Genomic DNA, 260751 nt, shown 5'->3' with positions numbered 1-260751 from the left:
GAGTTTGCCATCATAGTTTTTTCATTTTATTCATGTATTATTCAAAAACTTTAGTAAATATATACTTATTTCCTTGTAGTGTATGTGACAAAGCAAGCCATTAAAAGCACAATGGTTCATTCAGATGAAGCTCTATTATGCTGCATTTTATATAAGTAAGAGATTAAGGTGAAATAAAAGCATCAAGAACTGAAAAATCCAGCGTACACAGAGTAAACTCACTAATGAGGAACTTCTACAGAGTTCCCTGCCCATAAAATTGCCGGCTATCGTCCTGGTAGGTCACATGATTCTGTGTGGAATTTCCCCTGTTCTGCAGGAAGCCACACACTCTTAAGGAACAAAGAATAAAAGCATTGTTGAGAAGGGAAGCACTTGCACTCATGTTCACCAGTCATTTCATCATGGTCTCATGCCAGAGCAAGAGATTATTGATGAGTAAGAGATTATGAGGAAAGGACGTCATAGTTCCAAAATCTATATGTAATATAATATCTAATAACAATCAAGCATGCATAGTCAGTTCGGTCAACAGCTGTTTTTGTTTCCATGTAAATGCATTCATTAAATAAATATCATTATATTTATGCATTTAGCAGACACTTTTATTCAAAGCGACGTTAAAAAAAAAAAAAAAAGAACAAGGCAATTCATCAAAGAGCCAACCATTATTGTAGTACACAATGTCAGATTTATTAGACAACTAGATTAGGAAACATCTAGAGAAGATGCTCTGAAATAATGTTATATAGCATTCTTGATTTATACATCAGCTTAAACAGAAGCAAAGGGCAACATTCTGGCCTAATGGCTAATGTGGACATCAGACTAGGAAAGAAAAAGTCTAAAGGTACATAAAGTGTTTTAATGCTCTACTTTTGATATTCTTTTCTTTTTTTCTTTTCTTTTTTGTGGATGTGCACAGCTTGCATATTGATTGATTCTGGTGTTACAGAACAAATTCAATTGTACTTCATGTCCTGTTTTCCAGAAGCCTATTTCCACCTCAAAATAAAAAATGTTAAATTTGATAAAGTTTGAGTTAAATAATAATGTCATGTTATGAGTTACACTATAAATTATAAAGTTGCAATTATGAGAAATAAAGTTGCAATTGCAAGATATAAAGACACATTGTGAGATATGAGTTGCAGTTCTGGGATATGAGCTCACTGTAAGATATAAAGTCTATAAAAATTAAAATAATAATTAAAAAAACTTTTTTCTTTCTCTTGTTTCTTTTTCTTTTTAATAGACAACCAGCAAAGGGTCATTGGCATAAGTTGTTCAGTGAACGCTTTTCCTATATGGAGACTAAAACAAATGCTAAACAATCAGATCTTTTTGCTTGAGTGTTTGAAACTGTGCCTCAAAAATTATATTGTATACGATGAAGGGTGCTATCAAAATGCTATGAAGTGATCTTAGGTCAGTAGGGCACCACAGGGTCTGTGTGGATGGTCCCAGCGCTTGCACGTCTCAGTCACATGAAAATGCCTGTCGTCTCCCCCTTGTGTCATTTCCATAAACAACAAAGGGCCTGATGGTGGAGATTTGTTAGCCTACTTCTGGGTGCCAGGTTCCCTTGTGTCTCACTCAGCTAGAAAAACTGCACCACTTTACACTTCAATTCTCAGTCACAGGAGCAAACGGATGACACGGCTAAGATGCTCCATTTGTCATGTACAACAGATTTGGAATTGTTTTTCCAAATGGGCCTCAGATGAACTTTCAAGCAGGTCTATATCTCTGTAGCCCCAGACCCAGTAACCCACTACTCTAGATGGGAATCGGCCAGGTTGGCAGAAGCTTGGTTTACAAAAGAGCGAACAGAATTAAACCGGTCATCTGTTCAGTGGTACAATCACCAATGACTTACGTATCATCACCTTGGAATTACAAGGTCCTGACATTTTTGTCAAAATTAAGTTATTCACATATTCTTCTTCTGTGACAACTGATTTACATTATGTGATGTTTTTTGTTTTGTTTTTTAAGTTTCATACATTTTGGGACTTTTTATTTAGAAAACCAAAAGGTTCTATCTACAAAGTATATGGAATGCAAAAACTTTGAAACTCAATACCTTAAAACTGCTCAGAATGCAGATAAAACCATATAATTCCAAGATAACGATATATTGAATCATCCAATATTTTAGCAGATTTTCTTCAGGTTTATTTCTATATTGCTCACAGTAGATACTATTTCAAAGCAGCTTTATAGAAATCTCCACAGCAAGAAATTGGCAACTGTAAAACATATACATATGAGCAATATCACATGAGTAGAAGTGAGATATGGCTGTATATCCCGAGTGCCGTAGGTAATCACAGCCGTGGTGATATATGAGCAATATCATACGAGTAGAAGTGCGATATGGCTGTATATCCCGAGTGCCGTAGGTAATCACAGCCGTGGTGATAAATGAGCAATATCATACGAGTAGAAGTGCGATATGGCTGTATATCGCACGGCTGTGATTCGGCTGTAAGCACGAGGCCGCAGGCCTAGTGCCGTAGGTAATCACAGCCGTGCGATATACAGCCATATCGCACGTCTACGAGTGTGATATTGCGTTTATACAACAGTTCGACGGCACGAGTGTGTAAATAAATTAGAAACAACGATGAAGTGTCTTTAAAAGCCCTCTTTTGTGTAGAACTACTTCCTTCCGCCACAGATTTAAATCTAAAGTTGACATTTTAATAGTTGATCCCATGCCTCTGTTACTAATTCCAAAACGTCTCTTTAGAACTAGTAACGAAGGAACGTTGAGTTGCCTCATTTAAAACTTATTGTATTACTGTAGTAAAATATTGCATTATGTATGTTCAGCCAAAAGACAGCGCAATATACAGCATTGAATAAACATGATAATATTTTGCCAAGACTATTTGCTCTGGAACAAATAATAATTTAATGAGACCAAAGACTGCCCGTTAGATTTACCCAACATGAATTATATCTCGTGTTTAACCACTATAGAGACATCAGAGCCAGCGGTAAATTCCAGAAGATCTGGCAGCGGTGAGGTGCTCTCTGCGGGTGTAATGAGCGCTGAACTGCCGCTGAACCGCTGGAGATCCTGTCTCCGAAAACGTTGAAGAAAATTTTCAAATAGACATTATCTTTATTAACAAACCGCATCCTTTAAGTCCAAGCAAGCACATTCTTGCCTAAAAAAATCCTTAAAACTGCATTCCGTGACACAAAACAGTATTATATTTAAATTATAGTGGATTTGGGCGTCCGCCATGACACTAGATCGACAAAACGTAGATAGACCCGGCGGCTAGAACAAGTGGAGTGATACAACATTGTGAAAGGGCGTTCCTGTAGTGATACCAATACAATATCTCACGGTTCTCAACCAGTCAGATTTGAGAACCAGAACAAACTGTTGTATAAAGTATATTAACTTTTTGCAGGTTATATTAAGCAGTGACGGCAAGTGACTTCAAGAGTCAATGATTTTAATCATGATTTTAATCATTCACTCAAAAAAATAATTAAACAATTGTGATTAATTCAGGAATGAAAGAAGTGACTTGTTTTATGAATGAGTCATTGAATCATTTACTCGATTTGTTCATGCAATTCATACAGTAACAAAACAGTCTTGGAGTAGTTTTGCTGTTGTTTTCAACATTTTTTTATAGTTGGAACAAGTATCAAAGTATTATTTATATTGCATGAAAATTTATTAATATAATTATGTATATATATATATATATATATATATAAAACCGTCATTGTCAAATTAGACAAGGCATTATATATTACAATTTCATTAGTCATGGCAGTGTTTTTTACTGCAGTATTTAAATAGCTACCTTGTATTTGGGCTTTCTGGTCTATTTTCAGTCTATCCAATCTATGAAGCACACGCTGAAGTACAACAGATCCACACACCTGCTGTCGACCCTTTCCTCCCATACTCAGCTGATCTCTGATCAGTTCAGGCCAGCAGCAGTAAGGAAATGTGCGCCACTTGCTTCATCTTACAGATCTATCGGTTCATGCATTAGGTGCTTCTGGGCACAGATGTCAAATCCGCCTAAACCTTCTGATCCTGCATTTAGATTACAAGAGCCACTTGTGTGCAAGATTACCACTGAAACATAAGTCACCCCTATTGATAGTTTTCACGTGACGTCACACCCTTATAGGACCACCCACCTGGCGGGCAAAACAAAGCTTTGCTCCACTGACCACCAGCTATTTTTACGCAGATTGCATAAAGTAATAATGTAGTAAAACGCAGATATTAAAAGGCGAGATTCAGTGGACACCTTATTGATGATGTATATTTTGTACAGGCAAGAAGATGAAGCCAGAATATAAATACAATGTGCAAAGTTTCACATTAAATGGCTTCCCATAGAAAACCATTAGAAGGAAAACCATTAAGCGGATTGCGTTCATATTCCGGCCTCATCTATTTGCATATGTAAACTATGCATCATTAATATGGCGACTACTGAATTTGATCTTTTAATATTACCGTTTTAAATATATTATGGCACTTTAAGTGTTTTTACAACGTTTTGTCGCTGTTTATGATTACAATATTGCCGTGGGTGCTTAATATGGATTGCAAATGGCCAAAACTTGCATTTTGTTCAGAAATACCTTTGTTTTATTCTTTTGAGAGGTGATCTACATATTTGCGACTGGGAAACAGATGATAAATTTATACACTTGCACTTCAGTTCTATGGATGTTTTGCCCTCCAGGGGCACGTTCAGGTTCACACCGGTGTCCAACGTTTTGCTCCGGTTTCCTGGAAACGGTGTGCAACAGGGTTTGAGATATGTTTTCTCTTGTTTGGTGGGTGTGTCAGAAATGTCAGGCCAATCAGCAGCAACGTGTATATAACCCAGCGGTATTAAAGAGACAGATCGCACTATCGGGCCAAGTGAAGTCATTTAATATGTGTCCGCTGCAGCTCGGTATACACAACAGCTGAAGATAGCTATTAGAAGACATGTTTGTCGTCAGAGTTTTATAGTAACATAGCATATCAACATGATTTTGATGAATTTGTAAGTAAATGTAATTAACATCAAAATAAATTCACAAGAGCAAGTATATTGTTTGCACATGTTTATTTACATTAAAGGCAAAATAACTGAAATAATAAGAGCACAAGTATAGATCTGGAACTTCTTTAAGTCTGTCTAAATATCATGTAGTAACTGCAATGTCTTCTGGTCCATATCCTTTCCTCAGGAAGGTGTGCTAGGCACTGATTAATGTAACATAAAAATACTATACATATTTATATATTTTGCTATTGTATTGTGGAGTGACACTTTCATAAACTTTTCTATGCTCCTCTGATTATATAATGGTAAATATTACAATACCATAGCACAACAACAGTGATCAGCAATAATGATAAGCCTAATACTCACAATAAAAATTATAAGGTCATATAGATCATAACACAGTCTCAGAGGTAAGAAGTGGATTATCCTTCACCTGAAATTTCTTTTCATCCTGAAATGCGAGGCAAATGTTGGATCACAATAATTAGGAACCACAGTTTCCACAAATCCCTTCACTCGAATGTTCTCTTTTATTCTGGACGGCAAGGGCAGTGACTGTAACATTGAGCGTATTTTGCAGCATTAAAAATGTATTTATCCCGATTTTATCAGACTCCGAAAATTATTCAAAAAGAACACAAAGAATGGCCTTCTCAGCTACCATAGTTGCAACTCTTGTGTCATCAGAACAAGGTGTTTAACGCACCACCGTTTCCGTTTAATAAACGTTTTGCACCGCTTTTTCGGGGCTGAACGTAGCCCAGGTCTTCGAGTCGGTCACGTGACTGAAAGCTATGAATATGCTGCTTGTGGATAATCTATGTAATTTCAGGCAAGTATGAAGATCATTTTTAAATATTTCATTCAATGCAGAGACTTTCCCATTATCCACAAACTGGCCCACATCCAAAATGAGGTTTTCCTCTTCCCCATTCTGCTCTAGTAGAGGCCTCATACTCTAAGCACTCTCTTTCAGACGCTTATTTATTTCTTTACGTTGACCTGGCTAACATCAGTCTAGTGGCTCTCTAATCCTTGACCTGTTTTGATCCCAGTCACGTTTCAATTCTTGACACTTCAGCATGCAACAACACAACCTACTGCCCTAGGCAGCTTTTTCCATACAACCAATTCACTTGCTTTTTTTGTATGGATTTGAGACTGATTGTTCTTTTTCAGTGCAGGCATTTTGAATGCTGTTCACCTGGGCTACATTTAATACTCGTATCTGGCATGGCGTCCATCCCTCAGACATAGTGCTTAGACATGGGATGGGCACTACCAGAGTCTCCGCTCATGCATACCCAATGGCCATCTTGGGGTATTTGAACCAAAGGCCATCTAAGGTGTTTCCTTATCATTTTTGCATGAACGTTAACCTCTCTCTAAACTAATCCCTCTCCACGCCATCCAGAGGAGAGAGTTATAAATAAACTGCCAAGCCTCAGACATCTGCATAAGTATCACATTCTAATATTGCTGCAAATACAAGCCTCACGTTTCAGTGTAGATTTCACTGCCTAATAGGATTAACTGAATTACCCTAAGCAAGGCCTCTTGGCCAATTAGACTGCAACTCAAATAGTGTGCACAGATGTCTCCTGCGCAGAGTTTCCCACAGCAGGCTGGAATGGACACAATGCAATGCTGACTAGTCTAACCTTGAATTATAGAGTGCACTACATTACAATTCATATCAAATATTTACACCTTGTTATTTGTTGCCAACAATACAAAATGCTAATGCAGACTGATGCCGGTCTATAGAGATTATGCGTTGTAGCCAGTTTCAGTACAAGTCACAAGGAAAAGCCACAAATTAGCTTCCTCTCACACAAGGGAATAAATGCAACACTTTGTTTTGGAGGAAATTAATGGCTGCATTTGAATACACGACAATAAAGGTGTATATGAACAATGACTGACAAATGTAACTCGAGAGACATATTAAAATGATCTGAACTTTTTATAAAGGATAAGTTTGAGAACTCAGGATGGTAAGTTCAACAAGCTGCATTATTCACAAGATGCCTTGTAAGATTTGTGCTACAACTGAATATAATAGCGGCACTTACATAAAACGATTCTGCATTCTTAATATCAAAACAGACTGACATTTACTTGAGGTAGCTAAAGAGCTGAATTATTTAGAGATCTTATACTGATGGTGCCATGGTGTTTTATTCTGTTCTCTCTTGGTTTGCAAGGTTCTATTATGCATTCTTTGATTGCAGAAGTTGAATGGAAATATGGAACCAAGTATTAAATTGATTTCACTCTCTTTGTCCTCAAGTCTGATTCCATTTTGCCAGCACAAGACAATGCAGACCACTTCAGATGTTTATGAGGATTGGAGGATTATTTATGAGGAGTGTTTGCATAATAATGGAAAACCTGGAAACGTCAGGAACACTTCCTGGCCTGGAATAATCAGAGTCATGAAAATGTGTATAGACAGAGAGGGGGAGAGAGAAAGAGAGAGACATTTTACATACATTACTTAAGATTTCATTTCATTGTTGTTGTTATATGCAACCATTACTTTTTAAGTTTATTTTGTAGGAGTATTTATGACTGAACGTGTATGATTTGGTTTAAATTGGGTCTGGATTAGATTAAATACATTTATTATAAACATAATACATGTACTATTATAAACAATATCTGAAGCATATTATTTCTAACCCTTCTTGTATTTATTGCCTAAATGAATAAAAGTAAATATTCACAACTCATAATTTTGTATTTTGCAGTGTATTTACTGTAATTTAAGTGAAATATCAGTTCAAAAACTTTGTCTCACCAAAAAAAAAAACTAGCTATAAACCTTTTTTATTTGATCTTTAAATGGACGTGTTTGGTCTTCAATCTGCTTGTAGTGGGTGTTTAATCCCTGATCAAGTGTCTGTAATTGCTGTGGCATTGACGGAGCAGATGAGCAGGAGTCATTCACTTACCTTGACCTGACTGCTGCCTCGTTTCCTTTTATACTGATCCATGGTCAGCTGTGCTGACCCCAAAAATTGTATTAATCAGTATAATATAAGCCACAAAACTGACCTTGGACCAGTGGAAAAGGAGACTTGCAAACAGCACCCTGTCATGAGCAGACGGACATAGAGTCCTTCAAGGCCTTGCTTTGAGCCCAGTCCTGTTGACACGGGAAAGCACTCAGTGGTCAGTGTGGTAGGAGAACAAAGCTGAGCTGCTCCTTCAGCGTGCCAACAGCTGCTCGGCACGAGGCCTGGCCATAGAAAGCCTGCATGGGCTTCTTTCACCATTTGCTCATATGCAACAAACAAAGACAACAGACCTTACAACCTTACAATATAATTGAAGAAATAATACATTAAAATGTCTTGACCCTAGCTGAACCTGACGTGTTAATGACAGAAAATAATAGATGTAGTTATTTCCAATTAGTAATTGATTCATTCTTTTACTTTCTTTCTTTTACATTCTATATGTATGTGTTACAGACTGTATGTTGGCTACTGTATATGTGTGTGTCTCATTTTTGTTATTGCATAAATCATTCACTATTCAAATGTCTTTGAAATGAATTTGATTCAGCAAGAGTGCCTTAAATTGATCAAACGTGATAGTAAAGATATTGAAAGTTTGTCAAATAAATTCTTAACTTTCTATTCATCAAAAAATCCTAAAATATACAAAAAATAAAATAAAATCTTAAACAGCACAACTGTGTTTAACATTGATAATATTAAGAAATGTTTCTTGAACATCAAAACATAAGAATGATTTCTGAACGATCATGTAACACTGGAAACAGCAGAAATGGCAGCTGAAAATTCAGCTTTGCCATCACAGGAATACATTTAATTTTAAAATCTTTTAGCATAGAAAAGTTTATTTTCTTAATGTATTTTCATTGGCGATCATATGAGACTTTTTTCAAAAACATAAAAAAAGTGGTGCATAAATGTCAAGACTAGGTGTAGTTAATAACTAGTTATAGTTTTATGAGTCATAAAATGAATTTTATAACCACAAAGGTCACATTATACAGCTGAAGATGCAGACAAACGTGATCACATTCAATAATACAACTGACCCAATACATACTGAATTTGAAGCTGAATGAAGGTGAATATCCTGCTCAGCACTGCAAAGACTTTCAGGGAATCATTATTGTATATTAACAATTAACAATATTAGACACTTTATGAGGGGCCCAATCATACCAGGGCCCAGAACAATGTTTCTTTTTTTGTCCCCACCTGTCAACAGGTTAAAAGCTCAACCCTGCTGAACCCAGTACACACAAAAGAAATGTAGCTTACATCTTAATTATTATTCATATTATTAAGAAGAACGAGCCACCACTCCTGTGTATTTGTGAACCATAGGGAGGACAAATCTTCCCACAGGGGAAAATCTTGTCCAGGATGGCTTTTCTGCATTGCAGCCTCCCAACTGAAATCTGACACTGGTTACAAATAACTTGTTTACCTAGCAACAGTGACACTAAGCAACAAGCTTCCTGGGAAATTAGACTATGTCCATGCACAATATGCTCTGTCCTAGAGTCAGTTTGACGCTTGCTGCGTCTGAAGATGCACAATACTAACATCAAAATAATTAATAACATAACATAGCAAATGCTGTACTCAAATTATACAGTTAGACTAAAAAATAGTGTAGGATTTACTTTGAAACTATTTTCAATTAATACGTTCCACAAATAGCAAGCAACACATTGAATTATACATGCAATTTTCAAGTAGAAAGACTGAAACTGTGTTTAAAACACACTCCAATAGTTTTTGTCTTAGAAAAAAAATTTTTTTAACAGTGTAAATGAATAAGAAGGTGGCTAGTCGCACACTGGATCCAATTCAGACTGGAAAAGTCTACAAAAACATTCTTTCTTTTTTATTTTTATTTTATAAATTGCATTGTGCAAAAAGTGCAAAGTGCATGTGAATTAAAAACTGAGCAGTGTAAATAGGCTGCATTGTGACACATTTTGCAAGTTTATATAAGTATTTATTTATTTACTTGCAAGGTCTGGTGTTCCTTTTTCTACTCAAAACCAAATGTTAAATTTCAAATCTATTTGTTGATTATACCCCTTATTGTGTTTTGTAAGTTGATGTCTCTGTGTATGTGCTACAGTTGAATCATAATCCTACACAGATTCAGTTTCTGCACATAACTGGGCCGTTTTAAAATGTGTTATAAAGGTAATTTACTTTACGTTTTTACCCAAACACCGTCACATAATTTGGAAATCATACTGACAGCTTTTGGACAAATGAATATCACTGACAATATCCAACACTGTGCACTTCATTAAGTGTACTTTGCAATAAAATGATTTGTGTGAAGGCCCTGCATAAACTGCACAAGACTCTTACCCCAATTACATCTTTATTGGGCGCACTCTGAACAAGAAGGTTGCCCAGGGGGAAAGTAGGTCACTCAACGGGATTCTAACAGCAATTTTCATAGCAGTGCTTTAGAACAAAACAGGGACTGCAATCCAAAAGTTCTTTCTCTTTTGTAAACAGCAGTATATATTGCAGTCACTATGTCTACTCTCGGTGCATTAAAAGGTCAGCCAATTCATTCCTTGTGCCGCAGTCAATACTGCCTTTTCCATATAGGCTTGGTGTCCATCACTGTTTTTTATATTACCCTATAACATAAACAAAAAATGATGTCATTATTAAAAACACTTCATATAAACATATCTTGGCTCAGACTGTTGTCATGATGACAAAGATACCTTGCCCTAGCATGGAGTCAGTTGGTGTTGATGTCTCTTGCCTGGCTATTTAAACATCAACATTACGATGGCAGGATATAGAGGGCTACTTGAGAGAGTTGTCACAGAACAGTGATGTTGGTTTTGTGACCTCTTTAAGGACTATGCCAGGCAACATTATCAGATTAGAAAAAAAAAAAAAAAACAGAAATGAGGGATTAAATTATTTTTGGGATCCAGAAAGACAGTAAATGCAGGAGCTGTAAAGTTTTTTTGTTGTTGTTTTTTTTTGAGGGTCTCCATAAAAAGAAGAAGAAAAAATATATATATATATTTCTTCCCTTAGAAAGAAGTTGTCATAATGGGGCACAACATATGGGGTTCCCAAGCAGAAGCTCCTCAGACGGACACTCCCAAAGAGGAGCATGCTCTCATTTTGCTGCTCTCCGGGCAGACTGTGGTGTCATGGGCTATTTCAGTGCTGTCTGAGGCCTGCTGAGTTCAGCCATAAACAAATCAGCAAAAAACAGATGACAGACAGAGACAGAGCATAAGAGTCATAGAAAAAGAAACAAGACAAAGGTAAGACACAGATGAATGAGGAAGTTCATCCAGAAACGCAAGAACATTGATAAGATAAAGAATACCAAATGCTTGCAGTGTTATTATTAACTAAAATTAAATCTATTACAAATTTATTTATTTTTTTAATTTTTTTGTGAACAATTTTTTTTTATTTTATTTAAAAGGCAAACTCAAGTACATGAAAATAAAAAATAAATAACATACATGAATACAAAAACAACAATGGTGTGCATGAGGAGAAAAGAGCAAACAACTGAATTATCAGTTAGGATCAGGGAGAATTACCTTTTTCACAAGGGATGTACAGGCAATACTGTTAGCATTATCACCATTTCTGTCTAAAATTGAAATATTTAAATTTCTTCAAACAGTTATCAAAACACCTTTAGTTTTATTGTCAGTCTGCCTTTAAAAAGCCATTAACATAAAGAAAACCCACCCCATAAAACTTTTACAGTTTACCCCCCCTGTCTTAATCAGTGACAGTAACATGACAGCCAGTACCATTCTTTAGAACACCGCCTTTAGCCCTATTATAAGAGAACAGAATAACTTCAAATTCACACGAGTGATAAAGTGGGGTTAATAAAAATAAGAGTATGTGTATATTCCATAACGAGGAAACAAACATAAATAATTGTATCATGTACATTGAAAACTGTACATTAGTGATACCAAATTTCCTAGCTTACATGAAGAACTGCCAGTAGCCGATTGACACATGAAGTTCTAGATCAGTAAATCAGAAGTTGAGTCACTTGGTATTATCAAACCCTTATGCCACGTCCATCCCAGGAGAATGAGGAGCGGGAATGGAGCTCAAGAACTGACACGCTTCGTCCGGTGAGTGCATTATTTTGATCTAGCCGTGTTTCATGACGATCTTCAGCGTAGCTGGATACTGAAGAAAGGTCTGCAGACCTGCCTTTTTCAATTCCTTCCATATTGCACTGAAGTAGCTCCACTTCTTTGCCGTCGCGGGAGAGAAGTCGGGAAAGAAGCTCAACATCGCACCGTCACAGGACCACGGTGTCTTGCTTCATTAAGAATCAAATTTCTGTTGTTGTAGCGTAAAAGTTTGAAGAGATCAGTTGAAGCTCTGTAGTAAACTTGATGCGCGCGTTTTGATCTGCTCGTAAGTGATGGGATCCAAATCGGCAGTGACCATTTCAGAAAGCCATCGGGTCATCCTTCTCGGCCCCTTCAGGTAGTCCCAGCAGGCGGAGATTACTGCGTCTGCTGCGGTCTTGTAAATCAGTCACCTGCTGATCGAGGGCATCCAGACGGCCAGTGTGTTCGCCGATCACTTTTTTCTGCTCTCTCTGTTTTCCGATTAAAAAGTCAACTTTTGATCATATATTCTGGATTGTAGTCATGTGAGGCGAATTCGGTGCACATTGCTGCTAATTCAGCCTTCAAAATGTCCTCAAATCGCTTTATAGTGACCGCCATGTTGTCGTCAATGTCGGCTCGGCATTATATATAATATAATATATATATTATGAAAAACTTAAACCTTAAAACAGTTGTCTTGAAAAAATATTTATATATACATACATGCTGTAACTTAGCAACTCTTATAGTGAAAATGTTTCAGAAATGACAAGCTAAATATTACAGATATGACATATTCCTGACAATTAAGTAATCATATTACATGTTGTGAGTTCATTGTAATTCAGTCATTAATAATAATTATATATATAAGTTTTGTTCAGTACATTTTATTAACAGTATTTTTTGCATTTCAGTCATAAGTACTGCAAATTAGCTGGTCATACTAAAAAAATGGCCTTCTATTTCATTAAACGTTTTTTTTATTTTTTTATTATTATATTTCTAATTTTTTCTTTTGATTTTATGGGTAAATATAGCCATGTTCTTATGAGATTCATACATCTGACCTGTTGCTGGGGTAGTATAAGTAGGCCACCCTCATAAGTATAAGCCCATCCTGACCCACAAGCAGTGCTCCTGTTACTGTGGCTCTGGCCGCTGTGCTGGAATGTGGAATGTTCGGGTTGTGGGACAAATGTTCCTAAAATGCAGCCCCACCTTTCAAACTGTTAGCCACCACAGTTGTGGGGACCTGTGCGTGGCTTGTGTGGACATGTGTTAGACTGCAATTGCACGAGTGCCTTTGTGAGGGGGACAGGGCGGTGCAAGATTGCTGAGATTTAATAGAGTATTCCTCCCACCCAATAGAGAAACTCAAAACATTATCAGAATGGAAACAAAGAAGTGAAATGAGGGCATACGCAGACACATGCATTTTTTGTCCGGTAGCACATACCACAGATGAATGATTCATATTAGCAAGCTCGTCAATCATGAAACTTTTTCACTAGAGGAGTTGCTTCACTTCCCAGGCCTGTTTTTCAGCCTTAATTCTTGATAAACAGCCTTCCATAAATGCCACAGTTTTTTACCAGCCAAATTAAACCTGTGTGGTCGATTCTCTCAACAACTGTCACAATAAGGACAGGGTCATGTTTTACAGGAGCATTTTTATGGGAAAGTAGTTCACAACAACAGTGTGAAAACTTTATGACACATCAGTGACTCACTTTGCTCTGACGCATTTCATTCAGTTAACATGAAAGACGTCAATATGACTATTACTCAGATGCAGGTAGGCGCACAATAATATGTGCTTGTATTTTATCGCTGATGCAAACGTTCCATTCTAGCCCTTTTCATTAGATCACCTCAAGCTAACAAGCGTATAAATCCTGAACTAACTGTAGCGATGGTGGGCTTCAAAATGGGCTCTGTAAAACTAGTTCACATCAGCATGAGAACAATGTAAGGAAAATAAATGAATAAATTATATATATATCTTCCTCATTTTATGCCTTTATAAGAACTAAATGGGTTCAGTCTTGTGCTTGTATTCAGTAAACCAAGCACGGGATCGTGTGACTTTGAAACGCACCATAAAAAAAAAAACACACCAAAGCTAATAACATTCTCTGAATGCAGTGCATGCAAAAGAATGAAGCGCGTGATGATGATATGAATAAACAAAAAGGATGTTTTTCTTGAGGTTATCATTCGTTGAATTGACCTGAAGTCCCTGTATTATAACAGCTGTGTTGCTCTGATTCTTTCTTTTTGTTCAGGATGGTTTCATGAAATCATTCCAGAGAAGACCCACACAAATGTTTCTGCTAGGAATGTATTCATGGTTTACATGGTACATTGGTAGAGCGCAGAACACAATTACACAGTATTGTCTTTTTTCATTTACTTACAGCAGAATACAAAAGGAAACTTGAAAATAATCAGGAGAAAAATAATGCAGCAGGCTGAAAAGAGCTAGTCCATAGATATTGTTGTCACATTGTGTCACATTAATATACCAAACTTAACATTATTTTCCTTTTGTCTGAAAATGTACAGCCCATTCAGTCAAAATGAAGGATAAGGATTATTTGTAGAGCAATCTTATGATTTGAAATCATTTGTTGCAGTCTTTTTGAGCGGATTGTCCCAGAACCGGAAGTGCCTCCTATAATTTAAAAGTAGGTTTGTTAGGAAAAAAGGTGGATAAGACAGCGCTCTAATAACACAAAGCTCAATAAAAAAAAAGCATATCTCAAGATCTCTTGCATTATTTTTTTCATTCCACTAGCATGCGTCTCGTGTTTTTAAATACAAAAACACATTTTGTATGAATAGCCCCTTAGATTGTTCTTCCTCATCATACTCCACAGCAACATTAATGAACGGTCACACTCTTATCACAACGGCTGGCCAACAATCCCCCGTGAAGGCTCCATATGGCTACAGGACTAAGTCTTTGTAAAACCCTCAGGCTGGAAGACTGTCCCTGACACAAAGGGTGAAGGGAGGGAGGATGCGACTACTTGGACCATTCGAGCTGTGCCTGGCCACCGACAAGCCCATATGGGTCATACGTTTAGTGCGTTGGATCCTTAATGGGATTGACTTAATCTGCTCTCTTCTAGCAGGACAGTTCTGTGAGGCTAAATCAACCATGTTGTCCCTAAATCTCGATGAGATTGATGAGAAACGAGTGGCTACCTTGACGCACTGTTATTTTGAGCCTGTTTGGACATGTTGAAGACTGGTGAAAGGATGGTCATGACCCAGACAGGATAGTCACACAACTGCTCTGATTAATCCCAAATGCATGTCAATGGTCTCAATAAATTAATATACTATAGGTAAATTTCAAGGGGTAGTGTCATGTTAAATATAACATGAACATTTTATTTTACATTGAAGTGTTTATGGTCAAAGAAATCACAGACAAGGTGTTGTTGTTGTTAGCTTTAGCACATGCTACATGTGCTAAAGCTAACAACAACTTTACACATCATCTGGGCCATATCTCATTGATTTTTTTTTTCAGTGTAGCCTAAACATTTCTCAGACTATGCTTCAGACTAAATTGTGGATGTATGTAAATAAGACCTGTACACTATGCATAGCCTACCTTGAATTTGCTAAACAGTAGCCTTTGGTAACATGAAGACAACCAACTAATGGTTAATAAAAACGATTTTAGAACAGCTTTTACTGTGAATGCAGGCTAGCATACACTGCTAATCTAACATAGAATAAGATGAAACTCAAAGCTCTCAGATTTAATTTCATTAGAAGATCAACAAAAGATATGTCTGCTTTCATGTGGTTAGGCAAACAACATGTTTCAAAGCCCATTCAGGAAAGTCAGAAGTGGGTGGAAGGATAAAGACGGGTAAATTCAATGAAGTTCTATTGAATTCATAATATTACATGTTTTGAGAAATATTTTGCATATGATCTGATACTTACATCTCTTGGGAGTGCACGGTGATTACATTGATTTGGATAGGTTATTTTTTGCCATTACAAATGTAACAAGATCCTCAAAATCACCTAAATGACAAATTATAGGATGACTAAGTGGGATATTGATACATAAAATGATTAAATAACTTTCCCTGTTGTTCCTATACAGGTCACATCCACTTTTACCATGCAAATATTGTGGTGTGCTTAGGAGCTCATCATATGTAAATACCAACTAACCGGTTTGCTTTCTCTGCTGCTGTCCTCAGGGGAGTTTCAACAAGTTTCAATGAGGCTGGAGATCACAGTTTAGCTAACACACATTAATATATTGCCTCATAGAGAAAGTGTGTCTAATTTTGAATATATCCAGACCTCCTGTTACTGTTTTGAAGTATCCTGTTGTTTCTCCACATCACTTTGTCTAATGACCTACTTTTGTGTCTGGGATAATCTATAAAATTTGAACATTCAACCAAGCCAATACTGCCATTTAGATCTATAATTTCAGTTTTATAAAGATTGGAAAAGGGAATACAAGGATAAGACGAAACATTAGGAGTCTTAAAACACCTAAAAACAGCATAACCAAATCCACATGTAATAGATTACTATGCACGAGCTGCCTGATTTCATTTCATCTCGTGCACGTACATGCTATTCAGATATGCAGTTATAAATGCAGATGATGCTCCCATTTGTTACACGGTTTATAAGGTGATCTGTTGTTTATCACATCAGTATTTAAAATGAGGCCAGGCTTGTTTACATGAGTCTGACTCCAAATGTATTAAAACCATGGACCTGTACAAAGCACCTCTTGAATACTTTGGACAAGACAGTAAAAACTTTAAGGCAAAGACCAATTATGACTTCTAGAAGTTATGCACTCGTGTCATGAATAATAACGCAAGTATGCAAGTAATGTTTATACAAATTGTAATGATGTTTTAGTGCACATTCCTACATACAGGTACATCTAAAAAATGTTTTTTTTGTCACTTTTCAGAAAGTGAAACCCATATATTATATAGATTCATTACACAGAGTGAAATATTTCAAGATTTTATTTCTTGAAATTTTGATGATTATGGCTTACAGATAATGAAAGCCCAAAATTCAGTGTCTCAGAAAACTAGAATATTACATTAAATCAATAAAAAAAGGATATTTTAATCAGAAATGTCAGGCTTCTGAAAAGTATGTTCATTTCTATGCACTCAATACTTGGTTGGGCCTCCTTTTGCATGAATTACTGCATCAATGCGGCGTGGCATGGAGGCAATCAGCCTGTGGCACTGCTCAGGTGTAATGGAAGCCCAGGTTGCTTTGATAGCAGCCTTTAGGTCATCTGCATTGTTGAGTCTGGTGTCTCTCATCTTCCTCTTGACAATACCCCATAGATTCTCTATGGGGTTCAGGTCAGGCGAGTTTGATGGCCAATCAAACACAGTAACACCATGGTCATTGAACCAGCTTTTGGTACCTTTGACAGTGTGGGCAGGTGCCAAGTTTTGCTGGAAAATGAAATCAGCATCTCCATAAAGCTTGTCAGCAGAAGGAAGCATGAAGTGCTCTAATATTTACTGGTAGATGGCTGCGTTGACTGTGGACTTCAGAAAACACAGTGGATCAACCCCAGCAGATGACATGGCAACCCAAATCATCACTGACTGTGGAAACTTCACACTGGACTTCAAGCAACATGGATTCTGTGCCTCTCCACTCTTCCTCCAGACTCTGGGACCTTGATTTCCAAATGAAATGCAAAATTGACTTTCATCTGAAAAGAGGGCTTTGGGCCACTGAGCAACAGTCCAGTTCTTTTTCTCTACAGCCCAGGTAAGACGCTTCTGACGTTGTCTCTGCTTCAGAAGTGGCTTGGCAGCCCTTTTCCTGAAGACGCCTGAGCGTGGTGACTCTTGATGCACTGACTCCAGCTTTAGTCCACTCCTTGTGAAGCTCTCCCAAGTGTTTTAATCAGCTTTGCTTGAGAGTATTCTCAAGCTTGCGGTCATCCCTGTTGCTTGTGCACCTTTTCCTACCCAAATTCTTCCTTCCAGTCAACATTGCATTTAATATGCTTTGATACAGCACTCTGTGAACAGCCACTCTTTTCAGTAATGACCCTCTGTGACTTACCCTTTTTGTGGAGGACATCAATGTTCGTCTTCTGGATCATTGCCAAGTCGGCAGTCTTCCCCATTATTGTGGTTTCAAAGAACAAGAGATACCCGGAATACTGTAGGGATGGTCATTAATTGAAACTCAAATGTAAATATTCTAATATTTTGAGATACTGATTTTTGAATTTCATGAGCTGTAAGATCCAATCATCAAAATGAAAACTTTTTTTTTTTTTTTTTAAATGTTTTACTTTACATGTAATTAATCTAAAATATATGAAAGTTTCATTTTAAGTAAGTTACAAGAAACTTTATGAAATTCCAATTTTTTTTAGATGTACCTGCAGTATTTCATAGGTGTGTTGAGAAGCCTGCTGATTTGTGCCAGGTAAAATAACTTAAATTTGCACTGAAACTGAAGTAGCACTATATCCTGTACTTTTTCACGTATATCCAAGAGTAACGAATTACCCAAAAAGAAAAAAAAAAAAAATGTAGGTAGGGGAATGGATTTTTGACATGTTGCTATTGAACTCAAAATTAAATAAATAAAGAAATGCAGGCTTGAGTGTATACGGGCTAAATGATGAGAAAATCCGGCATATTGAACAATTTTGTTTGAACAAAAATAAAATTCATAAAATGAAACTCATGGATTATTCATCTATAACATTTACAGAGGAGATAAGGTGAGTTTTTCCAGTTTATACCCCCTTAAATAAGGAAAGATGACAATTCTCATTTTTGAGTAATTAACCTTCGAATGCTACCAAAACAAATAAATTCAAATACAGACAAATTTCAAACAAAAGACTAGTAATATTGATTTTATTTTATTTTTTTAAGAAAAGCAACTAATACAAGCTCATTTGGCTACTTACACACACTTTGTCATTATTTAAATCTTGTCATTTACTCCAGTATCACTTTATCACTTATTTCCATGCGTTCTGTGATTATCATGCTCTGAATCACAGCCAAGAGATAAAGCTAGAAGGAAAATTACATCATCTCTTTCACTTCTCTTTAAAACACAAGTAACAGTAAAAACTGTATAAAGGGTGAAAGAAAAGCAATACAAAAACCTGACCATTAAAGCTGGAAGAGAAACATTAGTCATCCCGTGCTTAGCCTTGATTTAGTCAAAAGTGTTCAGTTAAAGGCACAAGACTAGTTTCCCCCCAAACCGAGGGGTCCACGCACCGAGACGAACAACAAAGAGACAGCTAAGTGAAGGGGTGCTTTGGTGAAAAATTCAGGATAATGCAAACAGGCAGGAACGCCGAAGTGAAGCAGTAAGATGTGGAGTGAGATGCTGTTATTTGTGTGGCAGAGATCTCTCTACAGCATACAAGATGGATTTCATAAGCAAGAAAGAGGTAGAAAAACAACACTAAATCCACTTTTGCCTGGACACTTTTCCCTGATGTATTCCAAGAATACGTAGAACTGAAACTTTGCAGGAGACCACGTATGAACCCAAAAATGATTACGAATGGACGAAGACACCAATAGAGGCATTATAGTTATAGTTTATAGTCTAATTTGAGCACCAACAGCTCTCTAAAGCTTTTCTAAAACCAAATCATCACCATCTTTACACCCGCTAGGTGTGGAATCATATATAAATGTCCATTAAACCCCAAAGGAAGGTTAAAACCTGAGAAAGAGGCGTGAAAAGACAAATGTTGTTTTTCCAATTAAGAGGACATTTCACAACTACTTGCCTGGTATCCACTTGGTCCAGGTAGCACACAGATGCTTTGCACACCCCTGTCAGGGCCAATGGTTAAGCGTCATTCATTTTCACAGTCCTTTAGCAGATTAGTGTCTTACCTTGCAACAATTAGCTTCTAAACATTGTGTGTTCAATTCAAAGCTAGAAAGAGTGAGGCAGTGTCAAAAAACATGCTTATGTTATTTCATACAACAACCTTCCGAACAACCAAATGCATATATATTGTTTGTCCTGATAGTGAGTTCACATGGACAAATACTCACATGGACAAATACAGACACTGACCAGCGCCATTGTGGGTGGGTGAATGTGCTGCGTGCTCGGCTGTATAAAGAACAAGATTCTCCTGTAAACCTAAGAGTGAAAGGGAACAAAATAGGCCACTATTACCCCTTTTCCACCAAAACAGTTCCAGGTGCTAGTTCAGAGCCAGTGCTATAGCCGGTTCTTAGTTAGTTCGACTGGCGAGCCCTTTAAGAACCGGTTGCTTTTCCACAAGCTAGAGAGCCAATACAGAGCCAGTTCTTACGCCACTGAATACGTTTCATGTTTCGGATCACTAGCGTGGCACAACAGGCATCTGTACAAAGCAACAGCGCCACGCAGATCGATCGATCGGCACACAACACACTAAAGCACCGCGAGAGCGATCCAAAAGCATAAAGAGCCGTCTGCTTTCCAGTCGCTCCCGCAGCACCCCGATATGCCTCGCACCAACTGGTCTGCGCAGCGCCGATCTATCCCGGACAAGCCTAAACAAACTATCAGCAATGGGGGACGTTGGGTTGCTATTGATGTTCATGGCTTTGAGAAACCTACATCGGCATCCAAACACGGCGAATCAAACGTGTTAGCGTTTAGCTGCTATTTCAAATATGGCGGTCCAAGTTTCTGTTCGTCTTGTTGGTCACGGTAACCCCACCCCCAGCCCCTGACGCAAGCGGTTCTTTCTTCTAGCCCAGCAATGTTGTGGTGCTACTTACGAACCGCTTTTCCTGGTTCGGAGCTGGTGCTTTGGATGTCGAAAAACAAAGAACCGGTTTGAAACTAGGCTCTGGCTCTGAACCAGCACTGGAACTGCCTTGGTGGAAAAGGGGTATATGAAGAGATATTTCAGACTACACAATCAACCAGAGCCACTGGAAATTAACCACTATGTACTGACGCTAAGCTCTGGGGGAAGGCAAGTACCCTGCATTATATCTTTAGTCTTGTTGATTTGTTTTTTTTTATCATATTTTCTCTCACAGTATGAATGGCAAGAATAGTTGCCGACAAAACAAAAACTAAACATTAAAAATTACTGGACAAGGAAGAGGTACAAATGTCAAATGTAATCTCAAAGGATGTACGTCTTCAACCTTTTGTTAGCTAGTATTTTGAATATGCTTATGAAGTCCTCGCACTAGCTATATCCATCATCACTCAATGCAAACAGCACACCGTTATTGAAAATATTGCCAAAAATTCCCTTCCCCCACCAGCAGCTTAGGGGAAATACAAACTACCATGTACAGACAAACACGTGATACTGCCTGTTGCCTTAAAGTGAAACCTGACTAATATCTTTCAAAACAGCACTGATAAAAACACGTTCCTACGACACTTGTGAAATAGTGCCCACCTCTCCTAATACATGCCAGGAATGGGCATGGCCATCAGAATGCACTGTGACCTGCATTACTTTACCACAAACAAATATAACTTTCTTCATCTTGTTCTAGGGTAACTTATCCAAAGCAATAGCTTCTCAAATAATAAACAGAGTTTGACCTCTCACTGGGATACAGGTGACTGGGGGAGGATACTGTTAAAACAAGAATCTGAATTAGATCAAGATAATTTTTAAGATGATAACATAGGCTTTAAACCACCAACTAGACATTTTAAAATTGTTTTAAATGAAGATTAGTGTCAGATGTTTGAGCTAAAACTGCAAATATCCAGAATACTAACAGTCATTTACCAGCAAAACAGCCCTTAGATGCAAAAGTTGTAGGTTTGTAGCAGAAGTAGTGTAAACTTCAAAAAGGACAGGATGAGCTGTTAGCATCATAATTTCACCCATTCCAATCAACAGCACTCAATTCAAGACCAAGGTGTAAATAAAACAGCCCTGATGTTAACTTTGCATTTTACACACTGAAGGCCATTTGATAAAAACACAGTATAGTTGTATAAAATTATTTTTGCTTGTTACACTTCATTAAAAATTGAAATTCTTGAGTTGACACTCATTTAGAAAAAACAACTAAAACAAAACAAATCCACTTCTAAAACTGCTACATATGTCTTTATCCCTGAAAAGCTAAGGAATCTCTATGAAACAAGCTTCGGCAGCACTGTGCGAAAAGGTATACTTCCAGTGGAGTCCCCCATCATGGTGGTCCGCAGTTTGTTGTTGGTTGAGCCCATGACAGGGGGTATCTTGGAGATGATAGTAGGGAAAGAGGTGCTGTGCTCGGTGATCCGTTTGGGCGCTGTGGATTTCTCTCCACCAGGTGCAGGCTTGGGCAGTCTCTTGTAGAGCCAGGGGTGTCTTAAGGCCTGAACTGGTGTCATCCGAGTACTAGAGTCCCAATCCAGACACTTCTTCAGAAAGTCAATGAACGTGGGGTCATCGCAGCCTTTGAGGGCCGCCCCCCACTCCTTGCTACCTGGGGGACCTCGCATTTTTCCTCGGCGAGAACGGCTCCCGTTGAGGACTACGGTGCCATTGCTAAGTGTGCTGACCGTACAGTAGCGTGGGTGGCCTTTGGAGCTGATAAAGTTCTTGGCACGCTTGGCTTGTTCCAGCAGTTTCTGAGGTGGCATACCTAGTAGCTCCATCATGCAGGCCAGCTGGTCACCTTCATCTTCACCAGGAAACAAAGGGTATCCGGTTAGCAGCTCCGCCAGAATGCAACCAAAGCTCCACATGTCTATAGACATACCATATCGCGATCCCAAGATGACTTCAGGCGCACGGTAGAAGCGGGATTGGATGTACGTGTAGACACGCTGGTGATCGAAACAGCTGGAGCCGAAGTCAATGACCTTGATCCCACTCCTGCCTTGCTGCTTCAGTAAGATATTCTCTGGTTTCAGGTCACAGTGGATGATCTTATGGCGATGGAGAGCTTCCAGGCATTGGAGAATAGAGTGTGCAAACTTACGTACCAGCGGGAGACTGAAACCCTGGAACTTGTTGCGTTTGATGAGCTCATACAGGTTCATGCTAAGCAGCTCAAAAGTCATACATATATGATTGCGGAAGGTGAAATTTTCCAACATGTGGACTACGTTCATACTGCCTGTCTTGTCTTGCTTTTTCAGGTGCTCCAGAATTCGAATCTCCTCAGCAGCTTGCCGATGGAAGCGCTTCTCGTTTCGCACCATCTTCAAGGCAAGGTGCTGCTGTAACTTGTGGTCATAAACCTTTGCCACTTGTCCGAAACTACCTTTGCCGATCACCTTGAGGAACTCGTAGCGATAGGCAAGGTGGTCATGAGGTACATGGATGTATCCTCCCTGGTCGTCGTCATATCCACTATTGTTGGTGCCCCCGGCTACTGCCTGCCTTTTCTTGGCATTTGGTCCCAGGAAATAGATCTCAGGGTAGTTGTGGATCTCCTGCTGCTCCAAGGTAGTCAGTTGCTGCCGGTATTGCTTGAGAGCTTGTTCTGGGGTCATTGGGCTGCCCAGCTTTGTGACTTTTGTTGAGCTCTCCGAGGACTTGACAGAGCTGTTGCTGTCCACGCTTCTCTCTTTGGAGATTGCAGGTTGGGGCTTAGCTGGTAGTTGGCTTGTGCCATTGTGCTGGCTCACACCATTAACTTTGCGGTTGAAGGTGTCCTCGTAAACATATTTCACCTTCACCTGTCCTCCGCGGATTGTTTGGTGATCCTTCATTGTAGGCTTGTTCACACCCTTCAAAAGGAAAGAGATATTTAACAGTTTGTCAAACAAATTGCATCAAGTTGTATAAGACAAAAATGAGGTTGACCAAAGTCAACATTATTTTCAGCTGAATGGATGTTCAAAATCAAAGGGAGGCTTCTTTTATTGCTTATAGCTTCTGCGTAGAACTGAAAAATCAATGTACTACAACTCTGAGGTTTTATCAGACCAGTGTTAAACAATCAATAGTGCAAACGTGCAAAATTGATCAGCTGCCGAGTAACCCTGGGAATAACGAGACCAGTGGAGGGGTTTGATGCATGAGTGATAATTGTGGCAACAGAGAATGCCAGACACAATCTTTGCAGTCTGACTGGAACGGGAACTGAAAACTGGTGGAACAGGATGTTACTGTCATACTCACATGGGATACAGGAAAAACGTATAAGGGCAAGAGTCTAATTGTTAAGATCTGCTTACATGCTGAATGTTTCAAAACAAAACAGAAATGCAATTTAAATACAGAACTAACTGCATTTCAGTAGACTGAGAAAACAAAGCGATGTGGAAATTTTTGTGTTTGACTTCATCATAACAGTTCCTACACATACTTTTTGCAGAGCACTTGGAAAGAATTCCTGCATGGTTGAAGAACCATGCCACTAGACCCAACTATATCATTAAATATGCACTGAACTTTTGCCTTACAAAATAAACATGTCATAAATAGCGATTGCTTACGCTAGTCACAGTGGGCTTTCCTAAGTGAATGGGAGTAGAGGAACCATCTTTCACATTCAGGGTGTTTAATGTACCATAACTGCTCCAAGACCCATTCCAATTTAAAATTCCACTATCAAAGATTTATAGTTGAGGCCAAGACATTGGCTGTTTGGCTCTGCATATAGCACAAGAAGAAAAAAAGAAGAAAGCAAAGGACAAAAAATTAGGTCATGCAGATAAAATTATAAGGTGCCTAGTAACTGTGCCAATTGTTTTAGAGGGGGAGGGGGCATGGAAAGGCAGTTCCAAGGAGCGAGACGAAAATAGAAACCAGTGTGTTAGGAACTGAGGGATACCGCATAGCCAAATTCATCAGCTGTTCAATCACAACAAAAAGAGCTTGGTTGACTAAACAAGGAGTACATGACCTAAATGAAATATGTTGTGTCAGTGGCTAACTGAATGATAGGAACTACTGGAAGCTGCCATGAATGCTTGTACCCCAAATGCCAGAAAATCAAAGTCGTCCCCTCCCCGATTGTTTATTGAACATTTAGGGAAGACAGATTGCTAGTTAATTAATCACAGAGGGCAAAAAAACAATTACATTGCTCCAGCATAGTAGCATGCAAAGAAGTGATTATAGTCTCATAACTGAAAATAATGTCACCAGATCCAACACATATGCAGAATTACTTATTGCATAATAGTATAGTGGAGAATCGGATTATCATATCCTTTATCATCTCCGGTCCCATGTTGGCATATCATACTGTATGCTACATGGACCTCACCGAAAGGCTTAATCTGTTCAGTTTGAACACCTGATATTGTTTTAGTGTATTTGCTCAGCATAAAAATAGAAATTTTATTAAATCATGGTTTATTTATTAAAGAATGTGATACACATGCTGTGAGGCACAATAAACAGACTTGATGTGCTGCAGATGTAACTTGTACCACTATCAGAATGAGGAAAGAAGACTTGTCTAAATATGTGACACTCCAAGATGCACAAGTGGCAACAGAACATGTGCTTAGGGGGTGAAAAAATATTTGAACATATTAAACTCAAAGATCAGAGATCAAAAAAATAATATACAAGAGACATCACAGTGGGTTAGATTTTCAAGCTGTTCTTTAGAATTTAATCGTGTTCTTTAGAACTGTTCATGCAAGCACTAGGGGAATATTTTCATCTAGTGCTCACTCAAAGAATCCAGTGAGAGAATCTGGGGGAAGAGGAAGTCAGGACTTACAGCGTGTTTCGGGAGAGGGGGCAGTCCAGAGGGACTCTGCCCATTCACATCAGCGTCCTGGTTCACAATGTGATCGGTGCGCATGTAGGAGTCATACAGACCGTCCCCGTGGCGAGCTGTAGAGAAAGAGTGAAAATGAGCCTGGGATTAGATTGTGAAATGCGCAAGCAAAATATTAATACACTCGGCACATCATCACCCAATACACCCATTACATAAATGAGGATTTCTATTACACAAACATAAGGAGAAAAATAAAATAAAACACAAATCCCCTTAGGGAGGTATGTAACCAAGTTGCAGCTGCGCCAGACAACAGACAGTTCCTTGAGCACGTTACACAGCAGATGGCTACATATTAAACGAAGCTTCATGACTTATTTTAGTTTCAGCAGTTTCCACAACTCTGGTCTATTTGACCTAGACCACTTTTGCCTTAATGCAAATTCTGTCCAAAAATGAAAGTGACAGTTTTGTGTCACTCCAAACCTGAATGACTTTAGTTCTTCTGTGGAACACAAATGGAGATGTTTTGAATAATGTTTATTAATCTGTACAGTGAAATTCTAATAATGTTTTGAACCCCATTGGCTTTTATTGTACAAACAAAAAACACTGACTCAATTTGCAAACATTTTCTTTTGTGTTACACGTGAGATAAATCAAAGTTTGGAAGAACATGAGGGTGCGAAAATAATGAAAGATGTCATTTTTGGGAGGAGCATCCCTTTAAAATAATGAATCCAGTAGGCTGTATTACTACATGCTTGATGAAATGAGCACTGAGGGGTTTAAAACATTATAAAAGCTAAACAATCTTGGCATTTTATAATACATATTATGTGCTACACAACTACACTAGCCCTCATATACTATACACCTATTGAGCATTCGGACCCCATTACTATCACTTACTGAGATGTCAATTGAATAAACTGTTAATATGTGCATAATATGGCCTGTAGGGGCTATTGTTCTCACTGTCCAATGCATTTTCACTATTGACATACATGTGACAACTTTATGAGATGGAATTTAAAAAAAGATGTGATTGTGAAGCTTGTTTAAATTTGTTTAATACATTAACAAATAATTATTAACAGGCAGTGCATTCGTAACAGCTGTCATCAAACAGTTTTCACTTGCCAAGGGAACCAAGACCAGCCACAGCAAATTCACAGAGCTGGATATTATATTTCATATGGATATAATTACCTGCAGTTATTGGGCCATCTGGTTTTCTGCTCAATATCATCATGGTTGCATGCAGTCAACATCAAATATTTCTTTTTCCTCTGAAAAATGTTTTCACTAAAGCAAGATCCATCCAAAACAACAATGCAGTGTCCTTCTAGTGAGATAATTAAAACATCAACAGAATCTCATATCCGAGGTGAAGCTTGTCAGATGTTCAGAGGCTAGATTCAGGCATGATCCCCCTTTAAGCTGTTTTCACGAGGCTTATCAATTGACCACCTGTATTGCAAGTCTGGAGTAGTAGTAACAGAGGTATCTGTATTTCCAGTCAGAAGGTCCGAACCCATAGATAATGGCGCTAGATGTGCATAAATTCACAAATGCATCAGAAGAAACAAAATAATGGTGGTGAGAAGCGGTCGTCCTCGATAATGATGATGATGATGATGGAGAAGACTCAAAGTTGCAGGGGACACAAAAGCGTTTGCATGGCAAACGGTCTCCCTAAAGCACAATGAGATTGAGTCCAAACATTAAACGGATGTCGACCACCTCCACTCTTCCCCTCTCTTAAATTTCGCGTTGTTGGTTTGAACAGAAGAGTCATCCCAGCCCGAGCACACGGTCCAGCGGGCAGCTAACGTTAAAGCTCGGGCTAGCGTTTCCTCTTTTCCGGATAGCACAAGCCTGAGTTACCTTGCTTTCATTATAAAAACAAGGAGGTCAAATTAACTGACAATCCCTTCCAAACACTTTCGTGTCAGACAAGTGTTCTCGCGAATCGTCTGAGTGTTTTGGATGCGCGTTCCGTCTCGTATAGATGTGTGGTTTCTTAGCTTGTTGCTAAGAGCGTCTTCAGTTTCGCCCAGCGCGACGTCATCAAACAGGGGCGCGGCCAAAACAACGCCATTCCGGCTCAAACTTCCTTTAGTTTCAATGCTGAGGGAAGTGCCTGTTGAGCCAAAATGGGGCTGTTTACTGGACAGGGAGTTTAAATCAAGACATAAACAAAACGAAACTGGAACATGAATATAAATTACTCTTGTGAATGACGATTAGATCATTTTCATTTCTATTTTATTTACGCGCATAGGTTTTAGTCTGGCAGATAATTGCAAAAGGAAATTAAATTAAGTTTTACAGCTGAGTGATACTAGTCAGACTAGACAGTGTATTTATTTTCTTGGAAAAGGACTTTGTTCATGATTTAAAGGGCATATAAATGTTTAAAGGTCCATGGTGAAACAGAAAAAAAGATTGTATTAATATCATTAAGGAGGTTCTATACATTAAATGAAATGGCATGACTGAAAACCATTTATTTTTGTTTATTTTTAGAATTATTTTTTCTTCACAATTTCAAACAATACTGTAGTGACTGGTATATGTAAAAACAAAATGATTATTGGAGTGTGTAATATTATTAATATTATTAAATACTATGTTGATAGATACTGTGAATTGACAACATTTTAAGTTGTAAAAATGCAAATGCAAATAAGTGCCAGAGTATAAAACCATTTAGATTTGCATTTCCAGTAACACAATTATACTGTAATTAAATTATTACATAACTACAAAAGATGCAAACTCACATACAGAGGCAAATAGTGATTATAAGAGCCAATATGCAAGATCTTTGTCCATTGTGTCCACTTTGCAGATTAAAAATGGCCTATATAGAGATAAAAAAAGAACAGTATGCAAATTAATGTAAAAAAGAAGACCAACTGTGACTCAGTATTCAAAAATGATGATGGCATCACTGAATACCAAACTTTTAATCAATGTAAGTTGATGAAAACAAAGATTTTTTATTGAAATTTTGAATTTAAAGTATGAAGTTACATAGATGGCACAACTAAAACAGCAATCTCCAAAACAATGGTACAAGATTTATTGCAAGATAAATGTGGAAAATATCAAAACACAACAATCCTAGTGTGATCCTAAGCTGTGCTGCATATCCTAAATTGCCCTGGCAAGTCTGGTGTTGTTGTCAAACTCTTTACAGCCCAGATATAGATCAACACAGGCAGAAGAGCACATGCAGGGGTGACAGGGGGGATATGGTGAGACATGTCAAGCTAAATTGGGTGTGCTTACAACAGGACCGCAGCCATAGTATGCTATTCTTAGAAGCAGTCTTAGGGGAAGCTGAAACCTGTCTATATTTGTGTCTTCAGATGACATATTGACATTGTTTTCAGGTTGACCTCTCAGTAGCAGACTGAATGGGTGTGAGCACTCGCACCTCATCAGGGCTCTTTAACATTATGATGGACACTCACAACTGCTATCTTTTTGTGGGGACTTAAAAATATTTTGTCCTTAAAATATTGCAGGACTTTTCAGAGTATGGGCATGCTGTTGAACCTGTAGGTCGATTTTATTTAAAGCGTGGGGCCAGTTCAAACTAAGTTTACAACTGAAAGTAGCATGTTTTTCTTGTAAACTACCATATGTACACAAATGTGCACAATGTACTATCTGACCCTTGGCCTTTCTTATTTGTTCTAGACACAACAGAGTAGTTGTGAAAACACATTGCTGTCCTTGTATTGATACACAGTACCATATAAATACATAGTTTAGCATGCACAGTATCTGACAGATTACAAGTTCTATAACTATGCTTCTCTGTATTACAAATAATCTCTGGACATCTTTTGCACCAGGTGCAAGATGTGAATGCATTTAAATGATTAGGGTACCCTCTGCTGGTTGTGTATGCCTTGTGCAATCTTGATGCTACACTAGAATTGATATAAAACTGGTCTATTTTCTATAGATTGATTGTTTGATTGATTGACTTTATTAATCCCAAAGGGAAATTAACGTCACAGCAAGCTCACCACACAATAAATAGAAAAAATACTGCACAATACTGTATTTCATACAGCCCCCCCCTTGTTTCAAGGATCACAGTACGCTCTACACCATGTACCAAATACAAAATACAATTTAAAATTCTACATCAGTCATCTAATATGACATTGATTATATAATCTAATGGCTGTTGGTAAAAATGACTTTTTATATTGTTCCGTATAACATCGGGGCTGAATTAATCTTGAGCTAAAAGTACTCACGCTTGAACTGTTTCATGAAGAGGATGACAATCTTGATTCATTATACTGGCCAATTTATCAGTCATTCTATCCTGTGCTATCACATCAATAGTGGGCAACACACAACCCACCACAGAACCTGCCTTTTTTATCATCTTATTGAGTTTGTTCATCCTTCTCCAACAATCCCCCTCCCCAGCAGGTGACAGCATGCAAGATCACAGATGATACCACAGAATCATAAAAGTTCTTCAACAGTACCTGACATGTACCAAAGGATCTCAGTCGCCTTAATAAATGAATGCGACTCTGACCCTTCTTATAAACCTGTAATGTATTGTCAGACCAATCAAGCTTGTTATTCAAATATACACCCAGGTGCTTATATGATGTGACAATCTCAATTTCTGACTCGTGTATAAATAAATACATTAGATAAAAACACAAGATAAAAAATACGCTAACGTATATCAGTCACATAATACAAGATAGCAAGTAAAAGTTTGTGATGCAGAATTGAATATTACCATAACATGATTTTTAAAGCTAAAAAGGGTGAAAATGTAATATCATGCACCTAAACTGGTTTTTAACTTTAATAAAATATACATTTTTGTAATAATTTAAGAATTTCTGTTTAAATTATTGTTTTAAAATTTCTAAAATTATATTTATTTTGCATTTCTAATAATTAAAACTACAAAATTATGAGTAACTCATGTTAGTTGCCTCATTTCAAATTATATATATATATATATATATATATATATATATATATATATTCCTTATTATTTCTAAACATTTATAGTTTAAACTTCAGAATTGTTAGTACATTGAATAAATAATTTATGCAGATTTTTTTTTCACTCATTTTCACTCAGAAATTGTTAATAAATTTCACAACTAATTACAAAAAAATCTAAACAATATCAAAACATAATATTTTTAGGTAGAAAGACTTGTAAAACATACTCCAATAATCCTTGTTTTAGTTACAAAAATATTATTTCTAAAATTACAATAATTGTTTTTATTTATAATTTAAACTACAGATTGGTTCAAAACCCCAGTAGGTTGCTTCAATTTATTTCAGTGTAAATAAAAGAGACTCATCACCATGAAAGGGTGACCTTTTATTTCATTCTTCAGTATATTTACAGCTTACTAGACATTTTAAACATTTGATACTCCAAAACAAAACAAAAAAAGGATTGCCCAATAGTACTGATTTGTCCACATATTCATGTTTACACACACTGAAACTAAACCAAAAATAAATTAAACAAACGCACACATGCACACACACACACACACACACACACACACACACACACACACTTTAACATTTTTAAACACTAGTCCCAAAAAGTCTCACATGGTCTTAAAGGCTCAGACGTTGAAAGCACCTGGCTACTGCCACTGAATATGTGTGAACTCTCTCAACGTTATAAGGAAGGACATCTAGAGCATATGTACAGTACACAGTCAAGATAAGCTACACGGAGACTAAAGGCACTGCCAGCAGGAACATGGCTGTCAGGCTCTTCAGGGAGAAGCATCCTGAGCAGACATTCAAAGCCCTGCCGCTTGCTTAGAGTAGAAGTGATACTTCCAGTCCAGCAGGATCTGTTCCCATGTAAGATCAAAATATGCAGGCCATCACATGGGCAGAGTGATCCAAATGGAAACGTATGACTTTAAAGTGCCTCTACAAACATACCAGTGCGAATTATAACTCAGACCTCTGCCATCACAAATCTGCTTGCTAAAGATGTCCTGTTTGGTTATCTGAGAGATTGAGACGTAAATGTGCTTTTAAGGGAGAAGAGAAATGAAATATCAGTGCCTAGAACATCAAATTCACAGTTCACAGTTATTCCCCACCAATATGGAAAACCGCTTCAGTGCTTTTGAATGCTCTTCACAAATAATAAATTCTCTCAGTGTCACAGACATATTCAATTCACATGCACCTCCAAAATTCAGCAGACGCGCAATAAAATATGCTTATTTTCAAAGCCAAAAAAAAAAAAACTAAGTTAAATCCATCTCATGTTCCCTGTACAGAATAATATTGACTACTGTACATACTGGCGGTCCACTCAGTGGTTTGTGTCGGTGTGCAAATCACAGACATCCTGACTCCACTTTATATTAGCGGAAAGATCTTTATAAAAGCTTTATTTTGTATTTACAATACAGGGAGCTTGTTCTGCTTTCCTTTGGTGTAATACAGATCAAGAAGCTTGTGTTTTGGATCCGCAGAGCTTTTCAGAGTGCTGATCTAGGAGATGCCCTCTAATCTAACATGACCTTGTGTATTACTGTATATGCTAAAAAGCCGAAGTGATTCAGAAAAGCTTACCAGATAACCACAGCCCACAATCCTCACATCCACTGATGCTCCCTGCACATTAAGCACTTGAGAGACTGAGGTGACCCGAACGGTCTTTTTCTATAGAGTAGCAGTCGACGTGGAACCAGAGGAGCTCAAAATGTCTGCGTCTGAACATACTCAGCAGATCTATTCAAACACTTTTTTATAGATATAGTGGCTAATGAGCTTCATCATAGAGATGTGCAGCCATTTTGATCATTTAAATAGAAAGAAAGAGATATTTTGAATCCGTGGGGTGAAATATTCAGAGTGAAGTATTATCAGTAATACAGTATGTTTATAGTTATATTAAGACAATCTCCAGAATAAACAGTATAATTCTTTTTTTTTTTAACAGTAGCATGTCACAATTGTTTATTAACTGTATAATTTGATATGTGGACAAGGTTACTATTTGTCCTCTGATATTTCGCAGGCATCATGTTTTCTATAACTTAAGTCTCCCCACCTCCTTTTCGGACAGGAAGTACTTTTTTTACTCTGCTCTTTCATATAGATATTCCCTGATAGAGGACATGCGGTAGACACAAGCAGAGAGACCAAAGGGAAAGTCATGCTTTAAGTAACACTTGCAGTAGCAGCAATAGCAGCAGCACGTAAAAAACAAAAACAGACAGGGTCAATGTAAAACAATGAGAAAAAATGAAATGAAACCCATTCATATCAAAAAGCATGACTGCCAGAAACATATTCCTGGGCTTTCAACAGTGTGCCATTTCTGGAGAGAAGGATTACTCTTGAAGTACTAATCTTTAGTCCAACCTCCTCTTCATCTAAGTCATGTCTCGATCACTTTGCCCGTCTTTGGGGGTTAAAGGTCACAGAAGCATGCTGAGAGCTTGTATAACGTCCTGAGTGGAGGTTTTGAGTTTGTCTGTTGGGCTACAGGTCCTCCAGGCTGGCCCAGTGTTGGCTCAGTGGGGTGAAGGAGATTCGTAGTCCTACATTAGCCCGGTTTGCTCTCGACTTGACCCAGAGCCTGTAGCAACTTCTTCCTGTAGGCAGCGTAACGCTGCTCCACCTGCCGCATACGTTCCTTCTCCTCTTTCTCCAGGATGATCAGGAAGTTCTGCAGCTCAGGGACTGAAAACGCATGCCACTGAAAAAAGACAGAACACCTTATTAGCAAATCTGTCTGAAATAGAACTGTCTATTAAACCTATGTTTTTGTTTGCATGTAAGATTAATTGCATGGCTTCTGTCAATGTGTTGATCAGAACATTACTTTTGTTTTGTTTCAGTTTCAGTGGAAACAAAGGATGAAAACATCATTTTTTTATTTGCATATAAATTCACAAATTAATTACATTATCATGAAAAATAATATTTAAAAAAATCACAGCAAGAATTTGCTTTTATTTTCATAATGATAAAGCAGGCTAAAAATTATGTACAAATATATTTTTTTCTGCTTTGTAGTTTCCTGTTTCTCAAACAGCAGAGTGTGGCACTAGAATAGCCAAGGTTAGGGTTTCGATTACCAGGAAAAGTAAAAACTGATCAAATGTAAATGTGTACCTTGAATGCATTATAAATTGTGTGATTAAATCTAAAATGAGTTTATATTCATAATGATAGAGCAGATGAAAAAAGTATAAACACATACACACACACGTCTGGTCAGCTATCCTTGTAGGGACTCTCCATAGCCGTAATGGTTTTTATACTGTTAAAACTGTATTTTCTGTGTGTGTGTGTGTACATATATATTACTAAAATATTACACTTTTAAACAGAATAGCAAAGCTCACCTCCACCTCGCCAGTCTCATTTTCTTTGAGTACAAAAGACAAGTTCTCTAGATCAGGACCTGCTAACAGCCTCAAGTTGAGAGGGCATTCTGATAACGGCACCTTCTGGAAAAGATCTGAAAATATAAGCAAACAATTCCTTAGTATTATACATGGCAATAGTACTATACAATACTAAAGTATATTTCATCTTCACTTGAACGCTTACCCTGGCTGTCTCGACGGGTCAGGCGGTAGAGGGCGAACTTGCGTGGGTTATCCTGTACCATGAACTTCTTCAGCAGGCCCTGGATGACCTCCCTGACCGTGGTGGTACTGCTGATGTGTAGCTGTTTAACGGCATCGCTGGGCAGGTAAAAGGATGTGCGGTTATCTGAACTATCAGAAGAGGAACATGGTCCTGGCGACTTCCCGTCCACAAAAAGTACAGTCACGGGCCTGCGCAACTTCAAGTGAACCTTTATGAAACCAGTGTATGTGCCATCTGAGCTCTGGAGGATAGCAAAGCAACTTCAGTCAGGTCATTTCTCACTGTAAAATTCTCAAATTACAACACTGAGTGCAAATGCTTTGTTGACAAATTAGTACTCACTAATTTCATTCCATTCTCCGTCACTTTGGAGTTGTAGTCATCTATTTTAGCTTTAATCTCTTCTTCTGTGAGGGATGTTGGCTTCTCTTCCTCTTCCTCTCTCGTGACATTCTAAAACCAAAATAAAAACAGTGAGCTCAAGGTTAGATGAGGCATCTTTATTTCAAACACAGTAGAAGCCTTGTACGGTATTAATGAGCTGTGGAAGAAAAAAGCCATTAACATCAACACTGCAGAAAAGCTGATGTTGACATTATAAGCATTTGCCATGAAGTAACTTGACAGTACAGATGAATTGATGTGAAGGTGCTGTATTAGTCGCATTGGTTGGACTCTCAACTAGCTGATTTTTTGGTGAACGTTGCTTTTTGGAGTTCATCTGAGGTATTTCCACTGTAGATTAAAAATTTTTGTATTGAGTGTAGAGAGAGCAGAACATCTCTCAGGGAGGAAGAGGGGACAGCTGATTGCTGCTGAGATTTCAAACACTTACGTTATCAAGATAACCAGTTATCTGCCTTTCACAAGAAGCTATTATGTGATGTATGGTGCTTATATAATGGAGAAACTGCCCTTTGCTGGATCCGTATTGATTGAAACATGGGAGGATGAGAGATCCTCCACAAGATGCTGAACTGAATGTAATGAATCTAATGACTCTATTACCTTTAACTTGCAATATTAAATGAGTTTTGTGGCTTTTAGTCCATGGCTGCTATCTATTCGCTAGTGTGCTGCTAAATATTGACAAAACCTTTAGAAGATTGTAAATTGAAAATGTACATTTATTTCCAGGAATATAATAAGTCAAATCTCAAAGGATGTGCTATTTATTCCCTCTTTTTTCATGAACTGAAAAAAAAATGAGTGGTCATGAGTAGCACGGTTATACAGTGGTGTGAAAAAGTCTTGGCCCCCTTCCTGATTTTTTATTTTTTTGCATGTTTGTCACACTTTAATGTTTCAGATCATCAAACTAATTTAAATATTAATTAAGTAAACACAACATGCAGTTTTTAAATGAAGGGTTTTTTATGAAGGGAAAACAAAATCCAAACCCACACGGCCCTGTGTGAAAAAGTGTTTGTTGAACTTTTTGGAAGGTGTGTGTCCCATTACATCTGGCGTAAAAGTAACACAGCATTTCATAAAAAGAACATCATACCAGCAGTAAAATATGGTGGTGGTAGTGTGATGGTCTGGGGCTGTTTTGCTGCTTCAGGACCTGGAAGACTTGCTGTGATAAATGGAACCATGAATTCAGCTGTCTACCAAAAAATCCTGAGGGACAATGTCCGATCATCTGTTCGTGACCTCAAGCTGAAGCGAACTTGGGTTCTGCAGCAGGACAATGATCCAAAACACACCAGCAAATCCACCTCTGAATGGCTGAAGAAAAACAAAATGAAGACTTTGGAGTGGCCTAGTCAAAGTCCTGACCTGAATCCTATTGAGATGCTGTGGCATGACCTTAAAAAAGGCGGTTCATGCCCGAAAACCCTCCAATGTGGCTGAATTACAACAATTCTGCCAAGATGAGTGGGCCAAAATTCCTCCACAGCGCTGTAACAGACTCATTGCAAGTTATGGCAAACGCTTGATTGCAGTTGTTGCTGCTAAGGGTGGCCCAACCAGTTATTAGGTTTAGGGGGCAAGCACTTTTTCACACAGGGCCATGTGGGTTTGGATTTTGTTTTCCATTCATAATAAAAAACTTTCTTCAAAAACTGCATGTTGTGTTTACTTGTGTTATCTTTGATTAATTTTTAAATTTGATCTGAAACATTAAAGTGTGACAAACATGCAAAAAAAAAAAAAAAAATCAGGAAGGGGGCCAACACTTTTTCACACAACTGTATTTGTAGCAATAGCCAACAATACATTGTATGGATCAAAATTATCGATTTTTATTTTATGGCTAAAATCATTAGGATATTAAGTAAAAAAATTTTTTTTTTTTGTAAATTTCCTACCATAAATATATCAAAACTTAATTTTTGATTAGTAATATACATCGCTAAGGACTTCGTTTGGACAACTTTAAAGGTGATTTTCTCAATATTTAGATTTTTTTGCACTCATATTCCAGATTTTCAAATAGTTGTATCTCAACCAAATATTGTTCTATCCTAACAAACCATGGAAAGCTTATTTATTCAGCTTTCACATAATGTAAAAAAAAAAATCTCAATTTCAAAAAATAGACCCTTATGACTGATTTTGTGGTCCAGGGTCACACATAAAAAATAAATTGCCATTATTTAAAATTGCAATATTATTTCACAATATTACTGCTTTTACTGTATTTTTGATCAAATAAAAACTATATTGTCCTCCAAATATTAAAAAATGAAAACTGATATGACAAAATCCTTGGTAGGGTCACACATTCACTCTAATGGGTAGAAATAGTGATGGGTATATATAATGGGAAGGAATGATGATGGGGCACGTGACACTAAATATGCCATCATTTCCAGTGACAGAAATAAACCGTTCTCTTGGAGGGGTTTTCTAGGTGGAGTGACATCCAGTTCAGTTGCTGAGCAAGCCTTAGCAACAAAGATATTTTTAGCTACTAGCTGCATCACCCGTAATACACGCAAAATGAGTTTCTCTCTTCTTTTCTGGGACGAAAGAATAAGAATGAAAAAACAAGATCATTTATTCATGGTGATCCCTGGGGCGCCAGCATGGCAGCTCTATGTCTCATTGAGCAGAAAGAGATAGACTCATACACACATGAACACACAAACATTAAGCCTGAGCGGAGAGGAAGAAGAATTTATCTGGACGCTTAGCAAACAAATTAACTTCTGCCTGGCCCACACACTACAACTCCCTGGCATGAACAAGCTCAATGGGTGGAAAGTTCAGAAATCTTCTCAAATGAGACAGCTTGTTATGAAAGACGGAACCTGCAGACAGGAAATGTGCAATACTGCTGCACTTGTGGTGTTGCGTCTTGTGGTATGTGGTGGCACGAAAGAGACACCTCACCGAATGAAGCAACGCAAAATACTCAGTGAGAGGGAAAACTGCTTTAAATGTCAGACTTAAATTTACACAGAAGCACTACGTGGGCAAAATAGCCAAAACAATTATATTTGTATTACACTTTATTACACTATTTATTTTTGATAATATATAACAAAGAATATTTAGATTTAGCAGATTTGTCCTTAATTTTAGCATTTGTTGCTAATTACAATCAAAATGATTAACGCAACAAGTAAAATACAGTCAAATCCACTTTAAATTAATGTAGGCATGTTTTTTCATATTTTTTTCCGCAAAATTAGCCAAAGAATAATGATGTTTAATTATCTTAAATGCATATGCTCAAATGTTAGAGTACATAATTAATACAATTTACGTTAATATTTATTAACACCTATTTTCAGTAAAATATGAAAAATGCCATTCAAGAATTTCAGTGGCCAGTGTTGACACAAATGAAACGTTTGTATGCAATGGATTCACTGAAATGAACAGTGTGTACGGAGTCATGGAAATGAAGCAAGTTTACCAACTCTGGCCCCATTGTACTACATATTCAGAGACCATTCTCATACTTATTTTTTGCAGAGATGAGGAGAGATTACAAATTTTGAAACAAACTTTCTTTAGGAAACGTAAAAGGCAAAGAGAAAGAACTACTGTGACATCCTATAATCAGTGTTCTGTGAAGAAAAGTGTTATCTCATGGTCTGTGCAATCGCTATACAGTGCAATATACAGTGGGGCAAGTAATTTTCATCGTAGGTACACCTCAACTGTGAGAGACAGAATATATAAAAAAAATAAAAATCCAGAAAATCACATTGTGATTTTTTTAATAATTAATTTCCATTTTATTGCATGAAATAAGTATTTGATACAATAGAAAAATCTAATAAAGGTTTCTGTACCAAATATTAAGTTGTTAACAATTACAGAGGTCAGACGTTTCCTGTAGTTCTTGACCAGGTTTGCACACACTGCAGCAGGGATTTTGGCCAACTCCTCCATACAGGTCTTCTCCAGATCTTTCAGGTTTTGGGGCTGTCGGAGCAACACGGAGTTTCAGCTCCCTCCATAGATTTTCTATTGGGTTCAGGTCCGGAGACTGGCTAGGCCACTCCAGGACCTTGAAATGCTTCTTACGGAGCCACTCCTTAGTTGCCCTTGCTGTGTGTTGTCATGCTGGAAGACCCAGCCACGACCTATCTTCAATGCTCTTACTGAGGGAAGGAGGTTGTTGCCCAAAATCTCACGATACATGGCCCCATCCATCCTCCCCTCAATACGGTGCAGTCGTCCTGTCCCCTTTGCAGAAAAGCACCCCCAAAGCATGATGTTTCCAGCCCCATGCTTCACGGTTGGGATGGTGTTCTTGGGATTGTACTCATCCTTCTTTTTCTTCCAAACACGGCGAGTGGAGTTTATACCAAAAAGTCCTATTTTGGTCTCATCTGACCACATGACCTTCTCCCATGCCTCCTCTGGATCATCCAGATGGTCTTTGGTAAACTTCAGACGGGCCTGGACATGTGCTGGCTTGAACAGGGGGACCTTGTGCGTGCTGCAGGATTTTAATCCATGATGGTGTAGTGTGTTACTAATGGTAACCGTTGAGACTGTGGTCCCAGCTCTCTTCAGGTCATTGACTCGGTCCTCCCGTGTAGTTCTAGGCTGATCCCTCACCTTTCTCATGATCATTGATACTCCACGAGGCGAGCTCTTGCATGGAACCCCAGTCCGAGAGAGATTGACAGTCATCTTGAATTTCTTCCATTTTCTAATAATTGCGCCAACAGTTGTTGCCTTCTCACCAAGCTGTTTGCCTACTGTCCTGTAGCCCATCCCAGCCTTGTGCAGGTCTACAATTTTGTCCTTAGACAGCTCTTTGGTCTTGCCCATAGTGGAGAGGTTGGAGTCTGATTGATTGAGTGTGTGAACAGGTGTCTTTTATACAGGTAACGAGTTCAAACAGGTGCAATTAATACAGCTAATGAGTGGAGGATAGGAGGGCTTCTTAAAAACAAACTAACAGGTCTGTGAGAGCCATAATTCTTGCTGGTTGGTAGGTGATTAAATACTTATTTCACGCAATAAAATGGAAATTAATTATTAAAAAAATCATACAATGTGATTTTCTGGATTTTTTTAAATATTCTGTTTCTCACAGTTGAGGTGTACCTACGATGAAACTTACAGATCTCTCCATTCTTTGTAAGTGGGAAAACTTGAAAAATCGGCAGTGTATCAAATACTTATTTGCCCCACTGTACGTCATATTCACTTCTTCTAATTTTCTGTTTTGTATTGTGCGGTGTAGACCAGAGACAACAATCAATTGTGTGAGATTATCCAAAAACACATGTCATAGTTCAACCACAGAAGGAAAAAAATAGTAAGAAATTATACTGTGCATAAAGAAAATTAAGCCTGCATTGTGCCATTAATTTAATGCAAAAGTGTGTAATTTCTGTGCCTCTAGTGGCACCAAACAGTACTTCAAAAATAATGACAGTTTTCAACGCGGTTTTCTTTAACACTTCCAGTCCCTCCATCTACCATTGGTCAATGGACAGCACTTTGGTCCATTCTAATGGCTTTGAAAGTGCTTTATAAATAAAAGTTGAGTTGAGTTGAGTTGAGTTGAATAAACCAGATTTACACATCCACTAGTTGAAAACTAATCCTCTGCCATTCCACAATCAATCTACAGATCTGATATTCTTCATTAACACTGACAAGTAAAGACACAATGTATATTTTTGTGACATCCTCATTCTTCATTTTTCTCCCACTAACTTGAATCCCTCGGTGCAAACAACCAAAATCTCTCAGGAATTCCTGTATTTGTGACCAGAGGACTGTGAGCTGCTAAATATATCTTTCTCCCTCCCTTCCTCACATCCAAAGCAGAGAAAGTGGCCTTTTGGAACAATGGGGCAAAACAATGGAGACCAGTTTAAGTGTTCACTCTGCTCCTGATGGTCTCTTTCTGAAATATTGTGTGTGTTTGACTGCACATGCATTTACAAGACATCCAAGTGGTGTCATCATACGCCATCGTCACATTTTCAGTGTGAGCTCTGATCTTTTCTTAAAACACAGTGAGGGAAGAATCCTGATTGTCTGTGGGAGAATTCATGGATTTTTGCTGGAGAAAGTGTGTAAGAGCGCATGTGAAAGTGAGTGTGGGAGTTGTAATTGGAATAAAGGGCATCATAAGTGTGTGTGATTGTAAGTGGGTGGGTAATGTGTGGGATCTCTCCTGTCTATTCACTGAGGCTCACAGTATCTGCTGTCATTTCAGAGAGCTGACCCACATCTGAGCTACACGTGCAAAACAAACCTTATCACTAAAGGTAAAATGCAAACCCTGATCAGTTAGCTTGAAAAAACACTCCATTGCAGGTTTCATGCATCAACAGAAATCTGCAGACACATGATTTATTTTCAGGTTTGAGACAGAAATCACCTTATAGCGAGAAGCTGTGAATTGCACCTTTCAGATTTTAGCAGTGACTGAGCAGAAGCGACATCAAACGCGACCCGGATATCCTGTGAATGCACAAGAAAACGTTGTCTGGCAACATATTTTTTATATATATATGGTCTTTGTTGTGAACCACAAATGTCTTGCAGAACAATTAAGCCTGCTTTGAAAACAGATAAAACCTACCTAACCTGTATGAACTGAACAATATATTTTCCTCTGCTGAAGAATGACTGTTATTGTTAAATGCTCCAGGCCGTTCTTTAAATCAAAATGAGAGTTAAACAAACAGAGGTAAGAAAGTCATAGAAGGCCCAAGTGGAGGGTGTTAACCATGTACATAACAAAGGTGCCTTGGGGCATGACCTGTGCAAATATCAATTTACAGAGCCTACATGACACGAAAGAAAAGGGCACGGCTGTAAATGCTATCGGAGTGTCATCTCAAAGTCATCACTGCATGTCAGGCAGGTGTCCTTAGCACATGGCTACTCAGACTGATTAAACACAATGCCCTTAGTGTTAGTTTCAGGCAACATGCAAGTCAACTACGTCTGCACCTGCTGAATGGCCTCAAACCAATAATCTAATCTGGATTGGCACTGCACGTTCTGCTTATCAGCGTGAGAACTGTACAAACAAAAATACAGGAAGTGAGAGTTGCAAGTGTTAGCCGACATCGATTCTAGGGAAGCCTGATGTTCAGAGGAAGTCTTTTTTACAATGTAAGGGACTGCTAATGCATTGATAATGTAGTTTAATGCTAAATAAGCCATGGCTAGTCAGAGACAGACAAGCAAACAGGAGTCTATTTATAGAAAGAGAAAGGCTTCTCCTGCACATGGCTGCATGCATGATTTTTAACAGCTCATGTGTGTGTTTTATGTGTGTTTTCATATATGCTGTATTAAATGCAATATAAAACATAAAAATTACAAATACTTATATGTATACATGAATACATACACACGCACGCACGCACACACACACACAATATATGTATATATATATATATATACACGTGTTTGTGTGTGTTTGTGTGTGCATCCGTATTTTTTATTTTTTTAGATTTATATGTATGAATATGTGTACATATAATAATAATAATAATATTTTGAGTAATCAAATTGAGTATTCTGGTTTTAAAATGTACCTTCATATTTGTATATTAAAAAAAGCATATTGTGTGTGTGTGTGTGTGTGTGTGTGCATGTTTATGTGGTTTATGAGGACACAAATTTGTATAATGACATGGGTATGACAGAGGTATTACAATATGAAGGTGGTTTATGAAGACACTGCCTATGTCCCCGTAATTCAAAAGGCTTTAAAAACATACTAAATGGTGTTTTTTTGAAAATCTAAAAATGCACAAAGTCTCCTGTGAGGGCTAAGTTTAGGTGTAGGGTTGGAGTAGGGCAATAGCACACACAGTTTGTTCAGTATAAAAACCATTACGCCTATGGAGAGTCCTCATAAACCACAAAAACCAACATGTATGTGTGTGTGTGTATATACATATATATGTATAAACATACACATACACATACATACACACATACATATACATACAATATATGTATATGTAAATATTAAAATTATTTGGAGTAATCCATGTACATTTCTTTGTGACTATGTAAGTAATCAAAATGCACATCCCTAGTCCTTGGTGTCAATAAGTGAGACTGCATTTCTCAGCATGCTTTCAAAGATTGAAATGCTTTTAATTGATCTTTCTTATGTGTCTCTCCCTGCTGTTTCTGCCGCAGTGTAGGAATTATGTCTTACGATCTGCTCCCTCCCACACATTGCATATGTGTACTCATTCTCTCCCTCTCTCTCTCTCTCATTACTGGGTCAAGTGTGCAGTAGGAGATTCTCCCCTCCCTCTCTGCAGCCCTGCACAAATGCAAAGCCCATCATCTGAATGCCTGAATAAACAGCGTAGATCATCAGAGTCCACGACACCAGAAAACACAAGCCATACACTATCAATCCATTCAAATGCCTTTGATAATGAAGATCTTAATTATCTGTGCATTGTGCTTGGGTCTGTTTTGTTTTTATGAACCATTACCTCATGGCATCCCTATAGCAGACTGATAAATATGATTGAATTTGAACAGCCATTCAATTAAACAGCTATTATAATGTTCAGAAATGAGAAAACTCGACTCATTCTGCTATAGCTTACCAACTAGGCAGCCATTTGCTGAAATGACACTACAGCTGCAACATCTACCAGATTTGAGTCTCTCTTCAGTCATACAAAAGTTTATGACATGGCGTATAACTTTCAGTACTCATGGAGTGCAAAACCTTGAGCAAACGGCCTCATGTTTGCATGACTTTCCCTATTCAAATGTTAAAATATCCCTGGCTGCCCTTGAAGAGGAAGCTATTTATTGTTTGTTCCTGCTAGTAGCTGTCATTTGACAGGTTAAAAGAATTCAAGACTTGTGTAATGGATGTTTTCCTTGAATGTGTTGTCTTTAATAAGTTCCTGGAATAATTATCGAACACAGAAGCAGCAGCATTTATCAAGGCACTATTACTCATTGCTCTTGGTATAAAAGCTTTCAGTCTACTGCGTTTAACCCGGCGAGGAAAATAGGAAGTGTATTATTGATCCATGAAGCAATTTTAATCCCATAATTTACAAGAAGAATGTGCACACTAAAGTGATAACAAAAGCTAATCTCCCATTTATCCATCCCTGGGGTTCTTCTAAGAGGACTTCCAGAGACGCTAAGAAGAATTAGGACAAGCTAACTTCACCTTGTTGTGTGCTGCCTATTCAAACTGCACTTATTTTTGTTTTGTAGAGCAAAACACAATGTAAAAGTGGTTTTATAATCTAAATAGCGAACAATAGAGGTCTTATCTGAATCCAATATATAAATCAAATGGCTGTCACTTAATAGCTGAAATTACTGTACAAGTAGCGCCTTGCACCTAGCAACACAATACACAAACAATCTTTCATAACCCTGCACCAACCCAACACCGGGTTAGACCAGGATAAACTTTTATGCTGTTTTAGATTGGTTTAAACTGGTTTGGTGATGGTCTAGAGCAAAATAAATGTCTCAATAAATTGATTTTGAGCAAAATAAGTAAATAAAAGCTTTGCAGTTTAAGCAAAACATGATAGGGACATCAGTACAACACCAGCATACAAAACACTACTTAGACTACCATTTAAAAAGTTTTGGGTCAGTAAGATAAAAAAAAAAAAAAAAAAAAAAAAACATACCTTTATACATCATGCATTAAATTGATCAAAAATTACATTAAAGACATTTATAATGTTGCAAAAGATATTTTTCATATTTCATACATTTCCAAAAAAATATTAAGTAGCACAGCAGTCTTAAAAATTATACTAATAAGATATGTTTCTTTAGCAGCAGATCAACATGCTGGAATGATTTGTGAAGAATCATGTGACACTGAAGACTGGAGTAATAATGCTGAAAATTCAGCTTTGTAACCACAGTTATATATTTCGGAATATATTAAAGTAAAAGATAACTCCAACTCCAAACTTTTTAATAATAGTGCCTGCATTATGATAACAGACTGACAACCACATAAAAACACAATACATTAAACTGTGCCCACTGAATGCCCTCAAACTGGCAGCTCACATAGTGTCCAGACAGAGATGCGAACAGGATGAATAATTCACATCCTGAGAAGCTCTTTCCAAGCCTGATACCGCAGAAAGTGATGCAAGGCTGGTCAGCTTAGGTATGGGAGTGAAGTCTGAAGTCTTTAAGGACATGAAATATTAATTCCACTTCTGTGGTGTTCATTTGCTAGATACGTAATGAGACCCAATCAACCTTATGATTGACTTTTTGGTCACTTTAGCTCAATTGAAGTCTAAGATCGAGAGAGGCCTACAGTAACAGGAAGTCAGTGTAAAAGCTATGGGGTCTTGTAAAATAACACGTTCTTTGATTCAGGGAAGGACAGGCCCTTCTGGCACAATCAGCAGCCATTTCCTTCCCTTCACAGCATTAGAGAGCTCTGAGGGTGTGAGTGTGCACTCTCTGTACACTGCCATGTTTAAAGAGTCTATAATGAATGTCAAGCTATGCAGCTAATGCATGCATTAATGCTTTCGGGGGATGGTATTAACGCTAATACATGAAACTTACAGTAAAAGAAACTCATATAACATAAGTGCATTCAATACTTCAGCTCTATTGTGAAACACTTACTAAATTAGTGTGGAAAAAAGACTTGTACACTTCTTAATCTTTCATAAGAACATCTTTAAGCTCTTATCATTGTAAGTTTAAGTGACCTAACACAAAAGTGCAATCTCCACCTACTAACCCGCTTTCGACAGTCACTCTAACAGAGGCTTTAATTAAAAGCGACTTACAGGGCATTCAAGGTATACATTTTTTATCTGCCCATGCATTCCTTGGGAATCATACCCACAACCTTGATGTTGCTAGTGCTATGCTCTACAAGAATTTGGGGCCTTCATTTTACCTGCTCGTTTGAAAAAAGGTAAACATACTGTCTAAATTGTGACTTCAAAGTAGGCTAATATTTCAGTTAGTGTGTCAAAATGGCTGCAATAAAAATCATATTAACTGACAGCAAAGAAAACAATGGATAAGCTTCTTTCTTATCCAATCATTAGTCCTTGAGAGACTCTTCATTTAAATCAAAAGTGTTTCCAGTCGCTCTAAACAGTGGTTTCCACTGACAGTGTTTCCATAAACATACACTTACACAAAAAAAGGTACAAAAGCTGTCACTGGGCCAACATTCTTTAAAAGGTACACCTTTGTACCTTCTTTACTCCTAACGGCTAGACATTGGTACCTTGAAGATACTTATTAGAGTCTAAAATGCCTACCTCAATGGTACATTTTTAGTACCTCTTGAAAGTGTATCGCCCCAGTGACAGCTTTTGTGTGAGTGTAGAAAAATCTACAGCCTGTCTCATCTAACTTTAACAACCTCAACAGGGTTGAACAAAGTGCAAAACAGACAGGGTATGTTGTCATTCAAAACATATCAGGTCATAAACCTGTTTCGAATGCAGCAGTTCAACATAAAAAAAAAAAAAAAAAAACGCACTTCTGTATACAAACTTCCGCACACATCTTCTAATTTTTTGTATCAGCTGCGAATATATACGCTCAATCTTCACAATCCCATCCGTCTCGTGTTCATACACTACCTTAGCTACTTGCTTAGCCTGTGGCTGCTGAAAGAAGGAGGTCTTGGCGGTGAAGAAGGTGAAGTCATCGCTCTCCTCATCCTGGCTGCAGTACCCACTGCTCATGCTATTGCTACCGGTCATTTGCGAGGACGGATCCAGTTTGAGGGTCTCCCTATGCGGGTCTTCGGGGGACCAAATGCACCATTCCAGGCTCCAGGGTTGGGAAGGGGAGAATGGGCTGGGAGCGGGGGACCACAGGTTCAGGTGAAGGGCCAGAGCGCCACGTGCCGCCAGAAACAAGCGCCGAAACTTGCAGGATGACGCTCAGCGAGCGTTGTGGCAGGTATCTGATGCTCAGTTCCTGTTTCCACAGGTCACAAACAGGCAGCTGTACAGAAGCAGCTTCTCCCGCTCTATTCAGCCGAAAGCGTGGAGCTTTAAACACACGACCGCTTGAGATGAGAAAATGAGCCGAGTGTGGAGGGAAGCATGTCAAGCAATACAAATTGCTTGTATTGGCATCCACCAACTGGCATACAGTCACACAGTCTTGCAGTAAAAAGCGCTGAAGGTGTGAGAATGTTGCATGGACATTGTGTTGAATATCCCTTCAGCCGGCTGCGATGAATGCAGAAGTCTCCAGTCCACAGTGAGGCTGCGATGGCTGCTTGAAAGACGCTAGAAAATCAACCTGCCTCACAGTGACTGAGTGAGCAGAGAACTGACGTACTGCACCTCCCTCCCTTCCTTCGTCTCTCACACCAGCGCATACGCTCTCTCTCTTTCTCACTCGCTCGCTCTACCATCTGTGGTTATGTCTGTTATCTGCCTACAAGCTTACACAAACACCCTCCTTCTTCCCCCTCCCTCCTCCACTATCGCTCTTCCTGCATGCAACTGCTCTTTGCTCAACTCAAGAGACTTCCCACTGTAGAGAAAGAGAGAGAGAGAAAGACGGAAAGAAATCGAAAAAGATAATAAACCGGAAGTGCGAGAGAAGGAGAGAGAGGAAGAAAGAGAGAGCTCTCTGCATGTGGTCATTTGGAGGCTATTTTACATAGTACCTGATATGCAAAATGCCCCTGATGGCAGGCAGCGTGAATCTAGAGTATTGTTAAATGGCACTGTGACATTTTTAAGTCGTGACGTATTGTCAAGTATGGTTACCCATACTCGAAATTGGTGCTCTGCGTTTAACCCATCCAAGTGCACACACACAGCAGTGAGTAGTGAACAAATGCACACACACACACACACACACCGTGAACACACACCCGGAGCAGTGGGCAGCCATGCTGCAGCGCCCGGGGAGCAGTTGGGGGTTCGGTGCCTTGCTCAAGGGCACCTCAGTCGTGGTATTGAGGGTGGAGAGAGCGCTGGATATTCCCTCCCCCCACCTACAATTCCTGCCAGCCGGGGGCTCGAACTCGCAACCTTTCGATTACGAGTCCGACTCTCTAACCATTAGGCCACGACTTCCCCTAATTAATACAGGCAGGACTGCAAAAGGAATTTACATTTCTTTCAATCTACAAAAAAGTAAGGGACAGCTTATAATGAGCTGGTCATATCATAAAATAAAGGTGACTGGAGTGGTCTTGTATCATCTTGAAGAGGTTTATTTTGTGATAACTGACTGTCCATAAATTAATTATTCTATGATGTGAGGAAAAAAGAGACTGTGGAGTAATACATGAACATAGATTGGCGGCCAATTAATTATGCTGCTCGTTATATATATAAAAAAAAATATTTGAAGGCATAATGACCAGTCAAAATCAATTATTCCAAATAAAAATAATTACCAAGCTGGCATTTGGAATAAGTAAATGAATAATAAACATTGTAATAAATAAATGTTAAATACTGATTTTGAAAAAATGTAAATTATTTTATAATTATATATCATATGGGATGCCAATTAAACAGTCAATTAAACAGTGCAATACTCATTATACAAAAAAACAAAACAAATTCTGAATGCATATAGTTTAAATTATACTGTAGTTTATTTTATAATGTGAGAAAAAAGAAATTATAAAACTAGACTGTCTGCCAATTAAACAGTTTGCAGAATGATGAATCAACCTAATATTCCGAATACATATTGGGTTAGTTGGATTAGGGAAGGAAGGGAAAAAAAATATTTGACTGGAGAATGTTGTATGTGGCCAATCAGAATCAAGTCTGTTTCTTTTCTTTCCTGCATTTTCTTCTGCCTTAGCTTGTGTACTAGACTACCGTATATAAAGTCTCATATTGTGTAGTGCAAATACTGTTGGCTCTAATGATAAATCACTTGTGATGTTCCTTATTTGTAAGTCGCTTTGAATAAAAGCATCTTTTACATGAATAAACGCAAATGTAAGTATTTCTGAGAGCTTTTAAAAGCCACAGGTAGAGCCCTAACTGATCATCATTACTGTTGCAATTCTATAAATAATTCATCACACTGTAATGTCTCATTCCTTTTTCCCTGCACAAGCCATCTACTGCTAATAGAAATACACTGAGAGAGAAATCTTTTTGTAGTGCTTTTTACAGGGAACCTTTAATAGATGTCTTCCTGATAGGCAGGAGAAGAATACAGTTACATCTAAAACAAAAAGAATGGACACAAAATAAAGCTGAAGACAATAACACACAAAACTGTAGATTCCAGACCAACAGAAATCATTAGAAGACTGTTACAACATTAAATGTACATATGTTCCATATGTGAGGTCAAAATTAGAGTGACATATGATCTCTCTTTGCACCCATCAGGGCTTTGGTCTTAACCTTTGACTCTGATCTTGAGGGAATTAGATACAAAGTCCAGCTGGAGCACCAGTATATGATAAATGTGAGTACAAGACAAGAAGGATATAAAATCACTGTCATATCCATCAGTCCATCAACTAGGCACAGGTGACAATGGTCAACTAATCAAAAGGTCGTTCACCAACCAACCAGGTTGACTAGTTTATTCGTATAGTAGCATCAGTCATTCGGCATTGTAAAAACCATCTGAAGTTTCTTGAATTCGTATTATGTAATAAATATACCTGGAGTCAGTTGAACCAAAACTAACTTAATTATTCAGGGCTTCCTTAAAGGGACAGTTCACATAAGATTGTTCTAAACCTTTAAAGCTGTCTCTTTTTTAATTTCTTTCCTTTTTTCACAAAATAAGATATTTTGAAAAATGTTTCAATGCTGTTTTGTCCATACAATGAAAGTCAATGGTGTCCAGTATTGTTCGGAACCTAAAGTTCTTAAAAATGCTTCAAACTATTATGTTTTTTCACATCCCCACCATCAACTAGATGATAACGTCTAGTTAATTATCTAAATGTATGTGCCTTAAAGGGATAATTCACCCAAAAATGAACATTCTGTCATTACTCACCCTCATGTCATTCCAAACCTGTAAGACTTTCATTCATCTTCGGAAAACAAATTAAGATATTTTTGATGAATTACCATAGACAGTAAGAGTCCTAATACAATCAAGGCTCAGAAACGTAGCAAGGACATCGTTAAAATAATCCATGTGACATCAGTGGTTCAACCATAATTTTACGAAGCTACAAGAATAGCTTTTTGTGTGCAAAGAAAACAAAAATAACAGCTTTATTCAACAATTCGTCTTCTCCGCGTCACCCTATAGTGCCATTTTGGAGAGTATCACGTAAACAATGTATGCAACGTATGTATGCGGATATGTTGTTTACGTTCAGATCAAAGTGTAAACAATGTATCCGCATACATACGTTGGATTATTTTAAAGATGTCCTTGCTACGTTTCTGAGCCTTGATTGTGTTAGGATCTTCGCTGTCTATGGGAGAGTCAGAGAGCTCTCGGAATTCATCAAAATATCTTAATTTGGGTTCTAAAGATGAACGAAGGTCTTGAACATTGGTGAGTAATTAATGACACATAATTTTCATTTTTGGGTGAACTATCCCTTTAAAGCAACAAAATTCCCTTTCATTCCTTTAGTGACCAAATGCAGTGCAATTCCACAAAATGTTACTATGGCATTGTGCCAGCTTAAAATGAGATCATTCATCACCTCTTTTTCATTTGCTTCTTTCCTCAGCTTGGTTTCTCCAGCAGGGAGACGATTCCTCACAAAGGGAGATAAAAGACAAGAAGAAAGAGTTTGCCACTATAAATGAGGGGAGGTTGAAAGCCACTTTGGAGTCCTCTCAGCAGCTTTATTAGATTCTCATTGAACACTGTACTGGGACACATTTCTGCCATCATCTTTCACTACAGCAGACACTTTTCATGTCTTGAACTATATATCGAGTCCATATCCATAAACTCTAATGGCTGATGTGGTGCTTGAGCAGCTATATACACAAAAAATATAATCACTACCATCTTATGACAAATTACCTGAAGCGGTGGCCTTGGGTTGCATTATCATAATCAATGAGCTGGATCACTGGGAAAGACAGAGGGGCTTGAACATGTTCGATATCCAAACCCCACGGGAAGAAGAAAGGTCCTCTTTTGGCTACTGTCAATACACCCCAATTAATTCTCACTAGAACTCAATCGTTTCGCTCAAAAGAGTTTGCAAGGGGGATTATGCAATTGCCCAGAAAAACATAATCAATTCCGTAGATGGATGGATGGATAGATAGAGTGTGCAAAATCAAAGTAAAATCACCCAGACAAAAAGCATCACACAGAAACCGCTAAGGGGTCCGAAATGAAGCATGGTACCTCCAGCTAAAAATGCAAGTTGAAAGTGTCATTTGTCACTGTCAAATGCAGGATCTAAAGTTGTCTCACTGCTGTATGAAATATGGAGCGAAGAGGCCCATTGTGGGTAATCAATGTGCCTGACAATGATAATGTATCGCAAACAATCAGGCATTTTTTCTCTACAGGGAAGCAGGAGGTTTTGTATTCTTCCTACATGTTCGTCCTAAACGCTCCTTCCTGTAATCGCTCTGGTATTGTGCTGGTGACACATTTTGAGAGGAGTAACTGGAGGCTTGGACGGATCCTGACACTGGACTCGGCTCTTGTTTCACAGCGGTGTTAAGTGCCGTTACGACGCTCCATATGATATGTTTCTGATGCCGCTACAACACCTCTCTCCCTCCCTCTCGTACTTAGTTAAATATTGCAGACGGTCTCTGATTTCCACGCTTGGTGTGGAGGCAAAATAGTCTTGGCTCTGTTTGGAGGGCTCTCTGTGTAACAACGTCATCATGCTGTGCCATTGTCAGTACCTAATATATCTATCATTTTTATGTTTTCAGACCATCTGAGCGCTGTACGCAGAAGCTGAAAGTTTAGAAGCAGGAGGAACACTTCCTGTGAGGCTAGCTAGAGAACTACATAGATACAAAAAAAAAAAAAAAAAAACTTTTGTTGAAAACCATTTCCCTGAAGAGTTCCTCTTCCTCTCAACTTCCTGTGGCCAATCCAAATCAAATTCTCACCTATGAATTTAAAGCTTGCCAATTCAAATTTGCCTAGCCCTAGGTAAAATGATTACAATCTAGAATCTATTTTAATTGGTTAATTTAGTTTTTACTTTAGGATACGTCACATTACTAAAGTGAAATCAACCCGGATGCTGTTTCATGTTGACGTTAAACAGCTCATTACCATGAACAGCCTGTCACTTCCTGTGCTCTTCACGCTGTCTTATAGTACCACAGAGCCGGAAGACATTACATAGATTCTGTTTTTGGAATCCTCAGTGCAAAAATGCACTGAGAAAACCCACGCAGATCAGTGTGTAAATGTGCCTTACTACAGCTCTCTCCACCAATCATGAAATCAGCCCACACACATACGCATCCCAGGATCTCTTGCATGGTTTTCAGGAATCTAAATCAAGCTGCTAAAATTAACAGCTCAAAATCAAACTGAAAGAGAGAAAGATATTGAAAAAGACAGGAGGTCTTTTTGGTGTTTTTGTGGACACTGGAAATGGCACAAATCCACAAACATGCACATTGCAGTGAACTATCACGCAAGTTACTCCACAGGAAATGCTACGCTGAGATGACAGACCTGATAAAATACCTGAAAATGGCACATGCAAATAAAAAAAATATTCAGTTTCTACTGAACTGCACATGATATCTCCAGCTGCTTTGCTGGTTTGAGGGGGCCGCAGTGCATGCGACACATAAAAAGTGTCTTTGCTGTGTGTGTCTGTGCATGTGTACACACCCGAGGACAGGAAAAGGAAGTGTACGAGAGATGACAACCGCCTATCTGCACTACTATACAAAAGTCAAAGCTGATGAAAAACCTCCGGCAGCTGGGGAAACAAACCCTCAGCACACGGTCTACAGCACTTTCACAGCCAATAAATTCCAAGAAAATAAAAACAGTGTCTCTAAACTTGCAAATTTATCCTTGTTTGTGCCTGATGTTGCAGAGACTCACCCAAGGAGACCTTAAGGGGCTTTCAGATCAAATCAGCTGTATTTTACACCAAAACTGAAGGGATAAACAAGACCTCAGGATGGAGAAGTTAATGTTACTGAGAGGCAGTGAGGCTAACAAAACTGAGAGATATTCCACAGATAACTGTGAGATAGCACTAACGGGGCTAATGTTTTGAGGCCACAGGGACATGAGGGCCAGCGCACTGTGCCTGCATGATATGAGGATATTAGGGTAATGTGCATGAAGAACATTTTGTATTCTCATGAAACAAAGACAAAAAGAGAGAGAGATTTAAGGGTTGTGAAATATACTAAATAGGGGAAGTGTGAAGTGAATTATGATAGGAGTGTGTTTAGAATATTCAAGAGAGTTTTTTAATTCAACCCACTGATTAATAATATATTCTCCTCTCATAGCTAATACTGGGAATAATAGTTTATATCCAGATGTAAATTATACTCGTTTTCTCTTTTATAGTTCCGCTTAATTCATTAAAGAGAACAACAAATCAACACAATAAAATATTAAACCTTTAACGTTTCTTCAAAAAGACTTCTTTTTCACATTATTACCATTCTTTTGAACGCTCTATTCATCAAAGCATCCCGAAATTTACTTATTATGGTTTCCTCATAAATATTAAATAGCATTATTTTCAACACTGATAATAATCAGAAAAGTTCTTAAGCACCAAATCAGCATATTAAATGATTTTTGAAGAATCATGTCACATTGAAGACTGGATTAATCGGCTTTACCATCACAAGAATAAATTACATTTTAAAATATATTAAAATAGAAAACTATTGTCTTACATTGTAATAACATTTCACAATGTTACTTTTTACTGTATTTTTCACCAAATAAATGCAGCCTTGGTAAACATTAGAGATTTCTTTAAAAAATAAATGGCAGAAAATGGCAATATAACAACAAAAGTGCATGCGCACGCACACACACACACACACACACACAGTCTCCTTCATATCTCTGTGATTCATCTACATAAGGTCAATGGTCCTCCCTCTGGTCCCCTGGTGCTGGTGTGACTCTGAAGGAGCTCTGTTTAAATAAATGCTTCTGGCTGCAGAGGTCTGTAAAATCTGTATTGGCTGTAATTACGTTGTGAGGCTGTCTTTATGAGCTATCTGCATTTCCTGTTCATGTCCAAAGCCAGTCTGTTTGCTCTGGGGTGTCTAAAATGGCAGTAAAACAATTATAATACAATTTATGGCAGTGTCACAGGCATATGGACCAACGACGGCTTTTATATGTACAAATTAATTAAGTTACTTGTATGTCTCATCTGTTTTGTTGCAAAAGATACTCATTCAGATTTTGTAAAGGAGGCATTCACACACAAATCACACTGAACTGTTTTGCATAATATATCTGGTTTGGAATGACAGACAACTAAAAATGGTTATTTTGTACAGTGCAACCTTATCTATTATTCTATGAAGTTGCATCAAATCAGTGACACAACCTGTAGTTCACATGACCAAAGCCCTGCCCTATGTGAGAAGACGGCTAATGTGAATTCAATTTCTGTTGAGAAATAACCATAATGCCCTCTGCTGACAGCTCACCATTCAACAGCTTTCAATCTCGCTGACAGCATAGGCAAGCTGGGTTTGCTCTTTTCCTGATTTAGAGGAGATAGGAACAGACAGGAGGGGCCTCATAAATAAGATGGATACACTACAAGGGACGGGAAAGCTTTTTCCAGTAATGACTACGCTGGTAATATAAATGCTCTGAGAGAAATAGTCTATTGGATGTCTGATTGGCCTCTAGGTCATACTGTTTTTACGTTTTGGTCAGGCATCATACGCTTTGAAGAGGATGGGCTCATCTAAAAACTTGGGCAAAAGAAAGTGTATGCCTTTGTGTGCGTGTTGCTGAGGACAGTGTGCCCCTGCTGCTCTTCCTCAGTCCCAACTGTGCTGTCACTTCCTGGATACCTGGGACTAAACTCGCTGCCACTGTAAAACGCAGCCAGAGAGGCAGTTAAGCATGTGCTAATGTGTCCCAGCCAAGCAACCCAGGGTGGATCAGATTCAGGTTCCGCTTCATCCATTGCATATCACTGCAATTTTATGCTCTCTTTCTAAATTTGGAAAGCTCTCTGCATGCTTCACTTACAAAAAAAAAAGTACCAAAAAGTATGCCGCATCACAAAAGTTTCAATATAGTACTACAAAATATAGTCCAATATGTTAGTTTTTATTTTTAAATTTTTTAAATATACTACTGTAGTACTACATTTTTTAAAATACATATAGTACTTATAAAACAGCATGGCAAAGGAATATGGCAACAACTTAGTACCATGGTATATGTCAAAGTACCGCAATTTTACTGTTTTATGATACCATCAATATGGAAGCCTGTTTTGCTTTATAGCAAACAATAAATAAAGTAATTGTGAGACAGAGTTTAAAATAAGAATTTAAAGGGATAGTTCACCCCCCCAAAAATCTAAATTCTGTTAATAACTACCCACCCTCATGTCTTTCCAAACCTGTAAGACCTTTGTTCACCTTCGGAACACAAATGAAGATATTTCTGGTGAAATCCGAGAGCTCTCTGACCCTCCCATAGAAAGCAACGGAACTGCCACGTTCAAGGCCCAGAAAGGTAGCAGTTTAACTTGTGCACAAGAAGTATTCTTGTAGCTTCATAAAATAAAAGTTGAAACTCTGATTTCACACGGATTATTTTAACAATGTCCTTACTACCCATTTGGACCTTGAATGTGGTAGTTCCATTGCTGTCTATGCAGGGTTAGAAAGCTCTCGGATTCCATAAAAAATATCTTCATTTGTGTTCCGAAGATGAACGAAGGTCTTATGGGTTTGGAAGCAGTAAAGTCAATTTATTTAGCTTTTCTAACTATGTATGATAACATACAGTACTATCCGTGACCCAAATAAAACAGGCCTGTGACCCATTTTTGGTCCACCAGATGGGATGAACAGTCTCTATCGGTTCTGTCTCCTTGTGTTTCTCTATAGTGAGGGGCTTCCTTTTATTCTGTGAATACAGCAATAATGACTAAGTGAGAGAACTTACCGTCTCCTGAGGGTCTTTGGCACTGGGCCTCTGTGGAGTGGGGGTAGACACATCCTCCGTCGGCTGGTCTAGTTGGTTGCAGTCCAGCTGAACAAGCCCCTGACACTCCAAATGACATGTGTAGCTGCAGTCTGGAGGCCAGAGACAAACAGGACACATACAGTCACTAACAGCCATGACGCGCACAGACAAGCAGCACAGTTTAGAGAGCCAATGAGGGCTGCCAACGCTCTTCCAGCTCCTTTAAAAGAAAAAGGCTTGAAAGAGTTGGAGGAGGACTGGGTCATGTGTTTTATTTACTGTAAATGTCTGTGTCAGCATGAGAGCAGAAGCCTTGGAGAAAATCGACTGGAGCTGGTGATGATAAATTGACAATCTGCATGTTGTGGACATCTGTCTCAGACACATGCACTCCACAAACTAGAGACAGCAAAGATGCTTCAGAACGAACAGTGACAGTGTCTCATTTCCATTAGACAGAATGTCTGGTCTGTCCTCCACATAAACATTAATTATAAGAAGGAATTCAGTCATATGCTTGGTTAAAACAGTGCCCTATTCATTCAACTGACTTGACCCCAAGATAGATGTTTATAAAACTCAGAAGACCTTATTTCTTTTACTCAGTGCCAACTAGCAGCTGTAACCGTTATTACATTGACATCACTGCATTTCATTAGCTCTGTACTTGTACTCTGCATAAATGACAATAAAGTTGAATCTAATCTAATCAATTGCGCTATTTGAGAGTAGCATCTGCCTGCAAAACCGGAGGCTGCATTTTCAGGAACGCAGTCCTAGGACCGCATTTCTAGGACCCTATAGGTTTTTAGTGACAACGCCACCTACCGAATTAGAGGACCAGTGAAGATGGATGACAATCAGAGTGTGAGTATCAAATGTGAATAAATTTTTATTTGTTTAACATTAAAAACAATTGTGATGCATTTCATTGGAAAGTTAACGTAGTCGAAGTGATCGTGATTTGCTCAATTGAATGCCATCATATATTAGCCTCTAATGCGTAAAAGTAATTGTTAGCACATTCATTTAAAGAAACTGTTGACTTATTGACAGCACAATAAACTGTAGCACATTCGTTGTGAAAGCACTACATGCTGCAAGGAGTTTCACTGCCCGTTCTGCAGTTCTGCTTTGTTTCACAGATGAAGTGCAGTTAATCTGTGGTGTTCTATTTCCAGAGGTATGCATAACAATATAATGTATTGTGCATGTTTCTGTCCTTTCAAACCCTACTGTATATTATACCGAATGCTATTTATGTACAGACCTGTGTATATTTCAATTAACAATTTTCTTTTGATAGGCCATCATATATGGCCTGGCTGAGCTTCAGAATTTGTCTCTACAGGATGCTGAGCAGGCCTTCCTCTCTGGTCCTGATTATCATCACAGGTAAGAGTAGACTGTATCATATATGTGTGTGCGCTCTAAGATATTTTAAATATGAAATTTAAAATTAGAGAGTAGAGCATGTTCAACTAAATGTTCCTTATTTCATTCACTTCTCTCTCTTAGGAGTCAGTGAAGACACTGTCCATGAAGTTCTTTCTATGTGGTTCACGTCATGAACAAATTAGTTTTTGTGCGTGTTCAAGTTCAACTGTTGTAATATATTATTTTACAAAAAAACACATCTTAAATCATCCTTGTGTCTTCCCTCTGTACTTGAAAATGTGGTTGATTTAGTGACTGAAAAGACAACACCATGATTCCTTGTTTATTTTACTTGAGTTATTATATTACACTTGGACCCAATAATTACTCAACATTCCTAGGAACCAGGTTTAATTGCAATAAAGAAAGTAGTATTTGGGTGTAATAAAACTTACAATAAAAAAAAAAAAACTCTAAAATTCTAGTTAAAACTGGGTGGAAATACTGCCTTGGTGGCACTTTCGGCCCCCCAAAACTTGGGTCCTGGAAATGCGTCCCTGGGACTGTAGTTTTCCGACTCGGTAGGTGGCGCTGTGACAAAAAAACTAGGGTCCTAGAAATGCGGTCCTGAAAGTGCGGCCTCCGGTACTGCAGATGGATAATATTGCTTTTTGACATAGTTGTTGTGTGTGGTGCCATCTAGTGGATGTTGCATATAAAATACTGCTCCGTTTGCACAGGAGGAAGAGTGACTTAACAATAATTAGATGAGTGAATCCTTTTCTATTACACTTTATTATTTCTTAAGAGATGCATTTTAATAATAAAAAATCAAATAAATAAATGCCTATATAAGAATGTAATAATGTAATAATAATAATAATGATATTTAAAAATCATTTATTTATTAATTATTAGAATAATAAAATAATACAAATACTTAATTTTATTTGAATAAAATATATAAATAGAATTAAAATATACTAAAATTTTAATAAAAAAGCAACTGCTAAATGCATATAATATAAAAATAATTTAAAAGAAAATATAATATTATATATCATATAATATATATTTATATGTTACTTAAAAATATAAAATATTCTCAATAGGGTAACAATCAGGCTTTTCAAAAATCAATCGCTAGATGGAGCCACTGTGCCAACAACTTCAAAGATTAACGGAGGCCAATGAAATAAGGTTATTAAAGGGCTGGAACAGACAACTGCTGTTTAATTTTTGCCAAGAAACGTTTCATTGACACTGGGGTTCATTTTTTCCTCCCATAATTGCTCATCCAGTGAACTTTTTCCACATATTTGCTTTGGAAAGTAGCATATTTTATAAAAAAGCTGATGCAAGCTGCCCTCATCATCCTAAAATTCCCATTAGCATCATAAGAGAGATAATAAAAAGACGTCAGACCAGCGCAGGGAGTAAATTCAATAGCTCAAAAGCACTCTGAGCCACACAGTAACCAAGGAAACGACACTGCACCACTGGATATTCTCCAGCACAGGCTGACTGTGATTTTACACGACATGGTGTCCTGCAGTGAGGCTGCAGTGTCATATATATTCTATAAATAGTCTGTGGCCAACAACACAAAGTGCTTTAGTGATAATGGCATAGAAATGGCTTGTTGTTTTTGCAATCACATGATAACAAAATGACTGAGGTATCGGTCTCTACACACAGCGGGAGTGACAGATGTCAACAGTGAATGCTGATTGATTATCAGTGCCAAACACATTGCTACTGTCATTGTGGAAGAGCAGGGAGGTGCAGATCCCTCTGAAAGAAGATTGCGAATGCTAAGAGCCTCTACACAACACAGATAAGTCACATGGAAAATGGATGTCACTTTCGATGGTCTGTCGCCACAACACCGGCAAAATATAAATCTTCAGGGGAGTGTTGAGCGCGACTATGAGAAAGAGTGTCCAAACCAAACAGAATGACTCAGGGTCAGGAAATGCATTATGGGAGGAGGTGAGGCTTCCGTCCGGTTCTGACTCTCACCTTCAACCTCAACCTGATATCAGCAGTGTGCTTTAATGCAACACCCTGATAACTTAACGCAGCAATGACTATTAAATGAAAAACCTGACACGTGCAGGGCAGTCAGGTGCCATGGGTCATCATCCTGCAAAATGGGTGCCTTTCTTTACATGTGTAAAAAAATTACTTCAAGAATGGACTTTTACAATGTAGCCAAAAATCTGATTTGTTTTTTTTTTTACAGACTGGTTAAAATATAAAAGCTAGAATCTTTTTTTTAGATTTGATTTAACAATGTATTACTAAAAGATTGAATAAATTATTTATTTTAACCCTCTATGATATATCGTCATTTATAAATGACACTAAGAAAATTGCATTTAAAGTACAATATTAATGTTCAGGCAACAAAATATTATTTTAGTGATGTCAAATGGCATCCCCTTCAACCAGTAAAATTAAAATGTATGTAGCCTACCATGTGCTTCACACTTTTGGTAACAAAGTAGTAAAGAAGGCATTAGCACATGTTAGGTCACATGCTCTCAAGGCTCCATAGTGAGCTCATTTTAGACTAGAAAATGCATATAAATTCAAGTTATAAAAAATTAATTGTACATCCAAATGTGTTTTCTCAAGTTTTTTAATGCACTTTTATAAAAACAATAACTCAGAGACCAAACAATCTGAGCGTTATGCATAACTGACAAAGTCCTATTATGGGTTGCATATTTGGTGTAGCTGGCTCTATTGACCAGCATTGGTGGGCAGTATAACAGCCTTTATGCATGTGTTTTAGGTTCATTTTTTGTAAGTTTTTTGAAAGATGGAGAGACAAATCTATACTTATTTCAGAAAGTATTGATGATAGTGATAGGAGTGCATCAGAAAATCAGGTTGTAGAAATAAAAGAAGTTGTTGAAGACCAAGGAGGACAGAAGCAATGAGGGTGAGGGCAGTGATGAAGAACAGGTTGTTGTGGAAGTCAGGCATTTGGGTACATTATTGTATGCCATGTGATCCATACAACAACCAGAGGTCAGGAAAGATGCCAATGTCTACTGGCATTAGTATTCTGACGGGCAGCGATGCTCCAATGATGGCTTCACAATTTAGAATAAAAAGAGTCTTGTTGACTTTCACTTGTGCTACAATAATCGATTTAAAATTCCAAGATGAAACACAATGTTAACATTGAGAGACATGGTTTTCAGGCAGTGAAATTGCATCCGAATTTGTGTCAAGTTTTAGACATTTTCACATGTGAGTTCCATATCAAAAATAGCAGCACAAGAAAAACTTGAATGTTCATAAAGATTCTCAATGTTTTTTGAAACAGTAAGACCTTTTCACTTCTATTCAGATAGTAAAACAGCATTTGATTGTGTGTTTCAAACAATTTGGCAAAAATTATTTACCCTAATGGGACAAAGTCAATTATAAATGACAGAACCCTAAAAAAAAATGGTCAATGGTCAAATGTAAAAAACTAATTTTGGAAAATGATTTTACTCCTAAATATATGTAAAATATAAAGTTAATTATTTTCTCAAGCTGTGAATTCACAATTAGTCCTATAGAAGTATTATTAAAAAGAAGTTGTGCTTTTAATAAACTTTTATATACATTTTAAAAAATGCCATAATGACATTGTCATCTTTTCAAGAAGACAACACTTCAAGGACGAGTTATTTTAATCACTTGTGAGACAATGTTGTCAACCTTCTTAATATTTGACCAGTAAACAACTGATGATCAAAAAGAAACTTCAGCTTTAAATAGTCTTTTTAAAGCATCTTGTAGTTTCATGAGATTATGCTCAAGGCGTTTTTAATGTCAAATTAAACAAGACAACTTTCAACCCCATTAACATAATTCCTGTTATCCTTCTAAGTACTGACATTAGCTTGAAATTGTGATTTATTCATAACTAAAAGTATTATATAGAAGTGTTTAAAATAATACACAATTTTACTGGAAGATTCACACTATGTATGCATCTGTTGCATAGAATGAACCTAATAAAAATATGGGTTAAAGACTTTAAAGGTGTTCAATCATCAAAACACTTTGATTTCAATAGTATCAGTTTATAGTCTACTCCAGCCAAATCTAAATGTCCCAAACAAGATTGGAGGTTTACAACAGACAAATCTTCTTTGAAACTCTTTAGTCGAGGTAATTAGTGCCACAGGATGCTCCCAGAGCCCATGTTTTGATCCTTCAAACTGTGTGCTCACATATGCTCCCCTCCATCATCACATGTCCTTACTGCAGAGCGGTCTGAACCCCCTAAACCTGATTAATCTGAGGAGAGTGTCGCCAACCGCTAATCTCGGACCATCACCTTCTGGGGTTACAGACAGAAGAACTGCAAAGAGATATAACACGTCTTTGTACGTGCTCTCAGTGTGGAGGATTATACAATATGCATGATTCACCCATAATGGACCAGACGGAATATTACTAGCAGGTACCATCCATCTGTCTGGAATGTAAAATCACTCCCAAACAAGACGTCCTCAAAAATCTATTAAACTCAATAAATTTTCAGATTAGTTAATTCTGTTTCTCAAGTGAGTATTATTTAAACCACCATTCATTTAGTCTGGAAACACTTACAAAATTAGCCTATAAAAGGTTTTCGTAGTAACAGCTGCTGAAACTGACATGCACAAATCAGACAGATAACATGTAATTAAAAAATATTTATTCTAATTATTTGTTAAATTAAATAATGTACAGTATTGATTTTTATTGTATTTTGATTCTTTCATGCTTTAGTGTTTCTATACTTTTTGAATGCAGTTTTATCACTTTTTTACATTGATGTACATTCAAGTGTATTTTTTTGTTTTGTGTTTTCAAGGGAGAAAAATTTGCATCATGACAATATTTAAACAATTTCAATTAAAACATGCTTAAATGGGGGGGGGGGGTCGCAAAATATGAACAGTGCGATAATGAATTTTAAAGAAAAAAAATCACTAACTAAATATAAATAAAACAAAAAACACTAAATACATAAAAATTGAAGACGCGCAAATGGTATGTGCACTGTTAATAAAAAATAAACTAAAACATAGAGACTATAGCTTTTTGTACTGGAATCCATGTAACCAGTTTACAAGAAGTATAAACATGCCTAGAGTCGTCCAGGAAAAAATAAAAATAAAAATCCATGCACAATATATTTGTCAAACACACTCGTGTGGAGAAAAATCGAATAAACACTCCATATATTTTCCCAGAGGCACATGAAACAGAGTATTTGTTTAGCTGCAAAGCCTTACGAACAGAGCGGTCACACTCGTGTTCTCGAGTAACGCTGGGGTCATTGCTAGAGAAACCCCATGGATAGAGCATTGCAGCATAGTTTACATAACCTGGAAATGCTGCAGTGCTGCTATAAAACAGGAGTGCTGGAGACAGAGGTCAAACTCTTGTCCTTGTCACATTAAATACAATGTTTATTTGGCCATGTGTGGAATTTCCTCAGTACGAGAGGTCAAAGACGCATCTCTGGGCCTGTCCCTTTAAAACATCACTTCCCTATAGAACACAGTCACTTCCTCTTGGAGTTAACCATGTCTGCTGATCAGTAGAAACATTTTGGTTGTTTAGCTGGAAAAGTGTGCCAAACTCCCCTCTGATAGGAATGTAAGGGGGAGTTTATAGAGGGAACGAGAACACTGATGCCTTTTTGTCCCTCTCACGCACGTTCTCACCTCCTACTTCCTTCTGACATTTCTGATCTCTCCTTCTCTTCTATACATCAGCATTTTTCAACCTCAGGAGTCATAGTTCCCTCCTACAACCTCATTTATGCTCGGTTTCTCAGATTCTGCATCGGTCAGCAGCATTTTCTGCCTTTTCTTTCTTACTTATGTCATTTAGCAGATGCTTTTGTCCAAAGCGACTTACAAATAAGAAAAAGTAACTAAAACTAAAAGTTACAACTCTATAAATACTATATACCCACATATTTAAGAAAATAAAGAAATTAAATAAAATTGACACATGCATATAACAATATTTCAATAATAAACATATAAATGAAAAAAATAAAATAAAAAGCGATACTTCTATCCCTTGCCGGTGCCCCTGCCCGGTGCAGTCGCACGGTAGAGTTGATGGTCTTTACACTCTTCGGTCTTCACACTAAGACGGCTTCACACGACGACTGCCGCGGTATAATAACCTTTTTTATACCACTCCAACAAATCACCATTTCAATTCAGCTGGACCCACTTTCCTGTTTATCAACTAAAAATGGCCAAGCAAGTGCACACACTGACAAGATACACGATACAGTACGAGACCAAACGCGATTTCAGCACCTCTCAACACAGTAAACAAAATAAGCGTTTCCTAGCAACGGCAAATGCGCTAAACTTTCTTTCTAAACGCGCTTTCACTCTGCCAAGTCAGACAACCTGACCCTATAACCCTGCTGTCCATCTTTCCCCATGATTCAAGCATGCCCTTCATAACAAAAGTGAAGCTTCATTACCTCATTTGGATTTTTGTAGAGGGAACCAGTGTGGTGGCATACAAAAAAGTCATCACTGCACTGCTCTATTCACACACAACATAGTATCATATTCCAACAACCTGGTCCCAGTGGAACCTATCTAACTGAACCCTGTAATTTAAACCTAAAATAATGTTTCTAAATTAGAAACAGACACAAAAACTCCAATGAAGAGACACAAACACAGCAGCAGTTTGACTAAAAAACACTGGTCCATTCAAACAGCAACAAATGTGCTAAAGTATAGAACCTTTAGACTCCCATACAATGACTGATCTTTATTAGAGGCCTGATGAGTGTGTAGTGTTTTAAAACGTGTAGCTGTATTATATTATATTGAGCAAGCATAGACATACTTCACCATTCACAGACAACCCTTTGGATAATAGTTCTGGGTAATTGGTGAGTATTTAGTCTGCATTTAAACTGAACAGATCTCTTCTGTCTTAAGACAAAATCTGACCTTTCTTTCCAGGTGGAATTTTGTCCAAATCTCAGATTAAGTTGTGTGCAATTCTGCAATAATTTACTAACTGAAATGCACTGATATTAAAATTAGGGCCAACACTGATAATCAAGATAATTATTTTTAACATTTTGGCTGTATACAAATATATGGTGATACCAATATTAAAATACAATACTACAGTGTACTGTAAAAAAAAAAAAAAGAGTACTATTTCAGTCTTTCTGCTTCACAAAGTTTAATTCAATGTTATTTGCAGTTTCTTTGTAATTATTCGTGAATTTTTTATCCATTTTTTTGAGGGAAAATTGTTAATCCTGTACCATTTTTTTCTCAGTGTATTTTATCCAAATAAATGAGAAAATTGTATCAGTTGTTAAAAATGCTAACCATAATAAGTGTATTTATGCATCACAAAATTATAAAGTATGTTCTTAAACTATAAGTTTTAAAAATTGGGGACATGGGCATGCACAGTCTTTAAAATAGTATATGTTAATAATGTATCTGCATCTGTTACTGTGTCTACATTCCTATTTGCTAAACTATTGATTACTCTGATGTGAGTGAAAGAAGTCAAATCACTTTTTAGACACTCGTTAGACTGAGTTTATCCACCTGGCAGTGACTAAAATTCCCTTCTCACTCCCTTCACATCACTACATCCATCTATCCATCCTCTCACAGACGCGGTTGTTCATCCCATTTACACCCATACTCATATTCATACCAAGGCTGAAATACATTGTAAACATATGAACCTTTCATTCACATGACATTCACAAACTACAAACTTTGAGTCTTCCTCTCTTTATTCTTACAGCATTCCTCTCTTTCTTTTTCTCGGTTTCTCTTTCATGCCTCATTTTATTCCCTTCCTCCACAGCTTCCTTGTTTCTTTATTTTCCATGTAGACACCCCCACATTTACTGTAGTCGCTGGAAAAACACGAGCAACCCAAAACAGAAGAAAAGTGACTGAAAAGTTTCTTTTTTCACCCCATCTCAACACTTGTACATATTGTAAAAAAGTACAATCAAACAAATTATGACAAAAATTATGTTGGAAATAGAATTTGTCAAGAAAAATAAATATATGTTTATGTTAAATATATGTATTTTATGATTGAATATTTTGTTTTTTTTTCTTTAAAAATTCAACATGTATCAAAATGTTCTTTTAGTTCTTGTTCTTATTAGAATACTGCAAGAAAAAATAAAACTGTTGATATCCAGGGAGGAATTTCACCCACAGCAAAACAATGTCTGGCACTCTTTGTTTATACCCTATTAAAACATAATGAATAGAAATAGCCCTGAAGATGCTGAAAGTGCACTAAAATCCAATCTAATGGATTTAATAAGCTGCACTGGTCAGGTCTCTGCGGTCCTGAGCACATGCCACAGAAACAGCCCCACATGTACAGCTAGTTTATTCACAGAGAATGTCAACTTGAGCCTGATTGCAGAACACTGGGGGTGGGAAATTGTCAATTGAAATTGAAATTGAAAGCAATTGTGAAGGGTGGATCGCTACTGACAAATAACAAAGAAGTGTGTGTTTGTGTGTCTAGTGTTTATTTTGAACACAGATGCTGACAAAGTCTGAATACAGACAGGTTTGTTTAGGGTCTTGTCAGCATTTCACAGCCAAGCTTTCACAATCAACCTCACATGCAAAGATTCAGTGTCAATTTGAGCTGACAGAATACTTCTATAGTTCAGTCACATATAGTTATGTTAAGTGTAGACATAATGGCTCATTAGACTAAGGTCTTTTGGCCATGTTTATACTGCAGCTCATTCTGGCCAAGAACAATTACTTAAAAAGAAAAAAAGCAGCTGACTAAATGAGTAAAGGGACCAACCACAGGTTATTTAGTATTTAGTAGGTTTATATGAAATAGGTTATGCTGCAATTTTAGGCCTTCTGAAGCTAAGTGATGTGTCTGTTTATGAAGAATATCCATATTTAAAACTTCTAGCTGGTTTATATATATAAATATGGATATTCTTCTTACACAGATGCATTGATTCACTTCAGAAGGTCTTTATTAATCTCTGGAGCCGTGTGGAGCACTTTCTTTGATGGATGGATGCACTTTATTCTTCTTCAAAATCTCGACCACTATTCACTGCCATAATAAAGCTTGGAGGAGCCAGGAAATTTTTAATATAACTCCGATTGTATTCGTCTGAAAGAAGAAAGTCATATACACCTAGGATGGCTTGAGGGTAAGTAAATTTGGGTGAACTGTCCCTTTAAATCCTGCTTGAGAAGTTGGTTATTTACTTCATGACATATAAAATTCACACCGCCCGCTGCTGATTTCTGTCTCACTCAGCGTGTGTCATCCACAGCAGTGTGTCAGTGTGTGTGAGAGCTCATGGCTAACGTCATCATGAAGCAGAAAGGGTGAGAAAAGTGCTGCCGTCATCTCATGCACTCGTCAACTCATAAGCATTTTTGAGACTAAAAAGGCTCATATTTGCCAAACAGCTTTAGTGCTAATTGGATTGGCCATGACTTAGAAAGTGAAGTCTACTGGGAGTTAAGAGCCAGATGTGACGCCATTATCAGAGCACTCAGTCTGTGGTTCTGCATTGACACTTTAAATGTTACAATAGGCTACATGTCCATGTCAATAAAAGAGCACTATTATGAAAACTTAAGCACACAGGCCATCACCTTGATTCATCACACGTGAATCTGTCAATCTCTGAAACTTCAAGAAACAAAGTGTAGCTTTCTTTTTATTCAAGTATGATACTAAGTGAACAGAAGGGAAGTTAACTTGCACTAAAGCAGTTCACTTTTTATTCATTAGGCTGGTGTACTGTACCCCAGTCTCCATCTACTCAAAGAGACATTCCGGTCTAGATCAATGGGAAATTCAATTTCAACTCCCTTGGCTTCTGATCAAAACGCCATTTTGCCAAAAACAGCACTGAGATCAAATTCATCCACTGATGCCTGCACGTCTAACTTGAAATCCATATGATATGATACATTGGGTCAATTGGATTCCACAAACACAATGTAACACAGACAAACTTAATACGAATATTAATAAGTGGTGCTTTTTAGGGGAAGCCAATACTCCCAAGTATTAAACTTCAGTACTTATATCAATGTGCTACATGAATGATACCTCAAACTGGGTGGTTTGTTATTCTGTTACTTTGTAAGCAACACCCAAGAAATCACCAAGAACACCCTAAATATCATCCCAACCCCCCTGGCAATCACCCACCACACTTGAGCAAATTTGTCATTTTGTTTAGACAATGTAAATTTAGGATCAGGAAAATCGAGTGTTGAAACAGAGGCTCTAGCACAATGAAGAATTATCCTGACTCCATGCATGTGCATTGCACTCTGTCTGCTTGGTTTACTGGCATGTTCCAGAACCACAGAAGCTTTTAGCGGTCGAGTTACAGATCAATGTCTATTCAACACATGAATGGACAACAGTAGATACAACATGAGAGAGAAAAGGAAACCCAGAGGGAAAGAAAGAGACCAAGAGAGCAGGAAAGGAGAACGAGAACGTGATGCGGCAACAAGAACAGAACAAGGCTATTTAAGGAAGGTGAAAGCCACTGCGGAGCTCTGTGAAGCCTAATTGGACAGGTCTAGTCACAGAGGATACAAGTACATTAAGGTCGAGTCTCAAATTGACTTACTAACCCAAACCTCATTCTATCTCAGCCCCTGTCCACATATTTCTCCTCTCTCGAACTCAAGTTACCTGATAGCATGAGAGTCCCGCTACTGCTGGAGCGCCGCAACATGCGGAGGCCCTCGGACCAGGAGCGGGACTTGGGCAGGCGGCGGAAGAAGCGTCCCAGGCGCTTGGAGACCTGTCCGAAGCAGGCGCTGGCCACCACCTCCTCCGTCCTCATCTCTGGCAGCATGACCGCCGCTATCTGCGGCCTGTGGCGGCCATGACCCCAATGCCACCACTGCGTCCCGCTCCAGGTGCCAGTCCGTGAGCGGCCACCGTCCCGGTTGGGGCTGGGCGACTGCGGCTCCGTTGCGTCGTGGTGTGGGCTCCCTGCGCCAGTCGCTCCTGTGTGTCCACCATCGCAGGGCTGCGCTCGGTTTTGTGTTGTGCACTGAACGCCCCCCCTCCTCCCTGCCTTTCTGCCACCCTGCACCCCTACCCTCTGACACAATCACCCCCACCGCTGACTGGTGGTACTCTCTATCCTGTTCTTGTCTCTCTGCGTCCGTGCTCCTGTTTTTCTCACGCAGTGCAGAACTTGTACCAGCTCAGACTGCACCCACTCATCCTGCTCTCTGCAGCATGTTTTTCACTGAATCCTTAAAGGCACAGCCGCACTGCTCTCCTGCCTCCTACTCTCTTTTTCCTCTCCCTCCATCTCAATCGATCCGTCAATCTCTCTCTCTTCCTCCCTCTATGCCTCTCTGCTGTCACTCTGTGCCATCGTGCCACTTCCTGTGTGAGAATACAGTCCCACGCTTGGAGAAACCTGTTGTCCTGAAGGACGTCTCAAGTTCTGAACACATTAGCCCTCCACTCCTCGCCTTCCTCATTCCCTCTCGTGTATATCTATAAATAAAGAGAATTTGGAGCAGTGTCTTGCTCCATTTCTCTCAACAACAACTATTACAACATCAATGAAGGTTTTCCTACAACTTGATAACCTCAATAAATCACCTTGCACTCATGTGCACATTTTTTAATTCAGACATTCAGATGTTAGATTTTCCAGAAATTAATGCATATTAGTGATCTTCCAAATTAGAGATTCAGAGGTTTGATAATGCCAAATTAAATTCATATGAATTAGCTAATACCTAAATAATGCACCTTATATTTCAATTTAGAGATTCCGAACTTTGATGATGCATAAATAAAAGCATATTAATCATCACCAAGCTCATTAATGCACCTCATATTCAAATGTAGAGGTTTAGAGTTTGGATTTTCCCAAAATACAATCGAATTAGCTCAATAATGCAACATGTATTTCAACTTAGAGGTTTGGTTATCATAAAATATATCATATTATTGATCTAATATATCAACAAGTATATTAATGCATCTCATATTCCAATTTAGAGACTCAACGGTTGGATTATTAAAAAATAAATGTATTTTAATGATATAATAGCTCATAAATGCACCTCATATTCCAATTTATAGATTGAGAGGTTTGGTTATTGTAAAGGTTTAATGAGCTAATGCTTGAATAATATACCTCAATACATCTCATCTGCATCATGAAACAACTGATTTACATTTATAAAGCAAAACTTGCCCCATTTAACCAAATAATACCCCAGCGTTTAGCCAAAACCTAGAACAAATAGCAAACAATGCATGTTTTGCATTTGACTTCTTTTGACTATAATAGATAGGGTGGCACATTTCCTGCTGTCCTCACCCCAGGACTCCCAAAAGAGAAAGTGAGTCTGAGAGAGATAGAGGTATAGAGAGAAGTAGCCAAGGGCAGCCTAATTATAGCTTGAGATAACTCCCAACGGTTCTGTCATACTTTTGCGTACTCACTCCTCCTGTTCAGCAATAACTGCCCCGTACACCCCATCACAGACCTCATTAACACATCTTTACTTCACACACGCATGAAACACAGCCCACTCTACACCTCTAACACAAACTGACTGCCAGATACTAATATCAACCAATGAAGCCTTCATGACTAGCTGCCTATCCAACCTGTGAATACTGTGTCACAGTACTTAAACAGGAAGTGATGTTTTAACGGGCCCAGTACATCTGTCGCTTGAGGTGAATGTTGCATTGAGAAAGTAGACAAAGCTTCTGCTGTTTAACCGTGTGTTTCAACAAGCATAACTCTGTGCACACATAACCACTAAAACATGAATAACACGTTTTCAGTGGGTTTTTGTGGTGCACCCAGTCAGACTTGCGCCAGGCGTTTGATTTAGTTTGCAAAATTGAGAATTGGGGAAGCAGCCAACTTGATTTACAAATGTTCACATCTTGTTTAACTGAAAAAAAAGAAAGAATGGAATGTAAAAGCTATAAATGTTTCCATTTCAGTTGAAAGAACAGGCAGCCAAGTATAACGCAGACATCTCATATTTCTGTCCTAATACGCTGTAAGTATAAATATTATAAATATATATATTTTTTTGTAAGTTTACGGCTGTATCCAGAGCTTCCAAAGGTTAGAAAGTATAAACAACACATTACACCTACCCAGCAGCATCCCTTTACCTAATCAAGGCCAAAAAGAAAACATTCCTCTTTCTAGTATTACAGTGTGTCTGAAACTTTTAATTAAAAATCAATCCGATGTCTGACTGGCATCCATAAGCTATAATCCATCTGCAATATGGCTAAAAACAGTTTTACTCCAGCATGGATTAAACTCAAAGACAGACAGGCATCGTCCCTCCATTGCAGATGGATATGTACTGAATTGGGTGGGGGAGGTTGCCAAAAACCCAGCCAGATTAGACAAATAAAGCCAGACTGAAGGAGAGGGAGAGAGCAGGTAAGACTGATCCTTTGAGACAGGCCCATGCAGTGAGGGACGCTTTTTAAGACACTCAGTAACTCTGAGTCACACTAGTAGAGAGGTGGAGGCTACCTGAGGAGAACTCAATAATTCTCCTTGACTAAACCTTGAGACCTTGTTTAAACCTGCTGTGACTCAGCCTAACACTTATCCGTCATATAAAGGGAATATAATTCAGAAACAGATCTTTATAATGGCAGTACTAAACACAATGGAGCATGCCTTTTACAATCCGTTTAGCCATGCATTTGGGCAATCGAAAACTAATGAGAGGTTTCAGGTTTTGACAGTGTATGTTGACTGAACAAGAAAGAGCTGCCTTAGAGGAACATTTTATTGTTCAAAGGATATTCTTTTATCGCTCAGGAAATTTCATAGAGATTCCAGATATGTTTCTCATAAAAATTCCTTGAATTTTAAATGGACTATTGTTTATATAGGGTAAGAGGACATACTGGGAAAAAAGCTAAAAAATGTGGTAATATCTAAATTAAGTGATTCTATCCTAAAAGGTATGCAGATTGGTCCAAAATTATTAAACAACATGAAATTAACTTAAAAAAAACAAAACTGAAATTTTAGATCTGATAGAAATAGCTCCCTTAGCAACAATTGTTACTACTTTTTATAGTGTATATATATATATATATATATATATATAAATAAAAATACAAATGTATACTGAATACGACAGATCAAATAATCTAGGAAGAATCTGATGAGAAATGTTTGAAGTCATATTTCAATGTAATTTCTTATTGTATATTTTTGTATTTTGGTTTCTTGGCAAGACTCTGACACTATTCAGAGGGAAGTGCAAGACTCTGACACTATTCAGAGACTATTAAAGGGACAGTTTATAGTCATTATAGTCAATAATGACTTTCTTTTTCTGAAGAACACTATAAATTCCTTTTTTCATTAAGGAAAACATCTGAGAATCAGCTGACTTTAGCAAAAGTCTCCATTTGTTCTCTTATGAACTGTATTGTTATCTAAGAGAAACAATTGATTCATTAAAGAGACCTCATTTGTGATTTTTCTTTCCTTTGGGAGAGAGTATGAGCACAAAGGAACTGTTTATAGGCGAACGTAACCACTGATGTTCTCTGACTGCCTCTTTCATTCAGTGTGTATAATTACGGGCTGTGTGCACTAAAATGGTGATCTGTAGTAGTCAAGATGCTCCATCTTTAGCCCGTCTGCACCATCGCAACCTCTTAAATACACAATTTCCCAGCATGCTCCAAGACACTTCTAAACAAAAAAAGCAACAATTACAAACTACAATGTTGTGCTTTACCTATGAGTGACTTCTGTTCATGAGCAATAACTCTACTAGGGGCATCTCAACATTCCAGGGGAAAAGAAACCAGTGCTTATGGTGAAGGCATATTAGGACATGACCTTAGAATGCTACACAAAACCCCCATGAACTGAAAATGGCTAAATTTATTATAATTTATAAGTGTATCCCATTCTGATTCTTAGTGACAAACCACAACAAAACTACCAGGAAAAATTACACCCAACCCTGGCATTTATAATTAAGGTTAAGGAGAAAGAGGAACACGTGTTTAAAACTCCTGCGGTTTCAATGAAAATAGTGGAACTCTCTGAAATGTGATAAGGAGCTTCTGCAAACACACTTTCATTGCTCAGTATGGGAGAGACAAAACATTCTGCTTGACGGGCTATACTGTTCCTTTAAGTCCAATTCTGCTATAAATTACACCCTCATATTGTTCCAAACCTGTGTGACTTTCTTATGCAAAACACAAAATAAGATAGCCTATTTTGAAGAATGTTTCAGCTATTTTAAATCAATACAATGGACCCACTGGCTTTTATTGTATGGTGAAAAAATACTAGAAAGAAAGGCATTTTTTGTTTTTAGGGGACCTATGACTTTAAAGGGACTATTTATAAAGAAAAATAATGAAGAAAGGAGTAAGGGAGGGTTAAAGATACACCCAAATTTGACTTTTCACTGCACTGGAAGGGCAGAACAGTCATTGGGGTTAAATGTATAATCCTAGAATCATCCCCAACTTCTAAATGACACACTCCATAAACCCCTGCAATTTCGCTGTCTGCCTCTTATGAAGCCGTTCGCTGCAGTACCTTTTCCAAAAGAGAACTGCTGACACACTGCTAACTCAGCAACGCTATACACATGCACACACATATACACGAGCAAACAGATAACACCATGTGTGCACACACACAAAACTAAACACAAACACACAGGCTGAACCTTATGTTCTCAGGGTGCATTGAGGTAAACTCATTCATTTCAGATCACGGTAGGACATTCTAGCACTGTATGGATTTAATCTCTCAAACAGACTGTTAGTGGAGCTTTTTTTTGAAGCTATAACATCCTTCTATTCTACATCATTCACAGATCTATTTCTATATCTGTAAGCAAAAATTAAATGGAAATTGATTTTGGTTCTCTTTTACAAATCTGTCCAAGGAAATTTTATATATAACAGAAGGTTTTGTTATACCAGCCCTTTAAAAGTATATTAATTAGCTGAAACGCATAATGGGACAGTGGAGTGCAGCAACAGCAATACCAGAGCAGAGGAAAAGCATGCAAAGAGAGGGAGTAAGTACCTCTAAACTCAAACAGGCTTATTGGATCCAACTTCAGATTCTTACTTTATTTATTTAAAAGGCAAGTGTACCTTACTCCTATCTCCAGACAATCAGAGACCTCTGTGGGTGACAGTACTTCATTTAGGAATCCCCAGGGATCTGGAGGGGGTCGTCAGATATCCCCCTTCCCCTTCATATACAACTAATCAAACATGACAAATAACGAAACAGAAAAACAAACAATGACCTCTGCTGGGAACTTCCCCCTCATCCTCCATAAACCCTCCACATGTATCAGCATGCTTCATCTTGATCAAGCATACACTATTGGAAGTTCCTCACTGGAGCCGCACAAACAACCCTTTCAGCAGAACAAAACAAACACTTGTGTACTTTATAAACACGTATGTATATGGGCATTCCTCAATGTAGCTCTCTTCTATCAACTCCTTTTTCTTTCTTTTCTAGCCATCTCATGGTTTTGGTTTCAAAAGAATGCTGAACAGTTTTTTGAAGAGATTTTTGCCTCTTCCTCACAATTTAAACACTTACAGTATCAACGCTTTAAGTTTAGAGTCTTTTATGTATGCTGAAAACATTCAACAAATGAACATAACGATTTATCTGTCTACCTTTAAGTCCATCCATCCATCCAACCAACCAACCAACCATTTATTCATCTGTATCTGTCCATCAATCCATTCAACTATATTTCAATCTATCCATCTATTCATCGGTTCATTATTTATCCATCCATTCAACTGTTTATCCTTGGACCACATGTCCATGCATCCCCCTACATTAATCTATTAATTCATCCATCCACCCCTCCACTTATCTATCTCTCAATCCATTTGTCCATCCATCAATTCATTCATCTATCATTCCTCTAACCCTTCTAATATGCACCCATTTAATCCTGCATCCGTTTGTCCATCCATTATTAAACCCAAACTATAAATCTATTTTTATCTTTCTACCCTGCCAATCATTTGTTAATGCATCCATCCACTCTACATCTATCTATCTGTTTTCATCCATCCCTCTGTCTATCTATCTGTTGCACTCCCTTCCTCCAACTATTCATTCCATCTATCTATCTATCTATCTATCTATCTATCTATCTATCTATCTATCTATCTATCTATCTATCAGTATTTGCACATTTATCCAGTCCTTCATCTGTTTCCATCATTACAATTCATCCATCCATACTGCATTCATCCAGCCTTCTTTCTATCCATGCTTCTCTCAGACTTCCCTAATCTTCCGCCTGTTCATCTATCCCTCTGTTGATCTAAGGTCAGGTGAGGAGAGGAGATACAGCGGTCCCTTACTTTGACACTTTAGCGCAGCGCTGCTGATCTGGCGGTTGCAGGCGTCGCACCAGTCCTGGCTCAGCCGTCTGGAGATGAAGATGTGGCCCTCTCCCCTCTCTGCCTTCACCCTAGGGTCTCTCTGGTTGAAGATTGACCATGCCTCCCTCCTGAGAGGCTCGCTTCGCATCTTCACTACTCCTGACCTTGCCTGTGTCAGCTTGTCGATCGCCAGTCCTTCCAGTTCGTCTGTCGGGCAGCTGAAGTTCGACCGCGCCGAGGGATTGCGAACTTCTTGTGGGGATGAAGACGCATGGATCTTTGCCGTGTCCTTCGCCGAGCTTCTCCGGCTCCCGGCACTGTGTCTGCGAAATATCCCGTTATTATTGTTCCCGTTCTCTCGGTCCATGTCCACAATCTGTCCGTCCATATTAGAACGTGGTGAGCCGCCACGGCTGTGTGATGCTGAAGGCGGCTCGTGATTGAATAACGCGAGCGATGCTGAGACTGCGGCTCTCCCGCTGTCCATATCATTCGCTCTGTTTCGCGTTATAATCTTGTCCAGCGACCATTTACGCGTGAATTTCTTCCTGTCGCTCGACTTCAGTTTGTGGAATAGTTGCTGATCCGAGTCGAGGTGGTGTTGAGCAGGGTGCTGTCCTAAAGTGACGGACGCCATGTCTTTCGGCTAAGAGTTGTATGTGGTCAGAATACAAACTAAATTGAAGCGCTAGCGGCGAGAGTGTGACGCGCGCACTGAATCAGCTGCGCGCTTTAAATGTCACTGGCTGCGCGAACCTGCCCTTCACAAACCCATGATCTTGTCGCTCACTTCTGTTATTGCACTAAACATTAGAAGACAGAGAATTTTAAAAATGCCAAGACTGGCCCCACAAAAATTTTATCGTTCACATCTGTTATTCCACTAAATATGAGAAAGAGAATTTAAAAAATGGCATGAATAAACTTCACTGTAATTGAGTTCATAAGAATCTCGTTTACTGTACAACTCAGTTGCTGTAATTTTTTTTAAAATTTTTGAAGTCACATTTTATGTGCACTTTTATAACCATTTATACATCATCTATAGTACATATTGTAACATCTGAAATATAGCCTAAATATAAATGACACATATTACATGACAGTGTAGTTTACTGTATTATATTTAAATTATGATGATAATGCTTGTTTAATTAAAAAAATGATTTTCACCAACTGTGTTCATGTATTTATTAGCGCCATAGTCTGTCAAGTACCACTTTACATTTAAAGGATACCTCTTACCTCACAAAACAGAAGTGAAAATGTAAAAAAAAAAAACATTTAACATGCAAGTTTACAAACTGGCAAAAAGAAAGTTGATAAAATTCCATTTTAAGTCAAACATATGCAAGCTTTGACAGTGAACAAGAGCGTGGTCTCTGAAAGGTCACCATAGTCCCCCCAGAGTGAGGAATTCCCTTTAACTCACACCATCAGAACCCACCAAACACATTTCACTTTCCATATGGTAATGATGATCTGTAATACAGCAAAGTATGAGTCTATTGACTCTTGTCAGTATTTGCAGGATGATAATATTTGGAGTAATTTGTACAGTTCACACATTGTCAAATAAACAAAGCCTCCTCTAGAGTCTATGCTGTGTGATACTCTGTTGTGATCTATAGACTATCAATAAAACGGAATCAATTAAAAAGCAGACTGAACTCTTCTCTCTTTATCCCATGCCTGTGCAATAATTACACCATTATTGTCAGCTGAATGCACAGTGCCATCAATATTTAAGTCTCATGAAAACTGCTGTAGTATAACAGATCTATATTTCTATTTCCTTGGCTGATAAAGTCAATACTACTAGATTGCATGAAGATAAAATGCAGTAAATACATCTGAATCTGAGAAATATGACTTTTGTGATTCATATCAAATCAATCAAAGTGCTGTTTTAAACATTCCTGTTTTCCTTTAATCTGTCATAGGACATTTCAGGGACTCGAGACCAGTCATAACTCAATTTGCGCTTTGTACATCAGTACACGTCATGCAATTTCAGCTGCCTGCCCTGGTAAAAGCCATTACGCCATTAATCTGTTCTTTATGGTTTGAGAGGTTCAACCAAGGACTTTTTTTTTAGATGTTTTGTTTTGCTTTCCCTTTAGCTCACAGGTCCAGGCTCTGTAAACATAAATTGTTGTGCGTTCTTTGAGGTCTTCATGGTCTGTTGGTTTGAGGTACTTTTCTCTCCACTGGCAGTGTAGCGGTAACTACTGCAAGGCTTAAAAAGATGTTGTCTTGTTAAATTTGAAAGGATTTTCTACACAAAAATTTTGGTTGTACACAAAAACATTCACAGCCAAACACCATACAGTACCTTTCTATCATGTTGTTGTTATTCTGTAGCTCCCGTGCCACAGCCTCCATTTCATCCTTTAATCTGTTCATTCTGGAAACAATTTTTATTTATTATTTGGAGCTGATAAATGCTGTGTCATCTACAATGCAATGACATACTTGAGAATCATGTGCTCATCTTTTTTCTGTCCATCCAGCCCCTCAGCTCCTACAGGCTGCTGGAGAGCTCGAAGAACAGCTCTGTCCAGAACCTGCAAAGATGGAACATGGTCAGGATGCTCTATATCCAAGCTTTTTAAGGACCAGGAACTGTTTAAACATCTGACTAATGTAATCAAATTAAATTATAAAACCAAAGCTATTTGCCACTGCAGGGCATTAACGTTTTTATAGAAAATATTTATAGTTTGCTATAGAAAAACAAGTTATGCTCAGAGTCCAGGCCTCGATCATAACATTATCCCCCAGTTTCACAGACAAGGCTTAAACCTAGTCCTAGACTAAAATGTAAGCCTTAGCTGTTTCAACTGAAATAAACTTGCACTGAAATCTATCTTAAAATATATCAGTGCCTTTGGTTTGTCTCAAGGTGCACCCCAGGAATGTTTTTTTCTAAGCATGTTTATAAAAATGACTTCAATGTCCTAGTTTAACTATGGCCTAATCCTGGATTAGTCTAAACCCTGTCTGTGAAACCGGGCCTATAACAGGCACCTTCCTAGTAGAGACCTACACTTGATGGGCGAGAGCGGGTGCAGGCGGGATAGGACTTGTGTGTGCGGGATGCAGGAGCATAAGGGTGTACTGACCCTATAGGCAATCTTAACCGTTCATTTAGCCGGCCCTGGCTCGGTTGGAAGAGATGGGCCAGGCTTGGGCACAGTACGCATGTAGTGTGTGAGTGCTAACCACCCCGGAGCACAGAACTTCTGATACGTGCAGCCTTATTGCATGTACATTTCTGAGCGGCGAAAGTGAAAGATCTGTAAAGCAATATATTGTGAGAGGGCCGTGTGTTAATGTGTCCCAAACGACTCAAAATAATAAACCACAAAGTTAATAAAAGCGATGCACTCCACTGCGCTTTTCTGCTGTCTTCACGTGCTATGGGAAACTTCCTGTTTCCCACTTATGAAGTCGTGAATACGAGCACGCTGCATACTTTTCTGTTAAAAATAGTGGTTTGTGAATGTTGATGCTTAGCCTAAATAATTTTAATACTGATCAACATCCCACCCCTCCTGTGACCCATGATTTATCTGTATGTGTATTCAGAGCCAGTGAGCAACGGGCTTTCATAATAATAATAATAATAATAAAAAACTGCGTTAATGCATGATAAAATAATTGTCGGTGCTAATTAATTAATGCGTTAACGCGATAATAACGCATTAACTTGCCCAGCCCTGTTTATTGATTAATTAATTCTGAACGGAGATATTTACCCAGAGTTTGCACACAAAAAAAACCATCTCAAATTCATAATGAAATGTAGCAGAAGTTAAGGTCAAAACAAGGTCAAAATAAACAATAACCAAAAAATGAAAAATACAAATCTGCCCTCTCAGACATTATTTTCAGATGAGCTTGAGCCCAGAATTGGTCAAAAAACGAATTTATTGTGCAGTTTTAACAGAGGCTGTGTGAGGAATCACAGAAATGTTCACTTTAGATGGCATTAAAATTAGAATCTGTGAGAAACAAAATTTCTCTAACCTCCTCAGGGATAACTAGTTATGCCTGAAAAGGCCTGAACAGCCTTGATTAAACAGTCCTTATTGATTTGAATAATTATCATTTAAAATTGGAAGTGATGCAAGTTTCAATTGAAATTAATTTTACTTAAAATTCATAATGACTGTGCACAAGGCAGCATAATGAGAAATTTAGCTGTAGTCATGCTATACAACTGAAGTCAACACAAATAAGGAGAACTTCTGTAAAAATGTAAGTTCTGCCCTCACAGACATTCTTTTGTTTGGGACTGAGCCCAAAGTAAGCCAAAATGTTATTTGTCAACTAATTTGTTGTGTAATTTTTACACTGCCTCGTTCAACTTTGGACAAACTTTTTGTGAAACACTAAATATACCTAACCTCCTCAGGGACGACTTGTCACGCCTAAATAGGGCTAAAGACAGATGGGGTGTGTCTTTTGTGGAAAAAAGAGGGCTGACCTTGTTCTGCTGGGCCTCACACACATTTAGATCCCCCATCCTCTGGCGGAGGACAACTCCAAAATGCTCTAGACTCGCCTGCATCTCATAAAGAACCCTGCAGAAACAACACTCACATGGTCATCTGCATATGTTGTTCTTTGACTGCTTTTTTGCTGCTTTGACAAAACACCTTTCACAGTAATAAAATGTGTATCAAATATGTTTGACATTATAGGGTCCATACATAATGTGATTGGATAGTGTATTCTCAGTCAATCTGACCTCTATCATACCTGTTCCAGTTGCCAGCAGCCATCAGAACATCCTGGTATTTCTGCAAACAGTCATCCTTGTATAAACTCTTGACCTTCTTTATGTATGAAGACAGATTGAGCCTGAGCAGAAAATAGTTGTTTCTCAGTTTAATCACTGTGAGAAGGGACACTCATTCAAGATGCTCCTGGTGTTTAATACTTACTTCTCAAACTTGTGAATCTGTTCGTCATTGTAGCTGAGCTCTGGGACAGAAAGAGAATAAATTAATAGCAGTCAGAGCAGTCTTTTGAAAACACTGTAGTTTTTTTTTTCTTTGTGACTGCTCAAGATAAGCACTGTTTTAGCTGACTGGCTTCTCATATCTAACATTATCAATGCAGCCAGGCAGAAAGGGGGGTTATATTCTTCTGTCTCCATGTTTGCCTGTCTGGAATGGTCCTTGCTGTCAGATAAAGCAGCACAGTACTGAGAACTAATCTGACTAATCTCAGCACTGGCTCCATCGAACCCCAAATTCTGCTCCAGAAGTGCGAGGGACAGAAATGAGTCACTATCAAATATACAGTAAAATCTCACACAGTTTGGTGAACTTTCGCTAAGCTTCCAGAAACCATGAGAGTTGTTGAGAAGAACATTTATCATGGGTTTAAAGTACATAATCTGCAGAAGCTCAGAAAGAGTCCTTTGACAGCTGTTGTACTGTAGATTCATCTGTAATTTGTTGTGTTATATTAATATGAGAGACAAAAAAACATGCATCCAATTACTTCCTGTCATTCTGTCTTTGCAATAGTGCTGATGTACTGCAACAATCTTCCCCAATAAAACCTCCATCTTCTGGATGCTGCATTAAGAGGAAGAAAAAATTATTTGATTATTAACAAAGGATTAAAATGTAATAAATGCATTTTATTTATATAATAATATATGATCAATTTTGTTATAACTTTCCATAATAATATGCAAATGTATAGATTTTAATCAACCATTTGAAGTATACATTTTTATTTATTTAGATTTTGGAAAAAAATTCGAATTAATAAATGCTTATATTTTTGTTTATGTTTTGTACGTGATAAAATGTGATGTTTATTAATGAATTCAATTTACCGGACGAGTTAAATCAACATTTGGACAAATGCTGTGCTGAAATGTTTCACCATGTTATGGCACTGCAAGATAAATCTATCTATAGTTTTCAAGTTTACTTTCAAGGTTTTTCAATCAAAATAAAATAAGAGAATAAAGAAAAATCCCTTGGCACCAGGATAATGATTTTAGACTGTGATGAATAAGTTTGAAAATAGTAAACTCTCATTTTCCTACAAATTATCCTAACAGGTTGTGTTACCTCTTATCCTGGGCCAGTGTCTCAGAGTGTTTAGAAAGCATCACATGCAAATGCTGTAGTTGATTCTGGAACTCTCTAACTCCACTGCCATACATCCGCTGCAAATCCTCTTCAATCTACAAACAATGATAAAACCTCAAGGATGCATTGTGTATTCTAGTTCATTTATTCAATATACATTTCACAAAGCACAACTCTTACCAGTGGGAGTTTTTTCTTATTGTCTACAAAGTCTGGAAACTCGTGCGCAAACCTCTGAGCACTGGTTGGGAAGAATCAAGAGACATTCATTATTAATACCTTACTAAATATAATGCTTATTAAACTAGATTAAGCATTAGATTCATGATACCATGTAGTAAGCTAAAACACAAATTCAGTCAGTATCTCACTGGCGGATTCTTACAATAGATGAAGATGCTCCTCAGTGCTGATAGAAGACAGCAGCTTCATATTCACCATGGCAATCCTGTGTGCCACATTATTACATTCAAAACCGGTGTTTTCACTGAAAAGTCAAGAATATTGTTATTGGACACTAAAATGTCAAGAACAGGTTTGGTTTTCTTGTTGCAATAATTATCAGGAGACTGACTCGTGCAGAATAGTGATTATATAAGAGCTCACATGTAGCTATAGAACCCCTGCAGAATCAGTTCCCTGTACTTCTGGAGTGAGCGGGCTATCCGCAGGTACTGATGGATGACCCCGACGATGGTCTTTAGGAGGAACAAAAACAACAGGACAAAGTGTGAGGCAAAGTGATAATGGTGTTATAATGTTCACCAAAAATAAGCACCAGAGATAAAAACAAAGAGGCTTGCTTACCTTGGAGAAGGTGTAATCTGCCATGATGTCAAACTTCGTGGGCATCACAGGGGCCTCAGCTACAGAAAAAATTAAAATAGAAGGGATGGCGGAAGAATAAATAGAGACAAAGTTATCTCTGTAAATGTTATCAATTTATTTGTGAAAATACATAAACTAAATTACACTGAAAAACATAAACTTGAGACTTCATGGTTCATAAAATGACTCAAACTTGGCTTTTGTAACACACACACATACACAAAACATTTATTATGTACATACGTTCTTTGTATGGATGGCCTACTAGTTTCTCTGGTCGTCGGCTGATGAGAATGATAGGGCGGTCTGGAGTGGTGGGGGGAAGGTTCACTACTTTCATGCTTGGCTCCAATATGAGAGGATGACCCTGAAAAAGGTACTGTTGAGCTGCCGGTTCAATTCCAGTTTGGGCCTGAACATCCTCAAACAAGATTGAGACCCTTGAGGATAACAACAACAAAATATTTTGGAATCACTGAAAAGTAATTCAGCTTTATTCATACTTATATAAAATTGTAGTTAATCATTTTTAATTGACTTTAAATGACCATTTGGGGACCTACACCCAAATGGCATCTGTATTTACAAAAAGAACTAGAATTTCCATATACAGCCAGCAACTTAAAAATGTATTGTGCCACATTTAAATGAAGTTGCATGGAGTACTTCAGCCGTAGTTGCTGTAGAGAAGAAATCAGAAATCTCTTCTCGAGGAGCCCACATACATGTTGTAAAAGTGGATGTAGATGCTGTGTGCTGTGGCCTGCTGGAGAGAGAAAACGTGGACCGTGATGCAGTGCAGAATGTCAGTAGTGGCAGAAAAGAACTGGACGAAGCCCCAACACTTCTCCTGATTGGCCTCTAGTATGCTGGCCAACACTGGGACCAGCTGGGTCTTTAAACCCCTGTGAAAAAACATAGCTGTTGGTCATGTGTTACCAAGAGGCTTCAGTGTTCAAAGAACTATCAAGGATTTCTTTCCAGGATGTTATTCATGATGAATAAAAGCATGAAACTTAAATGAGTCACAAAAGATGCCTATTTTTAATTTGACATGAATGAAAACAATCCAATGAGCTGTTATTTTGTGGATCTTTGTGTTGTTAATCATTAAAGAATTTCCAGTAGACAAAAAACTAAGGCAAACATGAAAATTAGACATGACTTGGGACCTTAAAGACCCATTCACACAAAGAACGATAACTATAAATAGGATAACAATAGTAGTGTCCACACTGACAGATAACATTGTTTATTATATGCATGAGCTGCAGTTGTGCAGTTTTCATTGTTCATTGGCTGAAAAAAGTTTCTCTAATGGAATTAGAATGATTACGAAGACTTTGTAGTTATATAGTTATAATGACCCTTGATACAGTATGACACATTGAATGAATGGTATTTTTCTCTAGCATATAAATTAAATATAGCTTTACTGATTGAGGTCCATATACAATTCCCTTGCCAATACGGTCTGTCCATAAAGTTTTTAACCAAACGTTTGCATAGAGAAACTCACTCTGAAAGTTGGCAGCAGTGTGGCAGTCGGTTGCTCCATTCAATGGGTCCGTCTTCCACCTTCTGCACACCTGTTATGGCTCCCTCTGGCTTCTCTGTTGTGATCTTGTACCTGGGGAGAGCACCAAAAGTCACCAAAAATAGCACATAAATAAGCCTAATATAAACAGCAATGCAACACAAATCATCATTTACAAATACAATTAATATATCATTGATTATAATAAATAGAATTAAAACATTTACAGATGAGACTTACATGATTTTCTTGTTTCTGCGTGGGCCTCCATAGGGTATAAAAGGAAGACTGCCAGTGGCAGCATGGTAGAAGGTGACACCGATGCTCCACAGATCCACAGACACACCATAAGCTTTCTGTTGGGGCTTCCTCAATACTGCACGCTCATACATGTCCGGATGCTGGACCACACAAGTTATTATATAAGTGTAACGGCTGGATAAATCAGACATATTATTATTTGTTATATTTAACAAATAATCCAACAGACCCCTTATCCAAAACTGTTTTTGATTCTGTCACTGCTTGCAGATCAATGTCACTTAAACGATTCCTGATCTTGCTAGATGCTCTAATGCATTAATACTAGGGGTGTAACGGTTAACGTAATTGGTACGGGTCTTTTGGTTCGGTACCAAATTTTTTCAGGAAATTTAAATAATAAATGGCGAAGAGCATTTCGCGAAATATATTTTACTAAACCTGTTAGTCTTAATTATTTAATACATGTTTAAATTAATCTGTTATGAAACATGCTATGACAGCCAGTGTGTAATTGAATATATTTTAACAAATAGCCTAGAAATTGTATTATTTACAAGTTAATTAAAAACTGCATTATGTGCAATTTACATAATATATATATATTTTTTAAGTTGAGTGTTAAAAATAAATAGTTTGGGTTAAGTTGTTAGGGCTAGTTGTAACCTTATATAATGTAAAAGGGCTCCCTATAGTTTTAAGCACAAGCTGAGGTAGATTTTTATTACTAAGAAAATTTTAACTATAACAATGTATTTAAAGAAAGAGCAACTTGTTCAGTAAACCACTGTTTATTTAAAAAAAGAAAAAGTTTAGTTTTTCCCTCCTGCTGTACTGAAATCATACCAAACCGTGACGTTAAAACCGAGGTACGTACCGAACCGTCAAATTTATGTACCGTTACACCCTTTTTTAGTACTGTAGGAAAATTAATGTTATTATAATGTTCACTGGATGAACAGGTTAGTTCATTGCAATATTAATACTGCTACAGTTACTTCTGGTAGCTTAGATAATTATAATTAATAGTAATTATTTATATACATTTCCCTTTTGAGCTAATTTGCTACATCAGACAATATGTTTATTCAGAGACAGATTAAAGGAACCACTTCAAACGCCTGATTACATTTTTGATAAGCAACTGCACATGCTGTATTTTCTGTGAATCACTGAATACAGGAAGAGGCACCTTTGAGTTTTTTCAGCATTAATCAAATAAATAGATTTTTTACACGCCATTTCCTTCTTACCAGATATTCCTCTGTGCCATATATGGACACAAACTTCTCATCGTCCTCCAACTCACGGGCAGCACCAAAGTCTGTCAGCTTGTACACTGAGCGTCCATCCTCACCCACTTGCCTCATGATATTGCCAGGTTTGATGTCTCTGTGCACCACCCCATTCTCTCGCAGGTGGTTCATTCCTTGGACTGTATATGACCAAACGGGAGAAAGACAAAATATGAGGAGAGCTCCATTTATCCACAGTAATGCCTCTCAAAAGGTGCATGACGTGTAATGGAGTGGAAGCTAATTTAACTACTTAATTTCCTCTGTTGGTTCTTACCCACACACTGTAATACGATGAGGAACTCTGACTCAGGAAGTCCAAACGCATTCTCAGGCTCCTCTAGCAGGTTCAGCAGGCTGCCACCTGAACAGAACTCCATCACCAGAACCTTCTGCTTCGGGTTCATATGCATCTGACATTCACAACAATAGAAATTAAGTCAGTGTGTTGAAAATTCACCTCTCAGGCCTATGATCTATTTTTGGTGCGGAGTCAAACAAGTTTAACAGAATGTATGTATATATTGTCTGAGAAATTGTTAACAGCCATATGAACTGATAGTGATATATATGGACTTTTAAGGTAATCTATGGCTAGTTGTTTTTATTGTTGTCGTTTTATTCAATTTTAATATACATAGGTTGCTGATAAGATTAAAAAAAAAGTATTATTACTATTAGTAGTAGTAGTAGAAGTAGTATATTTTTATTGTTTTGAGGTCAGTAAGAACTCTTACGCTCACCAAGGCTGCATTTATTTAATCTAAATACAGTAATATTGTGAAATGTAAAAATTATCTATTGTAAAATATTTTAAAATGTAATTTATTCATGTGATGTTAAAGCTGAATTTTCAGCACCCATGACTTCAGGCTTCAGTGTCACATGATCTTTCAGAAATTATTATTATATACATGATTTGGAGCTCAATAAACATTTCTTATTATCAACGTTTTGTTGAGACCATTTTTCAATTCAATTCAATTCCTTGATGAATCAAAAGTGTTTATTTACAAAAAGCATTTGTTTAAAATAGGACTATTTTGTAAAATTCTAAATATCTTTACTGACTCAAACATCAAAATACCATCTGAAAAATCAGCAGTACTGTGACAGGAAAATCTTGAACAGCGCCACAAACCACATCAGATACGTACCTCCTCCACAGCAAAGAGTTTAACAATGTTGACATGATTGAGTTTCTGCAGGACCTCAAACTCCCTCATCTGAACTTCATACGGCCTGTTGTAGCTCACCAAGTTAAAGACCTTCACGGCAACCAGCTCACCTGTTTTCTACAGCAATATAAAATGTCATTTAGCAAAGTATGACCTGTTTGAGTAAAGAAAATGGGAAAACTGTAATGATAAAGTACTTTGTTTCGTGCTTTGTAGACACTTGCTGTGGCCCCTTGACCAAGAACATCATCCAGCGACCAAAGGTAGTTTGCTGTACTTGCAGTCATTGTGTTGATACAACTGGATGACATGATCGGATCTGTGTATGACAGAAAAACAATCAAAGATTCTCTAGATCAGTAAATATTTAATGTTAAGTTTCCTATGTGAGTGTCTGTGTGTGTGCATATATATATATATATATATATATATATATATATATATATATATATACACACACAGTTGTGTGAAAAAGTGTTGGCCCCCTTCCTGATTTTTTGCATGTTTGTCACACTTTAATGTTTCAGATCATCAAACAAATTTAAATATTAATCAAAGATAACACAAGTAAACACAACATGCAGTTTTTAAATGAAGTTTTTTTTTAAGGGAAAACAAAATCCAACCCACATGGTCCTGTGTGAAAAAGTGTCATCCAAGAGGTCACAAAAGACCCCACAACAACATCTAAAGAACACTTGCCTCAGTTAAGGTCAGTGTTCATGACCCCACCATAATAAAGAGACAAAAATGGCCTGCATGGCAGAGTTCCAAGACGAAAACCGCTGCTGAGCAAAAACAACATAACGGCTCGTCTCAGTTTTGCCAGAAAACATCTTGATGATCCCCAAGACTTTTGGGAAAAGTATTGGAACAGTAAGGCCAATTCCTTTATCTTCGCTGTAGACTGTAAACATTTGGGTTTGACATCAAAAGATGAATATGAGATGAGAGATTAACATTTCAGATTTTATTTCCAGGTATTTTTATCTGGATCTGATACACAACTTGAACCCACCCATTTTTATATATATATATATATATATATATATATATATATATATATATATATATTTTGTATATATATATATACACACACTCACACCTACCGTATGCTAAACTGAACTTTTTGTCTATCTCTAATGTCATATTATCCTGAGTTGATACCTGAGTTCAGGTCATATGTAAATCATTTTGCCAATCAACTTCTGGTTAGTACCTTTAAACAGTATGTTAAGTTGAATGAAATTAAGATTTAAGTGCTTTTTTTAGTGCTAAATGTAAGGTAAGCAGAATCAAGGTGTATATTTTTCGCATCCACTGTTGTATTAAGCAAAAGTAACTCACCGGTTTATTTCACGTCTCAAAAGTCACAACAGAGGCGTCAAATAAAATCCATTTCCTTCCTATATGACCAGCAAACACGGAAAAATATACATTTAAATCATCACATTTCTCCAAAAATAAGCAATTATGTTTTTATGTGAAATGCCGACAGGACAGACTACACCGAGCTCTGAGGATTTCCCCTTCATCGCCATCAGTCTGACAGACAACACATGAAACCACAAAAACAAATCAACCAACCATTTTTGTGTTTGATGCCTGCGCATTTTCCACTTTTATCCGACTTTGTCAATCCCTGTGTATATTTCTGTGGGCTAGTTACACCTGCAGTCCTCCAGTGAGAGTTTTGAGAGCAGCTCGACGGAAACCAGTGTCACCAGTAACTTTCATTTCTGTCAGGAACTTCCTTGTTCGGGGCTTCGCGTTTGTGTTAAGGGTACTGCTGTATTTTTCTCTTAACATATGTTTTCATATTAAAGTTAGATAGAAAACATAGCACGAGTTAAAATATTATGTTGTGGGTCATTTTACGTAGTTTATGTGTACACCACTAACTCTTTTAGTCCACCGTAATAAAACTGAAAATAAACCCAACGTATGTCGTCCTCTCGTGGATGGAATTGAAAATAACAAAATAATGCAGAAGGGCAAGCATAGGCTACTTTTTGCCTGACGTCTGTTCAAAAGTGTAACTTAAGACACAAGGAAATAACTTTTACCTAGATTTGCATATTTTTAGTAAATTCTTCACAAAGCTTTCCTGGATTTCTTTAGAAAACAATATGAAAAAAATTGCACAAATTTCCTGCTAAAGATTTTGGCACTTTAAATATATTTTGAATTTCCTCAAGAACAGAATAGGCTTCTCAAGGTTCTTCGTAACAGAAAGGTATCATTTCCTTCTGTACATTTTGTGTTGTAAAAAAAAAAAAAAAAAAAAAAAGTGAACAAGGCTTCTTAATGAAACTTTCTAGTTTCTTAATGAAATTCCATACTATATTGGATTCATTTTTGTCCAATGAATGAACACTAAAGAATCATGAATTAGGAAATTTATGAGAAATTGGAGCTGCAGCTGGACAGTCCCTTCTACAGTCATGGCCAAAAATATCGGCACCCTTGGTAAATATGATCAAAGAAGGCTGTGAAAATTAATCTGCATTGTTAATCCTTTTGATCATTTATTTAAAAAAGAAAATCACAAAAATCTAATCTTTCATTGGATAATAAGAATTTAAAAAGGTGGAAATATCATTATGAAATAAATGTTTTTCTCAAATACACGTTGGACACAATTATTGGCACCCCTAGAAATTCTTATGAGTAAAATATCTCTGAAGTATATTCCCATTCATATTCACAATTTTGAGCACTCCAGGGTGATTATGAACATGAAATTATCCAGCCATGGCTTCCTGTTTCAAAGAAATATAAATAGGAGGGGAAACAAAGCCCAAATTCCCTTAATCATCCATCACAATGAGAAAAACCAAAGAATATATTTCTGATGTGCAGCAAAAGAAAACTGAGCTTCACAAATTAGTGAAGTGGCTTTAACAAAAGAGCTAGAGCAGTGAAAATCCCCATTTCCACCATCAGGGCAATAATTAAGAATTTCCAATCAACATAAAATGTTACGAAACTGCCTGAAAGAGGACGTGTGTCTATATCGTCCTAATGGACGGTGAGAAAGAGAGTTTGAGTGGCTAAAGAGTATTTAAGGACCACAGCTAGAGAATTGCAGAAAATAGTTGAGTCTCAGGGTCAGAAAACCTTTAAAAAACATTGTCAAACAGCACCTACATCAACCCATGTTGTTCGGGAGGGTTTCAATTAAAATTCTCCTAGCTCATCCAAAAAACAAACTCCAGAATATTCAGTTATGAGACACGACTGGAACTTCAAATGGGACTGTCAACACTCAAGATGGGTTTGGTGAACACCGGGATAAAAAGTACCCCATGTGCACAATGAAATATACTGCTTTATTTTTTATGTTGTGGGCCTATATTTCTGCTGGAGGTCCTGGACATCCTGTTTAGACACATGGCATCATGGATTCTATCAAATACCAACAGATAAAAAAATCAATAAGTGACTGACTCTGTTAGAAATCTTATAATGGGCCATGTTTGGATCTTCCAACCGTACAATAATCCAAACACAAGCCTCAAAAACAACACAAAAATGGGTCTCTGAGCACAAAACTAAGCTTCTGCTATGGCCATTCCAGTCCTCTGACCTGAACCCTGTAGAAAATGAGTGAGGTGAACTGAAGAGAAGCAGCACCAATATGGAGATGGGTATCTAAATGTCTGGAGTGATTCTGGATGAAGGAATGGTCTCTGATCTCTTGTCAGGTGGTCTCTAACCTCATCAGGCATTATAGGAGCAAATTTAGGTAGAGCTGTTAAACCGGCAAATGGAGGTTTAAAAAAGTATCGAATAAAAGGGTGCCTGTTAATTGTGGCCAATGTGTATTAGATTAAAAACATTTATTTCATAATGATATTTCCCCCCATTTTAAATCCTTATTCTCCAATGAAAGGTTAGATTGTTGTGAATTTTTTTAATAAAAGATCAAAAAGATTAACAATGCAGATTAATTTTCACAGCCTTCTTTGATCATATTTACCAAGGGTGCCGATATTTTTGGCCATGACTGTAGTTCCATAGAAAAATCTATAGATATGATGTGGATCACTCAGGTATTTTACAAACAACAAATGTGTGAAAACTAAATGTGGGTACTTTTTGTGTAATGGCTGGTAAAATTGCTTAATGCTAGCCACTGTAACAAGAGATCCATGACCAGTTATATATGTAAACCAAAAAAAAAAAAAACATTGGCAAAAAAAAAAATAGTTTACATAAAAATGAAAAATGAAAAATTAAAGCAGGAAAAATTATTTTTTTCACAATTTAAACATTTTTATTCAAACAATCAAAAAAATAGTTTAGCAAGCATGTTTTATTTAAAATGCAAAATTGGGAAAAAGATCATTTTCAAATTTTTGCACATTTTTATTGAAATAATCAAATACACATTCAGCAAGCAAATTTTTTTATTTATTTAAAAATGTTTACTACAAGAACTACACATGGAATTATAGAATGTATATTTGAGTGGCAACTACTATTGCTGCAACTGTACAATATTGTACCAAAAAAAAAAACCCACAAACAAATTATGAAGAAAAAGAATGTACCTCTGTAATGTACACTATTGTATATACAAAGTACATCTGAACACAGGTTTCTCTGGTAAAAGATTTCTGAATGGACAACTATAAATATATCTGACAAGACAATTCATTTTACAGTCTTGTTTCAATTGGACAGGAATTACATTTTAACAATAGTTATGATTACAAATAAAGAAAGAAAATCACCCTCACTTAATTTGTTCACAAACATACAATGCAGATTCAAGTGTATAATGATTGATTTCAGTTTACTCAATGAAAGACAACAGTATGTGTGTAAACGGAGGCCTCGGCCAACAGCATACTATTAACATTACACATTAAACACACACCGTGAGTTTCCTGCTGTTATTTGCATGTAAAAGTCCTGCCCACAAAAGAACTCCAATAAGACAGTTTCCAGTCGCCTTTATGAGGTATCAGGAACAACACACACAGAATACTTCCAATCATTAACACATGAACAAATGTAACCACCTGTGAAGACGTTTTCAGAACACGACAACACAATCAGAAAATAACACGCAAGCAAAAGGCTTGTCCTCAAAGAATTCTGCGTTATTTGGGAGGGAAAAATGCCTCAGTCTAAAACATCTCAGTCTGTCTGTAGATATTTTCCAGGAGTCACAGTCATTGCTTGTAAGGCTTCAAAGTGAAGCAAGCTAATTTGCATACCACCACAACTCATTTTTTAGTTGACATTAAGGCCTGGCTTAGGAAAATACAGACTTGTCCGATCCATTCTGTCGAAGGCATAATCAGGCAGACCGTGTGATGAAGATTGTCAGACTTTTAAAGAGGCTTTTTGCACACTTATCCTTTCGGAGTTGGAAAAACTGAGGAAAGCAAGCTACGTTTTTGCATGTATCCCCCGTTAGTCTGTTGTAAGTCTTTCCCTTTTTTGCATCATCAGTCTCTAAAAGCTGCTGTTAGGCTGCTAAGATTCAGAATATACATACTGTACGTAAACACACATACTAATACATAGATACCATGATACAGACCCAAAGGTGAGTAATGACCTAGGGAAAATGAAATAAAATTGATTCTTTCTTTTTTATACATGAGCGACAAAGAAATAATGTGCTTGCATGACATTGCTCATTTTTAGATCACTTTTTCCAGTTATAATCATTAAACTTATACAACAAAACAACACCCTCTTTTTTATGTGCCCTCTGATATAATAGTACAATAAAACCACATATAATGTCAGAAGCGCTTTTGAATCTGTTTGTTAGGGAATCCACGTTTGCCATGCAAATATCTTGTGAATCCTCATGCAAAGATTCCTTTATTTGCTGTGTTTAGGATTGGTGTGTTTAAGCAGAAACTGTGGATTATACGAACTGTAACTACTGATTATTGTATAACAGATTTTTAGAATCTGAAGAAAAAGACAGATTTGGATCAGGATGTAATGCTGTTGTGTGACAGAGTGTCAAATTCATAAATTGAATTTTCAGTTTCTATTTACTGAGATGCTGCACCATCTGTAACCTGATTCAAGACAGAAGGGGAAGAATGTGTCTTCAGAAAGCACTTCCACTGCTCGTTTGTCCTCAAAGTCTGACCCCTTTCTTATAAAATCAGTCGAAAAAACTCCAAACCACTAATTTGGGATTAGAAAAGAGGGATTGCTGACCTACATGTCTCAATCCAAACTAAAACAGTGTTGTAAAATCACTCCAATATTCCACATGTGTATATTAATTCCACACACACACAAGCACTCATGCTCAATCACGCAAGCATCCAATATCAGTTTGAGTCTGTTAAGTTGTGCGCAGTTTTTCATTAAGATCCGAAGAGTCAGAATTAGAGGGTGCTCTTGGAATTACTAAGAAACTGATCACAGATCGAGGCTGTAAACCCTCAGACGGGGCAGGACTTGTCGGTGGGTGGTGGAGGGGGCGGTGGTGTTGGCGGTATGGTGGTGGTTGGGGATCCCATCGCCGGACTGCCCCCTGCCGAACTGCTTTTTGGGAACACCACAGGCTTGGGTTTGGTGGCTGGGGGTTTGATATCTCTAAAGGTGGAGCCGGAAGCAGACAGACCTGTGGTAGACATTGATGACAAAGGGCTTTTGGGACCCGAGCTTTTGCAGGGCCGGAAGGTGGAGGGCATGTCGCAGGCGGAACTGGCGCTGCGCTGCAGAGAATGCTGGGAGGAGTCGGCCTCACGGAGCAGGCGGGAATGAAGGGGGCTGGAGGGTTCAGATGCCCCTCCGCTCTTCAGCTGCTCAAGTGTGTCAAGCACTACGTCAGGTGTGTGTTTGACGTTGCTCTGCCTCTCCAGCTCTCGCAGCTCACTTAGAGCCGTGTTCATAGTTGCCTCAATGTCCTGAAAAAAAGAGAAAAATTAAGAAAGACAAAATGAGAAAATGTGAATATCTATTATATAAAAACATTTTAAATATTTTTGAATAATTTTAATATTATTGAATTATTTTATATTTTAATTTGAATTATTTATCTGTTTTTTTTCTAATGAAAAGAAAGTTCCTTATTTTATTGTATTCACAATCATAAAAGACAGAGTATTTTGAACTATTTATTCGTTTTTTTTCTAATAAACATTTGTTACAAACAGCACAAGACACTTATGACTTAAGACTTATGCTGTATATATTATATATATATATATATAATTAAAATAGCAGTTTTCTATTTTAATATACTTTTAATATATTCCTGAGAAGCAATGCTGAATATTCAGCATCATTACCCAAGTCTTAGTGTCACATGATCTTTCAGAAATCATTCTAACATGCTGTAGTCAATGTTATAGTCATTGTTGGAAACAGTTGTGCTGCTTAATTTTTTTGGAATCTGTGATACTTTTTTTTCCAGGATTTCTTGCTAAATAAACAGTTAAAAAGAACAGTGTTTATTCAAAATAGAAATTTTGTGTTACAACATACAGTACACTACTATTCAAAAGTTTATAAAAAGAAATTAATACTTTTATTTAGGAAGGATGTTAAATGGATAAAAAGTGATAGTAAAGACTTATATTGTTAGAAAAGATTTCTAGTTTGAATAAATGTTGTTCTTTTTAACTTTTTATTCATCAAAGAAAGAATGAAAGAAAAACGTATCATAGGTTCCAAAAATAATTGTAAGCAGCACAACAGTTCCAACACTCATAATATTATCAGCATATTAGAATGATTTCTGAAGGATCATGTGACACTGAAGACTGGAGTAATGGTTGATGAAAATTCAGTGAAAAATGATCTAGATCGTTGGATAGACCTCACAATTTCTTGGATAGGCAGAATAAACTTGATAAAAATGAATGTACTTCCTAGACTACTGTTCCCTTTATAGATGAGTCCATTATATTCTGCCAAAAAGACAATTACAAATTTAGAAAAGCATTTTAGTAGGTTTATTTGGCATAAGATAAAGTCTAGAATTAAATTATCCAAATTGCAATTACCTGTAGACAAAGGTGGCTTAGCACTACCTGATTAACGTTTTTACAATTGGGCCTGTCAAATAAGAATTATTTTGAGGTGGTTACAACAGGCCCCAGAAACAGAAATAGATTCATGGTTTGTTCATCCCTTCTCTTTACATTCGGTGATTACCTCAGAACAGAAGTCCACTGGCTCAGAAATTTGCAACAAAATTTTACAAAATACTTTAAAGATCTGGTGAGATATCCAGCGGTTTTAAAAAAAGTAAAAAAAAGTAAAGTAAAGTCGTGACGTATTGTCAAGTATGGTGACCCATACTCGAAATTGGTGCTCTGCGTTTAACCCATCCAAGTGCACACACACAGCAGTGAGTAGTGAACAAATGCACACACACACACACACACACACACACACACACACACACACCGTGAACACACACCCGGAGCAGTGGGCAGCCATGCTGCGGCGCCCGGGGAGCAGTTGGGGGTTCGGTGCCTTGCTCAAGGGCACCTCAGTCGTGGTATTGAGGGTGGAGAGAGCGCTGTACATTCACTCCCCCCACCTACAATCCCTGCCGGCCGGGGACTCGAACCCGCAACCTTTCGATTACGAGTCCGACTCTCTAACCATTAGGCCACGACTTCTTTTTGGGGAAGAAGTACATTTTCGTCACCGCTGATTCCTCTTAATATGAACAAATATCAGACTTGCATAATAGGAATTCTTTGTTATTTCAACAGTTATGGGTTACCTTCTCATTTTTTTTGGTTTCCTTCAAATCAGACATTTCATTGATAAAACTCTTACTTTCCCCACAGATCAAGAGATGTGTACTAAACTAGATCTGTTTTTGAAGCACTCTTTGAACACAAGGAATGTTATTTCTAAGGTTTGCACCTTGTTAGTTTCTAATTCAGGAAACAATTTGCAAGCATTGTTATCAGGGTGGAAAAGGGACTTTGGGGGGCTTAGGAGGACGAGAAATGGTCAAATGTCATGCAAAATATGAGGGATATACTGCTGTGTAACAAGGCACAAGAAGTTGAAATACTGCACAGTAGACACTGTACTCCTTATGTACTTTCTAAGATTAATTCGAAGCGTTCACCAGTCTGCCCTAAATGTAAATCTGGTTTGGGTACACACTCCCACATGTTTTGGTTCTGCCCTTTGATAAGCCACTTTTGGGATAAGATTAAAGCAAAGCTTGAAAGTATATTGTACTGCATTATTGAGAAAGACCCTTGGTTTTTTATTTTGGGAATGAGAAAAGAGGACAGTTGGTCATATAAAATATATGGCCTCAGAATATATCTCAAGTTTGTAAAAAAGGCAGAGTATGTTTAAATTGGAAATACTAACATGCTGTCATTGAATGCTGGAAGATACATTCTGCATGTTTCTTTGATTTAACATTGTATGTAAAGCATATGTCTGTGTTTTGTTTTCTTCTATTTGTGAAATTATTAAAAAAAGTTATTGTATAAAAGAAAAAAAAAGAAAATTCAGCGCTGTGTCACAGAAATAAATGATACTTTAAAGAATATTAAAATAGGAAAACAATATTAGAAATTGCAATATAAATACAGCCTTGATAAGCATAAGATAATCCAAAAACATTAAAAATCTTACTGATCCCAAACGTTTGAACAGCAGTGTGTAGAGTTATTTTTGTAGCTGCAATTTAAAAAAAATTACTGTCATCTGGCTTTTTTTTTCAGTTTGATGGAGTTTAGTGCCATTCTCCAGCATTTCAGTCCTTTAAAAAAAAAAAAAACATCCGTAGCTTTGACTTTAGCTGAGGTCAGTCACCTCTGATTTTTGACAAAACTGTGAGATGTCCACACATAATGACTGGACTGCAGGAACTCCAACTCAATTACAAACCACAGCCGGGATTGATTCTGGACCTCTATAGCTCGAAAGAAAGAGAAATAGGACGTTCTAAAAAACACAGATACTCCTCTGGAGAGCTCTGCACTATTTTGAGTGGAAAATGGATTTTCTGTTTACACGTGTGTCATTCTTATTCATTGTAAGTTTGTATGAAAACTGATAGGGTCTTAAAATTTCTGAATTTAAATACTTTTAAAGCAATCAAAGCAGTGTCACTATGGGTGTCCATGAATAGTTGAACATTCGGTCTGTAGTTATTATTTGAATATAAATACTATTCGAATTTTTCTATGTGTTAATTTGCTGGCCATAAATGCAGGGAATCCATGATAAATCCAAAGCAGTCATAACTACATGCACTGGGTGGCGCTGTGGAGCGTGTTAACAAGTTGATAGTTTTTGATCACAGAATGTGAGATGGTCCTCACTGCAGAACACAAGATCCAGGGGGCGTGGTTGGATCTAGATCCAACTCCTCCCACCTTACATATACCTGAACCTACCTAGATGTGTATCCAACCCTGCCCCCTGGATCTTTGTTCTGCAGTGAGGGGCTACTGCAGAATGTCGTCATCTGCCTCGCGAAGTTTGAATTTAATTTGATTTAAATGATCTGACAAAATGTAATTAATTCTGATCAAATGAATTAGTGAAACTGATTTATCATAATATCACCACCACAATGAGAAATCATGAAATCCATACACAGTCGACTGAGGAAAGACAGCTGTCCATCACTGTATTTACAACGGCAGGTGAGCGCAGCTGTACTCCGATTGAGCCGGGAAGAGAAGAGTTTCATCTGATAGTGAAATGATCTTGAGACATAAAGTTTCCTTGAGGGAGAGTGGTTTAATACAAAGCGCCAAGAACTGTTAGCACACGTTATCTTTGTCAGCGCGTTCTTATTGATATCAGACTGAGGAACAAACTTTCACCTGAGCATGTGGATATTACTGTTTCTCTCAGAATTAATACGTTAAACAATGTAAACACAATCAGTACTGTAATTGGCACAGTCTGCTTGATTTTTCCGTTTGCTCTGCTTGATCTTGAATGCTTTATTTTTTTTTAATGTTTTCCGTTTTTTATGAGCCCAAATATTCAAATGCAAAATTTTTGGAAAATGCCCATCCCTAAGTGTCACTCTGAATTAAATTCCCAGATTCTGGGTTTGTCGTACCTGTGAGCTGTGCTCCACCTGAGCGATGACCTCTGGGTCCAGTGGTCTGTGATTGCTGAAACTCTTGGATCGTCCAGCAGGTGTGGACTTGCGGAGCTGAGGACCTTCCACCTTAGTCTTCAGAGAGGAGTGTCGGGTGATGGAGTTTAGGATGCTGTGAGCACTGACCGGTCGCTTGTCTGTCCCTTCCTTAGCCAGTCCACTTGCTGGCATGGAGGAGGTCTTTAAACCCCCTGTTGCTCCGGATGAGCCCTCACCTAGTCCCTCCACTGGCCGGACTGCTCTTCGGATGCTGGGCGCTTCTGGCCGTTTCCTCATCCTAAAATGGATAAAGTGTAGGCAAAATGATATGATAATCAACATTTAAATAATTTTTTGTTTACACACACACACACACACACACACACACACACACACACACACACTGCATCTATATATACTGTGTATGTATATATATACACATATATATATATATATATATATGTATATATATATATATATATTTATTTTTATTACTATTGTTATCCTTAATTATTGTATATTCTCTTCATTAGTGTTCTTTATCACCTTAATTATATGTTGTCTGCACTATGTTTGTACTTTCTGTACTGGAAGCTCATAACACCAAGACAAATTCCTTGTGTGTGCAAACACACTTGGCAATAAAGCTCTTTCTGATTCTGATTCTGATTCTGATACACAGGTACATCTAAAAAAATTAGAATATCGTGAAAAAGTTCATTTCATTGAAACTTATTTCAAAAAGTGAAACTTTCATATAATTTAGATTAATTACATGTAAAGTAAAACATTTCAAAAGTTTTTTTGTTTTAATTTTGATGATTGGATCTTACAGCTCATGAAAGTCAAAAATCAGTATCTCAAAATATTAGAATATTTACATTTGAGTTTCAATTAATGACCATCCCTACAGTATAAATTCCAGGTATCTCTTGTTCTTTGAAACCACAATAATGGGGAAGACTGCTGACTTGGCAATGATCCAGAAGACGAACATTGACGTCCTCCACAAAGAGGGTAAGTCACAGAGGGTCATTACTGCAAGGAGTGGCTGTTTACAGAGTGCTGTATCAAAGCATATTAAATGCAATGTTGACGGGAAGGAAGAAACTGGGTAGGAAAAGGTGCAGAAGCAACACGGATGACCGCAAGCTTGAGAATACTGTCAAGCAAAGCTGATTCAAACACTTGGGAGAGCTTAACAAGGAGTGGACTGAAGCTGGAGTCAGTGCATCAAGAGTCACCACGCTCAGACGTCTTCAGGAAAAGGGCTACCAAGCCACTTCTGAACCAGAGACAACGTCAGAAGCGTCTTACCTGGGCTGTGGAGAAAAAGAACTGGACTGTTGCTCAGTGGTCCAAAGTCCTCTTTTCAGATGAAAGTAAATTGAGCATTTCATTTGGAAATCAAGGTCCCAGAGTCTGGAGGAAGAGCGGAGAGGCACAGAATCCATGTTGCTTGAACTCCAGTGTGAAGCTTCCACAGTCAGTGATGATTTGGGCTGCCATGTCATCTGCTGGTGTTGGTCCACTATGTTTTCTGAAGTCCACAGTCAACGCAGCCATCTACCAGGAAATTTTAGAGCATTTCATGCTTCCTTCTGCTGACAAGCTTTATGGAGATGCTGATTTCATTTTCCAGCAGGACTTGACACCTGCCCACACTACCAAAGGTACCAAAAGCTGGTTCAATGACCATAGTGTTACTGTGTTTGATTGGCCATAAAACTCGCCTGACCTGAACCCCATAGAGAATCTATGGGGTATTGTCAAGAGGAAGATGAGAGACACCAGACCCAACAATGCAGATGACCTGAAGGCCGCTATCAAAGCAACCTGGGCTTCTATTACACCTGAGCAGTGCCACAGGCTGATTGCCTCCATGCCACGCTGCATTGATGCAGTAATTCATGCAAAAGGAGGCCCAACCAAGTATTCAGTGCGTAGAAATGAACATACTTTTCAGAAGCCTGACATTTCTGTTTAAAATATCATTTTTTTATTGATGTTACGTAATATTGTAATTTTCTGAGACACTGAATTTTGGGTTTTCATTATCTGTAAGCCATAATCATCAAAATTTCATGAAATAAAGGCTTGAAATATTTCACTCTGTAACGAATCTATATAATATATGGGTTTCACTTTCTGATATGAGTGACAAAAAATATTGACCCTTTTCATGATATTCAAATTTTTTTAGATGTACCTGTAATACAGGGTGCGATTTGTAAAAAAAAAAAAAACCTCTGGGCAGAGGTACCCGTCTTTTTAGGCAAGTAATAGGCGGCATGTCATGAAATGTTTTTAATACAACGGAAGCGGTATTTGAAGTGATCACAGTTTAATAAAAAATTGTATGTATGCCTATTAATTGTAATGATTTAATTTCCACGGTTATTCAAACAACGAACAAATTATATAGAGAAAGCAAGCAAAGAACACAGTATCAACAGAGCTTTTTGAAACTTGGAATCAGTTAAAAACCATTGCTGTTACACTGTTTCGAAGCGCTCCAATCGGATCGCGTATCACAAATCATATATAATATATTAGAGGTGACACAATACATGTATTCCAACGGTCATACAGAGGTGGGTGCGCTGATGTTTGTATTATATTTTGATAAAGTACCAACTTTAGCAATGCTGGAACTGATGTGTTTTGTGTGTGTGTGTGCATGTTTATGTGGTTTATGAGGACACAAATTTGTATAATGACATGGGTATGACAGAGGTATTACAATATGAAGGTGGTTTATGAGGACACTGCCTATGTCCCCGTAATTCAAAAGGCTTAAAAAACATACTAAATGGTGTTTTTTTGAAAATCTAAAAATGCACAAAGTCTCCTGTGAGGGCTAAGTTTAGGTGTAGGGTTGGTGTAGGGCAATAGCACTGCTGCCTCTGTCACTTTTTTCTTGAAAAGGATTGCTTTTATTTAGATGCAGAATGTCTTCATGACCACATCAAACGGGAGACGTTTCAGATGCGCGCTCTAACGTCGCCTCAGAGTCAAACGAGCACGTAAAAGATACTGCTCTTCAAATACACGCACAAAGGTGCCGGCGCGCGCCGTAGCCTGTATCATTTCATATCAAACAGCGAAAGAAACTACGTGCATGCAATGTCGTAGTTATGCCATCAGTTAAGGCATGAAGTTAGCAAAAAGGTGATTAAAGCTGCCTTAAAATTGTGTGCATGCATGCATGCAATATGTTATATATGCGTCACATTTAAGAACATGTCTCTGAAATGTCCTGAGGCACCCCAGCACTGTCTCCCTCATCTAAAACACCCGATTCAACTCGTCCGCTCATTAGTAGAGACTTAAAGACCTGAAGTGGGTCAGAAAAGGTAAAGAGATTTGTGAGAAAATATGATGCATGTCAAATCCACGTCACGTTCAGCAGCAGCAGCTTTTAAAGCAATAGCAGGCAAATAAGCTAATAACCAGCTGCTGTGATGTCTATTAATCCAAGAACAAAAGAAAAAAAGAGGAAGTCAATAACTTTTATAGCTTTAAGGGGTTCATCTATATTTAATTTAGAATTTAGTGTTTGGTAACTATTCATTTTCTGTATATTTCTGCTGAAGGGCACAGGTAGGCAAATATGTCATTTATTATAATGGGTTCATGTGAAGATTGTTTTAAATTCACTTAAATTAGAAGTCTAATAAAAGTAAAAAATTGATAGCTCTCAATTATACTGTAATGCTGAATGGTTACAGTCAATGGTTAAATATTCAGGGGGGAAAAAAACTATTTTATAGAGACATCAGTAGTATTGATATCAGTGATGCTGGCCTTCAATCATAAAAAAGATGCCATTAAAGAAATATTAACAATATACTGTCTTTATGTTGTTTGTACATTTGAAGATTGAATGTGAAATTATTGCAATATAAAAATATATTTAAAAACTTTAATGTTGGTGGGATTAATCGCGATTAATTTTAGAAAAATGTGCGATTAATTCGTTAATTTTTTTTATCGATTGACAGCACTAATATATATATATATATATATATATATATATATATATATATATATATATATATATATATATATATATATATATATATATATATATATATATATATATATAAAATATATATTTTAACTTTGTATTCATCAAAGAATCAAAGAAAAAAGTATCACATGTTCCAAAAAACAATATGAAGCAGCACAACAGTTTCAACACTCATAATAAATCAGCATATTAGATTGATTTCTGAAGGATCATGTGACACTGAAGACTGGAGTAATGATGCTGAAAATGCAGCACTGCATCCAAGAAACCAATAATACAAATTGCAATAAGATTTCACAATATTACAGTTTTTTATGTATTTTTGATCTAATAAATACAGCAGAAGAAATTCCCTTAAAAAAAACATTAAAAATCTTACTGATCCCAATCTTTTGACGGGCAGTGTATATACACATGTGCAATTTTTCTTTTTTGCACACCATTTTTATTAATGCATACCAGATGAACTGTTAACTTACTTGTTGAGGTTAGCTAGGTAGATATCAGCTACATGACCTCCAATGGGTGAGCTGGCACTGGCTCTGGTGGACACCTTCTCTTCCACAGAATCAAGGGAAGCCTCTAGGTCAGCTTTGGGACTTCCTCTGCCTGCATATCCATCCGGCCTATCAAGATCACAGACACCTCCAGAATTCACATATACTATGGGCGGTCTTACTGATAGTTAATCAGTAATTACTAGTAGGAGACTGAATAACTGGTTAAAGAAGCAGTTCTGATCGATATCACTAATTCAAGTCAATAAACGAGACAGCTTACATGTCTTGCACTACTATGTACTGGTGCGGCACCAGTCCCTCAGTGCCGTTGTGGCGACCCTCCCACCAATCCTCAGATGCACGGTGGTACAGCAGCAAAGACGCCCCCTTCTTAAAGGAAAGCTCACGATTGGTGCGTCCAGAGTAGTCAAAACGTGCGATGGCCTCAATGGGGTCAGACTCTGAAACGTTCAAGGACCCTGACTTTACTATTTAGAGACATGAAAGACAGGGAAAGACAAAGAGAGAGAGGACAGGAAGGGGAGAGAATGAGAGGGGAGGATGAGACAAGGAAAAGAGGAAGGGTTATTGCACAGGAAGCCAGGCAGGTTAGAGCACATTTATCATAACAGGTTTGGAGTTGCAGAAGGGGTGCGTGGACAAAAGAGGGCTGACTGGTGCAGGCGGCAACAGTGTGTCTTTATAAAAAATTTGTGCGCTTGTTAGTACGGTCCTTTTGAATGGCATCTGGGCTCACCATCATCGCTGTTGTGGATTTCAGAGGCAGCGTCAGGTGCAGGTTCATCCACTAGGGGGGGCTCAATGTGTGGACTATCACTGTTGAATTGACCACAAGAAACATGTTTCAGTGAAAACCTCAATTACACAAACTTTAATCATTACTTTAATACAGAAACCAGCATTTACATGCAACAGACACATCTACATGAACCACTAAAAAAGGAGATTTAAATGAAAAGTTGACTAAACACCTGAGTAAATGTAATGTTTCTCATGATCTTGAAGACCTTCTGATCAGCTTACATCTTCTGCTTGAAAGGTTTTTATTATATATTTGATTATTTGAATCATTTTGTAGACAAATTGTATTAAGGTATGAATTTCTATTTTAAGAGATATAATTTAGTAAATAAATTAACAAACCGTTTGTTTGGGTGGATAAGGTTTTTAATATGCTTTTGAAAGAAGTCTCTTAGGCTAACCAAGGCTGCAAATTTGATTGAAAAAAACCAACAAAAAACAAAACTAAACAAAAAAAAAACAGTAAAAACTAATATATTGTAAAGTATTACAATTTTAAATAACGAATTTGAATTAAAATTTATTTTAAATTACATTATAAATGTCTTTACTCTCACTTTTGATCAATTTAATGCATTCTTGCTTAATAAAAGTAAAAAAAAAAAAAAATTTAAATGTAGTGTAAAAATAAATAAACAAATAAAAAGTGCACCAAAGAAGAAAGTTTGATTAGAAGCATTTGCACCCCTTTTTAAAGCCTATTTAGATTTATTATTTGTATTATTTATATTTTGTATATATTTATATTTACTATCCTTAATATGCATGATTATATGATTAGATATATGATTATAAATGCTTGATTTTAGTATTTGCATCCACATCGTTTTTCCCCTGCTGACCCAATTGGGACCCATTTTTGAGCCACAATCTGATATTTTTCCACATATCTTTCCCCATAAAATCCCCATATTTTTTCCACAATACTTCATGGTTTTTACAACCTTACTATTATTAAAAAATAGGAAAAATAGTAATAATCAAGAATGAGTAGATGTATTCAAACTTTTGACTGCTATAGTAATAATGAGAAGGAAAGAGCAGAAGAAGGAAAGCACACGGCATAGTGAATGAGGACATTTCTGAGAACCAGTTATGATTCTCTATGTCTCACTCTTCAGGCCTGAAACTGAGTGTCCATGATTCTTTGAAGCAAAACAGGAAGCAGAGCCCAGATACGAGGATCAAAGCTGGACTTTCCTGTGGCCTCTTGACTGTAAACTGAACCTGCGCTCACTCAACTCAACTCCAGTATGGAATCTAATGTGACCAGAAAACACAGTACTAATGCAAAGGAAAATGGCTCATTTCCAAGGTTATGAGGGCCTCAGTGCTGATAACAGCTCTGTTACGCAATTCACAGGCCAAGAAACCCTCTAATACCCTAGTATCAATTTAGTAAAATATCCAACTGAACAACCTGATTTCTTATTGAGCACTCAAGCAAAAACATTGCCTAATTTACTGTCATTACTCTACTAATAAAAGCTGCTCTCTCGTAACATATGCTGGAGGAAATTCAAGCTCTGCAGAGTGAAAGTACAGTGCTCTACCCAGCTGGAATATATCTCACCAAGACCATCCCGGTTTATTACATAGACAGTTGGCAAGCATGAAGCCTGGGCTAATGAAAAGCTTAGTTTCATTAGAGAGCAGCTTTAGACAGAAGGAACCTGAGGGTAATGACTGTATAATGTACTAATCTCTGCCTGGTGTGTGTAGGGAGATGCTGTCAGACAGGTTTGGCAAAGTACACGTCCATCACAGATTCAGTGAATCTTTAAAATGACAGACTGGCCTCATTGAGCAGTTAGATGGTGAAGAAGATCCTGTGATCCTCCTGTCACTCCATCTGAGAGAGCGAGTATAGCTTTGATCTGGGCTCTTAAGGTAAAATGATCCATGTGGCTTCTTCACCCTCGAGCAGATGAGTTTGTGTTCAGGGAGGTCAGAAGCTGCTGTGATTTTTAATGTCTTCCCCAGAGACGCTGGATATCTCATTCTGCTCTCAGCATTAGTCTTCAACAAAACTTTTACTTTAGCATTTCAAGGACACTGCGTAAAGTAAATTTCAGTCAAAAACTGTCTGGGTCCCTTTTTTTTAGGGCATCATGACTGTACCCAAATTGTCATCATTATATGAAAGCAAAAGTATAATATATATATATATATATATATATATATATATATATATATATATATATATATATATATATATATATATATGTATATGTATATGTATATATATATATATATATATATATGTATATATATATATATATATATATATATATATATATGTATATCTGTATGTATGCATGTAGAAATATATATATATACATTTACTTAAAAAATCCGACAAAAGACAATAAAATGGCAATAAAAGTAAGACAGGAAAGCATCAATACAGATTATAAGCCTTATCAAACAAATACATTTTTAGGCTAGACTTAAAAGCAAATACAGGATGACTGAAGTGATCTGGCTGGAAAATGCTCAATCAATAGTTCAGAAACGCAAGAAGATAAGAAACAGTAATTCCTATCAGGGCAGGAACTGAGCATGCAACGTGTTAACTACAGTATGTTGTTAACGTGTCTTGACTTCACGTGACCTAAAGCCTCAGGAAGCTGAAATGAGAGACTGACTAAACCCGGAACAAAAAACACATCATCTCTCCAGCTCAAAGTCTTAATTACACCGCCATGCAATCTAAACAATCCCGTGCATGAAAACCACATGAAATGAGCCTGCATATCACAAACAAACCTGACCTGGACACGTTGCTTTCTTTTCACGATGACACAGCAGTCTGAAGTAATTTCCTCTATGACATCCAAAACAGTTATTAAAAAGCCGCAGGAGGGCATTTCATTAGCACTTGGCCTTGAGCAGTGTAGGATAACCTTGTTTTTTAATTTAAAAATGGACCTCATGATGGTGGTTTTTGAGTCTGGCTGCCTGCCACTATCCTGGTTGCTTTCACGGTGACATCTTTTGGGAGTCTAGGTCATGTGCTGATACACGAAAATGTATCTGTGCCTTCAACCATTGAACTGACGGCTTAAATGAGCATAATATACACTCTCTGTAGGGCTCTGTTGGTCTTTATAATGTCTCTTTATCTTTAAAATGCTCAATCCATCATGTCTGACTGGTTCTGCATTAAATCAAGCTCATCTGATCAACTCATTTCTGGTTTTGTGGTTCGGCTGAGCAGCTGTTTCAATTAAATGTGGTGCCAGTATTCACTGCCAAGATTATGTGATTCATTTTCATCCTTCCTCCTTCCTTTTTTTTGTAACAAAAATTCACTGTAGACTCACCAGTATTCCTCAGCGGCTCCTCCACGGTCATAGATGGGCCCCTCCAGCTCACGGGGCCCTGGAAAGATGGTCTCGTGATGGATAATAATGGTTTTGATGAGCTCGTTCACATGTGCCTGGCAGGAGACTTGGTCGTGGCCCTCAGGCACGGACATGAGCGTGGGGCCGAAGCAGATAGCCAGGTTGTAGGGGTCCATCATATTGTCATCACTGTACTGGGACAGACTAGTTAAAAGAGAGAGAAAAATAAGAGTTAACAAAAAAAAAAAAAAAAAACACATATGCAAAGTCCACTCAAATAACATGCCTGTTGGCGCCTTGTTTGTTCCTAGTTGCAATAGCACTACTGTGATGTAACATGATGTTGTAGTGTTGTACTGAGCAACGCTGGTAAAATGACACTACAGTCTCGTGACACTATGCTCTGATAATAATAGTTTTGAAGGACTATACATTATTTAGATAATTAAAAAAAAAAATCTGTTAAATCTGATTATGTTGCATAGAACTGAATAAAAATTATATATTGATATTTAATATTAATATATTTTCTGTCCAATTTGTTTAACTTTCAATAAAAGTGTGGTTACATTCAGTAATACTGAAATTATTGAGCTAAATTAAAAAATATTACAAAAAATATTAAATAATTATTAAAAAGCATTTTAGGTTTTCGGCCAAGTGCATCCAGAATTTTCATTTCAGTGCATCCCCTAACAAATTATTGTATGCTATTTTAATGTCAATTATTACATTCAATTATTTTATTATATACACAAGAATCACCTTTTTTTTTGCCGGCCAAACATCTTTGACTTCAATATTTATTTGAATTTTAAGTTAATATTTTAATAACAAGAACACATTTGCATGTTCACTGTTCTCTGGTAAGTTTAATGGTTACATGACATGCAGAAAAACTAATAAAAAATAAAATAAAATAAAAATAAAGAAAAAACTGTTTCTCTGATTATCCACTAAAACACAGCAAATCATTGGTTTCACACAAAATATTTGTATCTTTTGTAGTAAGTGTTGTATCTTTATTGTTTTTATTTTATGAATATTTATTTTAATAAAAAAAACAATTAATTATTAACTTTCCCAGGGTTTTTATAAAACCCCAGTTTGTGAAACCCTTACTTACTGTACGTCAAAATTTGCTGAGAAAAGCCTATATTTTGGCAGTTATGTTTCTTCTTGCTTTTTCAGATGCTTTGTCAAGTAAATTAAACTTCCATTTTGAAACCTCTGCATTATGTACATTTTTTTACTAACCCAAGATTATCTTAGATAAGAAATATTGCACAAAAAAAAACATTAAGATGGCACTTTAACTGCTCCGAAGAACATTTCTTAATAATTAATTAATTAAGAGCTGATAAAATGTAAAAACTGTAACTTGAATGCAATGTAAGTCGCTTTGGATAAAAGCGTCTGCTAAATGCATAAATGTAAATGTCCTAAAATTAAAATTATAAAAAAAAAATATAGAAAAATAAGAACATTTCTATTTCTGTAAATTAACAACTGATGCATGGCTTGAAGAGCACCAAATATATATAAAAAACAACAACAACAAAAAATGTACAAAATAGTCATACTATCCAGAAACATGTTAAAATGATCCCTGATCATATGACTATTCTCATGGAGAGACCAGCTCTGGACTAACGTGAAAAACAGATGGAGCTCCAGACTGAATCTCTATCTACACTTCCTCACAACAGCTCATTTATCATGAGCCTAAGCCAGCTTTCTCCCATTTATGCGTGTCTGTCAGACTGCTTTGAATTGTTACACCTTTTTATTTGTTCCTTTCTTACTCCACAGTATGCCCACTTCATTTGATTACTGAAAACTTGGATGTGTCCAAAGTGTTGGGAGAGGAGTCCTTAACCCTATGTGTTTTTGGGTAACGGGGGGTTGGGATAAAAGCAGTAGGGGCTCCAAACCAAATTTATGAGCACCGTCCTGCCCAGACAGTTACAACTGCACAAGGGCTATCAATTACCAATCTCTCTTTGTTTATTTCTGACTGCATTGCCATTCAAATGAGATCTCTTGATGTGTATCTGATAAAGAGCTGATAAAATGTAAAAACTGTAACTTGAATGCAATGTAAGTCGCTTTGGATAAAAGCGTCTGCTAAATGCATAAATGTAAATGCAATGTAAATGTATCTGTGAGTATATGCCATGCATACCCATGAACAATGCACATGATTGGCTGTAACGCATGCTAAAGCGCATTAGAGAAGTGCAGTTCTTCAGAGACCTATTCTGGCACCTCAATTGACTTTTATAGCAGAGGAAAGATCTATCGGCCGTAGAGCAAACAGAGAAGCCATTCACCCAGGGCTAGAGACATCCAGCATGGGAGCACTAATGGTGGCTTGATGGCAACACCATATTTCAACACACATTCGCTTCCCCCTTCTGGCTGTGATACGAGGGCTGGAAAGGGTTCAGATGCTTTAGGAAAACCAGACACGCCTGCGTGCACAACAGCGGGCTGGAGTAGAAACTAAGATCGTGTTTTGGTCTGGAGGGTCTTTCAAAAGGACCACAGGGTGGGAAAAAGTGGAAGAACGAGAGGCAGAGATATGGAGGGACGCGTTCCAAGAGGCTTGAGTGCTGTAGCCCTCAGCTGAGGTTGGGTATAGGCCAACCTTCTCTGTTTGTTAAGGGAATATTTAAATTTGTAGTAAAAAGGTCTTGTAAAATGGTAAGTTTAGATTGTACATAAGCACTTTGTATGCTGGGCTAAGGTTAGCTGTAATAAATCATTTTAAATTGGCACTGGTTTAAAGGAATCGTTCATCCAAATAATTCTGTCATCATTTACTCGCCCTCATGTTGCTCCAAACCGCTAACTTAATTCCTTTATTCACTGAAAATCTCATATCTTCAGGGATGCAAACTCATCAGGGGTAAAAAAAAAAAATATATATATATATATTTTTTAAAATTGACGAACGGACATGTTATGTGAGCATTTTCTTTGCTTTCAAATGTTAAACCATACAGCTTTTTTGCCAGAAAAAAAATGTAATTCAATAATATTATAGTAGTCTATGGAATTACTTGGAACACTGAGCACAAGCCGTATGGACCACATTTAATTTAATTAAAGGAGCGTTTTTGTCCTTTCCTTTTCATATGGAAAAGAGCACCACAAAACATCTACTTTTGTGTTCCCTGGACATAAGAAAGTGATACGGGGTTGGAAGGACATGAGGTGGAGTAAATGATTGTCACAGACCTTGTCTCGAGTTAAAAATCACAGATAAAGAAAAGAACCGAATGACTTTGATGGGAAAATTTATTCCAGACCAGCTTTGATCGGCAGAACTTACTGGTTGAGGAAAGCAAACAGGTATCGCATGATAACCAGGGTGTTGCTGGGTAGAGACAGCAGGACTTTGCGGATGTGGACAGCTCTGTCCTGGAGGTTCTCCATGGCTGGAAAAAACAACATGAACAAGAAATGTGTTTATTTAGGACAAAAGCTTCTCCATTGTCTAATCTGGTCTGCAGTGCACACGTGTACTGTGGGTACAGAAAATAAAGCGGACACTCACAGACACAGGACATTAGGTCATGGAAGACTTCCTTAGGAAAGAGGGCGTTCTCCAGGCCTCTGAAGTAGAGCTTTAATACTCCAGCGATGGAGTCCATATCATGATCGTTCTGGTCCCCAGCCAGCGGGTCCTCACCTGAGACACAAGAAAGTAAGAACACTTTAAGAATGCAGACTTGATTCGAAATAAGTTAAAAGAAGGTTCAGCATATGACAGTTCAGAGAGACTCACCTCTTTCAAAGGCGTTCTTAATATCATTGACTTCCACTTGAGAGCCGGACACCCTGAATATGCCTTCGTGATGGAGACCTGTAAAGACACAGACATGACGTTATGAACAAAGAATAGACAGGAAGTGTCGTACTGGTTTACTCTGGCACTTGAACTGTTTATACTTCATAGCAGATACTGATATAATTCTAACTATCTTAATTAAGCTGGGTCTACTGAATCTTCAGCGTCATGGCAAAAAAAAAGTTTAATTGTTAGGGGAAGTTTAAGTTTAATGTGATTTGGATAAAATTAATTAATTAATGCAACAATTCATTATTAATGAATACTAATGATAAATTATTATTATAATTTTATAAATAAATCATTTTGAATTGTATGATTAAATGATAAATGATAAATGTAAATATATATAAGGTTTATTTTAACAAACAGTTTTTAAAAATCAGAAGTAATTTCTAGACTATCAAAAATGTTGAACAGAGCACAACCAGAAAAAAAATGCATAATCACTAGAAACTTTAATTCATTAATTCCAATCATTTTTGGAGATCACTATATTCCCTGATATTTCCCGATTTTCCATGACACAAGTAATAAATGGTATATGAAATAAATAAATAAAGTTGGGACTAAATTGAGTTGAATCCTCAGATTCTAAAAAACAAAACAAAATAAAAAAACCTGGAAACACTAGCTAGCGCTAAAGGAATAGAAGTGGTCTATACTGTATGATAGAAAAATAAATGAAGCAGAACAGAACACTTTGTTCATTTCATCAGGGAGAGTCTAGAGAGCAGCACAGCAATAGTGCCTTTGGACAGAAAAGGACTGTGAGAGAGAGAGAGAAAGCTCACCGTGTCGACTGATGAAGCGAATACAACTCTCCACCATCAGGGGAATGATATGGCTGGACTCCTAAAAGAAGGAAATAAAAAAAATAGAAAATAAAATATGAAGGAGAAAATATGCAGGTCTGTTCAGATGGTTCAGTGGGGTTTCTCAGCACAGGACATTTTGCAGCACAGGAAACCTTTCAGAACAAGGGTCTCTGTTTCTCGGCAGAGTAGTTAAATAATAATAATATTTGCAAAGGGAGGCAGGCATCAGACAGAATTTAGGAGGGATGAAAAAGCAGCATAGTTTGAGCCATGGGGGAATAGGGCAACGGTTGCTAGGAGACTGCTTCTCTCCACAGATTCCTTTTGTTTATTTGGGTGAGCAGGAAACGGCTAAGCGAAGCTGAATTTGGGCCACATCTAGCCTGAACTTTACTGCTCGGAGTCCAGCTCACAAACTTTTATAAATACTTACAGGAGTATAAAGTATCATTTGGCTTTTTTGTATAATTAAATCTTTTGTTTCTCATATTGTTTGTCTTCTAGTCACAGAAAACTGTTCTTATATGATTATTCCTCACTAGAGGGCGATATGAACATTGGGGTGGTTAACTGAGGTGCTTTTCTTTGTTCGCCCATACTGTAGGGTGAGGTAAACCCCTGTAGGGTTTAGGTTGTAGGACATGCACACTAAATTTCATCTCACTGGCATATTTGACAAATGTATCCCACTGCCACTATGAGTGCAGGTTGGCACTGCCTTATTACTGTTATATTACACATCCTAAAGAGACATGCACGAGTGCCAATTTACAGCAAAAAAATTCACAGACCGTAATCATACAAATACACATCACACGTCACATGGAAATAGGGTTGGAAGTTTTCAACTGTGATTCACATAATATCGATTCAATTCCAAAATGATTTTCAAAGAAGTTTTCTGCAATTATTCAACATTTTTCTCATTGACAAATTCTGCGCAAAGATTCTGCATAAAAGCATTCATAAGAAATGTCTTCTCTGTTCCGCCAATAGAAATAGAACAAACTTGGATTATGTATACTGTTTATCAGGAGAGTGATTTCATTGAACGCCGATGTCCTTGATTGTTGTTTAATTATAGATATATTCATAATGTAATAAATAATAATAATTCTAACATAAAATTGAATAAACAGTATTTATATTAATATTATTTTTATTTTATATTTATTATTTTTATTTCATGTATTACATTTATTTATTTTAGACTAATTTAATTAATTTTATTATATTATTTATTTTAACATTTTTATGGGTTGGTTGGGGAGAGATTGAAAAGCATTGTCTATACAAATCATCACTTTCATTCCAGCTAAATAAAAATAATTATAAAAAGAATAAATTAACAATAACCTAGTATCAGTGTCCTTTGCTCAGAGTAAATAAAATGCCACATCAGAATGACACATAGTGCACATCTTGTTTGCTGTAGCAGTTTCAATTGTATGACAAACTATATCCTGAGTGAACACATTTCCTTTAAATATAAAGTGAACAGCTAACACCTTTTTGCACTTGACGTTTAAAATTATGTAAAGGTTTGTTTGTTTGCACAGGGTCAGCACACTATTTCATGACATGCTTTCCCAGCACTGCACACCACTGTAATATTTTATCCTGCATATTGACTTCAATAACAGTAACTGATTATGATCTTTATCGGAATGATCCAGAATCAATTCTGAGTAAGTTCTACCAGAGAGAGGTGATAATTACCTGTTTCCGAACAGTGGAGTTCCTCCGTCCGCTGATGGACACAAGCAAGAGAGAGATGGAAAGAAAAAGAGAAAGCTCTGTCATTACGATGGATTATTTTCCCTCAAACTGCTTTAATTTCCCTCCACATTCAATTTACAAACTGCCTGTGGCCATCAGACCAGTAGAAATTACCCTCCTGAGAAGGGTCCTATTTTAATACACTGGCCTTAAATACACACACAGAAAGGCTTTCAGTAGTGTTGTGAAAGTGCTTGTTTTGTCTCTTCAGTAAACTCTTGTTTAAAAGTCCGTTCCCATTTCCGTACTCCATTATAACTGTAGAGTAAATCACCTACCCCTGGCTTCAATAAATAAATCAGCAGATGTGAATAAAAGATGAATATGTCTAGACAAGATATTCATCTATAAATGGCCCTGAGACATCTGCATGTGTGCTAAATTAATTCTTGAGGGCGTAAATGTTTGCATCTTGTTTGGTTTTCTTGGCTTTCCCACAGCACTCACCTGGCAAGACAGTAGTCGGTTTTCTGACCTGAATGGAGAGATACGAGGAGGAAAACAAGGAAAAAGAGAGAGAAAAACAGTTAGACGGAGGCTGGATGTGTGAGGAAGGGGCCACAGCTGGACACAGTTTCCTTTTGGGAATAAAACACTCGTCCCGCTTCTTGTCTGTCACGAGGATCTTCCTGTGAGACGTGACCTCATATCCACACATTACCCTCCAAACACATTCAGCGGTATCACAACGTATGCCAAACGTGCACCAGACTTCAATGAGCTAATCATCTAAACCACTTTGTTTCCTTCAATCTGTGCTGGAACATTCTGTTAGTTTACTCAGGAACAGCAGCTGGGGTTGTACACACTGTACTTAGAACTATTTCACCCCTAAGGCTGGATTTACCGAGGCATTTTGACATTAAAATCTGTTTTTGTCATTGAACAAAATAAGAAGGACAGCTTGCGAATAACTGAGGTGTTTCCAAATCGCGCAACAAATTACGTCAATTTGAAATCAACCCAAATCCCAGAAGAAAAATGATCGAGGAGGTCTGAAGAAAGTGGTGTTTGTCCATGCAGAACTGGAGTCTATTATCAGTACTGATTAATATTGGATATTTAATTTAACTTGCCTTTCCTATCATTTTTACATTCAGATTACATTTGCCGTTATCTAACGCTCATTTAAATTTAAACACCAAGAATTACTAATGTTATCTTTGGCAAATCTCAAAATAATTATACATTTTTCATACATTATAGTGTTGAGCACCAAATCAGCATATTAGAATAACATCTGAAGTATCATGTGACACTGAAGACTGGAGTAATGGAGGAGAAAGTTTAGGTCAAAATGAACAGATCATCTATTCACTACAGCGTAATAAACACCATTGCTCTCTCCATCAAAAGCAAATTATCTCTTCATTATCCTCTGTGCCATCAGTTTGATTCTCTCAGTTTCACTTCCTGTTCACTGGCAGTCCGAACTGACTGGCTGAAAGTACCGTTCAGTCTGGAAGAATGAACGTGGGAGGTACATCAGAGTGAAAAACACTCCAGGAAATCCCCGCTGTGCTCTTCTCTTTTTTACACAGACTCATTTTCTCTGTATTTTGGCATGGCACATGACCTTTGACCTCCACCATCCATAACCGTGAGTGAGTGGATAAAGATCACGCTAAGGTCCAGCGGACAGCAGTACAGAGCGGCACTGCACTGTTAAAACTTCATGCTCTGATGAGACTGATGATGACATCAGTACCATGCTCAAGCTTACACACACGGTCAACCTAGAACCCTCTCTGCCTGACACTACAACATCCCACACACGCATATTAACCCTAAGCACCCCTTCCAAACCAATAAAATTTCATTAAGATCAAGCTCAGTTGGATTGATTTAGGTGTTGACAAAATCTTTTCAGTCCAATTGAGTCATGGGTATAATTTGGGATAATTTGTTTTCATGTACAGTAAACAATTGATAGTTTTCACGTGACGTCACACGCTTATAGGAACGCCCACCTGGCGGGCAAAACGAAGCTTTGCTCCACTGACCGCCAGTTATTTTTACGCAGATTGCATAAAGTAATAATGTAGTAAAACGCAGATATTAAAAGGCGAGATTCAGTGGACACCTTATTGATTATTATATATTTTGTACAGGCAAGAAGATGAAGCCAGAATATAAATACAATGTGCAAAGTTTCACATTAAATGGCTTCCCATAGAAAACCATTAGGAGGAAAACCATTAAGCGGATTGCGTTCATATTCCGGCCTCATCTGTTTGCCTATGTAAACTATGCATCATTAATATGGTGATTGCTGAATTTGACCTTTTAATGTTACTGTTTTAAATATATTAAGGCACTTTAAGTGTTTTTACAATGTTTTGTCGCACTGTTTATGATTGAAATATTGCCGCGGATGCTTAATATGAATTGCAAATGGCCAAAACTTGCATTTTGTTCAGAAATAATTTTTTTGAGAGGTGAATGGTGATTAAATATTTGCGACTGGGAAACAGATGAAAAATTGACACGCTTGCGCAGCAGTTCTATGGATGTTTTGCCCTCCAAACCAAGTCTTCGAGCAGGTCACGTGACTGAAATCATTTTCTCAACCAACTCATTCAAAACGCTCACACTCAACATTAATGTGTTGCTTATTGAACAAAAGCAATATTACACCCACAATATCTTATTGATGGCATTAGCTTTTCCATTAAAATGTGCCCAAACTACAGCTCATAAACACACATGCACAAGTCACTCGAGAAAAATTACTCACTTTCTCCCAGAGTCTTTTGGATCAGGTCATGTTTAGCCTGTAATTTGGTGATGAGGTTCCTGCCCTCCAGAAACTCCTTCAGTTTCTGAAATAGAGAATATAAAAAGTTTCAACTCCAGCCCAACTGTTAGTTCATCTCAACACTTATGAACAAACACTGCTGAAAAATTTCATTTGAATAGCTATTAAGTGAGCAGCATAATCAATCTTCCTTCCTTCCCTCGGCTTTCTGGCAAAAGATCCTTCCTCCACCCCTTTCAATTTGCTGTGTAGTGTTGAGACTATACATCTTGTTGGCGTAAACATTAATTTCATATCCACTGGAGCACAGGGAGGCACGGCACTGGATCTATGTGCTCTAATAGCTTATGGCTCTTTGGGGGCGAGAACCCTGACCTGATGGAAACCTGACAGCGGAGAGACCGATAGAGGAGTCAGGAGACGGATGGAGAGAAACCTGAACTGCGGAGGGAATGAGGGAGCTGGGTAGACAGATGCTTACAATTTCATCCATCATATATCCCAGCCATACCAGCATTGCAGTCATGCAGATTTAGGAAGGATAGAACACATGGAGCCATGCACTAGTGCTTTTGGCAGAAAGAGACGAGCTGAATGTACATAGGGAGTTAAAGAGAAAGAAGAGAGGAAGATATAGGGGAGGAATACATCAGAATATGATCTAATGAAGAGCATGTGATAAAACAGCCTGCACAACATCAAGTGACAAACCTCTGCTTGCTAATCTTGCGCTTCCATTGATCATGTGTGTAATGTTAGGCCAGAGTGAATGGAAATTCATGTTCTTACTGCTCTATTCTGTTCTACCTTTTGTACTCAATTTGTTTATTTTTTAAACCAATTTCTGTATAGACATACTACAGTATACTTTAAAGTATTGGCTGCAAAAAGCTATGGGACATTTCAACCATTATTGGTCAGAAAAAAGACAGTTCACTGAACACACATTGACAATAGCTGTCACACTTCATGGGGCTAAAGGCCAATTCACACTGCACAGACAAACTAGTCTGTTGGAGTTTGTTGGATCAGTGTGTTACCCCTGTTGGCGTTGGTTGGAGTTTGTTTTCACCCGACTTATCGGCGTTTGTTGGGTCGTGGGATGTCTGAGCAGTGTGAAAGGGTTTTCCAACAAACTCTGACGTGGCCACGAACCGTTTCCATGACGATGCGCATATTTCACTTAAAGCGTGCTTCACCCACGGCCTCTTTTATTTTATTTGCCATCTTTTCAGGTGAAGAATGACAAGCAAAGACATTAATAACAGTAAAACTTTGATTGTGGTTACAGGATCATCAGTTTCGTCCCCAATCAGACTTACACCATCTACACCAGACGCGAGCGGTTATAATTAGTGATGCTGTCTATACTGGATGAGGCGCGATGTGACAACTGTCACGTCCGGTGTAAACACGGTGTTACTTGACTCTCTGTGACTCAAAGTTTGTTGGTGTTTGTTGGGGCAGTGTGAACATGACAGTTATTTGAAATAAAATTCTAAATCCAACAGCCAACTGGAGCCAACTCCAACTCTGACCCCAGTCTCCCTAAAGCCGGGCTCACACTACAGGAGTTTTAAAATCCTAACCGATTTTGAAATCTGGCTGCAGCACACACATAAGGAGAATTTTTGCAGATTTTCTTCCCTCAAATCTTAAACATGCACACACTACAAGATTTGAATATCGTGGTGCATCACACACTACAAGATATTATTAAGATTATCATGCCAGATGGAGCTCCTCACGTGATCTCACAGAGCAGCTCGTCAGCAATGCTTACATATGTTAGCTAGTGTGCTAGCAGCTTTCTGCACTCACCCGGTTACTACAAAACTTCAAGAAGCCGTTTCCTCCATCTCCACTATCCAACAGACCTGTGCAGCAGCTGTTTTGCGGTCGCGCATTGCTATTGTGAATGTACTGACATAATCATATAGCCGTCGTCATCCCAATTTAAATCCCAAATATCAAAAATGTTTGATATGATCGGGGCGGCCCCGATTTGTGTGCGAGCAGATCGGAAGGTGCAAGGTTCGATCTTTGAACACCTCACATTGCCAGATAATCCGTGCCGAACATCAGGACGAATCGAGGTGCTCGACAAGATTTTTGGGGCTAAATCGGGCTAAAAATTCTGTAGTGTGAGCCTGGCTTTACAAAGTTGCCACAAAGTGCTATTAGTGGCTCCCTGGCCATTGCTATACTGCTGCTGCTGTGTTTGTTCAGAGAACAAATTCCTCTGTCATTTTATTTGTCGAATTACAATGTAACAGTTTCAGTTGTCTACAAACAAGCACAGACCAATGAACAGCAATCAACTGCAGCAGTCTCCTCTAACTGCAGTCTTTTCAATCAAAGGCTTCTTAAAAGACTCTGATAGAGTAGAAAGGACATTAAGCTGTATCTCAAACACTCAACCTCTAATCTCTCCCTTCATCACCCTTCCTTTCCCATTTCGCTTTCTGTCCTTTCATGCCCCCAGCTACAGATTTCCCACCGTCCAATCCTCCACACCCTTTCTTTAACCCAGTGACCATGTATTAACTGATTTCTCTCCTTCTCCATCTCATTTACCGTGAAGTAGAACTGTTCGGTCTCCTGCTGGTTGGCTCGTCTCTTGGCCAGGCTGGGTTTGCTCATGAAAGATTCAGACACAGTGGACTTGACCGACTCCATTGAGTTACTGTGGTGGAAGCAGTCAGTCACATCAAAGTCCTCAATGGTCACCATGTCCTGGATGGTCTGTAGAGTGGCCTCCATCGTCTTCTTTACCTGGAGAAAGAGTATGTGCATTATACTTGCTACATGTTGGCAATATTCCAACGTACAAAGTACACGACTGAAATGAAGCAACAGCAATTTCTTCTGCTGTAATCACTCAATCAAGATATTTCATTTTACAGACTTGTGCACTGCATTAAATAATTTTCTTGGTTGTTATTTCTGTCTTGTTTTCCATTAAATGCATCCACACATCCTTAAAAGAAGACAAGGAACACAATTGCATATGATATTGCATATGAAAATTGCATATTGCATAAGATGATTTTTAATGTCTTGAATTAAGTTTGTTTCTCAGACCACTGGCTAATTGATTTTTATATTATTCATGAGAATAACTTCACTGCATTTTGTTAGATTCATATTTTAGACCAAGAAAAAAGATGAGGCCAACTTAAAATTTAATGTACTTCAAAGAATGTTATGTTTAAGGATGTTTAAATATGTTTACTGAAAAACAGGTCAATAACACTGATTAAGTAAATGTGTTTTTTCCATTGTCAGAGAAACTGTCAATCTAAACAGAGCTACTCTTATTGGTAACTTAACATTTGATCAAATTAGCCATAATACTTGTCATGGGTTCGATTTAGACAAAAGTGTATGCAAATTGTACAAATGTAAATAATTAAACTGAATGGAAATCCGTGGAATTAGGAACGTGTAAAGATGACAGCTGAATCAAAAATGCTTTCACTCAATCAATGCTCTGATTCGAAAGTGTACAAAAAAGTTTAAAGTTTGACAGATGTAATATAAACAAAGAATGAATGTGCCCACATTTGTTGTGCACATTGAATTTGTTGGACCATGTGTATGTCACCTCTTCATTCTCTATATTCAGTGTGGACAGGCGGGACTGCAGCTGCTGGCATCTCTGGATCAGCTCTCCCTGCACGGGCTGCTGGGCACACAAATTTCCCACCTGAAGGAGAAAGACAGAAGAAAGTGCTTGAGAACTTCAACAACAGAATGAAGGAGAACTAAAGCAAGCCCATCTCCAGCAGTGATCAAGCTGATATCCCCATATGCTCTGAAGAACGGAGTGACGCGAGCAAGCCTCTATCTGCCTCTCGCTCACTTTCTTTCCCACTCTCTCCTTCTCTTTTTTGCCCATAACAGCTGGGGAACATCTGGCTCATTGTGGCCCACCCTCTCCCTGAGGGCTGAACACACGACAGGGCACACGTGCACTGGGGACAACCAGCTGCTCTGTTCATCACACACATACAAACATCCAGGACCCCTGATGCAAGGTTGGCTAATTACAAACACATCATCATAAAGTTCAGCACAGCAGAACACACTGTTGATTTATTTCACAGAAAAAAATTGTCCAATTAAAAATGTTAACTTTTAGGTGGAGCTGTAGTGTCTAATTTTTGTTTTTTACAATACTTCCTTCTATCCCAGTTTAATATTCACACTGTATCTCTGTGATGCTCTTAAAACATTGCTTTGTTTGAGAATCCAACACAGCAACATCAGCTCAGCCAATGGCATGAGTTAGACTATAAGTTTGACTGACCAATGACAGTGCATAGAAAACCTGTTTGAAAAAAAAACCTTATGTCTGGTTTGGTGACAATAGCGCCCCCCCCCCCACAAAACAACAACACTACTACTGATATATTACTAATAAATAAAAATTAAGAATAAACAAAAAAAACTGAATTAACTGGCTGTGTAGGTGTTGTGGCATTAACCACTGATACAAGTGGCAGAGTAAGAACACATCTCACCTTAAATAAAATAGAATAAAATAAACAAATACCAGAACCAGTTGTGATATTTTAAGACACAAAATTCTGTAAGATCTGTCAAATAATACTGACAATTTCTGCATGATTCAATATATAAATTGCAGCACCTATAAGGCTAGCAGTCAATTTGCCATATTAATAGAGAATAATATAAAACATAATAACTGGACAGTCTAAATGACAACCTGAAGCAACTGTGGTCTCTCAGCAGGCGTGTCTGTCACTGTGCAACAATCTGATTGAGCAATGCTTCATTCCTCTTGAGGTGTCTGGGTTTGTTTGGACATGTAATGAAACAGTCTTGAAAGAGTCACATGTAACAGCAGGACACATTGTCTCAGAGAGACAATGCTGATCGTTGTGTAACACTACCGATTGGTATTTAGCGAGAGCTGATTTCTTGATATCATCAAGATGTTTGATATTTTGGAGCAAAAGCACGTGGCATCAGTAAAGCTGCACTCAGTTGCCTAAGAATGTCTGTGTGTCATTATTTACCCACATTGTGAGTCTGCTGTTGGTATATTGCTTTGGGCATGAAAATAATTACCATCACTGCATATTCCATTACTTCATTTCACCACTGTCATGTCATAAGCAATAATAATCACACCGACTGACCATATCACCCATGTGAGACTGGAAGTCGAAGCGCATCGGAGGGCAGAAGATGTTGTTGTAGGTCTCCATGAGCCTTTGCTTGTCTGCGTTGGCCTCCAGGTTCTCCGCAGCGTTCTCAATGGTCTCTAAACCACCGTGCTTGGAAGTCTCAACATTAAACTCAGCCGAGAGGTAGGTACGCAGTGCACGGTTCAGGCTGGCATGGTAGCCCAAGTCACAGCACTGAGAGAGGGGAAAAAAGGGGGGCATTTGCTTGGTATTTTGAGCTGTGAATGTAAAAGCTGTGAATTGAGAAAGGCATTAAAATCCAGAGTAAAGGACAACATCTGTGAAATTGCAAGTGACTTTCATTCAAAGGAACTTAAAGTACTTTTTATTAGTACTAAAAATAAAATAATTAGTGATAAAATAACAATACAAATCGTCTGCCCTTTGTACTCCCCCTGAAACCCATTTTCGTTTATTAACCGATACTTAAAACTTCACTTCCATGCTCTGATTGCTTCAAATGAAGACTACTCAAACTAAATCCATCATTCACAGTTCCTCACTCAAAAAGAGGACGCCATGTTGCATGGGCCCCTGTGTGCCGAAGTTGAGGGTAATACGAGAAGGAGATTTCAGCACTTTGTGGGTGCCTTATAAGGAGTCTGATGCTGATTTGGTGAGACAAGTAGGCCCTCTTGCGGAGCTCACACGGGGGGATGCTACAAGTTTACCTTCAGGGTCACTCTTGAAGAAAGAAGGCTGATGAAGCAGCAAACTGTCAGAAGGTATTACTACATTGTGGGACACTGTACATGGGCATATTTAGGGCATTTCACTTAAACGCCCTTTTAGGGCTGCACAGAATACCGGACATAAAAAAAAATACAAAAATACAGGGGTACGAAAAAGTTTGCCAGTGCTCACATGACAAGAAGGATAAAAAACAAATCAAATGGGCTGTTTAAGAAAAGGGATGTCATTTGCACATTCTCAATGGTGGAATTTAATTACTTAATGATTATATTCTTATTCTTATACATTCAATTTATACATATATAAAGCCAGTAAAAAAATTACAAAAGCACTAATAGAAGCTCATTTAAAATATGAATAATAATATAAATCCATAAATAATACTAAAATAACAGTGGTTCAAATAAGTTAAGCTTGACTGCATTATAACATCAAATATCAAAAGCTTTAAGAAGGAATATTTCTGATTTAGCTAAAAAACAGTGTTGTAAACATTTCTCTATAACACTAGAAACACATGAAGATTCCTGAACTGGCTCGTGGAGTGATGAGATAACGGTGGACTTACATCTATGAGGTCAGACAGATCATGGATGTAGTATTTGAAGACGCAGCTATTGGTGGCCTCCAGAGCTAGAAGGTACTCATTCCTGGCCTTGATGGCTTTCAGCTTGTTTTCAGTGTATTTTGCTTGCCGCTAAGAAAAAAAAAAAAACAGGAGGATGAGACAATGGTTGAGAAAAGGACAGATTTTTTGTTTTACAGTTCATAACGAACACAGGCTTTAAATGTCAGTGTTTACAACTGTCATGCAACAAAACATCTTAAAGTCAAGCATAAAGTCATAGAAGGATGGGGAAAAACATCTGTTTTAAAATTTGTGTGTAAAAATTAAAGTTTGGAACAGCATGAGGGTAGGTAAAGAATGACAGACTTGTTTTTCAGCTAACAAAACCTTTAAAGCTTACGTTAAGCATGAGCTCATGATGGATGGCATGCTGTTTAACTTCTACTAGCCCTCCCTGAATAGGCTCATGTTAGAGCTGCCACCACAAACTGTACTACATTTCCATCTGTAAATGCTGCTGGGGTGACCACAGGCACTCTCTAGTAGGACACACATAGAGCTGCTGTTGGTCTTGTGGATACAGAGGTGGTCCTGGAACAACCCAGCGATGATCCCATCAATCATTTCGTAAGCTGGTGGTACTGGACAGAGACGGTAACCAGAGGACTCCAGAAGAACAAAGACGTGGATTGACAACAATATCTGGCCCAGACATGCTAATGCCTGCCCCCTGCCCCATGTCATCTCATTACATCATCAAATGACATTCTACAACACAGTATATACAGTTATAGAGGAGCCATTCACTTGATGAATTAAGCTGCCATTTAGTGTTTAGGATTACCATATCGAATTGGAAATTTCAAGAATTTTGCAGTCTGAAATCTTAGAAATACATGAGTGTATAATCAAACCTTGTTTCATCCTAAGAGTTTATTTTGTGATAATGACCAGCTGATTGTACTTTATGCAGTGTTACATTGCTACTTACAAATTAAATATGTAAAATGACAAGAAAAGACCATTGTTGGTCACCAGTTGTGACTTCTCTCACTCTCTCTATATTACTTTTCTATGTAAATGTATATAAAATATACACTCACCTAAAGGATTATTAGGAACACCATACTAATACTGTGTTTGACCCCCTTTCGCCTTCAGAACTGCCTTAATTCTACGTGGCATTGATTCAACAAGGTGCTGAAAGCATTCTTTAGAAATGTTGGCCCATATTGATAGGATAGCATCTTGCAGTTGATGGAGATTTGTGGGATACACATCCAGGGCACGAAGCTCCCGTTCCACCACATCCCAAAGATGCTCTATTGGGTTGAGATCTGGTGACTGTGGGGGCCATTTTAGTACAGTGAACTCATTGTCATGTTCAAGAAACCAATTTGAAATGATTCGAGCTTTGTGACATGGTGCATTATCCTACTGGAAGTAGCCATCAGAGGATGGGTACATGGTGGTCATAAAGGGATGGACATGGTCAGAAACAATGCTCAGGTAGGCCGTGGCATTTAAACGATGCCCAATTGGCACTAAGGGGCCTAAAGTGTGCCAAGAAAACATCCCCCACACCATTACACCACCACCACCAGCCTGCACAGTGGTAACAAGGCATGATGGATCCATGTTCTCATTCTGTTTACGCCAAATTCTGACTCTACCATCTGAATGTCTCAACAGAAATCGAGACTCATCAGACCAGGCAACATTTTTCCAGTCTTCAACCGTCCAATTTTGGTGAGCTCGTGCAAATTGTAGCCTCTTTTTCCTATTTGTAGTGGAGATGAGTGGTACCCGGTGGGGTCTTCTGCTGTTGTAGCCCATCCGCCTCAAGGTTGTGCGTGTTGTGGCTTCACAAATGCTTTGCTGCATACCTCGGTTGTAACGAGTGGTTATTTCAGTCAAAGTTGCTCTTCTATCAGCTTGAATCAGTCGGCCTATTCTCCTCTGACCTCTAGCATCAACAAGGCATTTTCGCCCACAGGACTGCCGCATACTGGATGTTTTTCCCTTTTCACACCATTCTTTGTAAACCCTAGAAATGGTTGTGCGTGAAAATCCCAGTAACTGAGCAGATTGTGAAATACTCAGACCGGCCCGTCTGGCACCAACAACCATGCCACGCTCAAAATTGCTTAAATCACCTTTCTTTCCCATTCTGACATTCAGTTTGGAGTTCAGGAGATTGTCTTGACCAGGACCACACCCCTAAATGCATTGAAGCAACTGCCATGTGATTGGTTGATTAGATAATTGCATTAATGAGAAATTGAACAGGTGTTCCTAATAATCCTTTAGGTGAGTGTAGTTTATAATATATTCAATTTACTATATTTTTAATGTATTATATATTTAATTTAATTTAATTTAACTTAATTTAAATGATGACATGAATACCCTACTGTTGGTCACTTACAGTATTTAATTTTTATTTATATATAATGAATATGGAAACACCATTGCTGGTCACCTATTTTATTTTATTTTCATTTTTTATGAATGCAGAATGTGATAAGCATAGTATTATTTAGGCATGATAAGCATGGATTCTGTATCAGACGCATGTTATAATTTGAATAAACCACTGTCAACAGGTCATTAAAGCTGTCGAGGATCAGGTTTAGGACCCTCAACACCATCTGGCAGTGACGGCATCCTCTGTATCTCTCACCAGCTCATTGCTCCCTGTGCTCTGCAGCTTTCAGCCTCTCTCTCTCAACTCCCACTCTATCACCTTTCGCTGAAATCCCTCTCCATCTGTTCATTCCTCTCCTGCCCACGTTCACCTTTCCTCCACATTCTCTGTTTAAACTGTCCAAGAAACTCCTCCATTAAGATTCCTCCTTCCATTAACTATTTTCTCACCCCATCCCTTCTCATTTGAACTCTCTGATCTCTCTGCTCACCTTCTCCTTCATCTTCTCGATCTTCTTGACGGAACTGCGGCGCACATGTTTCTCCTCGACCTTGATGTTTGTGAGAGTGTCGGGAGAGCGCGGGGTCTGCCTGTCCTCGTGTCGTACGCTGCGGCTCATCTGTTTCTCCTCCTGCTTCTCTGCCTCCTTCAGCTTGCTCTCAGCATTGATGCTGTCCATGTTGTACATGTGATAGGTCTTCATCACCTGTGCAGTAAAGAAAAGGAAGTTAAATGTGCACAAAATCATAGATTAGGCCGAGAAAATGCATAATTTCCAGTGATGTGATGACTTTTTTCATCAGAATTGCAAGAAAAAAGGTCTGAATTGTGAGGTATAAACTTGGAATTGCATGACAAAAGTACGAATTATAAACCTTTTTTCAATCAAGCTTCCATATAAACGACAGTACAAACAATTAAGCATAATTAACTATAAATATTTTTCAGCATGACTGATTTTGGTGTATGAGTATTGGTGTTTCTTCTTTTTATTAAATAAGAATCCTTACATGTCATCATGTTCATGAATGCAGTTTGAAATGAAACATTACAATCAAGAACCGGGCTGAAAGAGGAGAACACCTGAACTGATGACCTATTAGCCTCAACAAGCACTGCACACAGTTATTCACATAACAACCAACTCAAAAAACAGGCTTTATACTCATAGTCAGGCATGCAGAACCTTTTTAGCTCAATGTGTTTGTATAGGCAGAGAGGCAACGGGACAATGACTTTCCATTACAAGGACTAAAACTCTAGCAGAGCTGCTCTGCTGAAGAAAATTACATAATCTAGCCCAATTTATTAGCCTTTATTGCTTATTCCTTGTACCGCATCAGATTAAATTACAGAGGAAGAAAACGCAAAAAAAAAGTTTGATGAAAACATCCGGAACACTTCCAGAAAACAAAACTTTCTTCTAAAATGGCCAATCATGTAAATGTAGATGCAAAATCACCAAATTCAGAAATTTCTTACAATAGCTCATTGAATACACTAACATAATTTCACATCAAAAACCTATTCTGTGTTCAATTCTTAAACATCAGAAAAAGTAATAAGAGTAAAATGTGGGAAAGTTGTGTTATATAAATACTAAAATAGACTAAATAACTAAGAAGTTATTATTTATTACTATTCCTTAAAATAAAATGACAAACATTACAAATCACAAGGAACATCTAAAATTTTACGACCCCTATAAAGAGCAGTTTATGTCTAAGGCCAATGAGAGACAATGGTGAAAGATTTGTAACTGTCATCTGTGACTGTTGCCAAAGAATGGAAGACACCACCAAGCTTGATAGTTAGTGTTCAGCAGATGCTAAATTTGGGAATGGGATTGAAGGGAGGATCTCATTCCAAACTTCTGCTCCTTTGAGATGTATGTCACACAGAGTGATGCCATTCTGGTGCTTGCAATCAAACACACTGCCAAGACCGGAGAGATGATACCAAGCCATCGCTCGCTGTCTGTGAGAGAGAGAAAGTTAATGGACTCCATTTACACTGGCTTTCATGAGGGTGTTAGCCACCACGATGGGCATAATAAATTTAATACGCTCTTTGCAATGTCATCATTAATAGGAAACACTTACAGGAGAAATTTGGCAAACATAAATGTGGGCGGCTCTCAATGGCCTTTTCTTGGTCTTGTAAAGTGCAAAGAAGCGTCAGGCTCTTTTCCAGTTTATAAAGAAAAAGTTCACCAAAAATGTATCACAGAAGAAAGGTTTGGATCGACACAAGGGTGAGTAATCGATGACAGAATATTCATTTTTGGGTGAACTACTGAACAAGCCACCATTGAGCACATAAAAAAAAGAATGTTAAAGATTGTGAAGAGGAAACTCAGTTCATCACGTTTTTCACCATTTTCGGCCCTATGGGGTTCCTCTCAGATCCAAAAGGCTGAGATAATCATCATCAGCTTTTCCATTCATTCTTTCCTTTCTTCATATAAAGCACAGATGTCACTAAAAATGATGCCAGGTTTATTTTCATCATCCTTAACTCTTTAATTAAAGGATCTGCTTACTTTTTATGGGTAGTGAAATGGGTTACAGTCATTTCCCAGGAGAACATGTGTGGATGTGTACGGGGGGGAATCTAGTCACCATTCAAAGAAAGCCAATATAACGGGTCCTCCCTCCAACCACATTTGAGCCCAGAACACCCCACCCTGAAAACCCCAAACTATTCCTTCCTCCCCCACAAAAATGAGGAATACAAAAATATGTGGCCATACACAAAGGGCATTTCTAATTGAATTTCTTCTCCCAGTAAAAATAAAAGATTGAAATTATTGGGATTATTTAGCTGTGGCACTAGGCATGTACGCATGCAAGCCTAGTTCAATACTGTGCAGTGTTTCAGAAAGCAGCACCCCCTATACAGCAGGATAATAACATGACTTACAATCCACTGAATTATCTCTGAATTTTCCGTGCACCACTGCTAATTTCGGCACTGTCAGGGAACATGGGTCTCTGCGGTGGTACGGATACTGCAATGCTAAGTCTATAAAACAGTAATCATACTGCTACTGAGGGTTAAAACTGAGGTTAACTGCTTTTTTTTCTTTTGTGCAAAAATGTAAACACTGGAGTTCCCTATAAGCCACTTTCCAAAAATAGGGTACATGTTGGTATCCCACTTCTCCACTACTTTTAATAAAGCATAAAAGGCAAAAAATCTCATGTTGTTATAGTGACACAATTAGATGATATGTAAATCATCACTTAAAATTAACAGTGTCAAAATGAATTACTGTCTGTATTCATCTAGCTCAACCATTCAACCCTGTTACCAATCTTATTACAAGAAAAAAATTATCAAGCAAATTTATTTATCTAATCTAATTAGCTTGTCTTCCTATAGGCAATCAACATTCATCTCCATTTATTATGAGATGGTTAGATATTGACTAAACTAACAGTTTCGTTAACAAATGAAGTAAAATAAAAAATAAATATTACATGAAAAATAAAAAAAAATTAAAGTCCCCCTGGCCTGTAGTCAAAAATTGCATCCCTTAAAACCCATATTTGATCATCAAAATTACATATTTAAATGTTTTTTCTTGTGAAAATAATTTTCTCATACCTTAAAATAGCTTGAATGTAAAGCCCCGTTCACACCAAGAACGATAACTATAAAGATAACGATATTAGCATCCACACCAGCGAACGATATCATCTGTTTATTCTAAGCGCACATGCGTCTGCGCTTTAAATTCTTGAGCTCCTTATAGCAGGATGGATCTTGATTGGATGTCAATGTTTGTATCGTTCATCAGCTGGGAAAAAAATCGTTCTGAAAGTTATTCCAATGATATCGTTTCTCTGTGCCTTTATCGTTATAGTTGTGGTGTGGACTCTATTCTTTAATATTGAGAACGATTTTTCTAACTATATCTTTATCATTATCTTTATAGTTATCGTGCTTGGTGTGAACTGGCCTTGCCTCATTTACTATAAACGAATCTATGAATACGCAAATTAGCCCTGCCTCCACTCAGTCACACCAGCCAGGGCCTCCTGATCCATGGATAATGACTGATAAATCTATGTTTTTACTAGCAGACAACTACAGTGGAGACTGTAACAGTCATTAAAGTTACTTACTTGACGATGTTGTGTCCTCAACATGCCTTGAAGACTCGAATGCAGTCAAGTTTGTGATTCTTAATTTGCGCCCACGAGCAATGCGTGTGAAGTGCAGACGCCAATGCGGGAGAGGTGGGTCTGAGTCCGGGCTACGTTTACACTGTTGAGTTTCGTGATGTAGCAAACCATGGGTTAGTTTCAAACGGTGTTTTTGGGACAGTCTTTTGGAAACTACAGTCTTAAGGAGAAAATACTCAGCAATGGTGTTGATTAATGGATTGGCACATGGTTTGTCTAAAAGCTAATTAAAAACAGCACATAGACAAATAAACAACATAAAAAAATAGATTTTCACTACAGCAGGACTTAAAAAAAAAATGCTAAAATTACTGAACCTACATCTGAAATAAATAGAAATATGTATTAAACAAAAACAACAAAAATAAAATAAAATGACAAAAGCACCTAACAAAACCACTAAAACTTCAATTAATAATGCAAAAGCTTATTCAAAATATTAAAGGGGTCATATGACATTGCTAAAAAGAACAATATTTTGTGTATTTGGTGTAATGCAGTGTGTTTATGTGGTTCAAAGTAAAAAAAAAAAAAACATTATTTGCCACATACTGTACATTATTGTTGCTCCTCTATACTCCACCTTTCTGAAACGTGTACATTTTTACGAATCTCATCGTTCTGAGAATTCATGCTCTGATTACCCAGCTATCCAGTGCGTTGTGATTTGCCGAATACCTCAAGCGTGAGACAGAAATGTTATACCCCTCACCGTAATGATGACTAAAACAATAAAACCCATTACAAACGAGGCATTTGTTGCATCCAGTGGGGACATAATTACTGATTATAATGACTTAAATTGTCTTTTCACTTTTCATTGCGCCGCGTAAACATTGCCATGTCTGCTTTTGTGATCGTAGAAACGACAAACAACAAGCACTACTCTACACTGCTCAAAACTCATGTTTGAATCGTCAGTAGCAGAAACGTACTTACAGGCTGTGAGTCAGAAGCGTCAGACTGTCCTTGCAAGGTTGGAATTGCCCCACTTTATAGAAACAGCCTTTGTGCAAGCCAGCATTGTAAGCTACTCTCCTGCCAGGTTCAGGAAATAGTCCTCCGTAAATTGCGCTGCACACACTCAAATATTTGCGTTGTACTGCTCTGGAACAGTGTTGTAAATACAACTTAACCACTGATTTCTAGTTGTGTCCTCTTTTGGAAGCCCAAACAAAGTAGTTTCGCTTTCACAGCGTCTCCAGGACATGGCGCCAGCAACAATACTACCGCAAGAATAAAAATTACGCCCCCTTTCTTTGCGTAAACATTTGGGCGGTGTTATGAAAATCTCCCCACATCGTGACGTAGACATGTGGGGGCGTGTTTGAATTAACTTTTATAAAGAATATCTCTTTGGTTTTGAGACTTTAGTCTTTACAACTTCAGGGATCTTATCTATGAAAGGAAAACTTGAAATCACATCATATGACCCCTTAAATAAACACTATAGTAATATATATGTAACACTGCATTTAACGATGATTTATTGACAAATTAAAAAGTATTTATTTTCATAAAGATTTTCAGGTTCTAATTCGTACCCTGTTCATGAAAAGTGTCCTGATCTCATTCGTGGAAATGTAGCTTGTTCATAATTGTCCATTTCAAAAATAGCATATTCTGTGGGAAATAATTAGGACAGAATATACAAAGTGATTGATGCTTGAGGAAGACTATAAAACACAGCATAGCTGGAATATGAGAAAATCTTCTATGACTGCAGTAAGTAACGAGTTAAACTTAATTCTGCACCTCTGACCCACAACTGCTGCTGTTCCTGAGAGCATCATCTAGGGTTGCAAAAAGTTGGAAAATTTCCAGTAAATTTCGGAAACTTTTCAGAAATTCTGGAAACTTACCGAGAATTTTGGAAACTTTCCGAGATTTTTGGAAAGTTTCTGGAAATTTACCGGAAATTTTCCACCCCTTTGCAACCCTAGCATCATCACCATTTGGAGAGCTCTTATTCTCCATAGTGTTCCTCTGTGCCACTGCAAAAGCAATATATCTGCTTTAGAGTCTGAGGTAGGCTACAAGCAGTCAGTCTGCATGCCAGCAGAATAGATTCATTCCTGACTGACGACTATAATTACCATCATTTGCTACTTGTTCATACCCCCTGTCTTACTAAGAAATTACAAGGACTGCCTGGTAAGACATTGTTTTGTTCACATACACACAAACCCATTTCAAGGCACATAAGCATTAAACGGTTCCTTCTAGGCCGTTTGGAAACTACGATTCGCACATACGCTGTAACACAACACCACACAGGGGGGCACACAGTGACTAAAAGCTCTCAAAATATTTTCAACAAGATGAAAATGTAACTACAGCCAACCCCACGCCTCAAAAATACTGACTGGACTACAACCACAAGAGACCAAAATAACCACTCGACTGACGCAGACACTCAATGCCTCATCACTGCAGAAGGCTGACGCAGAGGAACCAAAGAGAAAGAAACTGAGGATTCATGCACTCCATTTGAAAACTGAAAGTGACAAACAGATAGGCATGTAACGATTAACCGCGAGCCGGTTGAAAATCGATTAAAATATGTGACGATTCAAATCGGTTGAGATGCTAAACAAATCGTGATTCAATTAAGGGTAGGAGTTTATATGAATGTATGTCTGAGGGGAACTTACTGTCTTTAGAAAAGTTTAGATGGTATATTTTCTTTTCATCTTGCCTCTGTATAATGCATATTGAAGTTCATAAGTGCAGCGGTGCTTTGTTTACAAATGTTTAATATTTTGTAAATATTTACAGTTTGTTATTTAGCAGATGCTTTTATCCAAAGCAACAAATGAGGACAATAGAAACAATCAAACCCAACAAAAGAGCAAAAATATCCAAGTATATTAATATATTATTTTATAGTGTAATATTTCAATTTCTCAAAGAAATGTGCAGCATTTTATCCAAGTAATAATAAAAGGACACATTTAATTTATAATGTTTTAAATCTCATTTTGTTAAAAAAAAGTGAATCGAATCGTGAGTTGAGTGAATCGTTACATCCCTACAAACAGATAATGAAACAGAAAAAACTTAATAAAGATGATAGCCTCAGATTTAGTGCTGAAAACAAAGTTATGCTCGACTATGCTGTGTTTGCATCTTACCGTGTACAACTCGTTGAGGACCTTCATCAAATCCTCCTGCAGCTGGAGGCCCACTTCTTTACTCTGTAAGAAAAAAAAACACATGAGTATAAGACAGTGATGGTGTAGATCATGATGAACAGTAGTTTCCTGTTCTCTATTACAACTGATAATCCGTTTTGGCTGTGAGCACTGAAGCGGTCACTGTTAGACCGATGAGATGTTTTCTGCCCTTTCAGAAATGGAGGTCATCACCAGCTAACTCAAACACATCTAGTTTAATACGATCTCACCCAAACAGTCACATTATACTGGAACACTGCACCGGATTAACCTTTCAGGCAATTGGGCACGTTAAAAACGGGGCCGTACAAAGAGTTTTCAAATGGCGCACAATGGCCAAAGCCTAATTTTCTGCTTATATATTCTGTTTCAGTTGTAAAAACATCATATTATGGAAATAAAATGGGAAACAATTTATTTATGATTTTAAAGGAAAAGTTCTACCCAAAAATTGAGAGAACTATCCCTTTAAGTCACTAGCATCGCTACTTTCAGTTACAGCAGTTCCGCTTGTGCACTTGTCTAAAGGCTATACTTCTGTTTGAGCCGTTATCAAAGCTGAAGTGTACAGACAATGCAAAAGTATTGAATTTCAGTTCAGTGTAAATCAATTACAATGAATGTCAAAAAGTGTGCAGCTGAACTGAAACCATTTCTTGTGATTTTGATAAGACTTCCTCTTAGAGACTGTGGAATAAAAAGTTCTTATAAACTCTGTGTGAAATGGAAACGGTGGTTTACTGTTCTGGTGGATGCTGGGTCTTGTAAGAGGAAGTTCGGAAACGAAGGCACAGCATGACATGAAAATGAAGTGCTTGTGAATTCAAGTCCAAACTTCAATCGCTGTTGGCTGATAACTTGGGAGCCGGCCAAGATGATGTCTAGCATTCACTGAGGGCTTTGACTCAGTTACTCCTTCCCTATTCCCCACATTGACATTTTTGTGGGTTTTCCCGTTTCTGCAGGTCTGAACGAAGCTTTTATGGTTGTTTTTGGATAGATGTCAATTAGCTTGAGTTCTTGACGATGAGAAGTGATTGAAATGATGGAAGAGAAAATAACTATGAAGCTAAAAGGAGATTAAGTGTGTGCATGGGCATAAAAGACAGAAGGAAAGTTAAGGGTGAAAGAGTGAAATAGAGAGTGTTCACAAAACAGTCAATCTGTCAGTCTTCACAAACAGTGATGGTCAAGTCACACAGTTCCCTTCATGTTCCATCCAGGATGGAAAAACTGGAGTTCATTTTAACCCTTTGAAAGCTGAGATGGAAGAGTAGGCTGTGGAGAGGCGTCCCATAGGAGATCCCCTTTGGGAAGTCATTCATAATGGAGCTCTGATGGGTTTTATTTGGAGGCAGTGGACTGAGTAATATGTGAGAATGCACAAGAACACCCATATTTAGAGCAGAGGATGAACTGCCTGTCTGGTGATGCTCACCTCACCTCTCTAAACATGTCTCATGAATTTTGTCAAGATGATTGAGCTCATAACTTGGCACTAAAATACAACAAAAAAAGAAAAGTTCAAGACAAATGTTAAAGACAAATAAAGCAATGCCAAGACAAGATGCCTTTCTATTTCTATTGTCTTCACTGGCTGCAGTCAAAAACAAATATATCTGTGTATATAAACAAACAAAAGAATCTTAGAATCTATCGATTTAATTAAATATATTTCATACAAATAAAATAACAATCTAGTTGTTATTACATAAATATAAAAACACTGCTGTACAATGTTGAAGTTCCATCCACTTGACTGAAGCCTAATTACTATAATGAGCCTTTATTTACTTTTTTTTTTTTTGTTTTTAGTTAAATTTATGAGCTTTTGTGCCTTTATTTTAAGAGGACAGTGGAGAGATGACAGGACAGTATTGGAGTGGAGAAAGGGAGCGGGATCAGCAAAGGGCCTCGGGGCAGGAATCGAATTCGGGTCGCTGTGAGTGCCGTTGCGTTACATGTCGATGCACTAACCATGAGGCTATCGGCGCCGACATAATGAGCCTTTATTGTATTAAAGAGTAAAAGATGCCATCAAAAAACACTTTTTATTGAAATAAGGCATAAAATGAAAGCAAATTATATATTTGGTTTATTTTTGGTATGTGCATGGAGGCCTTGCAGTAGGGAACATTTTGTGTAAAAGTTTAGGATAATTTACTAATATTGAAGTGCATTAGTACTAGAAAGTTAATCTATTTGTCAGTGGAGACTGAAGAAAGCTTTTGTTAATCTTTTCTTAATTTAGTCCCAAACACACATAATTAGCAACCATAATCTCATGAGGAAAACACACAGACATATGAGCTCTTGTTCCAGGGATCCATAAACCCCAAAACAACCACACAAGCTATAAACGGCTGGTGCAATAACATCATTGTAAGCAACCTCAGACTAGTAGATTTCTCCAGTGGAAAGGCCTAAAAATACCTCCAAACAATCATCCAAATACTTTATTTATGAGAATGTTGTTCCATTACATTTTCCTGTCATGTGTGAGTGTTAAACTGAAGGAGTGGGAGATAGTTCAGAAGCATATGGTCTACCCAGCTGACTTCTGTAAATTCATTTGTGCTTACAGACCTGCTGGGGGAGACACGTGTAGTGGGGTCTGTCCAAAAATTGGAGTAAACTATTGATTTTCCATGAAGGCCACTATAAATCTATTGGATAACAGGGGAGAGGCACTGGGACGGGAGGACATGGATTTATGAGCCGTAATGGTGAGATGCACTTGTTAAATGAAAAAGATCACACGTTTGTCTGTGAGCTTGGCAGGAGATTGGTTTTGGTTCTACACCAATCTGTCAAAGCATCATCACTTTGGGGGTGTGTGTGAGGGGATTGGTTTATTGGCACCCATCAGTCACAAGTCAAAGGATTGTTCATATCTGCGATTGTTCTTGCGCCTCTCCTACTAATTCCCCCAATCAACAAGAGCATGTGGTTGAATTGATCCTTTAAAATCCTTCACCTTTAAAAAAAAAAAAATTGTTTTAAACTGTACAGCTGAATTTACACATAACATTATACAGTGAAGATTAGAGTTTTTAAAGATTATCTTTAAGTGAGTTAGATGATGGCATAAAATACTTTTAAAAATATATTCAAATAGAAAACAGTCATTTTTAATTGTAATAATATTTTTAAATATTACTGGGGTTTTTTTTCAAGATACTTTATTCCAAAAACTTTGCGTCTCTCTACTACTTGCTGCTACATTAGATAAATGTAGAAAACTGCTTTAACAAACTTTTTATTCTTGCTCATGAAAATGTTTAAATGTAAATTAATTAATTACATATCACATTATATTAGAAGCTAAAAGTGGTCAAATTAAATTGTGCTACATTTCTCATCATGCACTGATTAAGGGGAACAGGATTCATCCAAAATTTCACTGCCAAAACTTCTCTTTCTCCGCTTTTAAGAGTGTTTTCCTTTATTGTGTGTCTACGCTTACGGTTCAGTAAAGTCGTAACCCTCCTCCGGACACAGCTCCCTTGACTGTATTTGCATTTAGAGTGCAGAATTTCTCCATCATGTCATAGCGCCTTTAAGACAGGTGGGAGGTGTGCGGCACTGAGACATGGGGTAAGACCAATCGCACAGACTTCAGTGATTCCTAGGAAGCCTCTAGAGAGAGGCCGGCCGGGAGTGTTCAATTAAAGGACTGTTATTCCTGCAGCACGGAGGGCCAGATGAGCTAAACTATAGAAGAGAGAGAGACAGAAAGAGTTGAGGAGAACGTTGATAGGAAGGCTCATCTCTCTCTCTCTCTCTCTCTCTCTCATAGGAACCAAGGAACAGACAGAGAGACAGTGGGAGAGAAAGAAGTGCTGATTGGGGTCTGAGAGACTTTTGCCTCTAGATATGCAGAGGAAAATTTCTCCCTCTTAATTTGGAATTTTTAGAAAAGTTTAGTATACAAAATTTCAATAAACCTTAAATTATGCATAGTTGAGACCTCTGACTATATCACAAGAGGTCTTATCAAATAAACATCAAAAAGTAAATAAAAACCCTGTTCAACTGATGGGTTGATGGGAGACTTTTAAATTGCAGTTCACCCAAAAATTTAAATTCTCTCATCATCAACCAAAGGGTAAATTTCCATACTATGGAAGTCAGTGGGGACCAACAACTGCTTGGGCAAACACATTCTTCAAAATACCTTCTTTTATGTTCAAAGGAAGACAGCAATTTATACAGGTTTGGAACAACAAGAAGGTGAGTAAATGATTATAAACTTTTTCATTTTTGGAGGTTCCTTCATCCTCTGAATAAGTAAAGCTGGATTTGACCTTAAACAGAGCAGACTGAACCGGATTCACCTGGATAACCAGTGGACACTGGAAAAGTGTTGATACGAAAGCATCTCTTTCACAGCTCTGGGTCTAGATAGTGATCGACCTGAATTCCTGCCTGTCTAACCAGTCTAGACAAACCAAGAGGAATGAGACACCAATGGCTGGATGCTCTCTTGCATCTATCAGCTCCGTCTGAGCAAATATGAAAGGATACAGATTTTTTGCTTGAGATTTTAGATTCTAATCATAACACTATCAACTTTAATGAGCATAAGCATGCATAAGACCCCACAGAAGATATGCTATGAACCAAACTGCTAACAAATACATTTTACTATCCTTAATTAAATATTGACAAATTATATATATTAGACATAAAATTAAATAATTACAATAATAATCTAGCCAAAATAGTCAAATTAGGTCAAAACTGGTATGTCAGTGAGGAGAGAAAGATGATCAGTTGAACTGAGAGGCAAATAAAAAATGAGGTCTCAAGCTCAATGACCACTACAGAGGCTTTACTAGAGAAATCGACTGGTATGCAAAGACGAATGTCACCTTTTTGAAGAGGCGTCCTGAGTCCTCGCTGACCTGGGCGAAGCGTGGGATGATGTTGTTGAGGTAGAGATCGCTGAGAGTGGCGTGGTCTCGACTCTCTCTCTTCACCTGAGCCAAGAGAAGGTTCCAGCAGTTGACTGGAGACAGGACATTTTGCTCTTTCCTGCAGAGAAGAGTAAAGAAAAAACACATTTATTATCATTTATCATACAGGAGAGCAGAAGAATCAGTTAGAAGCAGCTTTTTAAAAAAAATACATTCTACAAAAATACATTTGCAGTAGTTATAGTAATAGATTGTGTAAAAATGTAAAAGATTGGATGACCAATAACTTCCTCCTATTAAATTCAGATAAGACAGAGATATTACTTATTGGACCAAAAAACAGTACACAGAATGTCTTGGATTACAATTTACAACTAGACGGATGTACTGTTACGTCCTCTAAAGTCAAAAATCTGGGTGTTATATTAGACATCAACTTGTCCTTTGAAAATCCTATTTCCCATGTTACAAAAACAGCATTCTTCCATCTTAGAAACTTTGCCAAGCTTCGAAACATGCTACCTGTTTCTGATGCAGAAAAGCTAGTTCATGCATTCATGACCTCTAGACTGGACTATTGTAATGCACTGCTAGGTGGTTGTCCTGCATCTTCAGTAAACAAGCTACAGATAGTCCAAAATGCAGCGGCTAGAGTTCTTACCAGGTCAAGAAAATATGATCATATTACCCCAATTTTACAGTCTCTGCACTGGCTACCTATTAAGTTCCGTATCATTTACTAAATATTATTACTTGCCTATAAGGCCCTAAATGGTTTAGCTCCTGCATACCTAACTTGTCTTCTACCACGCTACAAATGTGATATTTAGCCTCTGGAGTGCGAATCTTACCATGGGAACCCCTCCAAAAAATGTGTATTTTAACCCCCGGAATGCAATTTTTAACCGGTGGACCCCCACTAGACGATTGGGCTAGTTTCGGGCTAGTTTTGAGTAGCAATTGGGTGGGATTTGTTGTGAAAACCTGGCAACCCTGGCAAGCTACACGCGGAGTAACAGTTACAGCGCATTTCATTACTGAAGACTTCGACCTTAAGAGTATAATGAGGTAATATATATATTCTTAATAATTTATTTATTTAAAGTCTGTCCAAAGTTAACAGACAGTGTTTAAAAGGTGCAATCCACATGTTTACATATGTTTATTACATTGACTTTGAATTACCTAAATAGTGTGGTAAAGCAACAGATTTGTTTTTATATTTCTGCAATCTACTACTAGTTTGTGTGATTTGTTACATCACACTTTTGATCTTTATTATTGTCATTGCATATGCTTATACAACGAAATTATGTAGAATTTAGATGAAGAATTTATATTAATGTTTACACCAGGCTTACTTGTCAGTGCTTTATGTTGTCATAATAATTATTAGTCTACATGCTTACAAGGCTGGAAGTTCAACAAATCAGTCAATATACTACTATGATTATAGTTGTTAAATAAAAATATCATTCATATCAATTCATGCATCACCTAATTTCATCGTAACATATAGGCCTGGCCTACAGAAAATAACTTTTATGTTTAATCTATCTAATATTGTGTTGGTCATACAATACAATGATTTATTGCTTGTATTTGTTGAATAATACAGAACATAAAGAGATTTAAAAAAATAATTGCATATTAAAATCGCAATAGCAATATTGGTAAAAAACAAACAAACAACAACAAAAATTCGCAATTAGATTATTTTCCAAAATCGTTCAGCCCTAATTCAAACAGCCAGCTGTATTTGAAAACTAATGAGTTCAGATCACTTTGTCGCTACAAATCACTGTGAACAGCCCTTGAGACACACACGTCGTCAATACAGATAAATCAGCTCAAAAAACCCTCTGGACTCCTGCTTTGATAGGGAATGTGCCCAGGATGTTAAAGGTTACTCTAAACTCATGCAGTCCTGGTATGGTTAAGAAGGGTACACGTGTATAGATCCGTCCTGATAAACCTGTTGCCCTATATGTGAAGTTCACTCATGGATTACAGAGCAATGGATGTCACGCCAAAAAGGAATTTTGTTAAGCCCTGCGTTACTCTGGGCGTATGCTGGAGGGATGGCCTCAGCATGCCAAAGGAGACAGCTGATAGAGGGTCCCGTAGAAACCCATGAGGTGGGACCCATTCCCTGCTGCTAAAATGCCTCTGAACGGGTGGGGCAGAACCTGATGTTTCTTCAGACCAGACAGTCTGAAATGTCCTCAGAGAGGGTAGAATCAGGACGAACTGGATCTAAAGAGCCTGCAGAAAGCATTCGGCTGTCTGTTAATGTTTTACAGACCGTCTGTTTACAGAGGAACAGCTAACACACGACCTTGGTCCTGCTGTTAACTGGAGTGCAAAACATCTGTGAGAAATAAAATGTTCATCACATCTACCCAAACAACCAGCAACCTCATCCATCAGTGGTTTGCAAATGTGTAAAAAACTTGTGACCTGTTGAGGTAAAATCCATTTCCTACCTCATTTTAGAAACACTGCAACTAATAAAAAACACTTCCACAGGGTGGATTAAACAGATATAAATGACATACACTAAAGTTTGTAAGAAACTAATTAAGCAGGGACGTATTAAACTCATCAAAAGAGACGGAAAATACCTTTAAAATGTTATAAAACATTTCTAATTTAAATGATTTTTTAAATAATAAAAAGCACTATTAAAGCAGCACTGTTTTCAATATTGAAAATAATAATTGTTTTTGAGCACTTGATTACTGAATGGCTGCAGAACATTCAGCTTTGCATCTAAGAAAAAATTTGATTTTAAAATATTTAAAAATAAAAGACTTTTATTTTAACTTGCAAAAATAGTTTTTATCCAAAATTATATCCAAATTATTTTAAAAGCGCATGCCCAAAAACCGTGCTATTTCTAGGCACATGACAAAAAACATGTTATTTCCAAAGCACACGTCCAAAATCATGGTAGTATACACCTAGCTACTTTTGCAAAAATCAGACCCACTTTATGCACAAATCATAGCAGGATATCAGCATCATCTGAACCCATTTTAGCATATTAAAAAAAAATATATTAAAAAACATATTCTGGGCTGAAAACAAGCACTGCTGATGTCCTGAAGTAGTCGGAGTCTAATAAACCTCAAGTGATGTACGGATGTGTATTAACACTTGTCTGACACCAGTCCTCCATGTTGAAGAGCACGTTGGATTAATCATATCACTCGACGGGGATCCTGTCTCTCTGTACAGGACATTCCCTCTGGCTTCGCCTGCCGACAAGACTTCAGACAGACACTCCTCCCAACGAGTTCAAAGCGAGGGGAAATCAGCCAGCATTCAGAGCTCAGCGGGGGGGCTCGGTGGAAGTACATCACAGCCTGTTCTCCTGCTCAACATCTGTCAGTTCATCTTTGTCCATGTAACTCTTTTGATGATGGGATCAGAATAAAAATATAAATATACTGTCGTCATCAAACATCAAGGTATTTCTACAGATGATAAAGGAAAGCAACAGAGATTCATATAGTTAGCTTATAAGAATCGTCAAGCATTACTAATTTTTGCAAATGAAAGTGTTCTTTTTTACTCATTTGCAAATATGCAAGAAAAATATTTAATAAATATCAGGCACATGTTCCTTATTCTTTATTCAACATTTCAAATGTTTTCTACAAGTAAAGTGTTACAAAACAAATGCTGACTCTTGTGTTAAAGGGATAGTTCATCCAAAAATTTTAATTCTGTCATTACTCACCCTCATGTCATTGCAAACCCCTAAGACTTTTGTTCATCTTCGGAACACAAATTATAATATTTTTTATGAAATCTGAGAACTTTCTGACTCTACACAGAGGGCAATGCAACTACCACGTTCAAGGCCCATAAAGGGAGTAAGGACATCATTAAACTGGTCCATGTGACATCAAGGGTTCAACCTTAATTTTATGAAGCAGCAAGAACACTTTTTGTGCGCAAAGAAAACAAAAATAACAACTTTATTCAACAATTTCTTCTCTTCCGTGTCAGTCTTTACTGTGGTACTCTTGGGAACGCACGGCATAGACTTGACACATAAGAAGAAATTGTAGAATTAAGCAGTTTTTTCTTCTTTGAGCACAAAAACTATTCTTGTAGCTTCATAGCATTACTGTTGAACCACTGATGTCACATGGACTATTTTAACAATGTCCTTACTAGGGCTGCAGCTAACGATTATTTTTATTGTCGACTAATCTATCGATTATTTTTCCGATTAGTCGACTAATCCATCAATTATTTTTCAGTTAATCTATTTATTATTTTCTTATCAGTTGATGAATTCTTTAGTTAAACTATCAATAAATAATAACACTAACTTCTGCTATTAATCTTAATATTTTATTCAAACGTTCTCACAAAAAAGAAAGAAAATAATAACAAGAAAAGAGAGAAAAATAAATAAATAACAACAATAAATAATTAATAAAAATGAAAGAAAATAACAAAGAAAAAATAATAAAAATAAAAATAAATAATTAATAAAAATGAAAGAAAATAACAATAAAGAAAAAATAATAAAAATAAAAATAAATAATTAATAAAAAAGGAAGAAAAGAAAGCAAGAAAGAAAAAGGCTAACAATAACAAGAAGGAAAGAAGGAAAGAAGGTAAGAATTACAGGGCAGTGATACAATCAATAGAAATGCACATTATGGCTGCATTCACAGTCCAAGTAGGGCTCGCTGCAGTCCACAAGAGCCAGGGGGCGTGGTTGGATCCACATCTAGGGGGTGGAGATTGGTAGGTTTAGGGCTGGAGATGGGTGGGTTTAGGGATCAGGGGGTGGAGATGGGTGGGTTTAGGGATCAGGGGGTGGAGATGGTTAGGTTCAGGTATATGTAAGGTGAGAGGAGTTGGATCTGGATCCAACCACGCCCCCTGGATCTTGTGGGCTGCAGCAAGACGCTCCTCTTCACAGTTGCTGTTTGGGACTGACAGCAGTTGCTTATAGGTGAGAGACTTGAAATGTTTTATTTATTCAGCAGATTAAAACATCTGCTTGAATGCATATCTGCATGAATGAACAGCTGAAGTCACAACCACATTCAGGACACTAGAACGACAGAATCAAAAATGGCGTCATAACACTGGGAAGTTTTATCACTGTTGACAGCCCGTTTTTAATATAGGAGCCCAGTTGAGGCTTGTCCAATCCAACACACAGTTAAACAACTGACAACAACTTTAAATGCTTTGTTAGCGAGTGCAGAGAGCGCGTCTGGTGCACGAGTCTCAGCTCGCGCAACACGCCCACGGCACTAACGGCAACTCCAGTGAATCTTAAGATGACCACGAATCATTTCTCCATCTCTGTGGGTGAATTAAACCCGTCATGATTATATAGGCAACTCAATGTCCCATGCTGTTCCGTTCATTCAGCACAGCTTTGAATGCGGTTGTGAATCCTGACAATGTAAATGCATCAGTTCGGCTATATATATGCGGTTCTGACTATCGTATAATAATAATGCTCTATGAACGCAACTCTATGAAGTGAGATTGCCATACTAGACTTTACCTTCTGCTCTAGTCTTGTTTTGTGTTAAACATGGCAGAAAAACAGTCTTAAGTAGGGATAACTGCAGGCTCGCGCAATGGGCGTGGCTAAAGGTGCGACTTGTCGACACATCCCATGCTAATCGACGTAATCGATGACATCGACGAATCGCTGCAGCCCTAGTCTTTACTACCTTTGGGCCTTGAACGTGGTAGTCGTGATGCTGTCTATGCAGGGTTAGAAAGCCCTCAGATTTAATCAAAAACATCTTAATTGGTGTTCCGAAGATGAACAAAGGGTTTACGGGTTTGAAACGACATGAGGGTGAGTATTAAATTAACAGAATTTTCATTTTTGGGTGAACTAACCCTTTAAGTCCTTAGCTTAGCAATATGCTAACTTCAGACTCTATTGGAATACCATTGTGACCATTAATAGAGCTGTTACCCAAGTATCAGTAACTTCAAAGTTTTTATTTTAGTTAGACCGATGCCATAAAAAAAAAAAAAAAGCTGAATATGTAGGGAGCACATTAGAACAGACCTACTGAATAAAAACAAGCGGTACAGAGGCAGCAGTCACAATTCAACTACAATTGTAAGTAAATAAGTCGAGTGTGTTCAAAACACTTAGGTGTGCAAACCACTCTCCCCAATAATGTTTCTCTCCACCAGCTTTCCCAGACACGCTTTCCCCCCCATCTAAAGAGCAGCGGTTAAGAAGTGTAGCAGAAATAATTGCATTTGGATGTTTTGGAGGCTACGGCTGAGGTAAAGAGTGGAATGAGATCTTGATGGGTGCGCTGCCAATGATCGCACAACACTTGGGAAACAGAGAAGAATGAAACCGGTTCGAGCATGTAGCAAAAAATAAAGGTCTTGCACAACAAGGGTTCAAAGAAGGCAAGTTCCTGATGATAAACCACAGAGATGTTTGCCAAAAAATGGTGGGAACACCTCCATTAATTGACACATGGTGAAGAACATATCATAATACAAGGAACATGAGAAGACAAGAATATACTAACGAAACAAATCTTTAAATCTTCACAAATACCAAATTGTGTAAAAAAAGAAGAATACTATAAGTGAAACCAACAGTCTAACGATTGTTGAATAATTAAAACAAACCGGAGGCATTGACAGCCCTGAGAAACATCTTCCCAAACATACTAATTAGCTTTTTCTTATGCAAAGAAGCAAAACACATGCTTAACCACATAAGATGGAGTCCCTGGAGAAACTCAATTCCTCTAGAGAAATGAACAAAGGGACGTTGATGAGTTTAGCATGGCCCCTTGGCTGACGGAAAGGGTTCCTAAATGGGCATTCAGACGAGGGAGCTCCGGGTCATTTCTGGAAGGCTATGAAAAATCACATGAGTGGAGGAATTGCCCAATTAACAGCAAGGTCATCACAGACAGAGCCGGCCTTTCACCAAAGAAACTCTCCGCAAAGCCAAGAAGGGCTAATTCCTAGGTGACACCAGGGACGTGACATGGTGGCATGTGAAGAATTTTAAGAGATGAAGAATATGAAGAAATTCTTGACATTTGGTTGGAGTAAAATGATGGGAATTGATCATTGATATTACTTCACAAAGCAAAACGAGAAGCCCTGAATGTACCATGAGGAGAAATTAATAATAATCAGCAAGGATGCATTAAATTAATCAAAAGTGACAGTGAAGACGTTGATAATGTTACAAAAGTTTTCTATTTCTATACTTTTTTATTCTTCAAAGAATTTATCAGTATTGATAATACTAAGAAATGTTTCTTGAGCACTAAATCAGCAAATAAATTATTTCTGATTGGACTAATGGCTGCTGGAAATTCAGCTTTGCCATCACAGGAATAAATTGCATTTTAAAATACATTAAAATAGAAAACATTAAACTGTAATAATATTTCAGAATGTTTACTGTATTTTTTCAATACATGCATAGAGTCATTAGCTTAGCAACATACTAACACTGGAATCTGCTGTAAACTGTGAAGAGTGACCGATTCATTCAGTCTCGCTTAGAAGGTACAAGAGAGGGCGTTGAGGGGAATTCTTCACTCTGGTGAGAAGTGTTTTACAAGACTTCGGTTTCTGTTCAGACATGATGCTGGGAAGACATCAGTCAAGCTAGTCAGACTGGAGAGGAAATGAAACTTGTCTTGCCTGCATTCCCTTACCGTCACACACTTATGAAGAATAGGCAAACACACCAGACCAGACGGACTCACTTCCTCTAGTCAACTAACCCTGAGCTCCTCACAAATGGGCCGGGAGTTATCGTGGCACAGGATACTGCAGAACAGGCAACATTATGACACTTGTATATGAAAGTCTAAAATAGACTAAATTTATTGACCAAACGACAAACAAGGGTGTCCAGTTCAGTGTCAGTAAATTTGTTGATTTCTGTAGTTGACTGTAAATATACTAAATTACATTTAAAAAATACATGGGTGGTGATGGCGCAGTGGATAAGACACATGCCTTTGGTGTGAGAGACCCGGGTTCTAATCCACTGTGAGACACCAATGTGTCCCTGAGCAAGACACTTAACCCCTAGTTGCTCCAGAGGCGTGCGACCTCTGACATATATAGCAATTGTAAGTCGCTTTGGATAAAAGCGTCAGCTAAATGAATAAATGTAAATATAAATGTACATTTAGAATAAAACCAGCTAAGTTGAATGTACAATATATGATAGTATTGTACCATTATGATAGAATGCACAATAATTTACTTTACAGCACCTTCATAAATTGAATAAAACTATAAAAAGCACCCACTGCATACATCATTTTGACAGAGTTAAAAATCTGTAGAAAAGGTACATCGCCATCTTGCTCCGACCAAAGTAACTTGAATGTACCTGACGTTGTAATTACAACTTCTCAACTCAAATACAAGTGGATTTGAATGTGACATAAATGCAGGGTTTATTTAAATAGACCTAAACAAGCTATTCAAGTTCTTAAAGATTACCTGACACGTCCAGAAAGGTGTTTTGGATCAGGTTGGAGCTAAACTCTGCAGGAAGGTGGCCCTCTGTGTGCAGGATTGGATAACCCTGGACTAAAATGTTAGACTACGAAATTCAAGGCATTAGGAAGTGAGGTAACACCATATGACAACAACGTTTTAAAAACTTTCAAATGACGAAACCAGCATTGACCATAACCACTAGGAGGGAAAGGTTGAGAACTGGTTTATAGTGTAATCTTGGATCAGCAGAGTAGGCCATTAAGCACATGACACATCACTGCTCCTCTGTGGCACCAGTGTAACCACCATACTTCTTATTTGTCATGAGTCCAGACGTGGTGAGTTTCAGTTGCTTCTTTGTATCAACTCAATCCATTTGTAGAAAATCAGGCATGCTAGAAATTCGGTCAGTACCATGGCGTGTTATCATTCCAGACCGCGTGTTTCTTAAACATGCTTTCCATTCATTGCCGGGCAACTCGTCATCGGGCCTCCTGCTGGCTTGCTGAACAATTGACGCACACTGTCATACCACACATAGAGGAGCCTTTGAACCCTTGAGTGGTAAAACGGAAGGCATTGAGCTGAACTCTACCCTGTAAGAACATAAGCAGTATATCAGTGGTCTCCAAAAGATCCCCACAGATGCCCCTCAGTTTGCAGGTCGGGCCTCACCGACAGCTACGTTCTTCTGGAGGAGCGGGACCGGAAAATACCTCACATTCTTTCGTGGCATCATCGTCCCAGATGTTGCCTTTTGCCTGTTAAACATACAGATGTTGGAGCTGGAAAGCAGGGGCTCAAGGGACACAAGGAGGGCAGGGGATGGTATTTAGACTGGACAAGATTACGAGCTGATTAGAAAATCTATCTCAGCGGGGGTCACTCGTATAAGGGAGGACATTAGAAGGGGTTACTGCAGACATGGTGTAGTGAGGGGGTGCTCAGAGAAATAGATGGTGTAATTAATGTTGTTTTTGGCGGCCTGTTTTAATTTTAGTTTTAGTCTAGTCTTTGTGTGAAGCTGTCATTTTAGTTTTTATTAGTTTTAGTCACATTCATATTCTTTTTAGTCTAGTCAAGTTTCAGTCAACTAAAAGTCTGAGCATTTTAGTCTTATTTTAGTCACAATTATCCATGACTATTTTCGTCTAGTTTTAGTCAATGAAAATTGTATTTTAGTCTCTTTCAAGTAATACAATTCTATTTAACCCAGTCAATATAGTATAAGTACCTAGTAGTATAGACGAAACCAACATTTTCTTTTAGCCAAACCCATTTCAAACAAGGTTATCTTATTATATTGTTACCTTATAGACTCAAGAATACATCCATTCCAGACACGGAAGATGCTCTGACTTGAATTTACAACATTTATTTTACCAACCAAACATGTTAGAAGTACACACACATCTCTCAAAGACGAACCCCCGGCTGGCCGACCATCGGTCCCTTTCTCTGTCAGACTTAACTTTGTTGTCGTCTTCTAAATAATGCCGAGAGTGGGGCTTGAGGAAGTGACATCGCCTGCGTCTGCGCAGAGCGACCTAATGCAGCCCCTGAAGTGAGAGACGGGAAACAGAAATACTGCAAAATAATAATAATAACGCGACTAAACAAGATTAAATAACGTTATAACATTTCGTTTCATCTTGTTTTGGTCAACGAAAATGAAGAGACATTTTAGCATAGTTTTTATTTTGAAAACCACATTTAGTCTCATTTTTATTCGTCAACAATATTGCATTATACATTTAATTATAGTCATCGTCACATGACAAGCATTTACGTTGCGTTTCGTCTCGTTTTCGTCACGTGATAAAGGTTCGTTGACGACGATATTTAGTCATAATTTTCGTTGACAAAAGCAACACTAGGAGTAATGCAGGCCTAATGTGGAAGAAAAATTTAGAGCTATTAGGAAATCGAGAGACAAGCACAAGAAATTATGTTAAAATGAAGAAACAAGTTCTCAGAGAAGAAATGCAAGCAAAAGTGAGCAATTGGAAAAATACAAGGCTGTATCGTAAAATTATGCATATTCTTCTTCTACTTGTCTTATTAGTTTCCATCCATCCATTATTCTTAGTTCAATTTTTATCAATTTTGTTTAATTTAAATATACATAGCAGTTAAAAATACAATTTATAAATGTGTATTATCCAATAATAATGTATTATTATTAATTATAATTATTAGTATTGATCATAATTATGACTGATTTCTTATTTAATTATTTCTATATTTTTTGCGGATAATTTTTCCATAAAAATAACTTTTAAATTTAGAAGATTGTGCAAATAAATAATAAATACAATTATAAATCTGTTATTATTATTATTCTTGATTAATATTAATAAATTATTATTACTACTTATTTCTTTAGTTTAATAGTTTTGAGTCATTTTTAATAATTTTTGACGTGTTTAAAATGTTCAAATAAAAATGATCATCATCTAATAGTTTATTATCATTATTATTATTTTTTTTCAGAAATGTCTTAATTGTTATTCTATAAAATATCTATATTATGACATATATTGTTGTTGACCAAAAGTTAATATTGTGGTATACATCCACCGCTTACACTAGAGCACATAGGTCTCCATTTGAAACTGAACCTCCCCCAGGGTCTAAGGTACACAGGGGTCTCATGTGCACCATGGTCTGATAGGGCACAGAGCTGTCACACAAAACTGCTCTTAAAAAAAAAAACATGTGCTATCTATTGATTATTTCTAGAAGCTGTCAGAGAGCCATATGTTGACTTTCCCAGACCCAACCTCTAGCACTCAAACCATTATATTAGGAACCAAAAAGTCAAGTGCAAACACAAAGAGCAAAATTACGTGAAAAGACAGAGTGAAAAGGGGAAGGAGCAAAGAGAAGCACATGACAAGGTGGAAAATGAAAGAAACAATGAAAAGTTCAAGCACTGGATATCCCCCATGTCAAAACAGTGCCTGGGGCAAAACTGCCAGAAAGAAACCTGCCAAGGTACGCATACTAGACCCTGGAAAACAACTCAAATCCAGTCAAACCTATTTACACAGCAAGCATAAAAGGATGACAATGTGTCACTGCAAATACAGGCCATTGGGAGTTGCAAAAGCACCTTGATAAATGTTAACGCAAGCAAAATCTTTGCTTTATAGCGGTCGGGAAGACTTTATTGTTACCGTCATAAAGGTTCTCATCAAATACTGCTTCAATTAACAAGACATGCAGACTCTTTCATAATTCACACATAAGCCAAGGCAAGGAAGTACACATCAAACTTTTAGTTGGTCTTTAAGCTTATCGTTGTAATTCTTTGAGGATGAGGTTACCACATCCTCACAAGATCAAACTGAATCCAACAGGATCCAAGCGTCTGACCACAGAGATCCGTTTAGACAGTATATAACACTGATTAACAGGCTCTTCGACAGCATATCCTGTCATAATGACTGCCGTGAGACTGCATCATTCTCAAAGCTCGCTAGTAAGTATCGGGAAACCTGCATTCATTTAATGCCAGGTCTTCAGCATAATTGCCACTTGCCTTTCTACGCAACTAAGCTTTAAAAAGCCTGTTCAAAGTCTAGCCCTATGTATAAAAATGACATCAGTTCAGGGCCATTCAAAAGCTTGTTTTGTTTCACGCTAAATAATAAAATTAGCATTATAAGCTAATGCAGTCAATCAGACAGGATAATATAAACATTTATAGCACGAGTAAGAACATAAATGCTCCGCTTCACTTGCTTTTCCTAACGTTATGCCAGCTGTTTCTTCATAATACAGCATAATAACTCTAACCGCTACAGAAACAGGATCAAATATGGGTCACTGGAGCAGAACCAAGGACTTCGAAGAAATTTTTTGACTTTATTCCACTATCAAATCCCTGCTGCTATCTCATCAGAGATATGAGACAAGCCTCTTATATAACAGCAGGGTCTTGTGAAAGCCTCAAAAGATTGTAAAGCTGATTCATCATCATTCTGACAAATAAGGAGACTCTGTTTACGCCTACATGCTAAAATATGATGATTATGATTATGATTTGTTACCAAAGATTTTAATGAAATTATCTTGAATAAGCCTAAAGGGAAGTGTTGACTGGATCTCACATGACCTTGGTGAGAGTTTAGTCAACCGTCTCAACTTTCACTGCAGAACAGCACTTATGTAATCAGAAGAGGGCAAAAAATAAACATACTGATTTCAAACTGTGCCCAGGTAATGGCACGGATCACAGGACCATGATGTATCAGCTGGAAACAAGGCCAAATGTTCGCTTACTTGAATTGAGGGTCCTTTGTGTAGCGTGTCTTGGCCAGGAACCTCTCGGCTAGTTTCTCTAGGTTGCGGGAGTAGTCCATCTCGATCTCGGCCTTCTTGCGGAAGAAGTCCTGCAGGTCTTGCAGGAGCTGCACGCGGAGCTCGCATTGCTGGTCCAAACACTTAAGCTGCTCCACCAACTGGGCTCGGATCTCTGCCAATCAGAGGAGGAGAAGAAGAAACAGACTTATTACAGAACTTCCCACTCTGGTTATCCATTCTAAAGGTGTTCAAAACCATCCAGACAATTACTGAAAAACGCACACTAAACGCCATCATCTATCCATACACTAACATTTAAAAGTTTGGGGTTGGTATGATTTTTTGAGTGTTTTTGAAGTCGCTAACGGCTGCATGTCTTTAATTGACAATATGGTAAACACAGTAATTACTGTTAATTATTACAATCAAAATTACTTTTCCACTGTAATACATTCTTAAATGCTATTTATTTCTGTGATGGCACAATAGAATTTTCAGAAACCATTACTTCCAGTCTTCAGTGTCACATGATCCTTCAGAAATCATATAATTACCAATGTTTAAAAATGTTTTTGTGGAAACCATGGCATTTTTTCACTATTCTTTGATGAATATGAAGCTCAAAAACAGCATTTATTTAAAACAGAATTTATGTAAAGCCTGTACGGTCACTTTTGTTCAATTTAAAAGTGCACCTTAAGCCACCAAAATGATACTCAATGCATGAACAAAATCATGCCATTTTTTCCCTGTAATTTGACAACTAAAAGCATCTAACTTATTTTTTGTCATGGGGAAATATGGATTTCTTTATAAAATGCACAATCAAGAAATATTTATTTATTTATTGGTACACTCGCCCTCTATGGACGAAAAGTTCATTTTGGACATTGTTTGCAAATGCAACAAATTTTAAAAAGTGCTTTTTACCATTACTATTCAGCTCAATTAAAAACAAAGAATTCCACATATTTAATCTGCTCACTAAAAACATTATCATCCTCTAATCCAGGAAAAAATTCAAAAATTCATCCACATTTCACAATCTGGTCTATGCGGTTCCAGTACCTCAAAACAAAGTCAAAAATAGCTGGTGAAAAGACATTTCAACCTTCTATGCAAAAAACTATGTTTCAAAGAACAGGTTTTATGTTTATCATTAAGTTCATGATAATTGTTTTATCTTAAGTAAATTGGTGCATAAACATTTTTCAACAGACAGAGGAACAATGCGTATCAGGAGATCTTTTTGCAGAGGTCCATCACACACACACACACACACACATCTTTAGAGAGTTTATACAGGCTTATCACTTTTTATTTCCGTTGCATCTCTCTCTGTCTCTCTTTCTCCCTGTCCAACATCCGCCGAGCACTCAAGCATGCCTCCAAATTAATTTACTCCGCTCAATCAAGACAGCTTATTGAAATACTGAATTATGATGTTTACGTGAGCTCTTGTGAAGCCTGGAACTATGGATGGACCTACTTGTCCTGCATACTAAAGCTCCAATAAAAAAACATGATACGATACAGCAGAGACATCTAATTTAGCTGTTGTTTAGCAAAGCAATGCAAAGTCCTTCATCTAAACATTAAAAACTATAAACTAGCACCTATTTCATCGTTTACAGCTGCAGGATCACATTTCAGTTGATGTATTGATGGCAAGTCTTGAGTTAGCTGTCAAACCAGTATCACAAGTGATGAGAAAACAACCTGAGAATGTCCAAGAATCAACAATACCTTTGCATTTCCTGCTGTAAAGAAATCGGATGACTTTTGCCTCCATATGCTCTAACTGTTCCAGCCCAGAGAAGAGAGGAGAACAGTGGGGTGTGACAGTCCCAGAGCTATGACACCCAGCTGTCCCGACTCTATTGTGCTTTTGCGCTGAGAGCACACTTTCACTCTGACATCATACAGAAGTGGGATTTCCACACCCTCTGTGTCTTGGTAAAGTCAAACACTCCAGTACATCCCAGGACTATAGGACTGGGCTTTTCCCAATTCATATGACTCATTGTGATGATTTTTACATGACTATGTGATAAAGGCAGCCCTCGTCTGGGATAATAACTACCCGGGCCTTCTTTCTGACATGCCAACATGTATCGATACCACTGACAAAACAAAACAAAAATAAAACAAAACGTATATTCATGTTTAAATACTACTCAGAAATCATAGGGTTATATCGTAGTTTTACAGCTGCATAGTATCAATAATTCATCAAATGATGGAGAAGCATGATAGACGTGGTGCACATATACACGTGTAAGCATTTTTGGCATTTTTAAAAGTCCATTCAAGTTTCTAAATCACAGTGGTGGAGTGATTCTGATGTGCTTGTGGCTGAATGTGTGTTCATTCACGTCTATGTCCAAACCAAACCCTCTTAGCTGTCAAAGCTTCAGACTTTGATTGGTTAGGTGAAGGGCATGAGGCCAACAGGGCTGTGTGGGCTAGGGAAAGAAACCGAGGCATAGATTTAATGGGAGCATATTAAGCAAGACTCTGCTGGAAAAGTAAAATTTTAATATTAGAGTATAACCTGAACAGTTTGTGCTAAATGCATAGCTAGAACAAGCACCATGACTGATTAACTCCGAATCAGCTAAAATATAAATGAAAGTCACTGCTCTTTAAGAAGAGATTTGAGATGAGCAGTAAACGCCATCACTGTCACCAAGAGCAGGAAGAGTATAATCCAACCACTCTCACAAGGAAACTCAGGTCAGATGTTCTGCATTTGTCTCAGGAGCTCATAAAATGTTTCCTTAGTCTGAGAAACACTGTGCTACCAATTCTCTGGCCATCCTGCTGTTCAACATTTATGGGAAAATCTTAAAAAAAAAAAGCTTGAGTGGGAAAAAACATACACTTACAGAAATAACTGGGGAAAAAAACAACTTAAAAAAAATCTCTTTAGCTCCATATCCACCTCCAAAGGCAGACTGAACACTTTTTGTTGAACACTATGAATAATTAATAAATAAATAAAAAAGCTTTTCAAGCGTAGTATGCCTCTTTAAAACATTCACTCAGCCCTTAGGCCAGAAATATACTTGGAAAGTCACAATACTTTGGATGTAGCAAACCTTAGTACTCAATATGGCAAATGTCTGTGCCATTAAAATGAACAATAAATGGATATATATTAAACTAAATTTATATTTTAAATATAGATTTTACTTGAAATATAATACTTTTATAATATAAAAAGTATAATATAATAAATTCTAATATATTCTGTACTACACACACACTCTTATTCACTTAAATTGTTCATGCATTATATAACAGGAGCATTGTACACTAAAGGGGAAGCATAGGTTTTACTTATGCAGGTGCCACAAAAAGAAACTCTTGCCTCACTGTAATTCTATGCTGTATTATGAAGAAAGTTAATTTTTTTGAAGAAAGAGCATTTTTTTCCCCTCCGAATCAACAAACAAGGACAATTAACCTGGATTCAAATGGCCTGTTTGATTGAGTATCATTAGTTGAGCATGTCATAAACATTAAAGCAACAAAATATTAAACGATCTCAGAGTAATCAGACAGCAGTGACCCCTGCCTCTTTGAGTGTGCATTTGCTGAACAAGCATTAAATAATGATATCATTTCATGGCTACGTGACAGTCTTTGTGACACAGCTGTCGGTGAGCACGCTGCAAAGCGCTGGCTGGGACCTTCATTATAGGACAGAACCAAACACAGTGTTGAGTAATACCTGCTGGTCCCCAAACAACAATCATCACAGCTACCTGCTGAGATATCGGCTCAGTCAGGGTATTACACAGCCATGCATTATTGATTCTACTGCCTCTAACTAAAAGGAAAGGCGGGAGTGAGCAAAACAGATTGACTGGCAAGCTGGCACCTGACAAAGGACTGAAAGATCATCTCGGGAAGACAAACACTGCATGGTGAATGAAATATGGATAAATGTCAAATAAGAGAGACCACAAAAAGAAAAAGAAGAAAAAAGAAAAGGACAAATTTTAACAAAATCACAAATAAAAATAAATATATAAATGTAATTTTTTTTTACATTTTGACATTTGCATATTTTTAAAGATATACTTTTAAAAAAATATCAACAACTGAATATGTCAAAATGCTACAAATTTCACATTTATGCATTTAATTTTTGTCACCGACTGCATCTAGATCAGATGGTCAATGCAGTTATGCGGATCCAGTCCGTATGCAGTCCAGATAGTGGATCAGCACCTAGAGATGACCTCGACAGCCCTGAATGTCAGAGGAGCCAATGACAACTAGATGAGTCCCAGAGACTGATCCCCTCCAAAGACCTCGTCACCTAGACGGCCATCAGGACAAGACCACAGGAACCAGTCCTCTAAGCAATCTGACTTTGCTGTTTTGTTTCCTCCGATACGGTTTTTCTGTTTAGTACTGTAAAGCTGCTTTGACAATCTGTATTGTAAAAAGCCCTACTGTATACATATACAGTAAATACAGAGACTGGACTTTACTTGACTTTATTTCAGTGTTGTGACGTATTTCCAGCTGAATCTGAATATTGAACAAAGGGCGTGGTTTTATTTTTGCACTCCTCCTCTCTGTCTCTCACTCATAGCAACCTAACGATTGGAGGGGCGTGGTCAAGGATTTTCTGCCCAAGACGTCAAACTGACGTCATCAGAGAAGGCATGACATTCCAGAGCAGAAGCAAATGTTCAGATTTTGATTAAAGATTCCCAAGACAAAGAATTTTTTTCAGCAGATTAACTTGCACGGATTAATTGTTAACACCAAGACTAGCAATATGCGCTAATAAAGTAAATAAAGTCAATTTTCATTTCATGTAGACTTTAAACGGATATTTCACCCAAAAATGGAAATTTGCTGTTATTTTACTGACTTTTTTTCTTCAGTAGAACAGTAAAGATTTTTATCTGCAACAGTGATCCTTGGCGATTCATAGACTGAATGTCTGTGGCTGCCGGTTTTTGATTGTTTAGCATAAAACCTCAAATGGTTCCTCAGGAGCCTTTGGTAAATTGGTCTTGCCTGTATAAGTTTATTTGACTCTCAAAAGCCGGCAGCTAGTGACGTTCAGTTTAAGACAATGCTTTCACCTAAAAATCTCCTTTATTGTTCAATTGAAGAAAAAAAGTTAACTTCATCTTGGATGGCCTGAGTCAAATAACAGCAAATTTTCATTTTTTAGGAACTATCCCTTTAAGCCTGCATGTTTAGTCTGTATGACAAATCTTATAAATGCAGATTGTTATTAAAAAAGGCTATTATGTGTTATAATGTGTGTGTTTTTAGTGATTGATAGAGACCAGTTAATAATTTTCTTAAACTCAGTATAAAATAGGATAACTAGTTACACAGCAATTTCTTATGATGCCCAAATAATAAATCTTAGTTGAGGTAACATATGAAACACACGGAGCAAATGCTTAAATTTGAATTGATACAATTTGCTGTAGTTTTCTAAATGTTTGACCAATTAAAACATTTTAGTTGAATGGACTATAAAACTACTTCAGTAAAGGTTGAACCAAATAAAAAATAATTCAGGCAACAGAAATTGACTGATGAAATGAGTGTTATGCTACAGATTCATGTATTATGAAAAACACTACACAGATATTTAGACTTGACGTTATAAGGACTACAATATAACTGTGTTTTCAGGGGTCTGTAATCTGATGGTGCCGTCTCTTCAAAGCCAAATCAATCCTCCTCCCCTCTTCATCCCAGCTGTCACTTTGCTCATTTCCCTGAGAGCATCTCAGCTGGCTCCCCTAAAAACCCCACCCCAAATCTGTCATTTCTCATTACAAGCCCTGGCTAAGGGCTCCAAACTCCAGGCTTGTCGCCAGAGCTTTAAAAGCAAGGAGATAGAAATCACTAGGAGGTAGACGGCAAGACTGCTGTCCTCAAAAACAGGCCATGCTCAAAGTTTGTGAACACTGGGGTGCCATGGTGAATAAGCAGGCGAGATTAGTGTTCATAGTGGCACTTTGAACCCTTAACCAGTTTGAGGATAACGCTAACAGAGAGAACAAGAGGGGATACAATTTTGTGTATGTGAAACCAACACACAAACAGCCCAGGAAGCCTGTTGTTTTGACATAGGTTATCCTCACATGGTTGGTATGTATGTCTGAGGTATTCACCAGCAGGCAAAATTCAAAAAGTTGCAAATTAAAGCATCTCTTTCTTCTGTGCTTCGCCAGATGATCACAACAAACAAGTCTCAATCTGTCAGGGAAGAATTAAAAGCATATTTAATTGAGAGGGTTGTTAGCAAATTTCATCAGCAGGTTTTAGAAACTTTAACAGATAGTTTGCCCAGAAATGATTCTATGATTCTAAAAGATTCCAATTATAACAGTTTTAAGTGTCTAGACACCTAAAATATAGCAGCTTGAAGTATTTAGACACTTAGAACATACTTAAAATAAATGATTTTCAATTCATTAGATTGACAATTTTGATTAATTTTTTATAAACAAGTAGCATTTTGTCAACAAACCATAATAGCCCACAGATGGGGTGTAAGAAGATAGCTGGAAGATTCACACATTTGTGCGTTTGTGAAAGAGCATTGTGCAGCTCTGAGCTGTGCTATTGTTTTCGTAACTTTTATGGGATACAGTCCAAAAAAAAAAAAAAGCAAATCTGAAAGGGACCAGTTGTTTCCAGGAGGTGGGCCTGATGGCGTACATTACTACTTGCGTCACCAAAGGCAGCTTGAAGGAAAACATCCATTCATCAGAGCAAACAGGAAGCAAAAGGGAGCTGACAGGAAGTCAGTTTGTGCAGCTGGCTACAGAGGGAGAGAGCTCCACAATGCAAGAGGAATTGGTCTAAGACTCTTGGGAGAATGAGAAGAACAGCTGGCTGGGATGAGGCCCTGCACCTGAGCACCTGAGCTACAGTTTGAGGCCAAATGAGAGCCCAAATTACAGTGAACAACAAAGAATAGCACTTTTTTGTCAGCTGTGGTATGTAGCCTTGGGTCCCCATTTTGGTGCATCCATCATTTTAACATATCAGCGGTATAGACACTATTAGCTCCAGACATGCCAAACCTAATCCTCAAATGAAAGACACAGCCTTCATTGTGGAAATCGATGGGGGGATACAGTTTCAAGAGAGGTGGAGGGAACGCGACAGCCCTAGCATTAAGGTACAGTCACATTTCATAGTCCTCTAGGAATTTTCGCTGGCAAAATCAAGTCATTTCAACAGGAATCCATGTGAACAGGAATTTCATATGAGGGCGAAAGATTTCCCAATGCAGATTTTGCACTGGGTTCAGGTTGGTCACATGGATTCACCACTGGCGTATGTTTTTGATTCACAAAAAGAAACTGGTTCATAAGAGTCATTTGTTCTTGATTCAGCCTACAAAAGGTCATTTTGTAAACATTTTGTTTTTAAATACAGTCTATGCTTCATGAGGAGCTACACTATTGAGAGTACACAAAGGACCTTTTTGTCTGTAAAACTTAACTGAAAAAATTAACATGAAAAATGTCATGTCATGGGGTTTTTAAATACTTGAAGAGACATAATGACTATACATCAGTCTAATGATAACACAAAATCAGGAAACAGAAAGCTTAATTGCATTTGCGATAATATCGTGATATGAAAAAACATGATTTTTCAACCGCAGAGGCTGCGATTACACTGTCACGTGACACGCGAGAGTAAAGAGGTGTATTCGACTTGAAGATCGATCGGTGTATGACATCAAAGTACGGCGAGAGAAAGCATAAGGAGACGTCCGCTCTCTTATATCTCTCGCAGTATTTGATGACACACAGCGATCGGTCTAGATGCGCTGCTTCAAGTCGAACACATCAGAATCAGAATCAGAATGAGCTTTATTGGCCAAGTATGTTTACACATACAAGGAATTTGTTATAGTGACAGAAGCTCCACAGTGCAACAGAAAGACAGTAACAGGACAGGACACAGATAATGAAACAAAATAACAGGAAATAGCCAATAACCAATCTACAAAGCAGCAAAAAAAAAAAAAAAAAAATACTCAATATATAAGCAGTCTTCAGAGGAAGCATCAAGTCGGCACGCTGTGTTGCCAAGTCTGCAGTTTGCGGTCTTACATATCGTGCAGAACTGACGTGCTACATGTAAATGATATCCTTTGTTGTATTTTCCTGTCAAAATAACGGAGTTCCTTTGGAATTCTTCAACTTTTAAGAACTTCCGGTTTTCCAGTAGTGGGCGGGACTAATGCGCAAACGGCAATCTCATTGGCTGGCGCTCACCTATTATCCTCCCTGTTTTGATTTCAGCGAATCAGTTCCAGCGAACGCAGACAACCTGATTAATATTCATGAACCCAGCAGCTAAATAATCCTTAGTGTGTTTTATATTGTTCTTATTAGTAGTAGAATTCGTAGTAGTTTTATCTTATCAGTATTATTTGTAGTTTTTTTCCCCCCTTTTTTTATAGAAACACTAAATGACAAAACAATATCTTAAGCACCACCACCAGACCTAAGTTCAGTCAACATGACAAATATGCATTCATACATGGTTATTCTAATTACTAAAGTTCTATAATCATTTAATGCTAAATTATCATAATATCATATCATGTTTGACTGACTGATGCTAAGCAAGATATTTTTAAAAAACTGTGCCATTTTCCAAACATAAGCTATACTATATACTATATTAGTATATCAGATAATTAATATTAGTCTGGTGAGTAAACTAAAAAAGCCCATGCAGATTCTATTGCCAAGGTGTCTATAGAGGGTTGATAATATTTACAATAATCAATTGAATTTGATAGGTGTCTCTCACATTGTCCCACAGAAACATTAAAATAGTGTAGATTAGTGTACAATGTTTAATAATAATCATTTATTCTATTTAGTGACCATTTCATTCATTTAACATATTTAAAATTGGGGGCATCCAAGTTATTTGACATATTTGAACATAAAAAAAAAAAAGTAACAATAGTTACTTTCCCTGGTAATTAGTTTCTTTTATAATGATGTAACTCAGTTACTGTTTGTGAGAAGTAACTAGTAATTTAACTAATTACTGTTTTAAAGTAACGTGCCCAACACTGCATACTATACAATGATTTATTACTTGTCTTTGTTGAATAATACAGAATATAAAAGGCTTTAAAAAATACTCGCATATTAAATCGCAATATTGGTAAAAAAAAAAAACGCAATTAGATTATTTTCCAAAATCGTTCAGCCCTAGACTGAACGATACTTCTAGAGCATTATTGGATTGAGGGAGAGATTTGAGTATGATGAGTTTCTTTGTGAGAACCATTCAAAAGATCTTGTGCCGTATGTAGAGAGATGGAGGAAGGGGAAGAAGTAAGAAAGGCACATGAATGACACCATACTGACACACCAGCACCGACTACACCAATGAACATCAGAATGAATAGATAAAAAGGGACATGCTCCCATTAGAGAGCAGCTGTCAGGACAAAAACATCTCCTTGGTGGAACAAAAGGAGGAGGAAGTGTGTGATGTGGTGTATGTGTGTGTGTGTGACATCAGGCTGAAAAATAAACTCACTGACAGAACATTATCATAGCCTTCATTCTCCCCAATTTCCATTACATTATCATTTTTGTATGTGAACAGTGAGGGACATGGGATTGAAAATCAAAACCTCTTGCTGAACTCCCTCGATTAATCATTAAAACATTTAAAGGAGATAATTGCTTTACGATGGCGACCCATATTTCTCCTCCCCAGCTAGCCTATTTCAGTGCGAATCAGGAAACACACCGTGGGTTTTCCTTGAGAAGAGACTGTTGGTAAAAGCCTCCGTCTACACAGCTGAGGTTACTCCAAAAGAGCCAATGGGGTGGAAAAACTGTTGTCACATACACATCTGTACAAAACAAGGATAGTTCACAAACGCACACACATTTAACAGGATTCTGTCTCTTGAAGGAATACTGGAAAAACAGACGACGGTGGAAACAAAGGAAGGCACATAGACCAGGTACATAGTAAATCCACAAGTATATTGTAGTTTACAGCTGGCATTTGATAAATCTTTAGAGGTTTTGGTATAGCTAGAACTATTATTATTATTCCTCATGCTTATTATTAGGTTTTTTTTTAATCAGACTTTTTCTAAAATAAAACAGTACACTACACTACAGTACACTAAATATCTACAGCCATTTCTATAGACCAATATCACAAAGAGAGTCTGGATCTTGTCATGGACCAGAAAACAACCATCTCGCAACTATCCATAATGCCCATACAACCATAGAAACACCCCAGGACAGGACTGTCCAAGCCTGTTCCTGGAGGGACATTGTGCTGCTGAGTTTATGGTACCTTTAAGTAACATAAGAAAGATAATATTTATGAGTTAAACACACATGAATGTCACTACAAAGTCGTAGTTATGAATTCAGGACTTTCTTCAAGCCCAGAGTTTCTGAGTTGAGAGCGTGTCAATAAGAAAACACGAAGAAAGCAATGGATTCAGGGTCTGTCTTGACAGTAAATTCATGTTTTTTTTGTTTTTTACAATGAAGCTATTTCCATCTACAAAATACAATAGTATTAGTACCTAAAGAGTTAAATGAGTTAAAAATGTATTGCTTATAGAGTTAAAAATACTGCTGTATTTATAATAGAAAAGCTTCATTCCTAGCTTGTTGTGATAAAGTAATTTGAATGTACCTAAAGTCATAACTACCACTTCACAGCTCGTGAATACAAACTTTCTAGGAAGACTCTGTATCTCCAATTCTAATTAAACCCATCTGAACCTGCTATCACGGTCAGGATTACTAAAAACATCCAGGCGAGTGTGTTGGAGCAGTTTCCATCCAGGAGCAGAATTGGACTTGTAAGAGTGTTTTTGCCTGCCTAAAAACACTTGTAATATCTTAACTTATGAGTTAATGAGTCGAAAACTAAATCAGTTCAGTTTGGTATTTAAATATTTTGGTGACTATCACTTTAAGCTGCCAGGCTGCATAGCACCTAAGGAGATCAGTTTACCATTTAATGGCACAGGTTCCGGGCATTCCACCAAAGCTCCAATGAAAACATCTGGGGGATGGAGAGTGGTTCTTCTCACCCAGTAAGATTTGTCAGGAATGGACCAAAGGAGAGTACGCCCAGCAGGGTGAAATTCCTTGCATAAAGCCCAGCTCTGTACTGGAACTATACCAGAGGGGAAGCGATGTTACTTCAGGCTTCTATTCGGCCTGCCTCACTAGGTCATGTTGTGCTACATGAAGAGAGAGGAAGTGAGTGTGTGAAACAGGCAAAGAATGATGGCCAAAAAAGACTACACTAGCACTCTTCAACACTAGCAGATTCCATTTCCTAGTCTAGTTTTGTTTGCTAAGGCCTCAGGCCAGACGTGCCCTGGGCAGGAGTAGAAGGGAAATTCTTTGGCTGTTAGAAAAACAGGAGTCAACCGTTACTCCACTCTACAAGCCGCCAGTGACGATGCCTGCCACAAACTTTACTTTCTCAAGGTTGAAATTCCTTCAGTGTCACTGTCCTCAATCATGCAACATCGGCTTTTATGATCTAATGCCAGGGACTGTAGCCGGACTACTCCAATTAGCGATTGGCACATGGTTCGGTTAACACTTTCAGCAGTCCATTTACAAACAGTGACTGTTGAAGAGCAAATCATTGAGAAGTCATCGGGTTCATTTAACAGCTGATGTGCTCGACTGGCTCAACAAGACTGCTTTCAAAGTTAAATCCTATTTGACCAGAATGGAGGTTTACAGTCAATTTGAAATACATTTTACAATTTGATGCTTAAGAATTATTTCCTATTATGGTCAATGTTTAAAACAGTTGTGCTGCTTAAACTTTTTGTAGAAACTGCAATTTTTTTATTAAATTCCAAAGAACCACATTTATTTTGCTATCTGTGACATCGCTGGAAGAGAAGCACAACCAATTAGCTCAGCAGATGATGGGTTGCTTAACAGACAGTGAATGAGAGGGGGAACATGCTTCAGGAGCTGTTGTACTTTTCTCTCATATTTGGAAGCATATAACATTTCTTTCCCTCCTGGCTATTTCAGCAGAATATATTCTTGCATAACAGAAAAACTGAATGTTTCACTGTAGTCCTTAAGCTACACTGAATGGAAATAATTTCCCATTTAGTGGTAAAGAAGGAAAACTCTGAGATGATTCTCTTGCAACCTGAGACCAAGACCAACAGCAAAGCATAAACAAAACAAAAAAAAACACACAGAAAGACACCTGATCTTTAACTTCAACCAGTAAAACACATGGTTTTAGAGCCCTGGCCACAAATTCTGATTCATTTGTTGACCTTGTACAATATGAAACCTTAAAGGGTTAGTTCGCCCAAAAATGAAAACACTGTCATCAATTAATCACCCTTATGCCATTCCAAATCTCATTCAAAATATCCTCTTTTGTGTTTCAGAGAATAAATAATATGTTTGCCAGGATTTTCATTTTTTGATTAAATACTCCTTTAAATCACTGCTACAAGATATTATTTTTACAGATTACCTGTGCTGTCAGAGTAAATGGTTAGTTCTTGTGACATATCGTATTTTCAGTATAGCTGGAAAACCTGGTGGTCACATCAAAGTCTCTAGTTAACCTGGTCTTTTCTCCATTTCCAGTCTCCTTCATTCTATCTTTAAAACACTGTGTTTTTTTCCTCATTTAGACCACTTAAGGTTGAGGTCACATGTGAGCCATCTTCAATCAAATTATTAAAGCAGTATTTCTCAAACCTGTCCTGGAGTACCACCAGTCCTGCACATTTTGTATGTCTCCCTCATCTAACACACCTGATTCAACTCATCAGCTCATTAGAGGAGACTGCAAGACCTGAGTCGGTGTGTCAGATATAGGGAGACCGACAAAATGTGCAGTGACGGGGATACTTCATGGAGAGGTTTGAGAGCCACTGTATTAAAAGGAAACTCTCCATGACCTTCCATTTCCCCTTGCCATGACAATAAACGCTCCCAATATCAGCTCTGCCCCTTATTTCAGACAACCAACCAATGAGAACACAGACCTTTCCTGTTACTGAGACAGCGGTTATGTTCGGATTGGAATACTAGCGTACTGCTTACTACATACAAGTGCTTACTACAATCTGATTTCCTGAAAGGATGTTTACAAATAGAATGGTTTTATTTGTATTTGTATTATTTGTATTTTATTTGCATGTAGTTAGGTGCAACTATGGAATAAAAAAAAAATCAAACACTGCTATAAATATACAGTATAATATGGTAGTTTGCCAATCTGACCACAGCCAGCAGACTGTTTCGTACTGCATGCGTACAGAATTGCTCTTAAAGAGCAGACATGATGTAGCTGATCTGATTTTGGCTGTAATGAGTTGACCTTCTGTCCGTTTTCAGGGCTTGTTTCACTGGTGCCATTTCCTTACCTCACCCAGCCTCACCAACCCTCCCCAGACCCAATGCCATGAGCGGACACGGCCATCTGTGCTGCAGTCTGGTCCCCTGCTCCTCTCTCCAGTGTGCCATGTACAGCATCGCTCCTTCTACACGTGGTAAAACCAACCAGCCATCTGGCAAGACAGACACCATGGCCAGGAATTACGGGACGGCATACTGAGGCTCCCTCAAACTAATTTACCATGGCCAGGTTAGCACGGAAAAGGTACAGCAAGATCTAATAATAAACTAATTAAAAGCTAATTACAGAGTTTCAGATTGTCCAGAAGGGATTATTTGCAAAGGCAAGCAGTAATATTACAAGCGGGGGGTTGCTCATATAGAGAGCTAAGGCTTTTTCACAATGTGAATATGAATGTCTATAAACTGATAAAATGAATGATTAAATCATTTGGTTTGTTAAGAAGAGAGAGGGAAGAACAAATATGACGAGTATAATTGCCATAAAAGTCAGCATCTTCTGCATGTGCAAATGTCACTTTCATCAGAAAATATAAAAATCCAGTTGAACTTTATACTGTATTGGCTGGGGGGAAAAAACAAATCCTCAGCCAATCTTTGTCTACAATGACAGCTGCTTGACGAGTTAAAATTTCCCATACGGTGATTATCTGAGAGAAAACCTGTTTCACTACAAGACTGATGGACAGATTATTCTGTTGAACCCCTCAGCGATACAGGCAACACTATCAAATACTCTGGTGAGACGGGGAGAAAGACGCTAACAGCATGAAGTAAAGCCCCTGATCTGGAGGAAAAACACAAGGTTTTTACACAAATCTCTCTGAGCACTGGGCAGCCACACAGTTTTCACTCCCACATTCAGACAACCTAGTACAAATACTTCTCACACACACACACACACACACACACACACACATACATATGCAAAACTCCACCATAAGGCTTGATGAACTTAGACACCATCACAGTCTGTGTTTACAAATGGCCAACACATAATAATCAGCTTTGCTGCCAGCCCAGGGATTTTGGAGGGGGAGTATTAATCCAGCAAGCTTTGACAGGAAGTTTTTGATGCTAAAATAACAGATGAAATTAGATTTTTCTAAGTGTAACTCTTCTCGTAATCTGAAGCAAATTTTCAGTCTGAATTGAGAACTTCATGGATGTTTTTCACAAAGAAATGGCTTTGCACTTGTGATGTGCAGTAAACATAAATAAATAAATAAAGCAAAGCTTTATGCTTGACTTAGACAAATAGTGGGTGGCACATCCACAATAAATAATAAATACGCAAGGCTGAGGATTTTCAGGGTGCACTGTCATTTACACAGAGAACTGGGCCAGCAAACAAATCTGTTGGAGGCACAATTTAACACACTCGTCAACTGATATTCAATCAAAGATGATTTTTATCACTTAAGAACCCTAAACAATCCCCCCCCCCCAGATTCATAGTGACCCGATCCGTCCCCCTCACTGTCTCTACGAAAGGCAACATCAGTATACGGAGGATAAATCAGGGTTTCCGCTATGTACATTAGCCTAAGTAGTGGCGGCCAGGACACATGCACTAAGCCATTTTTTAAAAACGCTTTTGACCGCAGTGTCTGACCGAGTCCCAAAACACGTGTAGCCAATCAGCAGTAAGGGGGCATGTCTTGTACTGATAGAGCAAAGAGAGCACTCGCACAGGAGTCAGGACGTATATTAGCAGATCGACTATAGTGAGGGATGGCAGATAAAAAAAACAAAAAAAACAAGAGGAAAATATCATAGAAACAAAACATTAAAAAGAAGGGTTACGATCAGGCAAGAGGTAGGACCCGTGTAAATATAGATCGGAGCAACTTTCCAGCGGTGGAGAGAAACTCAAGGAGCAGGAAGGGCTCGAATTGGACACCGAGGTTGTGTTGTTTCTTTTTGATAGGTGAGTAACGTTGATTTTGCTTTTGCTTGAATATGCTTTTGTCATCTTTGCTTGTTTCCGCGATTGTCGTTACCATGGTTGTGTATGTAGGCTAGGCCTACATGTGGATGCTGAGATTTTTTTAAGTTTCACTTTAACTTTCGAGATTCGCAATCACACATACTCTGTTTATACTATGGAGCAGCAGTACTAAGCCAGTACTATGAAGCAAGATTCACACTTCGGGTCCCCCCCAGTTAAAAAATCCCATCTGCGCCCCTGGCCAAGACCAAAGAGCTGTCGAAGGACACCAGAAACAAAATTGTAGACAAACAAAGTTGAAGAAATCAACTGTGGGAGCAATTATTAGAAAATGGAAGACCTACAAGACCACTGATAATCTCCCTCGATCTGGGGCTGCACGCAAGATCTCACCCCATGGGCTCAAAATTATCACAAGAACCACACGGGGGGACCTAGTGAATGACCTGCAGAGAGCCGGGACCAAAGTAACAAAGGCTACCATCAGTAACACACTACGCCGCCAGGGACTCAAATCCTGCAGTGCCAGACGTGTCCCCCTGCTTAAGCCAGTACATGTCTGGCCCGTCTGAAGTTTGCTAGAGAGCATTTGGATGATCCAGAAGAGGATTGGGAGAATGTCATATGGTCAGATGAAACCAAAATATAACTTTTTGGTAAAAACTCAACTCGTCGTGTTTGGAGCAGAAAGAATGCTGAGTTGCATCCAAAGAACACCATACTGTGAAGCATGGGGGTGGAAACATCATGCTTTGGGGCTGTTTTTCTGCAAAGGGACCAGGACGACTGATCCGTGTAAAGGAAAGAACGAATGGGGCCATGTATCGTGAGATTTTGAGTGAAAACCTCCTTCCATCAGCAAGGGCATTGAAGATGAAACGTGGCTGGGTCTTTCAGCATGACAATGATCCCAAACACACCGCCCGGGCAACGAAGGAGTGGCTTCGTAAGAAGCATTTCAAGGTCCTGGAGAGGCCTAGCCAGTCTCCAGATCTCAACCCCATAGAAAATCTTTGGAGGGAGTTGAAAGTCCGTGTTGCCCAGCGACAGCCCCAAAACATCACTGCTCTAGAGGAGATCTGCATGGAGGAATGGGCCAAAACACCAGCAACAGTGTGTGAAAACCATTTGAAGACTTACAGAAAACGTTTGACCTCTGTCATTGCCAACAAAGGGTATATAACAAAGTATTGAGATGAACTTTTGTTATTGACCAAATACTTATTTTCCACCATAATTTGCAAATAAATTCTTTAAAAATCCTACAATGTGATTTCTTGGATTCTTTCCCCCCGTTCTGTCTCTCATAGTTGAAGTGTGCCTATGATGAAAATTACAGGCCTCTCTCATCTTTTTAAGTGGGAGAACTTGCACAATTGGTGGCTGCCTAAATACTTGTTTGCCCAACTGTAAGTGTAGTGTGGAGGTGTTCACATATTTTTAGGTCACATCCCCTTCTGTGGTCTGAACACACCTGTAGGTGACTAGTCAGGTTGATGCTTTTGTTATTCTTCTCAATTCCGCTACAAGGAGAAGAATGGACAGAAAGAGAACAAGAAAAGAGGGCAAATGATTGATATGGACACGTCCTGCTCTTGCAGTAGACAGTAGACCTCATTAAGCCCTCTGTGGGTGTCACTTCCTGTGGAGTACCTGTGGAGTATATCCGGCATATGCCTGGATCATTCTGACTAAAATAAAAAGAGAGAATATCACTAAACTAACCAATTATAAAGTCACAGCACCAGTCACCCACTTTGTAATATTACTAGTGCTAAAAAGAATGACATTTTTAAGGCCCATTTACAGCAAGAAAATTATAAGTATAACTGGAATGATAAATTAGCATTCACGCCAACACATTATAAAGTTATGTTTATTATAAGCATTTTGTCTACTGCTTTAAAGGGATAGTTCACCCAAAAATGAAAATTAATATAGTTTGGATGAAACCCGAGAGCCATTGTTAAAATAGTCCATGTGACATCAGTTGATCAACCGCAGTTTTACGAAGCTACGAGAATATTTTTTGTGCACAAAGAAAACAAAAATAACGACTTTATTCAACAATTCTTCTCCTCAGCGTCATCAGCCATTCATGAGAGTACCATGACGCAGAAAGCTCTCAGATTTCATCAAAAATATCTTTATTTGTGTTCCAAAAATAAATGAAGTGGAACGACATGAGGGTAAGGAATTCATGACAGAATGTTCATTTTTGGGTGAACTATACCTTTAAATGCTGGAGCTCTTTAAAGCAGGATGGATTGTGATTGGTTGTCAATGTTTTTATCGTTCAAAAAAATTTCTGATTCAAACAATATTGTTCCTCTGTCACACTATCATTATAGTGTGGACCTAACTATTCTCGAAAACTTTATAGTTATCATTATCATCTTTGGTGCGAATGGGCCTTAAGGCTGGTTAAAACAACACGTTCTCGCCGATATCAAAAGGCCAATATTTATTTTCATGTTATGGCTGATAACTGATAAATTGCTGATATTAAAATAGTAGATTTCGTCTTAAAAAAATAAAATATAAAAATATATCATTTTTGTGTGCTACAAGTGAATATAGAATTAATTTACCTTCCTACCCACTTATCTATCTATAAATAATCACCAATAACTAACATGGTATACTTATATTTTCCAGCCACATGTGTTATGTATTCAAGAATGGCATGTACTGACATTCTACAATTCCACATTTGCATGCAGCAGATCTTCATCTTATCCAGTCCTATGACTGAGCAAGAAGAACGAGACGGTAAAAGAAAGAGAATGATACAGATCGGTGAGAACGGATAAATAAACGAGCGTGGAGCCAGAGAGCAGGGACACGAAGGGAGCTTATCAGAATGTCACATTCCCATGCTGGAGATAACAGCTGGCATTGGAGCCATACTGCCAGTGTGGGGTGGGACAGTGATACCATCACCTGCATTCCAATCATAAAGATCTACAGTCTCATAACAACATCATCAACACAGAAAGTGAAGGAGAAAGAAAGTGAGAGAATTTTTTTTCCGAGACAGATATATATAGGCAAACTAATAGTAATAATATTCCACAAAAATAAGTCTGAAGAAATATCTACCATATCTTCATCTGCTTCAAACAAAGGCAAACGGCATTGCGAGGCTAAACCGGCGTGCAACCATTTCACATGCACAGGCATCTTTCTCCATTCCTTACATTCCACAAATCTCCTTTCAGATGTCTTTATTGATTAAAGATAAAATAACCACGGGGCTTTCATAGAGAAATGCATCTTAAAACTCTCTAAGGAAATGCTTTAAAGTCTCTTTGAACAGGCCAACAATGTCTCTAATATGCATCAATTAATGATCAAAAAGAACATTACAGAGCTTGATCTGTTTAATTTTGCAGTACTGTCGGCACCAGCGGACGAAACTGACATCATATCTCTCCTCCACATGTTGTTTTCAAAATAAAACTTGAGCAAATGAACAAAACAGGGATTCTGGCTGGTGACCACCTGCAGTCAGACTGAGCCGATGTCCTCACAGCTCCGGGATGATGTTTACAGGCATGTGAGGTAAGCTGACAGGCGGATCACCCCCTCCTCCCTCTGAGGAGACTATAGCACTGGCTGCTTAGAAAGCAGAAATGAGATTAGCGGGGTGCAGTACGGCCTGGTGCCCATTGTCTGCCCATTGTATGCCTGCATTATCGCACCCACTCAGGGTGTTGAGGGGCCCACGGTTAGCCGTCGTTCTGCTGACGTATGCTGGGCCTTTGTGTGCCAGGTACGAGTCCCGCAATGGTGCGTCTCTTTCTCGTGATGAGCTAACAGGGTCAAACAAACACATGAAGACATAATATATGCTTCTATTGTTTTTATATAAAGCTAAATATAACTACTCCAGAAATACACTAACTTAAACTCAATAAAAAAACACCACTACTTTTGAGGACGTCCTCAAATGGATGTTTTTTGTTTTGTTTATTTATCTTCCCCAAAGTATAGCTTGTCGAAGGAGAAATATAACAATATAATATTATAACAAATATTATGTTTATAATATGGATGGGGATATTGACATTTGGGGGATATGATAAGCAAACAATTATTTTCATGTTATGGCCAGTAACAAATAAATGCCTGATATCAGTAACTATAAATAAAAAGGTATAGAACAAGGGATAGAACTGACAAAACGACAGAAAGATAGAACAATAGAATGAAAGATAGATAGAACACTAGAATTAATGATAGATAGAACAATAGAATGACAGAACGATAGATAGACAGACAGACGTTCATGTTGGAAGCTTCATCACAATACAATATGATATGATATAGATTATCATACCCAGCGATACAATACTTGTCAATACCTCAAAAAATCCTATGATATGATTCGATTCAGGAATATATCGATCGATATAGTGATATGATATTATCTACCTATTTTACACAACCAGCTACATTTGTATTAACTCACAACTGCAACCAAAATATACAACATGAACATTTGTCTGAAATTTCCACATCCTGTACCCCAATTAGGACATTCAACACAAAAAATAGGCCTACACCTTTTTTTCCTTTCTTTCTTTTTTTAAATTACAAAGAAAAATAAATAATTGGAAAAAAACATCAAGTCACACATAAGATCAATACTCTTATGACATGACGACACGACAGTCAAAAAAGTCTTTCAGGGTTCTGTGCTAAAATGTGCAATGTGTAAAATATAGTGTAAATCCTCATTAGGAAAAACAAAAAAACATAAATGAGGTACTCCAGATGTAGAAAAATAAACAATGCAGAAAAATATATATAAAATAAAAATAATGCTGGATGGACGGATGGAATAAAACAATTCAAAAATAATAAAATAAAATAAAATATTCACTATCAGACAGTTAAAAAAATTACAATGACCAATACAGTGATTACATATTGTGCATCTCCACTTTATAATACCCATCTCACTAAAACATCCTACGCATCATATGAAGGGTAAACACACTTTTCAATTTCAAAGCCATTTTGTGGCCTCACAAAACAATCTGACGTCTATTCCAAGAATCAGCTGCACACTTCGCTTACCTTGCAGTTTCTACCAGGGGCAGTGCTAAAAAAACAAACACGTACTAGATCTGTCTGACAGCTGATGATAAATCGAAGTGTTCTCTATACCTTAAACTCACAGATACTCATGTGCTAGCAAACCCGCACACATCAGCAGTATATGAACATCTTAATTGTGGCCACATGTGCGCATGCACATGTAATATAAAACTTTGTGGGTTTAGAGTGTTATTTCTCTAACCTGAAGTGTCACTGTGTTGGGGAGGGCATTAGATGGCCCCTCAGTCACGGTAGAAAAGCACATTAAGATTTCAAAGCACGATGTCTGTGTAATGAAGATTTAGTAGCTTGGGCGAGAAGGCTTCGGATCCACACATCCTTTTAATACTACATAAATAAAGAGGTTATTAAATTACAGTTCTCCAAGCGGACACTGCACACACCCAGTGAAGCTGTGGCATATACTGAATTCCAGCAAGATGCTGTATTTGTATGAGGGAACAGTGGTGAATTGTGTGGGTGAACAGCGGTTTACCTGTGCTCAACACTTCATGGTATACATCCTCAGAGACGTTCCTCCAGACCAAAGGAAACTAACTGTTAGAAAAAAAGCACACATTATATTTGTGTGCTTTAAATGTGTGCTTACATGCACTAGAACACAGTCCCATCGGGCATTAACTGAGACTCACATCTGAGCAAACAAGCCATGTGTCAACAGAAGCAGATAGACAGCAAGGAAGGGAGACACCAAGATGTGAGATCAGTTTCATGGTTGATCTCATGATGTGAACAGAGGCTGTTGAATTAATCGGGCATGTTATAAAAATCACAGTTTCTATGCATATGAGTGTTTCTTCAACTCTAGATCTTGCTAGATCATTTAATCTAACATATCTTTTTATTGAATGTCATTTCCACTACAGTGTGGTTTCTTGCACATCTCAAATAATGTGTTGAGTATAACAGGATTGTGCTGGAAATAATGTGATGGAAACAGCAGACCGTTTTTGTATCGTTAATACTAATTTCATAGCATTTTATGCATCAAATAACATTTTAACATGCTATATTTTCCTTTAATTTATTCACACATCAGGTCTCATATTTACTGACAGTTTTATGTCCATGACAATCAAGTGCGTAACCTTTCTTTAAAAAAAATAATAAAATTATCAGTTGCAAAACTGGTTGTTAAAATGATGTCACAACAGAGGGACAATGAAAATGTGTAAAAATGTATAAATAATAACATAAAAATTATTTGAATTAATTATAGATAAATAAATATAAATAATAAATAAAACTATATATATAATGGAATTTTGCAGTGGAATGAAAATGCTACCTGTTCACAATAAATACAGATGTCAGGTTGGATGTGAATAGGTGAGGAAAAACTCCTGTGCAGCACAGTGCAGCATTGACACAATGCAGCCTGAAACATACCACAGGCTCGTCTAAACATAACCAGTGAGCAAGCATATCACTTTTAGACTGCTTTTGTGAGATATTTTGATCTCATCCTGTCAAGTATAAGTGCACAATACAACACCCAAGCTCCATCAAAGAGTGCAGCATTTCAACTGACAGCACTTTTTCAAGACAACACGGACGTCCTGTCAGTAAAACCAAGCATTACAAATAGAAGTATCCTATTTATGACCCAGAGCCAGCCTCGCAAATATCCAACACCAACAGAGTGATGATAACCATGTGAAAAACATCAGAAGATCACAAAAAATAATATCTGACAGATCCTAATCCACAGACCTTAACGTGAACATGGGCAGAATACAAGACGTCCAATACATTCTATAACCCACAATCCAACCGCAAACAGATTAACCAGCTCAACATCCGATCAATAAAAACGTGTTTGTTTTTAAGTGATCGTCAGCGAGCACAGTAACGTGATAGCTATGGGTTAATAAAACTAAGTCATTTCTGGTCTCTCAACCCAGGTGGTGCAAAACGCAATTTGATCTCAGTATGAGCTCTGTGACCTCATCGTCAAAATCTGATATAATGGAAAATGCTCAAGGCCTGGTGTGCAATGACAAAAACCAAACAATTGTGACTAGGGCCTGCATGATGTTGAAAAAAACTGACACTGCAATAATTAGTTTGAGATATTAGTTTAATATATTGAGATAAGAACTATGAAAGCCCTGTTCCGCCAATGAAAAAAATAAAGTTCACAACTCACAATTTTGAAAAAAAATTCATAGAAATTGTGAGATATAAACTTACAATTGCAAGACAAAAATATGAATTGCGAGATAAAAAGTCACAATGACCTTTCTTATTGTTATAAAGTCAAAATTGCAAGATATAAACTCGCAGCTCTGACCTTTTTTCTCAGAATTGCAAGTTTATATCTTGTAATTCTGACTTCATAACACGCAATTGCAATTTAAGTCAGAATTGTGAGCTAAAGCATACATTTGCAATTCTGAGAACACACTAGTCTTTTTCCCCCTCAGAAATGAGCTTCATAACTCACAATTGAAAAAAAGTCCAAATTACGAGATACAAATTCCACATTTGCGAGAAAAAAAAAAAGTCGGAATTGCAAGTTTTTATCTCGCAATTCAGAGAAAAAAAAAAGTCAGAATTTCGAGATGCAAACCCACAATTGTGTGAAAAAAGTCAGAATTATGAGAAGTCTCAATTGCCTTTTTTTCAGTGGCAGAAACTGGCTTCCATAGAAAACACATGATGACTTGAATATCTATATTTAAAAAGATATAATCATCCTAGAGTTAGTGGGGTGAAACAAATAAAGAATATACTTATTTCATTAAATCACAGTCTGCATAGTTTGAGAATTGCACTTAGCCATATTGTGATATTGATTTTATTTCAATATACCTTGCAGGCCTAAATTTGCCTGAGATTTTCACAAACAGGCACCCAGACTGTAAACAGTCTTATCAAAACCAGTCTCTAATTTGGGGGTCAAAAAGATGCAAAAAGATCCAAGCTATAATAACATTCACAGACGTGTCAAAAGTATTTTGTGTCACAAATTAAATGTTAAGTAGCTGTGGCAGTAGCTCACAAACCCTGTCTTTGGATTGAGCGGAGAACGTTGTCGAGGTCTGGCCTTGTGTGCCATAACTCATTCAGGATGGAGCGGCATTTCCTTCACTCAGACAAGGCCGACATTATAACTCCTGTAAAACTTCAAACTCCCTTCCTGCCCGCACACACAGACCTGCATTGTGCTAGCGGGCCGGGCCTCGAGTGGTGCGGCCATTCTGAAGTGCCCGAACTGCCAAGAACATATGGAGCCTTTTCAGCAACTGGCATTCTATTCCCTGACCCAGGGAATTTTAGAGCTCCCGACTTGCCAAAATCCTCAGGAAAACATTTGCTTTTGAATAATCAAAATTCAGAGAAGACATTCCAGAGCCATGATGCTCACCTGTGTAGATTTAGGGCAGGTACTTCAAGCCTGTTGAATCAATGTACCATTTCTCATCTTAACAAGGTGTATGGCCGTTTGCGTCCTGCAGCTTATCAAATCAAATTCCCATCCCTAGTTATGCAGGAAGTGCGTAGCATTAAGAGGTTTAAAGATTATGTTGCAGAATTAACTAAATGATTCTGGTGCCATAAAAATTTAATTAATGATTCATCTAATACTTTTTCAAATAAATCTTTATAAATCAATTTATTGAGCAAGTCATTAAAAAAACAAATAAACATTTGGAAACAAAGATGAAGTTCTCAAGGTGAATGCATACCTTGACTCTAGGGGTCAAACAACTAAAAATCAAGTCTTGGGGTGATTCTGGAGACGGACCTTAGTTTTAGTAGTCATGTCAAAGCAGTAACTAAATCAGCATACTATCATCTCAAAAACTTTGCAAGAATTAGATGTTTTGCTTCCAGTCAAGATTTGGAGACACTTGTTCATGCCTTTATCACCAGCAGGGTGGATTACTGTAATGGTCTCCTCACCGGCCTTCCCAAGAAGACCATTAGACAGCTGCAGCTCATCCAGAACGCTGCTACCAGGATTCTGACTAGAACCAGAAAATATGAGCATATGACACCAGTCCTCGCCCGCAGTTGGAACCAGCTTCCAGAAGAGATCAGATTTGCTAAAACATTAGCCACATTTAAATCCAGACTCAAAACTCATCTGTTTAGCTGTGCATTTGCTGAATGAACACTGTGCTACGTCCGAACTGACTGCACTGTATTTTAAATTCATTTTAAATCAATTTTGATATCATTTTAAAAGTTTAAACAGAAGGTTAAAGTAAGTGCTGTGATGGTAAAGAGAATGTGGGCAAAGAAAGACAAGTGTGTTTGGTTAATCAGTTGAAAGTAGGACCTCTGAGTTCTATTTGCTTGGTTTATGATGGTCAAAGTAAGTAGTGAAGTAGTTAGGTGTTTTGGAAGTTTTTTTGCGGAAGAGTTTTAATGTTTGTTTTAAATTCCTTGTTTTTATTGCTGTGATTATTATTTTTAATGACTATTTCACTTCCTTTCATGTAAAGCACTTTGAATTACAACCGTGTATGAAATGTGCTATATAAATAAACTTGCCTTGCCTTACAAACAGGCTACCTAAAAACCATATAGTTATATTTTTACCATGGTATTGAGGTGCTATATGTGTGGTTTTAACTGTGTTTATCATAATTTAAATGTATGCTACTATGGGAGACCAATGCCTACTAAAAAAAAAAATAATAATAATAATAAAAAAAGACTTGGTCAGAATAAATTTAACCATATAAAACTGAGATTGGTACAATTTTTACAGATGTTACTGATTTTAAAAATGAACAAAAATGTACCTCTGCATTCTAACACAAGCTACTATCAAATGTGCATTTCTAACAGACAAAAAAAGTGATATTATTATTATTATTATTAATATTATCAGGCAACCCAAACCTATTTCTTGATTTGAAACAATATCACTCATTAGAACATGCAAAAACTAAGAAAACTTTTTCTATTTAGATACGTATTTTAAGGAAAATTAATGGTCTGGTTTCTACAACTTTCACTTTGGAGCAAAATTCTGGCTTTAAACTTTTTCAATGCTTTTTGATATGAAAAAATTATCGTGATAATTTTGTTGGCCTTATGCCCAGCCCTATACATGTATAAATATATATATTTGTATAAATATGTTTTTTTTTCATTTAATTTTTTTATTTAAATGAACCTCTCCAATCAATTCACTGAAGTAGTGAATCATTAAAAAAATAAATAAATAAAAATACTAATAATAATTACCTAAATCCTTTAGATTTAAAGTATATCAGTTTCATTCTGCTTTTTAAAATTTGGTCACAAAACATAAGATTTGGTAGAAAAAAAAAAAAAAAAAGCTTTGTCCTATGAAAGTCATGAAAATAATTAGTTTCTAATTGCTTCGTTTGTTTTATTCTGAACGAGAACCGATTGCATTCCCAACCCTACACATCACACTCACACCCAAGATGAAGAGTTTGTGGTGAAAGAACAAAATAATCAGGCTTTTATAGAGAGGAAAACTTATCTCCCACAATCTTATTAGATGAGTAGTGCTGACATCATGTTATACAGCCTCATCTACGCTCAAGGAGAACAGAGAGGGCATGAAAGAAAGAGCTGAATCAGAATTAGTTGTTCCAATGACTGCAATCTCTTAATCACCGGCAGCTTCCTCTCTCCGCCGCCCTTCACTCTTGGGTGGTATAACTCATCCCAGCAGCCTGCAGTGTGTGAGAGTGATTTAGCCACTCGTCTGGGAAACAGCAACGTGTCGCTGTAATGAGTTGGAGAGCGGCAGGTTTTTCAGGGCTGGGTGGCAGCTGCGACACCGCATGCAAGGTGAAATACGACAGCCATTTAGAGATGGAGGAAAGCCTGCAATCACCAGGAGAGATGGTGCACTGGGAAAACACACAGCTCAACCGCAAACATGGAGGATGCCACAACTGCAACAGCCACAGGCTTTAACATTGGTTAACAAAACAAAGAGACCATAAAAGGATCCAAAGGGAAAAACTACCTCTGACTTGTTGATAATTATCAGTCCATGACCTGTTCATGCAAGATGGATTGTGGGTTTTGCACAATGCCACTTTATGGATGACGCTTCCTTTGTCCTCACCTTCTACAGCAGATTCACAAACACACAGGAAGTAGGCCAACTGCAGACTAAAAGAGAGAAGGGAAGGGACACCCTGGCATGCTGAATAATACCTCTGCAAAGCAAAAATTATTCTGGAAAGGAAGGATGAAACAAAGAGGAAAAATCTTTCCAATAATGAAATCTGTTGAAACTGATGTTAATCTACATGTAGAATCTTTTCATAACTAAATATATGATTATTATATTTTCACGTAGTAACAAACAGTATTAGGGATGATGCACAATACACTGGTTATCAGCTGATATAAGTGTTTGTTTTCCATGTGTTGTTATATATATATATATATATATATATATATATATATATATATATATATATATATATATATATATATATATATATATATATATATATATATATATATATATATATATATATATATATATATATAGCCATAAAAAGTTAACGATGCATCAGTATAAAAAGTGTGCATCGACTACAAGTTGGCATTTGTACTGCGTGCGATGCATCGTTTCTAACATATTTACATTGGTAAAAAATTATTTATATTTAATTACTAGTGGATGCACTATACTTTAATTATTTAGAAAGTGACCAATAATCTGTGATCAATATGTAGATTGATTTCTCTTCGCGTTCTCTCATCACCGCTGCGCGTGAATATGACTGAATATGCGTGACTATATGTTGCTTTCCTCAGTGAATAACTGACATGTCACAGGTATATCTTTCATCTGTAAATGTTAGAAAGTCATGCAAATATATCCATTTTGCTGTCAGGAGTGGACGAGGCACGCAAGAGCAATAAACAGAAGGAGAGCAATCGCATAGTAGGAGCGCAATAATTCTGAGTAAAATACACATTTTGCTAAACTATTTGTTTTTGGACATTAAATGTGTCTTTTGTAGAATTTGAAACCTACATATAAGTGTGTATATATCTATATATATATATATATATATATATATATATATATATATATATATATATACCCACACACACGTATTAAAACTATATATTAAAGCAATTTATTTAAATTTATTATACAAATTGTAGGTATTGCTCCAATGTTTTTGAGAGCTTCCACAAGACAATAAGGGGAAATATCTTAAGATCCCACAAAACCGACAAGCACACTTTTATCTTCAGCTCAAACGCTAATTTAAGCTGCTTTATTCATTATTTTACTTTTTTTTTTTTTTAAAGCATACTTAGACAGCATTTCATGTGAACTTGTACACAATTCTGAGAAATACAAGCCAGAAACGACATCTAAACCTTGACATCTTAAAGATCTTGACCTGTTTTTTAATCTTGCATGAAAGGCATGCTGATTTATGGCTTGCACTGCAAATTCTACAATCCTTCGCAACCAGTTTTATAAACTTTTAAGATCCACTGCAATTCCTTTCATCGCAAGTTTATTTTTTTCCTCACTTGCTGGGGAATGTCTGGTGCTGTTCTAGTTCCTGCAGCCCCCAGGCACAGAAAGCTGCAATGCAGGAGGGAGCAACTGGGACACATTGTTCTTGAAATCACACCGCCTGTTCCTGTGTGTTCAATGAATTGGACGGCACCATAAGGTGACTGCAGGTGTTCTATAACAGCATGACGTATAAGGAGAGATGCCAGATTCCATATTGCAATAACACAGATGCAAACTCCAGAATTTTCATAGAAACAAAAGATCATAGTGATGCAATATCACTGCGCAAACCATGAAAGAATCAGGCAAATAACAATCTGCAATGAAAGCTGTCAGTTGTAGTTCAAGCACATTAAGCTATATAAAGAGAAATGAATCTCCCCCTTGGGTTTAATCGGGGGGGGTTGAGTTGTAAGCAAGAGAAAACTGAACAGCTATTTGTGCCTGAAGGAGGCATGATTATATTTGACAGACTGAGAGAATCAATCTGGCAATAACACAGATGATGAAAACCACAGTGACGTCTGGATACCCAGACCACTTCCTAATGTTACGAAGTGCTCAAAACTGTGACTAAAATGGCCTCAAAAGTGACAAAAAATACAAATGTGTGACAATATTTGAAATCTAGTCAGGAAAGCTCAGTGCATCCATATGCAGTTTTTTTTGTCAGGTGTCCTCTTTTTAGAGTGTGCGCCAGTATTTCTTGAACACAGATCACAGCGGGACTCATGATGTCCAATTCATGAAAAAAATGGCTTTATCAAACAGTACCTTGTCACTCAAAAAAATTGCCAAGTAGTAGTCAGTGAGTCACTAAGAGCCGTTAAAACTGGGTCACATCAACAGTTCACAACTGACTCCCTAATATAATTAATAACGGTGTTCAAGAAAAAATACAAAAAAAAACATTGCAAAAAATACTAGTGGTTGGCCTATTCTTCATCTTTTTCCCATCTCTAATAGACAGAAATATTCCTTAAATTCAAATTCAAATGGCAGAACTACAATGTAACTAAATACAACTAGAATAACACCCAAGTATATTAAACTTAAATCAGTGCGAGCTAGCTATAGTTCATAAAAAACTATGAACTAAAATTCTTCTTAACCATCTTCAAATAGCGATTCTATAATCTGGCAAGTAAAAAAATAATTTGGCTCCTAAATGTTTCATTTTAAGAGCTAATAGCTACAGAGTAATTTTTTTTTCTTGTTTTGCACAATAGTACAAGATTGTCCCTCAATGGCGAGGAGAAACTGATGGAGCTCCTCAGAATCCGTACAAAACACTTTGGGGCACTTGACACTGCGTAATGTCAATGAGAATAATCGGATTTACAAATGCTAAATATCTCCAGATTGTGCACATGATGACAAAAGGCAATTTAGAGAACTGCAAAACCTGATTAGCCTGCTGTGATTATGGTAATTACGGTAATGCTGAAATGTTTGCTTGTGAATAACCACTGTTAATAAGGGAATTCAACATTTTGGACATATTGTAGAGAGGCAGCACTGCCTTTGCTGAAGCCAGCAAGAATCAACTGAAGATTTGAGCTGAACAACAATTTAAAATTTATTTGTACGTAGCGTTAAGTTTCCAGAGGCAGCTACCCAGCTGCGCATAAAGTTGCTTAAAAGATCCCTTAAGATGCGTTTGACTTCCAAAGCCACCTCAGCTCAGGAACATTCAGTCCACAGCCTCTGAAGGTCAATAAGCTTAGCTTCAATTCACAGTGACTGGCAATGCAGCATTCAGTTTTGCATTGGAGAATCAGCATGTGTCAGTATAGCATTTGACCTCTATCGAGCTTAAAAATCTACAATAAGACCAAAACGGTCACCCAAGCGTCAGTAGTCTCTACATTCATCCATTTCAAGATGGTTTAATGTGGAAGATGGGAGTGGTGGGAGAGGATTAATGAGGACCCCTGTGTTGTAGAAGCAGGATATTGGATCTGCAGGAGGGGTCTTGCGAGACTGTCTGAGGTTGGCCAGTCGAAAGTAAAAAGAGGCAATGAATCTGCTTTCCTTTAAACTAACTTGATAGCCAAGAGACTGCAAACACGTGATGGTATTTCACTGAACTATTGAGACAGAATCTAATTAAAGATGTCATCGCTTTGACAGAAAGGTTAGTTTATCTGTTTTTAAAAGCGAATGGGTAATTTCTAACTACTTATTGTTGCTAGATAAATACATACAAGCTCATTCCAGAGCAATTGAGTCAGACTGCAAAGTGAGGCAAAGCTTGTGAAGCTGGTGGGGGGAGGAGAACGATCACAGTATCGCATTCATATTCACAGTCCACTGCACATTAGCTGCGGCAAACCAAATACAGCTCAGACAGACCGACAGCCTGATGACGGATGCTTGGGTTTGAGCTCTGATCACCGTTGTGCTGTTCGTCCAAGTGTTCCACAGCAACATGATGCATTAGATTGTTTCTAGCCATTGTGGTGGTGGTTGGGGGGGGGGGTCTCCTGTTGCCATGGTAACGCCGCTGACAGGCTCGGAGGCCGCCATGAGCAGAGGTCAGTGGCGAGATGCCAGAATCCACCCAACAGGCGTCATTAAACAATGCAAAGTGGACACAGCATGAGTCTGGGACTCCAAGGGAAAGGCCTGCATTGATGCAATGCGTATGTATTCAGCTACTGCGGTCGTAAAAAAACACAATATCTGTTCCACTGTAAGATATTGAGGGAAGAGAATGGCTGTGTTCACAGCCACACCCTTTCCTTCTTGTAGCTCAAGGAACAAGGAGGATGGAGGATCTGGCTCTTCCGAGCTGAACAAATAAGATTGGGCCACATGATGGATATTCCTGCAGTACAGGGGTCGTGTTATCAGAGAGGCCTTGAACAGGGCAGTGACGGCCAATGCAAACAAAGCATAAACAAACCTCTCCATCTTCCACCACTAAACTCTCCAGTCTCTTCCCACACACCTATCTTCGTGGATCTTTGCTCTCTCAGCTCTGTTTTTTACTGAAGCCAAGGGCATAGGCTCACCTAATAACTGCTTGCTTAGGGTTTCCTTGTACTGGCCAGAGAATAGTGTGGAGGATGAGAGAAAGTCAAAGAAGATGTTTGGTGGCTCCTGCTCCTGCTGCCTGCTTTGTGTTTTCTTTATCAACTGCTTAATTATTGATGTACTTGTCACACTGCTAAGGGCAAGACAAGAGAAAAATGTACTTCCAGTGAGTAAGATGTTTTACAGTTTTTCACCTCTAAATGACCCCCAAAAATGACTGATGACCTTAAAAGGGGTCATCGGATGCAAAATTCACTTTTCAAGTTGTTTGAACTTAAATGTGTGCTGGAAGTGTGTGTACACATCCATCCTATAATTATAAAAATCCAGACTTGAAATAATTCATTTGCAGTGGTACAACTTTCTCTCATTTGTTGAGTTCCCTTATTTGTTTGATTATAATGACTGAAATTAATATACTGCTTCAGTTATTTACTCTCTTCTCCTTAAACAATCATACAAACCATTATCCATAACAACTATCTTCTCTAAGGATATCAGTGGTGACTTACAAACTTTATTTGCTGATCAAATTTGGGAGACAATCACATCATCCTCAAGGGACCCAGGTCATCCGATGAGCCATTGGAAAGTACTGCATGGACTTTGTCTGTCCACTTTAAAGCGCTTCTGTATGCATGTGTCACCTTCCCCATATTCCAGTTTGTGTCCGCGGGGGGCACTCGGTGCATGTTTGCTTGGATGGCTTTTCTGGATTGGCTCTGTCCCTGAAACAAATTAACTTACGTTTAACTGCTCTCACTGCTCATGCTTTTGACATTGTTGAATCTTTTGTTTCTTCCTTTTAATGTATAATTTATTTTGTATTTATGTTGATTAGTTATTTTTCAGTTTGCCTTTAAATAAAATAAAATAATTGTTCACCAAAAAAATATAAATAAAGTATAAATAAAAAGTATAAATAAAAAAATCCACGAATGCACCGATCCCCAATCTGCCTAAACGCGTTTATGTTCGGGCGAATCATTCGTGATCCAGCTTCATCTACAGAAGAAGTGAGTATAAGTGTTTTTTACGAATCTTTGCAAATCGCCTTTCCTAATAATGTTCTAGTTAGCCAGTTTCGCAGCTAAAGTAAACAGTACTGTCCATCACCCCACGGAAGAGAGGGGCGGGGTCAGCAGAGCTCATTAGCATTTAAAGCAACATGGACTAAAAACAGCTTGCTGAAAACAGAGCTGATTTTGACAGGGTAAAAAATGTTGTTTTTTACACTACCATTGAGAAATTTTAACAAAAGTGCAAAATGGGCATCCGATGACCCCTTTAAAGAATTAGGCCTAGTTCACTTCCAGAATAAAGATTTCCTTATAATTTATTCACCCCAATTTCATAATATTATAAAAAGGAAAACAAAAAGACACACATGATGATAGATAGATAGATAGATAGATAGATAGATAGATAGATAGATAGATAGATAGATAGATAGATAGATAGATAGATAGATAGATAGATAGATAGATAGATAGATAGATAGATAGATAGATAGATAGATAGATAGATAGATAGATAGATAGATAGATAGATAGAGGTGGCCGAGAAGTGCAAAACAAATCACGATTCTGAAAACAGAATAACAAATTGCAAATGCAAAACTAAAAAACAAAATAATTCAGAAAACACAACAACAAATTCGAAAACAAAATAAGTCAGAAAACACAACGACAAATCAGACAAACCGGAAGAGGTAGGTATAGTTTGAGACAGCGCCATTGGTTTGGGAATAGAGTACTCATCGGTGACTGGACGAGACATCTGTCAATCAAGGTGTACAGGAGGAACGAGAAGAAGAACAGCAGAGTTAACTAAAGCATCAGCTCCAGTGGTGCAGATGGTTGAGCGTGTGTCATTGTGTTTTTGGACGCGATCGACCCGGGTTCGAGTCCGCCTTTTGCCAAACTTTTTTTTTCTCCCTTTTCAAATCTCATATCGCATCGGAAAGGCATTTATTTTCAATAAAAATTAAGGAAATAATCCAAAAGTTGAAAATAAAGTATCGGGTAGGGTGGGTGTAGGGAGAGCTTTATTGTACCAATAAGGTGGCATCAATTTGAATTAAAATTATAATTTACACTGACTCAATACGTTATTATTGCATACTGTTTTTTTTACTACAATACTGAGGTGCAGATAATTGCAAAGTAAAGTAGTATACATAGCACAAAATCCTGCTATTTTAACTTTAACTATTTAAATTTTAACTAAATACATTTTATACACCACTGCACACACACACACGCACGCACGCACACTCACACACGCACGCACACACACACACGCGCACACGCGCGCACACACAAACACACACAGGATGCCTTCTTATGCTTTTAAAGGTTCATCCAAGGAGTTTACAAATTTGACTAAATAATTTTACAGTTTATTTAATGCTATACTATGGTAAACTGTGATCATCTGATCAACAAGTTATCATGTCTCTTCCCTTTCTCCCCCGAACACACAGGCGCATACACAGGATGTCATAACTATATAGGCCTATAGTTTTAGGATTCATCAGTGTGGATTATAGTTTTATTATATTAATAAATTACACTTTTTAGAAGTTTTTAATGTGTCAACTCTCACTCTTTCCTACCTATTATTATATGGCTTTAGTGCTTTTATGGAATAGGCGCTGGTATACATATTCAAGAGCGTGCAAAGATGGGTAGTATTTTGATCGTATGTAGTGGGCCGGTCTGGGCCAAAATGCCAGGGCCGATTTTTTGTCCCAGTCCAGCCCTGCCAGCTATCCATTTCGGAAGTGATGTAAAAAGGAAGCCGCATTGAGTGATGGTAGTAAACACCACACAGGACTAATTGTCTGCAAACCATTTGAGCTGTCAAAACTAAACGTGCATTACGACTGAAAGGGTAAAATCTAAACTGCCGGTCGGGTCACCAAAAAAGGCAAAACAACAACAGTGACAACCCCCCCATACCCCCCCATGTACGGTAGTAAATTTGTCACATGTGCAGAATACATCACACCTTAATGTGCACCTTGAATGTAGTGGATGAACAGCAAGGTCTGGTGTACAGAGGGAAAGATCATCGATTATTTACCGAGAGACAAACAGACTGTGAAATCTGATGTAATTTAATTCTACCTGCAGAGATGAATGACAAATATCAATGTTTTTTCATAGTCAAGTAGTGACAGCAGCTATGTGCATATTTAAAAATCCACTCAAACATCGCACAAAATATTTGACTGAAGTAGATGCCACATATGTTTTTATACAGGCAGTATACAGTCACTGAATGCTAGATATACAACTCCATATATATATTGACCCCTATAGGAAGATACAAGCTACTGATCAACTGTAACATGTCAGCTGTTTCCTGACTAAATAATGTTTGCTTCAAAATGGCAGGCTGGAAAGGAAGAAGGCTGGACCACCTTTAAATGTTCGTTTTATCTGAAGAACATTAAAGGGAGACTGGAAACTCATCCAACCAGGAAGCTGTTTGATGTCGTTCAGCTCAAACGCTACAACTGTATCTGAACTGGAAAGCTACAGTCAGCAATATTCTCTCTCTGTCTATTTTCTCTCGCTGCAAAAGACAAAAATGGCAGCTCCCTTCTAAGTCAACTCTCTAGCTGTCATGGATCGTCATAGTGAGCAATTTGATCACTACAATAGGTTTGGAACAGAGCAAACACCATCTCAATGTAAATTTAAAGATTTTCAGACAGGTTTTCAGCCCTCAAAGTAGCTCAAACATTAGAATTTTTAATACAAAAAAAAGAATATTTAACATAGAAATTGAAATAAACAAACAAATAAATAAATAAATAACAGATTTAGACACTTTCTACAACCCCCTAATCTGAATTTTGGATGAAAAATCTTTCAATAAAGTACAAAGAGCTACATTGAAATAAAGTCATGCAAATCGTATCATATGAAACATGTTTATGGCTATTAATCTATCCATCCAACAAAAGGGCTCGGTGTTTCTCCCCATGATTATGTTACACTGATGGGTTCAGAGAGACTTGAGGGTGACATGTTATCATGCCATAAATTATACAGTGAGCTCCTGAGAAATACCTTAGTTATTGTGTGACTAAATCATACAGCACTAAAAGATTTTCTGTCCTTTCAGCATTCCAGTGTGGGGTCAGATAGCCAAGCCTCCTTAGTGTCAAGAGTATTTACTTCCCACTCCAATGGGGTCTTTGTAAAGTGACAGGGTAAAACAGACTCCTGAAGAGAGAGAGAGAGAAATACAGGGAGAGACCGAGACAACGCACATGTTTACAACTGTGGGGTGGCAGTGTAAGCACATGTGAGATTTTGGGTGCCTTGAGTTAATTCTAAATAGGCTTAACATAAACACATGAGCATATAAGTTTATGTCTGAGTGGCCAGTGTATGCCTATAATGAGACAAACAAAAAAACATGCTCAAGATCTGAAAATATAATCAAGCATGAGGGACTGATGACTGCTTGCAGCAGAGTGGATTTGCTCAAATCTTCACGCAAGTGTCACGTATCACCTTTGAAGTCTTTCGGTGTTTAATGATGCCTTCAAGTCATGTCAGAATGATAAAATTTAATCACGTTGTGGATGAAGGATTTCAGCTGGCATTCAAAGTACCAGAAAGCATCCATGGGAAACCAGCATATAAAGGCGAGAGGCTGGAAACATCTCACTAAACTACCACTTAGAGGAAAAACTGTAGAGGCCCACAGCTTGCCAATGGCTTTACATTTGATCACTGACCACACTGGCATTTGTGACTGTTTCATGGTGAGAGTGCTGTGGTCAGGGAGTGCAATATTTACAGACTGCTTAACTGTGAACTATTCTGCCTAGTAAAACAGCAGCAACAATAATTGACATGTTATAATGTCAATAATTCAGATTAGTGCATTTGAGTGCATCTGAAAGGAAACTCTGTAGATCCAATAAATAACAGGCAGCATATGACCGATGACACACACACACACATATATATATATATATATTCTTTTAACTCTGACCGCTTAAGCAACAGAAAAAAACACAACAACAATTTGACAAACAGGAAGCTTGAAAAAATATTACTGGGAACGAGTCTATAATTTAACTACAGGTTCAAATATGTTTGGTTCCAAATCAAGCACTAACTTCTGTTTGCTTTCATTTTAAAATGGACCAATATTAATATTCAATGTCTGTACAGTCCATTACACCAAACTGATGAGTAACAGAAAATTGTTTATATGCACTTCTGAGTGTAACTGCAGTGTTCAAAAAGTGTTCAAATATTTGGGGTCATAAATGAATACTTTTATTCAGTATTACGGATGCATTAAATTAATCAAAAGAGGCAGTAAAGTCATGTATAATGTTACAAAAGATTTCTACTTCAAATGCACTTTCTATTCAAAGAATCAAAAAAATGCATCACGGTTTTCACTAAAATATTAAGCAGCACAACCGTTTCAACATTAATAATGATAATAAATATTTCTTAAGCAGCAAATCAGTATACTAGAGTGATATCTGAAGACTAATGGCTGCTGAAAATTCAGGTTTGCATTACAGGAATAAAATTACAGTGAGTTTAAAATATTTTACAATAGACAGTTGTTTTGAATTGTAATAATATTTCACAATACAATTATGGTCCTTTCCGTTATACAAATTGCTGCAGTACAGCTGAAGTATCCACACCTGTATCTGCATCAATAAATACAAGTTATGCCACGTTACATGGAAAGAGCAATTTCATAAAGTGAAAATGTGTAGTTGGTACTTTAAAGATCTATTCTACCTTATCTGACCCCTATAATGACTTCCACTGGTTAAACAGATTGATTCAGACATATCAAGCAATAATTTTACTTGAATAAAACCAGTTCACTGAGATGTTTCCACATAATAGGGCTGAACGATTTTGGAAAATAATCTAATTGCGATTTTTTTGAACCAATATTGCGATTGTGATTTAATATGCGGTTATTTTTTAAAAGCTTTTTATATTCTGTATTATTCAACAAAGACAAGTAATAAATCATTGTATAGTATGCAGTGTTGGGCACGTTACTTTAAAACAGTAATTAGTTAAATTACTAGTTATTTCTCACAAACAGTAACTGAGTTACATCATTATAAAAGAAACTAATTACCAGGGAAAGTAACTATTGTTACTTTTTTTTTTATGTTCAAATATGTCAAATAACTTGGATGCCCCCAATTTTAAATATGTTAAATGAATGAAATGGTCACTAAATAGAATAAATTATTATTATTAAACATTGTACACTAATCTACACTATTTTAATGTTTCTGTGGGACAATGTGAGAGACACCTATCAAATTCAATTGATTATTGTAAATATTATCAACCCTCTATAGACACCTTGGCAATAGAATCTCCATTGGCTTGTAATTTTTTTTTTTGTTTACTCACCAGACTAATATTAATTATCTGATATACTAATATATATATATATATATATATATATATATATATATATATATATATATATATATAAAGCTTATGTTTGGAAAATGGCACAGTTTTTTTTTAAATATCTCGCTTAGCATCAGTCAGTCAAACATTATACGATATTATGATAATTTAGCATTAAATGATTATAGAACTTTAGTAATTAGAATAACCATGTATGAATGCATATTTGTCATGTTGACTGAACTTAGGTCTGGTGGTGGTGCTTAAGATATTGTTTTGTCATTTAGTGTTTCTATAAAAAAAAGGGGGGAAAAAACTACAAATAATACTGATAAGATAAAACTACTAAGAATTCTACTACTAATAAGAACAATATAAAACACACTAAGGATTATTTAGCTGCTGGGTTCATGAATATTAATCAGGTTGTCTGCGTTCGCTGGAACTGATTCGCTGAAATCAAAACAGGGAGGATAATAGGTGAGCGCCAGCCAATGAGATTGCCGTTTGCGCATTAGTCCCGCCCACTACTGGAAAACCGGAAGTTCTTAAAAGCTGAAGAATTCCAAAGGAACTCCGTTATTTTGACAGGAAAATACAACAAAGGATATCATTTACATGTAGCACGTCAGTTCTGCACGATATGTAAGACCGCAAACTGCAGACTTGGCAACACAGCGTGCCGACTTGATGCTCCCTCTGAAGACTGCTTAGATGTGTTCGACTTGAAGCAGCGCATCTAGACCGATCGCTGTGTGTCATCAAATACTGCGAGAGATATAAGAGAGCGGACGTCTCCTTATGCTTTCTCTCGCCGTACTTTGATGTCATACACCGATCGATCTTCAAGTCGAATACACCTCTTTACTCTCGCGTGTAACGTGACAGAGCGTAATTGCAGCCTCTGCGGTCGAATAATCGCGTTTTTTCATATCGCGATATTATCGCAAATGCAATTAATCGCTCAGCCCTACCACATAATGCTCATTTTAGGTCATCTGACACTAAACAAGCTGTTGCTTTTCCAGTATATGATTTCTCTGCTTGTTTGCTGCAGGACATGTTTATACACGTATAGTTTCATAACCCACAATTTTCTTGTAACTGTATACATACTTAGCAGTTACACGTTTTGTACTAGACAGGAATATTTCAAGACGACTCAGAAAATGCAAAACAAACTATAGCTCTGAGCAAACCAATTCGGGAGTAATGAAATGATTAACATTTGGAGTTTTAAAAGACACGTCTGATGTATCTCGATTTAATTATCATCTGTATCATCGTTGTACTTTAATTGAAACAGACATGCAGGCAATGTATGAGCCGGATAGAGGGAATAAACATGTACCAGCACACAGTGGGGCTGTGCGAAGACTTCAAAGGAGCCCATACTCCACCAACCTTTAAAATAAGCCCCTAAATTATTATGTAAGCAGCAATATTGTGCAAAACAGACCGTGCATGAAGCAAAGGAATGAGAGTCTCAGGTTTGGCTCTCATTATGGAGTCATGTGCAGGGTGAGCGGACATCTGGTTTGAGTAAAGCAAAGCCAGAGCCTTAAAAGCCTACGGCGGGTTGAGATCCGCCTGTCCTCGACTCACAGGAACCTCCAAGGGTTGCTCATCAAGGGTCTGTGGGTAATCCAAAACACACAATGTTGGTTTCAGTCTATGCGTCCATGCAATGGCTCGGTCCACAACATGCGCGCAGATAGTGAAGCTAATGTGTATTTATTTTCTTTCCTGCCAAGTGCACACTACAAGACAGAGGTCTGCAAGTAGTCCGCAACAGGTCTGAAATTTTTGAAAGTAAAACCTTTACGTAGTTTAGTATAAATGTGGATTATTCATGTAAAATAATTAAATAAATACATATACACACACACACACAGACAGACATATATTATATATTTATATTATTCAGTGTTTCCCATACATTGATTTATTTGTGCGGGCCGCCACAATATCAAAACTGTTAGCCACAAATAGATTTTTCAAAAGGCTTTGACTTCGTTGAATAAACATGAGCACTGCACAATTGAAAATCAAAATGCGGCTCTAGTGTTTTATGTTAGTGTATATCTGAAGGTAAGGAACTGTCTTCAGGAAATGTTCTATTTAATTTCTATTTCATCATGCCTGTAATGCCTGATAAAGCAGCGTTTGTGAGCGCAGTGCTGCTTTGTGTACAGCCGTTACCGGGGGAAACAGCTATTTTTACCACTCCAAAAGTGGCATCTAATGGCAAAGAAGAAATGAGCATTTTCATTCAGACCAACACGAAAATCGACAGATGGTTTTATGCAGCTATCACGCAGAGCTGTAAATGTGAACCGGTATATATATCCCACGGGGGAAGCCCCGCCACACATAGGGCCTCATTCATGAAACACGAACAGAACAAATTGTTTAAATCATTCGTAAAGAAGTTCTGACATAAACGTTCAAATTCATGAAAATGTTAGTTGGTACGAAATAAATTTACACTTGCTCCCTACCACGTGTAAATGGTGCGTAAAACGTTCTGTGTTATTTTTGGCTAACTGATGACACTGAGTTTTGATACACTGAAATTATAATATTTTACAAGTTCGTTTGCTCCGTTTCTGATTTGTTTTTGTTTTTGTAGCTGAGAGTTGATGAACTGTTTAGCTCCAGTTTAGCTTTGGGTAGAACACAGCGCTTGTCACTGTCACTTTTTACCCAGCCGTCCAATCAATGGAGGGGCAGGACAAATACCACACCGACCAATCATCCTACTTGTACAAAAACAATAGAGAAGATTCTAAAAGAATTCTTTTATATTCAGTAATATTCTTCAAAATGAGATACTAGTAATACGTTACTGCCGTGGATATTCCTTATAGCAACCAAAGCGTCTCAGCTGGAAAAACGCTGTGCCACCAAAGTATTCTCAAGCGCCGCCAGCTGGCCGTTTTCAGAAGAGCACCTGACATTTTTCAGGTGGCTAAAAACGCTTTGGTGGACACACGTTATTGAATTATTGTTAGCCATATGGCCTATTAGTCTTTTTTGCATTTATGCAATATACTGGAGCCAAACCTAAGAAAGTAGACCAGAATATTCCACTGCGTTCCTGGACACGCAATTTGCGTAGCTGTAAATCATAGGCGGGGATTATGCTAATTCAGGGTTAGGGTTATGTAATCGTTTTATATCGATTACAGTAATTTCATAATCATTGGAGGCCGAAATCGAAACCGAAACTGAATTTCAATTAATTGCACAGCCCTACTGTGTCCACTTTACAGTGGACTGACTGTTTTGAAACGATATAGCCCCTAGATCTCTGTTATAATGAAAAAAGACAGGAAATTTCAGTTTTGACAATATGGGACCTTTAACACTGCATCTAACACTGCAAATGCAGCGATTGATACATAGTTTATTTATAGTTCTTTTCAAAGCTTCAATGTGCTGTTAAAAACCTTAATTATGGTTTATTTCTAACAAATAAGTTCTTGTTAAAAACTAACCAAAATTAAAAATATTTTGCTTATAATTTCTACACAGGAGAGACTTGGTGTTGTTTCCCCAAAAAAAAGGGAAATATATCGGCATCGGTCAAAATTATTTGTAAAGCTATCGGCATATCAGATATCGGCAAAATCCAATAATTTGTGCATCCCTAATTTATATTTATATAGATGCAGTATTATATATTTTAATATAATATATTAATATATTTAATATAATATTAAATATTTATATTTATACGCACAAACACACACACCCCACAGAAAATGTAATTTATGACAATATTTCACTATAAAAACATACCTTTGAAAAATATAAACCATAAAACATATTTAAATTATTATTTTGGAAAAAAAATTCCCTATATTATTAATTTCTTTCCTCTACCTTATGAACCTAAATAAAGAAAATAGTCTGATTTGGTTGAGTAAAGTGGGCACCAATTCAGCAGAAATCAAAAGTCTTTAAATGTACACAAGCTAATGACCTTCTGCCTGTAATGTGTGTTCAGCTTAAGACTGTTCGTGAACTTGAGGAGTTACACAGGTAGAACAGTTTGCTCGTATAATAATTGGCATACCGTAGTGTAGTTACATTATCTTAAAGTTCAAAGCAAACCTGAACTGATGTGGAGGAGAAACTGGTCTCTTTGAGCCTACACTCGCATGGTGTGTACAGAAAGAAATCAAAATGAAAAACACTTTGATACATTGGAACACCTAAAATGGCTCCAAGTAATTTGTGCTAGCACATCAGAATACAGATGAGGCATAAGCTTGGCTCATCTCCTCTCCCTCAACATCAGATCAGCGCAAACCTGAGCATGTTTGTGGATGGGGGAACAAAGAGAGACCACATATTAAGAGAAAAACAAAGAGCAGTGATAAATTGCTTCATTAAAAAAGCATTAGTAGATGTGTGACCCAGTCAGACAAGCTGTGTTCCTGCTGCATGGCCCATAGCAACAGTGCAGTGAAGTACCTCATTTCCAATGCTGAAATTCCTGCTGATATCTTATACCTGATGACTGCATTCTGTGGGGCGGATTTGGACTAATCACTAGGCCTGTATCTTTGCCAATATTCTTCATTTACAGCCAAAAAGAGCTTGTCTGTTAGCAGTTATACTGTAAACACAGTAAGAATACATGATATTAAAATTCTGGCTCAGATATAAAGATTTAAAAAAAGAGTGTCAGATTTGATCTAAATACAAAAAAAATAATAATAAATAAACACAGCAAATAGAAAACAGCAATTAAATACCCAATACTGGCCAGTATATCCAATAATTAAATGTAAAAAAAATAAACTTCATTAAAAAGAAAAAATGTATAAAAATATACAAAAATTGATGAAAATAAACAGATAAATAAAACAAATAAATGCATTGATAAGAAAAATAAACTGATAAATAGCTAAATAAATAAGTAAACAAAAGACTGATGTGCTAAGCACTCAGAAAAGGAATGACAACCATATAGACTCCCCATTAATGCAGGTACTCAACATTTGTGGTTAGTAATGAATTAAAAGCCACTGAATAGCTATCATAAAAAAGCGGTTCAGTCTCAAATGAAATGATGTGAATGATGTAAAAGGCACAGAGAGTCTTGTCCATGGTAAAGAACAGTGAGATAAAGTTACAATCTTGTAGAAAAGATATTCTACTTGTCAGACTTTTGTGATCAGAGTTGATGGGAAAATAGATACCTATAAAAGTTTTGGTTTGGAGGAAATGTGTGTGGTATACTGCGATGAAGGGAAAGTTTAATTATGCTGAAGAGAGACACACCTAAATATCACTCTTACGTCCATAAATTTACAAAAGATGAAGGTAGCTGTCTTTTTTTTGGCAGCCAATACTTTTTCCAGTCTGCAGCACAAAGCAATATTCAACAACAAGACATTTGATGGTGTTTGAATGCTAAGTGAGGATGGTAAATGTCATATTCTTCTCACAATCCCACAATTCTGTATTCTTCGCTAACTCAATTTCACAGCTAGCCATTGTTCAAACTTAACTATAAACCAAGGTGGATTAAACAAGTATCCAGCTGGATATCAAGTAAGGAAGTGAGCCAGAAAGCCACGTAGCGGTCAGTAACTGTAATCAAGAACCGGCCTAACAGAGGCAGGAAACAAAGCAGGCCTTAAAACAAAGAAAAAATCTGTTTCCTCTCCTGACCCAAGGGACTTCTCAGACTTCCAATACCTCAGTTTCAATTGTTTTTTATTTAGGCTGGGTTTATTTTGAGGAACTGCTGCCCTTTACTCTTTATTTATTGATTTTTAAATTGAGGATATGAATATGCTTTTGTTGATGTACAAGGCTTTTTATAGCTCCTTGCTTATTCTGTGCATTTCTAAACCTTTCTATATTTTGGATCCTATTTACAAGCAACATAAAAGCCAAGACATGTGGAAATGCAAGATAGATTATAATTATTATACAGGCACCTGTGGTATCTCATGAAACGGTCTCTAGACTGAAGTGTGCCATATGGAAATTAACACAAAGCAGAAAACAACATGCCGAAGCATGTGGTCAACTGTGTGTTAAAACGTCATGTGTTTGCAATTATTAAAAGTCTGGTTAAGAAGGGGGAGGGGGAGGAAAACACCAAAAACCAATGTGTCATATTTCATCCTGAATAACAAACATCATTTCAGGGGTTGCGAGAAAAAGTAGGAGTGAGCAGGCCAAGAAAAAAGAACAATAGAAGAACAGAGACTGCTTTGGTCCTGCAGGTCTACACAATGCTCTTATTGTGAGTCCAGAACCACAGCAGATCTGGAAAGAAAGGAGAAGGAGAAAGGAGAAGGAGAAAGAAAAGACACCAGTCCTCTCTAAAGACTGTGATCCTGACTCATGTTGCACATTCCTACAGGTCTCAGGTCTGTTGTTGTGCTAGACGTGGACTCTGTTCTCACAGCGGCCGGGCTTAAATGAGTGGAGGAACTGAAACATCCTTTGGGCAAAAAAATGCTTCCTCTTTTTAGCAACTTCTTTTCTCGAAGACACTCCACAGAGTCAAGAAGATTATGTTGACTAAGTGCGATGTGATGAACTGGCATTCTAAATTTGCATAGCAGACAAGCTGATGGAGGAATGTGTTCGTTGGTGAAATGCAAACATCAGCATATATACCACTAGATTTATTCAAAACCGAGTCACTGTTCAAGCTGACAAAGAGCTAAAGACATCTTAAAGACACAGTTCACCCAAATTTTTTTAAATCTGTCATTATTTACTTTGTTACTTTCTTTCAAGGGAAACAAACACACAGTAACTGAGGACCAACTAGGGGTGGGCGATCTGCCAATTTTATATCTTGATCGATCTTGAAGATCTGCTTTTCAAGCGAATCGTTGAGATTGTGATCTTTTATTTCCTCATAATAATGTTAAAACTACAGCAATGACTCAAATTAGATCACGCGTCTCTATCACGTGTCTTTCATGCGTGTGACATATTTAAAAAACTCAAACTCAAATTTGTTTCAGTTTCCATTTGTGCCTCATGCCGTTCCATTCCATTAAAGTGCTGCGCTGTGGCCTCTCCAAAACTTAACACCCAAATCAGTCCAATCATGTAATGTGACAGTCGTGCTTTATTTTAAAAAGAGTTATTAAAAGCGCATTAACTGCAACTGACACGGTTCCCCAGCTGCATTCTGTACACACACTCCGAGGCGGAGCTGAACACGAACAAGCAAAGTAAACTGGGGTTTCAGGTGCGCACATAAATGGAAAAGTATACACAAAAATGTCAAAAATGTCTTTGTGAGTATTTACATAGAGACAGTCAGTTATGTCTTAAGTGAACATAAACAATTGGGGAAATTATAATTTTTTTTTAATAATTTGGATGTGTGTCAGTATATTAGACCCGTGCATTTCGTCTCAAAGCCTAATGCAAATACCTGCTGCTGTCTGTGTCATTAATATTAATCAAACAACAAAAGACAGAGAAAATCACTCACTGCTCTTGCCTGAATCACTTTATAAATTAATAAGAATGAACGTAGATTTGATTTGATTCATGCAATGATGCAGTGTTTTAAAGTTTAACTCAGGCTTTAATGAGCATTTTGGTTATTTAATGCAATACTGTTTTTAAATTGGTCAAATAGATAAGTCATAGGCTTTTTCCTGTCTGGATATTCTCAATAGTACATCTCAATATTGGGAAGATCCCGATTCAGATTGTGATTTTGTGTGACAAGTTATTTTGGGACGATCACCTAATACCAACTCAAAAAAGACAAACAAGCACAATAAAAGCATCATAAAAGTGGTCCATATGGCTACGTTCACACTCTCAGTTTTTGGGATTGACAACCGCATTTTCTTTACAGATGTGAGTCACGAAATGTTTTGTTCACACAGTCGCTTACAGTCGTGTTAAGAATACTGTCTGTATGAACGCGCAATGGGAGTCAAGCCTGTATTCCTTACCTGTAACCATAGCGACAGTGACCAAAGTAAAATCAAAGATGGCGACGTCCATAAAACTGAAAGTCTTATCACTTTCTGAGTCCAATCGAGCCGCGAATTCTATCGTCAAATCTTCATTAACCAACAGCAGCTTTTAAATTTGGGTGGAGTAAGTCGCACACAAAACACAAAACTGACAGGAGCGGCTCCGGTGGAAAACTGATGCACAAGCGCGCATCTAAATAACCGAACTGTGTGTAAACGTAACCGTATTAAGGACTCAAATACAGGACTGACAACCGTATTCTGCTGCTGTGTGAACGTGGCCTATGATTTATTAACTATATTCCAAACGTTCAGAAGCCAAATAATAGCTTTGTGCATGAAATACACTAAGAAAAAGAGCCATATGGGCTTCAAAAGAAATGAGGGTAAATGATGACATAATTTGTTTTTGTATTCATCAAACTGCTTCTTTTAAGGTGAAGTGTGCAATTTTTGTACAACTACAGGGCTGCCTTTAGTTGTGCAAAAATTGCACACTTCACTTTCCACCTCGTGGAAATCCAACAGCCTCAAAGGAGGAACTAATGGAAAACAGCCATGTCTGTGACAAGCAATCCATAATTAGCACTTGTTAAAAGGTAAACCCTTCCTGTCTGTCATCCTCCAATCAGGACAGCCGACTTAAGGGAGTACATCCAAATTCTGCACTTTGACCTCTTTCATTTGATCCCCTCTTTAAATTTAAAAACTGAGTAAATGCTCCGGATCTTAGAGTTAACATCGCCAATTGGCACGTGTTCTCCTGCCAAGCAGAATGCAAAAGTGCAAAAAAACCAAGATTGCCCATTTCAGTCAGACAAAGAAGTAGATGGAAGATAAAATGTAAATGGTTTTCCACTTTGCAGGCTCTCTCCAACCCTCCCCCACACCTTCCCTTGGATGAACGCCGGGAAAGTGCTTGATGACTTTACCATGCCTGTTTGAAGGTCTTCTGGACTTCAGGACATTTAACACGGACTGACAGAGAAATCACATTATTTAGTCCAGCGTTACCCATCAGGGAGATGAGCCACGAAAATGAGAATGCGTGTATGAATTGCATGCTTGCTACTATATAGAGAAACGAAAAGGAAGTTGGAAATAGCTGGTCCCTGAGCATGCCTGTAAGTGGAAGCAGGTTCATGAGAGCAGTTAAACAGAGCAAGCACCTTCCCTTGATCTTCATCTGCATGTTTCTGATCCAGTCAGAGTTTTTACATTCAGATTGGGATTCACCTGGTGTTCATTTGTTGAGAAGCACAGTGGAAGACTAATTAGAGGGAACAGAAAGTTGATACAGCCATTTTCATTTCCACAGTAAATTATGCTGATGCAGTGCAAACAGTTTAATGAGAGTTTTAAGGAGTGTGATTTCGATCCCATTCCTTCCTATTCTATGCCAGGTAACAGTTTGTGTGTCTAACCATGTGCATCCAGCGGGATCAGGCATCTGTTATCAATTATGGCCTTTCTGTTGCGTTTACAAACATTACGCTCTGTCTGTCCATTGGTGTACTGAGGGAACCGAAAATTTCTCCTGCATCTAAAGGGAAAGAGGCATTTAGTACTTAACAGATGTTGGAAATACAGATGATTCATTGGTTAAAGAGCTCTCAATGTTAAAAACTTAGATCTGGACCAGATCAACAAGGTATCCTGATTACAGCAGAGACCTTCACCCTGATCCAGGTCAACTCCCTCAGGGCTGGTCCTCTGACAGGAAGTCAAAAAATCAGGGTTGAGTTTCCAATTCAAAAGCACACAATAGCAACAATGCATGTGTGTTGTGCACTGTCTCCCCCTCTTTCCTCTCTTCTTCTTCCTTAAACAAACATCCTTCCTGGGGAAGATTATTTCAGATCAAGTCAGCATTTCCACATAAAGTACATTTACATACTGTATTCTAGCGCCGCATTGGGCACACCATCCATTCCACAGACTCATTAAGCGCTAAAGTGAAGCGACTTGGCCGGAGCGGGAGCCACGGATCAATGCTGGCCTGTTCTAATTGAGACACGCTCGTTATGGGAAGGGTATTAAAAAGGGCAAGAAGAGATTAGTGGAAACGTAACGATTCGTTGCAGCTGCAGCGTAGGTAAACAAAGGCTGATGCAGAGCTTTTCATTTAAATACATCCTTCAAAGCAATATCTAACTAAAATTGTCAAAAGCAAAGAATGCTATTTCTCCAATATAGGATCACAATGAGACCAATTCTGTCAATAGTCATATAAAAATCTTTATGCATTTAATAAGCTTGGTCTATATATTGATCGCTAATGTTAACACATATTCATGTTGATGTCTTTCATTGGATCAGCCTCTGAATCTTTCAGTCTCCTCGACCAATCAATTTCTCACCCTGTCTGCTCAACGCTCCAGATGTGTGAAAATACAAAAACACTGCTAAAGAAACCAAGATTTTTCTCATTCCCATTCCATCTTTTCTTGCCAGATAAAGCCGAATAACAGCTGCTCGGGTTGTGAAGACTTCACTATTTCGCTTGTCAGCAGAAACACATGCTGTTGCAGAATTAGAAATGTGCAGTCAAAGAGTGAGATCGAGAACAAAGAAGATGAAATCAAAAGCAACGGTCTGTTTGGGCCTTGAAACTGGATGAACGTGGTTCATTACTGACATTTAAACAGGGAAATGTGAGAAACTCTGCCGAAATATGTTTAGAGGGAAAATGTTAGCAGGCTTTGCACCCTCCCCCAAAAAACAGCATCAGCACTTCAAACAGAATTCAACAGTGACCTACATACATAGGCGTCAAGATACTATTAAAATTAATTTATCTACAAAAATTGCCTGACCTAATCTATTTTGCACTATACGGTTTCTCTACCATCTATAAATTACAGGAACTAATGCCATATGAATGAAGAAAATGTTTGTGTTTAAAGCTTCATTAAAACAATCTGTCCAAACACTTCTGGTTCTCTTTCTATTGTTAAAACACATCAGGCACCGCACATAAATAGGGGCAAAGCATCTAGGCTTTTTTTTTATTACCAATGCCAATTAGAGCAGTCAATCATTTTGTTTCCCCACAGCTTCAGAAAGCTCTTACATGCATAGTCACTTTTCAATTGCTTGACAGGCTCACTTCCCATGTCTGAGGGATTATAGCTACATTATCCAATCCTTCCAACCAGCTGTGGTGAAAAACAGCTGTATATTTCCCGCAAATCCTTGGAAACTCAAGCCCATTCTTCCATCTCCTTCAGTACTTTCAGGTAAGAGAAGCTCTTACCTGAGCCTTTGAATTGATTTCTTTATAAAAGATCAGAATGGAGAACCCGAGGTATTGAGATTTGCAAACAAGAGTCAGAATGTTGCAATTCTGTTTGTCTGAAGCCAATGTATTCACTGGTTTTTAATAGTTTAAGATACCAGCAACAACTCCAGGGCATTGGGTATAAGAACATGATTTCAATGGAAAAACTGTATGTTTCGCATCAAGCTGATGTTAATCAATGATAATCCAGTTAGAACTGTACGTAGCTTTGATGTGTCTCTCTCTGACTTCTCCAGTTTCAGATTTTCCCCTCACGTCTGGTTGCCTCAGCACAGAAATGGATCACCAAGCAATTACTGCTTCCTCTTCTGCCACTAATTTATGACAGATTATTTAGCCAAATCAGCGATGTTTCACTAGGCATGGCTGCTTTCGAAATCTAGGCCATTTTTCAGCGTGCGCCCTTGCAATTCCTGAGAGAAGAAATCATGCTTATTATTGTTTCTTTCCAGATCCTGTCAGCTCAAGATTATTGAGCAAACTGATCTACAAGCATTTTTTTTCCAGGCATGGCAAAGTAATAGGGATTTGCTTGTGAGGGAGGATAGGGGTTCAAATTGGCAAGAGAAAGTGATATGACACAGCATCCAGAGAGAGGAGCTGGAGGAGGAACAATAGTGTAAAATTAATATCAGGTTTATAGATTTACATTTATTTTATAAACTGAAACACAGTCTCTTTTTGCACAAGAGCAGATCAGTGTGTTGGGAATTAGATTTCTTGGGGATGTGAATGCAATTATGATTCAATTTTGCAGTTCTGTAAAAAACACTAAAGAAAACGGATATAAATTTATCAACTTAAAGGCTGCTAAAAATGACAACTGTCGGTATTGACAATATTTGGAATGGTTTTTTTTAATATTTTTTTTTAAAGACAGCAGCTCAGATTGAAAATGAATGTATAAAATATTGATTTAGTTATTTTAATTATACTAGATTTTTTACTTATTTTAAATGATATTATAATACGTTGGGCTAACCGAAACTTGTCATAGCGCTTGCATATTGTTGAGCTTTTGTTGGTTTTGATGACTTCTATTGTCCTCATTGGTAAGTCACTTTGGATAAATGCGTCTGCTAAATAACTAAATATAAATGTTAATGTAAATATTGCAGCTCTCTAGTGGGCCCTGGCCCATTTAGAGGAAAACCTGTGAGCTGAGCATAACCATAAGAGTTTATATTCAGCAACTGTAATGATTTTTCACTGACTTAAGATTTCATCTCAAGATTTCCATTACATTTGGGAGGGGAAATCACATTTAAAAATTCCAATTTCCCTACTGCTGAACTAAACTAACAATCAGCTAAGATGGCTTGATTGTCCTAGTTGGTTTAAGATGGTCTCCCAGCCTCATTACCTATAAAAACTGACCAAAACCCTTCTATAACCAGCCAAAAGACCATGCTGAGACACACACACAACTATCAAAGGCTGGTTTGAACTGTTTTAGCTATTCCCATGCAAAACTTGCATTTAGACACCCTAAACCAGGCTCTGGTTCTGCGTAGCAATATTTGTATGTCACAATGACCTACTTGAATGTAAACTCCCATAGATGAGTAACTCTCTAGATGAGCTCTAACTGGCTCTTATTAATGAAGATTTTCCCCACAGTCAGCAGCAACAGGCAAGGGCTGCTCAATTGTTTTATTCAAGTGCCAGTAACCGGGCAAATACACAAAAGAGCAGGCACACATAACGGCGTGAATAACATGACAGGGAGCTAATGAAGTGAATCATTCAATTCGTCTTTCAATTAATAACAGCTTCGTTTTACTTCATCAGACAGATGTTTCTATGGGAACGGTGTTCTGAAATATTTGGTGTCTGAGATTTTCGGTGACGCTGGGCGGAGCATACATGAATAGTCATGAGTTTCCTGTTTCGCGTTAAAGCGCCACTGAAAATATTGACTGTTTTCAGAATAAGAAACGCTTCAAAGTGTGATGAAGTTCAGCAGGTATTCAGGCTACTGTTAATTTAGGCACAGTAGTTTGTAGATTGTGTCGTATGTTTAATTATTACAGCTATTCATTTGTTGATGTGCCTGAGGATACAATCCAACTTACTGAGCCAACAAACATTTTTGTTTATGTACCTAATTTATTTTGACAATCTTTAAAACTGTTAATAACTGATATAAATTTATCTTTGATGTTGTTGACATCATAAAGTTTCAGTTGTGATCATTCTGTGGTGTTTCTTATTGTTTGCTCAGTTGGTAGCTTATATAACATCAACCCAACTTTAGTAATAAATTCATGTTTTTGTAATACATTTAAATTGTAATATAAACATTCTTAACACAGTGTTCCAAATGGTTAGAAACATGGTGTGATGATAAAAGATAAAGTCATTATGTGGCTATTTAGCATTTATGAATACAATAAAGACAGCAGGTTATTTTGGTTCTAGTTTTAAATCGCAAATGTGTGTATAGAAAAGACAATATAACCTAACCCCTCCTGACTGAATGGCTAGATGACAGAGACCAGTGGTGCACACTGCTGGTTTGTTTCACTCTATGGTGTCTGTTGTTCTATTACACTATAAGAGAGTGGATTTTTTCCTTTAAGATTGAAAGTTAAATTCAATGTCTTGCCAGGTAATATATCCTCAGGAAGGAAAGATCATTTATTTAAACTCATGCACAGACGCATACATTGCACAGATGCGTGAAGACCTGGGTCTATGCCTTTTGAATGAATCAGGGTTTTTTTATTATATAAAAAAGGGATGATGTATTACATGTGATAAAGAATATAATGTCACCTTGATTACCTTCCATAGAACCTCTGGATAACCTGTGCCTGGCTTGTGGAGAACAATATCCCCACACACCAGACTCAAGGTAGACACTTGGGTATGTTAGATTATTATTATTATTATATATAAACACTACAGTGTATTTTAAAGTTGCACTACCAACAAAACTTTAAAAGACCCTGGAAAGGGTTTATAACACATGTTAAAGGCATATCCTAATGACAGGCAGGCAAATTAATTGCTGTAATCATGAAATCAAATATAACATATGCAATCTACAAACTATTGTGCTCATATGAACAAAACTTCAAAAGCTAAAAAAAGGCTAAATGAGCGCCACTGTCGCTGAAACATAATTACATTACGTCAAACTTTCTGTGCTGTGATGATCCTAGTGCACTGATATTTTCAGTGGCGCTTTAACGCGAAACAGGAAACTCGTGAATATTCATGTATGCTCCGCCCAGCGTCACCGAAAATCTCAGACACCGAATATTTAACACCGGAATCCCTCTAGTGATACAAAAACACGCGTTGCGTTACAATACTACTCAAAAAATTAGAAAACATAACCTAAGCTTCCAAAGTTACACTTTACACAGCGTTGGATGAATAAAACTGATACAGCCATAAGCGAACTGTCACCAAGCATCACACCTTTACTTCAGTCACGCTCAGTGGTGCCAAGCCACAACAGTTTTCGGTCAGATAAAACTCAAAACGGCTTTAAACGTGTTGCCACGTCCCTGACCTACTGTAAAACATCTATGTCAACTAACCTCACATGTTTAAAACAAAATGATTGAACACCGCACCACACCACACCAGCTCGTATTGAGACACGCAGTGCAAAAGAAAACGCCCTGCCTTGTCTATACGTAACGTTACAACCTACACAAGCTGACTGAAGGAAACAAAAACAGCACAAACGTCTCATAAATAACACACCAACTCAGTTTTTAATAGTAAAAACCAGGTTAAAAGATTTGAGTTAGTATCTATTGACAATATCGCTTCTCACACAGGCCAGTGACTGACTGCCCGATCGCACATCTATCATTCTGGACACATTGCCACATGTGGAGAAGAGCTAGCATCGTTTCCTCACAAAGTCAAATAAACAACGGGTTTCTCGGCGTTTGCAACACTTGTGCTCCTACATACACATTGTAACCTATCCATCAAAAAACACAATGGTAGCCGTGGAAGAATGCGACATATTTCACTTACCTTTAACTTGCGTTTCATATTCGGCGATAATCTCCTTGTCCTTTCGAAATTTAGCCGGGGACGTCATATTGATCAAGTCCTGTCACAGCGAGAAACACCGCAGAACAATAGCCTCTTCGCCCGCACTTCGTCTACAGATATCCAGTGAATATAGGGGATGGAAAGCAGTGGATGGGTATTGTCTCAATCACGCCGCATTATTAGTTGGAGCTGCAGTTGGCTTCCTATGTTGAATATGTCCGTGACAACACGCGAGGATATGAAGCCAAAAAGAAGAGTTTCATCCCACCCTTCATTCACACAGGATCCAGACGCAGCGCCTTCAAAAGTTTCAGCCTTCCTCCTCCGGCGGTCAGACGTGTGAGTGAGTGAGGCTAGAGAGGCTCCTCAGTGCTGGACGAAGGCATGGATTAGACTTCCCAGCATCACACTACACACACACACACACACACACACACACACGAATCAGAATTGTAAAGACTAGTTCCTTCCAGTAAACTTCCTCAAAATATTTTCGTTTTCTCATTCAACCTCATTAAAGCTCCTCTTTACAATGTCTGAACAATGTAAACTGACGCATATTAAATAACAAAATGTGAAGAGGAAATCTGATATTATTGACATTTCACAATTTTTAGTAGGCTAACGTTACTCCATGATAAAAAATAAAAACGTTGCCATATTTCATAATAGTAACAGTCACATAACAATATGACATCAATTAAACACGCATAGTATCATGCATTCTGACATGCTGCCATTTATGATTTTATTTTTAATCTAAGAGATACACCTCCAGTGCACTGCACACATAAGAGGATTGGGTTAAAGAGCACTTTAGCACTCATATCATGTAAAACACGTTTAAGGCTGCCAAACCTGAAGACTGCAGGGTTGTTGAGCACTTTAAATCTCTATAGTCCTAAAATGAAAGAGGCTATGAGGAACGTGATGTGAAAAGCAGAGAGGCCCCTGGTGACTCTGAATAGTTCAGGCAGGGCTTTCCTTAAGTAGACTCCTGTATTTCATCCGGAGGATCGCGGAGGTTTCTCTAATGCCTAATGCGCCCGTATCACATACTGTTGAACTGAGTCGATCATACCTTAAAAGGCGATTTTCATGTCTAAAATCGAGTTTCATTTACCAGATTTCTCCCTCAAGACTTTGCTGCTGCGCTATTCTCTGAATTTTCCCAAACTCAAACCCCGCCTATATTCATGGAAGAGAAAGAACAACCCCTCTCTATTGTCATTGGTTACAACACACGAACACGACATGAATCTATCAACTTGGCAAAAGATACATTTCTGAGGCATTAAGACGGTTTTATTTCATACGTCCATTGCATGCCGCAGATTTTAAAGGCTTCAGTAAATTAAATCACTATATATATTTACAAAGTGCCTTTTTACAGCCTTCCTTTTTACTGTTGGTTTGTTTTTTCCTTTTAATTTATATCGTCGATGTTCATAACAATAAGATTAATAATCATCAGAAATTATTTTTGTCTATGTGTTTATTCTTTTTTAATTTTTTGGACGATGTCTGATTCGTGAATGAATCCTTGCGAGTCGGATCTTTTCAATGAATCAGATGGTTCACAAATTTTCATTCACAAAGATTCATTCACGAAGAATTCTCCAGTCGGTCCAACAAGCTATGCAAACTAAGTGAAAATTATGTTTTGCTTAAAAAAAGGTGAGAATTTATGCGCTCGTCCTATATGAGAAAAAAATACTTTCCATACTTATGAATCCCATGGTGTATCCTCGATCAGGAGGCACCTCGCACCTCACCTTTTTGCAGTGCATTTAATGAATATAGTGCTCATGTTTGATTTTCAGGTTACTCGCTAGCTACAGAACAGACTAGCCAGAAAACATGGAATCATCAATTTGAAATTGCCAACAACTGAACTGAATCTCTTGCAGGGATGGTTTGAACAAATGAATAGAACATGGAAAAGCATATATATTTATATATATTTATTTATTTACATATATATATTTATTATAAAATAATAAATATTTCAAATGCAAATTATTTGTAAGTTTTAAATAACTTTGTGTTTAATGAGCTGAATCACTGCTGCAATAAACTATCCTAAAATGCATAGCATTAATAAACAAACTTAATAATAATATTGAATCAAAATAAACAGCAATATGTACCTATATGGTATTTTTGGAACATGTTATCCACCACAACGGGATGTCAGGGACCACGTTATGATAATTGAATCACTGAACACGTTTTGAACCAGTTCTTTGCCAACGACTCGTTCGAAAGAACCGACTTGCAGAAACGATTCGGACTTCCCCTCCCTAGTGGTTTTGTGGTTTGCGGAAAGGCACTGCAACCAATCATCTAAGGAATTTGAGCTGAGCCAATCATGTGTGAGATATGGTAATTTAGAACCAATCAGCGTTAGAGATCGGGCTGTTTGAAAATCTTTCAGGAAGTGTATATCCGCTCGGACGCGGACGTAAACAAACATAGCTTAGAAAACTAAACCCCGTTGTGACTGTAGAGAGATTGTACAGTAGTACAATGTGTTTCTCTGCCGCCTAGATCTAGAACGATCTGATATCCGGTGACAGGTAAGAATGGTTTTATGGCATGCTTAGTGACAAACTAGATCATATTTTAGTTGGCTAGCTAGCTCTCTGATGAAAAAGGCACAGATTTTCGTAGCCTCTTCTAACAGAAGCGTAAAATGAGCTGTCATTACACCCATAATATCAATGTGAAGGGCTTTTCTGTTTTTGTGATCAATAGACTCTAACTTGGAAATACTGCTAACGTATTAACTTCCAGGTGCAAACAGGCTACAGCTAACTAGACAGGTGCAGGTTAAACATCTGCTGCAGGTGCTGACTCTTTGTTATAATTTCAACAGGAACCGGAGCTTGTTCGGAGATTTACTTGAGAAGATCTCAACTCAACAATGTCTACTTCAAATTTCAAGAATAAGTGTGTGACGCAAGTCAACTGTATATACTGTGACAGTCTGCTGTGCATGAGAGGGATGAAAGCAGTACTTTTGGCTGATACGGAAATAGAGCTGTTCTCAACCGACATACCACCAAATAGGTGAGGTATCCGTGATCAGACTTCACATTTATAAACGTGGTCGTCATGTTCTTTTTGTTTGATCCTTTTAATAGTCTGCGTTTTCCCCCCCATTTAGGACAGTTGATTTTGTGGCAAGCTGCTATTCCACTGAAAGCTGCAAATGCAAATTAAGAGACATTGCTTGTTTGAAATGGTAAAGAAGTCTTTAGAACTACTATCTCATAGTTTTTACTCGTATTGTTTAGGATAACAAGAGAATGGAATTATAAATTTTATTGATAACAGATATGGTAATATACAGTACCGTTCAAAAATTTGGGGTCAGTAATTTCTTAGGAAATTAATATTTTTATTCTGCGAGGATGCATAAAATTGATCAAAAGCAACAAAGTCATGGATAATGTTACAAAAGGTTTCTTTTAACTTTCTATTCATAAAATAAATGAAATGTTTCTCAGTTTCCACAAAATAATGCAGCACAGCTGTTTTCAACATGAATAATAAGAAATGTTTATTAACCAATACATATTAGAATAATTTTCAGCATTGAAAATTCAGCAGAATTCAAAAATTCAGCTTTTGCCATCACAAGAACAAATCGCAGATGCTTTTTACAATAAAAAAGTTATTTTTAAAAGTTGTAATAGTGTTTCACATTTTTACCCCTCCTTTCACATTAAAAATATTACCAGACTTAAAATTTTGAATGGTAGTGTATTATCCTTTTTTTAATTTTCACTGCAGCATGTTTAGACTTGTAGGTTGGCATCAAACTTGTTTAGGTAATGTTCAGTCCATTGTTAACACTGAGCCATTTGCTGTTCTGTTTCATTTTGTCTCACAAAGCATTTGAATCAGGTGTTTTTGTTTGTCTCTCTCTGGCTCTTTCTGCACATTCAGTGGGAATGTTGTGGGATATCACGTGGTGGCCCCATGCAAGCCCTGCTTGCTGTCCTGCAACAATGGTCATTTCTGGATGTTCAACAGTGAGGCTGTGTCCACCATCAACAGACTGGATGCAACAGGTTTGGGACGTCTGATGCAAAAACACTGTCTATGCCCTCTGCTTATGGTCCGACAGCATTGCTAACATTGTTTCAAAGATTATCTGCTCATAGCCATAAAAAAAAAAACTCTCAGTGAGAGTTTTTTTTTTATTTAGCAAGGATTCATTAAATTGATCAAAAATGACAGTAAAGAAAATAATTGTTTAAAATAAATGCTGTTCTTTTTTTAGCAAAGCGTTTCCGAAAATATATTAAGCAGCACATCTGTTTTCAATGTTGATAATAAGAAATGTTTTGTTGAGCAGCAATTCAGCATATTAGGATGATTTCTGATGGATCATGTGATACTGAAGACTGAACTAATGATGCTGAAAATTCAGCTTTGCCATCACAGGAATAAATTACATTTTAGTATATATAAAAAACAAACATTTGTTTTAAATTGTAATAATAATTCATAAATTTTAGTGTTTTCTATGTTTTTAATCAAATAAAAGCCTCCATATTGAGCAGAAAACTTATCTCAAAGACGTAAAATCTTACAGACCATAACTTTTGAACGTTAGTGTAAAGATCATATTTCAGACATAAGTTAATAAATGTTTCAAAAATAAATAATACAAGTCTGTCTCTTTCATAGGGCAGAACCTGCTGCTGTGGGGAGATCTTCCAGAACTGGAGGGCAGTGATGACGAGAGCCTGGACAGTCTCTCAGAAGAAGAGTACCTCAGATAGAAACGCACACATCTAAAGGAAGTAGACTCCGACGGTAGCAAACTAGTTTACTTTCATTCACACAAGTCTCCGTTTAAAGCACATTGTCTTGTCTTTAGCTGACTGGGAATAGGCAAAAGAAAAAAGGTCTTTACCATCCCAGCTTGATTTAAATGCATTTTCTTTCTGCATCCTCTCAGATTAATTTCAGTATGTCAGAGTGCCACTACCAAAGAGATGTTTCTGTTTTCTTTGCTTTACGGTTGCAGTAGCACAAAACATGATGATTGGATTTAAAGATTTACAACGTTATCCTCATATGTCTTTATACAACATTCACAAATGGATCAGACTGTTAAAGATTATCCAGTAGTGTTATTTTGAGGTGTTAATGCAGTTTTTGGGAGGCAACCAAATGAGATAGATAGATAGCAAAATAAAATGCTCGTTCCACAAGTCTAGGTGGTTTTATAGGAAGGAAATGACTGACATTTACCATGTTTTAATGGTTTACCAGTATATTTGTCTAATTCAATTGAATGTCACATAAACTCCCCTGAAGATGGATATCAATTGGTAAATTTATTCTAAACAAGGTTCATCCCTGCATAATATTGTCTTTCATTTGATTATTTTCTGTTTTCAAATTTTGCTCTTTTCACGACTTTGACATTTGAAGTGGCACAAAATGACTTGGCAGCTTTGAGTAGAGTATTTAGGTCTCAGCTCATTTGGCATTTCAACAACTTTAATTTATCATTATGGAACTTTGCATGGCACACTCTTTTCAATTAATGCTGTTTCATTATTCCAGTTATGTTTCACTGTTTGTCACCAGGGCAATCATGAAAAACGACAGAACGAAATCTGCACTTAATTACTGTAAATTCTGCATGACACCGTGTGACAAACTGGACAAAGCATTTTTAAGCTTTCTGATTTTTTATTTTTTTTTTCCTATGGAGGTAACAAAATGATTTGCAACTTCCATTTCTTTTGCTTTCTAAAGACATGATAGTCGCTCAGTAGCTGTTTACCATTTCACTGTGTAATGATATGATTTTCACAGATCATTTTTAAATATTTGAAAAATATGAAGGCTATTATGCCCCACTGTAAACGTCTTAGCACAACATTTTACGTCATGCTGTACTGAAAGTTGCATTTTAAGTCAAAATAACAGCAACAAGAGTAAACAACCACTATTGTGATAGCTTTCAGGTGTAGCATTTTTAGGGGTTGGCTCTTTTATGCCTTGAAGCGATCTTTAGTATGCATCTATGACCAAAATAAAATGGCGAAAAATGTTTGCATTTTAACTTATTAACAGAGGATTTATGTGATTTATCTGTTTTGAATGTATTTATTAACAGACATGATACTGTATTTATACTGACGTGATTTCATTTGCGCCATGTGGGGATGAAAAAAAAACATTTGTATACTTTTGATCTGCACTGACAATATGTTGTTGGTTTAAACTTTGGGTTATTTTGTATGCTGAATGTCTTGATATTAAATTTTTAATGTGGATGTGCCTGTGTATGTTTCCTTTTACTGTAATTTAATAACACTGTAATTTTAAACCGTTTTGAACATTCATCCTTTTGTTTTACATTGCATGTCAGATCAAAACCTACACAAGTATTGTATTTGAACAAAAATACAATAAAAACAGTAATATTGTGAAATATGATTACAATAAGATAATTCTATATTGTAATATATTAAATTGTCATTTATTCCTGTAATGGCAAAACTGAATTTTCATGATTACTCTAGTCTTCAGTGTCACACGATCCTTCAGAAATCATTCTAATATGCTGATTTGCTGCTTAAGAAACAAATTATCAAAATTGAAAACAGTTGTCCTGTTTTAATATTTTTGTGGAAAGTGTAATTCTTTTGTTACTAATTAAGACAAAGAAAAATATTATACCTTTATTTCAACCACTATATTTATTTTGAAGTATAATAGAGAAAATGGTCAGAACCAGACGAGAAGAACAATTGTCAGAAAAGTGACAAAAACTCTAGCTACATGCTGACACAGATGCAGAGCTGTTTTGTTGAAATGACATGAACAATCTCTGGTATTTCTCAGATTCACCTCTGAGTGGCTAGACAGATTAAAAAAGCCTACAGTAAGTGAGACCAACAATTCACTAGAAACCAGCGAAAGCATACACACATCCAGGAAACACCTTCATCATGATCTGGGGTTTTGTTTTTGTTTTGTTTTTAGCAAGAACTTTTTTTTTTTTGGCATTAAGGTTAACAGATAGAACCAAAACAGTCAAATGACTGTGCATATAGAACAAAGATTCATTTTCCAGCAGAACTATGACACAAAGCAGCAACTATGAAAGAATTCATTTGAATAAACAAGGCTGGACTGACCCAGATTTAAATTTAAATAAAATCCTGTATGACCTGAACATTGTACTTCACAGACATTCTCCATTAAATGTAGGCTGATTTATTAATGTCTGGAAGTTTAAATTAATAAATAAATCAAACATTCAAACAAAGTTTGCGGAACAGATTTGGAGAAATTCAACATTACATCACTGACGGCACCCATTCACTACAGAGTATCCACTGCTGAGCAAGTGATGTAGTGCTAAATTTTTCCAAATTTGTTCTGATGAAAAAGCAAACTCATCTACATCTTGGAGTATATTTTCAGCAAATTTTTATATTTGGGTAAACTATTCCTTTTATAAATTTAACCATCATATTGCATAAATAATGCATTTGAAATGTCAAAATATTGTATCTGTCTTCCATCAGGCCAAAATCCATGCCCATAATCTCAAATGAGCAAATGTTATTGCCCATAAAAGGAAGATATGGGAATGTTTTAATAATTCTTGGAATCAACATATGCTATTTTAGCAACCCAAAACCGCATCCACAAATAAGTTATTTTCCACTTGAGAATAAACTCATTTTTCTCTGGAAAATGCTGACTTGCTTTAGCTGTGATAACTTGTAATAACTGTTCAGACACAGCTTGAGCAACTCCTTTCAGTTTTTCAGACCTATCTATCAAAACAGCCTTTGCCTTTATAAACACCTCCACCTCCACACCTCAATAAATAAATCATTTGTCAGAACGCTTGTCCCTAATCCAGCGGCCCTTTGTATGTGTGCACACCTCCTGACAAACACAGCTGATAACATGTAATGATACCATAAAAAATGTTTAGTCCTGCCACTTTCAGCAACATGCTAATGGTTAAAATCACATGTTGTCAAAGATGAGACTGGCTTGTGTGTTGAATCTAAATTGACATTTTATTGGAGCCAAAACACTATGAAAATAAAACTGCACTCTTTAAAAAAAAGGTTCCAAAAGGGGGATTTTCACAGCGATGTCATAGAGGAACTATTTTGATTCCTTTCAGTGAACAGTTCTTAAAATAACCTTTATATACAATATATATATATATATATATATATATATATATATATATATATATATATATGGGTGTATATGGAGTATGGATGGAGTACATTTATTTTACATTTTGGTATATAAATTTAAAATTAGTTTGAATGTGTTTTGTACGATCTGCTCATGCCCCTGGATTATGCCTTTATGGAGACATTTTACCTACAAATCATATGTTTTTGTATGATTCAGATTATACAGATTCATATAAAATTGCACATTGTGCAATACTTACACCTATTCTTGAGACTGGGTTGGGTAAGAACATGTCAAAACAAAAATAAGCGATAAACAATTTTATGTTCTAAGAACATTTTCCGACAACATTTCCAAAGAGTTATGAAAAAGTGTGGTGGTCAAAGAACATCCTATTTATGTTACTTCAAGAACATTTTATTTGTAACTTTGAGATAACCTTTACTGAATGTTAGCCAAAATTCTGTTTACTTCTGATTCTGATTAAAGGAGACAGTATAGTAGTTTAACAGATAAATATGATTAAATTATTTCAGTTTCAGAAACCATAATGTAAATGGTTAATCCACTAAACACTCAGTTAAGTATGAACAAAAACTTTTTTTTTTCTTTTTTTGCAAAATGATTCATCCCTATTAAAGATGAGATCTACAACTGCACAATCACAACGAGGACTGCCAAAGCAGACAGCTCAAGGCATACCTGATGGAACTTACAAAAAAAGTAAATACTGGCATTTATCCCATGTATATTTGTTTAAACATGCAAATAGAGATTCAGCAATCAAGGCTAATTTAGCATGCGGTGTCGCCTCAACATGTAGGCTACAATCAGAATAGGTACCTACTAAATCATTTTATACTAGGTGTGTGAAAGTATGGGGGTTGGTTTGGGCGTCACTGACAGGGTCTTCTATTATTACTCACTGACAAGGCCTGTCAATCTTAAAGAATGTCTCGAGTCTCGAGTCACCTTAAGAATATAGGGGACCTGAAAAGGTCTGTCAGTGGTTGTGAGAAATGTCTGATTTTGAATGGAGTGTTGTCCACAGGGAGATCAGGAATGTCTGTGAAAGGTCAAAACTGATTAAATATGTCTTGTATAGAGGAGAGAACAGTGCGTAGAGCTCACTGGCAGATAAAGGTGTGAATATTAAAGTGTTAAATGGGTTACTCAAAAGCAGTGCTGAGAAGGTTGCTTTATATAAATATAATTTTATATAAAAATAATATAAATATAAAATATAAAAGGTTACAGATTACAAGTTACACTATTTAATATGTAATAAGCAGTGTAACTATTTCAATTACTTTATTCAAGTAATGTAACTGATTACATTTGATTAGGCTACTTTTTTATACTTTCCGAAAATTCTAATCAATGTTTTCAACAGTTTGAAACATTTAAACCAGGCAGGGTTAACCTTACAGTATAGTGCTCAACACTGATTACTGTTCAATTTTCTAAATCCTTCTTCACTTGAATTAAGATTATAATCATTTCATTTTAAAGCACAGCAACCACAAAATCAGACTTTAGCACCTATTTTTACTTTGAGACCGTTCTGATATTAAATACAGGCTTAAAATCATAAATAACAAGATATAGTTTAATAGCTTTAATAATGTTTTTGAAATTAAATATTTGCATAGCTATGACAGGAAACACTGGCATCTAACAATGCCTTGGGAAAAAACTGTTAATATAAAAAAATAAAGCATATGCACAAACCTAAATAGGAAATAAAACAGTTATTGAATAAGCATGTGTCATTTTCTGTGTCCTAAGCTCCAGAAAAATTGGTGTCTCTTATTTTAAAGCAGTCAATGCAATTTATGAAAGAAATCAATCACACACACACACACACACACACACACACACACACAAATGATTATTGTTAGACTATTTACATGGAAAAAGTTGTCCTAAAGATGGCAAGAGATGCAGATATTTCGTCATTACATTTAGAAGCTACCACGTAAATATTAGTAGGCCTAAATGTGAGATATGGTATTTTTGTCGTGCATACAGGAGAGTGATCATGGTCATGCTGTCCTGTGACAAGATGTGGATTTAATCAGGTCAGTAACTAGAAATTTAAAACAATTTTTGTGCTATTTATTGTAATATGAGTGTAATATTTTTATACACTGTAAATATAAACATGGGTTTTGTCTGGTGAGTCTTTTCAGCAGTGCCTATACATGGTAAATGGCTCCATCTGCTGGTTATTCATAACATGCAGTTTTGTCTTCACCAATACTTTGTCCAACCTGAAGGATAGATGTATAAACCTAATTTTGTGCATTAAAACTAGAGTTTATTATTGTCAATATTATACACGGTATTTTGATATAACTGATTCTTCAGTGGCAGTTAGGCAAATATTATGGGAAGAAAGCCTCAGTGACCATTCACTTGCATATTTTAGTTGTCGTTGAATGTGAATGACAACTGAGGCTTTCCTTCTGTCTGACTTCTCTTTTAATGTTAAAAACTTATAGGTTTGGATGGGTAAACGTGACAGATTTAATTTTTTGGGTGAGCAACTGTATTTCATTTGGGGCTAAATAGTTGCAGTTGGGCACTGGCCACAAGAAGGCGCAATGATACAAGGATTCAGGAAAAAAAGCTTAGTAGCTGAACCATCGATCCTCTAGTAGCCTACATTTTTTGTCTTTGTAGATCAGAATTAAGGAGCGTTGTTTTGGTCTGCAGCTCGTTCCAGAGTTATTTGTTGTAGGCTTTGTAGACTTTATGATAATATGAGATTATTTTTGTTATGTGTTTTAGCAGTTTAAATGCCCCTACATATTTTCCACTCTTTCTTAGGCTTTAAACATTGTACAGGTGATCAGCAAAATGACAATGTATTTGGTATTTGTAAAATTAATGTGGACTATTGATAATACTGAATATATTTTAGCTCACGCGAAATTAAGTGCGCTTCTTGAAATACACAGCGCGATTACAAGAAGAAAAGGCTGGAGTATTTTTGCAAGAGCTTTTTGTTTTTACTGCGTTTTTGAAGGCTGTAATTAATTTTCTGAAGTGACATAACGTCTGTCCATCTTTTGCTTACAAATCCCCATTTAAATCAATGAAATGCCACTCAGTCGTTGTGTATAAGAGAACGCTATTTTGAAGTTACATCCGGAGATATTTAACTGTATTGTGTCGCATTGTCTATTTTTTGGAAATGTAATATCCAAATTTTAACCATCCGAATCGCTGTTTATAGTAGTATTTTATATTTCGCTTTTAATAAGACACGTGTTCGTGCTGAAATGAATTGACTTTGAACTGTATAACCCTGAGCGTTACAGTGAATCCAAATAGTTTTTAGTCATTTTGTGCTGGAATTATTATTTTTTTAAGTCTAAAATCTAAAGTAGGCTAATCTAGCAACGAGAAATGCCACAAGCCACATTTTGTTTTAGATTGTATTTTTTTTGTAAAAAAAAATAGCCTATATGACAGATATGCACTTCTAGTTTTGCAAGCTGTACAAATGATTATGTAATATTACTGATTTATATATTTAGAAAATTAATTAATTGCTGTTTTCCAACAGAAAATGCATTTGTTTCCCTTAAAAAAATATTGCTTTTATTTTCAGTTCTGTAGTTATACCATTTACCTCGAGGACTGTGGTCTTTATACCAAGTCAATGTCTGTATTAACCATGATAAAAAAAGCATATCAATGTTATAATTCTTTGTATTGATCAGCTTGATTATACAGATTTTCTTGTGAACCTCAATCATTATGTATTCAGTAAATTGAATTAATCTTCCTTATCCAATGCCATGGGAATATTTAAAGAACCTGATCCTAATTCTGATCTTATTGATCCAAAATGATCAACACAATGTTTGAACAGTATAGCAGCAGCAGTGGATGCAGTAGATGGAACCTAAATGTCACTGTATTTCTGATGGCCTTCTGTTTTAACATTTTATTCTGCTCCCTAAGAATAATGTAGTGCTAATCTCAGCAGATGCTCTCCTTTATCTAAACAAACCTTTAATACTGCAGCACCGTTTTGTAATTAAAGGGCTAACAGGAGGTAGGGGGCTTGGTTTCTTGTGAAGGGGGTTGAGTCTGTCGGTCACATCTGTGCATTTGAATGTATCATGAATATGCATCTCTTAACCTGGAGCATTTGAGCTGTGGTTGGTCAGTGGATCCTTCCGATTAATGCAAGTTTTGTCTAATATATGTATGACTTCAACTGCTGAGCTTTTCCCGAATACCCCAGATATTATTTTTATAGCCTATACAATAGTATAGCGTTTTAGATATTCAACGTTAAATGATTAAATGTGATTAAAACTACAGCTATTTATTAGTTATGCTACTTTTGTTTGGTCAGCCTTTTTTGTTTTTGTGATTGTTTGTTTTCAAAGGCAGGACTTTTAATTAATTTACTTTTCAGCCTGAGTAAAATGAACAGGACAAGATCTTACTCATAGTAGAATTAAGTCTAATTTGAACACAGCAGTATATAGTTAACCTTCAGAAAATTTCCACAGGGCTTTCATTAGTTGAAAAGTATTAAATCCATTTTCATAAAATTCTTACTCTCTTCATAAGAGGGTAAAATAATCCTCGCTAATCACAATTTAATAAAACTTGTCATATTTTGCTGTACATTTGGTATTTCCATTTCTGGTTCCCAATAGTCTGAGTCGGGCTAAATGTACTGAAATGTGCAGCATTCACATCTGCTTTCAAGCCTTCAGAGTAAGGGCAAAAAAATAAAAAATAAATAAAAGTAAAACACCACATTTATATATATAAATTCTCCAGTATATTTATATATATATAAATTCTCCAACTCTGCATTCTCCAGTTTTAATTGAATATGTGGCCAATGTACTAAAACCTTCATTTAAAAGCAAATTAATGCAAATTTCACAAGGACAGCGGAGGTGGCAAAGTGATTTTTTTTTAGCTAATTTGCTAAAGAACTTAATATTGAGACCTTCAGTTTTAGATGACCTCAAATAGTATAAAATGAGATATGCATAATTTGTCTTTTTCAGGAAATTATACTGTAAAAGCGTTGAAATGCTTTGATTGCATTGTTGCAGTCGATTCAATATATTTTAATTGTAGCAAAGGTCGTTGTTTTAGAGTGGTATTGCGATTTGAAAAAAATGTCAAGATTTTCCATCCCTGACAAATGCACTCTCGACAGTGATTGGCCATTTATATGTTCCTCCTGTCTGTTTAATTGTTTTGAAGTTTGTGTGTACCCCTTTAAGAAGGGAGCTCTTTGCAGCTGAAGAATTTGCTCTCCTGTCGCTGTGAATGGGGCCCGGGCAGGAGCTTAGCGAGGGGCCCAATGTTTTGTTCTGTTACACTTCAATAGGGCGTCAAGCAGGGTTTGGGCCTGACAGCCTGTGGATTAAAGGCTCTTACCAGAATCTGTTCGCCCCACCCCCTGACCCGCGCACTCCAACAATAGCCTGAAAGAAACACATTCTTAACTCTTCAAGTACTAAGTTGTAATTTGCAGGTGGCTATAGCCTACCAAGTCCCTCTAGTCCGAGACGATAAGGGTTATGGAGAAAAAAAGGAGAGGCAAGAGGGTGTTAGTCATAGCCCACCTCCTTTTTTTTACCCGCTTTAGCTTTCATATACGTTTAAAAATGTAAATTAATTTCCCGTCGATCTGAAAATCAAACTAATGATCTTGCAGAACTTGAAGTGCGTCATTGGACGATAGACTTGAATTCAGAAAGGTACATTGTGTTTTTCTAATCCCTGCTATCTTTCCAAATTGTAAAAGATACACTGGATGTCAACAGTTTGGGGTTAGCGAAGCAGCCGTTGTTAACAATAACCAGATGCCTGTTCCGAGCAAACAGCGATGCTCCCAGGGGCTGTAGCGATGACAAACATTTGTTGTTGCCTTCTGTTTTGACAGCACTTCCGAACCCTGGAGCCAGGAAGAAACAGACTTTTGTTTGCTAAATATTTGACACTAGAGATCTAGATGGTAATAAAACCAAGCCAAAAAATAGAAAGAAAGAAAAAAAAAATTCTTATAGTTACTATTCTTATTCAATAAGAATTTTTAAGGTTCGAATGTGTTTAATCTAGATGCACCACTAGGTGGAGCTATTTGAAAGTTCCTCAGCAGGAACACAAGTGCACAGGTGATGGGTATGTGAAGTTTGTGTAAGACTTTCTGGGTTCTTCTAAGTGAACGTTTTTATCTAAATGTTTACATGTTGGTTCAACATGCAGCGTGGAAGTTGGAAGATAAAAGCAGTTCTCAATCATTCATCGTATCAGCTAAATTCGTTATAAACACGACTAAAAATGACCTAACAATAGCTCTTTTTGGTCACGTCAATCAGAGTATTTTTCCACTGTGCTAAAATAATGCTCCTCAGAGTGTTGCTCTCCAGAAGCTCTCTTGTGGTTCAGCAGAGAGGAGTCAGCTGGGTCAAGCCTCGCTCATCCTTATAGTCCCGGCTGGGTGTGTAACACCAGACTACATCTGGCCAATGATTCAGAGTGTCAAGAGTTCACACTGCATACTCGCGCACACACACACTGTGGGCCGATTCACGACCCTGCCACTCTTTCTTTGTGGTCAGATGATCGGTTTGATCACCCTTATTTAAATTGTTTTTACACTGAATGCTCTGTTCATTCATTTTCATATGCTCTATAACCTCCGCTTCGAGTGGTCCGGGTCCAGGCCTGAAGGGAGTCAAGGGACCCAAGCAAAATGTTTTTATTTATGGAAAAAATGGCATTGCTGACATTGCGTATTGGCTCTAATTCCATGCGTGGTCAATGGTGTTTTTGAAAATTTCTCCTTAAAGTGGCAGCCTTTCAAGAGCAGCCGCCTTTCCCCCTCCGTTTTCCTGTCACCAGTAACAGAACACAGATGTGACATGGGGTAGCAATTCCACCTCTATTTGTTTTAGGGCTGATCGAGTTATTTAAAATGTTTGCAGTCCTGAAATGGGCTAGGGAGGGAGAGCTGGGCTGTGTACACGTACATGCATGTGAGAAAGAAAAGGGGAGAGAGAAAGAGGTAAGGTAAAGTGTGTTTATGGACCCCTGGCCGGACCAGATACAGCTAGTGACAGATATGTAAACAGCTTGAGCATGTTAGACGCATACTGTGAAAATAAAGTAAAGCAGCCAGATTTTAAATGTCTTCTGTTTACTTTGGGATGTTTCCTAAAACTGTTGAACTGCTAGTTAATTTTCTTGTATACATGTCATAAATCCTTTACACCTGCACAGTCTGTAAAACAATGTTGAGCTTGTTATGGGACGGTTAGTTTATTGTTTTATTAGTGCCTGGTTTTGTCATTATTTTTTATGTTTAATAATAATAATAACAATAATAATAATAATAATAATAATAACAACAGTAAAATACTATTTCCATAGTAGTTAATAATAATATGTATTATTACTAAATAAATAATAAAATATTGTTATAATTAGTGTTATTATTAATATATTTTTTTTACTACTGTCATAATAGTTCATATAATAATAGTTATGTTACTAATAATAATTTCTTATGCAATGTTGTTGGAGAATAAGAATACTTAAAAAAAAAAGTGTAGTTATTATTTTAAGAAATAATAATTATAAAGTTAATAATGTTTGTATAATATTAATAAATGCACAAATTAGAGTTTAATGCAGGGTTTATAGACCAATGCAACACTTGAGACTTTGTTTCTCATAAAAACTTTTTGAAATCACCTTTGACTTGCTGATAACTTTTTTCTTTTTTTTTCTGGGATTTTTGGGCCATATATGTGAAGCTCAGAACACATCAAGGTGATCTCGAAGGCACTTTACAAACAGCTGACTGTAACCTTCAAAGAATGAAAGAAAGAATCCAGGCTGCAGTGAAATTTAATCCAGCCACAGCTATAACTACCTGTTTCCCTGCCCCCCTTCTGAACTCTGACCTCTGACTCTGTCTGGGTCATCAAACCTTGCTTGAGTTATAGACAGAACACATCTTGCCTCATTCTGGTCGTCTTTCTCTCTCTTATCTGTCCAGTGTGTCTCCATTGGGCCGGCAGGAGGAGAAGGTGAGGGGGGGGGATCAACGGATTGGGGACCTTACTTGCTCACAGCAGAAATGTCAGCGAGACATTAAACAGTGGAAAGTCGGGTGTGTTTTCATAGTACAACCTGTCTGTTTTCCCTCCTATTCTTTTTCCAGCCCCGCATATCATCAGTCTTCCACTGAACCTTTCATACTGTGATCAGTATGTCCTGGTCATTTTCCAGGCTGTTTATTGAAGTTATGACTAGAATGGATGCTATGAACCAGTAACAGAGCATTTTTATATCGACAGTATTTTATTTTATTTTATTTTATGCAAGAATATAATGTAGAAATAATGATCAAATAATTCTGTTTAAAGATGAAATAGCACTAGCATCATTCAAATTTAATTTAATTTAATTTAATTTAATTTAATTTAATTTAATTTAATTTAATATTATTTTATTTTACATAAATATAAAGTAAATAAAAAAAGTCCCACTTAAGACTAACATCACAAAATGGAACCGCAAAAAGCATTTGAACAGGTTTCCCAAATACTTTTCCCATTCCCCACTGGACAGAAAAACAGGTGGCAGTTTTTGCTACGAATTAACCTAAAAATTCCTTACTTATAATGGTCTCTGTTTATTAAGATGGGTTACGATTATTTTAACATTGGACAAATTACACACTTCACCTTTAAGTTTTATTTTTAATTTTTTTGGCTTAAAGATGTGATTGAAATTTAAAGGTGACGTATTTGGCTTTTTGTCAAAGATAACCACGCTCTGTCTTTGCCAGCTATGATTTGCGGTTAGCGTGGAATTTCTACTTGCGTTTATAGTGATTACAGCTGGTTGCGTTTGATTAGGGGCTGCTATAATTGGCTGACATTAGATTTGTGGCCGCATGCTGCTGCTCAGCAGGTGGTCCTGGCATGGACTGTCATTGTTAGGATAGAGGCAGCCATTATGTACGGAAGTGGTGATCAGGAAGTCCTTTTGCCCAAAGCAACGGCTCTGCGGCGCTCTCCTCTAGAGACCAAAAACAACAAACTTGCCAGACAAACACAAACACATAGGCTGAGCTTAGGCATGTACCTGCAGTCCTCCCCTTCTCTCTCCATCCTAACTATAACCTCGCCTTAATTGAACATGATTCGTGATCCTCCCTTCTTCTCCCCCTGACGAAGTGCTTTTGTATGCATCCTTTAGTTCCAGGGCCAAAAGGCCCTTTAGTGCCCTTCAGGCATTTCATATTAGTGTTGTAACATTATACATTCTTTCTTCCACCCTCCTTCTCTCTGCAGACTCAAAACAGCTTTGAAACTCATCCTGGACTGGTTCTTTAACAGCACCTGAGGGCGGGAGACAGCAGGTTATGTGTCCAGGTCTTTCTCGCACACCTTCCTCGACCCCATCACTCCCACCCGAGAAGGTAAAGGCCCTTTGTCACGGAAGTGTACACAAGCAGCACTTGTTTATTTTATCGAATGTTTATTTCATTTTTTAACGTGCCACTCAAGGCTCAGAGGAGACGCTTGTGTACCTTTCCTCCACCCGTGTAAACACAGTATATTTCGCCACTCGTTTCCCGCTGTAAAAAGTTTATATCTGTAATCTGTTAAGTCAGATATTTTAAACAACATCTCGCTGTGTTTATAAATACTGCCGGGCCGTTGTAATGAATTTACGGTAATGTGTTTTTTTTTTTTTGTCTTCACTATCACTTCAAACCTTTTGCGGATGGGCCAAGTGAAAATCCTGTAAGATTATTTACGTTTGAAATTAAAACAAAACAAAACGACTGAAATAGAAAATGTTGGTGTGACAGACAAAAACAACATGAGCGCAAACACTTCTGTGTGTAGGATGAAGACAAACAAGTGGTGGAAGTGCGTAAATCTGAACTCATACTGATGAGGTGGATGATGAAGGATGAACACACTGTTATAGATTATTATGACCACCGGCACAGTCGTTTTTCATGGTGAAATATACACTGCTGATGATTTAGGGAATTTTTTTTTTTTTTTTTTTTTTTTTTGCGCTCATGATAAGTGTGTATTTATTCTGTTGGATTTTCATTTGTCAGTGTGTAACAGAAATAACACTTTAGGTTAGGCATTAACAGACATCATGTGCAAATTATTCCTCAAGTATCCATAAATGTTTGATAGAGTCTGGGGTGTTTTCACAGATTACTTTTCAAGTAAAAAGAATAAATGCTATTGAGATTCATTGGGAGGCAGATTCATTTTTCTGTTTCTATAGTTTTAATCACTTATCGTTTCTATGTCTAATTTGTCACGAATCATAGAGACAAGAAATTGTGGGGGAATCATCAATGGGATCATCATTGGTTTGAAAGAGATTCCAACATCAGTACTCTGTTGACAATAGAGAATGGACCTTTTTTAACTGCAAAAGTTTGCAAAAATGTTGTTAATGCGAACGCACCTTTAAAATTCCAATTCATCTAAAGCTCAAATCGGAACCAACTGTCCTGCATTGGAAGACAGGGTTCCCAAGGGTCCTTAAAAAGTCTTAAATTTAGTTGTATCAATTTTAAGGCCATAAAAAGGCTTAAATTGTGGACGAAAGTCTTCATTATGATTTCAAGTAGTTTTAAATTTGGGGACGGAAAGACCAGAAATGCGATATAGATTAATGTCCCGATTAAACTTCATTAGGCTATGATTTCATTAAATAAACATGAGTGCTGCACAGTCAGGTGCTGGCTGCTTTGTGTACTGCCGTTACCGAGGAAACAGTTATATTTCTGCCTTTCTGAAAGTGCCACCTGCTGGCAGAGAATGAATGTGCATTTTCAATAAGCCTGTTTTTGTTCAGACCAATTAAAAAAATCAACCCATATTTTTACCCTGCAAACACGCAGAGCTATAAATGTGAACTGGTGGATGAATAAGAAGATAATGCATTATAAAAATCTAATTTATGTTATTTAATTAATATTAAAAAAATATAATAAAATTTATTGATAATAATTATTTAATTTAGTATAATAATTAATACTTTCAATTAATCTGTTTTCTTAAAAATGATTTAAAGACTGAAATGGATCATTTTATAAAACCTTTTGTTTTTGTTAAAACTTGTATCTGAAATGTAAAATCATGCTTTTCACAGTCATTTTACTGTTTAATATGTTGCTATAGACATTGCCCTATCCCGCTTATATGGTATTCATGTTATTTGTGCAGGTCTTAAAAAGGTCTTAAAGTCTTAAATTTGAGCTCAGAAATCCTGCAGAAACCCTGGAAGAGGACAGTCTGAAAATAAAGTTTGGTTACATCCTGTATATTACTATACCTACCTGTGGGGTGTAAGAATAAAAAAGACATTTGATGGAGTATATTTACTTATAAATGTCTTCTTCTTTTTTTAATAATGACATTAAAAATAGCTTGGTCATCTCTTTTAAAATTTTTTTAGATCATAAGACGCTGCCTTAGGTTTTAGATACAGCAATTGTGACAGAGACAGACAGACAGACAGACACACACACACACACACACACACACACACAAAGAGTGTGTTAAACGTATCTAAACATTGATAAACTCTTGGTTAGTCTTGGGCGTTGTGCTGTCATACCTCTATATCAGCATGGCATTTTCTTGTCAAGCTAATATCTATATAGAACATTTTTCAATTCACATTATTCTCTGATATTGTCTTTGCATTATAAACCATTCATTTGTCAATGTGATCAAACAATCGTGAACCTTGCGAAGCTCCTGCATGATGTCACAGTCAATCCAGAACAATCACAAGTTCCATCAGAGCGACACAAAGAAAGGTGGACGTGCAGCTAAGGAGGGAGTCGTTCTTCATATTCCTTCAGATGTGAGGGGCCGTATATTAAGGCAGTCAAATTGTAGTGTGTGGATGATTGGTGGCAAGAACCTGGACAGGGAAGATTGCCTGTGAGAGTAGCCTCGCATTAAGCCTGTCAATGTACGAACAGTTCACAGGAGAGAGCTATAATTAAGCCTCCCTCATCCAGGAGAGGCTCTCCATTATATTCAAATTAAGCATGAGTGATTTTGATCAATGTATTCTGAAGGTATATGAGTGTTGATAGCCTTGGAGAGGCATGGGATTTCATCTCACCATGTCAGACAAACAGTAGAAAGAGAGAGAGGGTGACAGCACCAGACATTTTTTTTTTTAAAGATTCAAGTCACAGATCGTTTTGTTTGGATTATGATTATATTGTCTCGTAAAGTTGTGGAAAATGTCAGATTGCCTGTCGCCATATCCGTCTGTGAGTGTGTGTTCCTGTGCCTCAAGCCGACTGATTTGTTGCCGTCACCGAGAGTGATAAAGCGATTCCTCTTCCTGAGCGCTCACGACCACATCTTCAGAGAACAGTTTGTTCATTTCAATAGCTCAGGGACGTAAAGTGCGGGCGAAGTGGTGAGGTTCCTCCCATAAATCTCAGCTGAAATATGACTTCTCCAGCCTTTTCCTCACGACTCGAGTGTGGAGGCATGCTTGAATCTGACATTAAATGCCCCTCTCATCTAAATGAGCACAAGACCGATGGCGGAAAAGTTAACTTCCAGAGCAACAGATGACCAGAAGTGTCCGAGCTTTAAACAAGCTGTATGAAATGTGTTCAAGTCCTTACTGGTTTATCTGTCCAGGAGAGCTATAAAGAACAAGAAACAGACACTGAGACAATAAATTTGACTATTATTTGTTGGCCAGACCAAGTATAACATATCTTTGTTTAATATGTGAGTGCATGGGAGTCACTTTTATATAAAAGTGCTGGAGGGAGAGAACAGACGAGCCGGTTGTGAGGTCACAAAGTGGCTTATCTTAATTGGGCTATGCACAGTTAGTTTCAAATGATCTCGCAGTGTTTTGATAGAAAATCAATAGTCAATAAATAAATAGTCCATGTAGTAAGGTATTTCCTCAAGTCACAAATAAAATGTAAACAGTAATGGCCGCATTGTACATTAACGTCCCACTTTATTCTCCTTAACTTGGGATTTGGGAAAGAGAGTAATTTTTAATCTTGTGACATATTTCGTTTGTAACCTCAATCTGCTGTCCGTTTTGAGATTTTTATCAGTGGATCAGTAATTAAGTATTAAATATTTATATTAGCCTATATATAGAAGGAAGTCTCTTGTGCTCACCAAGGCTGAAATTATTTGATCAAAATATAGCACAAACAGTAGCTAATATTGTTAAATATTGTAAACAATCTAAAATAACTTTTTTTATTTTCATATATTTTAAAATCTATTTTATTCCTGTGATGCCAAATATGAATTTTCAGCAGCTATTACATAATCACATGATCCTTCAAAAATAATTCTGATTTACTAATTTGGTGATTAAGAAATATTTCTTAATGTTTCAATACTGAAAACGGTTGTGCTGCTTAATATTTTTGTGGAAACTGTGCTACATATTTTTTAGGATTCCTTGATAAATAGAAATTCTTTGATAAAAAGAAAAACAGCCTTTTTTTACCATTATACCTTTACCATAATTTTTGATTAAAAAAATTCATTAACAAATTGCATAATATATATATATATATATATATATATATAAAATCAAACTGAACCCAAACTTCTGAATTTTATGGCTTGTTGGGTTTTTTTTTTGTGTGTGGAGTTTGATGGGTTCCAGGATATAATTCAACATAATTTAAGTTGTTTTAATAAACACATCTCATAATATGTTATAAACTTGGAGTGGGGTTACATTTGTTTGCATTTTGTTTTGTGTTTTTCAACAGAACAGATAGCTGTGCAAAGGTGATGTGGGGTGTATATCTGAAGACATCTCAAAAACCTTTTCTTTTTTCCTTTTCCCGTCCAGCACAAGTATGTGTTTTATGATCAGGATCAGGTCAACCTGAAACCACCATAAATATTCAGAGCTTCCTTAAGACAAACTAAATGACTAGTTGTTCACAAAACTCAACAACTAGCTATTTAATTTTGAATATATGTCATTTTACACATCCCTAATATATCCTCAATATGTGCATATGTAAGTGAACCACTGAGAGACTGGTGAAGAAAAAATGAGCGGTAGAGACAGAAAGCGAGAGATTGCTATCTATCTACATTGAAAAAGAATCCACCATCTTAGGTTTCTGTAGGAACACAGTGCTTTTGTGTTGCACGGCTGGCTCTCGCCAACACTAGTGTCTTACAGGCTGGCGAACTAAATGCACTGGCTCCCTCCAACCTCACTTTCCTCTCACACTAATCTTGCTGTATTACCTTCCAGGATCGCCGTTCTGTTTTAATATCTGTCACTACCTTCCTGGATTTTACGACTGTGCTTCCTCCCCTTTCATTTGTCCTCTTTTTGTTTGACTAGCCTGTCTCACCCTTTTGTATAATTCTGTCTTTGTTTGATGGGAGAAATGAGAGTGATTTCAGGTCTGGTCTCTGCTCTATCTCTGGCTGTTTTTCTCGTCTGTGCCCAAGCTGTTGCTTGGAGAATGCACCCGCTCTTTCGCCGACAAGTTGGTGTAAACATTCTGATTGCAGCGCTAACCAGTCTTGTGGTGCGGTGCACCTGTGTTTCATTGGTAACGGCCTAGCAACAGGTTTGTCATTACAATGGAGGTAATCTATTAGCTTTAATGAGGCTTGGCGGAGAGACGCATTGATTTTTGCAGAATGCCTGTGATTACCGTCCCACTCAGAGAGAACGTAATGCCTCCGGCCAGCAGTAATGCTAGAAACGACCACCTCGGTCTAGCAGAACCTGCTAGGGTCATGAAGACATTCATTATAAATACATAGACTGTTTGGACAAATGGGAGCATAATTAAAATTTTCAAGCTTAGCATTACTGTTATTGAAAAAATAAGCTGCTGTTTCGCTCATTGCCGTGAATGATTACATTTAGACCGTGTCCTGTATACATTAATATATGACATTCCGCCATGACAGGCAGCATTTAAAAAGTGTCCAAAACATTCGGTGTGCCGCTGACATTTCATGAAGGCCTTTTCTTGTTTTTTTGCACGATATGTACTTCTGTATTTCAAAGCTCCTATCTTGTCATAATTCAAAGCTTCGCCTTGTTATTATTGTGAAACCTGAAAGGCCGGAGCAGAACTAATTCGATATGCCCTTGTTAGTGAAGGCCGTCAAATAGAGTGTTTGTACCTTGGAAAAGCTTCATGGAATTGCGTTCCACTATTTAAGCTGGGCTCTTGCCATTTTGATGTTTGCTTTTATGTCCTGGGCATATTATTTTGTTATCATTATCCGAAACAAGACACACAAATTGAATATTGTATTTAAAAGTCAATTTCACTGAGGAGATTACGCAAATCAGCCTTATTCTTTTCCGTCTCGCCTGCCTCCACCTTGATGCATCTCTTAATTTACACTGGTTTACTCTATTCATTTGCCAGAGCCTTGCCGGGGATCTTTTCATGTTTTGCTCCCCTTGCGTTCCTTCCTTTTGCATGGTTATGGCATTTGTGTTTGTTCTCTTCCAACCCACCGTTCTGAAAATCAAACCTTAAAAGCAATTACCTGCCGACATTTAATGTACTCAAGCAAGGTGAATTTCATTTTGCCCCGACTGACTGAAAACCCTGAGATGGCAGCTGCCTTTTCGGCATTTCAATAAAAGCACTGCGTGTACTGTAACGAGAGCGAAAAGCTTGAAGTATTCCTAGTGTGTTATTGGTCATTTTTATGGTGTTTGGCCATTTTGGTCCTAAACTGCAAATCCTTATGTGGAATTTCCTTTATTGGCCCTCATGAAGGTCAGCCAAAGATCTCCACGTTGGGGAAACTATCAAAGCCCATGCCTGAGCCTTTGGGGGTCCGGGGTAATAGCCATCCTGACCAGAGGAAAAGAGAAACCCCTGATTGCTCAACATTTTACAGAGCACATGTTTGTCATTAACACGTCCTACTATGGTAGTTACAGATGTGATTAAAACAACCTGGGAGACAGGTGGGTCCTGGAGCCCCTGATTTGCAGGCTCTTTGTTCTGGGCCTGCTCACATTCTGTGACCGCTTGGGTTTGGGTTAGGTGGAAGCATAAAGCTGCATTTTTCCCCTGTTGAGGCCCACTCATCAATTTTAGCCCTGACCTTTGGGTATTTATTTTTCCCTTGCTCTTTCTTTTTTTTCTTCCCTGTTTTCATCTGTTCCTTGGAACTTGGTGGTATTTCATTTTGGAGGTCAGGAAGTCTCATACGGTGAGTGGAGTGAATTGTCTGGGACTGAGGACACATTTTGAACACGGCTCAGCGAGCGAGTAAGCGAATGAGTGAGATCCATGGAATGCAGATGAACAGGAATTTAAACAATGATATTTTGAAAATGATTTGGAGAGCTGGGCTGTAACCTTAGAGGCTTGTTTAATGCTGTACAAACGGGCTTATACACAGCTAGACAGAAAACAGAATTGATTCAGCCATCATTGGCTTTCTGTATATTTCTCTGTTATTTTTCCTTTCAAGTACAAAAACACAATCTTTCTTCCAACACCTGTTATCAGGCCTCACACAAAGTGTTTTCTGCTTGCAAATCAACTGCAGAACGGGCTTGTGCTCTATTCAGAATTGATCTGAGAAAGTATCACATATTCCAGTTCAGTTCCTGAATTTGAATTGAGGTATTCAGGAAAGGAATGGACATGACTTTTGGCCAAGTATGGTGTTCCATACTCAGAATTTGTGCTCTGCATTTAACCCATCCAAGTACACACACAGCAGTGAGTAGTAAACACACAGAGACACACACACAGCTCAAGGGTCTCACCTCAGTCATGGTATTGAGGGTGAAAGAGAGTACTGTACATTCACCCCCCCCCCCCCCCCCCCCCCACCACCTACAATCCCTGCTGGTACTGAGACTCGAACCCACGGCCTTACAAGTCCAACACTCTAACCATTAGGCCACAATTGCCAGATTTGCAAATCAGATCTGAATGCAGAATCAGAGTCAGAAATTCAATTAAATATTCAATTTCATGTTCATATTCAATTACATATTACATTTTTGTGACTTGAAATTGAAATGAAATTGAAATTATATCTTGACAAAGTTTTTAGTTTAAATAATAAAAGTTATAATTATTGTAATATTAATGATATTGCTATAATTACAATATATATATTTCTTTATTTTTAAATATAGAACACTGTAAAAAAAAGATTTTCCAAAGTTGTAAATGAAGATTTAATAAAGCAATATCTAATAAAACTAATTATTGGAGTATGTTTTACAGGAAATACATTTCTGTAATTCTACTTCAGAATGTGAAAATATTTTCTACACAATTTTTTTCAATAAAGCATTTTGTCAAGATGAAATTAGAATTTTGAGTTGTTAGTGATTGTAAAAGTTTACAGACAGGTTTGTATTTAACTGTAAATGTAATAAATTAACTTTTGGTGACTAAGAACACTTAATTTTCCAGAATGCATTACCTGTGTTGAATTTCTTTGGAATTGCAATTTTCAGTAAATTTCATCTTCCTGTCATTCAAGTTCAACTTCCTATAAGGTGTGGCCAATTTATTTCAAATTCACTCTGATGAACTTAAAGGGTGACAAGTTTTTAATATATCACCCCCCCCCCCCACACACATTAATACCCCCCACATCCCTGTGGCAGAAGTAAGCAGGAGGAGTCTATGAACACTTTCAGAGTGATGTGTTTACAGTTAGCAGCTTTTGAGGGGAATTGTGTCCTTTTATGGACATTCTCCATGCTTTGCAAATATGCACTAATGCGATGGCATCTCTCTAGCCTTTTCTCTCACTCTATTGCTCTCTCTCGATCCGATCCCGGTGATGAGGTACCAATGAGGGCCACCGGTGTCAGGACGGTCCACCATCCTATGACTCATCCACTTGTAATCTCTCATGAAAGTGCTTTTTAAAGTGTTCGCGTAAGTACGTGTGTGTTTTTGAAACCCTCAAAGGCCTCTGACAGGGTTTGGTTTTACTTCGGACATGTAAAAGCCTCACTCAGGAGTGTTTAGGTTAGAGCGCTGCTGTCTGCGGCCCTTGGTCCACTTACGGCATGCTGTCCGGGAGTGTGTTTAAGAGGAGTCATCTGCATTTAACATATACAAACACGCATTCAGACACACTGCAACAATCTTAATGTGACTAATGCATCGGTTTTGCTATCAGACGAGCTGAAAGCGCTCAAGGCATCTTGTGTGGTTTTATAAGGACCATTTGTGCTCAAAGTAGACACAGCTCCCATGTGGATGAATTGAAAATGGTTAGTCTGTAGTCATTTAAAAAACAGGTTAAACCTAAAATGTTTCTGTTTGGTGTAGTTTGGCAAAATGTAATTGTTCACATCCTGTGAATTTGACATTCTAACCTTGACATTACAAGACGAGTGGCAACTCCGTAAGGTTTTTCTGAAGTTATGTCCGAGTGTTCAAAAAAGACACAAGGAGAAAATGTCATATTTCAAAGCTATTAATATGTGCGTAGCACGACAGGGAATGTATTAAGTCATGTTCCTTATTAAACCTCACTAATGCCACATTATGTAGCATGTCATCAATTAAAATCAGTCATTGGAGCTGGGGCATCATGAATTAAAGATGCTCTGAAGGTGGACAGCACATGTCTGGATGATTGGTGTGGGCTTTGTTCTCGTGCATTCTGGCTGGATCAGTGACCATAGTTCATTTGATCTGAGGTTGGTGTAGTCTCAGTATGATATTGCGCATATTTTTGAAGATTTTTGCATGATCTGAAGGTAGCTTGTAGCTTAGTCATATCAGCCATTTCGTCTACAAGTATGATATCATAAGTTGATGGGTTGGTGGTTGGAATGACTAGTCAACTTTAACTGACTAACTTAACTGTTTGTTTGTTTATTTATTAAATATTGTTATTATTATTATTTTTTTTTAAATTTAGGATTTTTATAGCCAACAATAACACCAAACAGTGTATTTTTTTTACCAAACCTAGCTGTATTTTTATGAGCCTGCACCAAACAGTTCAGATTTCCATTAACGCTCAAAGTAAAATTTTCATCATTTTGCATTGACTTCTGGGATTTACTTCAAAAATAAATGGCTTTTTGTCCGTAAACATATTTATTTGAATGAAAACAGGTGGCTTGTTAAACTTGATAATCTTGTAAGAGAAATAAGACTCGTCTGTGTCACGGCTTGGTTTCTGCCTAGTTTCCTGTTTGCCCTTATTTGGTTTTGTTCCGGTTTTCCTAATCAGTTTCTTGTTAATTCATTCATTATCATCACCTGTGTTTAATTAATTATCTTGTTTCCTCGTTTGGTTGATCCCTTTATAAGTCCTCAGTTCTCCTTATGTCTTTGTCTGATCTTAAGTTTATCAGTGGAAAGTTTGTTGAAGCCGAAAATAAAGATACTCCTTTTTCCTACTTCTCGTAGGGCGCTATTTTCCACAACACCATAATCCGTAACAGAAGATCAGACCCAAAACAGAATGGATGACTGAGCAGGATTTATTGCCCTGGCCCAAGCTCATCCAGACCCGCTGGATTTTGCCAGGGCATTCGTGCCGCTCGCCCTCTCCAGTGCCCTGGAGGACCATGTCCTCAAGACCTTGTTCCGGCGCGGAATCACGTACCACCATCGCACGAAGCTCCCAGACACCTCCAACCTAAATTGGAAGGAGACGGTCATCCAGTGTCTGGAGAGTCTTCGATCCCGAGTCAGAGTTTCCCAAAGCCCGCCGTTCGCGGGAAATTTCAGCCAGCCGCCGTTCGCGGCCAACACAAACCCGCCGCCCGCAAAGATGATTCCGCCGTCCGAGGCGATGATGGTTCCGCCCACGGCGAAGATGATGCCGCCGTTAGCGGTCAACCCTAGCCCGCCACCGTTCGCGGCCAGCACAGGCCCGCCGTGCACGGAGAATGTGGCAAGCCCGCCGCCAAGCCCGTCCACTCGTTGCAAGTGCCCTCCAGTGCCTGCTCCTCGTAAGAGCTCTCCTGCGTCTCCGCTGGTCCTGTCCAGCTCTCCTGCGCCTCCGCTGGTCCCGTCCAGCTCTCCTGCGCCTCCGCTGGTTCCGTCCAGCTCTCCTGCGCCTCCGTTGGTCCCGTCCAGCTCTCCTGCGTCTCCGCTGGTTCCGTCCAGCTCTCCTGCGTCTCCACTGGTTCCGTCCAGCTCCGCGCGTCAAGGGTGCCCCCAAGTGTCCGTGCGTCAAGGGCGCCACCAAGTGTCTGCGTGTCAAGAGCGCCCCCTAGAGCCCGCTCCTCCAGAGCGCCCTCAAGTGCCCGCTCCTCCAGAGCGCCCTCAAGTGCCCGCTCCTCCAGAGCGCCCTCAAATGCCCACTTCTTCAGAGCGCCTTCAAGTGCCCGCTCCTCCAGAGCATTCCCCAGAGCCTCTCAGCTGGTCCCGTCCAGCTCTCCTGCGTCTCTGCTGGTCCCGTCCAGCTCTCCTGCGTCTCTGCTGGTCCCATCCAGCTCTCCTGCGTCTCCGCTGGTCCCGTCCAGCTCTCCTGCGCCTCCGTTGGTCCCGTCCAGCTCTCCTGCGCCTCCGCTGGTTCCGTCCAGCTCTCCTGCGCCTCCGCTGGTTCCGTCCAGCTCTCCTGCGCCTCCGCTGGTTCCGTCCAGCTCTCCTGCGCCTCTGCTGGTTCCGTCCAGCTCTCCTGCATCTCCGCTGGTTCCGTCCAGCTCCGCGCGTCAAGGGCGCCCCCAAGGGTCCGCGCGTCAAGAGCGCCCCCAAGTGTCCGCGCTTCAAGAGTGCCCCCAAGTGTGCGCGCTTCAAGAGCGCCCCCCAGAGCCCGCTCCTCCAGAGCGCCCTCAAGTGCCCGCTCCTCCAGAGCGTTCCCCAGAGCCACCTCCTCCTGAGCGCCCTCCAGTGCCCGCTCCTCCTGAGCACCCTCCAATGCCCGCTCCTCCTGAGCGCCCTCCAGTGGCCGCTCCTCCTGAGCGCCCTCCAGTGCCCGCTCCTCAAGAGCGCCCCACAGAGCCCGATCCTCCTCAATGGCCCCCAGAGGGGAACTTCCCCAAGAAATTTTTTTTGGGGGGCCATATAGCCACGGCCTGTGTGGCCAGGCCAAGGGCCAAGGCCACGGAGCTCCCCGATCCACCATGGCCGTCCAAGCTCCCTATTCCACCATGGCCGTCCGAGCTCCCTGCTCCACCATGGCCGTCTGAGCTCCCTGCTCCGCCATGGCCTCCCGAGTCTCCAGTCCCGCCATGGCCTCCCGAGTCTCCAGTCCCGCCATGGCCTCCCGAGTCTCCAGTCCCGCCATGGCCTCCCGAGTCTCCTGATCCACCCTGGAGGCTTCCCGAGTCTCCTCCCTGTCCTGGCCCTACTCCAGCCTCCAGGGTGCCCGCCCCCCCATCCCCGATGTGACTGTTATGGTGCGGGACGCACCTTCCGAGAGGGGGGCGATATCTGTCACGGTTTGGTTTCTGCCTAGTTTCCTGTTTACCCTTATTTGGTTTTGTTCCAGTTTTCCTCATCAGATCCTTGTTAATTCATTCATTATCAACACCTGTGTTTAATTAATTATCTTGTTTCCTCGTTTGGTTGATCCCTTTATAAGTCCTCGGTTCTCCTTATGTCTTTGTCTGATCTTAAGTTTATCAATGGAAAGTTTGTTGAAGCCGAATAAAGATACTCCTTTTTCCTACTCCTCGTCATGCGCTATTTCCCACCATAATCCATAAACAGTCTGCTTAATGGTACAAAAATAAAAGTAGACTTTTGTGTATAAAAACACATTAGCAAATTAAAATAATGAGTAAAAAGGCAATTTATTTATAACATAATCAAATGTAGTCATCTGTGTTTTCCTTTATAAAGATTTACTCTGGTAACCATGGTGTCTACCAAAACACCATGGACACTAATGTGATTGTTACTATTAATACAACTCTGGTAACTAGCTATTAGCCACCACTATCTTAAAACAATGTTTGTATGATATGTAAAATATGTTTGAAAAGGAATTAAACATTTGATTTCACTGTAAATCAAATGGATCATTTTAACTGCTCTTTTACAGTTAATGGACATCGCAACCGTTTGTTTTCCAAACTTTTCCAACTTTTTGGTATTTAGGTGATCTGATCTGTCCACCAAGCTCTCTAAAACTATATTACATAAAAAATAAATATGCTGCTTTTAGGGTCAAGTCCACCAGACATTGATCAGATGTGTTTAAAATGACAGACATATGGGTCATTCTTGTGTCTAAAAACAGCTATATGCAGCTCAAAAGTATGAAAATTTCATATTTAAAAGAGTGGAACTACAGTATATTTAACTAAAAGCCTGAAGTCTGAAAATTTCATGAAGTCTAAATAGTTGTACGCACATTTAGTGTTAAAGGTTTTCTATAAAAGTCCTTCAGAGGTGTATCTTCTCAGAACTGGTTCTTTTCACCATCAGCATGACATTGAATTGAACCCCTTTAAAGAACCGTCGCTAAAATATTGCTAGTCACTATCACTATCTGTCATCGACACATTTAAAGGTAGTTTATATGTAAAATGGAGAGGTAAAGTGGCCTTTCTTGGGGTTGTTGCAGATCTTCTTCTGTGTGTGTGGCTTTGATTAGACACACACGTTGAGGCCCCTAATCTGCCATTCATCTGCACAGGAATTTCTCAGTTTCGGAGGGGCCTCTGAGAAAACTCTCAACGCAAACAAACAAAATATCAGCTTACCCTGCCTCGCAATATCCCCTCTCCAATCTGGGGACGCTGAAGCAACACACTGTTTATTGTTTCAGAGTAAACTCCGCTGTTGCATTGCTGCCTTCCTAATTAGATTTTACCTGCCTTGTTTTTCTTTTTCTCCACCCTGACTTTTTATTCTTTACTCTTAAAAAGGTGATGTTTTTGTGGACCACTGTAAACCACAGGGTGTTTGGAGGAACGGAATTTCTGAGAATAGAACTCTGATGGGAATGCGACAGACATCTGAGAGTTGACTCTTTTATTGTTCTGTAGAAGATTTTTCAAATATGTTTACGATATTAAAAACTAAAGTGAGATAAAAGCTTCCGACACTAGAGTTGGGGTAATGTCTGCAACGCTTCCTTGGGTTTCTCCTCCTTACTTTTTCAAACATACTCCGCCGTACCTCCAGGGATAACCGGAGTGTTTCTTTGTGGTTTGATTTGCCCCAGTGTGGCCATGAGAATGCAGGCACTCCACAGTAAACCCCCAGGGTTGCCACCAGGCAGATCCACCTCTTCTCAGTCACCTGAGGGGCCTGTCACCCTTTCCTGAGGGTTGCGATGCACCTCTCTTCATAGACACTAGGGTGAGGTATATTATCAGGGGGAGCCTGTCTACTCCCTGAACGTAGGGCTCGTGCCTTGCTTGTGTGTGCTTTGGAGTTTTTCGGCAATGACCGTCTGATGTTGATCGCCTTGGGAAATTGTAGTGTCAGTCACTACGTTTCCTTTCATCAACTTTCCCAAGCCACGTTCTGTCATTTTTATTTTTTACCCGCACCCAAATATCGCAGAGTGCTTAGAAAGTGTCATAAAAAGTAGATAAAATTAAAACTTTTACAAATTTAAACATAAACACACATCTTCTGGAACTTTAAGAAGCCTTGAAGTGCCTCAGGATGAATTCTCCCAGGTACCTTGAACTCATGAAGAGGTTTTTAAGTGTGCGTTTATACACTTGTCTCCTTTGTTTACTATGTGTACGCTTCTTTTAATTTTCTCTGTTTTGGAAAAAGTAGACGGCTTGTCACTAGGCTCGTTGACCTCACCCCATCACCCATAAAGTCCTCTTATGGTATTGTATATGCAAGCAATGGTACTTTGTTTTCTTTCATAGACTTCATACCTTACATGGAGGCACACAGTGGCTCCAGCCAGCGTTGTGTATCACGGAGGAACTTTTGCATTGTGTATCAGCTAGAATAAACTGTAGGAGGCACACCGGGGTCAGAGCTTCGCTATCAAATCCTTGGATATTTTGGATAGGATGTCAGCGCTCTTTCAAACATGACATGTCAGTGTTTAGAAATGAAAAGTACACCACAACAAAAGGGAGAAACCTAATACGCCGTGCCCTGATGCACATTTATAGGCTCACTTCAAAGTGCACTTGTCATTCACTGTCTAAAACAGGGCAATTTCTCTCTCCATCTTTGTCAAATAGTTGTGCCCCCTCGAGCAAAAAAAGTACTGACAATATATCGAAAAAAAGAGGGGATAGAAAATAGAGGATTTTCTATTACTCCCCCTCCTCCGTTAACTCCCCTGCACTCTTGCCCCCTGATCTCTTCACGCACTCATGGGGAATGTTTGGAGGCCCTGTTCATATTTTGTTTGCACAATGCATTCCTGCAGGCTCTTTATTTATGTCAATCTCTCCTTTGATCAGGGTCCGCTTACCCACTCGGTTCCTGTGAGTGAAAGAACCCACCTGTGAGGCAGCAGGCAGGGCTCTGGATTCTTGGGAAAGTTTACTGTCAATTAATAATATGGCTAAATTATTTCTTCACATGGCAAACTACTTATGTAAGGTGATCCTGGCTGGTGGCTGATTCCCTGACATCTGGGTTGGATATTCTGCACAGATGGTTCTACCTGCTCCGGGAGTCTCTTTTCATTCTGTTTTCCCTCCATCCTTTCTTTCTGGCTTGTTTTTTTTTTTTTTTTGCGGGTGAAAGGTAGGCCACGGTTGAATGCTTGGACAGAGTAATACAACCAGTAGGGAAGTGAAGGGGGCTGTTTTTCTATTTTTTATTGTTTAGTTGTAGCTTACACACAGATGAGACACACTAGTGCAGGGGTTTTCAAACTTTTTAATGTTAAAGACCCTCAGATATGACTCCCTTTGTTAAAAAAAAGAAAGAAATTCTTCACGATTAATTCTTGAATGTATCATATTGTATTATATTTTCAGAGGATATATTAATACTTTGGAAACATGTTGTCTTTAAATTATCATACAGTATGCACACACACACACACACATACACACACACACATAAATTATTATTATTATTTTACAAGTTGCACATATAGTTATCTGGAAATATTTACTTTAAAGTAACTTTTATATAATATTTATTTAGTTCACACACTGACAGTTCTAAAAGTAAATAGCATAAAATATTTATTGTTTTTCTCAAATTTTCTGGTACCCCTTCATGCCCCTGAAAGAGTCCACAGGCCCCAAAATTAAACTCCAGTGCATGTATGTGCAAAAATTGCCACAATCTAAGGGAATGACACAAAAAGTTTTGAATTTAATTCTGCTTTCATTTTATTTTTATCTGGTGTTGACCTGTGCGTCAAGATCACTATATTGAGTCCTGAAATTATCGATATCGTCGACCTGATTGCAAAGACACTATTTAAACTGAACTGAGCTGGATGATGACATCACTAAATTCAATAATAAAATGCCAAAAAAAATTTTTTTTTTATCTTTTCATTTTACATTATTAACACACTATTTTCCTTTTTTGATATTGTGCAGTTGCTTTGACACAATTTACATTGTTAAAAGCGCTATATAAATAAAGGTGACTTGACTTGACTTGAAATTATAGGTAGGCCTACATTTAATGAATTACAAATCAAGCTGTCTATCCCCAGACAACAAGGCCAAGAGACCAATCGGATTGTCTTTTGTTTTTTAAATAACTTCAGTATCTTAAGACTGTCTCATCCCAAGTTTTTTCTTCAACTTGATTAACCTTTCTAATCAAGTAATGCTTTTTTTGTCTATTGCTGGTTTAGCATGTGATTATCAGGGTTTTTAATATTTTTTTAACACACTTTTAATAGATCTGCCTGGTTTTAGACACTGCTGAGGGTCTGTCCTGCTATCTGTGTCTGCAGTGAGACAGGAGCTCCGGACACGTTCTAATACAGAAGCCTTTCCCTTGCATCCAGCCCTCAGCTATCCCAGAACCCCCCCAGGAGCGGTGGACTCACAAGTACCCAATATCTAAATAATTAATCCAAAGCAATTACTCACTGCCTTCATCCGTCTCTTAGCCTGCTAACAAAACATTTCTACGTATGTCCTCATCAGTTAACTTTAATTACGCCGACTACAATTTATCAGCCTCACATTAATGAAATATGCTGCACCAAGATACTCACAAAAATGGCCTATTTTCCCTCTTTTTTCTGTAATGGAGGAAAAAAATAATAATTAAGAAACCCAACAGTGAGGAGCCTCATGAGAGAGCCAGCAGGAGTTGTGAGATATAAATTTTTTTCTCCTCTATTTTGTTCTAATCAGGGAACATAGTTAACGTCACCAACGTGTCTCCTTTATTCAGCACAAGTGAAAACAAGCACATGAGACACTTTACTTTTTTGTGCTAAATTTCGCAAAAATTTAAAGGACCTGTTTCGTAATGCTGTTTTTTTTTTTTTTTACCTGGATGATGAAGATAATGTAAAATCAGAATTTCTTTCATTTCTACAACAATATGAGTTTTGTTGCAAGTTTAGTTGTTGAGTGCAGTGGGAGGACTTTGACATGCACTCATTGTGTTAGGTAAAAAGTCTGTTAGGATATAAAATTTTATTTTTGATCCCTAAGGCAACTGTAATGTGTAGAATATGCTTGAGATAAAACGTTAGTTAGAAAAATTTAATATGAATTACAGAGAAAGAGAGGTGATAATATGTATAGGTAAGAAAAATGTAAAAGAAAGAAAGAAAACCTTTTACAGTATGCATTTATTTGCAAAACTGAAGACTAATCGCATTTCATTACGCAAGTATTACAATGATGTCATTGCTTTTGGCAAATATTTTAACAATCTAAGGAAATAGGAAATTCTTAGATTTACATGTCCACTACGAATTCTGTGTTACCTATATCTAAAATAACATCGCAAGTTATTTGATATGGAGCATTTTTATATGAGCAGACCTGACTAAGCCAAACTAAGATCACTGAAAAGGACTTCACATAAGACTTTAAAACTGAAAAATAGCATATCTGCTGCATATAATAGGTAGTTTTGATCAGTTTTTTATTTTTAAATGTACTGGTTGAATAATTGTTTTGTAATGAAAAATACTTCTATGTGTGCTTTTAAAAAGTACAATCTTAATTTTTTTGAAACTTAAAAACCACTTTAACCTCAAAAGTGCAACCAGAAATAGGACACATAACAAAATGAAAATCGCATTCACAAGCAGTCGGGGCAACTGAAAAATAAACTGTAGATATTATTTATACCATTATAGCATCTCTTAGCATCTCCAGCTCTTATTCAGAGGCAACTCCTCCATTTTTCAGCCAGAGAGGAGCAGAACATGATCACGGAGTGATTCCTGTACTGGGATGTTGCAGCCAACCGTTCTCGTTTGGAGGGGAGCTAGTGTTTGGAGGGGGCTCATCCTTGCTTCCTCGGCCAAGGGCAGCCTGGGAGCAATTTGGCAGTGTAAATTGTTGCCACACATGGGGCCGGTTGCTGGCAAGGTCAGAAGCCCTTGATGTCACACCCTGTCATTTCAAATTAAGTTATGCAAAGCGAGGCAGCCGCTTAATTTTCTTGTAAGTTGGACCATGGGGCCCCTTGGGCATAATGAGCAGGAAGTTATAATTGGGCCGAGCTGTTGATTGCGATAATTGCTACTGTCTGTATGAGGTAGCCTGGCCTGCTCTGATCAGCTTGTTACCAAGGCATGACAGCATGCTGCAATTCTGCCTGGACCAAGCGAATAACACAGGAGGTGAGGAGGGGGAACAAGGAGTAAGAGGTCTGAGGGGGTAGAATGGCTGCTTTTGGAAGCATCTGTATTGTGTGAGTTTAGATGGCTGCACTGGCCATTCCTGGCGGGACCTTTTTTCTCTGCAACAATGTTCTCCATCCTTCCCCTCCTGACCCTTTGACATCTGCCCACTTGTTGACCTTAATTCTGTGGTCTGTGGGAGTGAAACGCAATGAGGTCACTGGTCTTTGTTCTCTGCTGAAAGGTAGGAAAGGGCCATTAGCGTCCACAAATCCCCTGACATAACTATGGATTCACAGTATTTCAAATCCTAAAAAACAAGATAAATATCGGAGGATGTTTAGACTGACATGTTCTAAATGAGGTTCTTTTTTTTAAGGGATACAGTAGTTTGCTCAAATGTTATATTTATATTTATCCATCCTTATGTTTCCAAACGTGTTATAGACAAATGCCCTGACTGTTACGCTCCAAAATGTCTAGCCACACAATAGCTTTGTGTAAGAAAGCAAACAGTTGTCATTGTTCACTGAAAAGTCACTAACTTATCTCAGAATTTCTCACATTAACTCCACTTCTCAGAATCAGTGAAGAGGTAGTGATATTTACATCTATGGTAAAGTTTGGGGTCAGTAAGGTTTTGTTTTTTAAAAGAAAGAAAGAATTTATTCTAGCAAGTATGCATTATCAAATTGATTTTTATTTCAAATAAATGCTACAATAGAAACAGTTTTAGATTGTAATGATACATTATTTCACAGTATTACTGTTTACTGTGGTTTTCAGAATCAGAATCAGAATAAGCTTTATTGGCCAAGTATGTTTACACATACGAGGAATAATTATGTGTGTACAGGTCTGATATGTGCAAATTTGAAATGAAAAAAATTTGATAAATAAAAAAGTAAGCAAGTGTGGTGAATAAATAATAGAGTTGTGTGTTCCGCATTTTATTGTCAAGTGTTCATGAGATGGATTGCTTGAGGGAAGAAACTGTTCCTTTGTCTGGTCGTTCTGGTTCTCAGAGCTCTGTAGCATTGACCAGACGGTAACAGTTCAAAGAGGGGGTGTGCTGGATGTGAGGGGTCCAGAGTGATTTTACCAGCCCTTTTGCTCACTCTGGATAAGTACAGTTCTTGGAGACTGGGGAGGGTTGTACCAATGATTCGCTCAGCAGTCCAGACTACCCTCCGTAGTCTTCTGAGGTTAGATTTGGTAGCTGAGCTGAACCAGACAGTTATTGAAGTGCAGAGGATGATTCAATGATGGCAGAGTAGAATTGTTTCAGCAGCTCCTGTGGCAGGTTGAACTTCCTCAGCTGGTGAAGGAAGTACAACCTCTGCTGGGCCTTTTTCACAATAGAGTCAATGTGATTGTCCCTCTTCAGGTCCTGAGAGATGGTGCTGCCCAGGAATTTGAATGACTCCACTGTTGTTACAGTGCTGTTCATGATGGTGAGTGGGGGGAGTGCAGGGGGGTTTCTCCTGAAGTCCACGATCATCTCCACAGTTTTGAGCGTGTTCAGCTCCAGGTTGTTAAGACTGCACCATACAGCCAGCTCCTTAACCTCCTGTCTGTAAGCAGATTCCTCACCATCCTGATGAGTTTTGATCAAATTAATGCATCCATGGTGAGCATAATAGAAATAATTTTCACAAACTTATTTACTACATTGTTGTGTATATCACTGAGCAAGTGAGCAACTAAGCTATTCTTCATACGATATTCAATGGAAGAAAGACACTCAAAAATGTTTGGAACAACATTAGGGTGGCTATATGAATAAAAATTTTCATATTTAGGTGAACTACTGCTTCCCCTGTTGTGGCAGGGAATATAACATCCTTCTGTCTTTCCTTCAGCATGGGTCTTGCGGCTTGCACTACAACACATCAGTGAATCAAACTCTCATTACTTTCCTTGGGTACTAAACAGCATTAGCCATTCTAGGTCATTAGACTTCAAAGGCAAGGGGTGGATTATTTACTAAACTTCTAAAATCACATGGCATGGCTGCCTTGTCGTTCCAGATGAGCCTCTAATGAGATAAACACTAATTCAATCTGAACAAAATAGCATAATCTTAAATATTTACTGTTCCTGTCTATGAACCATGATTAATCCTGAGAACAATATTAGAAGGCACGTATCTGAGTCAACGGTAAAAGGATTTGCTTTCATTATTGTTTTGAATTATCGCTCAGGTAAATTATTAATGGGTTGTTTGAAGATTTTCAGAATTATAAACACAGAAATCTTTCAAGTGCATAAAATTGTGATACTTTTTACATTGTCATTCAACTTCATGAGCAAGAAACACTGTTTTGTGTCATTTCCAGCATTCACGCATGAAGATATTGTCTGCCATGTTAATTGAAGGTCTTTGGAATGCTGTGATCTGCTGATTGGCACCATGATGTTCACATACTAGCACACTTCAGCCGTTACAGATAGTTCCTCAAGAACAGAGGAACCAGACTTTTCATCAATTCACCACAACCTGGCCTTTTGCCACATGCCCATTTCAGAGGTCACTGCGGGAGGGTTTTGGAGAACTCGTTTCTCTTATTCCATTGCATCTCACTTCCATTCAGGTTCGTCTGAATGCAGCACTCGACACTATTCCTGCAGGGTCACGTAGAGGCAAAAACTCAGGGGGAAATGTTTTCAGGTATTTATTTATTAACATTTTCAGCTTGCTCATCCCTGCTTTTTTGTGTCAGGAGTAAACACGTACCCAATGACCCAAGGGCAAGGGCTTCCTGTAAACACCAAATGTTGCTTTTCATGGAAAGGGAATGATGAAAAAAAAAAGATTATAGACATGTGCACCCTTGTCTTTTTGTTTAACTTTCCTCTGTAATGTGTTTAAGACTGTTCCACTCGTGGATCTGAACAAGCACATACTCTGAGTTCTAATTGCCAGCATTCGTCAGGTTTTCCCCTTCGAGATGCGACTGCGGAGCGGCTAACGATGCACAGCTACAAAGGGAGAGCAGCGGCGGGGTTAACATGTCTCAGTGCTCTCCCTGGAAGCAGGATTTTTGGGGTTTAGACACCCACTGAGAGAGAATAATGAGTATATGTTTCTAATCTGGGCCCCTAGGAGATTGCAGCTCCCTTGTCTTTTCACACTGGTGGAAATCGGCAGGCTTCTCTTCTGTTTTTTTTTTTTTCACAGGCTAATTTAGAGCTGTCTTTGATGCTTTCTCTCCGGAGCTTCTGTTTCAAATATCCAAATGCAAGGATTAGTGGGCTTTTGTGCCGTAAACCCAAATTTATCCTGTTTTCTTTCCCATTTTGTTTTCTTTTTTTTTTTTGCAGTCTTCCGACCCTAGAAACTGCAAACAATGACAGACCGACAACCTTTAACGTGTTTCCGATTCTATGTATTTATTTATTTATTTGCATGTTTGTCTGCATGTATATTCTAGCCATTTTCTGTGCTCACGCACACGGGGGACACACACGGTACAACTAGATTAATTTAGGCACCATATCTTGTTTTAAGATTCATTACCAGGAATAATGTGAAATAATAAGGACTGAAGCGTATTCTCTCGGTGATATTACAAATCCCTTTGTCAGGCAAAGCACTGTCACTTCTAAGTCTGGGTCTGATGAAAGAGAGGAATAAGGAGAAGACACATGCAGCATGCACCCGTCGTCTGCTAACTGAGTCGCCTTTGACGACTTTCAGGATCCCGCCACAGATCCTCGGATGAAGCCTTCAGTGGAGCTGGCAGCTTATATGGCACTTTGCCCGTGCTTGCATCCCTCTGCCGACTTGTTGCATTGTCACATATTATGTATTTAAATCCCCTTGTGTCGTTCTGTCACAACATACCCTCATTTCCAGTGTCTCTGAGGTGACTTTAATGCAACAGGTGATGAGACGCTCTCCATGACTTCAAGAGGACCTAACTCAGATTAATATTAGAGAGAAAGCAGCAATTATTTCGACATCAGTCATGCTGGAGACCTGAAGGGTCAGGTGAGAAACACAGGATGACCTCAGCTGACAGTTAAAATCAAAGCAATTTGCTTATACTTTTTAATGCTATTATATATTATATTATAAATATTTTTTTTGCAATGCAATGCAATGACTCAAAGTCTGCCTTAATTCTATTTAATTATTTTCCATATGCTTTGCTATTGTACTCTCTGTTATTGAAGAGAAGACAACCTTTGACATTGGTTTGTTGTGTTCAGATCCATTAATGTTTGTGGCTTGACGTAACCTTGCTGTTCTGAATGGCTTTATTTGTTGATAAACCACATTATGGCTAACCAATGATAATAATTCTGTACTATTTTATCCAAATAACTTAAATAAAATACTAAACATCACTAGCAAGTCAAAAGTATTTGTGGTCTGTAGGTTTTTTTTTTTTTTAGAAGAACTTTAATTTGGCGAAGATACATTAAATTGATGAAAAGTGGCAATAAAGACGTGAACTTTCTATTATTTAAAGAATCCTGAGAAAAAAGTTAAGCAGCACAACAGTTTCAATCAGTGCAGCTGATTATTATTATTGATGATATTATTGAAAAGAATTCTTGAGCTCCAGATCAGAAAATGGAATGTTTTCTGAAGGAATATATGACATAAGACTGGAGTAATGGCTGCTGAAAATTCCTTTACCATCATCATTCAATAACATTTACAAATCTTACCGACCCCAAAATTTGAATTGCAGTGAATAAAAAACGGCTACAGTATGGAAAATTGATTTTTGAGATTTGCTAAAGATAACATTCAGCAGTGTTACTAAATAATTAGTCTTTTAAAACTGAAAACCATTATTTTGTTTTTCTCCAACTACACTCTTTATTGTTTGATATAAGTAAAACTTCTCCATAAGTTCCACTTCACGTGTCATATACATGTACTTTCAGGATGACGTTCCCGCTTTGGCTTTAGAATGTCATTGGTTGACAGTGCTCTGCTCTTCAGCCTGACTGATAAAGGCCATCTCTCTCTACGGCCTATAAGATCTCCTCCATCTGGCAGACCATGTCACATGAGTGCTATATGCTGACAGGTAAGGGAGATCAGGGCCGTTTTCTCTGTTCTTAGGTTGGCAGGTATAAGGAGCAGGTGACAGGTTACATGAAGAGAGGGGGACTAGTAGATCCATCATGACCTTACTGCTAACCAAACCAACATAGACCTCTTAGAACAGGTGAAAAACATCTGACTCGATCTCCCACCCCTGCTTACCCTTCCAACCAACAACGGTGTGCTTGTGTTTGCTGTTGCCTTGCTACTCGGATTAATTTTTAGAGGCAGAAGGAAGGGGCAGGAGAAAAAAAAAAAAACCTGTCATGCAAGTCGACAGGCAGTGATTAAGGTTTTAACTGATCATCCTCTCCCTGACAGCTAACCAGCTATTATCTTAAAAGAATCAAACGAATGTTCAAAGCCCTAGCTGGGCATGGGACATGAAAGGAGACGTCAGCCTCTGGCATCTGACAAGCCAGGAGGAGAGCCAAGGAGTGCACGAGGAAGAGTGAGAAACCAAGAGAGAGAAGGAAAGACAAAGGAGGGAAGAGAGATCTTTATTTTCATTCTACTACAGGGAGTTTTGACAAACTGATCCCTGAGCCCGAACACTGATGTACTAGAACAACACAACACAATGGGGTGTTTATAAGTTGGGAAATCGGTACAGATGAAAGCCAAGAGCGGTAGAAGGACGTGCAAAACTGCATATTTTTAAAATCAACTTCAGATCGTGAGTTGTCTGAACAAAGAGTTGACTAGTTGGTCTTAAAAGGATCATATGATTTTTCTAAAAATAACCTTATTTTGTGTATTTGGTGTAATGCAATGTGTTTACATGGTTTGAGGTTAAAAAAAACATTATTTTCCACATACTGTACATTATTGTTGCTCCTCTATGCTCTGCCTTTCTGAAACGCGTCGATTTTTACAAAGCTCATTGTTCTGAGTAGCGAGGTGTGCTCTGATTGCCAGTTATCCAGTGCGTTGTGATTGGCCGAATACCTCAAGCGTGTGACGGAAATGTTACGCCCCTTACCATGTTGTGATGCTGTGTCCCGGCGCGACGAGACTAAAACAATAAAATCCATTATAAACAAGGCATTTGTTGCATTCAGTGAGGACATATTTACTGATTATAATGACTCATATGGTCTTTTTACGCGTTGCTCCACGCCACGTAAACATAACACCATTTCTGATTGTAGAAACGCCAAACAAGCACTAATCTACACTGCTCAAAACTCGCGTTTGAATAGTTAGTAGCAAATTCTTTAAATATCAAAACGTACTTACAGGCTGTGAGTCAGAAGCACCAGACTGTCCTTGCGATGTTGGAATTGCCCCACTTTATAGTGCTCAAAGCCATTCATAGTGTTCACATTGTAGGCTACTCTACCAGGTTCAGAGAAGTCAAGAGTCATTAGCTAGTTTTCATCAGATATGCAAAATTACATAATAATAAGAGTAAGTGGCATTGACTTTGATTATCTAAGTTTATTTGGTGAATGTTTTTTTGGTAAAGAATCTATCAACCACAATTAAGCGCAGTATGCTTTTTATGATAACTTTGGAATTTTTGTTATAATTAAACACATTAATATCCAGTTTTTAATGTGATATTCCAAAACTGGCATACAGATATGTGGATGAAAAACGTCCCAGGTTAGGTGTGTAACCATGGTTCCCTATCTGTCGGTCACTACAGAGTTATGTCGTGACGACATAAGGGGATTCACTTGGGAGCCCCAATCATCTCTGACTTTAAGAGAAAACGCCAATGAATATTGGCTAGTGGATTTTGCATATCTGAGCCACTCCCCATACATACGGGTATAAATAGGTGACAGGTGCATCCACTCTTCTGATTTTTGCTTCGGAGCCGAGTGGATGAACGTGTTGATCTTCTCAAAGCCATTCATCATCTGTCTGGAAGCTGTTCTGGTTGGCATCAAGGTGCGAACAGCGGTGTCCCTGTCTGCAGTGATTCCCCTGGGCACTTCAACTAAAAGAGCAGATTTCCTAAAAGAGCAAATCATGGTCGGTTCGCGTCTTTTTAAAGACGCTGTTCCGGCCGTGTCCTCTTGGTTGCGGTCATTTCCTATCCTCCGTTGACAGCCACGATCGCTGTCTTCAGTGTCTGGGCATCCAGCACGCTGAAACTGCGTTCATGGATGGTTTATGCATTAGTTTGAGCGTGTAACTATGACAGCACTGCGATCGTGCCTCTCTCTCCTCACGGGGATGGGAGGGGCTCCTTCTGTCACTACCCGCGCTGGCTTCTCTGCCACGAGCAGAGAACCATCGGCTAGTGCTCTGGGCGATCTGAGGGTTATAGTGAGAGCTTTCCGCCAGGCCAGTCCCCACGGACCTTTCACTCCTCCCGCAGCAGCTGTTCTGTGCGGCTCCCCGGTGATTCTGCTGTGCTGTCTTATGGCGTGCCCAGCGTTTCATTCGGCGCGCCGATTAGATGTTAATCGCAGCATCGGGGGATGGGCAGTCGTCCTCTGAGGATGAAGATTTGGCGGGGCCCCCTCGGGTGTCGCAGCCGCCTCCAAATCGGACCCAGAGCTGACGGCCGTGCTTTCCCATCCACTGCGAGGGTCGGGTTGGAGGTGTGCACACCTCCCAGTCCAGAGAACTCACGGCGAGATGATTGGCTCCTTGGCATGGGCAGTGGCTCGCGACCACACCCTGCCCTGGTTCCTTTCTTCCTGTAAGTGCATGAGGAGCTGATGAAGTCGTGGACGGCCCTTTTTTACGGCCAGAAGCAGCTCGTCTGCCTCCCCCATCCTCGCTACCCTCAATGGCGGGGCGGCTAGGGGGTACGTTAGCATTCCCCAGGTGGAGAGTGCGGTTGAGGTGCACCTGTGCCTGCAAAACGCCGCCACTTGGAGGAATTGTCCTCGTCTCCCGTCCAAAGCCTGTAAGCTGACGGCTGCGCTCATGGCCAAAGCTTACAGCACTGTGGGGCAAGCCGCCTCTGCTCTGCATGCCATGGCTATCCTGCGAGTACACCAACTCAAGGCATTAAAATGCAACTCTCATGGGCTCTCACGGCAGCTCACATTCCCCGGAGAATGGCGACTCCATCCGAGACGATCCGGCCGTTCTGGAGTCGATTCGGGGAAGCTCAGGTAAACCTGGTTACCTCCCACGAGTCCTCCCATGGCCAGTTGTATGACTCTCTGACCGAGGCCCCTCGGCAAGGACAAACTGGCGCACAGCTGGCCTTGGGTTTTACGCAAGTTTGTGCTTCCCCCAGTGAGCCTTCTCGCACAGACACTGTGCAAGGTCAGCGAGGACGAGGAACAGGTTCTGCCGGTTGCGCCGTTGGCCCACCTGGACCTGGTTTTCGGAACTCATGCTCCTCGTGACAGCCCCTCCTGACGCATCCCTCTGAGGAAGGCCATCAGACCCAACAGTTTCTGAAACTGTTTGACAGTAAGTGACCGGCCTTCTCTGACTCTCGCGACTGCAGTGCAGGGGACAAATGTGCCTGCATCGTGGTCGAATCCCACACCACTCCCACATAAGTGGTCCTCTATAATGGAGAAAGCACACTTTTCTTGTCATTTAGTCTTAACCCCAACTCTTTCATATGAGCGAGAACGACATCTCGATGCCGAACCGTCACAATGTAATTGAGTATGCGGATGTCCTGGAGTCGCAGAGGAGACAGAGCAGCATCCACATACTTCATGAAAGTATGGGGTGAGAGTGCTAGGCCGAAGGGAAGAACAATTCTACAGTTTGCAAGACCCAACGAGATACATTTGGCATTTCCACACTGCTAAATAATCTACTTAGGGAACCAGTCTCTCAAGACTGGCCTCTGGTGTACTTGGAGCTGCTAGGTCGGTGCCCTGAAGCGGAGGACCGGCAGGAGACGGCCAAACTAGCTGCTCGAGAGACCCCCGAAGGGGTGGCGATGCTTTCAGCTCTGCTACGTTCCCAGGTGGAAGATACTGAGAGAAGCACTCGCTGGAGACTGCTGCACCCTGTAACACTGGCAGGGTTGGCAGAGCGATCTTCTGAGGGCACTGAGGAGAGATGGACACGGTGTTATGCGGTCCACCTCGCTCTTCCCCAGTAGAGGCCACCCTCAGCAGTCCTGGGCTTATGGACATCAGGACCGCTTCGTCAAGGGCTTCCTAGACTGAAGCATGACCTGTTGCAAACTCCATGAGTGTAGCTGCCGTTCCGCCTTGGCGGAAGCAGGGCCAGCACCGTGAGGAATGCTGGTGAAGGCTGCCCCCTCAAAGAGAGCCTTCCGGGAGCAAAGTGTACGCATTGGAAGCCACTCAGTGCGGGTAGTCGGCCCCCTTAAGAGCCGACTCTGCGTGCTTCGCTCCCAAGCAGACCACTCACAAACTGTGTGTATCCCCGCTCGCACGCTGATGTAGCGTGGGCAGGGAGGAACACACAATCTGTAACGTGATCTGCTTTCACCCTTATGTTTTGTCTTTGCCTCGGCTTTAGACATACTTGAGCTTTATATATGTTGCTGGACTCGTGACTTGACAAACAGTAAATAAGACTCACAGAACACTGACACACACACAGAGCTTTGCTGAATGACAGAAAGCTGACGCCGGTTGCACCTCACATGCTTTTAAGATTCCTGGTCATTACGTCACCCGTCCTTGACGTCTCACCCATCGATTGGACTGATTACACTTATGATTCAGAGCATGGTATCGCGGAAGGTGTTCCCCTAGCGTTTTCCAATGCAGCTTGAGTTCCTGAAGGGGAACCAAATAGTATCACACTTAGTATGACTGAAAACTTTTCAAATTGTAGTTGTTGTTGTTATTGAATAGAATTTTAAACATTTTTCAAATAGTTTTCTCTGTCTGTTGTTAATATATTTTAATATAGAGAATATTTTGCTTCGTGAACGGTAAAGTATATTTTCATTTCATCCATTTATTAGTAGATTAATGAAAAGTACTATTATAAAGACTGTTACTAATACTACTTATGATACTGGCTCTGTAACTATTTCAGTCGTTAACTGTTTTACCTACTAATTCTGTGTACCACTAATGCTCTTTCTCTGTGTCGCTATGCTCGACCCAAATGTTTATACTATAATTGAGATTAAAATTGGCTCCACTTTCCCAAACTTTTTTTTTGATGTGCTGCAATGACAATCATGCCACCAAACCTGGGGGAAATGAGCCCGGAGGGTATCCAGCAGCCCACTGATGCATTTGAAGTGTTGAGAGGGGATTTAGAAAGAGACCAAGTCGCTATTTGTAGGCGCGAACAATCTAGAGAACATAAATATGGAAAATAGTTCATTATAAATTGGTGAAAGGAGCCGTAGATTACGTCATGTCCTCGCTTTAAGTTTGTGTTCTTAGACCCACTTTTCTCAAACGTCTGAGAAAACTTTCTGAAGTAGATGAAAGTGAAATAACACAAACATAAGAAGAAAAGGCACTTTGAATTTGGGAGCAAAGATGCTTACAAGATTAGAACATCAACTGAACTAGCATAGAAATCACCTGTGAAAGAACACAGTTAGTTCTGAAAGCCAGTTCTTTTACAATTCCTGTTCATCTGCTTGAATTTATTACAATGACCACAGGTTGTGGAGTATGTAAGAGTGACTCATCATAACATGTTCATGCAGATGGAGAGCAGTCCTGTCAGATTAGCACCAGGTTCAGCTCGTATAGCCTGCGGGTGCGATAGGATCAGCCTCAGCTGTGGCATTTACTGTTGTTCTTCGTTAACCACTATTGTGTAATGAGAGACTCTCAACTTGCGCTTATGACATTTTAGCTGACATATCCGGAGCTTAATGTCCTTCACTTTCCCTGCGTCAATGTTGTTACCATGCCAGGCACCAGATTGACACTTTGATATTTGCTCTGATGGAATCATTACTAAATGGTCCGCCTGGGCCCATGAGCGTGTGTGTGGTTCAGCATGGAATTTTACAAATGCGAGAATCTAATTAGCTCAGAATTAGAAAATAGCTGACAAACCTTTTTTCTTTTTTTAATTTGAGATCAGATCAGATTATGTCAGCTAAAAGTCATGTCCTCATTGCTGGCTATTCAGAACTCCCAGTTTAGAAAGGAAGATACCATCTGACTGATATGTAATGTGACCAACCACAGTTAATTTTGTGCCATTTAGCAACAGAATTATCTGAAAATATTTATATAAGGGGCTTTCAAACTTTTTGATTGCATGGTCTCACAAATTTGATGATCTGCTTGTAAGAGCTTTCATAAAACATGAAGGCAGAATGTGAGAAAAATGTAAAGCATGATTTAACACATGATGTTTCCTAGGTTATTTAATTATCTGAATTCAGATCCAGTCTCCATAAAAATGTGCACAAAACTAGTTGAAAATGTGTATACGCTAATTTAATGATTTTTGTGTGGATGGACTGTGGATGCGATGCCACAGATAACCTAAAGGTTTTGCATTATAAGTGTAAAAATTAATAGCTTGCAGGACTGCAGATATATAGCCTATATATAGCCTTAAGAAATAATTTTCACATCAACTTGCTCCTTCTAAAGCTGTTTTTGGCCATTACACTACTCGGGCTTAGAAACATTAACGCAGGGATGTTGGCATTTAACCCAGCACACATCAGTAAATCAGTGTGGGGACAGGAGCCATGCTTCCTAATTGTCCTGTTAAGTGCTCCAGAGTGTGACATGTTAAACACCCAGTGTCCTTTACAACTGAGGATAACCTTGCAAGAGCTCACCCTAGTAGCCACTATTTTCATTATCCAGTACCTGCACAGAAATTTTGCTTTGTCCTATTTGTTCTTGTGTCATGTGTGTGTGTATGTACCCTATTTTCCTCTTTCTAATCTCATTGGAACATGTTGTCCCTTGGCGTGCAGTTTTTAACACTTCTTTGGCGTCTACAGAACTGTGGTTGTCCCCAGGTTAATGCTGGCAGAAGTGAGGGCTAATAATGGAGACTAGTTCATCAGGAGCCTCTGAGCCAGAAAGCCAGTGACCCACTTACCCAACTCACAGACCAGGTACTTTCAGCCTTATTTAGCCACAATTTGCACAATGCCAGTGTAATGCAATGTAATAATAATAATAATAATAATAATAATAATGATTTTCACAACACATTTTTCTCATTTGTAAGTCATTTTAGATAACATCGAAAAATAAAAATATAAAATAAAAACACTGCTTTAGTTGAAATAGTGAAAAAGGTTGTAGGCTGGCCTCACAGTATTATTGCTTGTATGTCTGACTGTAAAATCTTTAATCTTCTACATTTGCATTTTAATTGCTCCACTGTTTGGACCAATTTTGATTTTGACATGTCTCAGTGTACTCGTGACACATCAGACGTTGGTGTTTGTTCAAATGCACATGTTGTCATTAATGGTAAACCCTTACAGCAACTGTAGATGTTGATTGCGTGATAATATTAATTGATGAAGCCTTGTATTTGATCATCTGGTTTTACTAGCAGTAGCGCATTTGATAGAAACCCAACAATAAACTTTTTATTGTCCCGGTTCCATTAAAAGTGTGTTCGTTGTGAATAGAGGTTCCAGTCACCCATTCCATTCCATTTTTGGCAGACGCATACATTGTATTAAGGTAGATGTTTTCTCAGTTCATGCATTTCCTGGGAATCAAAAGCATTAATTTGATGTTGCAAGCTTTTTGAGATACAGCAACACCCATTAACCTGTAATGTTATAGCATATGATACACAAATAAACAGCAATATTATATGCTGTGCGTTTTATATTATTATACAAACAGCAGCGAACATATGTACTACTCATATTTATAGGAATTTAATGTTAAATTCTAGTTGTGATTATACACGTACAGTCATACCAAATTTAGTGTGCAATCATTCATATAGGCAAAAAAGAGGTTGAAATTAGTCTCAAGGTAGTACTTTATTTCTATCACTTCAACATCAGCGTTATCACTTTGACTCATTGCAATGTCTAAAAATCCTTTAGCACTTGCTGTCCAGACTTTGCTGATCTGCACAAATTTATGGGGCTTAGTTGAATTATTTTCAGCACATTCTGAACATCTTGTGTGTGTTGAATAGAACAGAATAACTATGGCACGAATGTTAACTGATCGGATCAATTATTTGGCCTAATTTTAACACAAAAACACATGTCGAATAGTGTCTGTCACCCGATCTAAAGCAGATTTATGAAGCAGTTAAGCTTGTGCTGCTGTGCTTTGTCCTTGACAGTGGAAACAATTGAGGCATGAAACATTAGTTATTCTCCGTGTATTTTAATCAGGGTTGTTTCAGATCCCTTGTCAAAGAGGGGCTGTGTAGCTCTAAGGCAGTTTGCACCCTCATGATGTGGTTTTGGGCTTTGTATGGTTGACATTGATGTGGCTGTTTTTTTTTTTATCATGTCACATACATTAATTAGTTAAATTAGTAAATTTTATTGTGACTAAAATGATACCTAATGGTATATATGTTATGTATATTTTTGAATAGTTATTGTTCAATTTAAATATTTAAACTGTGGTTCAGTTTACCTTTTGTTCATCTTCAGTTTACACATCTTAAAATAAAATTATATATATTCTTTATTGATTGATTTTCATCATTGTCAAGTATGTTTTAATTTAAACAATTTAATTATTGACATGATGCATTTTTCCCCATATTGGTGTATCATTGACAAAAAAAAATAAAAAATTTGAATGAATTAGTTATCTTGTTGCCAAGGATAACACTGATTATGACAAAAAATTGTTTGTTTATTTATTTTTTAAATTCATGACTTGCAGTAGAAGATTTGCAGGGACAGTCCTAAGATGCATTAAGTGCCTTCAACTAAAATCAAACATCCCATGATTAGTTCAGAACCTTCCCTACTAAGCCACCAACACCATCACATATCAGGTTCTATTATTACACAAGTTACATGTCAATGCATAATTCTGACTTGCAGTAATCAGACAGCATTTGCAAATAAATGTAACCACCCCCCCCCCCCCACACACACTTTCCTCAAAGTAATCGCTCAATACCCCCAAAAAGAATAACACAACCTCATTTATCATTATTTGTTTCCCCCCATCGCTTCCCGCAATTGATTGACAAGGGCACCGTCGGGGTAAGGGGTATGAATTACCTCACATTCAAGTTATGGATAGTAAATTATGGGTGGCTAATCCCCCGTAGGGAAACTCAACCCTTCTATTCAACCCTATTATTCTGCAATGGATGTCTGATTTGAGAATAAGACACTCTGCTTGTCGGACAAGAGTTGATATAGCGCCGGGCCTGCGGATAGGGAGGGGTCTCCGGCTATAACTCACTCACAACTTGATCAACGGCATATAAATCTGCTGCCGGCTTCCTGCAAGATGCGCTCAGGCCCCCTCCTCCTGCAGAGTTCTCCCTGAGGCTATGGAGAAAGGGTATACCGTATCCCCCCGGACCCCCGGCTTCCTGTCACTATATATACTGTATGGCCACTGTCACTCATTGGAATCCTGTAATCTTACATGGACTGCCTTAGGGCGCAGGGCTTTGTTGTCGAAGGACAGCAAGCTCCATGGTCTTACCTTGGAGCCATCTGTTGGACATATTTCGCATTTTGTAGATCGCTTTGAATATTTTAATCAATATTTATCTATAGAGAGAGATTACCTAGTGCAATTTTGATCTATCCTCTTATTTTATGTTTTTCCATGGGGCCACGTTTCTTTGTCTGTTGCAGAAAGTGAAAGATAATTTTTGTGGAAGTTGGACACAATGCCATATTCAAGTTGAGATCACAATTCATTATTTAATTAACTAAAATTATTGATCTTATGCACCTTAGCTCAAGCACAGTAATTTACAGTTGGACATTGCAAGAGCACAAACCATTTAGATTAAGTGAACCTCTAGAACAGTGGTCGGCAACAGGCTGCCCGCGGGCAAAAGTGGCCCGCCAGCAATAATATCGGGCCCACGCCCGCAGCCAGATTATTTTGATAATGGCTGGTTATGAAACAGATCTGTCATGAGTCATGACAGCAAGAGTTAGCCTACTCGCAACCAGAGTATGCTATGTGAGCAGAGCGCGAGTGGAGCGATTTTGAATGGAGAGAGGAGCGGATTTTTTAAAAGTCGGAGCGGCATGGTTTTCACTCGCTCCAAGAACACTCCACCACCGCTCCATCACGAGTACAATTTATGCCAACGACCCGGCCGTAAATAACTGCATATTTAGCAAGAATTCACAAGTTTAAAATATTTAGCTAGCTTAATAGAGAAGGATCACGCAAATCAGAAAGAATGTGAATGACGGCAATGGACATGAGCGGGAAGTTATAATAGTTCAAGGAATTTGTTTGTTTCTTCTAGATACTGAATGTTTTGAGCTCAAAGCATGATTTAAACAACTACTACAACACTTATTCACACGCAATCGCTCTCTCAATAATGCATTCAAACAAATGTAATCTTTCATCTGTGTCCGATTTCGAATGAGCAGAAATCTGTATGAAATGCATCGATCCGTAGGTAAAATAACTGATGAAAACGTACTGATATTTTCAATTATGAGCAGCAATTATGCCTTTTAATGCCGACAACCATGTAATTAGCTTGTCACAATCTTTAATTTATTTTATTTTTTAATATAGGCCTATGAACAGAACTGTGATACTGAAATACTTTAGCCGCGGAGCGAAGGCAGAGCGGTGTTTCTGATTTCAGTGAGCACGGAGTGGAGCGGGAACGGAGTTATTAAATGCCCGGAGCGCGGATGGGGAAATTGTTGACGCTCCACTCCGCTCAGATAGCCTACTCTGCCTGTCACCGCCACACAAATGTGGCATTTTGTTAATGACTGGCCTACCACAGGATTTAACACCAAGTAACAGCTCACAGTTACAAAAGACACTGTAACAGTCTGTGTCACAGGCAATTTTAGTTGCATTTTTCATCAATTAATTTAATAAATTATCCTTTGACTATGTTCTGGCCCACCATCTAGTGGCAAATTTCTTTTTGGCCCGATGCCAAACTTACTTGCTGACCCCTGCTCTAGAAGATGATAGGTCATTCTCTTCATTTGAAGGATAATTGGATACTTGCATAGCTCAGGTTTGCCTGAGAGATCACTCTTAAAAATGCTCTTAAGTGTAATAAATAAAGTTTCTTTTAAGGAGAGACTTTATTCTAGTCAGTGTTGCTTACTTGAAAATCCAATGCAGTGTATTGATGAAGGCCGTTTTAAAGATCATGCTCTTGAAAAATGCTCCTTTGAATTGCTCAGGAATACAAGTACAGACACACACACACATATAAGCCAGATTGACTAAGTGACAGAGGACTCATTTGGGGATACGTGATATATCAGTACCATAGTTATTGGCAGATTTTTTTTAAACTTATTGACATTTAAAGTTAATCTTTAAAGACAGTTATGTACCCCTGTAAATATAATCTTTAGCAAATCTCATTAGGAATATCCAGTTTTCGTATTGTACATTAATGTTGTGATGCCTGAATTCTCTTAAAATTATATTATTTTAGTGTTGTATTGCTTATTTATTTAGACAAAATAGTATAGAATTTGAATATCAGCCATAACATGAATTACAAGCTGAATTTTAGTATTTCTAGTGTCATCTTATATTTACTACCAGTCACATTTTTGTGTCTTTGGATAAAGCAGCCTGACCTGACAAGTCAATCTAAGTATGTTTACCTGATTTAAAAACTTGAGTACATCTCTCTGTACACTGATATATCACTGAAGTTCTGGTGAATGGAATCAGGACGCTTTGGTGGGTAATTGACAGGCTGATTCACAGCACCAGTGTTCTGTCAGTTTCAAAGCCCTGGTCTTACCTGTGGATTAAGTCAGATCAAGCAATGATTGACATGGATTCAGACAGGGGTAAAAGCGGGGTGGGGATGTTCATGCACCGTATTTGGGGTTGCCGGTGAAATGCTGGCATGAAACCATGGCTACAGAGCGCTGAGTGAACAGACAGAGGCGAAGATGAAAGATTTGGCCTGTCTGTCTCTGTCATGTTTTACAAGGCAGCTCTGCCCATACTGTTATGTATATTGAATCTGACTGCAGTTTGCCAAAATGACTCTAAATTTTGTTAAAATGTTAAACCACTGTTGGTTATATTTAGGGATGCACAATATTAAAATAGTTACAATTACAAACTGTAATTGTAAAAAAAAAAAAAAAAAAAAAAAGTATTTTTACTTAATATCACACAAATGCTGTTGCTGTTTTTTTAAGCCAATGTTTGTCATTGGATATCCACTGGATATGCATTTCAGTTCTCACAAAGTCAGTTGTCTGAATAACAAAGCTCCAAGCAGCATATTTGACCTGTTCATGCAGTGTGTCTCTAAAGTAACTGAGACCTGCCCATGTAGGCTGATCTGAGATTAGTGCGTGATGCTAATGCACTTCCCCACAATGCACTGCAAGTGAAAGGGGTGCCTGGGTACTGATCATCTCCATTTATAATCAGCTCATGTGTTTCCCTAATGATGCATGCAGCAGCAATCTCTACAGTCTCTCAGTTCTTTTAGCTCAATGCTACCTTGAGTCTGACATTTAAAGTCATGTGTGACTCAAGTTTCCAATTGGTTTCCTTCAGTTCCGCCCAATAGGCCAGAGGACGGGCTTGCCTCTAAACACTGAAATTAATTGCTTTTCAGCAATGGGCACATCTCTTTTACCCAGCATTCAACAATGTAATCAATCAGCACTCAGAGTTAGACTGCGATTAAACTTTTTTCCTTTCTCTTTATTTAAAAAAAATAAATTTACATTTTAAATTAAAATGTAATGAAATATATCATATTTATCATTTCAGAGTTTTTATAATAATTGTATGCAAAGGCTTTCTAAAAAGGTAAAAAATTTACTATTTTTGCCAGATTTTATATGTATGTCAAAGTATTTCTGTGTTATAAATACCCGGTAGGTCACATAATATGTGTTTTTGGTTTGAATTAATCTAGTCCATACTGTGTTAGTTACCGTATTTTAATGTTATTGCTTTTATAGATCATAATTGGCAGTAGTGGTGATGGAGATGCAAATCTGAAAGAATTAGCTTTGTTCCATTTGAAAACTCCTAAAACCACAAGCTCCCATAATGCCTTTCACTTTTAGAACATTCCCTCGACATGCGTTCTCTATCCTGAGTCAGAATAAAACATTTTCAGCCATATTAGCTTAGAATCACAGAGCAGTTGAGGTGTGCACTTGCAAACACAGAGATGTTTATTTTCTTAAATTAAAATGGGAATAGACGCTTAACCCAAATAGTTCCCAATCTTTCTGTCCTCGTCCTGCTGTATTGTTATTATTATTGTGGCCTTAATAGAGGCCAGATGGCTAATATTAGATGTAATCTGTTGAAATACTTTTGTTTATGTAAATGTATTTTACCAGGCAGTTGTTTCCAATTAGGATGTTTGAAAGTTTTAATTGAATTAAATTGCAGATTTCTATATGTAATGGAATGGTATAGAAAAACAGTGCAGGATTGGCCATATGTGTGGTGATGTACTTCAGTGTGTAATCTGACTCTGCTGCCTATGTTTTATTGAGCATGCACAGTCTGTCTGGCAGTTCGGCATAGATGTGTTAATCTGTTTGGTATTGTACAGAATCTACACATTCAACAAGCTGACAGATTCCCTATTATTGTAAGGTACTGTACTTTGTGTACATAAAAGAAAGAGAAGGAAAAAAGACAGACAGTGAGAGAGTTGGTTTTAATAAATATATAAAAATATATAAAATAATTTTAGTATGATTATAATTATTTTATCTTGAATAAATGTATGCTTATAGAAATACATACATACAGATTTATTTATTTATAATATTTAAACAACTATATACATATTCCTTACAGCACATTCATTTTTTTTTACCTTTTACGTATAAATATATTGCAAAATAAAATTCCATACTAGGAAGTATTTATTCTTTCTGTCAAAAATTAAAAGAGGCTTTCTCATATCAAAACAATAAAATTCAATACATTTGAATTGTCCTGTTTAATTTTTTTTCTGAGCAAAAAATAATGACTGTCATTTTTTTACCATGATTTACAGAAGACACCCACTAAAATGTAATTCAGTTCAACAATAGTTCATATAACAAAAACATTTATAAAGAAATCTTCTCAGGCATATTTAGAACCAGTATTAGATGTCATTTACAATACTTTTTTATGATTTAGGGATTACAATACAGCCCCCCAAAAACTAATCTTTAACAGTCTTTGCCACTATTCATACCATTTGTCAGCAAGACGTTTTTATAATTTAAAATATTATAAGATTTAGTATGATTACATTTTCTTTTATATATTTTAACAAGTACAAGTCAGAATAAGTTACACTGAATGATGATGGAATGGACATGGATGATGGACATTTTATTTTTACAAAAGTTATTTGAAACATTTAAAGTAGAGACTTTACTCGCATTTAATATATTTTCTATGCATATAAAATCACTTTTTTTAAAATTCAATGCGGACACCAAAATGGGTGCTACAGTGTAATATATAGTAGTGTTTACTACTCTGTCCACCAGAGGCACACAATGACAGGTGCATTAGACCACCAGTCAAAGATCTGCCTGATCCAGTCTGTAGCCACTTAAAGTTGCTCTAGCATTAGCTTTGTGTTTTATGCTAACATTGCATAGATCAGTTTGCTTCAGCGTTAAAGGATTAAGTCAATAAAAAACTCCACTACTTCTACCATCTTCTCTCTCTCTCTCTCTCTCTCTCTCTCTCTCTCTCTTTCTTTTCTTGACAGTCTGCACATTCTTTTCAGTGCAGCTCATACTGGGGTTGGCTTCTGGTCGTTTGCACAATAAAAGAATTGACAGTACACAGAGGGAAAACCAGGGGTCTTTGGCCTGAGGAGCGGAGAGGAGGAGCCTGCGGGTTGCTTTGACTGCAGCCAAGCGAATATTGAAAAGGAACTTTGTTGTTGGTAATGTTCATCCCTGTTTGTTTTGTACTTCACACGGAAAGCAAGAAATTCACAGTGAGTTGCCAGGTTACTGTCAAAGGGGAACATGGTATCAGGTACTGGTTATAGCTCAGTGAGATTGTTTACAAAGGCAGCGACCTGTCAGATATCCTTGAGAAAATGCGAGCACAGCATTCAATATGAAAAGAAAGTGGAGAGAAAGAAAAAAACAATATAGGAAGGAATAACAAGTATCCTCATTGCGGGCATGGAAATGACTCGCATTGCATAAACACATGTGGGGATCTTTGTGAGAAGCTGAATGCTGTGCAGTAATTTGTTTTCTCACTCTTGTAACTTTAATATGGATGATTTAACGCTTAAATGCAATCAGTGTTAAAACATTCCCAAAAATCCTCATGCAGTCATAACAAGTTTGGGGCTGTTTATAGAGAGAGGCACAATGCGGAAGACAGATGTGGAAAACTTGCGCCCACCAGACAAGGGCCTCCTTCAGTTCTCTGCTGTGCTCTTTTTCAAGATGGAGGGTTTAAGTTACAGAACTAACTTCCTGGATTACATCAAACAGAGTCCTTCCCCTCCTCCCTGTGCTTTACCCTCCTCTCCTCTCCTCTCCTCTCCTCTCCTCTCCTCTCCTCTCCTCTCCTCTCCTCTCCTCTCCTCTCCTCTCCTCTCCTCTCCTCTCCCTTCCCTTCCCTTCCCTTCCCTTCCCTTCCCCTTCCCCTTCCCCTTCCCCTTCCCTCCAGTTTCAATTCAGTTTCCACTTAAATATTTTCTTTATCTTTTTCTTTTTGTTTGTCTAAAATATCTTATTTTTGTTAAGTTAGATTTTGGTTTGTGTTTTCAAATTAATTGGTGAGTATGAGAATGGCGTTGCTCCCAGGTGAGCGTACGCCATCTCCTTCACTCCACCATGGCGTTAGGTGTGTGCCGGAAAAAGGAGTTACGGTGGAAAGTGTGCTATTAGCAGTGGGAGAACAAATCGGTTGTGAAAATATATCTTCGGCGTCTAGGATGAACAAAGTGGTTGTCGTTTTTCTTAGAGGAGCAACTTGTTGCACAACGTTTTGAGAGTGGCTTTGTGATTAATGTAGGTTTTTGTCCAATCCTTCCTTTGGTTATGTTAACGTCTAAGGTAATTATCTCGAATGTGCCGCCGTTCATCCCAGATTAAGTTACTGAGAGAGAACTCATCAGATTTGGAAAAATCTCGAGCCTGTTAAAAGTCATATCACTGAGTTGTTAAAGTTCGGAATTGTCTTTAAAATCATGTCTTTAAAAGAGCCAACGCTGGATATATCATTTTGGGTCATGGATGAAGGTAAGTCGTTTATGATATATGCTTCTACCGCTGGACTGAAATGTTTTGAATGTGGTGATATTGGTCACAAGCGAACTGCTTGTCCTCATAAAGTTCAAGCGAACATGAATGAGCAGGATAACGTTGATAATGTAGTGTCTGATGTAAATGAGCCGGCTGGAGAGAATAGTCAAATAGAACGCACGGAAACGGTAACTGAACAGGATATAACATTAGCTGAAGAACATGAGAGTGATAATGAAGAAATTTAGGTTCAGGAAAATGCAGTACAAGATGAAAGTCAGTCTGTAGTTGTACAAGATGATATGGATGAGAATTTTTTGTGTTCTGAGACTGCAAGTACTAGTGGAGTTATAATGCTTAATCAGAAAATGGAAAGTACTGTAGAAGGCCTACTAGAGGATGAAAAAAGTAGAAATGAGGGATGAGGATACAGTCTCTCAAATGTCAGATTTTTCTGAAACAGGCTCTCAAATGGAAGATAATCTTTATTCTCTACAAGAGATACATTTTTTTGGATGAGACATTTGGAAGAGCAGTAGAAATTAGATATTTTTTTCGGATACTGAGAAATTTGTGAAATCTGTGGTTAAATTACCGTGTACTGTTGGGTTGGATGAATTGAATGAAAAAAAGATTGAGGAAACTGCTTACAAAACTAAGAAAGCATAAAGGTTTTTATTTATTAATGTCTATGCACCAAATGTTGGGTTCGAGCGAATTGAACTATTTTTAAAAATAAAGAGTCATATTTCACAATATGAAAAAAATGTTTGCATAGTTATGGCTGGGGACTGGAATTGTACTTAAAAAATTGTAATGTTGATAGAAACAGCGAAGAACCTCATTTTCAATCAGGTGTAGTGCTCTCTAAAGTGATTCAAGAACATGATTTAAGTGATGTCTGGAGAAATAGGAATGAAGGGATAAAACAGTATACATGGATTAAAGCAAGTAATAATGAAGTTAAGGGGGCTAGATTAGATATGTTTTATATGAGTAAGTCCTTTAATAATAGAGTGATAGATGCTGCAATTATTCCTAGTGGTTTTTCAGACCATCATATGATAACTATAGATATAAATAAAAAAACAACTTTTATATTGCAGCATTATTGGCATTTTAATAAAATATTATTATATAATAAATTATTTTGTGAGAGTTTTACTCATCTTTGGGAAAATTGGAGGTTACAGAAAAATAATTATGAAACTAAAAGTCAATGGTGGGAGGTTGGAAAGGTGCATATTTTTCTGTCAAAGCTATGAGTCTCAAGTATCACTTAAAATTAGAGATACTGTGCAAAAATTGCAATGTGAAATAGAAGAAATGGAAAAGATGATGTTGGACAATGAAGAAGGGATTAACAAAAGTGATGAATTAAGTAAGAAGAAGTTAGAATTGGAACATCTTTTACAAGAGCAAGTTAAAAATGCTTTAATAAGGTCACATTTTTGTTCTGTTAAGGATATGGAT

At 37.9% G+C, this 260751-nt stretch overlaps 5 protein-coding genes across 12 annotated transcripts; 1 reads left to right on the top strand and 4 right to left on the bottom strand.

Annotated features, from left to right (window-relative positions):
* Positions 1-19104: 19104 nt before the first annotated feature.
* LOC306855267 (dual specificity tyrosine-phosphorylation-regulated kinase 2-like) lies at positions 19105-27973 on the bottom strand. 2 transcript variants are annotated; one of them, XR_013782920.1, is made up of 4 exons: positions 27111-27973; positions 25896-26011; positions 21616-23943; positions 19105-20452 (listed from the first exon to the last, which is right to left on the bottom strand). XR_013782920.1 is itself a non-coding variant. In XM_079393825.1 (3 exons), the coding sequence occupies exons 1-3, from the start codon at positions 27151-27153 to the stop codon at positions 22354-22356; spliced, it is 1749 nt and encodes a 582-aa protein (XP_079249951.1). In that variant the 5' UTR covers positions 27154-27973; the 3' UTR covers positions 19105-22353. The 2 variants fall into 2 exon arrangements, 1 of the variants encoding a protein (XP_079249951.1); XM_079393825.1 differs by having other exon boundaries at positions 19105-23943.
* A 3305-nt stretch (positions 27974-31278) lies between these two features.
* Positions 31279-75673, bottom strand: LOC306854887 (ras association domain-containing protein 5-like). Its single transcript, XM_079393185.1, has 6 exons — positions 74949-75673; positions 56073-56203; positions 34905-35015; positions 34521-34803; positions 34313-34428; positions 31279-33660 (listed from the first exon to the last, which is right to left on the bottom strand). Exons 1-6 carry the CDS (start codon positions 75604-75606, stop codon positions 33508-33510), a joined length of 1452 nt encoding a protein of 483 aa, XP_079249311.1. The 5' UTR covers positions 75607-75673; the 3' UTR covers positions 31279-33507.
* Positions 75674-75906: 233 nt separating this feature from the next.
* LOC306854910 (inhibitor of nuclear factor kappa-B kinase subunit epsilon-like) lies at positions 75907-88132 on the bottom strand. Of its 3 annotated transcripts, none has more exons than XM_079393221.1 (22): positions 87778-88132; positions 87538-87596; positions 86388-86509; positions 86170-86307; positions 85290-85425; positions 84971-85152; positions 83697-83857; positions 83439-83549; positions 82645-82824; positions 82163-82359; positions 81899-81957; positions 81698-81789; positions 81477-81578; positions 81272-81332; positions 81071-81186; positions 80487-80563; positions 79922-79961; positions 79737-79838; positions 79462-79558; positions 77445-77536; positions 77305-77376; positions 75907-77208 (listed from the first exon to the last, which is right to left on the bottom strand). In XM_079393221.1, the coding sequence occupies exons 3-22, from the start codon at positions 86499-86501 to the stop codon at positions 77145-77147; spliced, it is 2193 nt and encodes a 730-aa protein (XP_079249347.1). In that variant the 5' UTR covers positions 86502-86509; positions 87538-87596; positions 87778-88132; the 3' UTR covers positions 75907-77144. The 3 variants fall into 3 exon arrangements, with proteins under 3 accessions (XP_079249347.1, XP_079249348.1, XP_079249346.1); XM_079393222.1 differs by having other exon boundaries at positions 76141-77208; positions 81477-81539; positions 87778-88083; XM_079393220.1 differs by having other exon boundaries at positions 76154-77200.
* Positions 88133-90453: 2321 nt separating this feature from the next.
* Positions 90454-203194, bottom strand: LOC306855030 (SLIT-ROBO Rho GTPase-activating protein 2). 4 transcript variants are annotated; one of them, XM_079393415.1, is made up of 23 exons: positions 202857-203194; positions 201978-202407; positions 149169-149361; positions 136326-136488; positions 131410-131472; positions 124576-124791; positions 121658-121786; positions 120349-120570; positions 118788-118889; positions 117758-117955; positions 115160-115244; positions 112870-112897; positions 112363-112393; positions 110620-110680; positions 109763-109840; positions 109532-109666; positions 109307-109412; positions 105949-106173; positions 102558-102637; positions 102081-102261; positions 101780-101926; positions 97247-97565; positions 90454-93086 (listed from the first exon to the last, which is right to left on the bottom strand). In XM_079393415.1, the coding sequence occupies exons 2-23, from the start codon at positions 202042-202044 to the stop codon at positions 92619-92621; spliced, it is 3297 nt and encodes a 1098-aa protein (XP_079249541.1). In that variant the 5' UTR covers positions 202045-202407; positions 202857-203194; the 3' UTR covers positions 90454-92618. The 4 variants fall into 4 exon arrangements, with proteins under 4 accessions (XP_079249541.1, XP_079249542.1, XP_079249539.1 ...); XM_079393413.1 differs by having other exon boundaries at positions 90587-93086; positions 102081-102288; XM_079393416.1 differs by lacking the exons at positions 201978-202407; positions 202857-203194 and adding an exon at positions 150936-151040.
* Positions 203195-204275: 1081 nt separating this feature from the next.
* On the top strand, positions 204276-208305 carry LOC306854734 (protein FAM72A-like). 2 transcript variants are annotated; one of them, XM_079392976.1, is made up of 5 exons: positions 204276-204577; positions 204877-205070; positions 205168-205245; positions 205953-206077; positions 206700-208305. In XM_079392976.1, exons 2-5 carry the CDS (start codon positions 204925-204927, stop codon positions 206792-206794), a joined length of 444 nt encoding a protein of 147 aa, XP_079249102.1. In that variant the 5' UTR covers positions 204276-204577; positions 204877-204924; the 3' UTR covers positions 206795-208305. The 2 variants fall into 2 exon arrangements, with proteins under 2 accessions (XP_079249102.1, XP_079249103.1); XM_079392977.1 differs by lacking the exon at positions 205168-205245 and having other exon boundaries at positions 204449-204577.
* Positions 208306-260751: the final 52446 nt, after the last annotated feature.

Source organism: Barbus barbus (genome assembly GCF_936440315.1).
Source record: "Barbus barbus genome assembly, chromosome: 35".
Taxonomy (NCBI): Eukaryota; Metazoa; Chordata; class Actinopteri; order Cypriniformes; family Cyprinidae; genus Barbus; species Barbus barbus.
Note: the sequence above shows the minus strand (reverse complement) of the source record. Positions and strands in the feature narration are given on the sequence as shown.

Coding starts and splice junctions, on each gene's coding strand:
- LOC306854910 (XM_079393220.1), bottom strand. CDS start 86,501: ATGTCATCCAGTTGTATCAACACAATGACTGCAAGTACAGCAAACTAC. Junction 81,187..81,271: donor ATAAGAAAAAACTCCCACTG/GTAAGAGTTGTG, acceptor CATTGTTTGTAG/ATTGAAGAGGATTTGCAGCG. Junction 77,201..77,304: donor AACAACAACATGATAGAAAG/GTACTGTATGGT, acceptor TAAGCCTTGCAG/TAGTTACCGCTACACTGCCA.
- LOC306855030 (XM_079393413.1), bottom strand. CDS start 202,044: ATGACGTCCCCGGCTAAATTTCGAAAGGACAAGGAGATTATCGCCGAA. Junction 149,362..201,977: donor ATATGAAACGCAAGTTAAAG/GTAAGTGAAATA, acceptor TCTGATTGGCAG/AGATCCGAGCCCAGTTGGTG. Junction 120,571..121,657: donor ATCTGTCTGACCTCATAGAT/GTAAGTCCACCG, acceptor CCCCTCTCTCAG/TGCTGTGACTTGGGCTACCA.
- LOC306855267 (XM_079393825.1), bottom strand. CDS start 27,153: ATGATGATATTGAGCAGAAAACCAGATGGCCCAATAACTGCAG. Junction 26,012..27,110: donor AGATGGCCCAATAACTGCAG/GTAATTATATCC, acceptor CTTTCTCTACAG/CTCGCCACGGGGACGGTCTG. Junction 23,944..25,895: donor CCCCTCTCCCGAAACACGCT/GTAAGTCCTGAC, acceptor TTCCTTTTGAAG/GGTGTGAACAAGCCTACAAT.
- LOC306854887 (XM_079393185.1), bottom strand. CDS start 75,606: ATGGCGTCCGTCACTTTAGGACAGCACCCTGCTCAACACCACCTCGAC. Junction 34,429..34,520: donor GACCCGTCGAGACAGCCAGG/GTAAGCGTTCAA, acceptor TTATATTTTCAG/ATCTTTTCCAGAAGGTGCCG. Junction 33,661..34,312: donor ATGAGACTGGCGAGGTGGAG/GTGAGCTTTGCT, acceptor GTCTTTTTTCAG/TGGCATGCGTTTTCAGTCCC.
- LOC306854734 (XM_079392976.1), top strand. CDS start 204,925: ATGTCTACTTCAAATTTCAAGAATAAGTGTGTGACGCAAGTCAACTGT. Junction 205,071..205,167: donor ACCGACATACCACCAAATAG/GTGAGGTATCCG, acceptor CCCCCCATTTAG/GACAGTTGATTTTGTGGCAA. Junction 206,078..206,699: donor CAACAGACTGGATGCAACAG/GTTTGGGACGTC, acceptor TCTCTTTCATAG/GGCAGAACCTGCTGCTGTGG.